Raw genomic sequence first — 267,723 nt, 5'->3', positions numbered from 1 at the left:
CGTTTTGAGAAGTAAAAAAAAAAGAATATTAAAAACAACGTAGTTTTGTGTTTATTTAAAAAAAAAAAAAAGAAAAGAAAGTAAAACAAAAACATGCTAAACCCCACATCTCCACCCTTTCCCCGAGCCTTCCCTTTCCCTTTCCCAACCCTTCCCCTTCCCCTTCCCCAATTTGCCCTTTCCCTTCCCCTTCTCTCCCTCACAAGCAAGCTTTCCTCAACCCTCTCTGTCACCGGCCTCCATTTCGGTGCCGCGCCGATCGTCCCTCCCCAACCTAGTCTTTCACATTCCCAATATGCTTCTTCGCACCACCACAAGATCGAGGTGCTCTCCAACCTCGCCGTCCAGATTTCACACTTTCCCACTATTTTCAAGCACTTTGTCAACCGCCTCCAACCCTCCGTCGCCAACGTCTTCGTTTTCGAGCCCGCCGCACTCGTCGGTCCTCCCTATTTGTCGTCGTCTGCTCTCTGTTTTCCTCTCTGTCTCCCTCTGCATCCTCCTTCTCTTTCTCTGCAGCAAAGGTTAGTTTTTTTTTATTTTTTTAGTTATTGAATCATTATTGTTTAATATTTTGGATGATTATTGCTGCTCATGATTGTGTTTAATGTAGTTGTCATGGTTGATTTTTTGTTGTTTTTGATTCTGTAATTGTTGCTGTTTTTTTGTGATTGTTGTTTTTGATCGGTTGATTGATGCTGGTTATTTAGGTTAATTGATCTTTTATAATTGTTGTTGGTTCTTTTTTGTGATTTTTTGTAATTGTTAGTTTTTCCAATTCTGTGATTTTTGTTGGTTTCTGAAGATGTTGTTGTTGTTACTTGTATGAAATTGAAGAAGAAGAAGAACATCAATGAAGAAGAGAATTGGTGAAGATAAGGATTAGTTTTTTTTTTTTTTGATAAATATAAAACGACGTCGTATTGGGTATTAGGTTTTTTTTTTAATAAATACAAAACGACGTCGTTTCAGTTCAGCTCAGTTTTCTGGTAGCAAGGATGGACGGAAATTATTTTAAGGACTATTATGAGTTCTGGAGTGCAATTTTAGGGACGAATTTGAGGAATTATTAACTTCGGAGATTACTTTGAGACTCGAGTGCAACTTCAGGGACTACTTTGAGACTTATCTCGTCGTTTACTAATTCGAAAGTGATATCAATTTAACATTTCACGTGGATAGATTCCGTTAGGTGTTAACGGAGTAAAAAATGAAAGGACCAATTCTCACCATTCTCACGACTTTTAGAGACAATGACCAATTGACCCTTTTTTATGTTTAGAAATCGTATTGTTTTCCCTGATAATGAAAAAGAATTGGATTGTGTGTTTATTCTTTTAGTTATAATCAGTGGCAGTTTTTTAAATAAAAATCAAATTCGCAACAGATTAATTTTTTATTTGTTGGATTTGTGAGATGTTATGAAAAATTAAAGAGTTAAGTACGATTTTTTATCTCTAACATTTAGGCTGAAAATTCTATTCGTTTCTGATTTTTTCTTACATTTAAATTCGTGACTAAAATTCAACTTAGTTTTAAAATCATTTTTTTTTCTAATTTTTGGACAAAAATATCCTCCTTCTTCTTTTCACTCATCATCATCAGTTCTCAAATTCACCGCCCTCCTCTCTCCTGCCTCGTCTGACCTCACCGGTTGCACCTGCCTCTCCCTCGTAGCCATCTGAACCTCCTGTCTCTCCTCTGTCCCACATCTCTCTCCCTTCGCCCTCCAACCGCAACCTTGTTACCATCATTCACTCCCTCTACAATATCCACAGTTTCAATGAAGCTCACAACACCTTTTATCTTTTCTTTTCTTTTAACTTCCTTCCTGACACCACACCTCTAACATTCTCCTCTCCGACCTCTTCTCCTCTCGAACCCCGCACCAAACCTGGGTTGTGCCCTTTCTTTGCAGGTTCAGTCAACTCCAACAAATTCACATACTAGCTATTCTTCGACATGAAGGGTAGATGATATTGGCCCAATGTGAGTACTACTCTGATGATTAATGGGTTAGAGAGAGACGAGGTGAAGGAGAGAAGAGTTAGATGCGATGATGTGGAGAAAGTACGCGACGGTAGTAGTGTCGCCATTACACGGTAGTAGTAGTAGTAGTGTCGCCATTAAAACGTAATGAAATCTGGTAAATATGAAAAGTGATAGAGGAGATAAAAAGGGAAGAAGAAAGCTTTTAATGGTGATGAGAAACAAAAGATTGTAATAAAAAAAGAGAGAGACTAACAAGGATATTTTTGTTTGAAAGATGATTTTAAATTTAAATTCAATGTTAGAAACAAATTTGAATGCAAAAAAATTCAAAAATATTTGATACGTAAAGAAAATTTATCAAAAATAATCATAACTTGTCTTATTTAATATTTAAAAAGTTAAAAACAAATAAAATTTTTAAATTAAATTTTAGAGACCAAAATTATACTAAGTGATAGTTTCAATCTTTTAAACGCAAGCGTGACTCAGGACATGATAAGTGGGATCTATTTTCAAATGCTATTGTTTACTTATATCATTAATATCTTGCATTTTCTCATCAATTTATATAATATAAGTAACATATTGGTTTATCGTTCAAAATGATCAGTTTAATATTCAAATTCATGATAGAGCAAGTAAAATTTACTTGCCATAGTCAACTTTTACTCACATCAATCACTTTTGGAGACATATAATACGAGTTATATTAAGTAATTAATGACTTTCTTAAATAATATGAATAATAGATCTTAAAATTGACCTAATTTAAGTAAAACACACTTCACTCTAAATTACTCATCTAAATCTTAATATTAGAATAATTATTTTCGCACACCTAGTGAATTGAACATCCAATATTTACTCATTGTTCACATTATTTAATATTTTTATTGTCTACCTATATTTTTCTTATATATTATTCTAATCTTTATTTCGACTTAGCAGAATGATGAATTAATTAAAATGAATAAAATAAATTCGAAAAATAGATTAAGCCAATGCAAGTCTTTTGCAAAAACATGACTATTAGTGCAAGAAAATTACTTAAATGTCAAACTGATGATGACAATGCAAAGATTTAATTTCCAGTTTAGTGATGTCATTATAAATAAATTATATACCATAGCTATTTTCCAATGGCGCTACCATTATGGCATTAAACCATGAAGTTATTTATGTTATATAATTTGTATGTGGTTTATTTTATATTTTTATTTTTATTAGAATGGTCTTACTCGAACACCCATCCTAATCAATCACTAACGTTAATTAAGACATATGACTTAAGAAAGTTTCTTCTTATCTTAAATTATCTGAATTTATTTTTCAAAGTTGTCTTAAATTGCATGGCCTTTTTTGGTAACTCATATGTAGGAAAAATGTCAAACTACTACAAAATCTTATTCACATTGAACAATAGTAGTAAATTTTTGTAAAAGAGATAAGATCTTATATATATATATATATATATAATTAAATTTTTGTTATGTCTCAACTAGCAAATAAACACAATTTTATACGTGTGTTGCATTTTAACTGCATGATATTGCTCATTTGCACCTATCCCTTATCATCAACAGTCTTGGGTTGGTTTAAATCAATCATTTAATATATATATATATATATATATATATATATATATATATATTACTTTTTATATAACAATTATTACAACAGAAAAATATTAATAATAAGTGCCCTTATTAGTTAATGTTTATTGTAATAATCCTTAAAATACCAAGTTAAAGTTTTAAAAGGTAATTCAAGAAATAAAGTATGCTTATATATTAAAAAAAAAACATTTTTACTCTTATTTTTTATAATTTCACTCTACATATAATTATTTTGCATTGTATACTTAGGTGAATTTATAAAAAGAATAAAGTTTTACATCTAAGTGATAGACTAAAGTCAAACAAGTATTTTAAATTCATGTACGCATGTTTCACTGTTGTCGCCTCTTCTTTCTCTTTTGTTATCGTCATCACCAACAACACCAACATTTTGCTAACATCTTTATTGGTCTTGATTTTTTTGCCATTATTAAATAATTTCAGTCCATTTCTTAGTTTATTTGAGATTCATTTGGATCCAGAAATAATGAATTCGATGTGTTTTTGTTTATGATTGAGTTTTTTACTGTTTGTTCAAATCTGAACTAATTTCAGTTTATTTGTGAATTAACTGAGGTTCACTTGATGCTACTGTTAATTATTGACCAAATTTTTTATTTCTTAAAAATGTTGGTTCATTTCTTAGTTTAATTTAGATTCATTTGGTTTCGTTTCGCTTGAATTTGCTGATCTTGTTCATGTGTAGTTGTTTAGTTAGTTTTTGTTCAAATCTGAACTAATTTCAGTTCACTAATTTGTAAATTAACTGAGGTTTACTTGATGTTGTTGTTAAGTATTGACAAAATTTTTTATTTCTTAAAAAATTTCAGTTTATTTCTTGTTTAATTTAGGTTCATTTGGTTTCGTTTTGCTTGAATTTGCTGAACTTGTTTAGTTAGTTTTTGTTCAAATCTAAACTAATTTCCGTTTATTTGTGAATTAACTGAGATTCACTTGATGTTGCTGTTAAGTATTGATCATATTTTTTATTTCTTAAGAAATTTTGGTTTATTTCTTAGTCTAATTTAGGTACATTTGGTTTCGTTTTACTTGAATTTACTGATCTTGTTCATGTGTGGTTGTTTAATTAGTTTTTGTTCATATTTGAACTAATTTCGGTTCATTTGTGAATTAATTGAGGTTCACTTGATGCTGCTATTAAGTAATGACCAAATTTTCTATTTCTTAAGAAATTTGGGTTCATTATTTCTTAGTTTAATTTAGATTCATTTGGTTTCGTTTCACTTGAATTTTTTCTCCTCATCTTCTACTTCGTCTTCTTCTCTTTTCTTCATCTTCTCCATCTTATTTTATTTTCTCAAAATTCTTCTTGATTTACTCTTTTGAGAGGAATAAAATCAAGAAAAAAGAACGCAAATAAAAAAGAAAGAGAAACACGAAGAAAAAGTAAGAAAAATGCAAAGAAGGAGGAGAAGAAAAACACGAGAACGTTTACGTAGTTAGAATGTGTATTCACACTCGGCTAATAAAATTGATTTTTATTAGGTTTAGATCAACTTAATTAGATTTAATTGTCAAAAAAATTTGAATATATAACAGCTCTTTTATAAAAATAAAAAATAAAAATAGTGACATTATTAAAATAGAAGTGACCATATATATTCCTTACATATTAACTTTCTAAATATTTCCGAAAGCTGGACACTACATACAATCTTATAAACTTGTATGTCACTTTCACTAGAGATTCATCATTTTGCTTATCTGCTTGTTGAATTGGTAAACTAACCCAACATTTTAATTAATACATATATATATACAGAAAGATTAAATCAATGCAATAATACTTGTTTGTAGTAATATAATAATATGTGAAAACAAATAGAAAAGGTACAAATCTTAGACCCTTTGAATTGATCTCCTAGGTTCTCCTTGATCCGTGTTGTCAACAAATTTAATGAACTTATATTCATATTTACATTTCATTCATGTTGAAAAATGTGGAAGCAAAAAAAAATGAGGACAATATATATAGTTGGATGAATAATTGAATATAGGAGTAGTTTCCATATTACCAAATAAGTAAATAAAACGTACACACAGAAGGAAAAATATATATAGTTAGCGGAATAATGAAAATTAATTGATGTTTTTTTTTTTTTTTTTTTTGGTTTCAATGAAAATTAATTGATTAAGAGGGAATTGAAGGAACGTTATAAAGGGTTCATAGGAAAAATGGAAAGTCAAGAAAGTGTAGCTGCATTCAACAAAATTCAGAACCTTCTAAAATGTTCCACAACCACGCCCACAAAACCTTCTGTTTAATTCATATACAATGCATGCTAGCTAACTATACATATAATAAGTCCATAATTAAATCATGGCTTCCACAACATTTAAAAAACTATAGCCTACTGATGGTCTAAGATATCTTTTAATAATTTGAGAAAAAAAAAATTCCTCATGAACTTACCCTATTCGCCATTATCAACTTAAAATGACAAATAAACCAAATAAATTCTGAAGATTTATATTTTAGATAGATTAATTTTTTTAAAAATTTTTTTAATAATAATAAATATAGGTAAATTAATTTAAATTAAAATTTTTATTTTTAATAATATATCAATTTTTGCTATTATAAAAAATTTTATTAATACTTTTTTGTTCAAAAATTAATTTGTCCAAAACGTTATTTTTCAGGAATTTATTTATTACTTTAATTCTAATTAAGAACAGAAATGAATTGAATTGAAAATTTCATTCTTTTCGGATAGCTAGTTATACTGTGTGTTTTATTTAACTATTATTAGTGCATAATATACGAATGAAGCAAGTTGAATTGATCAATACATCATTACTACATGGTTTTTATTTAGAGATAAAGTCAAGGATATATATGAATAATATAGCCACATAGCGGATAATTAAGGGAAAAAAAAAGCATAGTCATCTCTTTTGACTATATATATATATAGTCTTAGAACAAAGGCCCATCAAGGACTAACTAAATGAATGAAGACATTCGGACGATCCTTACAAAATAATTATCATCTCATGAGATTCAAGAAAAAAGACTTGGCAATCAAGGGTGCAACTAACATAACTCTTATTATATATTAATTAATTAGTAATATTATTAGTTCCATTATATTCTCCTTCACATATGCAATTACATGCATACGAGCATGTATTATTCAAAGGCACCTATTTAAATAAAGATATTAAAAATATCGTTTTATAAAGATTTTGTATTAAAAGTGTATTTTATTTATTTAGTTTTACTTTAAAAAAAATAATATTTTTATAACATATTAAATTCAAACTATACAATTTATGATCTAATGATAAAAAAGAAGCATCTTTATATAAAGATAATAATAAAATCTTTATGATAGTATTCACCTTATTCAAATAGTTTTTTTTTTTACACGAATAATAATATATAACAAAAAATAAATGTACTTGTAATCATATATTATTTAATATATTATAAAGTATTATAACTTTAAATGATATAATCTTCTCATCTTTATCTAGAGGTCATATGTTCGAATCTCATTTCTAATTTTGAAAAAAAATTTGTCGAATAAAACTCAAACTTGCGACCTCTAAATGAATATGAGAAGGTTATATCAATTGAGTTTTAGCTCATTGACATAATAAAAAGTTTTATATGTTACTTAATCAAATTTATGAGTTTAAAAGTAATTATTTTTAGGTTAAATTATTTTGTCAGTTTTTATAATTTTATCAAATTTATATATAATTAAAGTCTTTATAGTTTAAAAGTTTTCAATTAAATCTTCATACACTATTTTAAATTTTGTAATTAGATTTTGATTATGTTAAAAAATATTAGAATTAAAATCTTTTAAATTATAAAAATTTAATTACAAATTTTATAAAATTATAAAAACTGACAGTATAATATAATCTTATTTTTACTAATATCATAATACACAATTGATAATGTATAAAAAATTTTACATCAACCATTATATGAAAATTAAATTCAATTTCTATATATTATATAAACATGCATCTCTAATAGAATAATTAAATAAATACATAAATAAATGAATAAGTGATAGAAGGCCAATTATTTAATGTATATTTTCAATATTAAAGGAGATATCATATATGACTTATAATTTAATTAAGATGGTAAATTGAAGTAGCATTCTTCTATCCCATATCCGTATGCATGGTGTGGAGAATAATTTAGGGTGGAAAAGACAAAAAGCATGATACTAATACTATTATAATATTGGTATAATTAATCATGATTAATAAAGAAGAAAAAAATCCCTAAATGAAGATTGGGGCCACATATGTGTAATCGTGTGATTAAGTTAAACAAGTTTCTTTTTCATAATCAATATCATATATTTTTCTGCACGCGCTAACTTGGCTTTATGGTTGGAGAATCAGTCTTGTTTGAATGGAAGAAAGTTTATTTGTAGATATGGAAAATGGAAAATGGAAATAGCACACAAAGTCAAACAAAGTCGCTTCCTTTGAAAACCTCCAAAAACATTAGATCATGTTAGAAGGAAACAAATCCTTCCATAGATGAAATTTTGCACGAAAGATATTATTCAATTAAAAAAACAGATTAATTAAAAATACATGTTAGATTTTGCACGAAAGATATTGAAATAAAAAAAAGAAATTAATTAAAAACATATGCTAGAGATATAATAATATATGTACTTCTTTTTTTATTAATTTAAACTTTTTTAAAAAAAATTATAATGTAATATATATCAGTATTTTTATGACTTAAAAATTTAGAAGTTAATTTTTATTTATATAAATTTAAAAGAAAAATTTACGTATAAAAGAACGTGTTAGATATATAATTATTTATTTATTTATTTATTTATTATTTTAAATTTTTTATAAAAGTAATTTTATTACGTATTAGATTAGTATTTGATGTATACTTTAATTTCTTATTATTAAATATATTTACATACAGAAGTATGTAAAATTTTCCAACAATAGACACGATAAAGCTTAAGAAAATAAATTTAAAATATTTATAAAACAGATATTGATTTTTGTGTAAAATTTTTATATAATAAGTAATTTGATTAACACAAATACATTAAGTAATATGGCAATTTATAATTAGATAGAAGTCATATAATTATTTTTTCACATATATTGACAACATATAAAAAATTAACTCCTATTAAAAGAATATATATATATATATACGTATATATTAATTTTATTTAATATAATAATAATAAAAATAATTTTACATAATCATTTAATCAGATAAATATATTTAAATAATTTTTAAAATTATATTTTTAAAAAATAGTTATTTTTATTAATATAATAGCATACAATTAACTGATTATTTGTGTAAAATTCTTTTATATATATATATATATATATATATACACCTAAGGCTAAAGGGCTTAAACTACCATTATTTTGTAGACTCTGAGATAATCCCACCAAACACTCCCACGTGCTAACGCTATCTATCTTTCACAAACCTTATTCACAAAACTTTAATTTAAAAATGAATTTTATTTTAATGGGTAGCGTTTCCCTTACATTTTATTGTGATGTTGTATTCATTATTCAAGTTAATATAATCAAGTTGCTTGACATTCGTACTCTTTGATAAAGATATCTATATTGGCTATCAACAATTCAAGATTTGATGGTGAAGTGTTTTTAATTAACTATGTTAAGTGTATTTGTTGTGGAATAATTACTTAATTTAATTGCCAATAAAGGTTAAAATTCTTCCGGTTTGGATCAATATCAAATAATGAATTCTAGATTCAATATTTCATCAAGAATATCAGTGAAAATTTCATAAATTAAACGACAAGGTACTCTAATTTTTCAACATTGTCATTATCATTTAATTAGTAGTGCCACTTAGCTTGTGGAAAGAAACTAAAGATAGTTTAATTTGGTAAATCATCTGAAGAACATGAATTTAAATTTCATATATTATGTGAGGTGCTTATGGCAAATAAAAAAAAAGTATGAAGTGGTCCTTTTCTAAAATTATAGTTTGGGATAAAAATGACTATGTTTAGTGGCAAAATATCACCCACGTATTTCTCAATAAATCAATTTTAATTTTAAATCAAAATGAGCTGTATCCTTATAATTTTTTTTTTTATCTCAAGTTATAAATTATTTAAAAACGTTACATTTTTTTAATTATTGAATACCTCTAGCTAGCATATTATATTTTCATTCAAGTCATCAATAAGTAAACTATATTATTATCTTTCGTCTAAAATTAAATAGATAAATAAACATTTATCAATAGTATAAACACTTCCGTTTTTTTAAAAAGGAACTATTATCTTTCTAATTATTATTTTATAAAAACCCAATAATAAAAACATATTAGTATCATTGAGTAAGTAAAAAAATTTAATTTTAATACACTGTCAGCATAAATTAAGTAGTTTTATATGTGTATTTAATTACGCAATGTTATATTAGGATAAATAATTATTTTTTACATTAATCGCGTGAATGATCATCTAAAAAAATAGATATGATTGCGTAAATAAAAAATATAGGGTACCAATATATTATCTGCCAACTTATTGCTAACAATAATTAATTATTATATTTTAAAGATATTTTTATTAGACAAATCTAAAAAATATATCTATAAAGATATTTCTATTAGACACAGCTATAAAAAAAACATTTTTATTAGACACATCCACAAAGACACTTCCATTAAATACAATTATAAATAAGAGTTGGCAGAAGTTGGCAGAAATAATGTTAGTAACGTAGCGAAATTGTTGCGTAAAATATTTTATACTATTAGTACATTAAAATTAAACTCTTAAATTGATATAGTAATACTTAAATAAATAATTAAAAAAGAAGAGATATGATGATGAGATCAAACTTCAAAGTGCATGACTATGTGCATGGCACAAGAAAAAACCAACCTTGACACACTATATATAAAAAAGAGGGTAGGCATAGTGAATACGTTTCAAGCATTTATTCTCTCAAAGAAACTAAAAGAGAGAGAGAGAGGGAGAGAGAGAGAAGAGAGAGAGAGAAGGAAAAACCGAAGCACTTGCAAATCTCATGAACTGTGGTGTCGTGTTGGGGTTCTATTGTTGGGATTGGGAGTTCTTAACTGCCCTTCTTCTCTTCTCCTCTTCTTTCATCAATCAATCTTATTAGATACTTAATTTCATCATATTATATATATTCGTCTACTTCTTCACAAATCAACTTTCCTTTTAATTAGAAAAAGAAATGGAGGCAACAATATTATGTGACAATAATAATAATAATAAAGGGTTATTATTGGAATGTGGTGGTGGTGGTGGAAGGAAGTGCAATAATCCACCACCGTTCTTGTTGAAGACATACATGCTTGTGGAGGATCCGGCCACCGACGAAGTCGTATCGTGGAATGCCGACGGCACGGCGTTCGTGGTGTGGCAGCCGGCGGAGTTTGCCCGTGATCTCCTCCCTACACTCTTCAAGCATAGCAACTTCTCTAGCTTCGTTCGCCAGCTCAATACCTATGTACGTATATTTAAAAATAGAATAATTATGTAATATCACGCTGATAAAAATAATTATTTTTCATATTAATTGCATGAATGGTCATAAAAAAACAAATGTGATTATACGATTGTATAAAACGCTTTATATTATTAGTGCATCACAATATATAACTAGTACTTTGATGATTTAATACTTAAATTTATGGACTACTATAATTATATAAGTTCCTATAATATGATATATTATGATTTTTTTTATTTTTTTTTTGTTAGTAAGGAACATAAAATTAAGGATCCTAATTTTGTTATTTCTAAACTTTATCTTAAATTGATCAAGAAAAATTTTATTTGAATATCAAATTAAAGAGTGCCCATCTCATGATGACCATCATGGAAAGTGATACAAAATTATAAGTGAAGGTGGTAGGTTTTGAAAGCGAGAAATTTGGATAGATGGACATTAATTTGTGACTCTCTTTAATATTTTATTATTTCATAATATCTATCCCAATTAACATTTCTATAAATTGGAAAACCTAAACGGCTGATGAATATCCCTCTTTGGTCAATAAGTTGACTACTAGAAAGTTATTGTCATAAAAAGTAAAAGAAAACAAAAAACTTTCATTCTCTTTAGTTCACCATGATGGAACATTTTTACCAATATTTCTAGGAACTATTAGGCTTTGTCATATATATGTTTAATATTCAATGAAGCTTTTTCATTAATTGAGGAATGTATGATACATATATTAAAGTTCTATTTGAGTATTTGTTATCACTCAAAACTAGAATAGAATATATAACCGTGTATCTTATTAATGAAGTGTTGTTGCTTCGGTGTGAAAATGTTCTAGGGAAGACTCAATCAAAGTTAGAAACTATAGTATATAGTAGATTAGAATAAATTATTACTGGTCAAAAATATTTTTTTTTTCTTGTATTGTTTTCAGTTCATGTTATGCTATGCACGTACATGTGCTTGTGACGGTTCAGGTGGGAACCGCCATAATAAATAAAACGGACAAAAATCAATTTTTGTGGGCGCTATATGGTTTAATAATAAAACGGAATACTCACAGACTTATTTATTTTAATGCAAATTGTAAAGTATCTAAGGCAGCCATTTATTTAATGCTGAGCTTTCATGATATATATAGGTGGAAGATATTAAATAATAATAATAATAATAATAATAATAATAATAATAATTATTATTATTATTATTATTATTATTATTATTATTATTATTATTATTATTATTATTATTATTATTATTATTGAGAAGGTGAAAGTTAATAAAATTTTATTTATTTATTTATTTTGGTTCATCATCAAAGAAAGTAATATGTATACGGAATTTGTTGGTTGTGTTAGTAGAATTATAAGAGAATGATCCCATTTGATTAATACTATTCAATTCAGGTTTATGATTAATAAACCAAATTAACAAATATTTTTAGTAAAAAAAAAAAGCAACCAATTAACAAATTTTAACTCAAATACAAGGCAAATATTTTTTAATCACATGGCTACAACTACAATTCAGATTTATTTATTTTAAAATAAAATATCTATTCCTTTTGACTACGTGAACCATGGTAGGTGACTTCTAATTTTAAAGTCTTAGATTGTATATAGAAGTTTTCGGGTTTTGACTATTTCAATTCATATTTCCTTTATGAACTTCTATTTCTCTAATTCTTTGTGGGCGTTGATTATTTAACCCTCTTTTTCTTTTTGATCGGTCCACACAAGAAAGAAGAGAACTTCTAGCTTATTGCCTTGCCGCAATTAACGCATGATCTATCTAGCCTCTAATAATAACATGTTTAATACTGAATATTTAGTGGGTGAGTTTAAAGCTGTGTGTTAATATCTAAGCTAGCCATGATAGATATTTTCTATAAGAATATATGCATGTTTTTTAAGATGAAAACTCAGGTGCAGTTAATGTCATATGAAGTTGATAGCTGAGAATCATTAAATGATTTGATAGATTTGACTAAATTATCATCTAACGATTTTTAGCTATCAACTTCACATGGAGATAACTGCACCTGCGTTTTCACCATTTTTAAAATTTTAGTTTTAAAAATAATATAATCTCCCATTAATTAAAAATAAATGCCTGAAAAGGAATTTCCTTAGAAGTTACATTAAGTTATATCCCATTAACTTTGTTCCATACCATCTCCTTTTATTATTATTATTATTATTGACATGGACATTGAGAAAGCATTTGCTATGGAGTAAGAAAATTATGTTCCATGGAATATGGTAAAATGTTTCTTGACCTAATATTATCCGAATGTTGGATTGGATGTACAAACAGGGTTTTCGTAAAGTTGCAACAAGCAGATGGGAATTCTCCAATGAGAAGTTCAAGAAAGGTGAAAGAGAAATGCTATGTGAAATTCGAAGAAGAAGAGCATGGACAAGCAAGCAACGGAATGCAGCACAAAATCAAGGTGCACCCCAAGACTCCGATGAAGATCAAAGGTCTTCATCGACTTCTTCGTCTTCGGGTTACACCACTCTAGTTGATGAGAACAAGCGCCTCAAGAAGGAGAATGGGGTGTTGAGTTTAGAGCTCACAACCATGAAGAGGAAGTGTAGGGAACTGCTTGATTTGGTGGCGAAATACTCGCATGCTCAGGAGGAGGAAGAGGACGAGGACGAGAACGAGGCCGAGGCCGGAAGGCCAATGCTGTTTGGAGTAAGATTGGATGTTCAAGGGCAGAGGCAGGTGAAGAGGAAGAGAGACGAGATACGTGAAAGCGCAAGCATTTTGCTCTCTCAATCATGCAAATAGATACATATATATATATACACCTATAGTAGCTTCAAAACATAAATATAGTTACTCAAAAAGTGTAATAATCAAATGTTAGCTAGGTTTGCAGAATTTTTTTTTCCCAATGTTTTTTCCTCCCTCTTGTGCTATTAATGTGATGATCACATATTTGGTAATTGGTATATATCAAGAACTTTGGAGACTGCTAAATCATCATAATATTGCAACAACCGTAATATAAGAACATGATCGATATGTCTATGTAAAATTCATTTGCAATTATATATTATATATGGAAAATGAGAGTTTATAACGTACTTATAATTTTAATATTCAAAGGTGTAATATCACTCATTAATAAGTAGTAATAATGTGTTCCACAGGCCAATGAGTAATAGCTCAAATGGCATAGTCTCCATACTCAATTAAGAGGTTGCGAATTCGAGTCTCCTATCTTTAGTAAAAAAAAAAAAAAATAGTGTTCTACAGCGAAAGGCGCGCTCAATCGCTCACAAAACACATATATCCAAGGGTAAACAACATCCCCAAATAAGATATTTATTTATTTTCAGAGTTTCATATATAATAGAACGAAACGGGCTACATTATTGGCATTTTATAGTGAAATAATTCATTGCACCCAATAATTAATTTCGCTTCAAAATAAGCCGCCATTTCCATATTAGTAATCACAAATCATAATGATGAGGAATTGAGGATAATAAACACACTATATTTCCAAAATCCAATGCCTCAAAATATCAATATTTACTGTTCCTAAATCCTGATACATTAACTAATGATCATTTATCATTGCAACTTGCAAGACTAATCATCCTCATCCTATTCTCCAACGTCAAATGCCCTTGATCATCCTGATCCCTCTCTCCAATATCTTCATTTCCAACTAACATTCTAACAGTTCTAACAGTCATAGATGCCAACATTAGCCCTGTTCTCTTCTACAAATTTTTCACGGCCGAAACATCAGTCTTATATACATCATCTATGGTCTTATATGTCATAAATTTTTCCTTCAAATTGTGAGACTAATTTCAATTCAAGAAAGAGAATCCCGAGCAAAAGTTCATTTTATCAACCCAAGTTAAATGCTACTATTTACATCACACTAATTTTACATGACAAACCAAAGGGAAAAACTGGCAGTTAAGCCAAAGTCCTTCCTCAATGAGTAACACTAATGTTACAATTCTCAACGGCCAAAACCATTGCCCTACGGAATCTATATACAATTCCATGCCACTAAATCACTGATCCACACTATACATGGTCTTCCGTTTAGAAAGAATGCACCATTTTGATAGCTCATAAGACATTGCAAATTTGCAATACTATGCCGTAGTTTATGAAAGAAAATGACAAAAATGTTGACATCTCATGAAGTAGCTGCAAAATGATTAAATATTGTCTCCAGAGTTGACTGGCTGATGCTGTACTCAGCAATCCCTAATCTATCTCTGCAAAAAGTTAGGTGGCATTTTGTCAGTTCGTTTGACAAGTAAGATATCCTACTAATTATATCACGTGATACTTGTACTTTACCTGTTTCCTTCAAGGTGACCAAAGACATCAGCCAGAGACAAACCTTCTTCATAGGGTATCTGCGATAATAATTTAAAGAAAAAAGGTTGTGAATTAGTATATGTCCTGCAAAATGTGTATGCATATGCAGATGTTCCGATGATCGTGGCAAAAAGTGAAAGTACCTGGTATCTGATGTTCAAACCATTGCACCCTTGCCATCTTGCTCCCCGAAATGATGAAAGTATAAATGAATCAATTTCTGAGAATTTTTGTTTCGACAACCACCACTCGGAAAATACGGGTAATGGAATACCACCTACATTACAAAATAGAAAAGAAATATCAGTACCGGAAGAGAATTTATGCAATTTTTATTGGGAAAAAGTTTATATATATAATGCATCTCCTCTAATGAGGATTCTCTAGCCACTTTACCATGTGCTGGAAACACTTGATGACATTATCTTAAAAGGCTCTACTACCTTACCATATCAAGAGCCATTTCTTCTAAAAGGCTAAGTTATTAGGCAAAAGGTCATGGATGATTTATTTCTAATACATATATCTAACATACATGAAATGTGTTCTACTTCATCTTTCTGCATTTTTTTTATTTTATATAATAACAAGTCTTGTTCCACTGGATGAGATTGGCTACATGGATCAAATGATAACATTGTGCCCTATCATAGATCACATGCTTCACAAATCTAGCTATAGAACTATTCTCCATCTGATCCAATCTCCTCAGCTTCACAAAATTTCAAGACCTTCCTTGTCTAAGTTATTACAGTGACCTAGCTTAAATTGCAGAATAAATTTGAAGGTAAAAATTTAAAATCACGAAGCCCAAGTATTATGTGAAATTTTAAGATAAGGGCCATATTTTTTCCCATTCCAAGAAAGGATTTTGTACTTTGTTAAACCTGAGGGAAGACATTATGGTTTACCCTCAAATTATTTGCCAGAATATTATAAAGGAATACTGTATCAACATTTAATGTAGAAAAGAGGAAACAGGTAAAGAAAAAACAAATACACTATACCAAATGAAAATCCATTCAAATACTGTATAATTCACGATTGATGTCCACTTCAGTTACACGCATTTTCCAACAAGAAAAGCGTCATTGAGTCATAGAAGAAATCAAAATGAGACAAAGAATCAAAGCCTTCAATGGAAGTTCAACATACCATCTCGAAACAATTGTTCAGATAATTGTTCCCTAGAAGCTCCATCAGAGACAGGTGTACAGGAGATTAGTGTCTTGACTCTTTCTTCATTGCCAAGCCAGCGCCCAATTAAGCTTATCATTTCTCGTGTCAAGCTAATCTCTGCAATGGAACTATTTTCTGCAGTAATGGAGTCAGTGGCACCAATGCAAACTTCAAGGTCGCCAAGCAAGCTTCTAGGATGAGAAGGGACATCGAGAACTCTTTCCTGAATAGCTTGGCATAGCGTTTGCAAGTCTGCAGAACTCACTTCAGTAGGTTTTACCTGGAAACAGGTGAATTAATATATGAAGGTACTTTTTCATCAGCGGTAAAAGAATAAGTACAAAGAGGATGTGCTTCTTGATATTTTAACCATTCCTACCTCTAGTTCCAGATGATTCCCAAATCTTGTTTTTAAATGCTGAGGACTTCCGATGCATCTTAATCGTCCACCAACCTTGCAAACAAATATAATTAATATCAGGCAATAAGCATGTCAGTAGCTGCCTGCCAGGGTTCCAAGAATGAAAAGAGAAAATAAGGTTGTACCATTATTCCCATCCTGGTACATAAGGCTTGAGCTTCATTCATGCTGTGGGTAGTTAGAATTACTGCAGTTTTCCCCCTTCTTGTTGAGATCCTAGATATTACATCCCACATAAATCTTTTGGCGATGGGATCCATACCTGAAAATACCAATATGAGAGGCCTAGATGCTTTGTCGGGAATCACTAAGCTTAATCCATTCAGTAAGAACCTACAAATAGCTAACATTCCCCTTTACCTCAGCTTGCTGGGCATGAATGATACATAACAAACGAGATTATGCAGATGCTAAAAAAATATTCTGAACCATGGTTTTGATCATAGAATTGAATGCAACAAGAATTCAAGGTCAATTGATGAAGTGGGTTCCTTTTTCAGGATAAAAATGAAGTGGGTTTCTTAACAAGTGTGGGTTCCTTTTTCAGGAAAAAAATGAAGTGGGTTTCTTAACATGTCAAGCATCTATTGAACTAAAAGTTTAGACAATTAAAAAAGCTAAATGAAAATCTCAATGCAAGTAACTCCGTTATCGTACCTGTAGATGGTTCATCAAGAATGACAATAGGAGGATCTCCAATCATTGCGATTGCAACAGATAGTTTCCTTTTATTCCCCCCACTAAGAGTAAATGACGGTTTATTAGCATGCTTCAATAAGCCAAATTCCACCATCTTTTCCTTAACAACCTGTTGAAGTGATCATAGACAAGAAGCGACAATTATGCTGTATCTATTATGATCATATTTTATTGATGAATGCTAATTAATATAAAAATTCATAGTGATATTTCAAGCTTTCAAGAGGCCTGCACTTTTCCAATCCTGAGTCTATTACCCAACAATTCTGAATGCACTCCCTTGGTGTTTCCCATGGCCCTATATAGTGATAACCACCTCACCCCCAATACCACCCCAACAGAGAGTTGGTTGCAAATATGCATTCCCTCCACTAAGTCTATTTCCCCAATTACCCTTTTTATGTTGCACTCTAATACATTGGTTCCTAACAGTTTGAGGCATGAACAGTGCACAAGCCAACCTACCTGGCACTGAGATTCAACTTATTTTGTTTATATTGTCTGTAAGTGTTGTATTTGCTTGGTTTCTCCATAAAAAAGGAAAAGTACAGGTGTTCTTATTTCAAACTTGTCGAATTACAAATCGATTAGCTACCTACGTGCATGTTATTGCCATGAATTGTCCAGACACATCAAGTATGAAAGGGATAGAAACATGCACGAATTGTCCAGACACATCAAGTATGAAAGGGATAAGAGTTACACGTACATTATCTATAGTGTATTCTGGAACACCTTTTATTCTAGCATAAAGCTCAAGATGCTCTTGAACGGTCAAAAACTCCAATAAAGCATCAAATTGCGGACAATATCCAATCTGGAAGTGAAATATTGAGATAAACAATAAATAGTCAAATGGATTTACATAAATCTTCATTCTCTACTGTAAGTCATTGTGTACACATAAGAGAGAATATGCATACATATTGGCGAGCAGCCTTGGGATGGGAGCATATATCTTTGCCAAAAATAAAAGCAGTCCCATCAGAAGGAGATTCTTCCCCTATACATAAAAGACACAACATTAAGCAATAAGCCCATAAGAATCACAGAGAAATGCCTAGTTCACAACAATCCATATTACAAAACCTCTATTGGTGCAATTGAATGAGATCTATCAAAATTTTTCCAGAACATCACAAATCATCATCTCAAGTTTGTTTAGATTAGAAGATTGTACCTATGGAACAGATAATAACAACTATACTCACAAGAGAAAATGAATGGAAAATCAAAACAATGTTATCAATGCACATTTAAGTTTGCTAGCTAAAGAAGTTCCTATTATAACAGGAGTAAAATATGCAGTATTAGATGTGTAGACATATGATATACCGCATAACATAGAAAGAGTTGTGGTCTTTCCAGCTCCATTTGTTCCTAAAAAGCCGAAACATTCTCCTTCCTGAACCGAAAAGGTTAACGAATCTACTGCAACCTTTTCCCCTAGATACTTCCCTTCAGAATACACCTTAAATTTCAAAGGGAAAAAAACTATAATTAAATAAAAAGCATTTTTTGCCATGTTAAAAAGCAAGTGAATAATCAAAGAAAATACCTTTCGAAGATTACGCAGGTAGATAATAGAATTATCGAGGGAACCAGAAAGTACTCTATTTCTTTCGGTTTTCACATCCACATCTTCATCAAAGTCCATTGAAACAGTTTCCAAAGGAGGTTCTAAGAGAGGTTCCAGATAAGTGGTATTACGCTGGAAGATGTTTAAACTCTGCCACCACTTCTTGATCATAAACGGAGTTAATTTGAGGGAGGGACAAACTTCAAGTGCAAGTGTCAAACAAAAGTAACCAATGCTCTGTCATACAGGAAAATAGATTAGAATGAGAAAGCATTCTGTTTTTGACACAACCTATGTTCTCTTGTTCTTTGTTATCATATAAACTAGCAACTTAATAGGCACTCGCATGCATATGCAGCAATTTTTTTTTTCTGTAATATATGTACTTTTTTTATAACTTTTTTAATGTATAAATTTATTGAAGAATTAATATAAATGAGAACACAAATATGAATGTATTTTTATTTAGAATTATTTAATACAAGTAACATATTTATAGCAAAAAATAAAATAGTAATGCTGTTTGTCTGCATTATTAGTAAAATTGGTGTGTTTTTTTGTTAAAGATTTGAAACGTAAGAACTGTAAATAAGGGCATTTTTGGGAATATATAAACTGTGACCAAGTAGTATTTTTTTTCTGCCTTAGTCACTTTAGTAGTATTAAAGAAGTATAGATAATATATATCATCATTGGTGTATGTTGATAAAAAGAATATTATAATAAAGAGCACATGAAAATTAATACATGAAAACCTCCTAACGACTATCACTTGTTCACTTTTATATTACTACTATATTCCCACCTAGAACTTGTACTTTGAATCATAATTCATATTTCATAAGGAACAAAACAGCAGAAAATTTTGATATAATAGAGTTATACCTCAATAGCAAGATAACAAATAGAGGCACCTGAAACATTCCAGTCAAATATCCCATCACTTGTTTTATCTTTCATTCCTTGCCGTAGAAGTGCCAATGAAGCAAGACCATCAGCAAAACAAAATCCAGGAGAAATTCTGAAAAAATTCTGAAACAGAACAAATATTTATCTAGAGAGTATGTAGTGGTATTTACATTAAATCATATAATATTACAGAATGAATAGCATGATATCTTAAAATATTAAAAAGTATCTCAATGTTCCTGTTAGGATTTAGAATTGCTTTGTTTTATCTTATTATTTATTCTGTAAGTTACATCTACATGTTTTTGCTATCCAATTTAGTTTTGTAAGTTGTAACCAGTATCGCTATATAATGAAGTCCCTAGATGATTCATGAGCACAGCCAGCAACATATTTTCATATTATTCAGAATATTTCTTCTCTCTTCCTTAGCTATCTAAAACCGACAATCTCAAGCAACAAGCTTGGGCACAGACAGACAGAGAGAAACAGAAAGTAAAATTCAGTCCTTTACTTTAAATATATGAAATATTTGGAAACTTTATGAAACTTCTTTACGACCAAGCAGATTTTTTACATTTGTGATTGAAACTAATGTGTCTACTCTTGATTAACAAATTGCAAGCACAAAGTAAAGAGACAAATTTGGGGTGGGAGCTTAGAAGTATAATAATCTGATAGTTTCATCCCCTCCTCCCCCCTCTTCTTTCTCTTTCTTTTTTTTTTTCTCTTCCCAAAAAAAAAGGAGCCTCAAATGGGAAAAGTCCTGCATATTTGGCTATTACCTTCAGGAAGGTGAATCAGTCAAAGCAAGCGCATGGGATTCATGCCGCTAAAAGCTTAAGAGCAGTAAGCGGTTACCTTAAGAAAAGTATTGGCAGTTGTTGTGTTTGGTATAAGTCCCATAATGAATGAGATAACCATTAGAATCAATCCAGTGAAAAAGTGAATTAAAAGAACCACATTCTGAAAAGAAGAATGAATGTCTTAGCATTAATATGCGCGGCAAGGAACGAAATAAAAATAATTGTGTCCCCCTACCTGAGCCATGGTATGGTCAAAAAAGAAAAATGTAAGGCAGTAAGTTGATGATGCAACTGCAAGTCCATATTCCAAAAGCATCAGTGTAGTCGGTAACAAAGATACCCCTCCAACAAATTGATCCAAACCTACAATATTAATTAATAGGCAAGAATTAGCATCTAACACTATGATTCTGTAAGCAAAACCTCAAGGATTGGTTCAATTGAGATGTCATAGGAACCATATTTATGGAAGTAGTTGATCTGAGAGTATACACTGAAACGAGGGAAAATAGATACCGTTTTAAATAACTCTATTACAAGCCTTCCATAGCACAAGCAAACCATCAAAATATTAACCAAAGATGTGTATAGAAAATGGTTTAGAATACCGAAAAAAATTATCTGAGCAGCTGCTATTACATTAAATATGGAAGTACATAAAAATAATTAATTTATCATTAATAATTAAAAAACTAATATTTTTAACAGAAAACATACCAAAAATGTAAAAGAGAATTATGGCAAATGAGGCCGGAAACAAGAAGCTCACGAAGTCCCAAATATATGTAGAAGCCCAATATGAAAGGACAGAAACCTGATCAGCAAGATCAGTATCAGAGTGAAGACAAGGATAACTCAATAATATGTTAAACAGTGTTCTTTCAAGAAAACTAAGATACCCCACTAATTAGCTGCTGGTGCTTAGCTTTCACTTCACGTTCCTGCACCAACCAAGTTTGGAAACTTTTAGCCCTTGAACATAAAAGAAAGTAAAATGCATTCACACTCTAAATAGTAAATATAGAGAGTAAAATGCTACTTAAGCATCCACACTTCTATGTGCCTCTATTATCCAATAGCTCGTACATTTGGAAGAAATGTTTATAACGTGATATCAAAACTTTATAACTAAAGTGGTCTTGATCCTTTTATTTGCTCACATTCTTCTAAATGGCATAAAATTTTCAGCACAAGGTAAGGTGAGTGTGTTGTTCATAGTTAATGCTTCAAACAAAAGGAGCTCTTTCATTAGGCAGGGTATTAATGTATAAAAACTGTGCATGTGCATGTGCCTTTACCCAATAACTTTGAGCTTTTGAGATGTATGATCCATGACAGTTCTTCTTTACATTTCTTTCAGAAGGAAAAGAAAATGATTAAAAAATGATATACTGATGAAACTAGTGTAACACAACTTACCTTAACAATGGGAACAGCAAATGAGGCAGGTATGAAAGAGAACGCAATATTGACAATAATTGCAGCAGAGAAGGCATCCAGGTCCTACAGAATTTCATCAGCAGCTCATCAAATCTTTGATTTTAATCAAAGAGTATGGAGGGAAGGAAATTATAGATGAGCATTGAGTATACAAGTTGGACATCTTTAGCATCACCAACCATTATGTACTTTGGATGTGAAAACGTAAAAAATAAAATATAAAAAATGAAAAGATAAAACAAAAAGAACATGGTAGCTTACAGTTCTAATTGGAACATGCATCATAATTCTTGAAAAATACCCAGTTTGATAACATAAAAAGAACATGGTAGCTTACATGACGTTGTACGAGCTGGCTTTGTGTCATTGGTAGTGGGTGGTTGCGTGTCTGAATTGTCATATTTGTGTCACCAGTAGCAAGTCTAAGAATGGCACTGTTCATAACATTGATAAAGGTGGGAGCAGCGTGCTGGCAAGAACAGTTGTGCAATACAGTGTAGCCTAAGCTCCCATCACTATTTTGTTCATCCATCACAATTGCCCCATACCTTCATATGAAATTACATTGCAATCATTTGTATACTACATCAGGCATTCATCATCATATAAATGGTATTTAGTTGTATTTCTTAAGTTGCCTAGTAAGGGTGTGTTTATTTCTTCTTCCCAAAAGAGTGATTTTACAACTTGGATTTCTTTATATAATTGAAAAAGGCTGAAACTGATTCGATCAAATGCTACTCTCTTTAGCTTTTCCGAAAATGCTGAATTTTTTTCATTTTAGTTATTTTAGAAAATTTATACATGTATTTGGTTGGAATGCAATTTATGCACCTTCAATGGTAGATTTTCGGTTAAACAAGTTTTATGGGACAGAACTAGATATTTGGCCTCTATATGGTGCAAAGACTGTCATCCTTTTAGAGGACTTCCCAGCTTAGATATATTGTGAGATTGAAAGGCTATGATTCAGTGATTGCTTTTTCTTTTCTCTTTGTTTTTTTCTTTTGTAAGACAGGCCTGTTATCCTCCCATCTTGTGCCATTCTCTCCCATATTAATGATACATTTCTTTCCAAGTCTGATATAATTTCTTATCACAAATGCTTACAGTTCTGAAATATGACAAACCAAGAGTGGACCAGGAAGTTGAAGTTTACGAACCTAGATTGGTAGGATTCATTGAAGCTAGACATCAAATATTCACTCATTGAAAGTAGAGCAGGTCCTAGAGTTGGCCCTGCTGCTTCCACTGCATCAGCTAATGCCTTCCCTGAATTAGGAAACTTGTATGAGCTTGGCTTGTATCTTTGAATCCACCCTCCTTTGACATTTTGTGCTACCTTCAACATCATAGAAATTCCAGTGAAACCCCGTCAGAATGCACTAGTGTCAACTTTTGACCACCAGCCTCTAAGACTAAAAAGAGACATGATACAACATAATTTCATGAGGCAAAAATCGAAACAACAGTGAGTGACTAACCTTTTCAGCAATAGGCAAAGATAGATTAAAAGGAATTGGACCTCCCCCACCCCCACCAGTCAACAGAGGATTAAAATAAGAAGTTGAAAGGATCAGGCCCTGCTGATCAGGATGTGGCTTGAGCTTGAGAAAAAGAAGGCCAATAAACAAGAAAACAGCAGGAATAATTAGCTGGAATATAATTGTTTTGTGATCTCTCCGAGCAGATATTGCCCTTTTAATGAATAAAGCTCTCGAGTGTTGCCAGAATGTTGACCTAGAAATGAGACAACAGCTACAACACAGCATACCCACGAAGTTTATGAAACTTATAACCATAGCAAAAATCAAACCACAAGCTCCTGCCACTATGCTAGATATCAAACCAAGGAACTTCTTATAATTTCCTAAAAAACATTTTTTGGTGGAGGGATGGTCATAAGATCCAAGCAAAGCCACAGAGTCAGACACAAGGGAATGATCATTTCCCTCGAAGCATTCGACTCCATCATAGTCACATCCTGCAACTCTCAAAAATACCTCCTCTAGGGTTGTGACTGATATACCATAGCTTTCAATACCAAGACTGTCTTCGTTACCACTACCACTTATTTCCATGTTCAAAAGTGGTTTTTTCATGCAACCTTCAATTTCCCTAAACATCCCCTCAAAAGCTGATGAAGATGCCAGCGGAAGCCTAAAGGAAATCTCAGTTCCCACCTGCAAATGCATATCCAGCGAGGCAGAATTAAATAAATGGAATCAATCATCATAACGTCATGCAAAACAAATTTAAAAACAATGTATGAAGAGGAAGTATTTTTTAATTGAGTTTGAACTTGATTATCCATAACCGAAGCACTGTTTATATGAAATCGAACATAAAACCAACTACCTTACCATTTTTTTCCTTTTTCTTTTTTTGCATTTCAAATGATATAGACAATTAACTCCTTAATAAAATTAACTATTAAAAACAATGAAAGAAAGAGGAAACCAGGTTTTTAATCTTAAAGCATGTAAGGTTTGCATCCAAATCCGTAATGCTGTCAGAGCTGGGAAAGAGCTATTCAACCTATTCTATGTAAGTTTTTTACGTTTACCTTTTTTACACCTCACCTCTCCACTTTCGGCGGCTTTGGCTGAAAAAGAATGACAGATATTTCAAGCGAACTTTTCCATCTTTGGACAACATATGATATTGAGTGGTTTTTCCGTACTTAGATATTCTAGTAGTGCATTCTTTTGGGGCATTTTCGTGCCTAGATATGCAAAAATATGAGATATCCTGTTACATGGCTAATCTCTATGGTTAGGACCTACGTGTTATTCTTTTCCTAAAACAGATCCGGGTTCCCTGTAACATGAACCACGGCTCAATCTCTAAGGTTAGACCTATGTCTTAAATTTTGCTCTCTCCTTTCTGAGATTTCTTATCCTCTTCCTTTCATACTCTCTTCTTTCACTGCATCAGGTTTCTTTCCTTTTTACTGTAAAGCTAAATATTAAGTGACCAAACTTAGAGTAACAATTAATAATCACCATGGTAAAGTTAGTTTATTCATGTCCAAAGTAATGAATTATCTGAATAAGTTTAATATATGATAAAAGTAGGCTACTTTTTCTCCCTTTAAAGTGATATAAAGAAGACTGTTGACTGCCTACTGTTCATTTATGATTACTAAGTTCATCAGACTGATATTAAAGTGAGTTGCAAATAGCTATACTGTGAGAGATTACCTCGCTTACACAGGTTGCTGAGGGAACATGACGATATACTATATCACTAGCTATAGAAGCAGTAGGAGCTGACTGAAAGGACAAGAGTTAAAGAAAAATGAAAAACTAAAATACATAAATAAATAGAGCATTTCAGCCATGAAACATCAGCACCTGAATGAATTGAAGAGGAAGTTATCAGGATAGAACAAACCTTTACAAGAGTTAGAGTATAACCAACTCCATAATGATGCTTCAAGAAAAGTGAGCTGTCAAAAAATACTACAAATAAGAGGAGGAAAAAAATGCATAATACAATCATGATACCTAGATGTGCATTTAAAAGTTAAACTAAATTCCCACCAATTTTGCCACTAGAAATCAAGTCAACAGAGGTAAAACTGGAAATTCAGAAAGTAACTGCACATAAAATTTAATGAATTGCCTAATATGAAATACGAAATAGGCAAACAGTGCACACACATGTGTGGGTGCACATGCATGCGTGTGTGCACCATGAGGGATAGTAGAAAAAGAAACTAAACTAGTTGAGAAAGGAAAGTAGAAAGTGGATAAAGGCATACAACAAAATATATACATATATACACAACTTAACCTTCATATATAAATTTCGTCATTGATCCTCATATTTCATTTCAATCATTAGCTTTCAAATGAACGGTATTAATTGGAGAAAGTGAGAAGGAAATTAAACCTTCCACAGCATTTCAGAGAACCATTGGCCATGATAGCTATCCGATCACCTAGTTCATCTGCTTCATCCATTGAATGAGTTGTTAGTAAGATTATCCTGCCCTTCTTAAATTTTTTTATTAACTGCCAAGTCAAACGCATTGAGTATGGATCCATTCCGCTGGTAGGTTCATCAAGAATTATAACCTGCCAGGTAAGACCAAGGGGTTCCAGTTTTGTTCAATATATGAATACAAAAAAAAAAAAGCAAGTGTTTTTGATATGCATACTACCTTACTGTTCCCTATCAATGCAATTCCAAGAGACAATTTTCTCTTCATGCCACCAGAAAGAGCTCTCACAACACTGTTAATTTTATCAGCCAGGCCCACCTGGTCATGCAATAGCAGTTATTTAGAATCCCATATTGATTCATAATTGAACAGAGTAAAGGGCTGAAAAACAAAAATTTAGGGACAGGAGACGCAGGACAATGTCTACATTGCAAAAGGTTCATCAAAACATGATCACAAACTCCTAAACAATTTAAGATTGTATCAATTTCAAATACAGCTACAAACAAGTCCCACGGCAACCCTATAACTTTCAATACTGGGCATACAACAGCCAAATTCCTAGAATGTTATTGCAGAATGTAAAACATTGGGAAGAAACATTCCTTTGTCTCCTAACCACCCCCTTTGACCCTATATTTATCATAGTTGGGGACTTTTTATGACCACAAAAAAAAAGGAATTATTAATAGCACCAAACTCACCTCGTCAGCCATATTGGTAACAGCAGCCTCCAGTGAGTCTTCATCAACACCCTTTAATATGGCGAATATTTCTAAATGCTCCCTTACCTACATAACGTCAATGGCCCACGAATTCAGTATAATATGAGAGTAAAAATATAAATAAATTTTAAAAAAAAGTAAGCAATGCAACAAAAATAAAAAATCAACTCTGGGTATATAGCTATGTTTAGATGATGATACAGATTAACAAGAAAAAAAATTAGAAAAGAGAACAAGTACAAGAAAGAATTTAAAAAAAAATAAAAAGGTGCTATGAGGAGTGATGAGAGGATGTCAAAGGGAGCCCTTAATTCTCTGACTGCATAAATGTATAGCATTGTGGCGGCTGTATGTTCAAAATAGGGAAAAAAAGCTATTAAAAGCTGCGATGGAGTGCTGAATTTTCAGTAGGGCAGGCAAGACTAACGATAATATGTACACCCACAATGTAAACATGGCTTTTAATACACTTGTACACATAAAACTATAATAATTTAAAATTAGACAAAAATGAATTAATATTATTTCTTACGCAAATGGATAACACTGTCGCAACTCATTAGAATATGTTGGGAGGCCACCAGAATGAAACAAAAGAAATGTCTACAGAGTTTCAGGTTGTGAACTTATACGGGAAGTATAGAAGCATACATCTATCTATAAAAGAAACAGCAGTTACTAATATCCTGAACTAAGCATTCAACAAATTGATAATAACATTTAGTCGTGGTATGGATAACAGAATATAAAAGCAAGCTTCTCCTTACGGTCAATTCGGGAAAGAGTATATCATGTTGTGGGCACACACCCAAAACCTTCCGTATCTCATCCTACAAAACAAGATAATCACATTCGAATGAACACATGACCAAGAATATTCACAAAGAAACAAAAACAAAGAGAGCATATACATGTCCCAGATTACCAAGAAACACATGCTATCAGCCATGACCCCCCCCCCCCCCCCCCTCTTTTTCTTTTTTCCTCTAGCTTCTTTTGTCCAGCACAAAGGGAAATAAATACTATGGATCGATAAATTGGATTAGTTTGTAGCAGCACAAGAACATAGTGAAGAGCAATTGAAATTATTGATTGACAAGTTTTGTTCAATTTACTCGAGTCTATGGCTCCACGTTCTTTTTTGCAGATGGCATTGTCAACTGTAGCAGAAAATGCCATAAGGGCGATGGTATTAGTCTTTGTATTACGTATGTCCAGATTAGCAAATTTTGTGATTAGAAGAGTTTACAATGAATGAAGTGCTGCAGAAAGCTGATTCTATGGAAATTAATGAAACCAGATATGCAGTTAGCATGCACTTATGATTAAAGCTTCAAGATATTTAAATCACAAGAAAGTATATGATTTAGAGGTTTGACATCAATTTGGTTTAAGGCTCGTGATTTTTTAATTCCCCTCTGACATGTTGATAGTTTGGAAAGCAATGCTTTACAGATAACTCTTCTTTTGGCTGTTTTTCGCTATTGTATAGAGGATCCCGTAGCCTCCTTCTCCTTGTATTATTCTTCTATTCTTCTTTTATCAAAGAATAATAAGTAGATAGATTGTGAACAATAAGCTAGAACTATGAAGTATCTGTGATTCTATAGCAAACAACTTACAATATCTGATACAATGTTCTTTCCAAACACCAAAGCATCCCCTGATGTAGGAGGAAGAAGACCAACAAGCATCGAGATTGTTGTACTTTTACCAGCTCCATTATGTCCTTCAAAAAGTATAATCAATGAGCGACCACTGTTACGGAATAGGTATATATATAAAGAAAAATTGGGAGAGTAGATGATAAGAAATCATCCTAAAACAAGAAAATCAAACAATAAAGAATTATTGTAACGGGAATACAATCTCTCAAAATACTCATTACACACAAGAATAATACACAGGAAGTTTTTAGATCAAGCCTTTTAAGAGAAAGATAGCTTGTATATAAAACATATGTATGACTGTAATGTAAGAAACAGAAATTAAGAAAGAAGAATAATTGCACTCACCTAGAAGAGCAAGAATCTGATGTTCATACAATGTAAGTTGTAAGGAGTTAACAGCACAGCAATCTCCTTTTCTAGTAGCATACACTTTATGCAAATTCCTTATCTGAATGCATCTAAAGTTTCCAAACAAGAAGTCAGAAAGAGACTACATAGAACACGATTCCAACGTACCAAGTTGATTCACTTGAATTGTATTTCATATATACCTGCCATCAAGCTCCTGTTGTTTCATATCTAGGCTTATTGCTTCTATAGAAGGTCTTGACTCGGAATTCCTACCATCAACTTTAACTTCAAAATTGGAGGGGCAGTGTTTTCCAGTTTTATTCTTTCTCCAGAAGTCTCTTCGGAAAACAAAAGACCACGGATATCGCCGTCCATACTCCCGTGGAAGAACCTTCAACGTAAGCAGAGTTTGAATGGTTTTATCATTTATAAGGGGAAGTGGAATGAGAATGCTTTAGAGGAAGACACACATAGATTCATTATAAAAACAATTGAGCATCTTGGTTGAACATTTGTTTGCTAACAGTTAGGACACAACAGCAATTGCTTGTTTGTAGCTGTGTATGCTTTGAAATTCGTCACTTTTGCAAAATGTAGGTTAGTCTAACTAAATTGTACTTTCTTAAATGAGCATTCTTCTATGATATTATAGTTGGAAAAAGAAAAAGTTGAGAAAAATAAAATTCGGGAAGCAAGACCGGAGAAAAGGGACCAAATCTGAAGGCCTGCAAAGGGAAAAATATATCTAAATTTATGCACACACAAATTATTGTAGACAAATACACACACAAAAACACAAGCAAGAGGTAGTAGTAAAAGTTTGTTCACATGTAAAAACAACAGCAGCCTTGCAACACTAGATAACTTAAAAAGAACCACTTTTTGTTAGTTCATCCATTTGGCACTTCTCTAATAATATCCCTAAAATTTCTCATTTGAATACCTACTTTTAAATCATATTTTTTATAACATGCTTAATACCAGTTTTGAAGAGGAAATACTTTCAAGCAATCAATTAATTAAAACCCCAGTATACAGATAAAAGACACAAATAAGCACAATTTAAAAATTATACATGACAGAAAATGAGAAAGTTGAAATTAACTCAGAGTGCATGAAAATACAGCCAAATCATTAGGTGAGTAAAATTAAGTTTAAATGTTTCCCAGAAAGAAAACTGTTTAGAGGCATCACAATGTTCAGCCAAGTATGAAACAGCACCTTTCTTGAAACTTTTCATGCATATCTATATGTATATACATCAACACAAACTAAATCTGTTATCTCCCAACTAAGCAACAAATGGTTGATTTCAGCTAGACAATCTAGCTAGGACACAAAGGACAGACACAAAACAGTCATTTGTTACCATTTTAGTTAGCTTACTCGAGATAAAAAAGATATATTAAAATATTGAGGTCATACCTTGTCAAAATATAGACCCATTGCACAATATAGCAGTGTATCAAGTATCATCATCAAAAGACATAGGGAAAAATTCACTCCAGATGATTCCTGCACAATAAATAATCTTAAAAGAATTGGGAAAGAGATATCGGTCAAAATAACAATAGTAGCTGCAAAGTTGGTACTGCATGAACTCACCCGCCATATGTTGGTCCAACGCAGTCCCACATGAGCACGCTCATAATCAGCAAAGTTAACTGACCCGAGAGCAAAGGCTGTAGGTGAAAGTATAGAAGCAAGAACCTTCAATACCCTGAGCAGACAATCTCAAATCAATTAACTCTACACTCAAGTACAAAAAACTTGGACAAGAAAGATATTATATATTGATAAAAAAAGGTACTCACATTGAAACACCCTCATCATTGACAGTGTAATAAGGGAAAAAAGCACCAAGAAAAGACAGCGTTCCAACTGCAACAGCTGTTTTGGCCCGTTTGAAAAATGTTGATATAAAAAATGACAGCATGATTGCACTAAGCCCAAAAATGAAAAAGTAGGCAAACACCAATGTCTTATCACTATACTTGAATAAATTATCCATGGTGCAAGCAGTAATGATCCCGGAAGACACTGCAAACTGTAATGTTCAAATTGCACAAAGATGAGATGATAAAACCAAGATAATGCCTTGATCTAGACAAAGAAAGAATCAAATCGTCACATTATTGGTTCTCAGTTATGTAATAAATTTTCAACACAGATAAAATAAGGAACTAAATTCCATTAATGAATCATCCAAGCAGTCTCTTTTACTTTATACCACACCAGCAATGATGGCAAGGCGGCAACAATCTACATGTTCTAGATTTTCTCAAGACATATCTACCTTATTTGTATTAGTATTAGAATAGTTACAGAGTAAGAGATTTGAGACTATTTGGTGTAAAGCTCATGAACTTTTTAGTGGAATTTCCTTTTGAAACAAGCCTAGAGATTGGAAGCTATGCTCCAGTAATTTTTATTTTCCACCTCTTTTGGCACTTGGCTCTGGTAGGAAGGAATAAGGATTCCATGTGCCGCCATCTTTTTTTTTTCCTCATTCTTCTCTACTTATTAATGTTCTTCTATAATCAATATTAGTAATAAGAGAATGGACTCCCAAAATCATAAGATATCATTGTACAGTTTTTCACGGATAGAAAAAGTGTATTGTTACAATGCTAAAATTTCAGACCAAAAGAATTAATATCCCACGCGGCCACGCTTACCTGCATCCAAATTTCCCAATAAAATAAGCCACCCTAACTCGATTAACAAGAAAATAATCAGCTAGCCCCCTCAAATGTGACCTAACTCCAAGAGCTCCTCCAACATCCAACAATATGCTTATTCTTCTCCCCTCTCTTCAACGATCCAACACCTCTTTCATCTCTCTACCTCTAACAAATCATGTGTCAATTGGGTTCCTCTTCCAAAGCCTGTCAACTCAAGCTTGCTGACTCCTGTCACATAAGACTTCTCAAAGTCCAACTTAAAGCAAACACCACTTGACCTTTTCCTCGGGTCATGAACTACTTCAGTAGCTACTAAAGCAACATCTAAGATTTTCTGAGCACACTATTTCACCAAAGTAGTATCTTCTAAAATGTCATTTGAACAAAAGAGATATTGCCATTTAATGATTTATACAAAGCTGTGATTGGTCTATAATTGATTAATATTAACTAACCTATTGAATTCTCATAAAGCCATTGATATCCAACCAGACCTTTGAAGTTATTCATCCTAACACAGAGCAGGAGTGCCTAAGGGTAAACTAAAGGGAAAAGAATGTTTTTTTTTTTTGGGGGGGGGGGGGGAGAGGGTATAAGACAAAATAAAAATAGTAATAATAACCCACCACATATTGTGGATAAAAAGAAAAACATACATGCAAACAAAGGGAAAAACTATAGCATATCGAATGGAAAAAGGCATACCTGCAAAGCATATGTGATCAACCAAGAGAGATGAAATATCCCATCTTTCAGGCCCATCATATAGAGTCCTTCTTTAATCTTCTGTTCCTGAAATATTACATTAGAAAATCAGGAGGCAAGAACTAAATACAAGAGGGTGGCTTTCTATCCCATAAATATTTGGAAAGAAAGGTATGTTAAATATAAAAATTTTTTTTTTTGGGGGGGGGGGGCTGCTAATAGCATAATTCAAAATTATCAAATTACCAAACCTTCTCAAAAACAGAATAACTGATGAGGCGCGAAACTGGATAGAGAAAACCCAATAGGTATCTGCACATGTCCCATAAGTATTAGTATACAAGTGCCTGCACAGTTCTGTGTTTACAGTTTGATTCATGATGACCTTATATTGACCAAAATCGAGTTTAATTACAAGTGATTAAAGAGAAAAGTGATTTATGTTGGTAAATTTTATCTAAACATTGATTTTGGCAAAATGAATGTAACACACAACATTGATAAAAATAATATTTTAAAAAAATTAAAAAAAAAAACTTTTAAATGTATAATGTATAAACATAATACTAACACAAACTTACAATATTCCCATGACTTTCTTTATGATTGACTGGAACTGATCATCAGTGTACTCTCGAGTGGGAAATGGAGATACTCGTATATGAGTGGGATTAAACTGATTCCATGTAGCATTCAGAGAGAAATCAGTGTAATAGAAGCCTGATAGAGGAAGGGTTATGCGTTCAGTGCTGGAATTTATGCCAGACTGTTGAGCAATGAATATTATAAATGAATCGACCATTTGCTGGAGCTGCAGAACACAAAAGGCTAGATTAATGGAGTATTATTTAACAGTACAGATATCAAATTGAAAGACAGAAAGCAAGAAGATTATAGAGAGTATAAGTTAATATGTGCAATTAAAAAAGACACTCTCAAGTTGTTACAAAAATAAAAAAAAAAGAATTGCAATGGATAATAATAATAATAATAATAATAATAATAATAATAATAATAATAATAATAAAATATAAAATAAAGTTTCATGGATCTATACTAAAATATTTTTTACCAAAAAAAAAAGAAAAGGAAAAAATTCGCGCACATATACTTGCAAGAGAAAACAAAATCAGGGGGAAATAACAAGAATGAATAAGAAAATATCATACAGTAAAAAACCCACTGAAGCTGTACTGCATTGTTGGTACAGCACTAACACCCAATTCCAAGTCGTTAAGAAATGGGCCATTTGTGTCCATTATTGTTTTTACATCTGGGAAACCGGAGAATGCCCATGTATGATTGAGGCGTATGCTATAATCAAACGACTGAGGACCTTGTTCATAAAATACAACAGCTCCTTTAATTTTCGGATTTGAACAATTCCTAAACAGGTAGAATAGAAAAAAATAGAACTTATAAGTAAAGCAGTCAAAAGTTCAGCTCCTCAAAGAATTTCAATCAACTTAAAACAGACATCATTTTCATATTTTATGTCGCGTCTAATAAAAAATAGGGGAAAGAATTGTACAAACTATAGAAGCAATAATCTAAGACACCTAGTCACAAGAATAATTTCCATTTTCATTAAAAAAATATAATCTCATTGAAGAGGAGAGGAATAAAGAAAATACAATATCAGATACGAGAAAGAACATGATTATTTTCTGCATAATGAGAATATATATTGATATTGAAAATGGACCAGCATCATGACAGCTTCATAAGAGCCAATATATCATAGTAGAATTAATGAATAGACAAATAGTACACTGCAAGAACCAAAAAAGTATATAAGTATCCATTAACAGCGGGAGAGACATTGTATTACAGGTATAAAGCACATAAGAATCCGTAATGAAGGAAACCCAAGATACAAACATGATAAATAGTCTCCAATGCAACCAAAACCTCAATATGATATGAAAAATCAGGAGAAATCTTAAATATTCTACATTTTTCATTCAGTACCTCTTATATCACCTAGCATGTAACTCAAAAACCATTGCATGTGTCAGAGCCTACCTATTATAGCAGCTATAGCGGAACTTCAAATCCAGCAGAGAGCCTTAATAAACACAAATTATTTACCTTGCTTGACTGCAGGTACCATAAGCATCTGAGCGAATGTAGCTTTCCAACTCTACCTCATCTTTGTACACTCGACTAACAAGCTGCATATTAAAAGTCGAGTTATAACTACTCTTCAAAAGCCAAATTTTGTGTGTATGCACGTGAAAACACATGAATTCCAAGTGGAGACTGGATTGAAGATGCCTTTAGGCTTTAGCTGTGTACAAAGACAGAAAGACGTGGAAACCAGAGACATATTTTTCCGTAAAAGGGATGAGACGGCAAGGAAACAACATCTACATAGTGCATGGAATGGGAACCTGCCTAGTTGCCATTCACTCCCTTTAACAATTGAAGAGATGACTTCAGATAAAAGACAGAAATGACTTTCATAAACCCTAAACCCTTACAGGTGACAAAAAGTCGAAAATTAGAATAATGGAACAAAGTTACGACTCACAGATAGAATTGATAAAGCAGCCAAAGAAATACTGGATAGATTTTGGAGCAAGCAAATTAAACTGTTCCACTGGTAAGACCATGGTTAAAAAGAGTATTAGTAGTTTACCTTCAGGAGTGGGAATTTTATGGACACTACATCTATCATCAGCTTCGTCTCATCGGTATCTGGTGCAAAAGCTAAATACTCCCCTTCCTCCAACAAGGATGCCAAAACTTGTTGGAAGTTAGGGGATATACCTTTACCCACCTCCACAAACATCTCTTTCTGAATGTGCCTGCTCCATTTCCACATAAAAGTTTACTCCTCATATAAAATCAAAGATAAAATAAAAAAATAATTCCGGAAATGAAACAGCAATCGCTTTCGGTTCCCTCCATAAACTTTTACTACAGAAAACGAATACAATCTACTTTTACTTCATCAAATAAAACAGTACTTGAATATCAAAAATGGAATGTATTGAAAACCTGCATTTTGTTCAATTTGTTTAGTTTAGTGCCTCCTTAAAACAGACGACAAAGAGAAAAGTGCAAAAACACAAAAAATAAAAAATAAAAAAATTAAAGGAAAAAAAAGGACGTAGAAGAAGACATGAAGAGATGAATAGAAATACTGACGGTTCAGCTGGATGAATTTGTGTGTCAACTTGAGTCCTCACAGCCACTAACAGCAACAACACAACCGTAGGGAGCAATATCTGCCATGAATTGAGCCACATACATCAAAATTCCCACTAAACTTGACTCATACTTCACCAAATTCAAATGCGATTGGAACAAATGACATACAGAACCCTAAACATCTCTTCCAAAAAAATGACATAATTACATGAACGTTACAAAAACGTAGGAATTATAGATACACAATTGTACCAGAGCCATAAAAAGAAAACCGCTATAACAGAAACTCAGAATAGTTACAAAAACGACAGAAAATAAATAAATAAGCCAAGTGAAGTGAAGATCACCGAACAAAAAAACAAGATCACGGAATCGATGACGTTACAAAAAGGATCAAAAGCAAATAAAGAGAAACAGAGTGAATGGAACAAAACAAGAGACAGAAGCGAAAAATGAAAATGAAGAAGAAGGAACCTCAGCTGCAGTAACGAAAGGGTGACGAATTTTGAGGAGCCAGTTCTTGCGGAGCATAACCTTCAACTGCCTGGAGGCAGTTCCCATGGCTGCTGCAACGCAAGAGCGCGAAACCCTAGAACCAGACGCGACGAAACGGTGTCGTTCCCTGCTTCTAAAGAAGAAGAAGAAGAAGAAGAAGAAGAGAAAAAAACAAAGGGTTGTTCAGTTATGACTCGGTGGAGGTTGTTGCGTTGTGTACACTTCAATTTGGTGGGTTACGAGTGTGACGACTGAGCTAGTCATCCATAACTGAAAAACAAAAACCACCAATTTATATTTTATTTTTCATTTAATTCATTTTTTCTTGTTATTAATTAAGAATATTTATATTTATGAGGAAGTGAGTGAAAACGTTGAAGACAAGAGAACGATAAAGCAGGGGTCTGCGACTCTGTGCTGTGTCGTGACACCAGGTTTCCGTTGAGGGTTCGCGCGCCGCTGCAGTCTTTATCGTCTCGTGACTCGTGAGACGAAACAGAAACCCAGATTACAGAATATATCGCTTGTGTAAATAAATTATTAATTACTATTTATATGACAATATTTTTGTGTAAATGATAACTAAAAATTATTTGGTTAATATCATTTAATATTTTAGCTATTTGAATGTATATTTAATATTTATTCTAAAAAATGTGTATAATCTGAATGTATAAAAACTCTTGGAATCATTATTTTTTATTATTTTTAACTATCATTTCATCAGCATAAATATTAAATTATTATTAATAAATAAATTTTATTAATTTATAAATATAAATTTTTAAAAATATAAATATAAATTATATATTTTTTTGTACAAAATTTTTATAAATATAAATGTAAGTTTTTTTTTTAAACAAAGAGGGGGAGATTCAAATTTGCGACATTTTAAGTGAGTATGGAAAAATATGCTATTTGAGTTATAATTTATTGGCAAATATAAGTGTAAGTTATTATTAGTTAAATACCAACAAAAAAAATGATAATATTTTTTTACTATGTAGCAATACTCTTTTATTAAAACTTACATTTTTTTTATATATATATAAAATCTGGTTATAGCTTACAGGAAAAGAAAACAATACATTTCTAGAAAATCATCTCTATATGAATTTAATTTACTCTTAAACTTTACCTCCTACTTCTTTTTTTTCTTTTTTTCTTTTATCTTATCTTTTGTGGAAAATTAAATATGATTGAACAGTTGAACTATAAACAGAAGCTTCGTAGGGTAAGGCGTATATAGGATAAGGAATGTAATTGGAAAGTCATAAGAGTGAGGGCATGTTTCTTCTATAAAGATTCAAATTAAATAATTGGTCCCCACTACAATTTGTTTTATTAGTCAATTTGGTGGGGTCAAATGTCAATATTCAATCATATTTATAGTTTAATCAATAAAAGTCTATTATAGGCGGCTAATAGCAGCGGTCTAAGATTATTAAGGACATATGTTGTGATTTTATTTTAGCATATAGTATATGTATCTTTGTTCATTAATAATAGCAAAAAACTAATTAAGAAGGATAATGATAAAATATATGTCAATTACAATAGTAAATTTGATCATTATGCTCCAAAAATTAAGCAAATCTTTTCTCTGGTAATAGGAATGAAAATATTGAGAAACCAAGTAAATTATTTTTATTGTGTATCAAAAAAATTATGTGTTTAATATTTTTGTTAAATATATATAAAAATGAAAAAATGAAAAAAAATAGATAATAATAATGATATGAAAAAAAGACGAAGAAAAAAAAAGACGATAGTAAAAGAAGAAAAAGGTAGTAGTAACAGCAATAACAATAATCCAATGATAACATTGAAAAAAGAAGCATAAAAAAATAAACTAACGAAAAAGATAAAAGAAGATAAAAAATAAGCAAAAGAACACAACCACAATAATGTGTTATAATTTAAAAAAAAAAAAGTGCATGACGACTTAATTTAAAATTTAGTTTTAAAAAAGCTTGGACACTTAATTTTTATTATTGTATAATTTAATATATATTTTCATAATGAGTCCCGTTAGGGAGACAACTGATTTTCGGGTTCAACAAGGATCGAACTTTTTACCTTTCGGATTTAGAGTTCTAATATCATATCATGATATTATTCATCCCAAAAATTTCAGCTAATAAAAAAAGATAACACTAATGATTATATCTCTAATACTTTCTAAATCTCTATTATACATATTGTATAAATATTTTATTAGCTCCTTGTACTTTCTCTTTCATAATTTATTATGAGCTTTGTGCAAAAAAAATATACAAGATAAGATAAATGTTTCTATTGTTCTCGTTAAAGGTTGGGAATTTGGGATTGGTCGGTAATTGACTTATATTAAATTATTAATATAACTAAAATGGATAAGAGATGACTCTAATTATTGTTCACTTTATAGCCGTCCCTTCGTATATTAGTTTTAGTTTTACACCTCAATTTTCTTTTTAAAAAGAATGATGATCTTTTATTATTTTTTATTTTTTGTTTGGTTTGCTCCATATTTGATTATATGTCACTACAGTGCACCAAAAAAAAATATGTTAATTTAACTATAGACTTGAATCAATGTATTACTGATTAGGTGAAAACTCAGGTGAAGTTCACTTCACGTGAAGTTGATATTTGAGAGTTGTTAGATAAAAATTTAGTCAAATCAATAAAATTATCTAATGACTATCTGATTTCACGTGAAGTCGACGGTACCTGAATTTCTACATTATTCTATATTCTCAATGCATGCAACATGGTTTGGGTGGTTAAGAGGGTTGATCGGTCAATTTTGGCAATCACAAATAGAGATAGAGACTCTACACAACTGTGCGTGAAATATTTGCCGTTTAGCGATAAATACATCAATCAATTAGAATAAAGGTTGCCATTGAGTTATAAGAAAAATATTTCTTAATAAAAAATATTCTTTTTAGGCTTTTTACTATGTATGACAAATTTTTTTAAGTATACGTAAGAACAATAGAAATATTTTTTTTTAAAAGTTATCATTTTCATTTTTAAAAAATATTTTTTAATTTTAGAAAAATGTTTGAATATGTAAATAGAGAAAAAACATTTTTTATTATTGTACTCAAGTATAATTCATAAATAAAAATATTTTTATACGAGATATTTCAAACATCAAAGTATTTTATTTTTAAAATAATATTTTGAAAATAATTCTAAATGCTCATCAAAACAAATCCAAAAATAATTTTGTATTTAGATAGAAAATATAAGAAATATTTTGTGTATTAGACAAATTATTAAAATCTTCTTAAATTTTATATCTTTAAAAAGTAACATATTTCTTGTTTAGAATAAAATATTTTTTATTTTTTCTAATATGAGTATTTAAAAAAAGAATTATATTCACACATTTATATAATTAAAAAATTACTTTTTTCTTTAAAAAATCCAAAAGATTATTTAGAATTAAAAGATAATATATTCCATTATCTCATTCCGCACACAGACAAATAGATTGCATAATTAATATTTAATAATTTAGTTGCTGATTAGTTAATTGTGGAATACAAATTAATTATTGGACCTCATATAAATATCATCAAATATGTTTGGTGCACCAATAAAATTGTTGTCTCTGAGTAAATGGCTCATCATTGAGTTTGAAGCTTCAAATCTTCCTTCTCCCCTGCTTGTGATTCTTTTCTTATACTAAGAGACGTTCTTAATTATTGTTTATTGGACTTCAAGCAAAAAATAAAATCTTATAAATTTTCTAATCCTTATCAATGGGGAATCCGGTAAGAATTAAGAAAGATTGGCAAGCAAACAAATGTATATTATATGTATTTAAAAAAATAAAAATAAAGTGCTACCATTCACTTTTTATACCCTGTTATGATTATTTAATTAGATATATCAAGTTTGATGTAAAAGTAAAACCAAAGTATAAAATCCTATTTATTTATTCAATAGTTATCCTGTCATAAAATAAGATAAAAGAAATGTGCATTTTTTTTTTTCAAAAATAAATGTTATTTTATTAATATAAAATAAAAGAAATGTGCCTTTTCGAAGCAAATAAACAAACAGAATTAATTGAACACGATTTTATTTTGTGTGTGTGTTTTTCTTTTCCAATTTTGTGGTTTGTCTCTTACATTTTAATCAAATATGTGATGGACTAAATTAAATGGTTACCAACTTGGAGAATAGTTCTCTATCCCAACGAAGCTTTAGAGAGCATATTCCCTTTGAAAGAAACTAATGTATTACCCCAAAATAATAAAGGGAAAAAATTGAAGATAAGTTGTTTTTGTTTTTATTTTTACTTCCTCTTGCCTTTTTGTGCTTCTTATTCTTTAAATTTGTCGTAAATAATAAAAATAATAAATATTTTATTTATTACTTGTAGTTAGCTAGCTAAATTTTTTAGATATTGATAAAACTTTAATGTAATACTTAATTATTAAATTTTATAATATTTTATAAAATTATAAGGACGGAACATGATTTAAAATATACAATATGTGGGAAATAGACCGTCAATATACGCAGGGTGTATTGTGCAACTTCCTAAATTTTAAAAAATACCATAAAATTCAATAACTGAATTGTACACCAAAATTTTACCAATATCTAAAAAAATATGGGAGCTACTTAGATAAAGACGCTTAAAACATCTTTTTTTAAAGATGTTTTTAAATAATTAAAATTTAATATATATAATTGATTAAACTATGTTATTTTTATCAAAATTAGATCAGATAAATTGATTTGGCCAAAAAATCGATAAATTATATCTTAAATCGGTCTAAATTAATATTTTTTTTATAAAAAATAATTACAATATTTCTACCCTAAAAAATGACTAAAATATTCTTTTATATATATATATATAAAAGAATCTTAAATTCTAACCCCATTTCTTTTCTTTGTTTGGTTATAGGGTTAGAATTTAGGATTTATAAAATTAAAAAAATATATAATAAAAATATTTTAGTCATTTTCTATAATAAGGTTATTGTAGTCATTTTTTATAAAAAAGAATATTAATTTAAATCGATTTAAGGTTTTGTTTACCGATTTTTTGACTAAATCAATTTGTCTGATCTAATTTTGACAAAAATAATATAATTTAATCAATTATATGTATTAAATTTTAGTTAATAACAAACATTTTAAAAAAAAGACATTTTAAGCATCTTTATCGGAATGTCTCCCAAAAAATATATGTAACTATCTCCTTTCTTTTTTTTCTTTTATAATTTTTTGTTTGAAAATTCAAAAAATTAGAAGGAAAGAAAAACAAAAAGCTATCCCTTAGCTGTCAAGATATCCAACAATTTTGTGATTGATACTTACTATTTAGATAGATATTTGAGGCTGAGGTAGGGACTAAGATTGATTTAAGAGTTTAAGACTTAGGAGAATGGCATAACTTGTACTCAAAAATTGAATGTCATTTCTTCATTCAATCATATTTCATCTCATAACTCATAAGTCATTTTCAAGATTGTGTTCCCAACCAAGTAAATAAGTAGTTATTGGAAGAATTACGTTGTTGCATCCCTTTTTCATCACTCCATTCTTTTCCACATAAAATTTCCCATGGAAGAAAAAGATGCCTTAATTGCTTAAAATTATTTCGTTATGCCTTAAATAATAAGTAAATTTCAGATGGTAAGAAATTGAATGTTGGGTATGATATAAGGGATTTAAATATTCTTAATATTGATGTACTAAAAAAAGACTTTAATGTCTAAAACGAAAAAGACGATATCTATTTCAGCATTTGAGCAAGATTGGTCTAAAACCTAAAATCTTGAAAGACAAGGGGGAGGACAAATATTTCTTTGTGGAAAAGGTATCAACCTTATTTATTTTTTGACACTTAGCCGTAGAAATTTGAAGTTATTGAAACTTAAAAGTTCCAAGTTAAGAAATAACAACAAATGACAGCTGGTCAATAAAATAACTTGGCTTATGGATGATGACTAATCAGTTATTATATAATTTAATTACTTCTATAGTAACTCGATCAACACGTTGCTCGAATTTTGGCTTAATTCTTATTCTTATTTTCTTGGTACACATTGCAGATCCTAACTACTAATTTGTCGATATTTTAAGAGTTGGCTTTTTTTTCCACTAATAATTTTCTCCATATTTCAAGACAATAAAAAGCACCAAAATCAGAGTTTACATCAGTCCCCCCTCCGGAATGTATACTTAATAGAAAAGTATGAGAAGTCAATAGAATATTTATATAATGTGTACAATAGAGGTTTATGGAGTATTAGATATATAATTTTAAGCTTTTGAGAAGATGTTTATTATCGCTAGTACTCGGATGGTTATTCTAGTTAGTATGAGGATGTTTATTTTGTAACTCAATAGCCCATTGTACACATTATATACAAATAGTCCATTGTGTTCCTAACGGGATCCATACTTAATACACCACTCAAAAAATTAGAAATGTAGTGTGCATGCATGGCTGGGCTCTGGGAAAGATTTTGGTAGAAGCTTTATTATTTATGGAGAAAATTCTACTTTCCTCTCTTGAGAGATGCAAAAATGACACTCCCTTCTTTTCTATTTGTAAAATATACATTTTTCTTCCTTGTAACTTTTACAAAACTTCCTCTTTAATCGATTTTAAATTTTTTGTGCTAGAGAATTAGAGACTAAGATATGTTTGATCAAAGAAAAAGTCTAGGTAACCAACACATTTTTTAGTCAATATTTTAATAAATTAGTCAATTTTATAACAAAATACTAAATAAAAAAAATCTAAAATTATTGAAAAAACTCTAAAACTTAATAGAAAAAAAATATAAAATCATAGAAAATAACATTCAAAACTTAATAAAACAAAACATCTAAAATTATAGAAAAAAAATTATCAAAAACTTTTAAAATTTAAACATTTGAAATTTAGAAGTATTGTTTGTTTTTATTTATTTTTGATCGTATAGTATATTACTAGAAGAACATTTAAAATCTCTAAAATTTAAATATTTAAAATTCAGGTATAAGAAATATTTGAAATGATAAGTTATTTTTTAATAGTTTTTTTATTTATTTTTTATTGCACATTTCTAGAAAAAAAAAGTTTAAAATTTCTAAAATTTAAACATTCAAAATCTAAGTATAAGAAACCTCCAAAAGTGATATATTTTTTTTTATCATAATTAAAAGAGCTTTTATTGTGTTTAAAATTTATATTTTTTTTATTAGATTTTGGATATTCTTTTACAATAATTTTACATGTTTTTTTGGTTACGTTTCAGATATTTTTTTTTTGTTAGATTTTGATTTTTTTTTACAATAAATTTAGATATTTTTTTTATTAGATTTCGAATATTTTTTTTGTTAGATTTTGATTTTTTTTTAACAATAAATTTAGATGTTTTTTTTATTAGATTTCGAATGTTTCTTTTCTTTTGGTTCTAAATATTTTTTTTTTATGTTTCTTTTCACTTGGTCTTAAAATGTTTTTTTGGCTTGTTTGCAATCTACCTAATAATTAGTTGTCCTTGGTTGATACTTGATAGTTGATACTTGATACCCTGGTTGGTTAGTTACACTGTTGATTAAATTAATGGCATGTTCTATTATCTTAATTAATTAGCGGTCTCATACTCGTCTCGTGTTTGAAAACCATAGTACAACAGAATTTAAAATGCCCTAATAATAATGCTATGAACTATGCATGGATTGATAATTTGATATGAAATGCGAAAGACCTAATTTTTTTTTTTTTTTTGCATGTTTCATAAGTAGTCTCCGTCTGATGCAAGCCTTTGCTGCGGATAAATTTCATCATATTCCATCAAAACGTTCAGTTTTTCAATGTTGGCATGTTGATTTGAGCCTGTATTTCCCTTTTTCCTTAATGCAAGATTAGTGCATATTTAAAAAAACATATTTCTAAAGATTCATCCTTAAACACTCTTTACTAAATAAGGAATGTTGCACTCCTTACTAAAACATAATACAAATATTAAACATCTCTCTTGACTAAAACTTAAACTGTAAACTATGTAATTCATCTCATTCCCGGAGGGAGATCAATGCCAAAATAACAAATTTCCTGAGCAATACAGAAAATCCTCTGCATATTAATTCATAACCTTATTGCATGACTCTACCACTTATTCTGTACAGAACATTTCAAATTAAATCAAAATTTGTCGATAATGTTGGTGTAATATACATGATAGAGATATCAACTGATACACGTCTGATCTTGAATTTTGAAATAAACATCAGGTAAAATTTATTTTTCTCGGACGAACTAAACCCATGTAAAACTTATGCTAAACCCCTCTCTCTATGTATGTATATATCATTTGTATTACCATGAGAATGCTTGTGCTTATCCATTTGCAGAAGAATCAGTGAGAGCATTCTCTAGGACCAGTTTGAGCTTCTTCAACATTTTTACTGCCCAACTTTGATAGAAACTCGGTTCTTGAGGCACTTGCCCTTCTTCTCAGTCAGAGATTTCTGAGTGTCCGATTCATTCCTCTGGCTGAAACATAGTGTATGTTGAACTAGTCTCAGTCTTGGTAACCTGCAATTCCAAGTGATATTGGTAAGGTGAACCTACAAGAAAATCTTGAAGAAATTCTCATCTTACCACATCCTCTAAATGTATTTTTCGAATTTCATTTGGATTTAATAAGACATTATTAATATAACAAATTGGTTCATATTTAAGACTTTTATAACTCCCCATTGGACAATGTAGAAAGATCTATAAGTTTAGTTTATACCAACCTCAGCTGTACGAGAAATCATGCCAGCTGGAAGTATGGGAACAATAGATGTCCAGAGAACGGGATCTCCCAATGGATCCACAGAGTTGTAGGCCGTCAAGAGTGGGGCAGACAAGAATGGAGTCAACGGGTAAACGTTTCTTTGAAGTGACAAAGCTCCGCTCATTCCCATTGCAATGTCAAGTCGGTCATTTCCATCCTCATGATTTGATGATTTCTCAACTGCTTTGCCATGATCCAACTTATTGACTATATTCTTGTTTTCATTCTCATCATTTTCTGTACTATTCTCCTGTCTCTTTGCTGCTTTCTCTTGCAAACTCTTGTAAGCAGCGGATTGTGACAAAATACTTAAGGCAGATCCTGAAGAACTTTTATGTTTTTTCTCATTGTGAGGCTGACCTAACTTTGGCATTTGGTATGGCTCAGTAGGTTGCACTTTCTGCTCCAGTGTCTTAAGTTCACTACAAACATCTCCAGCAAATCCGTGTTTCTTTTCTTCTGATAATCTTGTCCCACTATCAGGTTGTCGATTTTTGTTAGATGCCCACCATTTGATGTGACTTGTTAAATCAATCTTTCTTTCTATGCAAAAACCACTCATGTAGTCACTTTCTGCTGCTGAATCATCACCTGTATTTTTAATGTTAATGTTAAACATCAGTGAAAAAGATTATAAAACAGGAAGAGTTAACAAATTATTTCATCAAATTTCTTTTCAATAGGCATTGAAGGTCCCTACAAAATAACTCCATTTTTATTAGAAGATTAAACTGAACTTAAAACTTATTAGAACATACCATACTGCATGCTATTGAAGTAATCTGATCCTGCTATACGACCATACGGCTCCCATCGACTATTTTTTAGTATCACCACATGCAAAATAAAATGTTGGAAGTTAAAAATCATACACAAGTGGATGATAACTAGATCAAATAACCACACAGACTTGGAAACGAGAATACAGATCTAATATTAAAGTCAGACAATTTAAAGTATAAATAAACATAAACAATTATTCAATCTAATTGGGGCATAAAATAATGCTAAGAACCTCTAGTTACTTTGAAGGGATTTTTTGCCTCTCCAAAACTTGGGGAAAAATAGCTATCCACAACCTAGACACGCTTTATTATTATTTAAAAAAAAATAAAATAAAATAAAATTATGTGCCAGAAAAGCTCAGGAACAAACTTATCCATGAGTGCATAACACAGCTTTCTGGCAGAGAACAAGCACAAATTAAAAAAGACAACAGGTAAAAATTTATTTGTGTGTTCATCTTTGTGTGATTGTGTATATATTTATTACTGGACGCCTCTGGCAGAACTTTGATGTTTCGCACCTGGAGAGGGCACGGTATTTTGATATTCCTCTTGAAAAACCACTGCTCTTCCTGCAGAAAGCATCAGGGGTAAGCAGCAGTATGATACATGTTAAAGAAATATTTTGGCTAAGTAGTAACGCACCGACGCAAAGACGCAAGGTATTCCTCCCTGGAAACATTTTGCATTTCATCAAGATCTCTTGTATAATCAGTCACCTATAGCACAGAAATCAAGCTTAAAAATAAATAAATAAACTATAAATATCTCCAAATAATATTTTGCCAGAAAAATCTGAAGCAGTAAAAAAAATGCAGGGCATCAATTTCATCTAGGAACATCAGAACAGATTTTACTTAAAATTAATACTACTAGTATCATCTTACTGGGAAGTTAATAAGCGTTCCTGGACCCCAGTATTTCAAAGCAGCAAGATCATATGCTCTAGCTGCTGCCTCCTCATCATCATAAGCTCCTGTTGAAAACAAACACATTCGTTTACCAACAAAAGAAAGAAAGAAAGAAAAACCAAAGGAAAAGGGATAACTTACCCAAGTAAACTGGCATCCCAAAGAATTTTTTACCAATAAATTCATGCACAACATATAAACAACGTTAGTATTAAGAAATACCTTCATATATTTACAAACAAAATTAGTAAGAGACAGAAAACAGAAAACAGAAAACAGAGGAAGGTATATCCAGAGCAGAACCTTGCTTCCCTTTCTTATTCTGATTCTGGTTCCACGTACTCTTATCCCAAAGATGTGCTTCATAACGACCAGTCCATCTATGCCTAATGATATATCATTCATGACACTCCAACATGAGTCCAAAATCATAAAGAAAACTCGTAACAAAAATTCATAAATAAATCAGCAGAACCTTAAATCATAATTAAAAGTAAAAGCATCATAATTTCGGATTAATAATCATCTATAGAAAATTTCTTTTATTCACAAGCTATTTTAAACTTAAGCTAACCCGAAAAAACGAAAACACAAATATGCTATAACATAGTAAGCTATTGTTATTAGTCTATCAGAGTCAGTTGCAACTTGCAAGTTGCAACAGTTACTAAGTCACAAAAAGCACAAAGCAAATCTCAATTTTTCATTTCAACCTTCTGTTTAGCACACACTAAGATCAGAACTAACGCGCAATCTGAATTCGGTTAGTAATATTTGTAGCAAACCTGGTAACGCCGCGGTATATGGAACTGCGTTTGCCGGCGGCGCACGGTGGCATCTTACTGATACGCTCTTTGGCGGTGCAGCCTCTCTCCTTCTTCGCCTTCTTGAGTCCCCTGTACAGCAGAAGCTGATCGTTGGCAGCTGCCACCACCGCCTCCGACGTGTCCGCAGCGCCGCCTCCGGCATCTGACTTGCCGGGATCAGAGGAAGACGAAGCCATGACGTTAACAACAGAACCAAAACCCTAAGAGAGAGAAAGAGAGAGTGAAGAGTTTCAGTGTGCGAGCGTTTTGTTTCTGTTTTTGGTTTTCAGTGTGAGTGAGTGAAGTGAGATAGAGAATGGATCAACTGTTAAGAGGGGAAGGGGGTGATGCTGTGGAGTTACTGAAATGCCCTTTGTAGGGCGCTGTTGTGGAGGGTTTTTAGATGATGTGTAACGGCTAGGACTGAGTGAGGGTAAGAATGTAAATTGATAGGTTTTGAAAGTATTATGAGTTGGGAGGAAGGTGCAATGTTGGGTGCCACGTGGGTTTCTGGTTCCCCTGCTGGGGCAACTTACCTGCTAACCTGCCACCATGCCACCTGCTCTCTCATCTCAATCATTTAGCTGGAAAATCAGTCAAAATCATTAATCTTACGGTGGAAATTTACTGTAGTTATTTGATGTGAATTTGATAGTTTAAAATAGTTAAATAATAAAAATATATTAAATTATTTAAAAATTTTCAATTATCAAATTAATTAAGTTTTCATCTAATCTCACACTATATAAAGTAGCATCTCTCCAACAAAGTTAATCTAATGATTAATTTATTAATAAAAAAATATAGATAAATAATAAAAATATTAAATAATGTGAATAATGAATATATCGAATATTTAATTTATTAGTTGTGCAGATAATTATCTAAATATTAAGATTTAAGTAAATAATTTAAAAATATAATATATTTTTTAAATACTATAAATAAAAAATTTAACAGACATCTCATATATATGTAATCCAATTCTAATCTCTATATCTTTTGACGAATGCTAACTAGAGCATGAATTTCTGGTAAGTATTCTTACCTTCGACTCGGTGAACAATTCACTAGATAATTTTGTGAAATTTTGGTAGTTTTTTTTTTCAAAAAGAAATACTAAATAAGTCCTTACAAAATTGTATAAATAGATTTACCGATCTTGAACATCACAAAATAAACTCTATCTAATATAATTTTCAAAAACTTATAAATTCATTACATTTAGAAAAAAATTACTTAATATTTTATTTTTTATTAATAATTTTAAATTCCTTTTAAAATTCTTCAAGAATCCGTTAGCTCCCCTATTGCTGTAAACAGAGTAATTAGTTAAAAGTTTCATAGTAGACAATGAATCCAATGCTGTCTAGGCGAAAGTAAATTTTAAATGTATGTAAAGAACATATTATTAAAGAATGTAAGGAGTAAATCTTTTTTTAATATGGCTACCCTCATTCATGTTGGGGATGTTGGAACTAGAGTACCATTCTTATGCATTAATATGTATGTCCCACGAATTTGGGATGAGAAAAATGAGTTGGGACTTGGGACCCAAAATAAGATTGCTAGGTACTATATCCGTGCTTATCCGTTTGATATAACCAAGGACTTGATGTTTTTTACGTGGATTAAAGTTGAACAAAGATCATTATCAAATCTAAGAACTTATAACTATTATGGCAATGGTTATTTTCTAGAACTGTTTTTCTTTTTCTTAAATATGGTTTCGGAGATAATATACCAGCACATGATAATAAAATGTTTCATCATACTTTAATAAATAATAATGTATCAAGTTAATATTAGGCGATAATTTTTGTTAAAAAAAATACTATAGACGTTTTTTTTAAAAAAAAAAAAAGTAGAAACAAACTGATTAATTGGTAGACCAATACCCCACAGTCCTATCAATTTCTTAAGGAAAAGTATAGGGTACCAACATATTATCTGTCAACTTCTGTCAACTCTTATTTATAATTGTGTTTCATAGAAGTGTGTTTATGGATGTGTCTAATAATTAATATATTTTAAATACATATATAAAAAGACACATCCAGAAAATATATCTATAAAGACACTTCTATTAAATACAGCTATAAAAAAAATATTTTTATTAGACACATCTACGAACACACTTCCATGAAACATAATTATAAATAAGAGTTGGCAGAAGTTGGCAGATATGCTGTTGGTAACGTAGCGGAACCGATTTCCTAATAACAATGAATTAGGTTTAATTTAGAAAAAAACAAAGAAAAATAACACAAATAAAGGAGGAGGTCGGTGAAATTTAATCATTCCTACCCAGATAGACTTTCCAATGTGATGGAGAATATTTTGATAAGGATGCAATACGATGGAAATGAACGAGTAGTTTTGTCGGAAAAGGTGCATAGATTGGCTAATTTTTTTTGTTATAGAAGTAAAAGTAGTGATATGCTTTAATATGGTAATTTTTGGTATTTTTTAAAATTGTGGAAGTATACAAATTCTTGGGACCGATTTCTGTACTTAAAATTTTTTAATTTTTTTAACACAAATTTCTAGAACCGATTTGTGTACCTCTCAGAAATCTCTGGGACCGATTTGTGTACCTCTCACAAATCAGTCGGTCCGATTTCTGTACCTCTAGTTAAACGATCTCACATTTAAGTATAACACTCCAACAATTCACATTTAAGAAAAACACCACTACCACTCCAATATTAAAAATAAAAAATTCGCATAGGTTCTAAGGGAAATGGATTCTCTTAATTGTTAAAAAAAATTAAGAGTATAAAGTGTAATTTTTAATTTTTTGTTGTTCTCTTTTTTATAGTTTTATATTTATTTTTTGTCACATTTATAAAATTAATGATGAAAGATCATACTTTACTCCAGAGACAAATGTATGTATATGAGTGTGGGGGCAATCGCCCTCGCTACGATTTGAAATTTTTTTTAGTAATATATGGTAATAATTTGAGAAAAGGACAAATCGGTCCCTAACCTTTTTTTCGGAAGACATTTTCGTCTCCGATGATTGGAAAATACAATGATGTCCTTAACCCTTAAAAATTGTGGACAGATCTATCCCCCGTTAAACTCAGCCCGTTAGTCCCGTCGGAAAATGCTGAGGTGGCTGCCGTGGCTCTGACGTGGACGTAACGGGATGACACCTTGGCAAGACTTTTTGAAAATAGGACATATTAGTCCCCAGCGTCCAAAACGACGCCGTTTCTCCCCCACCCCTCCAAATACAGTTTAATTCCCATATGCAATACCCATAACACCCATGTTTTCTCCTCTGAATTACTGAAAACCTAAGAAGACCAACGATCAAAGTTCCTCCCCCTATTTCTCCCTCCAAAAATTACACTACGTGGAAGATCACTCGGTTCGTCGTGAAGTTGCTATGGAAGGCCAAGAAGGAGGGTTTCATGGAGGTCGTACTTGCTGTCTTCCTTAGAAGATAAGATCGTGATGCTTTTCGTTTAAGTTTTGGTTATCGTGGTGCGAAGAATGGGTGAATGCAGTGTGTGTGCATGTTGAGAGTGTGGGAAACAGGGGGTATAATGCGGTGGAAAAACTCTTTTGAAAACGTTATGGGTAGGATTAGTATGAGGGATTGTGTTTGGGCAAAGGAGTTTCCTTCATACTTTTGGTAACTGTTTCTGGACTGATACGTTGTTGATCATTGGTTAATTTCAGATGGTTGATGTTTTTGTGGTGCCGATTTTTCACCATAGAGGGAAGTTTGTCAGAGGGATTGATGGAGCCCTGGTTTATGAAAATAGGAAGGAAAAGAGGTTCTTGAGATGGACCTGGACTTTGTGAACTTCGGATACCTTGTTATGTTATTCAAGGGTTTGGGATACCAGTCATACAGGGAAGTATACTGGTATGATCCCACAAGTAGCGACATTGAGTCGGGTTTGAACAAGTTAACTGGGGATGCTGGGATAAATGCAATGCGAGATAACATATCGAAGAACCAAAACACTGCTGAGTTCCATATATACTTTAATCACGGAGTAGATGTCCCTGAGGTTGTTGAAGATGCTGGAAGGGATGGTAATGGGGCAGTGGATGTGGATGTGGATGAGATATTAGAGGAACTGAAGACATCCTCTTCATCAGATGACGGGTACGAAAGCACGAAGGATGTGCTGTACAAACTTCCACCAGCTGGAGTGGAGACCTCTAGTAGTGAGAGTGACAGTAATGGCGAGGGGACTGGTTGTAAGAGAAAAAGAAGCACGAAGGGTAGAAAAAAGATAGTCACCCCAAAGAAGCTAGTTGCAAAGAGGCAAGGGTCAAATGGAAAGTCTAAGGTTGAACAGAAGAGAGTTCAGAAAGGACCAGGGTAAATATTAGAGGAGAAAATAGTGCAGGGGATAATACTGGTGGTCAGGAGGCTGATGGGCCGAATGATCAAGGAGGAGGTGGTGATAATCCTAGTGTGCAACCGGACAATGCAGGGGTAGGAAATTTTTATGTCTTAGTACCTGAATCTTCAAGGATTGATTTGTATTAGTATATTATTCCTGAGGGACTAATATGTCTTCATATTAAATTGTCAACTAATTTGACCATTATATCCAGGATGCTTCAAACAGCCAGTCAAGCAGCTCAACACCCCAACAGCAACAACCTACTGTAACTGTTCAATTATTTGTCATTATAAGCTGTTTAGTATATGTACTGAGTAATTATTGCCTGATTATATTGGCATCTATTATGGCAGGTTCCGAGCGGAGCTGGTCCAAGTGCGACGAATGTTGCACCTGTTCCAACAAGAGTTACAAGATCAACAATTGTATTAGGACCACCTACCCCAACGGTTTCTAGTGGCAGGCCAGCCGCCCCAAGTTTAAACCAGCCCTTTAGGCCCCAGGAAATGTTCCATCCATGGTCACCGGCACAGCTCAACCTAAACCGTCAAAGTTCAGACCAAAACAGGAGATTTTCAGGTCACCTACTCCACTTGGTCAAGCAGTTCACCAAGCACCATCTAGCACACAGCACCAAGAAGCAGTTCACCAAGTCCCATCTAGCACGCAAGCAGCTGCACAGCCTCAACAGGCTCCACAACCATCTAAACCAAATGTCTCAGCGTCCAAGGACTCCAAGGAATGAAGCAAGTCAAGTCTTATCTTATTTTGTAACAAATGTGTCCTGCTGTAAACCTTTATGGCAACTTCCAGACCAAAACTATCTTTTTTTTTTTGTATCAGTCAGTTTTTTGGTTACCTGTTTATGGTTCAGCAAAAACTTGTTAATGGTAGCATGCCATACATGTGCAAACATTACTAACCAACTAGTCGTCCTTTTTTTGGGTTGTCACTTACAATGAACAATGTTTAGGTTCAAAGGTTTGATGCCAGTTACTCAATGTTTGATTATCTGTTATTTTTCCAGCTTTCATTTTCTGCTGTACCTTGCAATATACATGCTAAAAATTCATACATTTCTAGAAAGAACATGTTCAAATTTTTCCAGGCAACACGTAACAAAATTTATCATATTCAACCATCAATCAGTTCTTACAACTTAAAATACCAGCAATCAGGACAATTAAAATCACATATATACACCATCTTATTGGATTTTTTTTGGACTCTAAAGCAACTATCCTCTTCTCAAAACAACTGATCTTCTTTTCCATGCCATGCTTCCATTGATGCTCTTCAACGTCACCAAATTCCTTCTCTGCCTGGAACCTTGAATCACTCAACCCAAGCCTTCCAATATGCTCATCCAACCACAAAAAATTTTTTGCAATGGGGTTGTCTCACCTGCACAAAATCAGTCCACATATATCACCATGAAAACCTGGGTTACCCTAACCCTTAACACTAACAGATTCCTACATAGTTATACATACCTTATAAAACGGACAGTTGAGAAATAATCTGTTAGGGTTGCTGCTCGTCTTCGACATGAACATGATGGCGTGTTCTCCACAGAAGCACTTCCGTGACACCCCATCTTTGCCATCCTTCCCATTAGGACCAGAACCTTCAGCGAATTGCTCTTCTCTTCCTACACCTCCACTTCTTCGCGAGCAAGATGATACCCCATCGATGCCATGCTCCCTTTCTTCATTCACCAGCTTCACCCTTTCTATGCAATCGAGGGAATATGGTTCAAGAATTTGAAAGATTGGGGGTGGGGGGGAAACGGCGTCGTTTTGGATGCTGAGGACTAATATGTCCTATTTTCAGAAAGTCCTGCCAAGGTGTCATCCCGTTACGTCCACGTCAGAGCCACGACAACCACCTCAGCATTTTCCGACGGGGCTAACGGGCTGAGTTTAACGGGGGATAGATTTGTCCACAATTTTTAAGGGTCAGGGACATCATTGTATTTTCCAATCATCAGGGACGAAAATGTCTTCCGAAAAAAAGGTCAGGGACCGATTTGTCCTTTTCTCTAATATTTATTTGCCCCCACTAAATTATTAAATTTGACTCCACAATAATTTTTTACTCAACTTTTGGTACTTCATAGTCAATTTAAAAATTTTATATTAGATGTCATTAGAATGATCAATTCTCAATTTAAATGAAATTTGTGTTTTCTCTTAGAAATCAGCTCGAAAGAGTGTTATTTATCTTTTTTTTTATATTAGTTTTAATTTTTTTCTATAACTACATTAATTGAAAGAACTTTTTCAACTATGAATCTCAATAAGAATTGACTTCTAATTGTATAAGAAGTAAATTTTTAAATAAGTATTTAGAGGTAATGACCAAATCAGTACCCGAAAGATTCAAACGCTGACATTTTGGTACCTGACTATTGTTATTGACAAAATGGTACCTGAATATTTTAAAAATTTGCCAAGCGTGTTCTCGTGCTCGCCGGAGCAAATCTCCGGCAAACACAATGCTGAAATGACCACCGTATTTTGGTGACATGGCAAACCACCCCCCAAACCCAAAGCCCTCCCTCCCAACGCAAACTTCCCCTCCATCTCCCTCCCCATCGCAGCCCTCCCCTACCCAACGCAGCCCCCTCCCCCTCCATCCCATTGCAGCCCTCCAACACACTCCCCCTTCCCTTTCTCTCTCTATCGCAGCCCCATTCCCTTTCCCTTTCCATTGCTGTCCTGTTTTCTCTCCCTCCCATCGCAGATCATATAAAGGCACAGATAGAAGCATGCACAATAGAATACAATATCACAATTTAAATTACAATCTACCAATACTATTTGTGTTTCTTTCCAAATGTATTACACTATTCCATCAATTACATTAAAAAAAGAAGAAAAAGAAAAAATTCACCTACAAACGCCCAAATTTCTTACCAAGATGATCATGTAAAGCACTCTCATCAATCTCTTGGTGATGGTAACTCTTGTAAACAGTAAAAAATGTTCTACACCAACAATCCCACCAAATTCACAATGACCAACACACCCACAATAACCGTGAAAAACTGCAGAAACGAGTTCTGTGTATCAATTGCTATAATAAGCAAAACTAAGAAAATCACGAAGACAAAGTTACAGATGAACATCAAAAGCGTGGCCCAGAGGTAAGTGATGAACAAACGCTTGAAGATTTTGGGGATTGCAGAGATGGTGGAGGAAAAGGAGACATCTTTGTTGGTGTAGAGGGAAGCGACGGTAAAGACGGAGGCGGCGGTGGAGAGGAGAGAGAAAGCGAAGAGGAAGAAAAGGTAACAGATTTCTGGGATGTTCAGGAATTGTAGCTCCTCTAGTGCTAGATCCACTATTGTTTTGGTTTGTAGTTGCTTTGAAAGGATGGAATTTTGAGATATTAGATTGTTATTCTTTTTTATTGCAGAAATGAGATGAGATGAGATGAGATGATATGAGAGGGAAGGAGAGGGAAGGGGGCTGCGATGGAGAGGGAAAGGGAAAGGGAAAGGGAAAGGGGGCTACGATGAAGGAGGGGGAGGGATTAGGGTTTGGAATAATATTTTTAATTACAAATTCTAACTCAAAATAAACTTCTCTTGTCAGCAAAAACCGATGAACACGTAAGCATCTTACTCGCCGGAGCCATGGTCCGGCAAGCACGAGGACACGCTTGGCAAATTTTTAAAACATTCAGGTACCATTTTGTCAATAACAATAGTCAGGTACCAAAATGTCAGCGTTTGAATCTTTCGGGTACTGATTTGGTCGTTACCTCTAAGTATTTACTTATATATATGTAAAAGAAATACTACACATCCAAGTCTTTTTATGAACTAATTAAGTCTAATCAAGTTAAATAATAAAACTTAAAATAATATTAGTCATAACTGATTTTTGTTGTCATAGACAAATTTGATTGGACTTGGTTAACAAAAAAAATATGAATATGTAGCATTATCTTATATAAAAAGACAGATATTTACCTATTTATACATGATTATTTTAGTGTTTTAATTTATAAAATTAGATATTATAAAAACTAATTATGTTATATTTACATAAAAAATAACTACCTATATATATATATATATATTGAAATAAAAAATACATATTAAAAATAAATTAAACAATACATATATTTATATACGAATACATAATGATTAATAAATATTTTGATAACTAATTTTTATGTACACATAATATTTTTATTATAAAAATTATTATTATTATTATTATTATATATGTATTTTTTTTGCCCCCACTATCAAAATTTTCTGGATCCGTCACTACTTTACTCCCTCAATTGTTAAAAAAAATTGAGAGGATCCGTTTCAGTTCTAAGGAATCTCTTATGGCGGATACTCTCGTAAAGACGCATAAAACGTTTTCTTTTTAAGAGAAAAACCTTAAACGGTCCCTGACAATGATCTCAAAAGACAACGAGACTCTTAATAAAAAAAAATACCCAACCCGATTCCTGAACTTTACTTTTATGGGACTGATTAGTACTTTTTTTTTGTTTTTTTAGCATAGAGGCTAATCAGTCCCATAAAAATAAAATTCAGGGGCCAAATTGGGTATTTATTTTTGTTAAGGGTCTCATAGTCTTTTTGAGGTAATTGTCAGGAGTCGGATTGAGTATTCACTCTTTTTTTAAAGATGCTTACGTGTCATGTTATTATTGAACGTATTAATGAACCAGTTATTTTTGAATTTTTTAATAAATCAGAATAAAATCGGTTTTTTATGACAATAACAATAAACACAATTATTATTAGATCCGGTCGAACCGATCAATTTACATGACTCGGACTGGATCATAATTTTTTTTTTGTTTTTTTTTTTCACTTCCACAAACGACATCATTTGGCATCCCAAAACTCGCACACTTCTCCCTAAACGTCACTATACTGAACCTCAAGCTTTCTCATCCCTGTCACTGCTATCGCACCTGTAACACCCAACCACATAGAGTCTTATGCTTAAGTCATAAAATAGAGGTGGTGAGGTATTACCACCTCTAAAAGTAAAATCTTATATATAATATAGTTAAAAAGAAGTTTTATCTAGGAGCCTTTGAAGGAAAATTAAGATAAAAGCGTTAAATAGAAAAGGCGCAGCACTCTCGTAAACGTTAACGTGACCGAAGCAAGATAAGAATAAACTAAGCATGGATATATATAGGGTTAAGTATAATTTTGGTCCCTAAGGTAGGGGTTAAAAAATTTTTTCGTTCCCGGCCTTTTTTTTGCTACAAAATAATCCCAAAGTTTCAGTTTGTTTTAAAATCGTACTTTTTTACCAAATTTTTTATTTTTATTACCAAATTACCCCTAATTAAAAAAATTATAAAATAAAACGAAAGAAAGGGAACGATGAAAGGGGAAGAAAGAGAATTGGGGGGAGGGGGAAAGAAAGAGAATGGGAGGGGGAGGGAAGAAGGGGAAGGGGAAACAGCCACACACACACGGATGAAGAGGGGGGAGACAGAGAGCAAGGGAGAAAAAAGAGATCGGAAGGGAGAGGGAGACCGCGTTTAGTGCCACCGCCGCCACTCGCGCGCCGCTCATCGTTTCTACTCCTCCTCCTCGCTCGGTCGTTGATGCTCCTCGCCATTGCTGCTTCTGTTTCTGTTTTTGCTTTTGCTTCTAGTTTTGCTTTTGTTGTTGCTCTGATTTCATTATCCATTGTTGTTGGTGTTATTCTTCTAGTGGTTGTTGTTTCACTGCTTTTGCTTTTTGCTTCTGCATTCTGCTTCTGCCTGCTTCTGTTTCTGCATTTTGGAGACGAAAGAGCAAGGGCATTTTCGTCCAAAGGATGATTTAAAAAAAATTGAAATCTTTGGGACCATTTTATAGCGAAAAAAGACCGGGGACAACAAAATTTTAACCCCTATCTTAGGGATCAAAATCGTACTTAATCCATATATATACAAGAGAGTTCCAAGATACAGATAACAAAATTTCTGACTCGGCTCGCGAAGTTAAAACCGGACGGAGCATATAAACATATCTACATATATACATAAGAATCCCAAAAAGACCCAAAATATTGTTTACAGAACCTGTTTCTCCAAATCAACCTCTAAGAGGGATAAAACATAATATATACAATGGAGATATAAATTATCTACACATATATCAAGAACCAAAATAGAATCCCAAAAGGCAAGAGTTCTTCGCTTCAGAAACTTCCAGAATGCCTCAACGAGGTGCCTCACGCCCTGCATCTAAAAACTACAAAATATGTATGGGGTGAGAACTAGAGGTTCTCAATATGGTAACAGTGCCCACATAACTAACATATAATGTCGCGGAAAAGCCAAAGGCGATCTTAAAACTTCTGACAAAAGATTCAAACTTAAAACTAAAATTTAAGACCATAAAATAAGGCGAGGTATCTAAGTTTAAGGATTCCTGGTTTTATCACAATTCTAACCTAAGTCCCTAAGTTCACCGCCTTTCGTCCAACCTTCCAGGATACCGGTAGAACTGTCCTCGTCACTCCTTCTCTAGATGATGGGTGTCTCAGTTGCACAGACAAACAATAAACAAGGAAAACATAGGTAGTTTATAAATACAAAGAACAAAGCATATAGTAGTTAAGCATGGATATCAAATTGGCAAACTCAAGAATGCAAACCAAAACAAATAGACAAATGCATATGATGTATGCCTGCCTTATGGTTGATGAGTCTCATCTGTCGGTTATCAAACCAACCTGATATGTCCGGCTGCTAAACCTTAGACAGTCCCTCGTGCGTGCATCCGGAAGAGTCTATGCATAGCTTTTTCTCAAATATAAATAAATTCCTCTCATTGGGGGAATTTCCAGGGAGTTAAAGTGCTCGACCACATTTTGCGACGTAGGGTCAACAGAATATCGAGTCTCAACTTGGAGCACGTGGTGGTAAGCCACTGCATCTACCCAGAAAAACTCGTATCTCAAATAAAGAAGTGCATAAACCTCATAATAATTCATGTTCATTTATAGTTACTCATACTCATTCATAATAATTCACAATGGCCATATTCATCACATACATAACACATATTTGCACTTCTCATATATAATTCATTTCATCTCAAGCTTTCTTTATCTCCAAGTTACCACCCCTTCCTAACTTCACCTCATCCTTCAACTTACAACTAAGGTTTAGGGGCTAAAAGAGTAAAAATATAGGTTTAGAGGTTCCAAATTATGTTTTAAACCATAAAATTCACTTTTCTGAAAACAGGCTTCACGTATGCATGGATGGTCTCGCATACACGGGGGTGTATTTTGGCTTGCGCGAGTACGCGAGGCACCAAACCCGAAAGGAATGGCCGCATCGCATGCAGGTGGTCGTGTACGCAACCCCTCAAAAACCCAGTTCTCGCGTATGCATACCCTGCTCACATACGCGATGCACCAAACCCGAAAGGAATGGCTGCGTTGCATGTAGGTGGTCGTGTACGCAAATTCTGCAGGATGGCAAAAATGGCTAAGTGCTGCAGAATTTTAATTTTACACACTAAACTTCCGACGCGTATAACTTCTCGGACCCAATTTTCATTCAAAACAGATTTGGCAAAAATCGGAGGTACGGAAGCCGAGTTATGACTCGCCGAAGTTTCGTTAAAAATCAATCTTTGACAAAATTTCACAAGAATTCTAAACCTCAATATTCACAACATAACAATTCCATCCCATTTTAAAACTTGCCAAACCACATCAAACCAAGTCCCAACATTTTCCAATATACCAATTCTACTCTATATTACACCAATTTTACTAATTTCACAAATATAATCACTTCCACACAATAATTCATTTCCAATAACAACATAATTCATATCAACAACTCATATATATATATATTCATCAACACCATCAACTTTCTCGTGCCTAATAATAACCAACTCAACCATTCCACATTTACATTCAATTCAACACAATATACAACGATACATGGTTCAACCTATCCTAGGTCATATAGCCTAAGTTTTCACAACACATTATATTTTAGTTACAAGAAACCGAAACCATATCTTGGCCGATTCCTCGTTAATCCCGGAACACCTCAAGCATTCACCATACCACAAGTTCCTCAACTTCGGCCCCTCACCAACGAAACCCAGCCTCCAAAAACTTGATCTCATGCTTCCAAATTCTCACTTTGACTCCAATCAACAACCAATTTCAATCTAAGATCACATTTATCACCACAATGAATATATAGTTCACTAATTTAACATATATACCAAAGATTTGAGGGTGCTTACCTTACCCACAGCTCAAGTGAGCTAAATCCGGCAATACTCGCAAGTTAATTCAAACCTAAACACCGAAATCAAGCAAAATTTAACATAATTACACATTGAATTTCGAAATTTGGGGAGGAAAAAGTGGATTCCATACCTAATCAAGGACTGGATTTTGTAGAGCTCGACGCTGCGGTCGCGTGGCCACAAACGGTGCGGTGATCGAAACTCCGGATTGAATTTGGGGCAAGGGTTTTCGAGCTCCCCTTCATTTCAACGTGTGTTATATTTAATTGGAAGAAGGGAAGGCTGTTGCCTTCATTAAAGAGTCATTGGGTTGGGCCTTGGGCCTAATACAGGTCCAATTTGGCCTGTTCGGCCCAAAATTAAAATTAGTGTCAAAATTCATATTTTAATTGATCCTGCCACATTAAACTCTAAAATTCAATTTTCTAGTCTCTTTTATTAAAAATTAATTTATTGACTAATTATTTGTTAATTTTACGGAATTTACATCCTACCCACCTAATTAAAAATTTTGCCTTCAAAAAATTCAGATTCAGTTATCTGAAAAAAGATGTAGGTAGTCCTTCCGCATATCAGATTCGAGTTTCCAAGTGTGTTCTTCGATACCAAGCCGACTTCAAACTACTTTAACTAATGAAACCTCTTTCCCACGCAATCGTTTGATGCTGGTGTCGTCAATCCTCATCGGGGTTACTGGAAGTGTCAAATTTTCTTTTACTTGAACCGACTCGGGTTCTAGAACATGACTTGCATCGAGAGTATACTTCCAAAGCTGCGACATGTGAAACACGTCGTGCAGGTTCGAAAAATGCAGCGGTAAAGCAATCCAATAAGCTACCGGTCCAATCCTCTTTAGAATTTGAAACGGACCAATATAACGGGGGTTTAGTTTCTTTGTTTTGATTGCTCTACCCACTCCGGTTGTTGGAGTAACCTTCAAAAACACATGCCCTCCTTCCTCGAACTCTAAATGTTTCCGCCTCTGATCGGCGTAGCTCTTCTGACGGCTTTGAACAACAAGCATCTGGCTTTGGATTTTCTTGATTTGTTCAGTAGTTTCAGCTATCATTTTAGGCCCTAACAAGCTTTTTGTCTCAGCTTCATACCAACATAGAGGAGATTGACACTTTCTCCCATACAGAGCCTCATACGGAGTCATTCCGATGCTCGCATGGTAGCTGATATTATACGCAAACTCTACTAGTGGCATATACCGATCCCAACTCGTCGGCTGGTCCAAAACACAAGCCCTCAACATATCCTCTAGGGTTTGGATTGTTCTCTCTGATTGACCATCGCTTTGAGGGTGATACGCAGTACTCAAGTTTAACTGAGTTCCAAATGCCCATTGGAAAGAGCCCCAGCACCTTGAGGTGAAATGAGGATCTCTGTCGGATATTATAGTGGTAGGCACGTCATGCAACCCCACGATCTCTTTAATGTACAAACATGCTAGCTCCTCCAACGTACAACTCATTCGAATAGATAAAAAGTGAACCAACTTTATTAGTCGATCCATAATCACCCAAACAACGTTACATCCAAATGGTAATCTTTCAAGACTGAACAGAAATGCCTTGTATTTGTAATGCAGGCATATTGGCACTTTGACTCCTTTATCATGAAAAGGATTAAAAAATAAATAGCATGTCTGTAAAAGTAAAACACATGCTCGGTAGTTGGAACTTAGCATTGTGTAGGAATAAAGCCACAAATCACAATGAGTTCTGAATTTTGTGAAAAATGACCGTTACTTCAAACTTTGACCAAACTATTATTGCATGTAATCATATGGCATCTTGATCTACGATACTCAAGACCTCCCCAGTAAAAGTACTCTAATTTATTTCTCCACACAATAATAGAAAGAACAGAATTACTCTCTGAGCAGATTTGTCTGGGTTTTTTTTCCCTGTTCCAATGGCTTCTTTTTTAATTTGTATGTTTTATAAAAATTCGCAAAACCAGACAATGAGGGGTGGATAATTTATTTTGGATGACAAAGAGTAACGTTGTTTTGCTACTTCCTTTGTTTTATATATATGGATTCAATTTTCATAAGCTACATACCGTGTCATATTGTCATTCATTTAGTGGTAACCCGGCATATGAAAATGAATATTTGGTATTGTCGATACTAACAATTAAATCAATCAAACTGTTCAGAGTAAATGATAACTGTTAACAATTGAATTAATAATCAAAATTGTTCTGAAATAGTCCTTGAAAGTTCAAACATAAGTCATTTTTATCCCTAAAATTTTAAAAATTAATCCAATTAGTCCTTATATATTTTTTTTATTTTTTCTTGATAATATTAAATTTAAAATATTTTTTGATACTACTAATTTTAATAGAAATGTAATTGACAAACAAAAAATTAGTAATTATATCTTTTCTTCTTAAAATTTTTTTTAATAAAATTATCTCTCCTTTAATTCTTCTCAAAATCTCTTATTCTTTTTTATTCTAAAACTTTTTTCTTATATTATTATTATTTTTTTTTTTGAAACATATACATTGTAATGCTCAGCTCTAGGGTACAACCATAACACTGCATGGCTAGTGGTCAACAATTGGACCATGGTTAGGCTGCCAGATTATTCATTGTTGTACTGCGAGACTTGCCAGAACAAGCACTTGACCCCTTTTTGGTTGATCGGTTGAACATTCACACCCCTATTGAACTGGACGTTTCATTGTCAGAAATTACCCAGATGGGAGGCCAATTCTTCCTGTGTTTCCATGTTCATGGAGATATTCCAGAGAGATGTATCCATGGTATGGAAAATGTTTTCGATAATGGTTTTGAAAATGGGTGGGCAAATGGTGGTGCTTGAGGCACCAAAACTACTTGATTAATGACACAGATAAAACATATATAGAATAAGATGTCATATACGTATAATTGAACAAATATACTTGATCAATGTAATGTTTGATACTTTGATTTGACTGATGATATTTGATGATGATATCAGAACATGTGATACTAGGGAGGGAGATTTGAAACCAGATCAGAATTGAGTTATTGCTCAATTTGTTACACTACAAAGCCTTTAAAATTTACAGTAAATTATGAGGTTAGTTAATATCACATTTATCCCTTGATTATACCACATTGGTCTCTCTCTCTTTTTTCCTTTTAAGCAAGCTCACAATAGAAGTGAACTATAACTTTTTTATCACTCATCCAATTATCTTATGGACTTGTGTCTATAGAGGAAATTAGATTTGGTACAGCATGTTAGCTAAGTAATAACTAATTCGAAAACAAGGGTGAGCTGAGTGCAGCGGACTCACGTGATTGACTTGGAGAAATTCGTTCCCTGGATTTTCCCTTCACGGATTCTGTACAAGTTCATGACCAATGTAAATGTTAGGCCTGACCTCTCTAAATACCATGACAATACCCAAATACCAAACACATGCATATTAGGAAATACAGTGTGAATCTCCATACCAAGTCTTTCTTTTACGACTGCAGCATTCTCAGCCCCAACACATCTATGTGAATAGGAGGATATATCATGGTACATTTCGTTTGATGGTTGAATTCCTGAATCCTCCATCCATTGTAGTACCTGCATCAGAATTTGCTTAATTTTCCAGATGTGAAGTATTACAACATAAAATGTTCAGAAAAATCAGACTTCACGATACTGAACAAATGGGAAGTCTCCAAAGGACTAGTATAAGTCTCATTGAAGGCACTTACTTACCACTTTGACAATGGGAGATCCTATTTATAGTGATTTCATGATTCTTATTTTGAGAAGTTTATTTTGTAGGCACTAAAACTCTATGCATGCAACAAAACTAACAATCTGTTATTGCCTAGTTGAAAAAATGTAGAAAATCACCCTCCTATTGGAAACCAACTAAAGAATGTGCACGTAGAACCTGTTTCTATCATTGTTATTAATGCACACCACACAAAGCCACAAACATTGACAGAGCTGACCTCTAAATATTTCCTCCAGTTTCCAGAGGATAAGAGGGTTTTCAATATAACAGAATAAGTGTTGAGGTTAATATCAGCACCCGATGCCAACATCTTGTAGAATAACTGCATGCAGGAAAAATAAGCCAATATGAGAGGAAGGTAGCGAGAAAGAGATACCAATCTAGTGGGAGATCATATTTAAGGTTGTTATAACAATTATCTGGGAGAATATTAGAGATACCTTCAACATAGTTTCAATCTTTCCACTTTTTCCTAAAAATTTGAGGAAAAGGTTCAAGCATCCAGACGAAATTACAGGAAGTGAGGGCTCTATGTACTTCATGATATCAACCGCTGTCCTCCAATCATGCAATCTTTATTGAAAATACACTTAGTTTGACAGTGGTATGATAATAGAATACCATAACTGTATAAAAATATTACCACACTATAATAATGGTTATCAATTAAAGAAGTGTAAGTAATATCCATCTATCCTCTTGTTTTCTATCCAGTCTTTCATAAAATATTATGTGCTTTAGTAGGAAAAAGTAATATCAAATGCACCAAAGTGTTGTACAATGTGGCTGTACGCGGATCGGATCGGATATGATATCCGCGCTTTTTAGTGTCGGATCCGATCCGCACTGCGGATCGGATCGGATATATCCGCATAATTGATCCTTCTCTTTTTAATCATATTTCAATGTAAAAAATTCAATAAAAATATTTCTTTCACACTTTTAAACTTATTTATTCCTAAAATATTTTTAATCAAACTCTTTTTAAATAACAAAAATAAAATAATACAATATATGAATAATAATTACTAACTAAAATATACAAACAAGTAAATATAATACTAAACATATATATATATTTAATTATTATTGTGCGGATCCACGGATCGGATACGCGGATGTAGAGCAGATATCCGCAATCCGATCCGCAAAGGGTGCGGATCGGATCGGATCCGATCAATTTGCGGATCGGATGCGGATATTTACCGCGGATCTGCGGATACAATCCGATCCATGAACACCCCTAAATGTGGAAACTTAGAATTTCATAATAAGAACGCACTTTTCTGGTTCAAGTTCCACCAGTGATATCAAAATTTTAACATAATGTTATGAGTCTGGAAATAATATATGCTAAATAAAAATGCCAAAATGTGAGTATGTTGGATGAGGTGTGCAATTAATTCAGAATATGAAGTTCATAAAAGTTTGTTAAAACTTAAAAGAGTGAAGACATTAGACAGGATTCACTACAGTAAGAGAGGAACCTTTTAGGAAGCTTCAAGAAAGTACACAGTAAAAGAAAACTAGAAAAGTAAAAGGAATTTGAGGAGACTGGAGATATAAAGACAAATTTAAATTTGAACTTACATGCTACAGGCAGATACCATTTCAAAATAAATGGTATCACTGAAAGGAATATCTTTTTCTCTCATACTTTCTGCAAGACTGAGGACCCTTCCTGGTTGACCACCTTTATTAAAAGCTCTCATCAGGGCAGCACATGCAATCGTATCTAGCTTGATGCCATTTACTTCCATTTCTTCAAAGAGTGCATATGCCTTTTCCCAATTCTCTGAAATTAAAATAGTGTTGAAAATTAAGACATACATTTCTTAATACAGTCCTAACATTCAGTGGTTAAAATTTATTTTACCTCCTGCATTGTATGCATCAAGCATTGCAGTGTATGCAACTACATCAGGATAGCAACCAGATGATTTCATCAAGTTGAATGTGGATTCTGCTTCTATGACTTGTCCCTAAAAAATTACCATATACAAGATATTAAAGAGAAGATACACAAGTCTCAAATTTTATTGATACTCGGAGGAGAGGCATTCTAAGTCCTAACAAAACCCCTACCAGTTTGCTGTAAGCACATATGGCAGAAGAGTAGACCTCTTTGGACAAAGTTAGTCTAAGATGCATCATTTCTTCCATGAAAACTAGGGCTTCACTATATTTTGACATATTACAACAACCACTTATCAACACAGTGTAAGTAACAGAATCAGGTTTTATATTTTTCTTCCTCATAGATTTATACAAGCCTACAGCTCTGTCATATTTCCCCACATTCATATAGGCTCCTATAGCTGAATTATAGGCAACCGTATTCAATTTAATGCCTCGCATCTCAGCTGCTGATAGGATTGTATCAATCTTCACCTTCTGACTGCACCGCCCACAGGCAGCCAAGAGAGTGCATATTGAGACAACATTTGGATAAATTCCATCTTGTTCCATCTCACGCAATATTTCAATTGCCTCCGCCAACAAACCATTAGATCCATAGGCATCAATTAGTGCATTGTAAGTAACAATGTTAGGCTTCAATCTGTTTTTCTTTATCATTGCAAATATTTCCCTTGCCTTTTGAGGCTTTTGTGATCTTCCATAAGCATTAAGCAAAGATGTATAGGACACAATATCTGGCCAGAAACCATTTTGTTTGATCTCATTGAAAACCGCAAGTGCCTCCTTGTCCATCCCGCGAGCAGCATATGCACCAATTAATGAATTATATGAGATTGTGTTGGGTTTCAGCCCTTCTGCAAGCATCATATTAAATGCAGCCACGCAATTTTCAACTTGCCCACATGTAGAATACAAGTGTATGATGCTGGTAAAAGTTACAACATCAGGACGACAATCAGACTTATTTCTCCTCATGGAATTGAAAATATCGATGGCTTTGTCATATTGTTGAAGCTTCACAAGACAATGGATAATAATGTTAAGGGTAGTTGTGTCAGGACGAATGTGAGTTCCCTTCATTAGTTCAAAATAAGACAGAGCTTTTGAATACTGAGCCCCACTTTTAAATGCAGATAACACAATATTGTGTGTAACAAGATCAGGCCCAACTCCATTGTCTGTCATTTTCTTGCAAACATTAAGTGCTTCTTTCCAATTTCCACTAGAGCCACAGGCGTTTATCAAGTTGTTATAAGTTGACCGGCTTGGTGGAATCTGCAATAATAGAAGTGTCAGTCTGTTACAAACTAAAATTTCAGTTAAGATACAAACCTTCAAAGTGCTTATTTTTAAATTTTAAGTCACAACAGCAGAGTATCTTTAAAAGAAATTAATGCATGGCTGGTAAAATCACAAATATCCCATCATCAGGATTGATTACTCATTTCTAACCTGCTCCAAGACCCCATCGCCAACTAGTATAGGGTAAAGTGGATGATACATAGAGCAAATAAACACTGACCAGAATGAAACCTATATGCTTTATTGGTTCACACTAACCAACTGGCACAGGGAGAGAGAAAGAGGTTTCCCATCATCAAATTAAATAAATACAACCTATATCTATATGTAATGGAATCTCGAATCAATGTCGCAACCAAGATCGCATGGAAAACTATATCTTATGGTTCTACTTCGGGAGTGCTCATCAAGAAATAAAAGATACAATATGATACCAAAAGATAAATACAAAAAGAAGGTTGTTCACATCAAGTCAGACTCACTAAAGATTGAGGGAAGAAAAATACAGAGTACACACAGCAGCTCGCAGCATGTCATCCATGATATTCATCGCCCAACGCCACTGTCCAGCTCGACCATGCGCATTGATAAGAGCATTATAAGTCTCAGCATCAGGTTTACACCTAAACAAGTAAATAAATTAACAATCAAGTACAAAACCAAACAAAACAAGGATTATCAACAACCTTCGCAAAATTAAAGTTACTAGCAAGTAAACACAAACACTTAGTCCAAGAACAATTTCTATTTGCATTCAAACCAAATCGAATAACATCTAATAAACATTGAATTCCGCCGATTTAACTCCATTGCATAGAGTACCATACCTCCATTCTTGCATCTCAAAGAACAATCCACGCGCCTGGTCAGTTCGGTTATGCCTAGCATGCAACCTAATCATCATGTTGTATATATCATTACGCGCACAGTAGTTCTTCTGGTTCTTCATCCACCGGAACACTGCGATACAGTGTTCAATCGACCCTCTCTGCGTCAACTCCTACAAAAAGAAAAAAGAACAACACAAAAAAAATCGATAAGAAGCAGTTAAGCACGGCACAATTGGAAACGATTCAATGAAGCGAGAAAATCATAATACTCTAATGAGGTAAGGGAAATTCTTGCGTGCGAAGCGCCCAACCCAGCGGTTCAGTAGTCCGTCGATGTCATCGCGAGGAGTGAGGGCGAGGACCTGGTCGACGACCTCCGAGACGGTCCAGTCTCTCTGGAATCGGTCTCCGGCGACTCGGACGCGGTAGCGGCCGGGGATGTCGTCCTTCCGGAGGCCGGAGAGCCTGTCGGAGACGTCGTGCTGGCCGCGGTCGTAGTCCACGAAGCCTTGCTTTGTCTCCTCGAATGCCGTCTTACTGGATTTTTTCTTGCAAAAGATGGCGGTTTGCATGCGAGTTGACTCAGGGGCGGCTGTGCCCCCAAGTTGGTAGAGACAGTGAGGTACGGTGGTGGTAGTGGCCATCGGCGGAAGATGACTGAGCTGAAAAGCGGATAAAATGAGATATTTGTAAATTTGTATTTGTAGCTATAAATAATAAATGAATAATATTTCTTCGTCTCTTTTTTTTTTTGGAGGGAACTGGGCTCAGGCCCAACTATGTTATGGTTCTGAACATTGAACCGTGTAATTGGGCTATATTGGGCCTGTATTATTGGCCTCATGCTTGTCCTACGAAAAGGAACACCTTCCATTTAGGAAGAGCTAATATGATTGATCATTTTGAAGCTTTTTATTTTTTAAATAAAATTGAGATCAATACTGTTTTATGTGTCAATATATACTGACAACAAAATATGATAATGCCATTTTTTTATCCACTTGTTATAATTATAGTCTAAATATCACCAAATTCAGATTCTTTAAAATGATGATCTTCACTTAGAGAGTAAAATGAGAAATTTTATTCTTAGATTAATAAAAAAAAATGAGCCTCGGTTTTTATTTTATTGATTCACTAGTGAAATTGCTTGATTAAACCTTTCCAAATGCAATCTTCACTTTAGAAATTTTATCCAAATATGCCAATAGCTTTAAAAAAAAGGAGCATCAAATGATGGATCTGAAGGCAAACAAACTTATTAACACATTATTAAAATAATATTTTTATTGAAATCGTTTTTGGCATTTATTAATTTAATATTTTTGTTCAACCAAAAAAGGCCTTTTTTTTCTCTTCTTAAATCCATTAATTAAATGAATCCCTCTGAATATCTAGCTCTCCGCAATTACACCTTTCATGCCACAATTTGATTTGGTGACTTCATAAATGGTACATTCACACAGATTATCAAATTGGGAATAGTTTTTATAAGAACAAGTGCTTTGCACATTACAAATTCAATGGAAAGTGTACTCCACGAAATTTATGTAAGAGGGTAGAGGGAGGTACACATTGTCAAGGCTTGTAGCTGTCAAACCTGTTAAAATAAAATAACCCAAATAAATAGAAACTATGGAAGAAACTTGTTGGTGAAGGTTATCAATAATTTTGAAGCAGCAACAAGGGCACATGGGCACAAAATTTTCAATCACTTCCCTCCCGGTATTCCTTTGTTTATGTTTCACTTTATTGCATCTCAATACTCTGTTTCATTCTATTCATGGATTTTGCATAAAATTATTGACTTTTTATTTGTCAATATGTCATATTAACATGGGCGGCATTAATTTAAGCAATATTATGGATTTTACCAATTATTTATTTTTTTTCTTTACCAATAATGGCATCACTTTAATAACTAATTCTTTTGTTGCGAGTCATTTGAAATTAAAATACTAGTCACGGTCATAAATGCTAATCCGCATCGAAAAAATAAAAATACATGACTTTTAAAAATTAATATTTATTAATAAAAATAAAAAAATTAAATCCTGAATTAAAAATATTGATTAAGAATATAGTACAAAAAAAAAATAAAATTTATATAATTAATAGAAATTACAATACTCTTACTTAATATTAAAGATAGCCCTAAATATAAGAATTTTTATGTGTTTTGTGGTGGAATTTGAATCCTTGATGGCCCTTTGATTGAAAGACTAGATGATGAGTTATGACACCACATTCATGCGATTGAAATTGAATTTACCAATTACTTGATCTCGCTGGTGAATCTATATTTTTGACAAATAAATTCCTGATTTATATTTTAAACAGATTAATTTAAAAAAAAGATATTAACAAAGTTCTTCAATAATAAATATGGATAAATTAGTTTAAATTAAATTTTTTTATCTTAAATTTTTAATCGTAAGAGTTAATTTAAAAATAAAGTAAAATATTAAATTGGTTCTTTATGTTTGAGCGTAATCCTATTTTGATTCTTAAGGTTTAAAGTGCCATATTTGAATTCAAAAATGTTTCATTTAGCTTTAATGTAATCCCATTGTGAGGTCAAAATTAAATAATTAACGGAATGTCCTACATAAATACAAGAACAAGATCGATAATTTGGAGAACAAGTACAAATTTCAGAGGCATCAATACATTTATTTATCATTCTCTTTAGTTCTATAGAAAATATTTCATTTCAATTGTAAAAAAATGATAAATAAATGTATTGATGCATCCACTGTTGATTTTGTGCCTCTGGAGCTTCTACTTATTCTCCATATTATCGACCTTATTCATGTAATGCTGTCATGTAGGACATTCCGTTATTTATTTAACTTTAATCTTACTGTGGGACTATATTAGAGCTAAATGAAACTTTTTTTAATTCAAATAAGACACTTTAAACCTTAAGAATTAAAATAAAATTATTTGCAAATATAGAAAACTAATTTAGTATTTTATCCTTTTAAGAGTAATATGTTTATATTGCTATCTTAAAAGTTTATATTAATACTTTTTTTATGAATTAATTTATTCGAAGTATAAATTTTAAAGAATTTATTTGAGACTTTACTATTATGTAGTTTTCTATGGGGAGTGAAACTGTGAAAGTCATCTTGCTTATAAAATAAACAACTTATACTAACTAAAGACATACTCTGACAGTCAATTACTTTGATGTATCCATAACCACATTATCATATGATAATGAATACATATAAATTAGTTCATGTGATTCGAAAGGGGGTAAGTAAAAAACAAGCTTAGCTTTCCAAAGGTGCCGACACAAGTAGCAGGACCCCCAGAGCCAGGGGCTGGTGTTTGAGCCACCACACATACACATATACATACATTAGATTTAGACATTGGTAGTACTTTTGTACATGAAAATTTGATAATTATTGTTCATGATTCTTCACCTTATGACCATGTGTTTGTGTGTGCTTTGTTACGTGGAAGCTTCTATTGGATCTAATCTTACTACAGTTTTTGTGACACCAAGTCCCATGTACTGCATCCATATTGGGACCCCCCTCTTCATTCAATGTCCTTGTCTAATTTCTATCCTACATTCATATATCAAATTATGAATATAATTTAATTAACTCCTTTCCTAAATCCATCCGAAATAGTTGTTTAAGTGGGAAAAATAAATCTTGTTTATGCATTCAATTACAGCATAAGAAATGAAGAAGTTGAAACCTGAGCATTAGGTTAGGAAAAGATTTTTGTACACTACACATAACATTATATTATGTTCTCATTATTAAATTGATTTTAACTATCAAATATTATACTATAGTATACTTTTAAAACTAAAATTAAACTTAAAAATTAGAGGTGTTTATAAATCAGGCAAATCAGGTTTAATTAGATTTAAATTCAATCTTAAAAAGTCACTGAGTCTATTTTGATTTGAATAAAAAATAATTTAAAATAGACCAAATTAAATCGAAAGAGTTGATCCGATATAAAATTAGTATATATAAATTTGTAAAATTTATATACTAAAATAACAAAATCTTATTTTTTAAAATTACATTTAATAAATGTTATATTATATTTATACTAAAATAAATTATTTTAAAATAAAAACAATACTGTTAATATAAAAAATATTAATTAAATTATAAAATTATAACATGACATTACTAATTTTATTTTAAAATATATTTTTTAATTATAGAAAATAACTTCATTTCAGATTAGGTGATTAAAACATAACTCAAACTCAACCCAAAAAAAAAAAAAAAAAAAAAACTCAACCCAAAAATTAAAAAAAAAAAAAATCAAATCCGATAAAATATGTTTTAAATTCAAACAGAATTTTAAACCTCACCAAAACTTGAATACCCCAACTAAAATCTCTAATGGCTTGATCATAGGGCTAGTAACTACTTCCAATGTTAAGTCTATGCCATTTCTACGTTCAACCAATAATTTCGGTGTCAATATCTTAATGATATACAATCATGCAATGAACATTTTTAATTCACTCTTTGGGTAGTAGCTTTTTTGGTAGATACCATATTTAGAGTGGATTTGATCTTCTTGTTGAAATGTTTCTTTTTGAAGTTCTTGTGTGACATATTAATTAGCATCCTTGGCATGGGTAATTAGATTCTAGCTAGAACAATGTTTTAGGAATATTATTATTATTCATATAGTGATCAAGTTAATATTTAGAGCTTGAAGCACATAATTAAACTAAATATTCTATTCGTAACTTTACTTCATGTACGTGTTTCTTTAATTTGTGGGTACAAAAGTGTATAAAAACTAATAGAGCTTTCATAATACTCTATAGTTAAGAAAGTAAATTCGGTATTGAATAGCATTAGAATTAAGTTGGAGTTAGCTTACATAAATTTAATTTGGTTGAAATTATCACTGTACGATATACTTAAATATATGCCTAACTATGTGCAATTCTGTCGGCAGAAACATTTTTATTTTTATTTTTATTTTCATTTTTTTCTCTTTTAGCTGCTATTTTGAATCTTTGGCTGTCCAATACGACGCCGTTTTCCATGATATCCAGGTGTGAATGTATGGTGCAGACGGCACACTCACCGGACACGTGTATATGTGTCATTTTTTACTGGTTCATCAATTATTAAATATAATAAAATAATATCATGTACATTATTGTTTTTAGGAGTGAGCATGGATCGATTTGGTTCGGATTTATGGTAAAATTAGAACCGAATCGATCGAAATGTAATTGATTTGGTTTGGTTTGAATTTGTATTTTTTTATACATGTATCCGAACCAAACAAAACCGATTAAGAATGGATTGGTTCGGTTCGGATAATTGGGTATTCGATGACTTTAAAATTCATAAAAAAAAAATTTTCTTAAAAATTCAACAAGTACAATAAACATGTAACATCAATAGAAATAATTCAAACATGTAAACACCAAATACATTAAAAACTAAATTCATTAAAATCCAAACATATTAATAATGAATAATCATTGTCTAATAGAAAAGCCATATATATTTTTTTAGTTTTTTTATTTAATTAATATATGATCAGGTTCGCGGGTTGGTTCAGATTCCGTATCCCGAAAATCGATACCCAAATCAATCACTAACAAAAGTCATCGATTTAGTTCGGGTTGAACCCGATTACCCGTTAATTTCAGAACCAATTTAATTGGTTCAATTCAGATTTGAACCGATAATCGGGTACCTGCTATCCGTGCTCACCCCTAATTGTTTTTGACAGTTTAAGATTTAAGGTTTTTTTTTTTTTGTGACTCAGATTAAGATTAAGTTGATATTTGATCTTCTCACTTATTTTTATTTTAACGTATAATATTAGTTTAAAGTAAACATAAAAATTGAATTTTAAAATTCACAATCATTATCGCCCAGATTTTCTGAATATCGATGAGTAATTATTGCGGAGAGTATATAACGAACAAAAATTAAGAAATCATTCACGCATGTAACAGTTTAATTTTATGTGATTCCTTCGATATCGTATTATCATAAGTCATAACAATTATATCCCAGTGGTATTTATTATTTAACAATATATTAATCAGTAGTTACTTAATAATTATTGTATGTGATATTCCTCGTCGAAATAATTATGTGATATTGATTTGCAATGAATCTAATCATAGAATTCAAGAGAAGAAAGAAGGGGGAGAGAGATGAAGAAATAAATTATAAATCAGAGAAGACTTGAGAATCTTAAGATCCTGTCCCAGTCTGACTGCTCTTTTCTTTTTCCTTTAAAATTCCAAATCAATAATAGGAAAAAGAACAACATTTTCCGATTATTTTAATAGATACATAACAATATTTTAGAAAGGGGAGTGTTATTTGTAAGCCTAAAATTTACATCTATTATAACAATTTGGAAAACAACAATAGAGAAAAAGGACAATGAATGTGTTTTATATAAAAAAGGTAAAAAATTGATAAAGAAAAAAATAATACTACATTACTAATAAATTTACTATTTTTTACAATTATTTGACTTTTTAAAAAAAATAATAATTAATGAATATAAATTTGTTCTATATTTAAATCGATACTAATAATTTTACATTTTTTTTCTATCAAAAAGTATTGGTACTATAATAAATTTTGTCTTGAAATAAATTTATTTCTAATAGTTAATTTATTAGTCTATTTAAATAAGTGTTGGAGAAGTCACCAAAAAAAGATAAGTGTTGGAGATTCAAATTTAATTTGTGGATATAACAAACTCTTAAATAAAATTTCGAAATTCAGGAATCCAAAAAAAAAATTCCTCCCCTTAAATATAATATCTTGGTGGTATAAAAAATTAAAACCATCAAAATGTTTATTATTATATTAATTAATATTTATTAACTTTTGAATTCAATTACAGAAAAATATTAGAAATCATCATAATTTATTATTTTTTGTAATTATTTAGTCTTTAACTCAATTTTTTAGTCTAATTCTTTTAATATAGTAATTCAAAAACGTATTTTGTTCTTTACTCTAAACATTAATAACTATCTTATAACTAAAAACAATAAATTCTGATAACATTCCTCTTCAATTACATGTTCATGCTAAGTTTGTAGGATAATAAATTATGAGAAAATCTCTTAAAAAATAACCATTTCAAATTTCACAGATTTGGATTTTTTTAATTCTCCTATTATTTTTCTATTAAAAAAAGAAATCCAAAATAATATGGGGAAATGCTATAAAAATGAAAAAGGAAAAAAAAAAAAAACAGTAACTGCATATACTAATCTATTGAGCATCCACCAGACCACCACTTTCTGAAGCTCACATACACAGCACTCACTATCACCATCACCATCGCCACTCACCACTAACCAGCAAAAAAAAAAAAAAAAAAAAAAAACTTCCCACACTCTCTCCACACACAAACAAAACACAGTCACACACCCGTTTTCACATATGGGGCTCCTTTCAATGGCAATGGCAAAGGCAAAAGCCAAAGCCACAGCCACCACCACCCACACCACCGACATGGGTCTTCTCTTAGTCTTCTTCCCTCAGAACCACAATGCCCCCAACACAAACACCTCCTTCAAGAGAACCAACTCTAACAACCTTATTCTCTCCAAGACCCAATCAACTATCTCCATATGCGCACTCCTCTTCTTCCTTACTCTCCTTCTCTTCACGCTCTCCACATTTGAACCCACTAACACACTTCATCGTAACAACAACAATAGCAACCACCATCCAACTAAACTCGTCCAATCTAAAACCCAAAACCACAATAATTGGTTTTTACCAAAGCGCTTCTGGCCAAACACGCCCTTCAAATCACAACATTCACATTCTCCCTCCAAGGCACTTCAGAGAATGGGCACCTTATACCGTAGAGGAACAAGAGCAATGACCGATCTAGTTATCTGCCACGTGGCCGACGAAACCACCGTCCACGAATTCCGTTATTTTCTCAGATTAATCCACCGCTCAGGACTCACTGCAAGAAGCGACGTCGTTTTTCTCTTCAGTTCTCGTTCTCTGTCCTCCTCCTTCGCGCCGGTTATTCGCGAAGAGAACGAAGCTTTCTCCTCGCTTGTTGAGCTGCACTCTGAGTTGAACTCGACTCGATGGAGCCAGTTACCTGAGTCAACGTTCGATGTGACTCGCTTCTTTGTTAGGGTTGGGAAGAAGGGAGAGGAGATCGCTGAACCGCTATGGGGGAAGAAAACAAGGATCAACTCGAGTGACGGTGAGTCGAGTCGCCGCGGCGGCGGTGGCGAAGTGATGCTGAGTTACGGATCGGTGCTGAGTTTCGACGCGGCGGAGCTTGACCCGGAGAACTCGCTCGCAGGGTTTCTGGACCGAGTTCCGCTGAGTCTACGGCGGTGGGCGTGTTACCCTATGCTGCTTGGCCGAGTCAGACACAATTTCAAGCACGTGATGCTCGTGGACGTGAAGAACGCGGCGGTGGTGAATGACCCGCTCGGCCGAGTCAGGAATCGGAGGTCGGAGTCGGTTTTTCTGTTTGCGAAGCACGGGAAGAAGAACAACGACGCGAGTCGGACGAGCCAGCGCCAGGTCAACCCTGCCGTCGTGATGGGCGGCGCTCGCGGCGTCCGGCGGTTAGCAAATGCGGTTGTGGTGGAGATCGTGCGGGCAGCGATGCAGCAAAGGAAGAGGAAGAATTCAGTATCCGAGTCAGCGATACTGAGTCAACTCACCGGCGGGAACGAGATCATGTTGAAGGGAAAAGGCGTTGAGTTAATGGAGCCGAGCGAGTCGATCCCTGATGCGAGTCAACTCAGTGGGCGAAACTCGGGCGCGTCGCTTTCAGATTATGCAATAATTCAACGCGGGACAACGAGTAATCATGATTTAATTAATTCTGTTATTAAAAAGCAAATTTGTTCTTCTGTGGTTGATTCTTCTGTCTATAGAGATTGTTAGCAATTACTTAGCTTAAAAAAATAAAAAAAATAAAACACTTAGTGCACACACAAATTTTCACATTGTTGTTGTCATTAGAATTATTAATTGTTTTTTTTTTTTGGTTGGTCATAAAAGGTTCTCAGTCTAGCACACTGTGATTATCAGTTTTGTTCTCAGTTAGTTGTACATATTCTTCAAGTTAATTATATTTTTGTATTCTTTTATGTAAAAGCTAAATGAACTTTGGTTTTTTCATGGTGAATAAAATGAGATTTTGACCCTGCATGCAATGTTCTAATGTTATATAGTCCATATTATTATGATGAATAATATATTTTGTCATGCATGGTCTAATATAAGCAGAGCATGCTATAAATTTTCTGTCAATACCCATTTAAAATATACTTTGATTTTGGACCTTTGTTTTCACATTTCCATCAAAATATATTTTATATCAAATTGACAGTACTAAGCCTAGCAGCCATTTAAATATTCTGGTTTTAGACCTTGGTTTAAGCACTAAGCACCTTCCATTGTAAGGAAACTGCTTCTTTCGACCAATTGTTTATAAAATATTTGAAGTTTATATAAGTGAATCTTATTAGCAGAGAGCTCATATTTTTAACACGTGAATATTTTTTATGTTTTATTAAAAAATATTATGCATGACATTACTTAATCTCGTATTAATCTAATTAATTTAGTCAAATTAGAAAGAAAGAAAAAGGGAATATATAGGAAAAAGAAAAGAAAATGAAGTTTTCAATGGAGGGTGAGTATGTAAAGGAAGGAGCTGTAGAAGGCATTGATTATGGCATGTGCTTGTGATCTTTTTGGCTCCAACAATGTACGCGTTTGCAATAAATAAATAAATAAATATTTATAAAAGAAAGCTTATTATAAGCAAAATCGATTTATTTAATGAGAAATTCCAGCAGCACCTTCCAAAAGGAGATAGGGGCACCAAAACGTGCTTATTACGATGCTTTTGCCTTTTGTTTTGTGTTTCATCCTGCTTTTACTTCGTGCGGCGTTAAAGCAGTTATTTTCGGGTATGGTTTAATTCTTGATCTAATCTTAATTAATTAACTTCTAATTGGAAATTAGTAATAATTAATTGAGGAATCAATGAAAGAGGAAAGGTGACAAGTGTGCGTTCTAAAAACTAAAATGTAGGTTATCGACTGTTGTTGTTACTCCCAAAATCTGAAACTTTTCTCTCGTGCTGTAAGGCTGCCAAAGTGAAATGCCCAAAGTGAAATGCCCCCATTTACTCATTCATTGACTTTTCTAATATTTATGTTACAATAATTTCATTTTTATCTTTTTTCGTATTCTTCTTGCTAGCTAATTCATTATTTTGAACAATATTATTAATTTTGGTGGGTAGACATTAATATGTAACTATCATAAAATAAGTTCTGTTTTTTTTTCCTAACCTTACCGTTTAAATATTTGTAGATCTTTATTTATGTAATTAAAAGTTGGTCGTATAAACCTAGACTCTCTTCAAGTTGCTAAGGTTGTTTTCAATAATTAAATATTTTAGGGCAAAAAATATAATAATAATAATAATAATAATAATAATAATAATAGAAAATTTCACTTCCCTCCCTTGCGAGATGTTAAAATGACACTCCCATCTCCTCTATTTTATAAATGTATATTCTCCTCCCTTCTAATTTTTAAAAAACCTCTTCTTTAATCCATTTTAAACTTTTTGTGTTAACTTTATCCATTTTTTAAGAAAAAACACACACTAGCAAAAATTTTATTTTTTATCATTAAATTTGTTTATCAAAATATCCTTTAATAAATTATTTTTTTATTGATTAAATTGTATTTTTTAAAACATTTAATAATTATATTATTTTTTTCTAAAATATCCTTCAATAATTTTTAATTATTAAATTATAATTTTACCAAAATTTTCGTTAATAATTGTTTTATATTTTACTATTAATTTTTTGATATATATATATTATTTTAACACTAAATAAAAAATTTTAGTAAGATTGTTTTTCAATATCAATATATATTAATTGTTATACATATTAACAGTGGTAAAATTTTTTATTTAATGTTAAAATAATATATATTGATATCGAAAAATTAATTGTAAAATATAAAAATAATTGTTAACAAAAATTTTAGTAAAATCTTAATTTAATAATTAAAAAATTATTGAAAGGTAGGTATCTTAGGAAAATAATTTAATTATTAATTTTTTAAAAATATTTTGATAAAAATATAATTTAATCAATAAAAAAAATTATTAAAGGATATTTTGGTAAGTAAAATTTAATGATAAAAAATAAAATTTTTGAAATGAGTATTTTTTTAAAAAATAATTTTTTTTTCTTAAAAAATAGATAAAGTTAATATTAGTTAATACAAAAAATTTAAAATGGATTAAAAAGGATGTTTTTTAAAAGTTAGAAAGAAAGAGAATGTACATTTATAGAATAGAGAAGAGGGGAATGTCATTTTAGCATCTCGCAAGAAAGGGGAGTAGAATTTTCTCTAATAATAATAATAATAATAATAATAATAATAATAATAATAATAATAATAAGGGTAAAACACTATAATAAGTCAAGAAGAATGAAATTTTACGCAAATAAGCCAAATAGAAAACTGGTTCATAAATTCATCAATGCACATTACTATATAGTTCGAATCAGGTTCATTCGAACTCTATTCACACATAATTCGAATCATATTGATTCAAATTATACACAAATGCACACACACTAATTCAAATAATGTTGATTTGAATTACACTAACACACGCTGCACATAGTAATTCGAATTGACCATATTCGAATTACTCATGATTTAATTCTGCCCATTTTTCATTAAAAAATTAATAATTGATTAAAAAATTAATAATTGATTAAAAAATTAATAATTTAAAAATTAAAAAATATATTTTTTATTTCATGCATTAAAAAAAGCTAACAAAATATTTTATTACGAGACTTCTTTAAAATATTAATGAGCTATCAATTCGAATTTCATACAATACTCTTTTGCGCATTTTTAATAGCTCATAAATATTTTTTATAAATTTTTAAATAAATTTATTTAAATTATACCACAAAAAATATTTTATTCTATACAAAATAATTTTAAAAAATGGCTTAAAAGATGTTAGGAATACTATAAAAAGTTGTAATATCCTAATGACTTAGGACATAAAAGAAATACTCTACATAGTCAATAATAATTTAGAAATTAAAAAAAATATAGTTATAACCAGTATTTATCTAAATTACTAGAATATTACAAGCTTTTATAGTACTCCTAATATTTTTAAGCTATTTTTTTAAAATTATTTGCATAGAAAATGGCTTAAAATGGCTTAAAATGTCCTTTATTCTAGGCAAAACAATTTTAAAAAAATGGCTTAAAAAAATGTTAGGATTACTATAAAAATTTGTAATGTCCTAATGACTTGGGACATTAAAAAAATACTCTACATAGTCAATAATAATTTAGAAATTAAAAAAATATAGTTACAACCAGTATTTACCTAAATTACTAGAACATTATAAATTTTTATAGTACTCCTAACATTTTTTTAAGCCATTTTTTTAAATTATTTTGCCTAGAACAAAGGGCATTTTAAGCCATTTTAAGCCATTTTCTATACAAAATAATTTTAAAAAAATACCTTAAAAAATGTTAAGAATACTATAAAAGTTTGTAATATTCTAGTAATTTAGGTAAATACTGGTTATAACTATATTTTTTTAATTTCTAAATTATTATTGACTATGTAGAGTATTTCTTTAATGTCCTAGGTTATTAGAACATTACAAATTTTTATAGTACTTCTAATATCTTTTAAGCCATTTTTTAAAATTATTTTGTATAGAATAAAATATTTTGTTAGATTTTTTTTAATTCATGAAATAAAATATATATTTTTTAAATTTTTAAATTATTAATTTTTTAATCAATTATTAATTTTTTAATAAAAAAATAGGCAGAATTAAATCATGAGTAATTCGAATCTGTCCAATTCGAATTACTATGTGCAGCGTGTGTGAGTGTAATTCGAATCAATATGATTCGAATTAGTGTGTGTGCGCGTTTGTGTATAATTCGAATCAACATGATTCGAATTATGTGTGAATAGAGTTCGAATGAACCTGATTCGAATTATATAGTAATGTGCATTGGTGGATTCATGAACCAGTTTTTCATTCGACTTATTTGTGTAAAATTTCATTCTCCTTGGCTTATTATAGTGTTTTACCCTAATAATAATAATAATAATAATAATAATATTATTATTATTATTATTATTATTATTATTATTATTATGTTAAATACTTTTCCTTTCATTTTATTTATGTCAGAATAAAGATATTTTTAACTAATTTTGTAACAATTTATCTGAATAAATGTCCCTTTTTTTTTTTAAATCACATTTAATATTTTTACTGTTATATCTTACATCAAGATAGATATTACAACAATAATAAAGTTTTATCCGACTAAGTGGGATCGGCTACATAGATCAAATGATGTTATTAAATTCTATTATATATCATGTTTACAGAGAGACGATTTACATATAAATCTCGTTTAACCACTTTATGAATGGTCTTCCTAGTTCTTCCTCTGCCTTTCACGCCTTATCCATCTTTCATCTCATCCACCCTCCTGACTGAATGCTCTATCAGTCTTCTTCTCACATATTCAAACTACCTGAGATGCAATTCTATCATCTTTTTCACAATAGGTACTACTCCAACTCTCTCTTTCTCTTTTATCTCCGTTCTTTATTCTATCCAATTGCGTATAACCACTCATTCATCTTAACATCTTTATCTCTATCACACTTAATTTATATTTGTGTTTCCCTTTAGCTGCCCAACACTCTCTAGCATAAAGCATAGCCAATCTGATAGCAGTGCGAGAGAATTTACATTTAAGCTTTAAAGACATTTTTTTGTCACATATAAAACCAGACACATTCTGCTATTTTGACCAACGTGCTTGGATCCTATAATATACATCATGTTTAATCTCTCCATTATCCTGTATGATGCGTCTAAGATACTTAAAACTTTTAACTTTTTGTAGGATGTTTTCTCCAATTTTCACCTATGTACTAGAATTTCTCCTTCGACGGCCGAATTTATATTTCATATATTTCGTCTTTCTATGACTTATGCGCAAATTATACACTTCTAGAGTTTCTCTCCATAAATTCAACTTCTTATTTAAGTCTTCTCTTAACTTTTCTATAAGGACGATATTATCGACAAAAAAATGCACTATGACACAACTTCTTGGATATACTCTGTGAGTACTTTCAAGATTAATATGAAAATATATAAATTTAAGAATGATCTCTAATATAATTCTATACCAATAAAAAATTCCCACCATCTTTAATTTTCACACTAATTATAAGTTCATCGTACATGTCTTTATTAATTACACAAATATATAAGAGCCTTACTCTCTTCCTTTCCGAAAAATACTTTCTTCCCTCTTTCTTAATTTCACCAGCAGACCGGATGTCCATTATATTAGGTTTTGTTACTAGTCTTACTAGTCTATTCCCTGTATCTTTGTTCTTGTTTTTTACGTGCCAAATTATTTATTTGATCATTGACACATACACACACTCATATACATTTTTTCATTTCTTGTTTTTCTTTCTACTTTAATTACTTTGATGAAGACCTTAGCTTGTTCTCAATAATTCAGGAAAATGACTTTTAGTTTCTCCCACCTCGAATAATAAGTAAACCACATATTAATAAACCTTCACGTTTGATAGATTATTTTAAGGTGGAAACTCAGGTGCAGTCAACTTTACGTGAAGTTGATAACTGAAATTTGTTAGATAATTTAACTGATTTGATTAAATTTTCATCTAATAGCTCTTAACTATCAACTTCACGTGAAGTCGACTGCACTTGAGTTTTCACTTTATTTTAATTATTTGATATCTTTAAATTGTTTCATTTATAGGATTAACTACATTTTTGTTCTTCACAATATATATTTTAAACAATGTAGTAAAAGATGAACTCTCTCTCTCTCTCCATATATAACTATATATAATTTGTTGCAATGCCCATTTTATACATTTTAGTGCATCAACATATCTATTAATAAATTTTTATAATAATAATAATAATAATAATAATAATAATAATAATAATAATAATAAAATATGCTATACTTCTAAATTTCCAAATTAGCCAGATGGCTTGATGTGAAATATATAGAAAGGAAAACGATTGCCATGTGTATATTGGTCAAATTATTTGTTACTTTGGATACTTACCAAAATGAACATTTATTTTTTTTATTGTTTTTATCCACGGTGGAGGCCGGTTAGTCACCGACGCAAATAATGGGTCCCTTGTGTTGAACCACAATTCCCTCAAATGAAGACAATTTTTTTGTGTCCACTCACTTCATAAAATTAAGTTTAATGATTGTTTTAAAATATGATAATACAAATAAATGGTTAATTATAAAATAAGTTTAATGTTTTAACTTTTTAATTTTATCGATAATAAAGTGCTAATATTTTGATCATATCTTTTTTGCTTTCTAACTTGGATGCTAATTCATATCATCACTTGAAGGCTGATGAGGCTCATTGTTAGTGGAAAAGGGATCGATTCCCACCACTGCCCTACTTTCTCTTTGAAATAATAAAAAAAGTGTATGGTCATAAAGTGTTTGAGCTTGCAAATTAGATTATATCTCGAGGGTTTGGATACTAGATTGCAGAAATGAATAGGATAATGAGTCTTTGTCAAAATATTAACAGTTTGATCTAGAGTTTTAACAGCGATGAGGCGAACAACATTAATAAGGAGATGTTGTCAGATAAAGTGATAATCAATGCTAATTGATCTTAATATATTAGTATGGTAGGATATGTATACAAGATCATATCAAAGATATTGGTGAGGAGAATGAAGTGGATTATAACTAGTTTAGTTAGGAAGACTCAGAATGCTTTTGTGAAGAGAAGAAAGATATATGACGGGACTTTGATTGCGTGTGAAATGGTACAGTGGCTAAAGATGAGAAAGATAAGATTGGCGATTATTCAGATTTCAGTTATATTTCCAAAAAGCTTATGATAGAGTTAAGTGGAAGTTTGTGGATATTGTAATTCAGAAGATGGGTTTTAGCCAAAGATGGAGAGGGTGGATCAAGGCTTGTGTTTGCATGGCGTCTATGTCGATTCTGATAAATGGTTCACCATCTAAATCTTTTAAGATAGAACGGGGCTTAAGACAAGGTGATCATCTTTCTCTGTTCCTATTTGTTCTTTTTGTTGATGTTCTTCATAGGATGATGGGGGAGGCAGTTAGATATGGAAGGATATCTCCTCTGTTGTTGGAAAGGACAATATTGAGTTATCTCATTTGCAATTCGCGGATGACACCATATTGTTCTGTCTTTAGGAAGAAGAGACTATTAGAAACTACAAGAGACTTTTACGGTGTTTTGAGCTGATGTCTGGTTTGAGTATTAACTTCGATAAATCTAGTTTGATCCCGGTCAATTGCAAACTAGAGTGGTCAAAAGGATGTGTAGATTGTTGGGATATAAAGAAGCTTTGCTATCAGTTAAATATTTGGGCATTTCTTTGGGTGTGAATCCGAGATTGGTCAAGACATGAAAATCAATTATAAACAAAGTAGAGGAGAAACTCAATTTGTGAAAAGGCAAAACACTTAATAAAGCCGGTAAGCTAATCCTTATCAAATCTGTACTCAATAGTCTGTCAGTATACTACTTAAGCTTCTATAGGATGCCTAGAGCAATAACAAAAAGGTTGATATCTTTGCAGAGAAAATTTCTGTGGAGTAATGAGGATGGCAAGCATGAAATACCGTTGGTGATGTAGAAAATAATGCAAGTTCCAAAATAGTTAGGAAGTTTGGGAGTGAGTGATGCAGTGATTCGAAATACAACGTTATTATTCAAGTGGTGGTGGCGATTTTTAAAGGAAGAATGCCCATTATGAAAGAAAATTGTGTACTCTTGTAATGACTTAAACTCTAATGTCCTACTGTCTTGTCAGCCTATAACTAAAATAGGAGGCCCATGGAGGAATATCTATCAGCTGTAGATAAAAGAGCAGCAGGTAAGAGATAAGATGGTTAGTGGGTTGCTGTTGAAGGCAAGAGATGGAAGAAGAATTTAGTTATGGGAAGATAATTGGTTACCATGTGGTGTGCTGAATGACATCTTTTCAAGGTTTTTCTCGATTTCAAATCAAGTTGGATCTGTCATAAGGGATTTTGGGTTCTGAGATGGGTTTGAGTGGATTTAGAATTTTTATTAGAGAACGCTATTTCAATGGGAGTTGGAATTAGTTAACCAACTTCATGGGTTATACAATTTGTCAGATTAATAAATGATAGAGAGGAGAGGATAGTATGAAAATTTGATAGGTCAGGCGTTTATTCTACTAACTCATTTGTGCAGGTATTGCAGGCGGAAACACTCCCAGAAAATATTACAAGTTGTAGTTTCACTAGTTCTATTTGGAGGGGCTAGTACCACCAAGAGTTAAGTTATTCACCTAGTTTGTGCTAGTTAGAAGAGTCAATACTAAGGATAGATTGAAGAGATTTGGTATTATTGATCAAAGTGATAATCTTTGTGTTTTATATAAAAAAACATAATGAGAATGGTTTTTACATTTTTTTTTTGGTGTGAGTTTACTTGACAGGTATGGTGTGCTTGATTGGATGTCTATAATAAACTAGAGTGGACTCCGCTAGGGAGACAATGAAGAATCTTGACAATCTGTATAATGGGTTTTAAATTTGGCCAAATACAGAGAAAAAAAAGAAACCAAATAATTATTTCAAAAAATTAACCATCCTAACCCTAATTTACCAATAGAATATATCCAAATACCCTCTCTCCCAATGTCTACTACCCCATCGTCATCAATCATCCCACCACTTTGGCGTTAGAAGCTCCCTTACTGGCCATCAAACAACTATCCACGTAGTTATTAAAATAATTATCCAACTACCTAGTGAAATGACCATCCATCATTTGTTAATTGTATATACTTAAACTGAATCAAACAAAATAACCATCTAATTAAAAATTAAATAACCATCTACAAACCTAGTGAATTGAACATCCAGCATCTAAATTCGTTTGTTGATGTATATACCTTAAAGACATAAGAGAAGCGAAAGTTGGCCACACAAGACAGGGCATTTTTGAAGTGGGCTACGTTTGCATGTACAAAAACAGGAGCATCATTGACTAAACTAATTGCTTGCACAATTATTGTTGTGTTATCCTACACTGATATTGGACCTATACCTATGTAGGGGGAGGCGACGTCGTTGAAGGCGGCGGCAGCCATGGCGGTCTTCGGCTGCGCGACGGACGCAACGTGTGTGAAGGGAGTGTCTCCATTTACAATTTTGTGATGCGTGATGGACGTATGAAAACAACACACTTGTGTGTCCTCTATACGCCGCGAATGACAACGTTGAGTGGGAGAAACCGTCGGCACGGGGGAGGGGCTGCATGACTGCCGCGATGCGGGACTGCGGGAACAACACAAACTACGCGACAATGCTACTGGGCGTTCGTGGTGCGCCGGCGTGAGCTATGAGCGACGGCAGCTGGTGTCTGTGGCAACGCAGCACTGGTAAGAGAGGAAGAGACTGGACGAGAAGGAGGCTGTTTTTGGGGGAGAAGGCAGTCCCATCAGATGGGAGGAAGCTGTTTTTGGGGTTTACGTAACTGTTGCAAATCCTTATTTATTTTGAATTTTAAATTAATAATTATTAAAAATTATTTATTTATTTATCATTTGATGTTAATTTCAATTTTACTCCTATTGTACACATTGTACACTAAATTTATTGTCTTCCCATACTTTCTCTTTTGAATAAACTATGGTCAGTTCTAAGAACAATCAAATAACACTTTGAAACTGGAACATCTGTAAGAAAGGAAGAATGTAATAAGCGGTTGATTGATTTTTTTTTGCTACCATCTCGAAAGTTATCAACAAGTCGATTATAAATTACAAAAGGTGGACCAATCTTAATCCTTATTTGTTGATGACAATGTCAAAAATAACTTTGAATTAATTTGTATTTGTTTAACTAGTAACTTTATGTACTCTAATTGCTTTATCTTATTGTGTTGAGTTTTTTTTGTTTAAAAAAAAAATTTTAAACCCCAAGAAATATTAATTTGATATTTTATAAAAAAGATTGTTATAACTATAATAGATTAGTCGATTAGTTAGTTAAAAAAAATGATGTGAATTAATATATATAAATAATTAAATATACATAAATATATAATAATTAATTTTGTAATTATCTTTTAATGTACATAAATATTTTTAAATTAAATTTGTTTTCCTCATCCGTTAATGCAAATAATATTAAAACAAGAAATTATTTTCTATATATTCTCCCAAAGCCCAATAAAGGTAAGGATAATAAAAATAATAGTGTCTTTATAAATGTTTTATATTTCCATGCATATTTATCTGTTCTTAGAAAATTTTTTTATTAAATTTCAGATAGATATAAATGTTAAGATTATTAATTAATTTTAAAAAAATAAAATTTAAGCTTTTAATATAATTATTATACATTTATCAAAATAAAAAATTAAAATATTTTACTAATAATAATCTTAATATAAATATACTTTAAAGACACATATTAACTAAATTTATTATATATTACAATAAGTGTGTTCAAAACATCGTCCAACTTCATGCTTTATGATCAAACAAGAATTTTTCAAAATATAAAGGAAAAAAAAAAAAAGAGGATCAAACACCACATGATCCAAATCCAATGTGAAGAGATCCTAAATGATGTATATTCCAATACAATTCCATTCAATAACGCCTATCTAATTTAGTCTCACATTGTGACAAATTTGTTTTTTAGTGATTTAGGTGCTAGATTCACGTGCTATTAAAGCATTTTTTTTTATTTATCCAATTTAAATCCATCGAGTAGTTAATCTGTTCATTAATTTAAATAAGTAATTAAGTTGGGTTGGTTTAATGGTTAATTTACTAGTCTGTTTAAGCAAATGTCGGAGGTTCGAATTTCGCCTTGTGCATGCAACAACCCATTGGCCAGTAATAAACCTTTAAATGGAGCTCAGTACCGCAGCGGATTAAGTTCTTGAGCTGTTGGGCTGAAAGATAAAGTAAAAAACCAAAAAAAAAAAAATTAAATAAGTGAGAAAATTTTGAATTCTATCCCCTTATATATAGGGCAGTTAATAATTAATTAATAATAAATTTTTAAATAAAAACAAATTATTATTCAATAATGTATAAAAAAATATTGTAGAAAAAAAAAGTTATCTTCCCATTTAGCTCCTGATCTATGCCACAAAGCTAAGTGGATGTTGATTGAATAGCCACCACTAAAGGAAGCATCCATTTTTATATAAAATTACAAAGTGTATATGGTAATAAGCATTGGTAACTCTAGGTCCACATTTTCCTCTTTTGACATTGACTATGAGAATATTATGCATGTGCAGTGCTTTCCATATTGTTTTCTTTCATGCCTTGCCATGGAACTGTTTTGTCCAACTTCATCAATTTTTGTGGCATTATTCTTCTTCTTATTTTGACATATATATCCTAAAGGGTTCATTAATGGTAATTTTATTTTCCAATGTTTCTTAGTATGTATTCTTGTGCCAAGCTTTGTTCTCTATAATGAAATTAAATTTTCCATCGTATATATGCATGTTAAAAATGTGCCAACCCTAATAGCAAGACGTGATAAAGTAGTAAACCATTTTGAAATACAAGCAAATTATATAAATATAAGAGAAAATCTAGTTGGGTTGGTCTAGTAGTTAGCTTGGTCTAGTAGTTAGTTCAGTAGTTCGCTTAAACAAATATTAAGGGTTTGAATGGGTTTGAATTTCGCCTTATACATATAGCAAAACTAGCGACAAACTCTTAAATAGAAATCAATATCGCGGCGAATTAATCCTTAACCTGTCGGGTTGAGGAATACTGTAAAAAATAAAAAAAATTATATAAATATATAATAAAAAGAAAACAAAATGCCAAAATTATACTTATATACCTCATCCAAATATCAAAATTCACTGTATTACAGAGTTAATATAATTTATTATTTTTTATTATTTAATTAATAATATTTAAAATTATTAATTAAAAATATAATATTAGACTACTAAATTAAAAATATCTCTAAAAATATTGAATAAATATAAATTAAAATTATTGATTTTTAAATTTTTCTTCATCAAAATTTTCAATAGCGTGTGCAATTACATTAATCAAGCGTGTTTAACCTTCTTAGTTATTGTAGAAAGATACATTTAATTTAATTTGTATTCACATTTTTAAATATAAAAAATGTTTACAAGTATCTAATTACAAATTGTCTAATCAACAAAAATGTATGCTTCAGTAATTTATTATTTGATAGTCATAGACTCCTCATGGTATACATACAAATGCAAACATTTAATAATTAAGCTCTATAAATATAAATATTATTTAATTTACACTTATTTTATAACTTGAGACTCTATTACTATTATATTAAAATTTATCACAAAACCTAAAACAAAAACTTATCGTTTCATATTATTATTCATAAATAAATCAACACAATATTTTAAATAAAATAGAGTGGAAAAGAGGGTCTTCTAATAATAAAAAAAAAAATAGCAAACCAATACTTTTTACCAATATTAGACCATACTTTATTTTTACAAAAATATAAATAACCAAATTTTTCTTTACTTTGTTTAGAAAGATAATCATTTTTCCATAAAATAAATATAAATTAGTACACATCTTTTTGGTAGATGAAACTATGAAAGTAAGAAATAACACATATTATTACTGTTACAAAATGTCCCTCTTAAACTTTCACCATCACAAATAAATTAACTTTAATATTTATTAATTATTATATAAAAAATATTTAATAATAAAAAAATCAACTAAAAATAGACTAAATTTATCTTATTTAATATTTATTATATAATCAAAGAAAACATGTGCCAACGAGCTATAACTCAAATAGCATAGTCTCTCTAAATTCACTTAAAAAATTACGAGTTTGAGTCTCTCTATCTTCGATTTAAAAAAAAAAAAAAAAAAAGAAAGCATGCATACAACATTGGCTTTAAAACTTTCGGTGTCTACATATTAATGGATGCGGTGGCAAAGTCCAATAATTCTTCTCTCTATGTATATATGCAATAACAACTTAGCTTATTCAATTGAACTACGTAGTTTAGGAGTAATTAGGGGTAGCTATCATCTAATTACCATTTATGATTTTAATAAATATATACATTGCATGAGATAATACACTAATTATTTTAAAAATGAAAGAAAAACATTTCTTGATCAACCTTCGCTGTCTCCCCATCAATGTCACATTGTCACGACGAGCCTATGAATGAGATTAATACTCAAATAGAATTTAATGATACGGTTGATATAATATATAATAATCCACAAGCTGGCACAATTAAAATTTAAAAGATATATAAGCTATGGTTTATATGCACATATATTCTGAGCCCCCCCACGGGTGATTCATGAAGCTTAACAAATTATTAATAACACTTTTTAATTTGTTCATGTGATGATAATTTAAGTTTTAGATATTCATATATCTCGTGATCACCCCCCCTGGCCCTGTGGCTCTAAGCCACGTAAATTAAATCTTCATATATTGATTTTTGTCAACTTTGATTTTAAAATAGAATTCAACATATTTGACGAAACGTGGTAAGCTGGCATATATTATGTTAATTAAAGCAAGCTCATCACAATTGAATGATTTGGGACCAGCTTTTTTTTTTTTTTTTTTTTTTTATGTAACAATATTCAAAGGTAGTGATGGGACCAATTGAAATAGGTGGCTAAATACAAGTTTGGATTATTATTAGAATGAAGATGAAGATTCACAAAATTAAATAAAAATATTATTAAGAAATAGAAACGATTAAGATCTAGATGAAGATTGGATATACAACGATCATTAGTTTGATAAAGACATACTTGGATGCTTATTTGGATGAATTCAATAATATATATATCAAGATTGAGAACAGAGCATATCATATGAAACGAATACTCCAATTTTATTATATACATATTTGAAAAAAAAAATATGAATCTCATCATTGTTTATATATCTATTGAAAAATTGGGAATATATAGTTAGTTACTTAAACTAAAGGAATGTTGTCACATAATAATTATCTTAACGAATTTAATTTTCATGGTAATATAAAAAATTTATACATATATTTAATTATATATAATATTATCACATAAACAAAAATAATTAAAATTTGAATTTATTTTAGAAAATTATTTAAATATTAAATATAATTATATAATTTTGACGGTCAAAATTATGTGAGTTATGGAAGAAGTAGTAGAGAAAGGAATAGTGAATCAAATAACGCAATTCTTCAAGAAGGCGTGTGTTAATTCGCCCCACCAATGTACAATTGTGTGCAACATAAATTACTGGCGAATTTCCTACAAGATACAATAAAGAACATTTGTTTATGCACTCACACAGTCAAGCCTTACACTAAATAATAATTTACAAAATAATATTCTCTATTCTTCCGTTTGCGCATACAGAAAGTGTTGAGATGGATCTCGGCAATAATGGAATGAGAGAAATTTATAGGTACGAAATACATATAACATGCAGCTACATATTCTCAACATACATAACTTTTAAATAAGTCACAATTCTATGAATATATGTAATTATTCAAAATAGCTTTTCATATATTTTAAAAATATATCTCACAAATTATACACTTATCTTAACACAAAATTATAAACTTGATTTGAGGTGGAAGCTTTCAATTCTCTAAGTTTTAAACATATATATACACACATAAATTAAAGGTCGTATCAACTTTTTAGTCTTAACTCTTAACCCTATTATTACTCCCTTTCATTCGTAATGATCTCATTTTAACCAAATGCATGTATGTTGATTAACGGTTCAGAAATACACATAGAATTTATGATTGATTATAAAATTGTCTAGTAAAATTATTTGGAAAAGTCTAGGGGCCAGCAACTTTTTCAAATTCTGGCCAGCATGTAACTAGCAAAAAATAAAAATGAGCCATTGGATGAAATCTCACATTAATCTCACACCATTAAAGGGTAAAGTATACTTTTTGTCCCTTAAGTTTGACAAAAATTTCAAAAATACCCCTAAGTTTTATTTTGTCTCAATTTTGTCCTAAAAGTTTTCGATTTGCATCAAATATACCCTTGGCGGCTAATTTTCAAAAAATTTAAGACCAATTCAACAACAATTTCATAAGAACAACCCTCAATACAAGCAAATTAAGCATCATTTTCATGCATTATTGTTAGATTGGTCTTAAATTTTTTGAAAATTTAATCGTCAGGGGTATATTTGATGCAAATCAAAAACTTTTGGAACAAAATTGAAACAAAATAAAACTTAAGGGTATTTTTAAAACTTTTGCCAAACTTCAGGGACAAAAAATATACTTTACCCTTAAAATTATCATTGATGGCTATTTGATGGCTACAAATCACAAAAGTTACTGGCCCGTAGCACTCTTTAAAATTGTTTTAGTTATTGATTGGAATTGCATGAGGATAAATTTTTTTCTTAAAAAAACTTTAAAATGTGGCAAAATTTGATAGACTAAATTATAAGACTAGTGAAAAATATATTAAACAAACGGAAATATTTAATAATAAAAAAATTAACTAAAAACAACTAAAATTTATGTTAAAAATTAATAAATATAAATAAAATACATTTTAGCTTTTTTCTATCTCTCTAATATTACTCTAAATAAAATTTTCCCCAATATGAATGATATTATGCATTCTTTAATAGTGCCATTTAAAGTAAGTCGTGAGTAGGAAGAAATCTTATTAATCTCCATAATCTAGTACTAGAACAAAATAAATAAATAAATAAGGTTAAGCGTCTAAGTTTCTCATGTATTAGCGACGCTTCCTTAATGTTATAGTTCTCAAAAAGTTTCTTACTTTATCAAAAGACAGAAATGATAAAAGAGAAAGGAGAACTCATCACAATTTATTATTATTCCACTTTTACAATATAGCCAAAGGATTGTTGATAGGTCCATAAAAAGAGAAAAATAACTTAATCATAAAAAGCAATTAAGTTGGTATATATATAAACAATTATCATCATCACCTTAAATATAATTGGATGTTATTCTGGATAAGGTGTTTATTATTAATAAAATTATTATTAATTTTTCTTGGTTTTGCAATGGCCACTAAAGTCAAGTGGGGAACCCTTCATACACTTTGTGAAAAGTTCCAAAAACCAATTATTCTCCCATGGCAGAATAATGGCACTTTCTCAATAAGTGTATCACTTTAAAAAGAAATGATGGTTTGTACACACACTACAGAACATATATACACAATAATCAAATCCTTCATTTTCATTGTTAGGCGAAGAAGCACATTGCAATCAACATAATTATATAGTTGGTCACACCACACAGCCACTAATGTTGGAAACTCAGGTTGAATCGACTTCACGTAAAGTTGATAGTTCAGAGTCATTAGATAGTTTGACTGATTTGACTAAATTTTTATCTAACGGCTCTCAACTATCAACTTCACGTGAAGTCGACTGCACCTGAGTTTCCACCGCCACTAATACTCTTTTATGATCCAAATTTATAAAAAAATTAACTGTGGAATCAATTTTTTTTATTAGTATCATTTTTTTTAATTTAAATTTTAAATCATTATAAATTCTAAATTCTTCAAAAAAAAAGTATAATAAAAAATTAATTAATATTGACTAATTAAAAGTTAATTCTCTATATTTATTCATTTATTAATTCTCTATAAAAAATTCATTTATTAAAAGTTAATTTTCTATATTTATTATTATATATGTGTTTCAGAATTTTGTAACAGGATAAGGCTAGCTAATTAATAATTGAGATAATATTATATGTCAATCGTGCATGATTTGATTCATTAATTAGGAGATGACTACTAAATTAAATATTATAAAAATTCACAAGTGATTTAATTATTTCATGATTTAATACAAAGGTAGCATTCGCCTATTCACCCAACAGTTTATTATGCACCACAATAATCTCTGTGGTGCTATTGCTACTAGTTGCATGCCAACTTGTTACTCATTTCCAAATATATCTTTATGTAAAAAAAAATAATAATTGAGAATTATTAGATAATTTAATAAATTTATCTAATTATTTAATATAATATATATCAATATCTTAAATGGTTTAATAACAATTTTCTTAACCAAAATTTCACATAGTTGTAACAATGTAACTTGGAAACTAATTTGATAATTGATAATAAGTACGGTATCATATTATGGCTAAGTGTCACATTAGACACTAAATTATTGAAGCTAGGTCTCTTGACTTTACCTGTTTTTTCCTGATATTTTATGAGATATTATTACTTGAAATGGAAGAAGTTATGGTTATATTGATGATAAAGCAGGAAATTTAATTTATTGCTATTTTTCTTTGTGGATACTCATATAAAATTTTAATTTAAAACCGTTGTAACTTGTAAATTATAATAACATCCAAACCATAGGTAAAGCCGTAAATTTGGACAAAGTAGATTTAACTTCAAATTTCAAAAGAAAAAAAATGTTACATCTGGTATGTATGTATTTTTTGTTTGGGATATAGTAATAAATTATAGTATGAACGTGAACTAGCAGAAGCGAAAAATGGATCATTATAAAGTAGTGTAAACTATGAAGACACTTTGTGGAAATTAAAGGTAACTTAAGTAACAAATAAATTAGTTGGTTAAGTAAGAAGTGTCATAACGATGAGCTGGGAATGAATGTGCCTAGGGATTCAATCTTGGAATTAAGTAGTCCTTCCTACGTTTAATATGTTTACATTACTAGTTGGATCTGAGCACCTAACCGCTGGCCAATGAATTACTTTATGCACAAAGTGTGAATCAAACTCCTAACACTTGATTAAACAGACGAGTAGATTGACTACTTGACCAATCCAAGTTAGTTTAATTTTGAGGATTTTATTTGGTATATATATGCCTTCAAAACTAGCTCTAGTTGTTACTATTATTAACTTTTTTTTGTGTGCGTTGACTTTTGAGACCCATGAATTCCTAGACCCAGCAATGCAAATTAAATACTTGGTGGTGCTACTTGACAATATGAGAACTTGAGAAGCAAGTGCTTAATCAATAATCATCTTATAAATGCATACGAGAGTGCTTCTTCAGATGGGGAACTAACCAATTAAATAAGCTGAAAAAGAATCTATCAACGTAATGCTATTGCTACGCTTTACCCACAATGGATAAAATCTGTGGCAGAAAAGTCTCCCTTTGTGAAAGAAATGATGCAAAAAACTTGCTACATGTTCATTGCCATTGCCCATAACGCGGTTAAACTGTATTGATCATGTTAGTTCAGAAGTCAACTTACCATGAGTATTAGCAAGTACAACTTAGCAAATAAATAACGCAGGTTGTTTTCAAAAAGAGGTAACACTAACGAGAAGAGGGGAAAGAGAATAAAAGGACGATGCATTCTTGATATTTGGATTCCCTTTACAAATGAGTGATGACTATTCTGTGTATAACTGCTAGTCATGTGCACAATACTTCTATTTTGATGTACACTATGAATTCTGTTTCGATTAATATCAGTCAAAGCCATTATATTATGCAGTTTATTGTCAACAACTTGTTCTGTAACTTGATAATAGACTTAGAAGAACGAAAAGTGGAGCAATAATTCATACTCGTAAATAACAAACAAACAAATTTTCATTCTTTATATTGAGATTCAGTATTAACATGCAATACATATACACCAGCCTCCCTAACCAATAGCAACAAGGGGACAGAAAAAAACAAATTCTTAAAATACAAACTTTGACAAACTGAAAGAATTGGACCTGTCCACTGTCTTAATTTGCTACAATAATATGTGAACATTACAAGAGGAAGAGGCAGCCCTCAAATTTAAAGGGAGAAACCAAAAATCACTCTCTAGGCAGCATCACGTTCAAACTTTGACACTAACCAACAGCTACTTCCATTATAGGCCAAAACCAAAGTGCTATGCATAGGAATCCAAGTATGGTATTGTACCAATAAAACCACACTATCCAACATGAATTTCATTGAGGAATATGGTGTATTGTGATGCAATAGCAGCACCAATGTCACCCCTCATTTGAGTCTAAAACAACTCATGTTTCTTTTTCAGCATGTCTTGCTTCCATCTTGGCAATTTATAGAATGCTTCTTTTGTCATTCCAAATACAGTTCCAAATTCATTATCCGCCAGATAGGCCTAAGCAGCATCAAGTGGAGAAGAAACAATATTAACACTAATCCAAATATACTGAAGGTAGACACCGAAGAAATATGACGAAAATTTAGCACGTTTATAACTTGCAAATCTTCAAAATTTCAGGTGAGGCATATATTTTTCAAACATGAATGAACAAATAAATGAATAGATATCGTGAAAATTAAAGACTAACCTCTCTGCGTTTAAGATCAATTCCAGACAGATGACTACCAGATTTAGCCTTTAACTGCTCATAACTGAACACAGTCTGGCTATTTTGAGTATCATTGCTATCTTCCACACTTTCTTGCTTTGGTTCTGAATTCCCATTGCTACCTGTTCCAGGAGCAGGTTCTTCTGTCTCCTTGACTTCAGCAACTTCTTCAGGACCTTCTGTTTCGGAAGGGGCGCTTTCACTTTTAGCATCTGCAGCAAAGAACGGAATCTTGTAAATGATCAGAAGCACACATTTAACTTAGACAATAAGAGCTATATTTCTCACCAGAAGTGCTAGTTTCCACGACAGGACTTCTGGTTGCCACAGGAGAAGAATCAGGTGATTGTTTCTTCTTCTCAGCAGTAAGAACTTGAGAGAGAGCAGCTACTGCTGCTGCTCTTTGTGATCCTTGACTTCTTCCAGTTGTCTTAGGGCTAGAACTTTTGGTTCCGGATGATGATTTAAATGCAGAGTTTAAAGCAGCCAAAGCTTCTGCTCTTTGTCTTGGTCCTCCTTGATTCAGCCCATTCAATCTATCCTGTGACTGTGAGAGTAGAAAGTATTAGAAAGAAAGGCAAGTTCCAATGGAGTATGAAATCATCATGATCTGTGACTTGATTTGGAGATGTTCAATTTAATTTAAAAACTATGATATCTTTCCTTCATTTTTCTTTTTGGCAAATTTAATTTAAATACTATGATATTCTTTCCTTCAATTTTTCTTTTTGGCAAAGATGGAAAAACCTGAACCTGTACCTACCTAAATATAATTATTAAATTTACCACTAATAACAAAAGAAAAGATACCATATACAATATGCTTAAATGCTTCATCATTATCCTACACCCTCTTGTTAGGAGAACCTACTTTTGGTTGAATTTCATTGACTATAAAACAACAAAGAAAAACATAGTTTATACAATCTTAAACATGTTGCCATACCATACTGGATGTCATATCAGAAGATGAATTAAAGGCATTAGACAAGGCAGCCAAAGCTTCAGCTCTTTGTCTTGGTCCCCCTTGACTTGGCCCATTAGACTTTTCCTGTCAACATATTCAGCAAGCGTAGTTAAACAGATATTCATTGCACAACATATTTACTGTACAGCATTAGAGTAAGAAAAACAGCAAAACTTTTGTCATCAGAATTAATAACTCAGGTCTATACCTCTACAGCATGGCGAATCCCGAAGAGTAATGTCACCTTTTTCTGGAAAGAGTTCCCCTGAACCTGCATTGCATCAGGAAATAATCCATAAGGTGGCTCATTTTGAAACATGGACATGCACATGGATTACCTAATCAATTTCAGAAATCACACATATATCTGATATACTTCTGCTAAGTATATGTATTGATAGCATTATGTAGCACTATAATAAATATAATAGTAACTTTTACACGCAGAAAACTGTAATCAACAACTGCAGATGATAATAATTGCCAGAACAAAGTCATTTCTAAGAAAATAAGACAAATAAAAAATTGGAATTCTGTTATGTTGTAGCACATACCATAGCTTTAGCATGGTCCCATGGAAAGTATGTTGTGAAAAAGCATGGTTCATTCCCTTCTGTTACTTTATATAGCGGTACCCGAGGAGATAGTCCCTCCAGTGATACAGCCTTATCTATATAGCTCTGAGAAAATTTTCCAGAAGAAATCAAGTAAAGGACAATATGAGAAGTAAATGCTCTAATCTGTTGAGCATGTTTACCTGGCCAATTTCAAAAGCATTTTGTTTTTCTTTTGGGTCCACAGACTGGCCAATCCAAACAAACACTTCTGCATGCGTGTCTAGTATGAGGATGTCCTCTGTTAACAAATCATCTTGGGAAAAGTTGTACACCTCCTCTACCTGGAGAGTAACGTAAAAGGTAGATTTAGAAGAAAAACAAAACCTATAGTTACAGAGTTACTGCTGACTGGTTTCCTAGCAAGAGTGTGAAAGTTTACATTATGTGGTAATCACAAACTCACCTGAAACTTTCCTGGTGCATCGACATTGCATAAGAATATACAAAATAGAAATGGTCAGCTTATTTGAATATCATTAAACAAATATGGAGTTTCATAATTATATGGAGAAGTACTTATATGATGATACCTCTATTAAAAGAGAAACTAAACAAATGTGGTTCTCTGATAATGTCATTGTTGACTTTTTTGCTGGTGTAACTCTGTTTTCCTCCAAGAGCAAACCAGAAAGCTGAGCTTTCTGTTCCTTCTTTAGCATGCTTTAAAGCAACTCCAGGCTGGATATGGATGCGTCAGTGTAACACATTAAGAAATAAGGTATGTTGTAACAATGACTATTACTAAATAATCTTCATATTAAAAATCATTTAGCCAACTGGTGAATGACTTCATCTTGAAGTAACCATTTAGGCAAACAGAAGTATAATGGATAACGAAAATTTTATAGAAATCCATTCTAATAAAAAACTTGCGAACTTGTTATGTGTGGAAGTGTTAAACTTATTCCCAAAGGTGAATCATACAAGTCAATAGACACTAGAAACTCGAAAAACTGTGTGATTTATATAAGATTGAGACTGAAACAGGTTGGTTAATCTTTAAAATAATGAGGGGACCCAAAATATATCTTAAAAATTCAGCGATTTGCTTTGTAAATAAGTAGAAAAATAGATAAATATCAACTAGAGAGGATAAGAAATCAGTGAAAACAGAAGACAAAGAGAGCATAAGAAAAAATGTAGCATGGCAGCTACCTTTAGAAACTCCGCAACTTTCGCTGCTAGCTGCTGCTGCTCAAAGGAGGATTGATTGCCATGCCAAGTGAACATTGTTGAGCCAGATTGAAGGACAAAACACTCAGCAGAATTCAATGACGCTGCCACCTGAATACGGATAGCACAATTAGGGTGGACTAGTAAAGAAAGATAAACCATAGGCTTGTAACAACATAATTACGGTGGACAGAAATAAAAAAAAAATTGATGGAAACGTACTGCATCAACTTGCACTGCATTGTTATTATGTATGGCAGTTCTAGAAATTCGAATAAGTGCGACACTCTCTGCTGTGTATGTCTCATCTTGCAAGCCTTTATCTGCTACTAATTTTTTGTAACCTGAGCTCAAACCTCCCTGAAACAGACATAATTCAGTTGGACTGGTTAGCTTCACAAAATCTATATGTTAATAAAAATGACATATCATTTTGATTGATTCTGCATATGATACCTTGAGAACCACCATAGGTTGGAAAAGAGCAACAAACTGGGGTGGCTCTTTACCTTCAAATATGCGACCCTGCAAGAAAAAACTAGTACAATCATACACAGTTCCGATCAATATCCCAAACTTGAAATTCACATTATGATACCTGAACAGGTCTACCCTTTAATGAGCTGAACATTGTATTGGCCAAACGAGATGCCATTCTTTGGTCCTCCTGAAGAAAATTTATATAACCATAAATTCATAAAGTACTAGAAGCAGAAGTTTTGAAACTGCCAGCAAATTTCGTATTTTTTAGATTACACGATACCCAAAATCACGGAGGTCAAAAAAAGTCAACCAATTCATTCATTTTACAGTTAATTATTGTTGGAGAACATACAAATTTCTTCATTATAAAGTAATCTTATTTACCAAAGAATCTAGCACTCTCCTTTAAAGATTACTAGCCAAATAACATGCATTTTGTCCCAGAAAACATAACTATGGAAGAACGTATATACAAACAAATGCAGTCTCAGAAATATTACTACATAGCTTTATAATATATAGTGATTGCTTGACATGGAAAGCAGCACTGTTAATTGGCTCTAATTGGAATTACAGAAAATACCTCAATGCTGTCTTTGCCAAACCAACAGCACAAGTAATAATCTTCCTTCCTTTCGCCAGAGTGATAAGTGTACAGTACTATGTAACAATCGCCACTATAAAATTTACCAATATCCTCCTTAGGTAATGGAGTTTTAGCACTCCTATTGATTTGCCAAACCTGAAATTAAACAATAGTAGGTGTTTTCTGGTATTGATTAAATTATGACAAGATATATTGTTTTCCGGTATTAATTAAACTAAGCCAAGATACCAATTAAAACCATTTATTAACTCACCTCCAACTTTCCACCTCCTTCAAGCAAAGGCGGAATTTCCTCATTTACTGGGGCACTTTTTGTCATTCCTTTGACACCGATTCCTTGTTGCTTCAGCAAAGCTGACAGTGCAAAAATATCTTACTCAGCATGACTAATTAGATACATAGCTAAGCCAGAAATTAAAATGAGAAGAAACAATGTCCACCTGCAACTTTTCCTCTTCCATCCTCAGCACCAGTATTAGAGGATCCTGATGGCCAAGAGTCAAAGTTAGACTTAAATGAATGTGGTTCATAACCTTGAATGACCCTGGTTATCCTTGTAGATTTTGGTCGTTTCTGGCTTGTAAGAAAATCCTGGAAATATTAGTAGTTCAGTATATTAATCCACTTTAAACCAACATAAAAAGAAGAAACAAAGATTCTATAGTGGCATTACCTCAGCTGCAAGACAAGCTGCTTTTCGCTCTTCAACTTGTGTGACCCGGCCAACCCAGATGAATACCTCAGCACCACAGTCCAATAAATAGCATTTGCTGTTGTCCAGCAGTGATTTAGAAAGTTCACCTTCTACAGGCTTGACCTCACCATCAGCGATACTACAAGCACATGGTCATTACCTCTAGGTCAAGAAACTTAAAAGATAGTGTACGCATCATAGAAAATAAACACAATTTTAAAGAAACTATAACACTTGAGAGTATGAAGGAGAAACAAATTCAGAAAAGAGATTTGAGCTAGGCTATGATATATTTGACAGAAAAGGGGGGGGGGGGGGGGGATAAAAAGAGATAAAAATAAAAAAGAGAAAAGACTGAAACTACTATGGCCAGCATGCAACAAGGTAACTTGGTAAGACGCCTACAGATTTCCGACAATGAGGATACTCCAAATACTTAGTTCTAATCAAGATTCCCTTATGTCTCCAAAAGTTCATTTAAAAGTAGCACAAAATAAATGCACATGCCCAGCACAAGCATCTGCTGGTAAAATCTGAAAGTAAATAATATTTTTATAATCAACAAAAGAATCATTTTTTTGTCTCGAGTTGCTAGCAGAGAAGTAGATCTACTCATTAGGAAAAATTTTTAAAAGGTAGTAGCCAATGAATCTCTTTGTTGTGGATTTATCTCAGCTAAAAATCATCGACAATATCACTATTATATCTTTTTGAAGCATGCATCAAGAAGAAACAGGGTCAGGGGAGATGACAACAAAATCAACTTACCTAAAGAGTTGGGCAGGAGTTGTCTCAGGAATGATATCATCATCACTAACTACTTTCTTTCCAATTGGAGCAAAACCACCAAAGAGAACCCAAAATTCACCTGAGTCTGACTCAGTGTCCAACTTTCCATCATCTGCAACATGAAACACGTTTTTATTTTCATAAAGAAATAAAAATACAAAATTATAATAGGGTTTTTGGAAAGTGACATGGAAACATGTACTATGTGCCCTTACCAACAATGGCAACATTACACTTCCCTTCATGATACTTTTCCTTCAGATACTGGATAACTTCCAAAGCCTTGGCTCTTTCCTGAATATTTGAATTAGCTCCATTGAATTGATAAATCTTATTCTGTGAGTCTAGGATGAATACATCATCATGGTTCAGTGAAGACCGTGCAAAAGGGACCTGCACAAGGAAAATGATCAATTACATTTTCAGCCAACGAATGTGCACTCAGTTTACAAAGCTCTATGAATAGAGAACACTTTACCTGTTTCATTCTGACAACACGTTTTCCTTTACATACATATAAACGTGTTTCGAACTCCTCCTCTTCAGGTTTTTTAAATCCAGATGCAACACCCCCTTCTAATGGTATTATACATGGCTTAAAATATGACAAAAATTTGTCAGATTCATGCCCTTGGATTTCCCTGTGCTGCACAGCACGTCCTCCAAGAGATGCATCAAGTTCAATAGTTTTAATGGCAGCTGTTCCAGCCTCATCCTACAAGGAAAATCATCTATTTAACTTTTTTCTGAAATAGATATATTCAAGACTATCCAACCCATTCAAGGGAACCATGGAGGATTTCATCATATCTAAAAAACTACTTTAAAAAGTGAAAGGGAAAAAAATATTAAAGAAACATAAACACATAACTCGAAGAAATCAATTTTCTAAGAAAACATAATTTTGAAAGGATCAAAATATATTGACTTCTTCATTCTACTAGGAATGAAATAGAAAAGGCTGAATGAGACAAAACAGCAAGAGGCGGATAGATAGATCAAGGTGGATTCAAAACTTACTTGACTTGTATCCTTTCCAATCCAAAAGTGAATATCATAAAAATAAGTGCCTCCTTTGCCTTGTGTTGTCTGCAAATACACACGTATGTAGGAATTTTATTGAAGACTTCATCTGTTATTTTCCAAAAGAAGGGATTCTTTGAAGGCCTTTTAGACTAATGTAAACAGGAGCTTCTTTTTCTATTTTTCTGTTTATCCGGTTTGATTTATGTTGCATCAGAATAAAATAACTGGCATGATATTGTCTGTTTCAATCTCAGAAAAACTAGAAATCAACTCAAGAACATTTAGCACAGGTTAAAGAGAAAAAGATGAAATATATTCAAAACATTCAGCCAGAAGTGTTGTCACACAGTGACATAAAATACAGGCATATAAAAAACATATAACTAATACTGTATATAGCCTGCACCTGCAAGATGATGTAAGAATCTCCCATATAGAATTTTCCATACTCTGATTTGGGCAATGGAACTGGCTGAAAATTCTCAATCCTCCATATTTCAGTTCCACTACAATTCATTAAGTCTAAACCACCTCAAAGTAGATAATATATCAGGCATAAAATATTATAACCAAGAAATATCACTCTTATATCCGAAGATTAATTGTTTAATGTATGGCTATGCTATTGACATTACTTCTGTTGGTTTTACTTTGTACCATTTATACTTGTTCCTTTTATAAAACATGAAAGGGAGGGGCAATAATTTTGACAAGTTCTCCTAATAATCACTTTTGTAGGATACGCTTTTTGACCCGCTCCCTGGAATGCTGGATCCAAAACTTTTGTGGCACTGGACATGACTGAAGCTTCCTTTTAAAATAGTCTTCTTTTCAGAGCACAGACTGGGTCTGCAATTCCATAGTAATTCACAGCATGAGAAAAAACAGAGCTAATTAAGAATGTATTAGAGAAAAGCATGTACCACATTGTGATAAAGCAATTGCATATTTTCTGAATCTCAAACCACCATATGATGCACGTTATCTCAATGATTGAGGTTCACAGTGGGGTCATTTACACTATATTCATAACAATATGTTCTCCTTCAATGAAATAAACAAACAACTAATATGTTCTCCTTCCTTCATCGTGACTATGATATGTATCAAAAGCAAATAAAACTACTTTAATTATTGTTACAATCAGAAATACCATCTCTAAAAATAAACAGTTAAACTTCCTGTGGGAAAATATCATTTAGCAAGCACATAATTTCTAGCCCTATTGAATGAAAATTGCAACACTCTTGTACTTGCTCTGCATATACAATATGGCTAATTAGCTGTTAAATTCCATGCTCACTTGTATCACATTGTGTCAAGGTTTAGTCTACCATTCTGTTCGATATCATGGGATGCCTAGGTATCTTGTACACTCCAAAATCTTTTTCTTCAAGAGTGGAGAGGATTACTGTCTTGAAGAAAAAGGTTTAGGAGAATGTTAGCAAACACTCAATCGTTCTACGATTTCACATTTTATAATGAAACTACATTTGTTAGATGTGATAACAACCGCCCTCACAGGCTCATCCACACATGATATTCAATTTTCTCAAAACACGTTTATACTATGCTGATCCTAGCTAATTAAAATAGCAATCAACTCTTAAACTGCTGCGAAATATGTTCCTCTAACGAACCTTTTTATCTGATTAATCCAACTTGTAATGCCATATATAACGAACTACACATTTGCCACCACTGGCCATTGGGATGGCTTTAGATAACTAGAATACGCTGGACTTTGAACAAACAGAAGAAGTTCATAATTGAATGAATGTCCCTAATCTACATTACTTCTGTCAGCACTAAGATACATATTAGAACGTTACAATTATCGCAGCAACATCCACCAATCGAAGTCACATTCTAAAGTGACCGGTTCTCAAATTACAAAGGGGGATCAGCATTTCCAGATTGAAGTTAGATACAATCAAATTGCTGCAAAGAATTCAGCAAATAATTGCAAACCAAACCATGCTCCAGGTAATTAATAGCAAAAAAGGTTTAAGCAAGCCAGGGCTTTTGAATTTTTTTCAGTAATCCAAAATCCGAGAAGCAATATAAAAGCAGAAAAGAATATCTCACAATCATGATCGCAATGCGCTACACAAGAACTATTGGCTCAATACCAAAGAAAAACCCCATGGAACCTTTGAGAGCACACACTTGATCTGAATTCCGAGCTAACAATGAAAAGTACTAAGCACTAAGCAGATACACATGAAAAAATTTAAACTAAAACAAAACGGATTCACTTGAATGTTGAGATTTAAGATCAACCAGTTAATGCTCATTCATCCATTCATTTCTGAAATCACAAGCTAGCAACGAAAAACACACACAATCGATCGAAGCTTGATGTAAAAAAGAAGACGATATGCGAATCATGCGAGATGCAGAGATCACAAAAAGAGGAAGTAGAAAAGGAATTCAGAGGTGATGAATGAGCTCCAAAAGAAGAAGATCAGACGATCACGTAACAAATGAAGAAAAAAAAAAGAATGAGAAGAAGAAGAAGCAATCAGCGTTACCGGAATAGGAGGCGGACCTAGATCAAGAATAAGAAAGAAAGAGAGAATATACGAAAGCAAGAGATCAAAAGAAAAAGAGAAGAATAAGAGGAATTAGTGAGTGAGTGAGTAGAAACTAGAAAGTGATGAAGGTACCTACTGAGATCTCTGGCTCCGAGGAGAGTATGCGAAGAATGATGATGGCTGTGTTGTGTGTGTGTCAGAGAGAGAGAGAGAGAATTGACGAGGACGACAAAGCTGCAGAGCTGGCAGAAAAGGGAGAGAGAGTGTGGGTGTTGGAAACAACGAAAAAAAAAAGTGAATTATTATTGATTGCTGCCTCTGGTGTTTCCTGTATCTTCTCTCTCTAACTTTTTCTTTTCTTGCCTGTGAGATTTGCAAGAGAGAGTTGCAGAAGAAGAAGGAGGAGAACGGGGGTTATGGAGTGACTGATTGTTATGAAGATGAAACCAATTATGATCCTCAGAGGTAAAAAGGGTGGTGAAACCAAATTAGACGAAAGAAATAAAATTTATTACTAATTTTTATTTATATTTCTATTATTTTAATTTCACAAATTGAAAAAAGGAGCGAAACTTCGAAAGACTTAGACAAGTGTTGCCGTTGCCGTACTAAGGGACGAAACCGTCCAAACATTTTTTAAAAGAATGATCGTCAGTCCTCTGCCAATCTTCGCCTCCAGCCAATTTTTTTTTTTTAAGATATTCTAGTTTTTGTTCAGTTAATTATCAACATCGTACTCAAAAATTTACTAACAAAAATAATTTTAAAAGATACTAACGATAAATAAAATTTTAAAAAATTAAAAAATATAATAAAAATATTAAATATATTTAAAAAAATTTATAGATTAAATTTGATATAAAATTTTATGTCAAGCGAACTTTTTAAAAAAGTTTTTTTATTATGAATTATCACATTTTTTAAAAAAATATATATATAAAAATAAAATTTTGTTCTAATTTTTTTATATTTTTTAATATTTATTCAAATATTAACACAAAAATTTAAATCAAATAAATAAATTATTTATTAAATATACAAATTTTTTGTCACTTATAAAAAATATAATAATTATTAGTTATTTTTATCGTATTTTTAAATTATTTAAAAGTGTTTTATCCATAACATTTTTTAAAAACTTTTTTTTATCAACGACTAAATTTTTAGAATACCACATGACTACATCAATAATAATGATCCCTTTTTTTTAAACCAAGTCCTAACTTTTATTCCCTATATTCTGCAAATTTTTGCTTTTCTATTTTTTCTTTCATCTCCTCCCTCTTCTTCCTTCTCTTCCTTTACCAATAGATAGAAAGAGTGGGAAATGAAATTTAGATTGTAATAATGTGTAACATCAAATGAGAAAGGCATAGAAGATGGAACAGCAGAGTTTTTTTGTTGTGACATGGAATTGCCTATCCATTTTGCATATAAACGACATTCAACCTCCGAAAGAAATGAAATCATGGTCCAGCATTCACTCAATCTCAATCCCAATCCCATTCTTACGGTCGCCCCACCACCTTAGGAAAAAGAAAGCTAGACTACTTCTCTAAAATAAAATCTGGATTTCATTTATTTATTTTAACCTAAATTTTTGGTAACTTTGATATTTATCATTCTATCAAGATAAAGACATGTCTTTAGATTTATTTATTTTTTTATGTGTATTTTTGGCAAATAAAACGTAAAGTTTAATTTAGAATAAAGTGAAAATTAGAGTCTCAAAGATCTCCACTTCAAACTAATTAAATTCTAAAAAAAAGTATCAATTTAGTCTTCTAAAATAGTAAATAATTAATACATAATGTCATTCTATTAAGTATCAATTCATCAACTACAATTTAATGGTAATATTTATATATACTGTTAATTATTTAATTATTCTGATGTGTTTATTTATGAAATATAAGTCATGTATATAACAATTTTTTAGAGTGAAACTTCACTTATTTTGATACAATATGTGATAAATAAAAAATAGTTGATAAATAATATATAAAAATTCAAAAAATAATAAATGATTCCTGTTGTAAATTATATCATTTTTCTATTCATGCGGTAGTAACAGACATACAGTACTATAAATAACAAAATATATGGATAATTTTATTTTTTTTTGTATTATTTATTAACAAAAGAATATACATATTTACTGTTTACTATTTTTAAAGACTTAATTAGTATTTTTTTTCAAAAATTAATTAATCTAAAATTAATTAAAAAATTCTAATTATCACTTTACTTTTTTTTATTTATATGCATTCATTATGCAAAGAAACCTTACGTTAGCATTCAACTAGTGAACTAAATATTTATTTTAAAAAGGTTTGCTAACCTATATCTTAAGAACATCTTTTTAATATATTAAATACATTAAAAAATAAAAAATTATCTATTATTATATTCTTATTATGTTAGCTACTAAATTCTATTTAAAAAAAATTAATAACAAATACATATTAAAAATACATATTAAGACAATAGTTATGAGGGTTTAGCTTATTTCAGAACCATGGAATCTTTGAATTTAGTGGAAATTATTGCTCATTAACATTAACGATGACGATTAATCAAAAGTAGAAAGTGAATAGGAAGAAAACAAATAAAGCACAAAATAGTTGGACTATAATATAAGTGTGGTTGGTTAGTGTAAACCTACTGAATTTAATTTCCGTTATTACCAGTAATAATATAATTTATACTTTATGAGAGCTGGTGGGAAATGTACTACTGATGGCTACTATATCTTTAATTTGATGAAGCAAAGCAACCCTAAAGTAGGTGGACCAATACAAAGACTACTTCACTATTTTTTATAATAATGTTCTTTTTTCATAAATGAAATGAAAACTAGTCCGATCCTAACAAATTAAATATTATAGTTTTTCATGTTAATTAATTAATAGTATATAATAGTGTTATAAAAAAAAATAGTATATACATACACATATTAGACAATTATATTCAATTTTTATATAAATATTCTTAGATAGAGTTTCTTTTCAGATATTATTATACTAATAAAATTTTAGTTTTTTCAATAACTCTAAAAAATAAAAATACAGGAGATTAAAAATTTTAAAGATAAAATAAAATTAAAATTTTAATAACATTTATTTTAAAAAATACTTTTATTTAATTTTTCAATTTTAAAATGTACTTTTTAATTTCTATATTTATCTTAAAAATCAAACATAATACAAAATTTTAATTTAATTTGTATTTCTCAATTTTTATCTCTCAGTCACTCTCAGATTCTTTCCCAAACACAGCTTTAATAAATTGAATGTGGTTAGATGAGGCATCAAGAACCATGATTTATAGGAATCTGCTAATGAAAGAACCTTTGTAGTTATTACTCAGAAAAGATTGGTAGTATATCAATATCAGTGTTATGACTATGCTAACCGATCTGCTATCTATATAAGTATATATACAGCTAAATAATTCACACACACACACAAAGAAATTGGCACTATTTCAATTACCTTTTGAATGTTTGACAATTACACATAAATCACTAATCCAAGACTTATAGACTAGGGTTTGGTTTCTACATATATGTATATTATATGTATATATAATTGTTTTTATTATTTGACATTTAATTATCTACACTCAACAGAAAAAAAAAACTTAAATTATAAATTAAAAAAATAAGTATATTTTTATTTAAATATCACAGTTTTATTCGAGTCTACAAATATATACTTTATTTTTATTTGATTGGACTGGATTTTCTGTAGGACAATTTTTTTTTTGAGGAATAGGAATGAATTCGAATTTATGGTGAATTAAAAAAACCATTGTTTAGGATATATTAAAAGGATATTAGTTTTTTTTAATATAGTGTTTGAATCTTAATTTTTTAATCATTGTCTTTATTAATTTAGAATTTAATTTTGTATGTTAAATTTTAGAAATTACGGAATAAATAAAGACAAGACAGATACCGTACAAACTGGTTAAGATACAAAAATTTACTATTCACGAATACGCTATTAGAACAAATATTTTAAAATTAAAATATAATAAAATAGATCGAATAGGGTGAAAACTCGTCCCATTATTATTCCTATTCTTATCTAAATAACAGTATTTAATTAGCGAAAATATTTGATAATCAATAAAATTTAGCCAAAATTAGTTAGAACTTACTTTATTTAACATTTATTAATTTTATTTTTTTTTACCAAAGATATGAGACTTGAACCCGCAACCTCTTAATTGAGTATGGAAAGACTATGCCATTTGAGTTATTACTCATTGGCATTTAACATTTATTAATTACTGTAACAATTAATAAATGTTAAATAACACAAATTTTGGTTGTTTTGTTATCTTCCTAATATTACCGTTAATTAGACATCGATATATAGACGTTTATATTGCTTAAGATATAGTGAATAAAAAAATTAAAGTGTTTACGTTAGTTATCCAATATTAACTATATGAATTTATTCAGGTGAAAAGAACTCTATAAAATGGGTTCATGTGTGTATATATTATATAGGGTATGCTAGATGGAGATTCTAGCTAGTCCTCCTACAAAAGGGGAAAAAAAGAAGAACAAGAAGAAAAAGGTGAAGGGTCTACCACGAAGTTGGGGAAAGATATGTTCCATTAGACCACAAAAATCAAAAGGGATCTCTTTTTTTTATATATATATTGAAGAATGTAGCTTTTTATTATAAGATAAAATGACTACATCACATAAAGTTATAATAAAGTTATTTAATTTAATGTGTTTATTGACTAATGACTGTTCATTACACGATTAATTTGTTTTGTTATTAGGTTTAATGTCAAATTGAAACAGTGACAAATTAAAATTGGTTAATAAGGAGACATAAATTTGTGAAAATTATTAAAGTTTAATATTAATATAATAATAAGCGACTTTACTGCTCAAAATTGAATGACAGACTATAATATACGGACACTGACACGGACACAGCACATGATACGACACGACACGGGACACACCGACACACAAATTTTAAAATCTTACATAACACGGGGACATGCATATATATAAAATATAAAGTATTTTTTAGATAAATTATAATAATATTTTGATATTTTATTGATATTAAAATATAAATTAAAATATTTAATTATTTTTAATGTCTTATTTTAATTATATCAAGTATTTAAAATATTTTTTGTTTTAATAAATAATAATATATACTATATCTAAATTTATTTTAAGAATATATGTTAAGAATAAAACTGGACACGCAGACACGTGATGGTATTTAGGTGTGTCCAGACGTGTCCGGAGAAGAATTTTTTATTTTTTATTAAGACACGGTTGGATACAGCAGACACACGTGTCGGACGAGTGTCGATGAGTGTCGTATCCAAAATGTGTCCGACACGCGAATACGATAATTCAGCGAAGTGTCCGTGCTTTATTGCAGAATATGAAAATAACACTATCATGATTATTTTACTATAAAATTTGCATTGGATATTTTCTTTTAATTAAAAAAGTGAGTATATATATAAATAGCATTGTTTATCAAATCATATTTCAAAGCGTATGTATATATATATATATATATATACAACAAATTCAGCTACCATCCATTAGGTAACTAAGAGAAGACTTTGAAACAAATCACTTTGGCTTAAAGAGAAGAGTTCCTTTCTTCCATTGACACCAAGTATTATATTTGAGACACAAAAAAAAAAAAAAAAGAAAAAAGAAAAAAGAAAGAACCATTTTAAACTTGCAGTTAAAAGGTTTAGCTAGTGATGGTGCATGTTTTGCATTTGGTGAGAAGTTCTTGTTGATTCAGTTAGAATAAATTTATTGAGTTAAAAAATTCATACATGTTCAAAGAATCCAAACGCTTTGATCGCAAACTTTGAAGTTGTATCTGCATGCAATTTTTGTAGGGTTGAGAGAAGTGCAATATATATTGATGATCATTATTCAAAATTGGACAAATTCAATTTAATTAGTAGACATAACATAACATGTAGATTTTTAATGAGATTTTTTCTTTCTTTCTTTCTTATTTCATTCTTAAAGTTAAAGTTCAATATATTTAAACATAATGGACCTTTTTTTGTCCCTAATATTTGTAATTTTTTTTAAAAAAAATTTTAATGTTTAATTTTATTTAATTTTGTTATTTTTAATATTTTTTATTTATATCAAAATTATTCCTAAACATTAATTTTATATAAAATTTTAGGAATAAAATAAAATAATTTTTAGAGATAATTTTGATTCAAATAAAAAATATTAGAAATAAAATTAAATAATTTAAAAATATTAAAAATAAAATTAAATAAAATTAAACATTAAGAATATTTAAAAAAATCGCAAACATTATAAATAAAAATTATATTTTATCCTATATTTAATTAAAAAGAGCCAAAATAGTATTTTGACCGAATTGATAATATTGTGAAAAGAATATACACACAATACAATAGTATATTCCATAGGTTATTTTAGAGTATCAAGTTTAAGATATAAAAGTTAAGCTTATTGGTTGCTGTAAAGCTAAAATTATGCCGTTATTGCTCGTTGGCCGTAAAGTTATAATAATAAATATAAAATTAGAGAAAGAAAATATATTAAATTCTGTGATCTTAATATAACACGTTCTTATTAAGAAGGTGATTAGTTATTATTATCCTAGTTTTCTTTTGTGTTTGTGGTGGTAATATTTCTTACAATGATGTGTCATATATGTACAAATTAATAATTTTTTTTTTTCTCGATGGTAGCGATTTAGGTTAAAGAGAAGCAAGAGTCTTCTTAAATCTTAAGGATAAGCATAAATTTGGATAAAACATTAAAAATACTTTTTGAAATAAAAATTGACATTGACTTGATTAATCGATCAACTTAATACAAACTAACTTGTGCATTCAGATGAGGGGGCTGTGGTTTTTTTTTTTTTTTTTAAATTAAAAATGAGACTTAAACTCATAATTTTTAAATAAATATAAAAAAAATTATATTATTTAAATTATAACTTGTTAATAAAAAATTGATTTATATATTAAAAATAAAATAATTATATATATTTATATATAAATACATAATAATTAATTTTATGATTAATTTTTTTGTGTGCATGAAATATCTTTTATATTTAAACGTCGATAACATAAAAAATTAATAACCTGCAAATTGCAAACCGACCATATGCCTATGAAAAGTTGATAAAATCATTAAAATCAGATTTTTCCTGTATTTGGGGGGCCGTGGGTCTTTCATTTTTCTTTTTTTTTTGAACACTCTTATAACTCAGACCTATTATTTAGATTGGATAGTTAGATCTAAAAAAAATCTTCAGGTCTCAAATTTCTCTTCTAATAATATTTTTTTTTTATTTTCAAAACTCGAATATATAAATTAATTACTTAGAAAAATTATTGAGGTTAGCCCGCCTGCTACCATTGAAATTATGATATGAAGTCAGAGAGAAACTAATTAAGAGTTTATTTCATTTTTAATATTCTCATTTCAAAAGTTTTGTAAACAAAATAAAGGAGAAAAAAAAAAGGGTGAAAACAGTAAACATAATATTTATATTTTTTTAAGCACAAACAAAAAAGTCTTAAACAATAAATATGATAAAGACACATGAGAAGAGATTTCATAGGAGATTTAATCGTTAATTAGCAATGAAGAAAAGAGTGTCACCCACGCCAGCTCACAAATATATGGTCATCATCTACAAAGTGACAACCCATTACAAAATTATTTGATCCTTCTTGTAATTATTTTTTTTTTTAAATAAGAGTTAAGAAAATGCTATTACATATTAAACATTCACTATTATTTATTTATTTATTTATTTTGGCGTGCACCGAGTTTATTTTTCATAGAGACAAATTGAACAACATAAACATTGCTTTTCTCTTCAAAGTTTTTGATTGTCCATTATTTTCTGCTTGCAACTTCAATAGCTTCTTGTTCAAAGCTAAAAGCTTTATATTTGTATTTTTTTTCCCCTTCAAATAATAAGAAGGACACAAAGAAATTCAATTCAATCAAATTGAATTTTAACTGAAAATTTCATCCCAAATTAAACATGAATGAAATAGCTTCCTAAACATTGTGTTTTTTTTTTCCCCATGGTATCCCTCAATCCGACAGGACAAGGATTAATCCGTCGCAATACTGAATTCTATTTAAGGGTTTGTCACTGACCAATGAGTTGCTGCATGCACAAGGCGGAATTCAAACCCCCGACACTTGCTTAAGCGGATTAGTGAGCTAACTACTACACCAATCCAACTTGGTTCCTAAACATTGTGTTTATTGGTACGAAACGAACTACAGAGAGCGTCTTGTTTGGACCGTCACAAATTTGTTGCTCCAAAAAAGTTGTTTAAATTGTAAGCATATTGTTTAACAAAAATTATAAAAAGAAATTATGTGCAAACGATTAAATTTGGTGACGAAAATTGCCGTCTTCGCCGTGCCAAGTTCACTAAATCACTACTTTTTCCACCGCCAATTTAGCCAATGTGACTAACTACTTTTTGATCTCCACCGTCCACATAACTGCCACTAATAATATAGCATTATTTAATTGAAATGATTAATAATTTTGTTGTTGTTGTTGTTGTCAATTGAAAAAGAACATATTAATTATAGCACACCACTTATCACTTGCACTTCAATAATCCGTATCATCTTTCTTATTAATGTGCCGTTGTAATCAAATACATAAACTTTAACAATTGCAAGTTAATATTGTGAAAATTGAGTGTAAACCTAACTGAACAGTGTCTAGAAATTATATTATATTTCATTAGAGATGTACATAAATATCTAAAACATAAAATTTGTAAATGTTTTACTCTAACAACAACGCCTTGTCCCACTAGATAGGGTCGGCTACATGAATTAAACAACGCTATTATGCTCTGTCATGTATCATGTTTATAAAGAGACCGTTTACATGTAAATCTCGTTTGACCACCTCATGGATGGTCTTCTTAGATCTTCCTCTGCCTTTCATCCCTTTTTCATCTTCCATCTCATCCACCCTCCTGACTGGATGTTCTATCGGTCTTCTTCTCACATGTCCAAACCACCTAAGACGCGATTCAACCATCTTTTCCACAATAGGTGCTACTCCAACTCTCTCTCTTATATCTTCGTTCCTTATTTTATCCAATCGCGTATGACCACTCATCCATCTCAACATTTTCATCTCTACCATACTCAACTTATGTTCGTGCTCTCCTTTAATCGCTTAACACTCCATACCCTCATAAAATATATAAAAATTATTTTTTTGAGAGACCTGGAATTTATAATAAAACCAATTTTATGTACCTATTATATAAAACTTTTGCCAACTTTACTTTCTATAACAAATTTTAAATATTTTTATTTTTAAATTAAATATTAACTATTTAATTTGTTTACAATTAAATGCTAAACTCTTAGACATCACAGAAAACACCATATAATAAGGGTTATATGCAGCAATGAAGAGAAAAGGGTTATATGGGAGGTTCAATTTATTTTATTGGTTGGTTGCATGGGCAAAGGGGAAAGGCGAAAAGTGATTGTGCAAGTAAGGGAAATCATGATGTTATTGGATTGGAAAGAGCAACTAGAAATCCATATGGGGTTTAAAAAGTATGATAAGTTTTAGTGATGATTTATACTGTCTACTAATATATTATTAATTAATTCAAAAGTTAGTAGCCAAAATCATCAAATCAAGTATGATAATTTAGTTTCACAAACAAAAGCTATAAAATAAACTGGTTGAACCAATAAATCAGTGATAATGTAATCTGATTAATTCCATTACTTGTTTAGTTCTAACAATTATGTTTTTTAGCTAATGAGTTATAGCTTAAATGACATAGTATCTCCATATTCAATTAAGAGGTTGCGGGTTCGAATCTCCTATCTTTGGTAAAAAAAAAAAAAATATGTTTTTTAACTTTATTTTATATTTTTGTTGCATTACACTCAAATCAATCCTATTTTAAAATTAATTTATTGCATTTAACAAATATCTAGATTATGATTATTTTTGCTAGTGGCAAGTATGGCAGCTTTGAATCCACAATAATAAAGCAGGAAATCATGTGAATTGTGGCATTTCTGTTTTCTTAATATGTTGCAACAAGCATGCCCTACATACCACAACTTCTCTCTGGCCTCGTGCGGAATGTTGCTATTAAATTATTTGTTTACCTTTTTCTATTTTCAGCCTATGAAAACATGTTATGTTATGCCCAACTTGGTCCTTTTATGTCACCGGTTGGTGAATTCAAGACCATTTTTCAAGTATTAGCTTCAATTCTCCAAAGATAATTTTAGGACATATTTTACAAAAACCGGATCACTACGTTTTTTTTTTTTGTCTAAAATGGACACCAAATTAATTTTTTCAGTTTGATATTTGCTTCTTCTGTTGTTGTTGTTTGGGCTTTCGGCCCTTGTTACCTTAGCAAGCAATAACAAAAAAAAAAGGAAATTCTTGTATTATTTTTGTCATTTTGTTACATTTTGATCAAATGGTCTTGTTAGCCCAGCTGTCCGTTTAAGTAAGTATCGGGGATTTTTTACCGAAAAAAAAAGTATTGAGGATTTGAATCCTGTCTTGTGCATGTAGTAATCTATTAGTTAGTGACAAACATTTAAATGGAGTTCAATCCGCAACAGATTAGTCCTTATTTTAGGAGAAAAAAATTACCGTAAATGACTAAAAACTACTATCGCACATTGATAATTACCTAAAATTTTCTAGTGACATGATTACAAATAAAGTAAGTATTTACCTAAAAATATCTCATACGAAAATAACAGTTAAAAACTATCAAATATTTTAATATGTTTGACTAAATTATTTAACATAATACATGTTTATATCTTAGTTATAATTTTAACTTAAAGACATTTTCATATTAAAATATTTTCCAATTAAATTTGGCAGTACCACTCGTTATGATGGGAACAGTAAAAATTCCTTCTAGTAGATTCCTATGAAAAATCATTTCTCAAGAAAGAGAGATTACTTTCTTTGAATCATGCATGCAATAATTCTTTATCAATAAATTCAAGTTAACTTTAGGGAATGTTTTACTTATTTAATCTACTCTAACTTGTTATGCTTTTCTTGGGACACATTATTGAAACTTCTCAATTATTATTATAAGAACCTTAATTAGCAAAAGGCCTAGATAAAATTTCAATACAATACAATTCAGCTAGTAATCTGAAAGTATTATTATAACACCAACAATCTCTTGCCTCATCACTTTTTCTCATATCATATATATTATTCCAAATGTCAAGTTCATCCTCAAAATCTGAAGCAACTCCTCCATCAAACCCTGAATTTTTGCAGCATGAATCTACATTAAACATTCCTCCTGACCCTGGAAACATTACCCAAAATCCACTTACCAATTCAACTATGCCATCAGGTATTGATCTAATTCTCAATTCACAAAGTGGAAACCAAACACAAATAGACATAGTTTCCTTTAGACAAGTGCTACACTATTTGTGGGAGAATAATATAAATAACAATAATGCTTCTACTTCAACACCAACACCACCCCAGATATGGATAACACAAAATGTGTATCCTCTGGTGACACCAATGCGTATAATATGTTACTTTATAAGCCAATTATGCTTCTTCTTAGCATATGGTTTCTACATGAAAACTGAGCATTACAAAACACATATCCATGCTCCTTTAATCTTCTTTGTGGCTGCAAATATTGGGAACTTTGTGTTCCTAATTTTGCTTATGTTCTTTAGCTTCTTGACCAAAGTGTATGAGAGGTACCTTAACCACTTTCTCTTTAAGTCTATTGGGGAGGTTATGGTGATGTTGGTAATGTCCTTTGTGATTATGGGAATTGGACACAAACACCAAGAGGGGAATTATGAAGTTGCAGGGTTGGTAACATGTGGTTTTCTCACCATATATTCACTATGCATAATCATATTGTTGAAGCCTGGCCACCATTACTCTCTACTTGATGCTACTGCAACATTAACATTGCATTTGGGGTTGGTTGGAATCTATTGCATCCCTACTGCGGTGTTCATCTTTGTGATTTTGGTCATCAAGAATTATATTTGGAGTCTCAATATTGGACATAATGCACAATCATGTACTTATGAAGATGGTTATAATAATTTGTCTAGAGTATGAGAACTGAAGGAACAAGCACTGTACTTCCATGTAATATGGTTTATCATTATATCAAGGCCATTAATCCCATTATGGCCTTATAAATGTACATAAATAATTAAATGTACACAAATAAAATAAGATGTATGTCCTTTAGAATTTTATATAACCTTATTTGTAAAGTATTATTCATTTCTGATGGATGGTAGTTTCAAATATTCAGATTTGTTACTTAAAAACAAAATGACCGAATAAAAATTAGGCAGAGTATTAGAAAGTATTGTGGAGATGCAAGACATTAGAGCTAATCAACTTCACCTATTGGATATATATAGTTATGAAAAGTATAAGCCAATCAATTATATCCTAATTAAGGTCCGAATTGCAAGGATCATTCTACTAATTAAGTTGGGATCAAATGTGGGGGATACTAAATTCTGCAGATGTGTTATTAACAATTTCATGATGTAAATTTGAGAATATATTTACTCAAATTATCTTGGGAATATTATAAATTTATACAATAATTCATAGTTATGCATGTCTGGCAAAAATAGTTGACACATGTGACAAAGACTCAGAAATATTCCAAAAGAATGCGAGTTTGAATCCTCTTTGTTGCCATGAGGGCTACTTTGGCCGGTGATTCTTATCTCCCTAAATGTTCGTTGAGCCTACACCCTAGGGACGGATGCCGATTTCACCCTAATATTTTGTTATGAAAAAAAAAAAGGTCCTTTCTGTTTAGCATCTCTGGTTTATTTTCAAATTATTTTAAAATGTTCAAGGCCTAAAAGATATTGAATTCCTAGTGTTTTATACTTAGGTATCTCGACATACTAAAAATATTTCAGTTGCAAGTTCAAGCACCTAGCAAATAACACTTATATTTATCAATTTTGGTTCAGGCCTATTTGATATATATTTATACTGTTCTGTGAACTGTCTTCCTGACTATAATAGTTGAAAGATTGTCACTATTTAAACTTTAAGTATTTATAACATACTATGCTAAATCTTAGGGCAATGAATATTCACCATACTATGACACAAGCAAACAAAAAGAATACCTATTATACTTGAAAAAACTGAGACTCAAACACCACTTTTCAGGAAGGATTCCTTGGCTCCTTTCCTTCGATGGTTTGTTCAAATTATACTTTGCTTTGTAATTGGGGTTGTGAAATAGAATGTTGGATGCTTTGACACCATTATAAAGCACAGAACAATACACACACATACAGACACCAGTAGCAGATACAAATGAGTCAAACTGAATCCATGTTAATATTATTAGTGATGTACCTAGCTACCACTTGTTCATTATGAGGTAGGTCATCAAGAGTTTAGGAATGGGTGGATTTGGGAATTTGGGTACTTTCAACATATTTCAGCTGCTAATGCCAAGTGTGGTATTTTGGTTGGATGTGAAGGTCACCCTCTGGTGACCCCAATGCGTATATTTTAGTTCTTTTGCATTTTGTTATGTCATTTTGAAGCTCTGACATGGCTTCTATAACAATAAAGAAATGGCAGACACATCTCCGGCTTCGACCAACTATGGCGATGAAACTGTCGCTTTCTCTAATAAAGTATCAGAGTGATCCTTAAACCTTCTCCTTTTATCTGCTCCATCATGAAGCTTGTATTTGTTCGTCTTGTTTTGGAAAATCATGAAGCTGGAAGTTCATGTTGTAAGTTAGTGATCCTGCAAATCTGGGATTCCAAAGACCAAGTTTATTTGACTTATACAGAGATGCAACCGTTTGTTCTCTCTAATGGGTTCTTGAAGAGTGCCAAAAAGCAGAGCACATTAGAGATAACAAATGGTTGTAAAATTGTATAAGTCATCAAGTTAGTACTGGAAAGTGGAAACCCAGATTCCCAGGATGACTGATATATGAACTGCCAGATTCATGATTCATCACCTCCCTTTATCAAAATAAAAGATAAGTAAACTCAACCAAGGGTGGCTACTGAATTTCACTACCAAGATCAGCAATATATTTGTTCACATGGTAAAATCCAAATTACTCAGCTTTCTAAGAAGTTTACATCTTCAAATTGGAATTTAACTCATTCAGTTGTGACCATCAGGAAGATGCTTTGACTTCTTTTGCAATAATGTAATATCTACTTTATTAGCATAATAATAATAATAATAATAATAATAATAATAATAATAATAATAATAATAATAATACTCAAACTGCTTGACATGCACATTAATCACTAGAGCATAAGCTTTTTTGCTGTCATGTATTCTGTATTTCTGTTCCATTTTAAATATAGCTTCTGTAATTAAGATTTTCAAATCTTCAATATGCTGTTTTTATGTACCTCTGTCAAAAGATTGATAACTTGGATCCCAATGAGTAATCTAGAAACATCAAAACCATATTACTGTATACAGTTATCGAGCTTAAATCAGCACATCAAAAACAGATAAGTAAAAGTAAATTGCTAATCAATAAACATGCACTAACGAAGTCAATGTATGAACTATGAAAACTGAATCAACAAAATTCAGTGTTTTTGTCCTTATTCGAACTCCAAGGGACATAAGAAACCGGCAAATTGTAGAATGTCGTGGTATTGAAAAACCAATTTCAGCTCATTCGAATGATATATGGGAAGAATATGATAGTAAAAATGAATTGATCCCAAACTTCGATTTTCCCACACATCTTTGTTGTTTCCAGCACAATTTTCCATCTATTTTCACATCAACTATCAAGGATTGTACACCAAAGCATTGGCATAACCAAGAAATGATACTTAAACTGACCAAATGGCATCTATAATCAGCTTAGTGACAAAGCAGAAACACTGCAACAGAAAAGTTTACTCACTGAGCCATAGCCATTGATTACAAGCAAATAACTTCAGCAATCATGGCAGTTCTGCAACACAGGAGCACTAAATCATGGCAGTTTCTCCCGATTGCACTAATGGCATTGCTATCGTAGCCGCAATTTAAAACCATGGTCGCAAACCAATTTCGATATACCAGTTGAATTCCACGAAAGAGATCGCTAAACCTTTCAAATCTCATCTTTTTCCATCATTTTCTTCTCTTTTTCCTTAGCCTTCTTCAGCAATTTCGGCCTCGGATTCATCGGCTTCAAGAACCCAGCCTGCAACCTCACCATCTCCCTCAAAATCCCAATCAGCATGCTCTCAACTTCAACTCCATTCGGATCAAGAACCCTCAAAACCCTAGCCACGGCCTCCATGGTACTCACGCAACCAGAAAACGGTTCCTTTCTCAGAATTAACTCCGAATCGTAGATGCTTCCGCCACTCACGGTCTCATCTACTCCTAAACAAACCCTAACAGCGAACCTAGATTGGAGGAACTCCTCGCTCGCCTTCACCATCTCACGCGCGTGCTTCCACGTACCATCGAACGCGATCAACACAAGCTCTCTCTCGCCGTTTCGCGTGAGGTCCTGCACGTTCAGGTCGGAGATGTCGACGGCCGGAGTGGAGGATGTCGCCGGAAAGAGGTAGATAACGGAAGGAGGAGGAGATCGGTCGAGCAAGGGGGAGAGGCCGGGGCGGAGACGGCGGCCGGTGACGGCGGTGGCGCGGAGAAGGGATCGAATGAGGAGAGGAGTTGTGGAGAGCTTGTGGTGCGCCTCGTGAGGGTGGTGGAGGATGAGGACTTGTGTGGAGGTTTCGATGGGGTGAGGGGGAAGCACGTGGCAGAGGCATACCGGATTAGGGCGGCGGCAGGAGGAGCAGATGGAGCGGCCGCTAGGTGACGGCTGTGGTTCCGGCGACGTGGCGGTGCCGTCGTCTTCTTTCTCTGGTGCCATGCAGTGCATTCCACGTCAGAATTCTCAAAACTCATCTAATCATTTACATAACCCTTCTAAAATTTAACTCTACTTAGACCAACTCCAACGGTCAAAAAGTTGGGCCTTATTTAAATCATAATTAATAGAAATAATTATATTAAATTAATATTGAATATTGTTTATATCCTTATATTAAATTATAATTAATTAAATTTGTTTACATAAAAAAAATAAATTTAATTTTTACACCTTATAAAATAAATTTTGGTTGGATTATTTATTTTTATTTATAAAATTTAAAATATTAATTATATTATAAAACTAGCCGTTGCAATACTAGCCGTTAAATAGCCGTTGCAAAACTAGCTGTTATTTTTATTATTCTATATATACTACTTACCTATACTTTTATTTTCACAATTTCTTCTACTCTTCCTTCATCTTCTTTCAAAGTTTATGAAATTAAAGTTCTATTGAAATTATTTTTTGCTCAAAAATATGGATCCAAACCAATTCAACTCTTTTTTCAATTATTTACAAAATTTTTCTCAAATTTCAAATATCCGACAATCTCAAACTTCAAACTCTCAAATTCCAAATCAAAACTTCATCCTACCAAATACATTTCAAAATCCAAATCCACAAAATATTCCTAATTTTAATTTTCTAGCTCCTTATAATAATCAATTCCCTATATTCCAACCACATAATCAAAATTCACAAACACCACATTTTTCATTTTCATCCATATTTAATCCTTTTATTGGAAATGTTACTCCAACATCTTTGCCATTTCAAACTCAATCTCAAACTTCAAACTCTCATATTCCAAATCAAAACTTCATCCTATCAAATACATTTCAAAATCCAAATCCACAAAATCTTCCTAATTTTAATTTTCAAACTCCTTATAATAATCAATTCCCTATATTCCAACCACATAATCCAAATTCACAAACACCACATTTTCCATTTTCATCCATATTTAACCCCTTTATCGGAAATGTTACTCCAACATCCTTGCCATTTCAAACTCAATTCAGTACATCGAGACATGACTCATTTGGTGTTGGTGGCTCTTCTAATCCGTCCCTTCATATTCCGATACAATCTAGTCCAAATTCGCAATACTCATCATCATCAAATACAGAAACACCGATGGTTATGAAAACCAGTGTGGACTCTCCCGTTCGCCAACAAGGATCAAAGAAGAAGAAGAGAAAGGGTAAGAGAAAAGTACAAATGTGTGAAGATCTTAGCGAAAAGGAATTATTGGTTGTTAAAAAACTATCTCTCATGAAAGATATTAACAACCTTAGAGAAAAGGAACTAATGAATAGAAAAAAAGAAAGAGAAGAGGAGAGGCAACATAGGAAAAAGATTATGGCAATCGAAGAAAAGGAGTTACAAATTCAAGCGGCAATGAAAGAACAAGAATTACAAACTCAGAAATATATTAAAGAAATGGAGATAAATGCAAAGAAAAGGGAAATGGAAATGGAAAGGATGGCTAAAGAAAGGGAAAGAGAAATGGATATGCAAAGGATAGCTAAAGAAAGGGAAAGAGAAATGGATCTGCAAATACTTAATGCCGACACATCTACAATGAGTGAAAGACGACAAACTCTTCATGAGATTGCATGTAAAAAAATAATCAATAAGTGGTTTACTTAATGGTTCCTTGTATTCATAGAGTTAAGTGGTATGTTTTATTTTTATTATGTATTACCGTACGTAATGTAGTCTATTTTATTCATGTGTGATGTAACTTTTAAAATTAGTCAATATTATTACGTCTTATTATTTATGAAAGCAACGGTCGTAAAACTAACAGATTCGAACTTAGATAAAAAAAAAAAAAAAAAAACTAGCCGTTATTGTTTCCCTCTTCACTAAACCACTCAAAATGGCATAAATTTTGGTAGCAATTGCCAAATTGGAAGTGATCCTCTGTAATTAATGATTCATAGTTGTTTATATATTTAGTGGCAGTTGAATTAGTTATATATAACCGATTATAGATGTTTTTCGTGCATATGTTCATACAAAAATCTCGAACTTAGTTCAGACAAAAGTTTTCATCAAAGATAGCACTAACTAAACGTCAAATATGTTAATGGGGAGAAAAAGAAATCTCTAGCTACAAAAAAATTGCAGAATAATTTTTCCACTTTCCTTTATTTGGGTCGTGATCCAACCTATCTTTTAACTTAAGTTACAGTACACTACCACAATGTCACTTAATGAAATAATATACACACATAATAATAAGGGGAAAATTAAAATGATCCAACCCTGTTTATTAACACTTGAAGTAGCTTTAAAGCGATTCTTAATGAGGAAAATTGAACACCCCGCGTGACGCATGAGGCACAAGTATCTGTGGTCAGCTTTGTCACTCTTCGAATTGTTCACTTCATGAATCCAAGACTTTAACTTTCTGTTGAAGGAGGCCAGTAGATTTTGATGTTTAATGCCATAGATAAACTCTCTTGCCATAAGCCAAAAATTGTAGTACGTTACTCAAAATCGTAAATTCAATTACCAAAACTTGAATTCATGCCCTCAAACTAAGAGCCTCAATGTGGGGAAACCGGGAAAGTATACCTAAGTTTCTTCTTCATCATCTGAAAGCAAGCAATCTTGTATTTGTTCCCTGAAAAGAAAGAGATGAGTAGAATTTTCAGGTCACATGTAATCCAGCGAAGACCATCATGACAGTAAAAAGAATTGCAATATGAAGAAAGTAAATATTTGCCTAATAAGCAAGAGCTCAAATTTGATTTAACATGCACCCAGTAGACCAGTACCACAGTAAGGGTTTTCAAGAAGGCTGAGTGATTATAGCTAAGCATGAGTTATAACTGAATTTGAAATGCAATCCATTGATCTTGACATCAAAACAGTCACTCACCTTAGCAGACTCAAGTTACAATTGTTTGCTTCCTCTGATCTGGAAATTATAGATTGGGGTAAATCCGTATAAAATTGCTCCATTGTCGTGGAATCTCTTGGAAGTATCTGATACTGACAACTAGAACAGCAAGCAGCATAAAAAAATTCACCAGTGCTACCATTATCATGGTTGCTTCGATTAACAATCTCAGACTTATCAAGTGGGCTATTGCAGAGAGGACAGAAAGATTCCGAGGAAACAGATTCATTCGATTTGAGATTATATCTCTTTTGGCGTCTTCGAGTTGCCAAGGGAACATGACCATCAGTGATCTCGGGAATCTTGTTAAATTGGAAAGGAATGAGTTTCCCAGCTGTTCTCACAATTGTGCTCTCTCTAGATGGGTTTTCTTCCTGCAAAAATGGTGTTCATTTCCAAACTTAGAGCCACAGCTACTGTAAACAAGACTTTAACATATAATTCAATTACAATAATACACATACACATACACATACCCATACCCATGTATGCACATTTGTATATGGGTATACCAATTAAGATAACTTTATATGTTAAAACAAGAGGTGTCTAAAGGGAATCACTGGCTCCAACTGAGGTATTAATTAAACGGATCATATGACCTACTATTTTTAAAACCCAGCTTCAAAAGTGTCTCTGTTGTATAGAAGGGTAAGGACAAGGTGCAACAAATCATACCTGCAATAATTGTACAAATGATGAGACCAAGCCATTGATGGTAGAGCTTGGACTTGTAGACAACTTTAAAGTCTTTAGACTGCCCTGCCAAACAGATCAAAGACATGTACTCAATCGATTATACAACTCAGTGAGTCTGGCACATTAAAGAATACACGGAAAGTAAAGTAATATATGATACAACACTTAACATGACACAAAAGAAACAATTTTCTACCCATCAAGGCGGCAAAGCATGTTGATCTCTTGAGCGAAACAATCACGTAGAGGAAGCACAACTGGAATTTCCCATCGAGCATCAACATACTGTATATCTGCAGGTAATGAATATCCCTGACCCTGTAAAAACATGAACAGAAGGATGCACTCTATTAGGTCATCTTCTATGTAGAATGGTTGAAACAAGAAACATATATAAGAACTACAACAGAGTATAAGCTGAAAGATTAATTTTATTCATAACAATGTGGACAAGAATCTTAAACTAGGCATGGACCAGTCAATTTGGCATTCTCATGAATGAAGCATGACACAGATATTCACATTTAATGGTTATATATGGGCTACAGGACTAACGACCTTCGCTCACTCAAAATCCACAACAAACCTTCACAGTGGCTGAAATGACATGAGAAGCAATTCTTGAAATGCATGATCCTAGAACAAGTCTGTTATAACCAAATTCAGAAGCAACCTGCATAATGTAAAACATTTTAAATTAGCTGCTTTCATATATATATATATACACATACACACACACACACACATACATCCACAAGGCACAAGCAGACAAGCTTCTATCTAAGATGAGATAAGTGTATGGCATTATGGCGTTCAGAATCAAACCTTTTGAAGTGCCAACATGCGAATATTAACCAACAAATCCTCCCTTCCAGTGGGATCACTCACAGCATTCAGAATCTTTAACAGCCTCTCCTTTCCGTCACTAGAATCGGACGAGTAAATTGTCTCAATAGGAACAACATGCAACTCCTTCTTTGGCGGGGCTAAACACGAAACAACCGAAGAAACAAATCCAACCGCCTCATCCATCTCACCAGAAGGAATCGGCACAACAGCACTCTCATCTATAAACACCACTCCAACACCAAACACAGGCAACGACCTATCTCTACAGGCATCAAAATTCTTCTGTGCCCTCTCTTGCAAATCATGCACATACTGCAAAGCTATCCTAAACAGAAAATGCATACATTTTCATCATCTATAAACATGACCAATCATAGTATGAACTTGGATAAGCTTCTAAAAAGAACTTTTACAAAGTAAAGCGAATATATCTTCTATCATGCTTCTAAGAGTTCACAGTAAAAACACAGATTTTCTGATTCATACAAACAAACTAAGAAATTTCATTGAACTGACCTTGAAGAAGGGCCACCTGAGAATGCAACAAGGACCTTATCGGTGGGAGAGATCATGGCGTTCGAGGTGACGGCGTATCTGAACTTCCCAAACAGGTTGCTCCTGAAGCAATCAGCGCAGAAGCGACCATCGTCGATGCCGCCGTAACCCGAAACGGAGTCGTTCAGCTTGCACTTGACGCAGATGTTCCCATTGCTCGCTGAATCGGTTTTTGTTGGAACTGCTAGATTCTCACGCTTCGGTTCTTCTTCGTCTTTGTAGCAACCGGATTGGCAACCAGAGCCGTTACACGCCATTGACGTTGAATCGAGCTTCTTCAGTCGCCGGGGTTTAGGGTTTTTCGGAACTGCCCCAATTCTCGCTAGGAATAATATTACTTCAGAAGTTTAGTCTAGTTTTTTTTTCTTTCGAAATTATTTTGATTGGGCTGTAAAATGAGAATGGGCTTAGGAAGTCCCAAATATGAAAGAACAATTATTGGCACTTTCAGCCCAAATAAAAAATAAATTGGCTTGAGACTCACCTGGGCTGGGCCTTTTTTCACGCAACATTGGAAAAAATAATAAAAAAAAAAAGAGAAAGAACTTTAGAGCTTTCATTTACGGAGACCTAAGCTCCTCACTCGCCAAACACCAGCCGCACCCTACACCACTCTTCTCCGACCGTCGGCGCCACCGCCTCTGGCAACACCGCCACCACCCCGGCGGATCCCCCGGCACGACCATCGGCTTGGACATTCTTGTCGTCCACCTCCTCTCTGGCAAGCTGCTGCTTCTTATACAGTCAGTACCATTTCCCAGCTATTCGCGCCTTTTTTTTAATATATGATTTTTAATTATTTATTGTTGTGCATTTCTACGTTGCAATTTGAGTTCCTATTCTTGTTTCAATGTTCTTCGTCATTGATTTTTTGTTATGTGAAATTTTGTACCTGTGGAACATTTCATTGAGTTTCATTTGATCTTTGTTTCTTGTTATCTTCTTAGGTGGAAATAAAAACGTAAGTTTTTTACGCTGTAAATAATGGGTCCTATGCATTTCCAGAATAATTTACGGTAGAATCTCTAGAAGTAGAAAATAGTTGCAATTTTAATTTTAGTTTTTAGTATTGTCACTGTTACCACCATTTCATGGATGGCAACTCTTTGTGCAGTTGCATTGTTTCCTTCTCGTTGCTCTGATGAGTATATGTGTTTCTAGCAGCTATTAATACTTTTTGTTTCTTACATTACTTTTTGTTTATTTATTTAAATATGCAAAAGAGTATGGGATTTCCAGATGCTTCCAAGGATCTTTCATCAGAAATGGAGGTTGATGCCTTTAGGCGCCTTTTCCCACTTAAATATTTTGAGCGTCATCTTGCCGAAGCTATACGTCCTGATGGTAGACCACTTGGGAAAGCTAGAGATACAACTGTAGTTCTTGGTTAGTTGCCATTTTACTTACAATTTACCAAATCTTTGTCTTCTATGTGGCTTGTTAGTCATAAGAGGATTGGAATTGAGATTGTTAACTCTTCTGTTTAGGCGCTGTTGCATCTGCTAACGGTTCAGCACTTGTAAAGATTGGATCAACTGTCAGTTACTCCTCTCCTATCTATTTGTGTGTGTGGTATCGTTCTTAAGCAGGTTCTTGAGTCTTTTTAATTGTTTCCTTGCTTAGACTATGCTGACCGCTATTAAGATGGAAGTTATGACTCCATCCTTGGAATCACCAGATGAGGGATGTATAGGTTGGCTATCATTAGCTGTGACACTTTTATTGTAATTATCTAGTCTTATCCATATATCATATATTTCGATATTTAAACATGTTATCTCTTCTGTTTCAGCTATTGATTTCCACATGCCTCCAATTTGTTCTCCAATTGTTAGACCTGGAAGGCCTGCTGAAGCAGCACCAGTTATTTCAAAGCAATTGTCTGACACTATTTCCAGGCAAGTTGTTTTCTTTCCTATCACTTTTCTATGTTCCATATTTGTGATCCTGCAATGAGCAAGCTGAACTAAAAACTACCAACGTCACTTCAACCCCCCCCCCCCTTCTCTTTTCTTTTCTCTTTCTCCGTTATTTTGCAAATTGAACTTTTTATATGTTTAAGTCAAGTAATTATTTGTTCAACTAACAAACCAAATTATACATTTTAATATAAGTCAAGATTTGAAGTCATAATTATATTGTTTTTTATACTGAATACCATGTTCAAATCTAGATTACATAACTGATCATGTCGTCCCTCCTTGTTAATTGTCTAATATATCTAATGTATTTCAATTATCAACAAAATTGACCCTATTGTTTTTATTCTCTTCCAGTTCTGGAAGTATTGATTTAAAAGAGTTGTCTTTGGTTACTGGAAAAGCTGCATGGATGGCTTACTTGGTAAGCTTCTATATGGACTGCATTTATCAAATTTCACAGAGCAAACATAGAAAAGGATGGATAAAACTCCAACTTTAATGTGAGATACCCTGTCTTTGTTTGCTCTGATTGCATGGTTGTCAATTTATTGAATGACATAATACTGCCTTTGTTATCATGCAGGATGTCTATTGTTTGGATGCTGATGGTGCTCTTTTTGATGCAGCTTTACTTTCGGCAGTAGCTGCCTTATCGCATTGTAAGTGTCATTTATTTACATTATGAATATCATTCAGAGCATATATGACTTCATCCTATAAAAACAGCAAAATGATACTTCCTGCATTTTAGGTTTTTCGTAAAGAATGTTAATACTTACAAATGCATGCTAGTTTGGAGATCTTGATAAGAATATGAGGAGTGGTCTGTGACTACCTCTTAGTACACCATACATGAATTGAGTCAAGTGTTTTTGAAGAGTTACACTTGACATAGAATATGAACATGTTTTATACTTTTATTTATTGTGTGCTACAATGACGTCTTTTGACCTTATATATCTATATGTGTGTATGTATTTCTGTCTTCTAAAAAGATTTGGAATATCAAAATGCAAGTGTTCAGTTTTGAACGCAATAATTTTAATCTTATCAGGCCCACCAAATTATTGAAATGTGTATATATTGTGGTTATCTGATTTTTTAAGAACTGAATGATTGATTTTGAGAACACTATTACTAATTGTTTCTTCCCAAAATCTTGCTTTCTTCATTATTATATGCAGCATCTAGTTGCATTTTTCTTTTTATGCATTAGACCAATTAAAATAATACATCCCACCTGCCATTACTTATACATTTCTTAAATGCATGGAAATCAAATTTCAAGTTTACCAGTGACTATTCTGATTTTATGCTAATAAAATCTATGTATTATTGTTGGTGTTGTTGATTTGAGCCACTGTTTTAATTATATGTACTATTAGTTTTGCTTTCCTTATATAAATTTCCATGTCAACAGTGCAAATACCTGCCGTTGCAATGAATGATGATGGCAAAATAGTGCTCTTGTCCGAGGATGATGGACAAAAGAAGGCACAAGAGCCAGTTAATAAAGAGAAAAGGAATCTTACACTAAGAAGCATTCCATTCTCGTTGACGTGCATACTCCACAAGAACTACATCTTGGTAGATCCCACTGCTGAAGAAGAATCCATTATGGAAACCGTGGTTACGATAGCTTTAGATACATCTGGCCAACTTGTATCCCTTTACAAGCCTGGTGGCCCAGTTCTTGCCTTCACATCTGCTATCCAGGTTGGTTTGCTAATTGTGACAGCACTGACAAAGTGAACCTTCTCAAACTATAGCATAAACATTGCTCGTCTCATTTTGATTCTGCATACCAAAATGTTCCATTTATTAAAATTTCCATCTAATTTCTAATTTGTGCTTGATTAGGAGAGTTTATTATGTATCCTGTATAAATCATTTACACCTACATGTATGATTGATGAAATGATGTTCATAAAAGTTGATAATTGTAATTGATATGCTTTCAGGACTGTGTTGCATTGACTAGGCAAAGAGTAAAGGAACTAAAGGGAATCTTAGAGGAAGCAAATTCTACTATGCAAGTTGAGTAGAATTAGGAGTCAATTTTCAGGGCTTTGAATGGTTTGTATATTCTGAATCACAGTTACTAAGACTTTATTTAAAATTTTTCCTTTTCAACCATTTCAATCTATGACACGTTTCAATACTATTCTAAATGAGTTACTTGGTTGATATTTTTACGGAATTTTCAAAGGTGTGTAGAAAAAAAATTATTGGAGTTTCTTGTATTGGTAGATGCAAGTTCAAACATAAGTAATTGGAAAGATACAATGACATTCACCAAAACTAAGTAATCCCTCACAAGTTGGATTTGCTTGTATTCTAGATCTTGATCACATCAAATCAACCATTGTTTGATGTTCCCAATTTACAAAGAAAGACACATGGCTGCCTTTGCATCGGTGATATAACTAATATTATTGCGAAGTGTAGGACTACTGACCATAAATGAAAAGGCATTCCTTTTTCAATGAAGTTCATTAGAATAAAATCATTTGCAGAAATTCACATGAATTCCACGAGTAAGCTAATTTGTAAACTTTAAAGGAAAAAGAATCAATTCTTTAAAGAGAATAGTAGAGTTCAATGATACAACTGAAACCCAAGTTATTTCACTTTTAATTTAATTTAGCGATATTTTTACTAATGGGATCGCTTAATAGTCTCTTTGTTCAGAAAATGATCATTTTACCCCTGCACAACTTGCATATCAAAGCCTAGCTTCCTTCATACCCAAATTTCAGGCATCATCTCCTATTATCCAATTATTGTTATACAACTCGATGAAGTAACCAAAAAAAAAAGGGGTAACTCATCATTATATGACAATTGATTACATAAGTCAATAAATGGTAATCATATCTTTATGGTGATGTGAAGTCTACAAAAACCTTTATGGTGATGTGAAGCTTGATAAATCGCACTTGTGCAAAGTGCAAACTAACCTTTCGGTGAAACGAGGGAATCATTTTACGAAAATGAATGAGATAACTTAAGTCACTATGAGTGTTCTTTCTTTATAGGTAGTAAAGATATGGGGTGAGAAAAAGCATCCCTACAATTTCATCTGCCCAGAAAGCCCTTTGAAAGAGCCATAAAGAGACTGAGATTTCCTAAAACTGAAAACATTTTCTATTTTAGCTGAGTCTGGTTGAGAAGTCTCTGCTTCGTAATCATCGGAATGGAGGTTCCCATAAACTCTTATACTCAAAGTCTTCTTTTGAGGTGCACCAACTTTGACATATTCATTGAAGAAGTCTATCAACTCTTGAAGAGTAAGCTGTCTTAATGCTTCAACCTATGCCAAAGCCACACAATAGAATATAGCTAATTCAGTACAAGCATGATGCTCTATAATCCAGTTTTGAGCATATTCTTCTGACACATGTACTGTATTTTGAACTGGTATTCATACCTCAAAGTCTTTCCTATCAAACCTCAGAGTTCCATCAGTAATCTCTCGCCAGAAGAATGCTGATTCTTCCCTCAAGTTTTTGTGTTTTTCTAGTTTCATATCTATCAATGCATTTACGTTGCTCTGCATACAGTTGAGAAGTCAGATACACAACAGGTATTTTCAATGCAACTACCAACAACAGATAATAACAATTCAATAGAAAGTACAGTTAAAAAACATCCAGAAGACCTTAAAGTCATCAGCTGTCATCTCAAGTAGTTTGGCCTCGAACATATTCAGAAATGCCTCAACTCTTTGATCGATATTTCCAGGACCCTGAGAAATAAGCAGAATATTATTAGCATGAAGCAACCAGGACATTGTTTACAAAATGATTTAAATATATCTCCAACTACCTTTACTGTGGATTGAATAATAAACTGCAGCCCACGTATACCGCAATCATTCCTACATGCGTTCAAAACATAAGTTGAAACACATGGAGATACTTTATACTGAATATGGGTATCAGATGCTAAAATCATACATACCTTTGCATGAGCACAGTAATGTACCCTAGCTGCTCAACTGATCGAAGCTGATGGAAGGCTGCTTGCTTTGCAACAAGGGCAAAAAGCTGAAGTTTAACATTCAGCTTGAAGTCATCTCGACCAACCTGCAAAATTCTCTCAAGTGGGTGAACAATGGCTACAAATTACAAGAACAAGGATTCATCTAATCAATGATACGGCCAAGGTAAGGGAAAAATACAAGTCTACATATACTTGAGAAACTGAGCCTTGTACACTAAGTAGGGTTGTTGATTACATGGATTTAATGGTGCCATTCTCTAACATGAATCATATTCATGTTTAAATCATTAAAATTTAAATCTATTTTAATAAATTTTCACTATGGTTTTCTAGGTCCCCCTCTTGCTATAATCCATCTGATGTATTCTCCTTATTGGGGACTCTACAGGCAAAACAAAATTATTATAAATGAGAAAATCTACCTGTATATAATGCACAAGAGCAGAATTCTCATCATTAGGATTAAGACATTCTGATGGGTAGAAGTAACTCGTGCCACTTTCAAGCTTAACAACCCGATTTGTTACATGCTGAGATGGAAATAAAGGCTGGCACAAAGGTTTTGAACACTTAAAGAGAACATCTTCTATGTGTCTAACCATTAACTCCGCTTCATTACCTTCAATATTTCCTGTAAAATATGCTAAATATTTTAAGCCCAATTGAACTGGAAAGCAACAAAACAGTACGGAGCCAAAAGAAGAGAGACAAATAACAACCTGCTACATAGAACTCCAAAAAGGATCTTGAGAGCATAGCTGGTACAAATTTTGAAAGATCTTCAGGCTGAAGAAGTGGAAGCACTTCTAGCTGTTCCATCCAAGGCCAGGTCTGATCTTGAAGTATCAACGAGCAATAGTACATAGCTTGTTGATATGGTTGTTGATACTTGGAATTCTGGTACTCTTTGGTTACCATTTCCTGATAAATGGGTTTGTAAAAACAAATATTTTTGTTTAGAAAAATGACATGGATAAACTACAGAATAAATATTGCAGACTCAACTTTTTAAATATATTTTCTTATTACGGAATAAACTTGAAGAAAATAACTGCCAATTTTAAATGGAAAGAGACACATAGGCAAAGGCACTACCAAAGAATCAACCAACCCATGGTCTACAAGAATCAATTCAATCCTCATACAATACCTTAATAACTGAGAACCTGTCAGTTTGCACTCTGAATGTTGCAATCTTTTCAATTATAGTTTCAAGTAAAATCCTTAACTTGTGATTATAACCAAGGACAGTCACCTGAAAGATATAATGGCAGTTTTATGTTTTATGAAGATGTGGAAATAACATACTAAAAAGACAGGAAGGAAAATAACGAGCATAAAAATTATGAATGTGTAAATCAAGTTCCTCACTACCTCTCTTTTCTGTTTTTCTTTCAACTCCCCCCACAAATTTTATCATACAAAGCATCCGAAGCAGCAGCAATAAACTCCAAAACCATATAGTTTTGCTCTTAAATTATTAATAATCAATATCCCACTTATGAATATTTAAAATAAATTATCACCACTCTCTATGTCAATATGTCATAAAAATGTAGATATGAAAACACAATATCTTAGCATATTTATATCATTTTCAAAACAGAAGTTGTAACCTTAAAAGTAAAATTATATAAAAAGGATACCTGGAAACCACTATCTGTGTGATTCACACCGTAATTTAAACCGGCGACCTGGGCATAATAAGCTAAAAACAGATTCACAGTAAGAACCTCTTAAACTTGTATTTTACTAACAAAATGGATGCATTATTGCAGAAATATCTCTTTACAAAGAAGTCAATGAATAAAACTAGCAACCCACCATATTCATTCAGATAATCCATCAATAATTGTGTAAAAATATGAGTCAAAACTTCAGCCTCAGGAGAGCTTCCAGCATACGGGCAATTGAAGTCAATCTTTACGTAAGCCTTGGGAGTGGAAAACAATGTATCTGGCTTGTACCATAAGGCAGAATATGATGACCTGCTTAACAAAACTGGAAATTTTACCTGTTTCAAAATATTAATAACTTGGTCAAGATACTCATGTAGGAATCCTAGATAAATAGAAATAATTATATATGTCATACTTTCTCTTGCACAGGCTTGAGCGACAAGTCCGTGGGAATGAATACATTGGGAGCCGGAAGATGCAGATTTTGATCAGGAGAAGAATGCACCCATTCCTGCAGATAGAAGCTTAGGACCGTCAGGTTCCATTCTTTCATGAAAGTTTCACTATATAACTTGAAATAATGAACATTGTGTTCAATTCAGTCCAAAAATCAAGCATAGCTAATGATATAAACACAGACCTGAATCACAGAGCTGGAAATCTTTTCAATGGAATAATTAGTTCCATACCATGGCTCCACCCTATCAGTATGCCCCTCAAAATTTTTGGACTCCCAAAAGATTCTATATGATAGTTAAGAGTTAGATTAGTATATGTAACAAGGCCACAGCCAATGGATATAAATGAATAATCACAATAGAAATAAGAAAAAACAAAATAGATAACTTTCATAAAAAAAATTGAAATATTAATTGCAAAAAGCTTCAAATTTACAATGCTAGCCTATATTTACAATGAAAACAAATCAACTTTATAATTTATTTTATCAACCTCCTCAATTGGTCTACACATAGTTTACAATCTGAACAACCAAGTTCAGTCATAACCCCTAGAACATAATGCATGCTCGTTGGATCAACCTTAGATGTCCTTCCATAATCTTCTCAAAAGGAGAAAGCCATAGCAAATTACCCTCAACCAATCAGTAAGTAAATCTTTTTTTAAAACACATTTTTATCAAATCAATGTGGAGTATATGTTAATTTGAAAAACCATTGATTCTTACAAAGAGGAGAGTTGTGTTAGGTAGGCCATCGACAAGCCAAAGTAAACTTTTTGAAATCTCTATAGCCAACTACACCTAGTGACATAAGGCTCTATAGTTATAGATGCTGTTGTAATGTCAAGTAATAATCATGGTCTTGCAAAATCACCTACAACAATCTTATACGGATTTTTTTTTTAAGATAAAAAACCATTCATGAATCTCAACCTTATAACTTAAGCTCTTTTGGTAATTTTGCAGATGTAACAACTTAGGCTTTTAGAAATATAAGATTAATTTACATATTTTATTTTAGTGCATTTACCTGACATTGTTTGGAGAAAGCTGATCTAGAACCATTTTGATAACACTTGGGCTGAACTTAGTAGGCAAAGATGATCCTATCAACCAATCTTTTGGAGGATATAACTGAAAAAATAACACAGATGCATTAGAATTACAATTTCTAAGAAAAAGGATTTATTGCCAACAACATATTATCACATTGGAACTTAATCATCAAAAGAAAAGAAATGGAGTACCTGCATATTTGATGAAATGTGAACAACATAATCAATTGGAGGAATTTTGTCTTGATAATGAAATTTGGTCTCACAAACAGCTGAAAGCTTCATGAACATCCAAAATTGCATTATAATCAATTGAAACCGGGTGCAAAAACAGAGTATATCATTTAGAAAGCATGAATAAAAACCAATTCTAGAGGACATATTAAGCAATCAAACACAATCTATATCCATACCTCTTCAAATATCCATTCGCAAACACCAGAATGTTGTAGAAGTTCAACATATTTGAACAACAACCCTATGATATCTTGTATGTGCTCTACAGATTGAAGCCAAAAGAGTGAATGAGGTTAAAGAATCAATGAACGATGCTTCACATATTTTGAATTTAGCATGACTAATAACAACGACAATAATACTAACAACGTCAATGATGTTGATTACAACAATTACAATCATGAAAATACTTGTTGAACGTGGGAAGAAATGTATAAACGAATAAGTGAATGACAAAGAGGAATTAGGGAGGCAAGAGAAATCTAACCATGTCCGGCATCCGTAAGCTCAATTGAAACCTTAAAGAAAGCAAAGTCCAAACTCCAATCTGATTCACCTGCTGACAAGCCCGTAGCCCATCCTGCAAAGTGGATTTTAATGAGACATTTCAAAATACATAGAAGCTTGAATATGTCTGGATGAACTTATTATTAAGGAAACCCCTAATCCAGAACCCTGAAGATCATATGTACATCCGTGATGAGCATAAGGACAACTGCATTGTGTAAGTCAAGCTGGTCTAAATGTTGAGTTTTCAGTTGGCCCTCGCTCCAAGTAGTGACAGACTGTTGGAGAAAGGAAGAGACATAGAAAATATATTTCTGGACACTATCCTAAATTATTAACTTCCAGTGTGTATTTATATACACTGCAAAAGGAGTGGCACTTATATATAATATAAGCTTGCAAGTCCAAAACCCAAAATTTCAAAGGATCCATTAGTCTTAAAATGACAATAGAAATGATATGCAGAGAGATTGGCCTGCTTTGATACAATGGTCAATCTTGTACAAACTACATGTAATCTTTTTCTTTCTTGCAAAGATGCCTTATCATCTCTCTATGTACTCTTCTCTCTCATATCCATAAATTTCTTTTTCTGTCAAATAAAAAGGAAGGAACAAGAGGATGTTTGCTTATAGTTTATAGAATTAGACAAGGAAAAGGCTAGGTGAAAACTATTTCAAGAACAATTTCAGCCCATAAAATGCCGATACATAACCATAGGAATTTTTAAGTATATAAAAGAATTAAATTTAAGTATTCCATAAGATTAATAACAAAAAATCCAACAGATGTGCAAAACCCACCCAATGTTTTCAAGATGTAATATAAAGACCCTTCTCCTTCGTGGCCAATAAGATGACCAAGATACCTGCATGGACCCTCATTGTAGTGACGAATCTCAGGGGTCACCGGCCATAAAATTTTCAATTTATGACCTTGCTTTATTGGGACAGTCTTGACAAGAATCTAAAACAGGAAGGCAAAACAGGAATTGCATTAGAATCAGCACACAAGGAGCCAGCTAGAATTACCATCGAGTCATAAACAGAACATGTATACCTGCAAATGCTCTGATTTACATGGCTGACCAGGAGGGTGGAAAGAACTTCTGTTGGTGTTTCTAATATTCTGGAACTTTACTTCCACAATGTTTTGAATTTTATCAAGGCTTTCTGAAAATATCAATGTATAACTATTGTATCGGCCATTTCAGGAAAATAATTAGTAGAAACTGTAACTGACAGAAAAATATCCTTTACCATTAGTATATACAACTAGACACATTATATTGGCAGAATAGTGGTGGTCATAGAATTTGAGAAGCTCATTCCTTGTGTCTAATCCTTTTTCTTTCGGTTTAACTTCCAAAGTGTCCCAGTTACCTGTACACAGAAAAAAAGTTTTTTTTAATTATTTTAGAACTACAAGAAATTTATGATGCTAAGAAGATTATCACCCTCATAATGTTGATTACACCTGGAGAGGGGGGAAATTTCAAAAATAAGTTATACCACAGTTAAGCATACTCATAAATTACATTGTGAAAAACAAACCAATAACTGACCTGTACTAAATTTGTGATAAGGATGATCTTCAGAACTGAGATGTTTCTGAAGCTGTACAGATTGTGATGTTTCACATGGAAAGACAGAGCAAGATTAAAACAGATGAACGACAAGAACTGAAAATTTAGCAAATAAAACTAGGCTATTTGCCTAGTAGGAATGAATAATCACTTTGACCCAATAAATACGAGTTGAAGTTTATTAAGATTCATAAATCTGAGGTTGAAGACAAGAAATCCAATCTCCTTGTCCATTCCTCAACTTTGCGGCTGAGGATAGTATCAATGGTTCTTCCATATTCTTATATCCTCCAACTACCAATCATCCAAATATTTCAATAATGATAAAAGAAATAGTTTCAGAGAGTTTGATTTCATTAATAAAAGCTATGGAACACATCCAGAAATGAAAACTACTTCCAAAAAGTACATACTCAAAGTAAAAAATCTTGAAAAACATTGCTGCACATAAACTTCTGAATTCTGTTATCAAACAATCAAGTTTACCAAGCATATACCTGGTTCATTCTCCATGGATCAGATAGTAAATTCTTCTGGTTTTCTGCAAGAAATGGACCAAAGAAAAGGATATAGATATGTCAAGGGAGATAAAACTAAAGCTACCAAATGAAGTTAAAATGATCGTCTTACCAGAGTCAACAGCTTTAATTTCCCTTGTGGTAGCATCAGGAGACATCAATGGTTTAGTAAAGAACTGGGAAAATCTGGAAAACACACCATAACCAAGATCAGAATTTGTACAGCAGCATATTTTTCCAAGAATCTTCCTTCTTTTTCCTTTTCTTTTTTTTTTTTTTTTTTTTTGTGTTGGGGGGGGTAAGGAAGCCAGAAAAGCAGAATATACCTGTCCAGGGCCTCTTCAAACCCATCTGTGTTAACATCAAAATAATAGTTGGTATGCTCAGCAGATGTAAATGCATTTGTGTTTCCTCCATGCTGTGTCAGGTAGACACACCGCATAGAAAAACAAGCAAAAGTGATTAGCAAACAGATGTCAGGAAGTCTTTTTGAAAATGGAAAATTTTAAGAGTTTTAGCTTCTAATATTAAAATGAAAGACATCAGTATACAATATGTGTTACATTTTGCTCAGTTTAAGAGAAGGGGTTTCCTTTTAATGCTTCAAAATCAATTGTGGTACTCTTACCCCTCTCCAAAATCAATTTTAGGCTTCAAAATCAATGAACTGAAAAATTGGTATCTTAAAATTTATTTTTGAAATCAAACTAACAAATATAAATCATTTTACCTTAAAATAAATTCTAACCAAATCAATTAATACAAAATTAATTCCATCCAAATAAATTGCCCAAATGCAAAAACAAATCACACATGTAAAAGTCCGAGGGTCAAAATCAGGACTTCATGATTATTAAGTATTGCATTAGTATCTTAGCAAGATGAAAATATCGCTCTAGCAAGTATGCTTTTGTTGGTAATATATGCAATTTTCCTTCGCAGATCTACTTTTCCCCTGCCAATAGTACTTGTATTGATAGCTACTAACATAAATTAAAAAGAACACCAGAAGACAAATCCCAGCCAAAGCCACAAAATAAAAGGCTCCTTAAAATAAATAAATAAATTAGCATGCCAAAGGCCCAAAATCACAAGAGTTCAGCAGAATATTAATTTTAGTTTCCGATATACTCAATGGACAGAAATGAAAGGTTACATCTCAGTTTCCTTAAATGCTCAGAGATACCCTAATGGCAATGCACACTCAATTTCAACAGTTTTCATATGACCATCATATCCTAACCACAAGCATTAATAACAATGAGCTATATGCTAAGGATGGCTACTTTCAGCTTTCATGTTCTCACAGCTAGAGAGGAACAAAACTGGAGAGTTCAACCAGAATACATATGGCAGCAGGACTAAACAATCAATCAATCACTTCATAAAGAGAAGTAACAATATCAAAGTTCATAAACACTTCCAGGAATGACATTTTTTTTAGTGTTAATTCTACCTCAGTGATATACTTGGAGTAGCTATCTTCCACCGGATACTTTTCACTGGCATAAAACAGCATGTGCTCTGTCAACCATGAAAAAAAGCACATCAAAAATTAAATTTTCTAAAAATGTATAAATATTCCACACCCCACCACAAGAAACAATTATCTTAAATTCTCATAACACAACTCTTTAGCATAAATATAACAATAATCCAAACACCAAACATTAATATCTTCTGTTCCTAATCGAGCTACATATTGGTGGAACAAGGTGGAATGGAATGGGAGAGGATGGAATTTTAACGAGTCCTGTTGTTTGGATTGAATAAAATGGATAGAATGATATGGAAAATGGTAATAGATTCTATCCAATACCACAACTTCTCATTTTTCTTCCCCTAATTTGGGAGAAATATGATTGTGAATTGCTAACTTTTTTCCCCACAACATTTACTACACTCCGTTGGAATATCTAAACAACAGAATGGAATATTACTCCTTTCCATTACTAAAATATCCAAGCAAATGAACAATATAGTGGAACAATCATATTGCTCCGCTCCACTTCATTCCATCTACTCCATCTTATTTCATTATATGCCACTCCATTCCGCTACTTGCCACCAATCGACTATGAACAGGGAATATCGATATTCAATAGTGCTAAAAGTGACCGATAAATAGCTTCTATCATTAACTCCCCATTATAATTTTCAACTAAAGCATAGCTAAATATGATAATTGCCTATCTTGGATGAACGTGATTCAAAGAGCACATTTAACCGCAAACAAAGAATCCAATGCAAATCAACATGCAACGAGTAAAAAGAACCAATTATTTAATTGAAAAAGAAAAAGAAACCTAGGAAATGGGCAAGGCCTTCGAGGCCAGCAGGGTCGCTGAAGGAACCTACTCCAACGTCCATGGAAGCAGCACACTGCAAACAGCCAAAACAAGAATCAACCAAATAAAATTGAAATAAAAAAATGAAAATAAAAAATCAGAGAGAGAATACCTTGTCGGTGTCGGGATCGGAGATGAGAAGGACCTGAAGGGAGTTGGGAAGGATGATCCTTCTGTAATCCCTCTTGTCCGTACGCGCCTTCACGATCTCTGCAGCTCCTTCCATTCCTACTACCATTTCCTCCTCCTCTTCTTGTTGAGTTCTCTCTCTTTATCTCAGCTCACAGGAAGTGAAGAAAGAACCCTAACAGTGCGAGTGTTTATTCTTAATTATTGAATTTCAAATTGGAAGAATCGGGAAATTAGAGAACAGAATAGAATTTGGTTGAGATAATGTTAAGTGAAGTGTGTAGTTGGTGGTGGTGCAGAGTGGACTGTGAGTGAAGTAGTCGTCGTCTTCTTCTCAGCACTCTCTCTCTCTATCTCTCTCTCTATAATATATAAAACAATATTACTAAAATTAAAATAACGTCTTTTTAATTTTTTTTTTCCATTATTTAGCAACGTTTTTAAAAAATATTATTAAAATATAAAAAATATTATTTTAATTTTAACAATATTTCATAACCATAATAAATATAAGCATATTAAAATTTACCTATCTATTTGTGTAGAAAGTAATATCTGACCAAGTAAAAAACATAATTTTGAAAGTTAATATTTAAATTTGCATGTTATTTTATGGAGATTATTGAATTAGCTTTTGAAATTTTAATTACCTTAATGTAGACTCTAAATTTTATTATGTAAAACTCAATTTAGCTCTTTAAACAATTTCTCTTAAAGTTATTCTCACATAACATGATCATATAAATAATCACCTGAGTTAAATTCCAAAATAATCTCTGGAATTGGCATCGTGTACTAAAATTGTTCTTAAGATTTTAATTGTATTAGTTACGTCTCTGCGATTGACAAAAATACACAACGTTAGTCTCTGACCTATTTTTCATTAACGACGTGATGACGTGAACTGTTAGTGACACATATCATTACATGATTTAGCCATGTGTAATGATATGACGATGCCTTGACCAGTGACACGTGACATGCTGATGTGGATGGTTGTGTCACGTGTCATAATACTATTTGACCACATGTCTGTTTGTGCCACGTGTCGCAACAATATTCGTCCACGTATCAATCATTATGTCATCATTTTAGTCTCTAAAATTGAATGTCGTGCATTAAATTAGTCAATTCTCTAGTCTTTTCTCCTTTTTGTCTTTAAATTCAAAATTCTCATAATCCATTAATTTCAATTTTAGTTTTTCACGTGTTATTTAAATACAAGTACTTTTATAAAATATTTTTTCTCTTACGAGTATCTCTAACCGTGATTTTGGAGTTGACGTGAAGTTATTTCAAGTACCCCACTTCTATCTTCAACCTCTTTCATCTAGACTGAAGAGGTCGGAGATGATAGTGAAGGTGCTTGAAGTGCTTTCAGTCTAGCCCATTTACACACAACGAAAATGTGTCTTTCATAACCGAACAAAATTATTATAGAAAAATAATTCTATAATTAAAACTAAAATTTTAAAAAATTTTATAAAAGCACTTGTATTTAAACGATATGTGAAAAAATAGAATTGAAATTAATGTATCTAAAATATTAAAAATTTTAAATTTTTAAAAAAATGAAAAAAAACTGGTGAATGGACTAGTTTGGTGCACGACATTCAATTTCAGGAACTAAAATGAGTCATTTAATACAAAATGAGAGACTAATTTAGAGCATCTACAATGATGACATAATGGATGACACGTGGAGCGACATGTAACACCCCGGATTTTTTGAAAATTAAATAATGAGTTATTTATTATTTATTATTTTATTTAAAGAGATTTATTTTTTTAAAGTAATTAAATCAACTTTTATGATATTTTGAATTTAAAATATATTAAAATTTTTAAATAATTTTTATTATAATAAAATTTTTTAAAATAAAAACAAAAGAATTATATTATTTTATTTTTCGGAAAAAAAAAAAGAAAGAAAGGCCACAACGTGGCTTAGATATGCATTACATATATATATATGAAATTAAAACATGCAAAATGGCTAATCAAAATTGGAGACGGATTGGCTGGTGATTCAACTGACGGTGAATCTGAGGTCATTATTTCTGAAGAAATACTTATTGATGATAATATCAGTGATTTTGAAAAACTGGTAAGCTTTGATTATCCGAACTTATTACTTAATATTAACAATTCTATATATTTCAAGGAGCGCACAATTTTCGCTCCAACACTTGAGGTTGTGCATGATGTAAACAATACAATGATGGGTTATCTTGCTGGAGAAGAAAAGGTTTATATTAGTTCCGACTCATTATGCATTGAAGAAGGAAACATGGAATCTGAATTGGATACCATCACCACTGATCTTTTGAACTCAATTAATTGTTCTGGATTGCCTACCCACCAGTTAAAACTCAAATAGTAGGTGTACCTGTTATGCTATTATGAAACATTGATCAATCTATGGGTCTTTGCAATGGAATTAGATTGCAAGTAAGACGATTAGGTAATCATGTTATTGAATGCGTTATATTGACAGGTGACAAAGCTGGCCAAGTTGTTCTCATTCCTAGGATGAACATGATTTCAAATAATGAGACACTTCCATTTAAGTTTTAACGGAGGCAATTTCCTTTGATTGTGTCCTTTGGTATGACAATTAACAAATCGCAGGGTTAAACACTTAATATGGTTGGACTTTTTCTGTCAAAATCGGTGTTTACACATGGACAATTATATGTTGCATTATCAAGAGTGAGATCAATAGATGGACTGAGAGTATTAATATAAAACAATGATTCAATCTCCAATAGATGTACTTTAAATATTGTATATAGAGATATTTAATAATGTATGAAGTTATTTTAACAAAACTCTATCCAAAAATTATCCTTTGATTTGAGATCTATAAAATATCATATATTTTTTAGATTTTCTAAATTAATACACCAAGTCTTTAGTTTATTAAAATACTAGAATGGTGTAATATATATGAAAAATAAAATATATTAGAAAATATTTATTTGTCAGTAATTTTATTGTCTATTAGGCAAATATAACATACTTAATATTTATTTTGTCCTGTCTCTATATAACATTCTAAATTATTATGTAAATAATATAAAATTAATAAAAAAACTTTTTATGGTACGATGTTATCATTTTCATACGTACTATGTAATTTCAAATTATTAATAAAATTTATTATTTATAACTTTCTAAAAATTTAATTATATTGTTTTAAATTTATTATTTTATTATATTCGTTTCCATGAAAACTTTTTAAATCTATCTTTTAATATAAGATTCTACTTCCAAATTTTTAATAGTTCTGATAGGAAAAAATGAGTTTAAATTTAGTTTGGATGGAAGAATTTTGTTTTTCTTACTAATTACAAGTTCGAAATATTTGCATATATTCAACCATGTATTTTTGTGATTGCTGATGAACATGTGTTTTAATTTTATGTACAGTGAAATGAGTAATTATTTTTTGTGATATAATATGATATTTAGAAGTCTCTTAATATTAATAATTAACATGCAACAAATGATTTCATTTTTTTAAATTTCACTAAAAAATTGTTTATTTTTAATTAATTCGATTAATGACAAATATTATATTAGGTATGTATAATTTATTTGGATTATAATGCACATGATGTTAGAAAGACATAATGTAATTTTTAATTCCCGTGCTTAGCACGGGTTCATTCACTAGTGTATATATAATCAAAGGTAAAGAAATGAAAGACGTGGTTGTTATGCATACATGCATATGTATAATGGTTACACGTTTCATTAATTAAGGCACATTGCCACCATTCATTAATCATATCATTATCTAATCTTCATTCTTCTTTCTTGGAACCGAACCAAGATTTAAAGAAAGGAAAGAAAGAGAGATCCAGGGTGAGGGAGAAACCGTGACTCTCTTCGATTTTTTCGGCTTCGATTTCTTGAGATTTGTAATTCCAATAAAAAATTTAATCCGATAAAAATGTTTGTATTTTCTTTCTTTTCATGTTGACGTTACTTTTATTCAGTGGAAGTTGACGGTGACGTAGCTCTTCTTTTCTTTGAGTTCGGCCAATTAGAATTCTAGGAGACATAGACGATTTCTGACATTTTCTTTTTCAGCAGCTCAGTCAGAAAATTTTTCCAAAACTTCCATTGTTTTGATTTCGTATGAAGGTAGGGGATTTTATTTTAAAATTAATTGTTTTAATTTATGAATGCCATTAAAGTTTAATGAATAAATGCAAATAATTTATAAATGTCTCGTGACTGATTTTGTTGTTGTGAGTGATTAATTGATGAGATTGAATTGCAACTGGTTGAATTGAGGCTGTGACTGATGTCGATTTTCTAATTTTGATGGAATTGTTTAAAATTCTGATTTATGAGATTATGCTGAATTGGTTGGTTGCGGCTGAAAATTCTGATTATTGAATTGGAAAGTCGGTTTGATTGAATATTATGTAAAATTATTTTCTTTTCTTGATTTGGGGTTACTTTGATATAGAAAATAAATCCGCATTTGAAACAATTTGAGATAGTGGGAATGAGTTTCATTGATTTATAAAAAATGATTCTTTTAGTCTTTTGAAAAAGGTTTAAATTTGAAATGGTTTTGAAGTTGGTTTGAGAAAATCATGGTTAAGTAAGAACTGGTTTTTGTATGAAAGAAGAACTTCTTGTAAATAAAGTAGTTTCGGAGGTTTGAAAAATGTTATAAAGAGTGATGGTTTTAAATAACAAATGATTTGATGAGTTCGGTTTATTAAGAAAATGAATATCTGCCACAGGAGAGTAGAGAACAAAGATAAAAAAATGTATTAATTAAAGAGATTGTCTGCCACAGGAGAGCAGATGTGACATTGTTTGGGCCTTAGTGCCAAATGTAAAGTGGAAACGCCTACTTACTGAGAACTGTTTTCTAGATGTACGCTTATTGATTTGGAAAGTCACACTATATGTGGCCTAGCCGTACGACTTATAAGCACACTGTATGCATCTGGAAAGTCGTACCTGGGACTTGTACCCGGGTAATGTCGGGAGCGGATAGGCAACTGACACATGAGCTCATGGCCTGCACTAGGGATAGACATGCATCATGTTGTTTGCACATTTGTATTTGGTTGTGTTTGCTTGTATTACTTCTCTGTGATTGTGCTGTTTGACTTGTTTGTATGTTGGTTTGGACCTCTTACTTGTGCTATTAGTTTGCGAATGTATTGAGGTGTTTAAGAATTGATGTTGTGATTGTTGAGGATTAATTATGTGACTGAGAGATGGGTAATGTGACTAGTTTTATATTTAAAATTTGATTTGAGTTTAGGGATTTCAAAAGAGGTAATTAGTTAGCTAAAGTAAAACCAAAAGTATTTTCAACAAGTTTTGATAGAAATATATATATATATAGTAAAGTTAATTATTTGTATTTTATTTCACTACTTTTACGGCATTTCCATTATCTACTGAGAACGTGTGATTTGTTCTCACCCCAAAGTCTCCTCCCTTTCAGTGACACGGGTTCGAAGACTCAATTTGAAGCTGCGGGCGATTATTAGTCTTATTTGAATTAAATTTATGTGTTGAGTTGCTTTCATAGAATTCTCTTGCCTTTGTTATTAAGTTTTTATTTTATATAGAGGGATATGAATTGTATCTGAGTTTCGTCTGAATCTTTTTGTATAATATTTATTAATATTAATAATTATGTGATTATTATTATTTGAAGATCTTTAAAATGTGATTTTAGTTAATAGAAACAAGATTTTTCGGCTATTCTTAAAAATTGAAACGCGAAATCGAACTAAAGGCTCAATATTAAATAGTGAATAAGGAAAACAGGTTAGTAACGCCTCATTTTTTGTACGATGACGTGCTAAAAGTTAGGGTGTTACACTTGCAATATCAATATATTAATAGTAAAGTGGAGAAAAAAATGTAATATTATATCAGAAAATTTTTTAAATTATAAGTGTAATTTATGATTGAAATCATAATTTTAATATTTTAAACGGGATGATTTTATTTAGAGAATTCATAATTCAAACATAATTTTTATACACTTAATAGCTACATTCGAGTTAATATATTTAATATTATATTTAAAAAACACAAACAATGCACATCATATTATTTATTTATTAATTAAATTATTACAATTTAAATTAATTTTAATAGAATAATTTAAAATTATAATTTCAATTTTATCATGTACATGACACGAGTTATTACACTTGTACATATAATAAATGAGATTATTCACATACTTATAGATAGGGGTGTCCATGGATCGGATCCGATCCGCATATCCGCGGTGTTTATCCGAATCCGATTTGAAAATTGCGGATATGGATCCGATCCGCAAGGCTTTCGGATCGGATCTACACACTAATCGGATCGGATTGCGGATTTTGTGTTGATATCCGCATATCCGCGTATCCGCAAAAATAAAGAAATAAATAAGTAAAATATTCTTTTTATGTTTTATTTTAACTAATAATTATCATATATGTTAAATTATTTTAATTTATTATACAAGAAAAGTATGTTTAATATTATTTTAAGAGTAAACATATTTAAAAGAATAGAAAAATAAATTTTATTGATATTTTTTTAATAAAAATAAGCTTTTAAAAATATTTTTGTGTTTTGCGGATATATCCGATATCCGATCCGTTCCGATCCGCAAATGTGCGGATCGGATCCAACCTTAAAAAGCTACGGATATTGGATTCGATCCGATGATTGTAGTGCGGATCGGATCGAAATTTTGGCCATATCCGATCCGATCCGATCCGCAGACACCCCTACTTATAGAAATTTCTAAAATATTAAGACTGATTTGTATTATTTAAAGATCGTGGGGGATGGGACAGAGATTTCCATTCGGGTCCCGCAATTGTCTTAGAAAAATTTCTTCTTTCATTTTCATTTTTGTGAAAAAATTTTCCCGTCTTTGGGATATCTATTTGGGATAATACTTGTAAAAATTTTTGTATCTTAAAGAATTTTGCTACCCCTAATTCGTATAAAAAAAAGGTAAGCTAAAAAGATAAAGAAGTTTTCATCGATATTATTTTATCATTCAATTTTTTAAAATAAAAAGTAAATTAAATATGTAAGGGATATAATTTAAATAGTTAAATACTCTACATATAAAGAATTATAATAAATTGACTTGTATGAGATAAAATAATAAAATTTATAATAAAAAATTATAAAAACTTAAATAAATAGAAACAAAATAAAAAAAATAAAGGAGATAAAGCATCATGACAAATAATAATATTTTATAGTTTATAAAAAAAATCAAAGAGTATAAATAATGTTTCATAGAAGAAAAAAAGTATTACCAAATGAAAGAACAATTAATAAAAAATAAAATTTTCCTATAATATATATGACTTTTTACTTTGAATAAGTTATAAAATACAAAAATATATAAAATAAAAAGAAAACAATGAAATTATTCTTTTTAATAAATTAAAAAAATATTCACGATCATATAATTAATAGTGGCCATATAAACAATAAATTACAAAAAAAAATTTAATAGAAATATTAGATTTAATATTAAAATAAAAAATATAAACAATGAATAAAAATCTGAAATTTAAAATTAAAATATTTAAGATTAAGAAAGAAAATGTCAAAAAACTTTCAGTAAACAACAACTTAATCACTCAAATATTAATGTGATAATAGATTGAATCAAATAACATATACTTAAATTAATTAAATTAAATAATTGATATAATTAAATAATTAACATAATTGGTTAGTTATAATTAATGTGATCAAACAAAATATTAAATAATTTAATATGTATCTCAATCAAATCAAATAAATAATTAACTATAAAATTTTAAAAGTTAACGAGCTATAATTTAAGGGGATATTTCTGTAAAGACGCCTAAAACGTCTTTTTGTAAAGACACTTAACGTGCCGTATTATTATTGGACGTATTAATGAACCGGTTATTTTTTAATTTCTTAACAAATTAGAATAATGCCGATTTTTTTTATAACAATAACAATAAACTCAATTTTTTTTAGGGATCTAATTGTATTTTTAAATTTGTAGGGATTCAAATTTATGTAAAACAAAAAGTTAGACATATATTTGTCTTTTTATCAAAAAATTTAAAGATATTCGATTTAGATTGCGTAACCGGGTCTAATAATTATAATGCAGACAATTGGATTTATTATTGTTGCTATAATAAATCGATTTTGTTCTGATTTATTAAAAAATAAATTATTAACCGATTTAATAAAAATGTTCAATAATAATATGACATATATAAACATCTTTAAAAAACAATATTTTTAATTTCTTTATTAAAAAACAATATTTTTCTCGTACTCACATGAGAGGTTATCAAGTAAATTGTAGATACCCAAATCTTGATGTCCATTGTTACCTCGAATCTTAACTATATGATCTGAATTTCTGTCGAATTACTCACCTCAAAAGGAAAATAAAATCCTAAAATGATTGAATAAAATATTGAAAGTATGAGCCACATGTTGGAGAGTATTGGCACCAAATATCCCACATCAAGCATACTGACATTTGGAAGATATGGAAGAGTCGCTAATGGAAGATGAGGAATTCTATGACAACCAAAACTAATGTTACCATCTCTAGTAGAGAACTCATCTCAATTTTTATTTATGGCCCATCTGTCATAAAAAATAACTTCACATCATCTTTTGCGTCATAAACGATAAATAGGAACTCAAAGTATTTCTCTCTTCTCCATTAGAAGGAACTAACTTTAGTCCATGTTGTAGTCCCACTTAATTAATTAATTAAAATACTTAAAATTAATGTAATTGATTTTTTAATAATATTATTTAAATTTATAAATTTAAAAATAATTCACTATTAAAAAATATTAATATTAAATAAATTCATATATAATAATAATACACAATATATAATTCGGGATTACACTAATTTATAGTTTTGTGTTTACAATTGCTAATTTTAATAATATCGTTAGCATTTTAAATTTTAAAATAAAAATAACTAACTCAACTAAGAATTATTTTGTAAGGTGTGAAAATTAAATTTATTTTTTAATGTAAGTAAATTTAATTAATTATAATTTAATATAATAATATAAATAATATTCAATTATGATATAAATAATTAATATAAATCATTAATTAAATAAAAATTTAATTATTTAATCTAATTAATTATTTTTTAAATAATTAATATAAATTATTAATTAAATAAAAATATAATTATTTAATATAATTTTTATTATAATTATTACTAATTTAATTATTATTTCATTATTTAATATAATTATTTAATTATTTCAGATTTTATATTATTATTTTTTAAAATAACTTGCTAAATGGCAAGTTATTATTGGTTAATTTGAGTCCCTATTTAGAGGAATTCCCTCACATTGAGACCTGTACAGGAACTCATTCATTCTCTCCTCCAATAATTAGAGTTCCTATGTGTCAGAAAAAAGTGAAAGAGAAACTCACCATTGTAGGTGCTCTGAAAAATCTTTTATTTTTCTGCTTTCATGATGTGTAATTAATGTTGTTTCATTTTGAAGCATGTATTTGGTAATTGTTTCGGTTTTTGTTTGTTGCTTTTTTAATAATTGAGGAACATTTTTTGATCTATCATATATTGTAAGTTAATAAATCTAATTTAGATGTTTTTAGTTAAAATTCTCTACAAAATAACATTAAGTTTGGATCCGGACATACATATATGAAAAAAATTAGTAGTATTCTTATTTTAGAGTAAATAGTTAGCAATGATAATTAAATATAATATAAATCAATAATAATTCATATGAAAAATATAAAAAAGTGTTTCTAGAAATCTTAGCATATTTTACATTGATAACTAATTTTTATAATTGATTTTAGTATATACTTAACGTAATTGCACCTGAAAAATGGCAAAAGGACATGCCATCAATTGGCAAGAACAATAAAAAAACTACATCACAAGAGTTACTATATTTTTACTTATATTATTTTGGTTCATAAATTAAACTCATCACTCAAATATAAGATTATTTACTTGGTTGTCAAGTTGGACTGAAGGTTCATTTCTTAAAAGAGGTAGAGGTAGTTGACATTGGTAAAAGCCTCAAGACTCATGAATGGAGTAGAAGAATTTTTTGGGTGCTACAAAATGTCATCTTGTTTGAACTTTGAAGGGGAATCATTTACATAATCGGATGAAGAACACTAACTTCAAGAACATAAAAAGAGATGACATGGGCTTGAATCTTTACCCATTAAATATTGTTAAATATTTAAATGAAGTGTCATAGTAATTTATTTCTGGGTGTACAGATAAGTATTTGCCTAAAATAATTAGAAAATTTTAAATTTTTGTATTTTATACTTTATTTTTTTTCTTGTGCAAAAAATTAAGTAGATTATAAAAATAAAATTAATTAATATTTTTTAGATAAATTAATAGGAATAATATTTTATTCATTTAAAATTTTTTAAATTAAAAAATAATTTTTATTATTTCTTAATCTATATATTACTGTCTAAATTGGGCACTACTTATTTTTATTTTTTTGGACACGACACTAATTTTTACAATTCAAAGGAGGTGTTTTTGGGCGTTTTGAATGAGACTGTTGGGTCTAAGAACCACAAAAAATGGGTATGGGACCCGACCCGGAACACAGTAAGATGGAGCTGTGGTTCAGTGTGACTGAGGTAGAAAGAAAAACGAAGGAAAAACTCTGAAAACCCTAATCTTTGATTATGTATCGTTATCTCTCTTCGATTGGCCATGTCCGTGGATCTTCTCTCTTTTCTCTCGTCGCACCCAAACCTTCACGGTCTCTTATCTCTGCCTTCTCCTCAGGATCTTTGCAAAACCACATCGGTAATGTCCTGGTTCTCTTTTTTGCTTTCAATTTTTAACCCATCCATGGATTATGGCATTTCGATCTTATTCGTTAGAAATTTTGCTTATTGATTAGTGGTTTAGGGTGAGTGTTCTGGTTGGTTGGTGAATTGTGTGTTTGGAAGTTTATAACCTGAGTTGTTTGATATGGATTTGTGCAAAACGTTATGGTTATTGTGTTTTTAGTTGAAGTTTCAATTGTTATTCACCGTTTCAAAATTTGCAAGTGAGGGTTTAGTTTTTAGGGTAGTCACTAGTCATGAGTGTAATAGGGTCTTATTCGAAATTTTCATGCTGCAGAGCATGTTAGAGGATTTTCAACTGGTGAATCGGATCCTAATCGTCCCTTTTCGATGCTGGATAGATTAAATGAAAACTCGAGGAGTGGGAATGAAACTTTACCGGATGCCATCCGGGATAGGGTGATGCGGAACATGAATGGAAGTGGTGCTGAGAATGAGAGGAGTTTCAACCGTCAACCGGATAATCTTCCTTTTTTCATGCAGAATGGAGAGAACTCAAACTCAAGAGGTGCCAATTATGCTCAGAATAGGAGGGGTTTTGGCCGTGATTCGGGTACTCGTCCTTTTTTTATGCGGGATAGGGAGAATCTAAATGTAAGCAATGAGAATGATGGTGAGACCGAGACTGAGAAGAGTTCCAGGCCTATGGATTTTGTGAGAGGGGTTATAGATGAAGATGGCCAGGATCATCTTCAGGTTTACAGTAATCAATATGAGAGAGACGCCGATTTTGTTCATATAAAGATGCTGCGGAACAACACGTTTGTTACCGTAACAGATTCTAAAGGGAACATAAAGCTTAGCGGCTCTGTTGGTTCCGTGAAAGAGATGAAATCAGGGCAGAAGCTTGCTAGGTATGCTGCTGAGGCAACTTCAGAGGTTGTCGGGCGAAGGGCAAGGGGTTTGGGGTTGAAAGCTGTTGTTATGAAAGTGAATGGATTTACTCATTTCAGGAGAAAAAGGCAAGCAATAATGAGCTGGTTGGAGGGTTTTTTGGATTCTCGAGCGGACAAAAGTAGAAATCCGGTTGTTCACATTGAAGATACCACTAGAAAGCCTCATAATGGTTGCCGACTCCCAAGGAAACGAAGAATTTAGATTTGGTTAGTTTGATGGCTCAATAAAGAGTTTTTGTAGCAGTATGGGAAATGCTTTGTTGTTGTTCTCTTTATGTTGTTGATGGGCTATATCATTCTCAATTGAAGGTTATGGATCTGTTACTTGTTGATCTGTTTTTTTACCATTCCTTAGTTTTTACATGTGACACCATGTTTTGCATAATTCAGATTGATGATAAAGTTAACATGACTCTTTTTGGTAACAAGACTTTCTTTGATGATACTGTTGAAGCCATATGTTATTTCTAACATTGAAATGCCAAGTTTGATTCATGAAAGTTCCACCAAAATTTTACTTTTGAACCTTGGTGCAATCAATAATTATGAAGGTTAGGTACTACAAGTTGGTATTTTTCAAAGAAAATTTGAAGCTTAACAATAATTATCTATTTACCAAGCCTTGCAGTTTAGAAGGAAAAGGACTTTAATGTTGATGGGTTAAGCAAAAAAACATGATCATATCAAGTTATATATATTTATCATTGTCTGTGAAGTATGTATTCAATGCAGAATGTAGTTAACAAAAACGATGTGACAATCTTATACGGGGTGGAAGTGTTTAATATAATTGTTTAGTTATAGTCAAAGTATTCAAATAAAATATTAAATAATTTGATATTTATTTCAATTAAATTAAATATATAATTAATAATAATATTTTTAAATATTATTAATCAAAATACATAATACAAAAAAATCAATGTAAATTAAAGTAAAATCAATTTATTTATTCTAGTCAAATAAAAAATTAATGTAATTTATTAGATATAATTAATCTGATCAAATAAAATATTAAAAGAATATGCATGCTATTAATTAAAGAAATTTAATTCTAATAATATATAATAGATAATAGATACTTGCGAGTTAAGCTATCTAATAACATACATGCTATTATTTACTTTGATATCTAAGGTTGATTGTGTAGCCTTAGTCACATTTCGAGTTCTGGACTAGCATTTGGTCCTCTTGTATCAGAAACTATGCCGGAACCTGTCCCCTTCGGCATCATGGAGAGACTGATAGCAGATCTTGCTTCACCTGCACTTGATGAAATCCGTTTGAAGGGCGGTTTTTCTGACGAGATGAATCAGTTGAAAGACACTCTTTTATTGGTCAAATCTGTGCTGCTGGATGCGGAGAGAAAGCAAGAAAATAACCGACCTCTGACGGTGTGGCTAAGGGAGTTGAAAAATGTCCTCTGTGATGCTGACGACTTCCTTGATGATATTCAAACCCAAGTGTTACGGAATCATGTGGATAGAGCCTCCAAGGTACAGCAATTCTTCACAACTTCTAATTCTATTGTTTTTCGCGTTAAGATGGCTCGAAAAATGAAGTCACTGAAGAAGAGACTAGACATGGTTGCAGCTGATATGAGTAAGTTTGCTCTAGAAGCAATTGATGTTGATAACCACGTTTCACATAGGAGCAGGGAAACGACCTCTCTCGTTGCTGCAGATGTGAATGTGATAGGACGGGAGATCGATAAAGAATTTATCATAGACCTCCTAATGCAGCAGAATCCTGAAGATGATGACGAACGTATCCCAGTTATTCCCATTGTGGGGACGGGAGGAGTAGGAAAGACCACACTTGCTCAGCTTGTCTTCCGTGATGAGAGGGTAACTCAGTGTTTCCCATTGAAATTGTGGGTGTCTGTCTCTCTGGACTTTGATATCCAGCAATTGATTGTTAAGATCATCAACTCTGCGAGTTCTCATTTGCGCCAACTGAATTTAAAAGAACTGGACATGGAGACTTTGATACGTCTCTTAAAGGATACGCTTGCTGGTCAAAAGTTCCTGCTTGTCTTGGACAATGTATGGAATGAAGATCGTGTTAAATGGATGGAGCTGAGATTTTTAATTGAAATGAGCAATAAAGGTGGTAAAATCCTGTTGACAACACGGAGTTCTAAAGTTGCTTCTATGATGGGTACTGTACCCGCTTACAAGCTACAACCTCTTTCCGAAGAGAACTCAATGTTTCTGTTTCTTGAATGTGCATTCAGAAACAGGGAAGAGAAAAAGCACTCGGATTTGGTTATGATTGGAAAAGAAATTGTGGGAAAATGTAAAGGGCTTCCTTTGGTCATCAGAACACTGGGGAGTCTACTACTTTCTAATCGTACCAAGCATGAGTGGGAGTCACTGAGAACTAATGATATTTGGAATTTGGAAAGTATTCTTCCTGCACTTAAACTCAGCTACGATCAAATGCCAACTTATTTGAAGCAATGTTTTGCTTTGTTCTCCCTTTATCCAAAGGGTTATATTTTTCTTAGTTCTGATGTTGCTTGTCTATGGGGGGCTCTAGGTTTGCTTCTACTGCCAAGCCAAGGTAAAACTTTGTTAGATGTTTCAAATCAATATTTGAGTGAATTGAGTTCCAGATCTTTCATTCAGGTTGTTGAAGACTCTGGCACTTTCTTTTATTTTCAAATTCATGATTTAGTTCATGATCTCGCATTACTTGTTGCAAGAAATGAATGCGTGCTAGTCAGTTCAGACATGCAAAATATATCAGGAAATATTCTGCATCAATCTTATATTGAAGATGATTTGCGTGGCATTTTATTCTCACGAGGAATATTTCGTGTGAGAACCATACTATCTCCAGTTCATGGAGTGGGAGCCAAGGATGAAGTTTTGTTGAATGCATGGATATCAAGATACAAATCCTTGCGATTTTTGGATTTGAGTGATTCTACTTATGAGACTTTGCCCCAGTCCATTGTGACGTTGAAACATTTAAGATTTCTCTCTCTCAGGAACAATACCAAAATTCAGAGGCTGCCTGCTTCAATTTGCAAACTACTAAATTTGCAATCTTTGCTTCTTGATGGGTGCACAAAGCTTGAAGTATTGCCACAAGAATTGAGAAATTTGATCAATCTCCGACAACTGGGGATAACCACAAAGCAATCTGTTTTGCCTGAGAGTGACATTGCAAAGCTGAGCTCTCTTGAATATTTATGTATTAAAAAATGTGACAAGCTGGAGTCCTTGTTTGTAGGGAGAAAGTTGCCTAATCTTCGAACTTTGGAGGTTGATAGTTGTGAGAGGTTGAAGTCTTTACCACTTAATGTTAACCATTTTCCTCAATTGGAGACTTTGGTAATCAACAAGTGTGGTGATTTGGACTTCTCTGAGGAAGTGCGGAACTCTACCCTGAGACTAAAAGTCCTTTATCTTCATTCTTTGCCACAGCTGGTGGAGACCTTGCCTAGTTGTTTTCAAGGATCGGCAAGCACATTAGAAGCTTTGGCTATTAAAGAGTGCAACAGGCTGGAGTCACTTCCTGAATGGCTGTCAACTCCAAGTTCATTGAAATCTCTTCAAATAACAAATTGTCCTAATTTGAAGTCTCTCCCCAGTGACCTTCATCGCCCAGCACTTAAATCATTCGAAATCAGTGATTGTCCTAGATTACAGACGACTCACCAGCTCAAGATGTAGACTATTGGCAGGGGATATCTCACATCAAGAAGACATCATAAAAGGAAGATGAAGAAAAATTGGAGGAAGATCCAAGTCTTTATTGCTGAGATTAAACTATAAGTGCCTTTGTTTGTTCAAGTTTTCCATTTTAAATAGTTGTTCTTGTTTTGTTTTCCATAATGTACACTTGATCAGAACTGCACTTGGATTGTCTGTTTGATGTACGACATTATGACAACCTCTCTTTTAGCTTCGTGTCTTCTATTCCTGTATTGTTCTTTCCCTCTCAAACTGCAATTCAGACACTTCTGCTTAGTGTTGCCTTCTTTGAAATTTGCTACTAACTAAATGTAATGTTACAACCTCAGGGAGGGACATCTATGAGAAATCAAGCTTTTTTTTCTTAATTTATTTTAACCAGTTTGTTTAACATGTTTGAGCAAATAGACAATGAACATTGAGAAATTATGGAAGAATTTAGATAGCACTATTTGATTTAATGTGACAATCAAGACTGATGTTCAAGTGTCTTGTGTTTTTCTTGTTCCATGATGTGCAATTAATGTTCTCGTTTCATTTTGGATGATGTCTTTGATGATTGTTTCAGTTTTTGTTTGTTGTTTTTTGTAATAATTGAGGAACTTTCTCTATCATATACTGTAATTTACTAAATCTGATTTAAATGTTTGTCTTGGTTGAAATTGTCTGCAAAATAAAGTTACCATAAATAGGGGCATACATATATGAAAATTTTATTTAGTTTGCTAAAGCTATATTGGAGTACATAGCAATTATAATTAAATGAAATAGAATTTCTGTGGCACTCCATCACTTGTGATCTGTAAAATTTCTAAATATATAATTTGACAAGTTGCAGATTCAATCAACAATTACACACAAAGAGGCATATATGTATACATTCACAACTTGCAAAATGAAAATCATGATTGGGATTGTATAACAAATGTAGCACCGTTTACTAACAACCAAATAATATCGGTTAATTTTGAAAATCTGAAAGAACAGAATAAGAAAGAAATGGTGGCTGCCAGAATTCTATGTGGAATAGAAAGGCAAAAGAACAATATATAGGAAGAACAGAATTAGTCAAAAATGAATAATACAAATACAATAGTTAAAGTGATTAACTACTTTTCTTACTAGCAGCAGCGGTTTAATACTTGTTATTCATCAAGGCAAGCTAACAATTATCTAGATGGTTATTAATGTTCACAACAAAGTATTTAGTTGCAAATAATCACAATGGATGGTAATTTTGTGTGTAAATAAAATAAGAAGATGCTACATTCAACTCAAAACCTTAAAATGTCAAATTAATGGGTCTCTCATCTTATAAACTTCTCACTTTTTCTTACTTTCTTTGATGTGAGACTAACTTCATGCACTCTTCACACTTGCAACATTAACAGCATCCAATGCACTACAAATCATATACCACTACTTTTGCACCGGAGGAGTATCATTATCAATGTTATATACAATTAATAGAAAATAATACCTAAGAGAAAACTTTGCCTAACCTAGGAGAATAATCAATTACATTCAGAAACAATAACTGTCCACTTCCATCAAGTAATCTCCAGATCTTGAAGATCAACAATGAAAATGCACATGTGAAATGCGAGATATCTTGTGCCAATCCTCTCCATCTTGTGGATTATATTTTTCATATAAGCTAGGACAACCTATCATATCCAGAGATTCAAGGACTGTGAGGCGATCATCATTATTAGGAAGAGACATCAATTTTGGAGCATTTATGATGCAAAGAGATTTCAGGACATTCATACGTGGTAACCACTCAGGAAGTTCTTCCAGCATCTTGCAATCTTTAACCCTCAAGTACTGTAACGTGCTTGCAGCTCCATGAATCCAACCAGGTAAGGTCAGCACCAGTGGCAAACACTAAAGAGAAAGAAATTTTAACTTGGAGATGGAGTTTTTATCCGGATGTATATCTGACAGTTCCAGAATTCCTTTCTGGCTTGATGTTCCCTTTACTCAAATTTTTGAAAGAGTAAGGTGCCCATCGTCCTTGCCGCCAAAGGAGCTCCTCCACGTTTCTTGACAATCTCCATTCCTATCGCCAACAAATCTGGATGTTGCGTTTCTCTGTCCGTAAAAGCCCATTTACAAAACACAGAAAATAAATCCTCCAGAGGAAGACCCTTCAAATTGTGAGAGTAAATGGAATCCATCATGGAAGCAATTGCATAACTACGTGTTGTCACTAGGATCTTACTTCCTTCAGCACCCACTTGAATCAACCCATTTACCACGATCCTCGTTCCATACATCATCTAAGACCAGTAGGAACTTCTGATCGCTAAGTTTAATTCTTAGCAGATTTGTCAATTGTTCCATTTCTAGAGCATTTAGATTCAGTTGGCTGGCAGAAGCAGCCCCCTGGGGAGAAGCACCCCCCTTGGAAGAAGCGATGATTCTGATAATTAATTGCTTAATATCAGACAGCACAGCTTGGATGTATGACAGGGTTTCATTCAAGTGTTGCAGGTGTGGAAGAGCTATCGTTGAAGGTAAAGCACTCTCATCATCTCTATCGTGTGAGTTCAGGTGTGAAGAGAAGAGAAGAGGGATGAAGAAAGGAAACAGAGGTGAGAGAAAATTTGCACTCTGAAAATTGATCATGTCAAAAATGAGCATTCTAACTGATTACAAGAATGAACAGTATTCTACTTATAGTATCTACTTTGCTAAGCTACTTAATTTACCAGTCTTCTAAGTTACCAGTTACATACAAGAGTCAAGACCTTCTAGTTACTTCTAACATCTAACTGACTATACAACTACTCTAGCTAACTGAGTAATACATCTCAAGTAACAGTAGGCCTTTATATACACCTACCACATTACAAATTTCTTTATATGCAGGAGAAGAAATCTTCCCTATTAGTGATCCCGCTCACAATGGTAGTTTCAATCATGATTGCTGGGAAATAGGCCAGAAGAGATAAAAAGACAGAACAATTGAAATGCTTAGGAGACTATCAACTATCAAGTCAGCTTTAGATATCCATTGTTGCTTCCAGTCTTCAACTACTTGACCTGGACAACAACTGTCGGATTACTCACCCAGAAACAAAAATAGAAATACGTGAAAAAGAAAGCCATTCCCACTTTCTTTGAGAGGAAAGTTTTCACATGTACGGACCAAATAATCCCTGGAATGATTGTGTAAAGGACGGAAAGTGACATAAAGTAACCATTTAGTGGAAAAGAAATATTAATTATCAGTGTAACTAACTATCTTTTAAAAATTATCCATAAAAAATAAATAACTTTTTATAAAAATAAATATTTAAATTAAAAAGTTGACTAAAAATTAAATAACTTTTGTTTTCCATGCTGTACACTTGATCAGAATTGCACTTGGATTGTCTGTTTAATGTACAACATTATGACAACATCTCTTTTATCTTAGTGTCTTCTGTTCCTGTATTGTTCTTTTTCCCTCAAACTGCAATTCAAACACTCCTGCTTAGTGTTGCCGCCTTTAAAATTTGCTACTAATTAAATGTAAAGTTACAACCTCGGGGTCAGGGAGGGACATCTATGAGAAATCAATCTTTTTTCTTAATTTATTTTAACCAGTTTCTTCAACATGTTTGCTTAGATAGACAATGAACATTGAGAAATTTTGGAAGAATTTGGATAGCACTATTTGATTTAATGAGAATTGATGCAGGGTACTAAGTAGTTGTAAAATCAGGACGGCAATGAATGAAAATTCCTTCAAGTTGAATAGAACTGAAAATTTTGGTTGTAGAAATCTTTGGAGAATTTTATCAAACACAATATTTGATTCAGTGGTTATTGATGTAACGATTTCATGCAGTTGTAGTAGCATAAACACTCTTGTTGAAGTTGGACATTAAGAGGAATGAGACACATTAAAAGAATGATATTTATGGAATGTGTGATGAAGATGAATTTTTCTCTCATGTATCCCAACACCCATTCCGTGACATCTTTCTGCTCACCATTATCTGCCAACTTCATGAACTTGAAATCCATGAGGGACTGGCAAATGGCACTCATATTCTCTACTACCCCAGAAACTTTCACTCCAACTTTCTTGCAGAAACTCACCTCTTTTCTCACATCAATAAGAGACTTGCTGAGGAGTGGTAACTATGATTGCAACATCTACTCCAGTTGCATCAAGGCATTGAACAATTGAAAAAAAAAAAAAACAAAGAAAATCTAAGTTTCCACTTTCAGTCAATAATCCAATATGACCTATAGTGCAAACAAGTATAAAGGATGTTGTATTGTTGTATAATTGTGTCATTATTAAGCATAAAATAGAGGAGCAAGAAAGAATGTTTTTAAGAGAACAAACAATTGTTGTGGCAGCAAGACACGCTTCAAAGTTCTAACACCACTCTCACCACATGAACTCCACTCTTTCCTCTGTTATGCTAAGATGTGTCAACTGCTCACTATAATGCATTACATTGATGGTCTCTGTGATTTGCGTGTTTAGACTTGAGTCTAGAATAGATTATGACTCTTGATATTAATATAACCTTTATTATTGAGTCTGATGTCATAGGAAGGGAACATGATAAGGAAAGGATCGTGAAGCTCTTAATAGAGCAGACTTCTGATTATGATGATGATGATAAACATGTTTCTGTTGTTCCCATTATACTTTAGAAGGTCTTTCTCTAGATGATTCATTATTTTTTGTTTCTTAGATGGGCTTTTAAAGAAGGAGAAGAGAAATGGCATTCTAATTTAGTAGTGATTGGAAAAGAAATTGTGAAAAAGTGCAAAGGAGTTCCCTTAGCAATAAGAACATTAGGAAGTTTACTATATTCAAAATATGAGATAAATGATTGGGAATCACTAAGAGATGCTGAGATTTGGAATTTGCCACAGAAAAAGGATGACATCTTACCTGCATTAAAATTAAGCTATGATCAAATGCCATCCTATTTGAGGCAATGTTTTGCTATGTTCTCCCTTTTCCCAAAGGATTGTAGACTTACCAGTGTTGATGTTGTTTCACTTTGGAGTGCACTAGGTTTGCTTCCAACACCAAGCAAAAATGAAACTTCACTAGATGTTGGAAACCGATATTTGAGTGAATTAATGTCAAGATATTTTCTTGAAAATATTTCTGGCTGTGGCACATCTTATCATTTTTGTATACATGATTTAGTGCATGATCTGGCACTGTATGTGGCAAAAGATGAGCGCCAACTTATCAGTTCCGACTGTCAAAATATACCAGAAAATGTTCTTCATCTATCTTTGTCCGAATTTGATTTGTTTGGCAAATCTTTCAAGCTAAACTTATTAGGTGTGAGAACTCTTCTATTTCCTTTTGGAAGAGTGGGAGCCAACAATGAAGATTTGTTCAGAGCATGGGTGTCAAGTTGCAAATATTTACGATATTTGAATCTAGATTATTCCACATTTGAGACTCTACCTCGATCAATCAGCCAGCTGAAACATTTAAGATATCTTTCACTCAGGTATAATATAAAAATAAGGAGACTTCCTTCTTCTATTTGCATGCTCCAAAATTTGCAGTGTTTGCTTCTTACTGGATGTATAGAGATTGAAACATTGCCAAAAGGGTTAAGAAACTTGATCAGTCTGCAAAGTATGTCAATAACCACAAAGCAATCTGTCTTACCAGAGTGTGACATTGCAAAGTCTTGCGTAATAATATATTCATATGACCATCTAAGTATCAAATAATAACATGAACAAATAAAAAGAAGGTCTACATCTATAATTGACCAAATTTTTTTGTTAGTGCTTAGGATAAGTCAAGTAGCAAAGTTTGGTGCACATATATTCCATTTTATATTCTAATATTTGTTTTATATAATCCAATATATATGTACATAATCTAATTTTTAAATTTTTAATTTTAATAAATATACAATAAATAAATTAAAAACTTAAAGCAGATGCTTGAACCTAACTCATCAATTAATCTAGTTGTATAGGTTAGTATTTCTCTATTTTCATTCTAGTGATCGATTTTCATTCTACCGATTTATTCAACAAAAAAATAAGAATGATTCTAAATGAAACATATTATTTGTTTGTTTAAAATTATTAGGCTTTGATGGAGATTGCAAACACAATAAGTTCAGTTTACCAATATGCAACAATAACTAGCAATAGCTACAAGATAAGACCAGAGGCATACAAATCACTATAAATTGGTGATGAATAAGAAGGAATATATTCATACATCAAGAAACAAAATTGCGAGGATAATATTTCACAAAAAGAGTTCTAGCATCAACAAACAAAGTTTCAACATCCAATTAAAAAAGAAAACAAGGTAATTCCTAAAGCTTGTTTAGTTTTTCTCTATGGTAATGTTACTGTGGTGTCTCCTGCAAGCTCATGTTCTCCAATGCCAAATTTAGTCCCTCTAAGGTTGCATTGGCCACAAGATTTCCATCCTTAATCTTGACAGGGCTAACCTCAGAGAGAAGGTCCAAACATCGTAGTTGACATACCTCTTGAAGCAGGGAGTGAGACTTACAATACCCTAAAATAAATTGTTCGGTGACATCATTCGGATCCGTTTCATCATGGCAGGATTTCATCTTCGACTCAAGATTCTCACCTAAAAGCCCAAATATTGACCAAGCATAAGCTGAAGCCTGCATCATCTCAATCAAACAATTTAACAAATAAAGATTGGCATCAATCAAATTGTACTAAGAAAAGATCAACTAAAAAGGTAGATGATTATACATACAGGATATCCAGGTAATGATGATCCATCAGATTGGGAATGAGGAAACTTCAATTTCAACTTGGAAATCTTATTTCCTATCATAGTGGTGTATGGTTCTGACAAGTCAATCGTGCCAGATGCCTTCTTAGACTCAAACCTCAGTAGAGATAACCAATTTGAAGCATCATTTAAGGCATCCATGGCAAGGCGTTGGCCTTGGATGGTGGTGAGATTGCAGGAGAGAGCAATGCGGGTGCAGAGGGCTACCAGGTTGAAGAGAACAGAGGCCTTCTCCAAATGGATGTTATGCTGAGAAGAGTCCTGTTGCGGGCTGATGGCATTGTACCAAACAAAGATAGGTGGGTTGGGTAAGATATTCAAAGGGAAGAAAGGCTCAATCATGCAAAGGCATTTGAAATAACGGATGAGGCAGTCACGGCGAAAGGGTAGAGAAAGGTCATCACGCAGCATCTCATTGCGCAATTTCTGTAGCATTTCGAGAAGGCCTTCTACTTTCTTTGCCACGCTCTCAGAGTATTTGAGGACAAAGTAATTGCGCAGGGACTCGTAGAGATTCAAGGGCTCACTCTTCTTCAAAGGAAGATATTGAAGAATATTTGAATACCACGGAGACGGCGAAGATGAGAGGATTGCGGAATTTGTTGGATAAGGAGGAGGCATGTCCCATGGGTTAGCCACCAGCTTTCCATCCTTGACGATCTTGAAAGGATTGAACTCGGAGAGGAGGAGGTCAAGGTATATTTGTTGTAGGTTGGGTTTCCTGCAAATCCCTCTCACTAATATCTCAGTCACACATTCTGCATCATGATCAAGAGCACAAGAATTGACCGATGAGTATACTTCAGGTAGCAGGGATCTGGGTAGGATGAATGATTTCGTCACATGAGCAGCCTCCCTCGCCTTCGCCTTAAAGAAGTTCAACTTCTGGGAAAGATGAGTTACCCAGGTTTCGCCTTGGTCAAAACGGTAGTCATGTTTCCGTCCAGCCACACCCAAAACCACAAGTATCAGATAATTTGCCTTAAGATAAAAGTCACAAACCTACATCATCATCATCAATTTATCATCAATAGAATGAAAAAATAAATGTAAAATCAATCAAGAGTGAAGACTGACCGGGCTAAACAATGGGTCACATCGGTGTTGTTGGAGAGCGTAACTGGCGTGGTTGTTGTTGAGTTGTTGCTGTAATTCAAGCTCGGAAGCCTGAGCAGAGAAGAGGTGGTGCAGAAACTCCGCGAACTGGACAGTCAAATCGAGGGTGGCGGAGACCACATGCTTGGCAAAAACCTTCCAGAGTTTGAAGAAGAAATTGGCGGCAACTTTGAAGGATTCCATTGCAAGATGACGGCCAAGGGCGGTGGTACGGTCGCAAGAGGCAGCAATCTGGCTGTAGATGGCTCCAAGGTTGAAGAGAACAGCGGCCTTCTCCAATTGGATGGCGTTGCGCTCGGAGGAGACCCCTTCCTCATGCTCAGGGTTGATGGCGTCGTACCAGACAAAGATGATGGGATCGGCGTCGGCGTCGGCGTCGGAGGAGAGAGAGGTGAAGAGTGGGTCAACCATGCAAAGACATTGGAAGTAGTGGATGAGGCAGTCACGTTGCATGGGAAGGGAGAGGTCCCCTCCACGCTCCACCATGTCCCTGCGGCATTTATTTAGGGTTTGCAAAACGCTTTCAACTTTTTGTGCATCGCTCTCCGAGTATTTTGAGGCTACCAACTTACGTAACGGCAGGTACAGCTCCACCGGATCAGTTTTCTTCAGTGGAATTGACAGCACCGTTTCCGGATCATCGTTGCTCATGGCCACGTGGAATGAGTGAGTATATAGGATGTGATACGACTAGGGATTGTTTCTATTTGATATCATGTCAGACTCAAATTATGCCTTATGACACTCTGATTGTAACTCGCGTAACTCGCGAACCATCCATTCCAAATAGTCAAAAACTTGAATTTTTAGCAAAAAATACACGAATGATTTTATATCCAATACTCAATCTCCTTTTGGGCTTGAATTATGAACAAGGCACATGCTTATCATTCTTGTACTAAAATTCAATTTTTATTTAGAAGAGTGAAGCAAACAAGGATCAAATTCTAAAACTCTACCTAACAGTTTAAGCTTTTATGTTGAGGCAGGTAAATGGTTTTATGTCAAGTAAGAAGTTAAGGAGTTCTAACCTACCTCAAATCTAATGACAAATGATAGGCTTTTCACTACCTCAATGATCCAACTGGTCGATAATCAATTCCTCTGCTATAATACCACAGCATTTCCCCTGTTTTCATTCCATAGTCCTTCTGCAGTGAGGTCTGTAAAAACCAAAGAAACCAGCGATACAATCTTGAATTTACAGATGCCAATGCCTTTAAATTATATGCACCAAAAGGAATATTGAACATAGCTATGGAGTATAGAGGTACATGAACTAAGCTGCAACAATACACAAGTTTGTGCAATGACTATATTCTTGAATAAAGAAGGGCTGCAACTTCTTTCTTTTTTTTTTCCTTTGCTCGAAAGAACTTATCGTATCATATTATTGTAAGAAGAATCAACTGAATCTGTAGAACCTTGGAAATCGTTCACAACTGTCCACAAGTATGAACATTCTGCTTCTTTAATTTCTCCTGTAAAACATACCCTACACCAGGAAGTTCATCAACAGGAAGTTGATTTAAATGATCATCAACCTCAAAATGTAAATTTCTGACTGTCAAAATATACCAGAAAATGTTCTTCATCTATCTTTGTCTGAATTTGATTTGTTTGGCAAATCTTTCGATCTAAACTTAATAGGTGTGAGAACTCTTCTATTTCCTTTTAGGAAGTAATGAAGATGGAGTAGCTAATGGAAGATGAAGAAGAATTGTCTTGACAACCCGGATTGGAGTCAAAGTGCCTTTTGTTTCTTCAGTTTCCATAATGTACACTATTGTTCTTGTTTTGTTTTAAACTATATGTCTTTGATGGTTTTTCAAGTTTATGTATGTTCTTTTGTAATGATTGTACTTTCTCTTATCAGATGGTATTTCAAGAAGTCTGATTTAGTGTTGCCACAATTAGAAATTCTCTACAAATTAGATATTAAGTTACAATCTGAAGGAAGGACATGCATGAATGATCTTATCTAACTAGCTGAAACATATTTAAGTAAATAGTTAGCGCAGGTAATTGAAATTGTGGAATTTCTCAAGAACTTGGATAGCATTTTATTTGGTGTGATGATTACTATGGACTAGGTGCACCGCACGAGCACTAACATATTTGACATGTGCTGCTATGCTTTAATCTTTTCCCATTATATTGCACCGGTTCTAATTGTTAAAAGTTTTATTTAGTATAAGGTATTAGACTTCATAAGTTCACAACTTGAAAATTAAAATCTTGACTTGGATTTGGATAGATGAAAACGCTTGATAAGATATGCATTGGAACCTGAAGTTGTGTACTAATTGACAATCCATTTACTGTTCTCTGGATTTGATGAAAGGGATGCAAAAGATCACAAGTAAAGTTCAAGCTAAACCAGATTAGTAGAGGAAAAAAAATGACAAATAATTACCATTAACAATTTTTTTACAGGAGAAATCTTCAAAGTTCATCAAACAAGGCACTCTTGTAGCAGAACTAGATTGGAGATCATGAAATTTCAATGCAACATATATAACAAAGTAATGCAATTTGGACTAAGAAGCATAATTTTCACAGGGCGGTTTTGGATCGATTTTGAGCAAAAACCGCATCCGGTCACTAATTTAATATTTATCATGCTTAGTCTTCATTTTTATGTATGTTACCCTGATATTTATCATGCTTAACCCAATATCTTTTGGACCTGTTTGAATCTAAACACCTCTACCTACCTGATATTAATTAGAGCAGCAATGAGAACTATTTAAAATACAGAATCAGTCATGCTATGATTATTTATCTTTTTGTATTAAAACAAAGGATTTAATTTTAGTTAAAATGTGCCCATAGTATTCATACGAATAATTAAATCATATTGAAAAAGAATATCTATTTGTAAATTAGTCTTTTGAAAATACATCTAATGATATGAATTGTGATATTAATTTAACATTTTTTAAATAATTTGTTTAACGAATATTTTAAAGACACTTGAGTTTGCTTCATGTGATGATGGCGTGTTTCCGGCAATTACATTAATCTCTTAATATGTGAATGGTTAACTCTTTAAACTTTAGTGAAATAAAAAACTGCATTAGCATCCAATGATCCAAGAAGACTTTGGATTTTAAAATTTGTAGTTTATAGACTTCGCTGCTGAAGATTGAAGACTCTAACTGCGTTCATCTTCTGCATACTCTCTCATATTTTCTTAGATTAAGTATTCATGGCTGAATCATTCATCTTCAGCATCGCTGAATCACTCATAACTAAGCTTGCTTCTCGTGCATACCAAGAAGCATCTCAGGTGGTTGGTGTCTACGATGACCTCCAAGACCTGAAAACCAGTCTCTCTTATGTGAAAGCTGTTCTGTTGGATGCAGAGCAGAAGCAGGAGCAGAACCATGAGCTGCGGGAGTGGCTAAAGCAGATCAAACTCATCTTCTATGATGCTGAGAACTTGCTTGATGAAGTTGACTGCGAATCACTGCGCAAGCAACTGCGAATCACTCACAAGGACAAGGTAGGTGGCTTCTTCTCGAGTTCTAATCAACTTTTGTTTCGCTATAAGATTGCTCAACAAATCAAAGAGATTAGGAAGAGATTAGACAGAGTCGCGGCCGATAGGGATAAGTTTGGGCTTCAAACAATTGCAGTTGATAGGCGAGTTGTGCACAGGAGGGAATTGACTTACTCCCATGTTGTTGAGTCTGATGTCATAGGACGTGCTCATGATAAAGAAATGATTGTAAAGCTCTTGATGGAACCCAGTCTTGACAAAAATTTTGGCTCTAAAGATATCTCTGTGATTCCCATTGTGGGAATTGGAGGTTTGGGAAAGACCACTCTTGCTAAGCTTGTCTTCAATGATAAAAGGATAAATGAGTCCTTTCCATTGAAAATGTGGGTCTGTGTGTCTGATGAATTTGATATCAAGCAATTGATTATTAAAATCATCAATGCTGCTACTCTTAATGGTACCACTTCTGGAGATGCTCATGTGGTCCAACAAACCTTGAAAGACTTGGACATTGAACAATTGCAATATCTTCTAAGAAATAAGCTTGCTGGTCAGAAGTTCTTACTGGTCTTGGATGATGTATGGAGTGAAGATCGTGCCAAATGGATTGAACTGAGAGATCTCATCAAAGCCGGTGGTGCTGAAGGAAGTAAAATTGTAGTGACAACACGAAGTTACTCTGTTGCTTCTATAATGGGTACTGTGCCTTTTCATGATTTACAAGGTCTTTCGTTTGAAGAATCTTTGTCTTTGTTTGTTAAATGGGCTTTTAAAGGAGGAGAAGAGGAAAAGTACCCTAATTTGGTAATGATTGGAAAAGAAATTGTGAGAAAGTGTAAAGGAGTTCCTTTAGCAATAAGAACGTTGGCAAGTTTACTATTTTCAAAATATGAGATAAATGTCTGGGAATCAATGAGAGATAATGAGATTTGGAATTTACCACAAAAGAAGGATGATATCTTACCTGCACTAAAATTAAGCTATGATCAAATGCCATCCTATTTGAGGAAATGTTTTGCTATGTTCTCACTTTTTCCAAAAGATTTTGAATTTCAGAGTCATGACGTTCATTCACTTTGGCGTGCAGCAGGTTTGCTTCCATCACCAAGCAAAAATGAAACTTCACTAGATATTGCAAATCGATATCTGAGTGAATTAATGTCAAGGTCTTTTCTTGAAAATGTTTCTGACGTAAGCACATACTATTACTTTTTTATACATGATTTGGTGCATGATCTTGCACAATATGTTGCTAACGATGACTACCAACTAATCAGTTCTGAAAATCCAAATATACCAGAAAATGTTCTCCATCTGTCTTTTACTGAACTTGGTTTGTTTAGCAAATCTTTCAAGCTAAACTTGTCAAGTGTGAGAACTATACTATTTCCTTTTGGAATAGAGAAAGCTGGCAATGAAGATCTGTTAACGACATGGGTGTCAACTTGCATATACTTGCGATACTTGGATCTGCGTGATTCCACATTTGAGACTCTACCTAGATCAATTAGCAAATTGAAACATTTGAGATTTCTTTCGCTCAGGAATAACAGAAGAATAAGGAAACTCCCTGCTTCTATTTGCACGCTCCAAAATTTGGAAGAGTTGCATCTTCGTGGGTGTGTGGAGCTTGAAACTTTGCCAAAAAAGTTAAGAAACTTGATCAATCTGCAAAGAATATCCATAACCTCAAAGCAATCTGTCTTGCCAGAGGGTGATATTGCAAAGTTGGGTTCGCTTAAATATTTAGATATTTATGCTTGTGACAACCTGGAATCTGCATTTGTAGGGGTAAAGTTGTCTGCCCTTCGATTTTTGCGGATTATGAGGTGTAAGAATTTGAAGTCTTTGCCACTTGACACAAACCATTTTCCTCAACTAGAGCAATTCACTGTCGATGAATGTGGTAATTTTGAACTGTCAGATGGACATGAGGACATGAACTCTGTCTTGAGGTTAACGACAATTTACTTTAGCATGGTGGTGAACTTCCCTCATTCTCTCCAGGGATATGCAAACACATTACAAACTTTGGTCTTCGCAAAGTGCTACGAGCTGGAGGCGCTTCCTGAATGGCTGCTAAATATGACTTCTTTGAAATATCTTCATATTTGGAGTTGCCCAAAGTTGGTATCTCTCCCCAGTGGCATCCACCGTCTTACAGCCCTTGATGTTTTGCGAATCGAAGATTGCCCTGAATTGTACACAAACTATCAGCCACATGCTGGAGAGTATTGGCACCAAATATCCCACATCAAGCATGTTGACATTAGGAAGACATGGAGAAGTCGCTAATGGAAGAGGAACATGATTTCTATGACAACCAAGGCTGATGTTCAAGTGTCTTTTATTTTCATTTTGGTGATTGTTTCAGTTTTTGTTTGCTGCTTTTTGTAATAAACTTTCTCTATCATATATTGTAATTTAAGAAATCTGATTTAAATGATGTTTGTCTTGGTTGAAATTCTCTACAAAATCAAGTTATGATATCAAAGAGGGCCAGAGGGGCATACATATATGATAATTTATTAGTTTGCTGAAGCCTGTATATTAGAGTACATAGTTAGCAATGATAATTAACTAAAATAGAAGTTCTAAATAAATTTGTATGGCACTTCATCACTTGTGATTTGTAAAATTATGCCAAGTACAGGCACCAAAGCCAATGGTGGTTAGCTCATCAGCTTATGCATAATTCTGATATGTCCATCATACACATTTAAATATGCTGCTATATATGTTGTCTCATCAGCTTATGCATAATTCTGATATGTCCATCATACACATTTAAATATGCTGCTATATATGTTGTCTTTCTTGGCCCTGACAAATTAGAATTGTTAACTTCAAATCTTGATTGGAATAGATGGTATAACAAAAGCTGCATTGTGGACTAGAGTTGTGAGCTCAATTGACACAATACATTACTAATCACTAATGATGCTATTATAAGTGTTATGGATTATTTGATGCAAGCAATGTAAAATACCTTTGGCGAATGATGGTAATCAGTGGCTAAGAGAATGGGGGATTGAATCTTAGCCCCTTTTTTTGTTGAGCATTACTTTCTGCCTTTTGAAATAGCTTCAAGAGTTTTTTTTTCTTTTTGTCTCGTAACTAGTCAAGAGATATTTTTCAATTTTGTCTCCTATGTAACAGAAACAGAAATGGAGTAGAAGAGAGAGAGAAAATCACACTAAGAAGTATCCTGGTTCAGCTGCTAAGTACAATGCAGCCTATATCCAGTTTTCATCACAACAATGATGGAATTACACTATAATCATACAGATTACATACACCAATTCTCCCTAGGAACTACCCTTCCTATCTGGGACAAGTCTAGAATCTATCCCCAATCCTGAACTTGACTTGGTCACTTACCAAACTTTCAACTGCAAAGTGCTAACCCAACATGTAAGGAGGTTTCCACAGAATCATAATACACAACACATAGATGTACAAAGGACCTCTAAGACACCTATGGCTTTTTCTTTAATTTTGTACCCTCTGCCTTTTACCTCTCACTGGCTTTTGCTTACAAACCTCACACTGTTTGCCTTTTTCACCATGAGACTTAGACAGACAAAACTAAAGAAAGAAATACAAAATGAAACACATTGAAGGAGAAGAACTTCTGTTAGCTTGGGTAGCTATGAGAACTCTGTGCTTACTCTCCTTGTCTCAAGCCTTGGCCGTTCACCCTTATTATAGAAGGAGAAGCTTCCAAGGTTGAAACGGTTCAACCAAGCCAACTTCTTCTTCTTCAACACTCAAAATCGGTTCGGACAGAGAGAAGAGAGAGGGAACCGAAAGCAAAGACCAACATGCAATTACCTCTCTCTCATCCCTTCTCATCAAGTTTCATCAATCTGAGCCTTCCATCTTGACTTGGTCCCCAAGAAGGATTTCTGGCCCTTGATGAACACTTGATCCTTGACAGCTCTATCTGCTCCACTTTTGCTTCCTCCTCCACGTAGCTACAGTAGCTACCTTCTGTGATGGGTGAACAAAAAGTAGAAATGAACAATACCACAGGGATCTTCTTCTCTGACCGAAATGGATCTTCTTCTTGCTCTTACTAAGAAAAGCAGTGACATCCTCCAAGCTTCTTGCTCTGTTCTAGTCAGATGGAAACCGCCAGATGAAGGATGGTACAAGGTCAATGTCGACGGCTCGGTTCTTCAAGCAAGGGATTCAGGTGCGTGTGGCGGGCTAATTAGAGATTCTAACGGCATGGTTGTGGCAGGATTCATGATGAATATTGGGGAAGTCACTATTACAGCTGTAGAATTATGGGCCATATACTTAGGTTTTAAGATTGTCATTGAAATGGGGTTAAAAAAAGTAAGGATGGAGACGGATTCTACCTGTGCAGTGAAGCTGCAGAATAGCTCAAGTCCCCTCCATAGTTGCACCTCCCTTATTTGGGCCATTAAAGATCTCCAAGCCAACTCTGGAGATTTCAGTGTCAACCACATTTTCAGAAAGACCAACTTTAGCGTAGATGCTCTGGCGAAGCACGCCCACAATCTCCCGGTGGGTGTTCATCGTTTCATCACTCCACCCTCTTTTATTGCCCCTTTTCTGGATGGCGATAAAAAGAAAGTCATATTTGCTAGAATTTTAAAAGCTTAGTTTGTTTTGTTTTGGCCCTGGAGCCCCATTTTTTATCAAAAAAAAAAAAATTTTAAATCAATTTTAATCTGTTACTAATTAAAATTTTAAACTTCTTAATCAATTAATTTAACATGTATCATCATTCCATTGAATTGAGAAATTAGGATTGAATATGATTATTATTTTTTTTTTAAAACAAAAGCTCAACACAACAAGGTGGAGCAAACAAGGCCATCCAACAATCCAATATAACTAAAAATAACAACACGAAACCGATCCCCAAGTCATCTCTGGCATAGCCATCAACAACAAAAGGGATCCACACCACTCCACTCGTTAGCACTAATGAAGGTCATGTTGATAATTTCTTCAACGCCTTTGCTTGTATTTTGGAAGATCTTCCTATTTCTTTCCATCCAGATGTTTCAGAGAATCGCACAGAAGCACCTCAACTGCTGCCCTTGATTCTCCTTACTCCTCGGTTCCTCTGTCCAGCTTAAAAAGTGCTCTTTCAGCGAACCTGTAACCATCTTATCCCTAATATGTTGATTCGTGATATGTATTTGGCAAATATCCTTCCATGGGCCTCCTCTAGTAGGTAGTACTTGAGTTGATAGTAACTCATTTGTGTTCAGATTATGGCAGGAACACACTACCTTCTTCCACAACGGGCACTCTTCCTTTGCAAACTGTCACCACCACTTAAATAACAGAGCAGTGTTTCGAATTAAAGCATCCCCAACTCCCAAACCGCCTAGCTTCTTAGGAGCCTGCACCACTTCCCATCTTACCAAAGCCATACCATTTCGACCATCTTCCTTACACCACAGGAATCTTCTCTGCAATGAAATCAACTTCTCAGCAACAGCTTTCGACATCTTGAACAGACTCAAATAATACACCGACAAGCTATTTAAGACTGATTTGATAAGCACCAATTTTCCAACTTTATTTAACACCTTAGCTTTCCACAGACTGAGCTTCTCCTCCACTTTGTCTATTATAGGCTTCTAGGTCTTCACCAACCTCGGATTTGCACCTAAAGAGATTCCAAGGTATTTAACTGGAAGAGTGTCTTGCTTACAACCCAACAAGTTGCACATACACTGGGCCCACTGCTCATCACAATTGATTGAAATCAAGCTGGACTTATCAAAATTGATACTAAGCCCTAACATCAACTCAAAGCACCTCAGCATCCTCTTGTAATTCTTAATAATCTCATCTTCTGGTGGGCAGAATAGAATAGTATCATTTGTAAATTGAAGGTGTGACAATTTTATACTGCCTTTTCCAACCAACAAAGGTGATATCCGTCCATTCCTGACTGCCTCTCCAATCATTCGATGCAGTACATCCACAACTAGAACAAACAAGAAGGGTGAAAGGGGGTCACCTTGTCTCAAGCCTCTTTCCATTTTGAACAGCTTAGATGGCGAACCATTTATCAGAACCGACATAGAAGCAGTGGTCACACACTCCATAACCCATGCTCTCCATTTCTGTCCGAACCCAATCTTTTGCAGCACAATGTCCACAAAACTCCACTTGACCCTATCATAGGCTTTTTGGAAATCTAGATTGATTATTGCTGCTTCCTTTTTCCTTAGTTTGAGCCAGTTTACCGTTTCACATGCGATAAGTGCCCCATCATGTATTTTCCTTCCCTTTACAAATGCACTCTGAGTCTCCCCTACTAACGCTGACATCACTGATCTCATCCTCCTAACTAAGACCTTGGATATAACCTTGTAAATGCATCCCACCATACTAATAGGTTGCAAGTCTTTGATTTTCTCCGCACCAATGAACTTGGGTGCCAGCGCCACCCAAGTGATATTGGAGTCCGCCGGTAGCTTGGACGTCTGAAAGAACCCCAACACTGCTGCCGTGAATTCTGCCCCAATCTCACCCTAACATCTCTTAATGAAATTCATGTTGTACCCATCACATCATGGTGCCTTATATGACTCACAGTCCCACACAGCCTCTCGAATCTCCTCGGCCAATGGTAGTACTTTTATAGTCACAGCATCTTGCTCATCTATCTTCTCCACCAAACCATCTCTGAAACCCACCATAGGAGAATGTTCTTGATGATATAAATCTTTGTAGAAATCTCTGATAGCAATCTTTATTCTAGCTTGATTCCGGACACGTCTGCCATTAATTACCAGTGCATCAATCTTATTATTCTGCCTTCTTGCTGATGCTATATTGTGGAAGTACCTTGTATTTTTGTCCATATCCTTCGTGTGCTGAGACCGAGACATCTGTTTCCAATGTACTTCTTTTCTCACATACCATCTCTCACAGCAAGTAACCAACGCCTTTCTTCTAGCCTCCATCATTCCATCATACACTCCATTACTTACCAGATCATCAATTCTCTTGAATTCTTCCTCAAACTTTTCAATCTTCTTATCCATTTCACCAAAATTGTCCTTATGCCATCTTCCCAACGAAAATGTCAAAGCCTTCAATTTATCTGGAAATTGTTTGTCCCCCAGACCTCTCCATTCCTCCTTTACCATTCTGAGAAATCTCTCATGTGTGAACCACGAGTCCAGGCTTCTGAACGGCCTTGGACCAACCGTCATCTTCCTGTCCTCAACTATTACAGGGCAATGATCTGACAAGCCCCTTGGCCCACCTCGAAGTTGAGACTCGGAGAACTCTTCTAACCACTCCAAGCTAAGTAGAGCTCTATCTATACAACTGCAAGAACGTCCCTGGAACCATATAAACTTGCGATCAGTAAGCGGCATATCCACTAAGTTCATATCTTGTATCCAACTCTTGAATTCTTCCGCAGACCGAGTTAAACCAGTAGCACCTTTTCTTTCATCATCATGTACTATTTCATTAAAGTCTCCCAGAAAGCAACAAGGAACTTGACATAACCCAACTATATAACTCAGCTCCTCCCAAACATGATTCTTCTCATCTCTATTATGTGCACCATAGACCAGGATAAATGAACAATTGAACAGACTCTTTAATATTACTCTTTCAACACACAACCACCTCTTCCCCTTATAGCAATTATTCATTTTAAACACCAAATCATTCCAAATTAACAACAATTCACCGGAGGCACCATCAGACCCTACATATTCCCAACCTACACCATTATGCCCCCATATTCTTGTAACGTCAAACCTCGTCAGTCGTCACTACCTGCTTTTTAGTCTCAATCAATCCAACTATATCTAACTTATGTTTATTCTTAAGGTCCTTAACCATTCGCAACTTTCCATCACCTCGTAACCCCTTAATATTCCATGAACTAAAATCATTTAAAATATTTTTATACACCTATTTTTTATTTTTTAGTCTGTACCGCCTCATTTTCGCCTTCTACTTTGTCACTTCTTTTACGAGCTATTTCTGCGTTCTGTGCTTGGAAAATTTCCATAATGTCCACATCCTCATTTTGCAGCACAACACGTCAACACCTACACCTAGGGGTGGTAATATGTACCCTATCGCGGGTACCCAACCCGACCCCACCCGATTCGCAGCGGGTAAGGTTCTCGTACGGGTTGGGTAAGGTGCGGGTTGAGTCTCAATCCTACCCAACTAAAGATGTTTATGTTATATACTTATATAAAAATATGTTTTAAGTGGATGTTGAATCAAAGATCTCTCAATAAATGCAAAACATACTTAACCACTAAAAGAAAATCATTAATTGATAATTTAATATTTTTTCTTACAAAAAAATCAGTTCTATTTTAAATTATAATCAAGTTATATAATAATATTATATATTTTTTGTAATCCGCAGGTAGGGTCGGGTACTCACGAGTTAAGAGCGGATAGAGTTAGGTCTCAACTCGCAGATAGAGTAGAGTTGAGTTTATATAAAAATCTCAACCCGCAAATAAGGTTAAGGTTGGATCCAAACCCTACCCATTGTTACCCCTAACACACCTGACTCTTTTCCCAGCTCCGAGGTCTGTTTCCAGTAATTGGTCTTCTAACTTTGAACACTGACTGTCGCTGTCCTCTGTATTATTTTCCAGGTCCTCATGTCGAAAAGCACCCCCTTCAATGCCATAGTCAACCTGTTTGCATACCCTCCTTCTACTTCTCAGGATAAGACACTGGCCACCATCATCAGATCCCAGGTCAAGCAGGGCACCGGTGTCGTCACTTATCTTTAGGTGCCCGCGGCCCTCCGGAATGCATCCCTCAAGCACCGTGACCCCTCCTTCCTCGACCCCCTCATCAACTTCATCACTCCCGCCGCCACCGACAACCTGGCCTTTCGCCACCCCAGCCGTCTCAAGCTCAGCCCTGGCTGCTAGTAACTCTGCTTCGCCACCTACTGCACTTCCATCATCGTCGACAGCATCGTTCTCCTCGGTTTGGATCCGGTCATCCCCACCGCGAGGAACCCATCCCCCTTGGTCCACGACGAGTTCGTTTCCGGTTTGAATATGATTATTATTTATATTAAAATTGTATATATTTTTTTATTTTTTTAAATAACTATATTGAATCGTGTACAAATTACCAGTTGAATATTTTTTAATTTTTTTTTACAAATTATTTTTTAAATTTATAATATATAGAATAATTAATTTAACTAGTTAATCTAGGGACCTTTGCTGTGATGCAAATGGAGTCATAGTGGTCAGGGGACTTAAACCTATGAATGACGAGACTGAAGGTGGTTCATGGAGGAATCATTCCTCTTCTGCGTGGCGGAGTCACTCATAACTAAGCTACCAAGAGTTGAAGAAGACGACTCTGCCTCTGTTGTTCATCAAAGCTATCACCGGTTGGAGAGCATTGGCCCAAGATATCCGACATCAAGCATGTTTCCGTTGAATACAAATTACAAGCCAAGGTAAAGGTTGACGTGCCTTTCTTATTTTCCATCTCTTAGGCCTTCATGTTAGACTTTGCTAGATTGTTGTGTAGCCTATTTAGTATTGACAATGGTTTCTGAATTTGGACCTCTTGATTGACTTCAAATCTTTTTTGTTTTTTGTTTTTTGTTTTTATGTTTTTTTTTTCTATTTTGGAAGAATACGTTGATTGATATAATAATATTTAAAGTAAGCAACTAGAGGTGATAGGGCATTCATAAGCGCACCACAGACCAAATATTTATTGTAGCACCGTTCACTAACAACCCACCAATATTGATCAATTTTGAAAATATGAAAGAACAGGGCATAATAGAAAGAAAGAGTGGCTCAGTGGTTGTGTGTGTAATATCCTTCATGGATCATATCCTTTATTTTTCTTCCATCCGTCCCATCTACTTTCCATCTCCATTATTGGTATTACTTTTTCTTTTTGTTTCTCAAATTTTCTCAATACAATCTACTGTTGATGCCAAGAAAAAGCAGAACACAACCTTACTTTTACTAGATTAGATACCAAACTTATCCAATCTGGAATCTGGATGACCCGAGCATCCAATGCACTAAAATAAAAAACAGCATCTTTTGCACGCATTGGCGGGGTATCATTATCAATGTTATTCTATCCGCCTCATCCACTTGCATTTGTCGGAATATCATTTAGGAAAGTAACCCAACTTTTGAATATCTAGAGTTGAGTCTTCAACACATTGATTACGAGTGTTCTTTTGATTTCTGAATTATTGCATTGCTATCTCTCTTCTCTTCTTCATGATTTTGTGCTAAGTGACAACCATGGCAGAATCATTCATCTTCAGCATCGCTGAATCACTGACAACGAAGATTGCTTCTCGTGCATACGAAGAAGCGTCTCAGGTGGTTGGTGTCTACGATGTCCTCCAAGACTTGAAAAGCAGTCTCTCATATGTGAAAGCTGTGCTGTTGGACGCGGAGCAGAAGCAGGAGCAGAACCACGAACTGCGGGAGTGGCTGAAGCAGATCAAACTCATCTTCTATGATGCTGAGAACTTGCTTGATCAAGTTGACTGTGAAACACTGCGCAAGCGAGTCGTCAGAGACTATGGCACTCCCAAGGACAAGGTAGGCCGCTTCTTCTCGAGTTCTAATCCACTTGTGTTTCGTTATAAGCTTGCTCTTCAGATCAAAGATATTAGGAAGAGATTAGACAGAGTCGCGGCTGATAGGGATAAGTTTGGGCTTCAAGTAATTGATGTTGATAGGCGAGTTGTGCATAGCAGGGAAATGACTTACTCCCATGTTGTTGAGTCTGATGTCATAGGACGTGCTCATGATAAAGAAATGATTGTAAAGCTCTTGATGGAACCGAGTCTTGACAACAATGGTGACTCCAAACATATCTCCGTCATTCCCATTGTGGGAATTGGAGGTTTGGGAAAAACCACTCTTGCTAAGCTTGTCTTCAACGACGAAAGGATAAGAGAGTCTTTTCCGTTGAAAATGTGGGTGTGTGTGTCTGATGACTTTGATATCAAGCAATTGATTATTAAAATCATCAATGCTATTACTGTTAGCGGTACTACTTCTGCTGATGCTCTCGTGCCCCAACAAACCTTGAGAGACATGGACATTGAACAATTGCAATATCTTCTTAGAAACAGGCTAACTGGTCAAAAATTCTTGCTTGTCTTGGATGATGTATGGAGTGAAGATCGTGCCAAATGGATTGAACTTAGAAGTCTCATCAGAGCCGGTGGTGATGGAAGTAAAATTGTAGTGACAACACGTAGTCATTCTATTGCTTCTATGATGGGTACCGTTCCTTCTCACGATTTAGAATGCCTTTCTTTGGAAGATTCCTTATCTTTGTTCATTAAATGGGCTTTTAAAGAAGGAGAAGAGGAAAAGCACCCTAATTTAGTCACAATTGGAAAAGAAATTGTGAGGAAGTGTAGAGGAGTTCCTTTGGCAATAAGAACATTGGCAAGTTTACTATTTTCAAAATATGACATAAATGTTTGGGAATCACTTAGAGATGATGAGATTTGGAATTTACCACAGAAAAAGGATGACATCTTACCTGCACTAAAATTAAGTTATGATCAAATGCCATCCTATTTGAGGAAATGTTTTGCTATGTTCTCACTTTTTCCAAAGGATTTTGATTTTCAGACTCGTCATGTTCTTTCACTTTGGAGTGCACTAGATTTGCTTCCATCACCAAGCAAAAATGAAACTTCATTAGATGTTGCAAATCGATATTTAAGTGAATTAATTTCGAGATCTTTTCTTGAAAATGTTTGTGACTTAGGCACATACTATTACTTTAATATACATGATTTAGTGCATGATCTTGCACTATATGTTGCAAAAGATGAATGCCTAGTAATTAGTTCTGAGAGTCAAAATATACCAAAAAATGTTCTCCATATATCGTTTTTTGAATTTGATATGTTTCTCAAATCCTTCAAACCAAGTTTGTTAGGTGTGAGAACCATTGCAGTTCCAACTGAAGAACATATAGGTATAGGAGACAATAATGAAGATTTGTTCCCTACATGGGTGTTAAATTGCAAATACTTGCGATATTTGGATCTAGCTGATTCTACATTTGAGATTCTACCTCGATCAATCAGCAAGTTGAAACATTTAAGATATCTTTCACTCAGGGATAACGGAAGAGTAAAGAAACTCCCTGCGTCTATTTGCAACCTCCAAAATTTGGAAGAGTTGAATCTTAGTGGTTGTGTGGAGCTCCAAACTTTGCCAGAAAAGTTACGAAACTTGATCAATCTGCGAAGAATATCGATAACCACAAAGCAATTTGTCTTGCCAGAGGATGACCTTGCAAATTTGTGTTTGCTTGAACATTTACATATTTATGAATGTGACAACCTGGAATCCACGTTTGTAGGGGTAAAGTTGCCTACCCTTCGATTTTTGTGGATTATGAGGTGTAAGAATTTGAAGTCTTTGCCACTTGACAAACACCATTTTCCTCAATTAGAGCAATTCGTTGTCGATGAATGTGTAAAGTTTGAATTGTCAGATGGACACGAGGACATGAACTCTGTCTTGAGGTTGAAGACACTTTTCTTTTGCATGATGGTGAACTTCCCTCCTTCTCTCCACGGATATGCAAACACATTACAAACTTTGGTATTTTTAAGGTGCTATGAATTGGAGGCGCTTCCTGAATGGCTGTTGAACATGACTTCTTTGAAATTTCTTCATATCTGGAGTTGTCCAAGGTTGTTGTCTCTCCCTAGTGGCATCCACTGTCTTAAAGCCCTTGAAGTTTTGGGAATCCAACGTTGCCCTAGATTGTACAGAAAGTACCAGCCACATGTTGGAGAGTATTGGCACCAAATATCCCACATCAAGCATATTCAAATCTTGCAATAGCCGGAGATGGTGGATTGATCTCTAGTGGAAGAGGATTGCTATACAACCATGAGTCCATGACGGATGTTTATGAAGTATCTTTCATTTTTTCCAGTTCCCATAATGTATGATGTTCTTGTTTCATTTTGGACTATGTCTTTGATGATTATCACAGTTTCTGTGTGTTGCTTTCATAATAATTGTGGTACTTTATCAGATTGTAATTCAATAAATTTTATTTAACTTCTTGTCTCGGTTGAATTTCTCTACAATCTCAATGAGGCACATACATAGGTGAGAAATCAATTAGCTTGTTGAAGCATATATTTGAGTAAATAGTTAGGATTAGTAGTTAAATATTATGAAATTAATGAATAAATTTGGTGTTCACTCCATTTTATTTGATAATCACTTGTAATTTATAAAGCTAATGGTGATAAGCTTACTGCTTACACATAATTTGATAAGTCGATTGTACACATTTAAGTGTGCTGCTATATATATGTTTTGCCTTTTTTGGCCTATTGACAGTGCTGAAATTAGAAAAATCAAAAAACAAGAGAAGAAAAGTTGGAAGAACAGAGGAGATAGCTTCTTTTGTTTGTATGTTATAGAATGAATCACCAATGATGCTATTATCAGTGTGGGTTACTGCTTTGGATTTGTACATTTATTACTTTCCTCTCCTCATAGTAAAATATATTTTTGGGAAAACTTTTCCTCATTGTCATTATTTATCGATGTTCTATCTTAAAATTTTTCAATTCATAAAATCTCGAGCATAAAAATAAGAATAAGATGACTTAGAACTTTATTAATAACAAAACTAAATAATTTAGATAAAAAAATATATATACATTCTAATAGTTCCAAAAAAAAGTGAATTATTTTTATTTATATTTTAAGTTAGTAAACTGTAAACACTAATTTATAAAATATTAGTCAAAAACAAAATTTTGGATAAAAAATAGTATGGTTAAATTATTTACTTTACATAGAGTTAAAAAAAACCTACACCTCAATAATAATAGAGAAAGTCTAAGGGGTCAGCAACTTTTGTGTTTTGTAGTCAGCACTTAACCATAAAAAAAAAGTGAGTGATCTCCCACCATTAGATGTAATCTCACACCATTAAAAACACTATTGATGGCCAATTGATGGTTACAAAATACAAAAGTTGCTGTCCCCTAGCACTCCTCATAATAATATAAGGTAGAAAGCATACCCTAATATGAATCGTCACTACTTATAAAACTACTTTCCATAATATATAATGTTCTTGTTTGGTTTTGGACTGTCTTTCACGATGGATGATTTTTTCAATTTTTATTTGTTGCTTTCTGACTGTAATAATTGAGGTGCTTTCTCTATATCATATTTGTAATATAATACATTCGATTTAACTGTTTATCTTTGTTGAAATTTTCTAATTAAATAGGACATGAAGTTATGATCTCAAGGAAGGACATACATATATGAGAAGTTTATTATTAGATTGCGTTGTTGAATCACATATTTGCATAAATAGTTATCATTGATAATGAAATATTTTGGATTATCTGAATAAACTTAGATGGTAGGCACTCCATTTTATTTGATGATCGAAGTACAGCTACAGGCACCAAAAAAAGAAAAGAAAAGTGGCAGCCAGAATTCCAAGAGGAACAGAAAGATCGAAGTTATTTGGTAGGTTGCAGAATTCATCAAAACTGAATATACATTGAGATGATGAATAAAGACATCTCGTAATTCTATTCTATGTTAGTTGAAGTTATTAAACAACTTAACCACCATTGGAGATAGCATATAGGTAACTAGTAGCAACTGCAGGTTTACACTTTTACTGTTGAAGCTAAGCTAACTATGATTTTAATTCTTAATGGTTATTAATATTACTGTGTATTTAGTTGCAATTAATATTACACGATGTGACAAGACACCAATCTTATCTAATTAAATGGAAAAGTCTGATATGTTAACTAGAAGGACAGCCACAAAGACTCCCTAGCATCAACACATACATTACCAGCCTTATTCTGATCTCCATTATTGCTATCTCTATTCTTTCTGATTCTGTGATAAGTGATAACCATGGCTGAATCATTCATCTTCAGCATCGCTGAATCACTCGCTGCCAAGCTTGCTTCTCGTGCATACCAAGAAGCGTCTCGGCTGGTTGGTGTCTACGATGACCTCCAAGAATTGAAAAGCAGTCTTTCATATGTGAAAGCTGTGCTGTTGGATGCTGAGCAGAAGCAGGAGCAGAACCACGAACTGCGGGAGTGGCTGAAGCAGATCAAGCTCATCTTCTATGATGCTGAGAACTTTCTTGATGAAGTTGACTGTGAAACACTGAGCAAGCAAGTCGTCAGAGACTACGGCACTCCCAAGGACAAGGTAGGTCGCTTCTTCTCGAGTTCTAATCCACTTGTCTTTCGCTATAAGCTTGGTCATCAGATCAAAGAGATTAAGAAGAGATTAGACAGAGTTGCGGCCGATAGGAATAAGTTTGGGCTTCAAGTAATTGATGTTGATAGGCGAGCTGTTCATAGAAGGGAGATGACTTACTCCCATGTTGTTGAGTCTAAGGTCGTAGGGAGGGAACATGATAAAGAAATTATCATGAAGCTCCTGATGGAACCAAGTCTTGACGACAACGGTGGCCCTAAACATATCTCTGTTATTCCCATTGTGGGAATCGGAGGTTTGGGAAAGACCACTCTTGCTAGGCTCGTCTACAGTGATAAGAGGGTAACTGAGTCTTTCCCATTGAAAATGTGGGTGAATGTTCCTGATGATTTTAATGTTAGATCATTGATTATCAAAATCATCAATTCTCCTAGTGACTTTGCTTCTTCTACTGATGCTCCTGCGGGCCAACAAAACTTAAGAGACATAGAGATTGAGCAATTGCAACATCGTCTAAGAAACATGCTTGAGGGTCAAAAGTTTCTGCTGGTCTTGGATGACGTATGGAATGAAGATCGTGTTAAATGGGTTGCGCTGCAAGATCTCATTTCAGTGGGTGCTCAAGGAAGCAAAGTAATAGTCACAACACGTAGCCAGTCCATCGCTTCCATGATGGGTACTGTTGCCTACTCGCACCATTTAGAAAGTCTTTCTCCCGAGGATTCATTGCGATTATTTGTTAGATGGGCTTTTAAAGAAGGAGAAGAGGGAAAGTATCCAGATTTGATCATGATTGCAAGAGAAATCGTGGAGAAGTGCAAAGGAGTTCCTTTAGCGGTAAGAACATTGGCAAGTTCACTATTTTTCAAACACGAGAGACAAGAGTGGGAATCACTGAGAGACAAGGAGATTTGGAATTTGCCGCAAAAAGAGGATGATATCTTACCTGCATTAAAATTAAGCTATGATGAAATGCCATCCCATTTGAGGCAATGTTTTGCTTTGCTCTCCCTTTATCCAAAGAATCGTGTATTACTAATTTCTTCTTTTCAAGTTGCTTCACTTTGGGGGGCAGCGGGTTTGCTTCCATTGCGAAGCAAAGATAAAACAATGGTAGACGTTGCCCACCAATATTTGAGTGACTTAATGGCAAGATCTTTTCTCCATGACGTTATTGATTGTAGCACCTTTTATATGTTTGACATACATGATTTAGTGCATGATCTTGCGGTATATGTTGCGAAAGATGTGTGCCGGTTGGTCAGTTCAAACACTCAAGATATATCAGAAAATGTGCTGCATTTGTCTTTTGTTGAGAATGGTTTGTCTTACAATTCCATCAAGACAAGCTTACGAGGTGCGAGAAGCATTCTGTTTCCAGTTCACAAAGAGGGAGCCAGTGAAGCTTTCTTGAATGCATGGGTGTTAAACTGCACTTACCTGCGATATTTGATTTAAGTGATTCTACATGTGAGACTTTGCCTCAGTTAATTGGTAAGTTGAAACATTTAAGATATATTTCTCTTTGTAATAATAAAAGAATAAAGAGGCTCCCTAATTCTATTTGCAAGCTCCAAAATTTGCAAGTTTTGCGTCTTGGTGGGTGTTCAAATCTTGAAACTATACCAAAAAAGTTAAGAAAGTTGATCAGCCTGCAAAGATTGGAGATAACCACAAAGCAATCTATTTTGCCAGAGAGTGACATTGCAAAGTTGAATTGTCTTGAATTATTACGTGTCCAAAATTGTGATAATTTGGAGTCCTTGTTTGTTGAGACAAGATTGCCCACACTTAAAACTTTGCAAGTTACTAACTGTCCTAAACTAAAGTCTTTGCGACTTGATACTCACCATTTTCCTCAGTTAGAAACTTTGGTAATCAGCGGTGTTGACAATGAAGATTGGTTTAGATCTGAGGATACTAATGCTGTCTTGAGGTTAAAAACCATTTTTCTTGGTGAAATGGTAACATTGCCTCATTCTCTCCAACAATATGCAAGCACGTTACAAACTTTGGTGATTGCATGCTTCTACGAGCTGGAGGTACTACCCGAATGGCTGTCGAATCTGAGTTCTTTGAAATTTCTTTATATCTCTGAGTGTCCGAAATTGAAGTCTCTTTCCAGTGATATCCACCGTCTAACAAGTCTCCAAGTTTTGCAAATCATAAAGTGCCCTGAGTTATATAGAAAATACGAGCCACAAGTTGGAGAGTGCTGGCCCATGATATCTCACATCAAGCATACTGACATTAGGAATATATGAGAGTAGCTAATGGAAGATGAAGAAGAATTGTCTTAACAACCCGGATTGGAGTCAAAGTGCCTTTTGTTTCTTCATAAATTTCCGTAATGTACACTATTGTTCTTGTTTTGTTTTGAACTATATGTCTTTAGTGATTTTTTAAGTTTCTGTATGTTCTTTTGTAATTCAAGATGGTAAGAAAGAGTAAGAAGCATAAAATTATGTAAGAGGAGATAAATAAGATGTGAGAAGTGAATATTGATTTATACATTAAATATGAAAAGTCTGATTTACTGTTGTCTCTAATAAAATTCTCTACAAATCAGACATTAAGTTACAATCTCAAGGAAGGACATGCATGCATGACATTATCTAACTAGCTGAAACATATTTGAGTAAATAGTTAGCACAGGTATTTAAAATTGTGGAATTTCTCAAGAACTTGGATAGCATTTTATTTGGTGTGGTGATTAATAGGTGACTAGGTGCATCGCAAAAGCATAGCAGCACAAGCACAAACATATTTGACAAGTGTTTCTATGCTTTATGTAATGACCGAAAAAGAAAAAAGAAAAAAAGGAAAAGCACCCCCACTTAAATTTTCTTTCCCTCTTTCTCCCCTCCTTTGAAGACCCTTCTTCTCTTCCTTCTTTCATTTTCTTTTTATTTCTTTCTAAAAACAAAATCTAAAACTCTCTCTTTCACTTTTTTTTTATTCATCTCTTCTATCTTTTCATCTCTTCTTCTTACAATCACACATTATCATTAAACTCACTTCTTTTATTTTATTTTCTTCTCCTTCTCTACTCTATTTTATTCATTTAAATTTCACTTATAACAACCTTAAATCATGGAGTTTCAACTTAGTAAGTAAAAAAAGTGTTCAATTTTTGAGTTCCAGTTATTATTAAGGTTTTAAGGTAACTCTTTCACTCAATAATTAGTTATATCTCAAATTTTTATTATCCTTATACTTGTGGGTATAGCAAAATCCGAATTTAGGGTTATTAGGTTAGAAAATTTGAGACTTTTGTCAAAGTAAGTAAGATTATGTTAATTGACAATATTAGTAGCTCATAAATATCATTATTGTCCTATTTTTAGAGTTGTAGAGTTATTGAATATCATTTGGTAACTCGTTGACGTGGTTAGAGTTACTTCTGGTTCTTTGGAATCAAGTTGTGAGTGGATATTATGTCTATAATTATTTTTAAGTGTATTATTATCAATATTTGAATTGAATCATTATTTTTAGAGTTTGAAAATATTTAATTATTGTGATTTTTGAATTTTTGAAATAAATATTGATTTTTGAAACTTATAATTTTATAAAAATACACACGAGAGGATATTTATATATTTTGTAAAACATACATGTTTTTTTATTTGACTTTATTAAATTTTAATTAAATTTTAACATGCATTCTTATATATATTTGATTTACTATGGAATTTGGTAATATGTTATAAGCATTAGAGATTTTTATAAGTGATTTGGTTTGGATTGGTATGGAAGACTCTAACGGCAGTTATGACGTTAACATAGATGCATCTAGCTCAGACCTTAGATAGTAGAGGCGTTGCTAGCCTAACGTGTAGGCCACACGTTGAATCTGTTATATCGTACGGGCACACTAAAGGAAAGGGCTACCTTTAGAGGTGGAGTCGCCCTAAGTGTTTAATATTCGATTTGATTTGACTTCTGGAATGAGAACTCTTATTTCAGTTCATTCCGCTTAATTATTTATCTATTTATTTGCATAGTTAATTAATATGAATTTCTTATTTTTAGAAAAAAATATAATTTTTATGGTAAAATTTGTATTGTCTCGTGTGGATTATAGATGTAATGTTTGCTCATTGAGTTGCAAAATTTACCCTATTATATTTTCATATTTTTCAGATACAGGAGTCATTCCAGGTTCCATTCCACCTGTCCTTCAGTAGATCTTAGTCATTTCGGTGAGTCCTTTTTCTTTCTAAGGGTTAAGTAATTATGTAATGGAACATTTATTCAAAGTCTAGATTATGTCAATGCTCCATATACCACAGGTAGGATCTTGGTGTGAGTTATGTTATTTTGAATCTCGAACTGTTTATATAGTAATTATAATTTGGTTATATAAGACTTATGAATTTAACTATATACTCTCGTTATCAACTTAATATATATAATGCGGATTTTAGATATGTTTAGTTATAAATATAAGGTTTAATTACTCTGTTGGTCCCTATAGTTTCACCAAATTTTTAATTAGGTCCCTATACTTTTTTTTCTTTCAATTGGGTCCCTACACTACTTTTAATTTTGTAATTACATCCTTTTCATGTTAAAAATGTTAAAATTAACATAATATTTTTACCAAAATACATGCGGTCAAAGATTTAATTAAGTTTTTAATTATAAATACCTTCAATTTGCGAAGAAATGTTCAGTTAACTCTAATATTTTTTACACTAGGAAGGACTTAATTACAAAATTAAAGCAGTGTAGGGACCCAATTGAAAAGAAAAAAAGTATAGGGACTTAATTAAAAATTTGGTGAAAGTATAGGGATCAACAGAGTAATTAAACCTAAATATAATTGGAATATATTGTTATTATTGTCTCTGAAAATAGATGTTTATTATTAATACAGGAAGATAATTTTTATATAAGTAAGGTCCTAAAAATAAAGAAAATTTTGTCCATTTTTCTAAAAATCATCTTGTCCTTTGAGCGTCAGTCATACTTTGGTTCGGGTCATGACACTTTATCTTCCATTATATTGCTTCCGTGAGCAAGCCTTTGTTGTTCTGAAAATTTTCTGTTTGTTTTTTGAAACTTCTACACTTTTCTTTCAAAGTTTAAACATCTATATTTTTGCATTTTGCTAGATTGTTATATTGTCTATTGAGTATTGACAATGGTTTCTGAATTTGGATCTCTTTGATTGACTTCAAATCTTTATCTTTTATTTTGGAAGAGTATGTTAATTAATATAATAATACTTAAAAAGTAAACAATTAAGGGTGATAGAAATTTTATAAGTGCATTACTGAGCAAAAAATTGATTAGACATAAAATAAAGACAAGACAGAAAAAAAAAATGAATGTTGGCAAATATTGTAAAGATAAGATCAATAAAATGAGAAAAATGAAGAACAGAATTAGTCAAAACATGAATAATATAAATACAAATACAAATACTAGCAATTATTTGAGTAAATAGTTAGCATTGATAGTTATATATTATGAAATTTATGAATAAATTTAGTGGTCGTTCCATTTTATTTGATGATGATAACTTGTAATTTATAAAGCTAATGGTGATAAATTTATACATAATTTTGATATGCCAATTCTCTCTCTATATATATATATTTAACCAAAAATCGAGAAACTCGAACCTATAATTTTTTAGATAAATATAAGAAGATTATGTCATTTGAGTTATAATTTAATTGACCAATTCTATACATTTAAATGTGTTGCTATATATATTTTGTATTTTTTGACCTATTGACAATACTGAAATTAGAAACATAAAAAAACAATAAGACGAGAAAAAGTTGAAGAGAAACAGAGAAGATAGATTCTTTTGTTTATATGTTATAGAATCAATCAACGTCAATAATAATAAACTAATAATTGATGCAAATATGCAATATATAGATTAATCACCAATGATATTATTATTGTGTGTTACACAATGATATTTTATATGAAAATAATATTTAAATTATTAATATATATTATATTAATTAATTAATTTAACTAAATATATTGAACTATTTAACCATTTTTAATTATTATTTTTATACAAATAAATTTAATAAATAATTATTGAATCATAGTTATCTCTTTCCTCTCTTCGTGATTCATAGTAAAATAACTTTTGATAAAATATTTCCTCGTTAGAGCCCTTAACCCACAGCGAGTTAAGTAAAAAAGTAAGTCCAAAAGCCCCCATGACTTACACCAGTATTATTATGGATCCAATGCAAAACACCTAAAAGCAGGCCACACAACCTTTCTTCTACTGGATTAGATAGCAAACTTATCTAATATGAACCGTAGAGTAAGAAAGAATAGTGTAATTAATCCTGAAAGGTAAGAGACTTTTTAAATCTATCTTAAAAAAGTTTTTTTAATTAAATTGGTCATTTAAATACTACTAATTAATTATATATTTTTCAGTTATTTCACTCATAATTTTTGTTAATAATTGATGATGTTAAAATGTTAACTGATAGCATATATGATACATAATATATTCAATTGGACCGTTGACTAAATATGTTTACGAAAATCTATCAATTTAATTACTACGTCATATTGGGAATATAATTTTTGTGATGGGAGAAAATAACTAAATTAATAAATTTTTATAAATATATTTAGTCAATATCTAATTAGACACATCAGGTATTATATATATTATCAATTAACGTTTTATAATATCAATTTTTGAAAAAAATTATTAATAGAGTAATAGGAGGATAAATATAATAATTCATAATCTTTAAAATACCAACTTAATGACAAAAAATTTTCAAGAATAAATTTAAAGATATCTTATTTTTCAAAAATTAATTTTACTATTAACCCATAAAATAATAAGAATCCTGTAAAGTGTAACATGTGGATGACCCGAGCATCCAAAGCATTAGAAAAAGCAGCAACTTTTGCACGCATTGATGAAGTATCATTATGAGTGTTATGCTATCCACCTCATTTACTTCCATTTGATTTAGCTGTTTGTCTTTGTTGAAATTTTCTAAATAGGACACGAAGTTATGATCTCAAGGAAGGACATGCATATATGAGAAGTTTATTAGCTTGCATTGTTGAATCACATATTTGCATATATAGTTAGCATTGATAATTAAATATTATGGAATATCTGAATAAATTTAGATGACACTATTTTCTTTGATGATCACTTGTGATTGGTAAAAGCATACCAAGTACATAGTCACAGACACCAAAGAAAAGAAAAGTGGCGGCCGAAATTCCAAGAGGAACAGAAAGGTTGAAGAACAAGCGGAAGAGAAAAGTTGGAGAACAGAGGAGATAGTTTATTTTATACAACTGAACAATACACTAAGATAATAGATAACGAATAAAGAGATCTCCTAATTCTGTTCTAGATTAGTTAGTTATGAACATCTTCACTACCTTTGGAGATAGGTAACTACTAGCAACTGCCATTTTATTTCATTTTATTTTATTTTTTGATGGTTAACATAAACTCAATCTGAGCATAGTAGTAGTCCAAAACTACCATTTTATTCTTAATGGTTAATTAACTATATATGATCTTAATGGTTATTAATGTTAACAACTGTGTATTTAGTTGAAAGTAATGGTAATGGGTTTTAGTTGGGTAAATTTGTGCTTGAGGCTTGAAGTTCTGTGTATTGTTATCCTTCACTTTTCATTTCCTTTTACTTTTTTTTTTCTCATCGTACTCTTTTTTTTTTTGGTATAGAAGTAAAAGTAGTGATATATTCTAACATTTTAATTTTTTATGTTTTTTAAAATTGTGGAATGTACACAAATTGGAGTGTTCGATTTTTGTATCTCAAATTTTTTTATTTTTTAACACAAATCGGATAGTTCGATTTCTCTATTTCTCTGCTTAAAACGGTTCCACATTTTCAAATAACACCCCAATATTAGTCCACATTCTAAAAAAACACCATTGATACTCTAATATCAACAATAAAAAGTTCTCCCATCTACGATCCATCTCCATTGTTGCTATTAGTTTTTTTTCCCTCTTTCGTTTATCAAAATTATTCGAAGCTATTAAGAATTTCTCAGAAAAATATAATGACATGCTCTACTGTTAGATGCGAAACAAAAGCAGAGCGCAACCTTACTTTCCTCTTATACTATATTTGGCTTAAAGCACAATTAAGAAGCAAAGAAGAAAAGAAAAGAAAAAGCACTAGAATCAATCCACAACTTCTGCATGGGCATGTTTCACGTTGTGAAATATAATGGTATCAACGCTATTTAGTATTTCAGTTCATGCACTTTTGACATTGAATCCATTGTTGAGTAACACTACTTTCGATAACTAAGGCTACTTTAGCATCTTCAATTTATTCTACATTACTATCTGATTTCTTCTTTCAAATCCATGGCAGAAGAAAAATTATTCTAAAAAATTGTTAGAAAAATTTAATTATTAAAAAAAATTAATGTTTATAATATTTAGAAAAACAATTTTTTTATAAAAAATACAAATATATCTTTAATTATTTATTTATTTATTTTTATAATCTTTATATCAATGATTTATATTCCTTTTAAAATTTTGGTCATTTTTATAATTATTTTTTTTTCTTATTTATATGATCTTTCTTCCTCTCATTCGCTACAAGCCTACAACAATAGAAACCTATGAGTATGAGAGAAAGCACGGAGAAATGTGTGTTGGCTTGGCCCTTATGTTATGACATGTCGACGCACGGAATTCTGACTACTTGAACAATAGTTGGCACGTTGTGAGAATCGATTTTAAAGTTAGTATTATTTTCATCTTTTAAATTAATAAGCGTATGTCATTATAGTTAGGGTATTTTTATAGATTTAATATTTTAACATATGAGTAGAATAGATTATCTTTAGATAACATAAAGTAAGTTAGTTGGTAAGTTATTAACATTTGTTAGTTGGTAAGTTATTAACATTTGTTAGGTATCGAATTTATTTATAGTAAAAATTAATTTACTAATTAATTTAATTTAATTTAATTAATTATTTATTTGTTTATTATTTTTTTAAATAAATAAAAAGAAATGTATTAATTACTGTTTATTCCTGCTTATTATGTTATGTTATTTTTGTATTTTTATTTCTGAGTCTAATTTTATATTTTTATTTTTAAATTTGAATATGCTAGAGAATTTAAGTTGAAATTCAAATTTTTAAAAAGTTTTATTTTTAAATAGAAGTCTCGCCTACTAGTAAGGTTCTGAAAATCGGACCGGAGCGGCCGGTTCGACCGCTTTAATCGCGAATCGGCACTGTAAACGATCCGGTCCTCATATGAAAACCATTCAAACAAAAACCGCTTACGAACCGGCGAACCGGCCAAAAACCGGTCGGTTAGATCGAATTGGTGACCGGCCGGTTATGCTAAACGACGCCGTTTTATAATTTTTTTAAAAAAAATAAAAAACCGAACCCGACCCGACCCGCTCGTGGAGCACCCCACCCCCCCCCCCTTTCTTTCCCCGACCCCATTCATTCATTCCCCCTTTCTGAATCATCTCCAACGGAGAACCCTAGCCGCCCTGAACCATAGCCCCCCTGTCGCCATCCTTCGTCCCCTGGTGTCGCCATCCTCAGCCCCAGTAACCCTCCAATCTCCATCATCGCCTTCGCCTGGTTCCTGCCCAGTAGCCCTCCATCTCCATCCTCTGCTCATCTTCTCAACACCAGCAACGCAGCACGCAGTCAACACCGGTAGCCCTCCATCTCCATCGCGCGGTCCTCAACAGTCAACACTCAGCACCGGTAGCCCTCCATTGACCCAGGTGAGTGACTCGTCCTCTGCTTATCTTCTTTGTTCTCGCCTCTGCTCATGTTCTTCCATCGACCCCGGTAGAAATCTTGCATGAAATTGATACTCTGTGAAGTGTGAACTTCCTCTGTGAAGTGTGAACTGTGGCTGTGGCTGGTCAATTTAATCTCTGTGGACTGTGAACTGTGGCTGTGAACTTATGTTGTTGAAATTATGTTATTGAAATGGATTTGTTATGTTGCTGGACTGTTGCTGCCATTTTTTAATTTTTTTTAGTATGATGTTTCTGAATTTTTGTTGAAATAGTTATTGATTTGAAGGTTAGGGTGATTATTTGTTCTGGAACTGAGTCTGCTGTTTCACTGCCTGATGGGAAAGTAAGTTCTTCCCATCCTCCATTGGATTCGTCCTGCTCGTCGCCCTCTGCTCAAATTTGTTACTCTGTTTTGTAAATAAGCTGAAATTTGTTGCTCAATTTCTGTTCGTTCCTTTGCTAAATAAGCTGAAATTTGTTACTCTGTTTTGTACTTTGTTAATGCTGGAAACTTACTCGGTTTTGCATAATTATTGACTGGCTGAATTGCTGTAGGCAGAATTGCTGTAGCCAGAATTGTTAATGTTCATTGTGTAGGCAAAATTGTTAATGTTCATTGCTATGGCTGTTTTTAATTTCATATATGTTTTATTAAGCAGTGCAAGCCTTCCAAGTAACACACTCTTTGATCTTTTTGTTGGGATCTTGAAATCTGACCAAGAAATCATGGATTCTGTGAAGGATAATCTCAAAGCAGTTAAGGAAAGAGACCCTGCTTGCATAAACCATGTGCATTGCTTCTTGAACTTCAAAGGCTTCTTAGCATGCCAATCTCATAGAGTTGCTCATAAGCTATGGCTTCAAGGAAGAAAAGTCTTGGCAGTTATGATCCAGAACCGAGTTTCCGAGATTTTTGCGGTTGGTATTCATCCCGGTGCTAAGATTGGAAGCGGGATTCTGCTTGATCATGTAACTGGATTAGTGGTTGGTGAAACTGCAGTGATTGGTAACATTGTGTCAATTTTGCATAGTGTGACTTTGGGTGGAACTGGTAAAGCTTCTGGTGATAGGCATCCAAAGATTGGTGATGGGGTTTTGATTGGTGCAGGGACTTGTATTTTGGGGAACATTAAGGTTGGTGAATGTGCTAAGATTGGTGCTGGTTCTGTGGTGATTAAGTATGTTCCTCCTAGGACTACTGTTGTTAGTGATTTTGTTATATTTTATGATGTTTGTATATAATTTATTTATTATTTTATTCAGAAACGGTTTTTCCGGTTGAACCGGTTGGACCAATGAACCAGTAAACCAGTAGCTAGAGCGGTTTGATGACCGGTCCGGTTTTCCGAAGTGCTACTGTCTAGGCGGGTGAGTCATATTCTAGCACCGTCGAACGTCATTGTTCCTTGCATGAGAGAAGTTGAGTTTGGCGACACGGTACAGCTCAGGAACTTCGTGTTTGACAATTCTCTAATCACTGCATTCATTAAGCACTGGCGTCCGGAGATCCACACTTTCTATCTATCACGGGGTGAGTGCACCAACACCTTGCAGGATATTCCGTACGTAGAGGAGCTCCTAGGTGTCAGGCCCCTTCATGGTCAGTACTAAACACATAATCATGGTCGGAGATTTCACATCTAATAATCCAATAAAAAAGGAAAAGTTCAATGGGTCATGCTATAATTATTTATCTCTTTGTATTAAAACAAAGGATTTCATTTTAGTTAAAATGTGCCCATAGTATTCATACGAATAATTAAATAATAATGAAAAAGAATATCAATTTGTAATTTAGTCTTTTGAAAATACATATAAATATATAATGTTATGAATTGTGATATTAATATAACATTTTTTAAATAATTTGTTTAACGAATATTTTAAAGACACTTGATTTTGCTTCATGTGATGATGGCGTGTTTCCGCCAATTACATTAATCTCTTAATATGTGATTGGTTAACTCTTTAAACTTTAGTGAAATAAAAAACTGCATTAAAATCCAATGATCCAAGAAGACTTTGGATTTTAAAATTTGTAATTTATAGACTTCGCTGCTGAAGATTGAAGACTCTGACTGCGTTCATCTTCTGCATACTCTCTCATATTTTCTTAGATTAACCATCATGGCTGAATCATTCATCTTCAGCATCGCTGAATCACTCATAACTAAGCTTGCTTCTCGTGCATACCAAGAAGCATCTCAGGTGGTTGGTGTCTACGATGACCTCCAAGACTTGAAAACCAGTCTCTCATATGTGAAAGCTGTGCTGTTGGATGCTGAGCAGAAGCAGGAGCAGAACCACGAACTGCGAGAGTGGCTGAAGCAGATCAAACTCATCTTCTATGATGCTGAGAACGTGCTTGATCAAGTTAACTGTGAAACACTGCGCAAGCAAGTCATCAGAGACTACGGCACTCCCAAGGACAAGGTAGGCCGCTTCTTCTCGAGTTCTAATCCACTTGTGTTTCGTTATAAGCTTGCTCTTCAGATCAAAGATATTAGGAAGAGATTAGACAGAGTCGCGGCTGATAGGGATAAGTTTGGGCTTCAAGTAATTGATGTTGATAGGCGAGTTGTGCATAGCAGGGAAATGACTTACTCCCATGTTGTTGAGTCTGATGTCATAGGACGTGCTCATGATAAAGAAATGATTGTAAAGCTCTTGATGGAACCGAGTCTTGACAACAATGGTGACTCCAAACATATCTCCGTCATTCCCATTGTGGGAATTGGAGGTTTGGGAAAAACCACTCTTGCTAAGCTTGTCTTCAACGACGAAAGGATAAGAGAGTCTTTTCCGTTGAAAATGTGGGTGTGTGTGTCTGATGACTTTAATATCAAGCAATTGATTATTAAGATCATCAATGCTGCTAGCAATTTTGTTTCTACTGGTGCTCTTCCGGGCCACCAAAATTTAAAAGAATTAGAGGTTGAACAATTGCAATATTGTCTAAGAAACATGCTTGAGGGTCAAAAGTTTTTCCTAGTGTTGGATGATGTATGGAATGAAGATCGTGTTAAATGGGTTGCGCTGCAAGATCTCATTTCAGTGGGTGCTCAAGGAAGCAAAGTAATAGTCACAACACGTAGCCCATCCATCGCTTCGATGATGGGTACCGTTGCCTACTCGCACCATTTAAAAAGTCTTTCTCCCGAGGATTCATTGCGTTTGTTCGTTAGATGGGCTTTTAAAGAAGGAGAAGAGGGAAAATATCCAGATTTGATAATGATTGCAAGAGAAATCGTAGACAGGTGCAAAGGAGTTCCTTTAGCGGTCAGAACGTTGGGAAGTTCACTATTTTCCAAACACGAGAGACAAGAGTGGGAATCATTGAGAGACAAGGAGATTTGGAATTTGCCACAAAAAAAGGATGATATCTTACCTGCATTAAAATTAAGCTATGATGAAATGCCATCCCATTTGAGGCAATGTTTTGCCTTGCTCTCCCTTTATCCAAAGAATCATTATTATATTTCTTTTGGCGTTGCTTCACTTTGGGGGGCAGCAGGTTTGCTTTCATTGGAAAGCAAAGATAAAACAATAGTAGACGTTGCACATCAATATTTGAGAGACTTAATGGCAAGATCTTTTCTTCATGACGTTTTTTATTGTGGAACCTTTTATATATTTGACATACATGATTTAGTGCATGATCTTGCAGTATATGTTGCAAAAGATGTGTGCCAATTGGTCAATTCAAACACGCAGGATATATCAGAAAATGTGCTGCATTTGTCTTTTGTTGAGAATGGTTTGCCTTTCAATTCCATCAAGACAAGCTTACAAGGTGTGAGAAGCATTCTGTTTCCAGTTGACAATCAGGGAGCCAGTGAAGCTTTCTTGGATGCATGGGTGTTAAACTGCAAATACCTGCGATATTTGGATTTAAGTGATTCTACATGTGAGACTCTGCCTGAGTCAATTGGTAAGTTGAAACATTTAAGATATATTTCTCTTCAGGGTAATACAAGAATAAAGAGGCTCCCTAATTCTATTTGCAAGCTGCAACATTTGCAAGTTTTGCTTCTTGATAGGTGTTCAAATCTGGAAACTTTACCGAAAAAGATAAGAAAGTTGATCAGTCTGCAAAGATTGGATATAACCACAAAGCAATCTATTTTGCCAGAGAGTGACATTGCAAAGTTGAATTGTCTTGAACATTTGTCTGTCGAAAATTGTGATAATTTGAAGTCCTTGTTTGTTGAGACAAGATTGCCTACACTTCGAACTTTGCAAGTTCGTGGCTGTGCGAATCTAAAGTCTTTGCCACTTGATACTCAGCATTTTCCTCAGTTAGAAACTTTGGGAATCAGCAGTGTTGGCAATGAAGATTGGCTTCATAGATCAGAGGATACTAATGCTGTCTTGAGGTTAAAAACCATTGTTCTTTTTGAAATGGCAACATTGCCTCATTCTCTCCAACAATATGCAAGCACGTTACAAGGTTTGATGATTTCACGTTGCTACGAGCTGGAGGTACTGCCCGAATGGCTGTGGAATCTGAGTTCTTTGAAATTTCTTTATATCTCCCGGTGTCCGAAATTGAAGTCTCTTTCCAGTGATATCCACCGTCTAACAAGTCTGCAAGTTTTGCGAATCATAAATTGCCATGAGTTATATAGAAAATACGAGCCACAAGTTGGAGAGTGCTGGCCCATGATATCTCACATCAAGCATACTGACATTAGGAACACATGGGAATAGCTAATGGAAGATGAAAAAGAATTGTCTTAACAACCCGGATTGGAGTCAAAGTGCCTTTTGTTTCTTCATCAGTTTCCATAATGCACACAATTGTTCTTGTTTTGTTTTGAACTATATGTCTTCAGTGATTTTTCAAGTTTCTGTATGTTCTTTGTAATTCAAGATGGTAATTCAACGATTCTGATTTAATGTTGCCTCTATTGAAATTCTTTACAAATTAGACATTAAGTTACAATCTCAAGGAAGGACATGCATGCATGACATTATCCAACTAGCTGAAACATACTTGAGTAAATAGTTAGCACATGTAATTGAAATTGTGGAATTTCTCAAGAACTTAGATAGCATTTTATTTGGTGTGATGATTACCAGGTGAGTAGGTGGATCGCAATAGCATAGCAGCACAAGCGCAAACATATTTGACAAGTGTTTCTATGCTTTATCTTTTTCCCATTATATTGCACCGCTTCTATGAGCAAGCCATTGTTGTGAAAATTTTCTGTTTGTTTCTTGAAACTTCAATACTTTTCTTTCAAAGTTCAAACATCTATATTTACGCATTTTTCTTGATTGTTGTATTGCCTACAGAGTATTGACAATGTTTCTGAATTTGGATTTCTTGACGGACTTCAAATCTTTATCTTTCATTTTGGAAGGGTATGTTAATTGATATATATAATAATACTTAAAGTAAGCAATTAAGGGTGATAGGGATTTTATAAGCGCACTACCCAGCAAAAAATTTATTAGATATAAAATAAGGACAAGACAGAAAAAGAAAAATGGATGCTGACAAATATTGTACGAATAAGATCAAGAGGATGAGAAAATTAGATAACAGAATTAGTCAAAACATGAAAAATACAAATATAAATTCTAGCAACTATATTTGAGTAAATAGTTAGCCTTGATAGTAAAATATTGTGAAATTTATGAATAAATTTGGTGGTCGCTCCATTTTATTTGATGATGATCACTTGTAACTTTTTTTTTTTTTTACCAAAGATAGGAGACTCGAACCCGCAACCTCTTAATTGATTATGGGGAGACTATGCCATTTGAGCTATTACTCATTGGCATGATCACTTGTAACTTAAAAGCTAATAGTCATAAGTTTATACATAATTTTGATATGTGGATTGTACACATTTAAATGTGTTGCTATATATGTTTTGTATTTCTTGACCTGTTGGCAGAAATTTGAAACATCAAAAAACAATAAGAGGAGAAAAAATTGGAGAGAAACAGAGGAGATAGATTCTTTTGTTTATATGCTATAGAATCAATCAACCTCAATGGTAATTAACTAATCGTCAATGGTAATTACTCCCTCTCTATAATTTCAAACACATTAATTAAACAGATTCTCACTCTAATTTTTGTAGCCATTTATTTAGATCTAATGACTATAATTAAACCTTTTCATTTCGCATATAAGGACACCTTTCTCACTAGATACCACTTCAATACCTCGTATATATGTATTAATGTATATAATGTCATGAATTGGAACACCCCCCCCCCCCCCAAAAAAAAAAATTGTGCCGTTAATGTAATCTATGGAGTGTCAATTTACTTTACATGAATTGAGAATATTGGTCTAAAAAATAAAAATATAACATAGGAGTAGCACAAAAATTTAATGGTCGAAATTATAATGAAAAGAGATCATTTACATAGTATTTTACTAGTCAATTTTCTTAAACTACATTTTAAGTCAAGTAGTGATTTTGCTTCTATTGATGCTCTGCCAGGCTAACAGAATTTAAAAGAATTGGAACGAATGGGAGATATTTGGAATTTACCACAGGAGGAAGGAGGTATCATAACTGCTTTGAAATTAAGCTATGATCAAAGAATTGAAAATAGAAATTTCTAATTATATAGAACAAAGGACAAAGGTGATGGTATAATTATAGATCTTGATAACAAAAATACAATTTTAAAGTTTTAATCCCTTGTCTTGAGTTTTGACTTTAGGAACACAATGTTCCCATTTAAAAGGCTTAATAGACAGTGGAAGAAAAAAGGAAGAGTGTGTAGCTGTTTTAGAGAGTAATAGAAAGGTCAAAGAATAAAAGGAGGAGAAAAATTGGAGAACAGCAGAGTTAGCTGCTTTGATTTGATATGTTGCAGATTCAATCAAATTAGAATTCATAAATTTACAAGTTGAAGGGATTTTATAACAAAAAGTAGCACGGTGCACTAACTAACAACCAAATGATATTGATCAAATTTGTAAAGCTGAATAAAACAGAATAAGAAAAGAAAGGGTGGCTGCCAGAATTCTAAGAGGAATAGAAAGATGAAAGAATAAGTGGAGAACAGAAGAGAGAGCTTATTTCCACGTCTATTTATGATATGAATGGTATTATTTGTTAGTATTGAAACTAGTTGCAACTAATGACAATGAACGGTGGTAGGATTGGTAAACTTTTTTGCATGAGGCCTGAAGCTGTGTGTATCCTTCAATGATCGTATCTATTTTTTTCTCCATCTCCATGAACTTCTTAAACTAAAATTGATTACATATATTGATATATATCCTCGTTCATCAGAGCTGTGCTTTTGGATGCAGAGTAAAGGCAGGACCACAACCCTAATCAAAAGCTTGGGGAATGGCTTAAGCACATCAAACTCATCTTTTCCCATGCTGAGAATGCGCTTGACCTACTTGACTCTGAATCACCGCACAACCAAGTGCATTGTATGTCTTACAGCCCTTGAAGATTTGTTCATCAATGGTTGTCCTGTACTATATTAGAAAATAGAAGCCACAAGTTGGAGAACATTGGCACAATATACATGTTTTCGTTGATGAATAGAAATCACTGAAGCCAAGTTAAATTGGCATACTTTTCTTTTCTTTCTTTTTTTTTTTTTTTTTTTTTTGTATCTCTGAGGCCTTCACATTAGAGCTTGCTAGAGGTCAGTTGAATTTAGGGCTCAATTATTAATGATTGTACTGTCAAAATTTTTCGTGACTCGTAATAAGATGCAATAGTATATTTGATATGTGTAGCCAACCCCACTTAATGGCCAAGACTTTGTTGTTGTGAAAATTTTTCTGTTTTTTTTTTCTTCATTTTGGAATGGTATGTTTATTGATATAGTGATATTTAAAGGGTGATAGGGATTTCATAAGTGCACTATCAACCAAACCAAATATTAATTAGATATGAAATAAAGACAAGACAAAATAAAAAAGAAAAAAAATGAAAAATACATGGCGGCAAAAATTCTATGGATGAGAAAAATGAAGAGAAGAGTAGCACACTAAAGAAAACTACTTTAATTTGACACGTTGCACATTAAATCGATAATTACACACCCAATATGCCAATATATAATTATATACAACTTTTAAATGAAAGGGTTATACTAGGTAGCTAATGACTTTTTTGAACAACCACCAATCAAATAAAAATACACTGCACTTTCAAATTATCCACATAAATCTTAATATTAAAACCATCCGCACACCTAGTAAAATGAACATCTAATACATTCATTGTTCATATTGTTTAATATTTTCATTGTCTACCATTCTGCCTACACTTTTCCTAAATGAAAATCATGACAGGGATTGTATAACAAAACTTAGCACCATTCACTAACAGCCCAATAATATTGATCAATTTTACAAATATGAAAGAACAAATAAGAAAGAAAGGGTGGCTGCCAGAATTCTAAGTGGAATAGAAAGGCCAAGTAACAACGGGAAGAGAAAAAAATGGAGAACATAATTAGTCAAAACATGAATAATACAAATACAATAGCTAAAGTGATTAACAACTTCTCTTACTAGCAACAGCGGTTTAATGCCATTTTTTTCATGCAAGTTGCAACTAATGACAACGGATGTTACTTTTGGTAAATATGTGCCTGGGGCCTGAAGTTGTGTGTAGTATCCTTCATGGATCTTATGCTTTCTTTTTTTCTTCCATCTGTCACATCTACTATCCATCTCCATTATTATGTTATGCTATCCACCTCATCCACTTATTAGATTCTCGGACGATTATTGAGGAACGTATCACTAGTTTTGATATCTACACTTTGGTCTTCAACAAATACATTACTAGCCTTATCATTGCTATCTCTCTTCTCTTCTTTCTGATTCTGTGATAAGTGATAACCATGGCTGAATCATTCATCTTCAGCATCGCTGAATCACTCACTGCCAAGCTCGCTTCTCGTGCATATGAAGAAGCGTCTCGGGTGGTTGGTGTCTATGATGACCTTCAAGACTTGAAAAGCAGTCTCTCATATGTGAAAGCTGTGCTGTTGGATGCTGAGCAGAAGCAGGAGCGGAGCCACGAGCTGCGGGAGTGGCTGAAGCAGATCAAACTCATCTTCTATGATGCTGAGAACGTGCTTGATCAAGTTGACTGCCAAACATTGCGCAAGCAAGTCGTCAGAGCCTATGGTACTCCTAAAGACAAGGTAGGTCGCTTCTTCTCGAGTTCTAATCCACTTGTGTTTCGCTGGAAGATTGCTCAGCAGATCAAAGATATTACGCAGAGATTAGACAGAGTTGCGGCCAATAGAGATAAGTTTGGGCTTCAAACAATTGCAGTTGATAGGCGAGTTGTGCATAGGAGAGAAATGACTTACTCCCATGTTATTGAGTCTGATGTCATAGGAAGGGATCACGATAAAGAGAAGATCATAAAGCTCTTGATGGAACCGAGTCTTGACAACAACGATGGCTCTAAACATATCTCTGTGATTCCCATTGTGGGAATTGGAGGTTTGGGAAAGACCACACTTGCTAAGCTCGTCTTCAATGATAAGAGAGTAGGTGAGTCTTTCCCATTGAAAAGGTGGGTGAGTGTTTCTGATGATTTTAATATTAAATCATTGATTCTCAAAATCATCAATCCTCTCAGTGATTTTGCTTCTTCCACTAATGCTCCTGGGGGGCAACAAAACTTAATAGACTTACAGATAGAGCAATTGCAACATCGTCTAAGAAACATGCTTGAGGGTCGAAAGTTCCTGCTGGTGTTGGATGACGTATGGAATGAAGATCGTGTTAAATGGGTTGAGCTGCAACATCTCATTTCAGTGAGTGCTCAAGGAAGCAAAGTTATAGTCACAACACGTAGCCAGTCCATCGCTTCCATGATGGGTACCGTTGCCAACTCTTACCATTTGAAAAATCTTTCTCCCAAGGATTCATTGCGTTTGTTTGTTAGATGGGCTTTTAAAGAAGGAGAAGATGGAAAGCATCCGGATTTGATAATGATTGGAAGAGAAATCGTCAAAAAGTGCAAAGGAGTTCCTTTAGCTGTGAGAACATTGGGAAGTTCACTATTTTTCAAACACGAGATACAAGAGTGGGAAGCAATGAGAGACAAGGAGATTTGGAATTTGCCGCAAAAAGAGGATGATATCTTACCTGCATTAAAATTAAGCTATGATGAAATGCCATCCCATTTGAGGCAATGTTTTGCTTTGCTCTCCCTTTATCCAAAGAATCATGCATTTAATTCTTTTGACGTTGCTCCACTTTGGGGGGCAGCAGGTTTGCTTCCATTGCAAAGCAAAGATAAAACAATGCTAGAGGATGCCCACCAATATTTGAGTGACTTAATGACAAGATCTTTTCTCCATAACGTTGTTGACTGTGGCACCTTTTATGGATTTAAACTACATGATTTAGTGCATGATCTTGCAGTATACGTTTCAAAAGATGTGTGTCAATTGGTTAGTTCAAACACTCAGGACATACCAGAAAATGTGCTGCATTTGTCTTTTGTTGAGAATGGTTTGCCTTACAATTCCATCAAGACAAGCTTACAAGGTGTGAGAAGCATTCTATTTCCAGTCGACAATCAGGGAGCCAGTGAAGCTTTCTTGAATGCATGGGTGTCAAACTGCAGATACCTGCGATATTTGGATTTAAGTAATTCTACATGTGAGACTTTGCCTGAGTCAATTGGTATGTTGAAACATTTAAGATATATTTCTCTTTGTAATAATAAAAGAATAAAGAGGCTCCCTAATTCTATTTGCAAGCTCCAAAATTTGCAAGTTTTGCGTCTTGATGGGTGTTCAAATCTTGAAACTGTACCAGAAAAGTTAAGAAAGTTGATCAGCCTGCAAAGATTGGAGATAACCACAAAGCAATCTATTTTGCCAGAGAGTGACATTGCAAAGTTGAATTGTCTTGAATATTTGTGTGTCCAAAATTGTGTTCATTTGGAGTCCTTGTTTGTTGGGACAAGATTGCCTACACTTCGAACTTTGGAAGTTACTGCTAGTGCGAGTCTAAAGTCTTTGCCACTTGATACTCACCATTTCCCTCAGTTAGAAACTTTGGGAATCAGCGGTGTTGTCAATGAAGATTGGCTTTATAGATCGGAGGATACTAATGCTGTCTTGAGGTTAAAAACCATTGTTCTTTATAAAATGGTAACGTTGCCTCATTCTCTCCAACGGTATGCAAGCACGTTACAAACTTTGGTGATTTCACGTTGCTACGAGCTGGAGGTACTTCCTGAATGGCTGTCGAATCTGAGTGCTTTGAAATTTCTTTATATCTGGGGTTGTCCAAAATTGATGTCTCTTCCCAGAGATATCCACCGTTTAACAAGTCTCCATCTTTTACAAATCATAAATTGCACTAAGTTGTATAGAAAATACGAGCCACAAGTTGGAGAGTGCTGGCCCATGATATCTCACATCAAGCATACTGACATTAGGAAGACATGGAATAGCTAATGGAAGATGAAAAAGAATTGTCTTAACAACCCGGATTGGAGTCAAAGTGCCTTTTGTTTCTTCATCAGTTTCCATAATGTACGCAATTGTTCTTGTTTTGTTTTGAACTATATGTCTTCAGTGATTTTTCAAGTTTCTGTATGTTCTTTTGTAATTCAACAAGTATGATTTAGTGTTGCCTCTAATGAGATTCTGTACAAAGTAGACATTAAGTTACAATCTCAAGGAAGGACATGCATGCATGACATCATCTAACTTGCTAAAAACATATACATATTTGAGAAAATAGTTAGCACATGTAATTGAAATGGTGGAATTTCTCAAGAACTTGGATAGCATTTTATTTGGTGTGATGATTACCAGGTGAGTAGGTGGATCGCAAAAGCATAGCAACACAAGCACAAACATATTTGACAAGTGTTTCTATGCTTTATCTTTTTCCCGTTACGGTTCCGCTACGTTACCAACAGCATATCTGCCAACTTCTGCCAACTCTTATTTATAATTGTGTTTCATGGAAGTGTGTTTGTGAATGTGTCTAATAAAAATGTCTTTTTTATAGCGGTGTTTAATAGAAGTGTCTTTATAGATATATTTTCTGGATGTGTCTCTTTATATATGTATTTAAAATACATTAATTATTAGACACATCCACGAACATACTTCCATGAAACACAATTATAAATAAGAGTTGGTAGAAGTTGGCAGATAATATGTTGGTACCCTATACTTTTTCTTCCCATTATATTGCACCCTTTTATGAGCAAGCCTTTGTTGTGAAAATTTTATGTTTGTTTTTTAAAGTTTTGTACTTCTCTTTCAAAGTTCAAACATCTATATTTGCGCATTTTGCTAGATTGTTGTATTGCCTGTTGAGTATTGACAATGATTTCTGAATCTGGACCTCTTGAGTGACTTCAAATCTTTATCGTTCATTTTGGAAGAGTATGATAAATTGTTAATTGATATAATGATATATTTAAAGTAAGCAATTAAGGGTGATAGGAATTTTATAAACGCACTACCGAGCAAAGAATTGATTAGACATAAAAATAAAATAAAGACAAGACAGAAAAAGAAAAAAGGATGTTGGCAAATATTGTAAGAATAAGATCAATGGGATGAAAAAAATGGAGAATAGATTAGTCAAAACATAAATAATACAAATACAAATACTAGCAACTATATTTGAGTAAATAGTTAACATTAATGGTTAAATATTATAAAATTTATGAATAAATTTAGTGGTCGCTCCATTTTATTTGATGATGATCACTTGTAATTTATAAAGCTAATGGTAATAAGCTTATACATAATTTTGATATGCCAATTTTATACATTTAAATGTATTGCTATATATGTTTTTTATTTTTTAACCTATTGACAGTGCTGAAATTAGAAACATAAAAAAACAAGAAGAGGAGAAAAAGTTGGAGAGAAACGGAGGAGTAGATTATTTTGTTTATATATTATAGAATCAATCAACGTTAATGGTAATAATTAATAAAATAATAATCGATGCAAATATGCAATATATAGATTAATCACCAATGATGCTATTATTGTGTGTTACATAATGATATTTTATGTAAAAATAATATTTAAATTATTTAATTATTTTTAATTATTATTTTTATGCAAAAAAATTAATAAATAATTACTGAATCATAATTATTTCTTTCCTTTCTTCGTATTTCATAATAAAATAAATTTTTCGTAAAAAAGTAAGTCCAAAACCCCATGACTTAAACTAATATTATTATGGATCCAATGCAAAAAATCGAAAAGCAGACCACACAACCTTTCTTCCACTGGATTAGATACCAAACTTATCTAATATGAACGGTAAAATAAGGAATAATAATTAAATTAGTCTATGAAAGATAAGTTATTTTTTAAATTTATTTTTAAATTTTTTTTAATAATTATTTAAAAATTGTAAATTAATTATATCTCTATTTCTTTCTCAATTTTTGTTAACAATTAATAATATAAAATATTAAATGATAGCATACATGATATATAACATGTTCAATTAGATCGTTGACTAAATATATTTAAAAAATATATCAATTTAATCACTAAGTCATATTAAAAATATAGTTTTCATAATTAGAGAAATGACTAAATTAATAAATTTTTATAAATATATTTAGTTAATATCTAATTAGACATATCAAATATTATATATATTATCAACTAATATTTTATAACATTAATCTTTAAAAAAAATTATTAATAGAATGACAAAAAGATAAATATAATTAATTTATAATTTTTAAAAGATTAAATTAATTAAAAAAATTTAAAAATAAAATTAAAAAATATCTTATTTTTCAGAAACTGATTTTATATTTAATCCTTAAAATAATAAGAACATTGTAAAGTGTAATATTTAAATGAGCCGAGCATCGAAAGCACTAGAATAAAAAACAGCAACTTTTGCACGCATTGGAGAGGTATCATTATGAGTGTTATGCTATCCACCTTATCTACTTCCATTTGTCATAATATTATTGAGGAAAGTAACACAAGGTTTGAATATCTAGAGTTGAGTCTTCATTTGTAATATAATGCATATGCTATTTTGTATGGAAGCCACAATTTAGTCTCTAAAGTTTCAATTGTCTTTATTTAGTCTTTAAATTTTGTGAACATAACTCATATTAGTCCTTGAAACAATTTTTAACGTATAAATGTTAACGGAACACTGTCGTGAACAGCCGAATGCCACACTAAATCTTATAAAATGATGTCGTTTTTGTTTTGACACTCAAATAAACCAAAAACAATATCGTAAATGGTGTTTATTAAAATTTTACCTAACAAAATAAGTGATATGATACCATTTTTGAGCTATTTAAATGCCAAAACCAAAACTATATCATTTTACAAGTTTTAACGTGACATCTGATAGTCTATAACAGCCTTCCATTAACGTTTTTATACTAAAAACCGTCTCAGAGACTAATATGAGACACGTTTATAAATTTTGAGGACTAAATAGAGACAATTGAAATCTCATGAACTAAATTGAGACTCACGTGTAAGTTCAGGACCAAATTGAGTATTAACTCTTTTCTAAATAGGACATGAAGTTATGATCTCAAGAAAGGACATACATAAATATATATATATATATATATATATATATATATGAGAAGTTTATTAGCTTGCATTGTGGAATCACATATTTGCATAAATAGTTAGCATTGATAATTAAATATTATGGAATATCTAAATAAATTTAGATGACACTCCATTTTATTTGACCATCACTTGTGATTAGTAAAAGCATACCAAGTACATAGCCACAGACACCAAAGAAAAGAAAAAAAAAAGTGGCAGTCAGAATTCCAAGAGAAACAGAAAGGTTGAAGAACAAGCGGAAGAGAAAAGTTGGAGAACAGAGGAGATAGCTTATTTTCTACAACTGAACAATACACTAAGATGACCAATAAAGAGATCTCCTAATTCTGTTCTATATTAGTTAGTTATGAACAACTTCACTACCTTTGGAGATAGGTAACTACTAGCAACTGCCATGTTATTTTATTTTATTTTTTGACGGTTAACATAAGCTCAAACTGAGCATAGTAGTCCAAAACTGCCATTTTATTCTTCCATCCATCACATCTACGATCCATCTCCATTGTTGCTATTAGTTTTTTTTTCTTTTTTCTCTTTCATTTATCAAAATTATTCGAAGCTATTAAGTAAGAATTTCTCAGAAAAATATAATGACATGCTCTACTGTTAGATGCGAAGCGAAAGCAGAGCACAACCTTACTTTCCTCTTATACTATATATGGCTTAAAGCACAATTAAGAAGCAAGGAAAAGAAAAAGCACTAGAATCAATTCGCAACTTCTGCAAGGGCATGTTTCACGTTGTGGAATATAATGATATCAACGCTGTTTGGTATTTCAGTTCATGCACTTTTGACATTGAATCCATTATTGAGTAACACTACTTTCGATAACTAAAGCTACGTTAGCATCTTCAACCTTGAAGGTATCAGCAACTTAGGCTGTAAGGAACAGAAGAAACTGATTTAAAGAATAGAGAGGAAGACATGAAGAAAGGTAAGGAATGAGAGTAGAGAAAGAAGTGTGTAGAAGAGGGAAGTTCTGTTATTGAGCAGAGTGATCAGAAAATCAAAAAACAAATACAAGTGTAGTGCAGCAATTATTTGTAGTTGGTAGAAGAAGTATCGAATCGCTGAAGCAGTGGAGCTAACTGACTTTCTCTAGAAGCTTCAGTCACAGCTAAGAGTAACTAACTAACTAACTGAAACACTAACTGATTGTAGCTAACCATAACTACACAATATACACGTGCTCCTATCATCATCTCTAGTTTTCTTTTCTCTTGTTTTCTGCAACACATACTTCTTGCTCCTTGGACATTGATGTGACTTCAGTATCCCTCAACCTGTCTCTGAAGTGCAGAAATGCCTCCGAAGGGATCGGCTTCGTGAGGATGTCAGCTACTTGGACTGTTCTAGGAATATGGTGCACTGTTATAGCCTTGCTGTTGACATGGTCTCTCACGAAGTGGAGATCAATTTCGAAGTGTTTTGACTTGGAATGTAGGATGGGGTTTGTAGCTAATAACACTGCACTCTGGTTGTCGCAGTACAGCAAGGGAGCCTCCTTTGGTAGAAATTGAAGCTCACACATCAAGTTCTTCACCCAAATCAGTTCGGCTGTCAAGTCTGCCATGCTTCTGTATTCTGCATCAGTGCTGGATCTTGCTACTGCTGTTTTCTTCCTTGAGGCCCAGGACACTAGGTTTGATCCTAGGAAGACACAGTATCCACTGGTGGATTTCCTATCGTCAGGATCCCCAGCCCAATCTGAATCACAATAAGCAGTGATTCTCATTGAGCTTTAACTTCCATGTTCCTTGTTTAGCTGCAGCCCAAAGTTTGCCGTTCCATTCAAGTATCGAAGCACCCTCTTCACCATTTTCCAGTGACATTCCAAAGGAGATTGCACGAACTGTGCTAGTTTGTGCACACTGTAGGATATCTCAGGCCTTGTTACAGTTAGGTATTGTAGGCTGCCTATTATAGATCTGTAGAGTGCAGGATCATCGAACTTGGCACCATCGCAAGCTGATAGTTTGATGGTAGATGGCAGAGGAGTGTGACAGGGGCTGCAACCTACCATGTTGGCCTTTCCCATTAGCTCCTTTATGTACTTCTGTTGGGTGAGGATTAGACCACCATTGCTTGTTTTTTACACTTGAATTCCAAGAAAATACTGCAGGATTCCCATGTCTTTTAGAGAAAACTTGGCATTCAGCTGCTTTATAACTTGTTTGATTGTATCTTTAGATTCCCCTGTGACTATTATGTCATCTACATAAACCAGCAAAAATGTTTTTGCTCCATTGAGATTGCTCACAAATACTGACACATTAGACTTGATAGACTTGAAACCAATGTCTCTCAGCCCAGTGGCTAGTTTGCAATACCACTCCCTTGGTGCTTGTTTTAAGCCATAAAGAGCTTTTGTCAGTTTGCACACTAGAGAGTCACCCTTTTCATATCCTTGAGGCTGTTTCATGTACACTTCTTCCATCAGATCACCATGTAGGAAGGCATTATTAACATCAAGTTGTCTTATTGGCCAAGAGTTTGCCAAGGCAATAGACATAATTATTCTTATTGAGGTAGCTTTTACTACAGGGCTATAAGTTTCTGTGAAATCAAAGCTTGGCCTTTGAGAATAGCCCTGAGCAACTAACCTTGCTTTGTATTTTTGGAGGGATCCATTCGAGTTATATTTTGCTCTGAAAACCCACTTACTACCTATGGCTCTTCTGTTTGGTGGCAGCTGAACAAGCTCCCATGTGTTGGTCTTCATAAGGGCCTCATATTCCAAGTCCATTGTTGCTTTCCATTCTGGCCTGTTGAGAGCTTGTTTTACACTCCTTGGTTCTACACTTGCTTGAAAGACTCTTGGCTTTACTATGCTTGCCTTGCTTCGGGTTGTCATGGGATGAGTATTTGTTGTTGCTGATGCTTGAGGAAGAGATTCAGAATTTAGGAGTACAATTTCTATGTCATTGATTGGGATTGGAGTTGGGCTTGAGGACACTGCTACTGGCATTTGAGGACTGCTTACTAGTTGTGAGTGAGGAATTATTGGCTACTGTGTAGGGGCTAGTATTGTTGCTTGCTGAACACTCAAGGGCAGTGATCTTGAGGAGTTAGTTGGTGTGGAGACTGGTGTTGACTGAATTGGAGCTGGAGCTGGCTGGATTACTGAGGCTGGGAGTTTTGGAATGATTGGGAGCTGTGGTGCTGCTTGACTAGCTGACTCTACTAATGACTGTCTTTGTTGGTTGAGCTCTTGGAAGGGGAATCTGTTTTCAACAAATACCACATCCCTAGTGATTATTGTCTTTCCAGCCTGAGTTAGGCATTTGTAGCCCTTGTGAGCAATGCTGTAGCCAATGAAGGTGCAAGGTGAGGATCTGAACTCCAACTTATGTTTGTTCTAAGGCCTTTGATGAGGAAAGTAAAGGCATCCAAAGACTTTGAGGTCTGTATAGGGTGGCTTTTTGCTAAACAGCTTTTCTGTTGGTGACACTCCATCAAGCACTGGTGTTGGCAATACATTGACCAACTTTGCAGCTGTGCTGAATGCTTCTTCCCAGAATTTGGTTGACATGGAGGCACTAGCCAAGAGGGTGAGGCCCATTTCAACTATGTGTCTGTTCTTTCTTTTTGTAGACCCATTCTGTTGATGAACATGGGGGTAGGAGAACCTGTGTTGCACTCCTCTTTCTCTTAGAACCTTTGATAAACTAACATATTCAGCAGCATTATCAGATTGTAACATCTTTAGCTTTGTGTTTAATTGTAATTCAATCATTTGTTAGAAGTTATTAAAAACTTATTTTAGTTGAGCTCTAGATTTAATGAGATATATCCAGGTAAACCTTGAAAATGCATCAATGAAGATTACAAAATACCAATTTCCAGAATTATCTGCATGGGGTGCAGGTCCCCAAATATCAGAATAGACAAGTTCTAAGGGTGAGTTGTATACTGTATATGAAGGGGAGAAGGGCAATTGATGTGACTTTCCAATACAACAGGCTTCACATGTTTCTTTATTAGGTGAAATAGAAATATTACAGGACTTTAATACTTTTGACACTACATTTTGATTTGCATGTCCTAATCTTGCATGCCAAATCAAAAAATTATTCGGCTGTATTAAGGTAGAAGTATAAGCAGAAGGAGGTGTGTGTGCAGCTGTGATGTTTCCAAATTTATAGAGGCCTCTATCAACATTCCCTTGAAGCAACAATTCTCTAGTTCCCTGTGATTTGATGCAGCATTTGTCAGCATAGAATTCAAAAAAGACTCTATTGTCACAACAGAATTGATTAACGCTCATCAAATTCTTTGTGATTTCAGGTACATGAGGCAGTTTAGTTAGTGTAAGTAACTTGGAGCTCAAATAAGTTCTAAAACACATTTTACCAACATTATGAATATGCAAACCTGATCCATCTCCTATGACAACTTGCTCATCCCCAGTGTATGCTTGTTTCTCTATGAGATTTTGTGCATCATGAGTAATGTGGTGTGTGGCTCCAGAGTCAGGATACCAATTTGGATCTTATACAGTGGAGGGTGTTGCCAAAATATTGCTGTAATTTGCATTTGGTTGAGTAATCTGATTGCTGTTTCCCTGCATATCTTCCTTGTCATACCTATACCAGCAAAATCTTGCTGTGTGTCCAACTTTGTCACATACTTGGCATTGTGGTTTTCCACTTCCTTGCATCATTCTTCCTCGACTGTACTGTCCTCTATTGTAGTCACCATGATTATTGTATTCTTGTATAAATCTTCCTGCATCTTGAGTCATTCTTTCTGAGTTATATGTGCCTCTGCCTTTTTCTCTAAACGTTCTTCCTGATCTGCCTCAAAAATTGCCTCTAAAGTTTCCTCCTGCTGTTGAATTTTGGGGATAGAGTTGATTCTGGGTGAATTGTGAGTGCTGAGCTATATTGGCTTGTACAAAGGGTTCTGACTTTCTAAATCTTGCTAACGTGCTTTCATGAGCTAGCAATAGAGGTTCTAATTCTCCTACTGTTATGCTGGTTGATCTTGCTAGAATTGAAGTCATCACATTGCCATACTCTTCAGTTAGACCGTGTAGAATTGTATTGACATGATCGCTCTCTTTCATTGACTCTCCTACAGAGAGGCTAACACATCCATAGTACTCTTTATTGCTAGAACATACTCAGTGACCAAGCTACCTATCTGAATCGTGCTTAATTGGTTCTTCAATTGCATTACTTTGGCTTTGATTTGGGATGAGAAATGATCTTCTAACCTTTTCCAAATCTGATGTTTGAGTGTACAACCAACCGTTCTTGTAGTGAATGGTGTTGACATCGAAGCCAACGGCCACGATTTCAGGAGAGCATCTTGCCGCTTCCACTTCTGAAATTCTGGATTCACAGCACCACTGGGAAGAAGAATTTGAGGAATTTCTTCTCCAGTGAGATGATTCAGCATATCATTTCCTTCAATTGTTGACTCTGCTTGATCCTTCCACTGCAGGTAGTTGTTTTCATCCAGCTTCATGGATATGGGAGTTGCGACAAAATTCTGAGCCATGATTCTTGATCGTTCTTGATTCTGATTTGGTTGTTCACGGAAGCTATGGAGCCAAGAGCTCTGATACCATGAAGGTATCAGCAACTTAGGCTATAAGGAATAGAAGAAACTGATATAAAGATTAGAGAGGAAGGCATGAAGACAGGTAAGGAATGAGAGTAGAGAAAGAAGTGTGTAGAAGAGGGAAGTTCTGTTATTAAGCAGAGTGATCAGAGAATCAAAAAACAAATACAAGTGTAGTGCAGCAGCTATTTGTAGCTGGTAGAAGAAGCATCTAATCCCTGAAGCAGTGGAGCTAACTGACTTTCTCTAGAAGCTTCAGTCACAGCTAAGAGTAACTAACTAACTGAAACAATAATTGATTGTAACTAACCATAACTGCACAATATACATGTGCTCCTATCAAACCTATTCTGCATTGCTATCTGATCTCTTCTTTCAAATCCATGGCGAAATCACTCATCTTCAGCATCGATGAATCACTGACAGTGAAGCTTGCCTTTTAAATTATTCAAAAAAAAATTAAGAAAAATTATTCTAAAAAATTGTTACAAAGATTTAATTATTAAAAAAAATTAATACCTAAATTATTAAAAAGAATTAATGTTTATAATATTTAAAAAAATTAAATTTTTTATAAAAATATAAATATATCTTTAATTATTTTTTTTTTATAATCTTTATATCAATGATTTATATTTCTTTTAAAATTTTGGTAATTTTTATAAGAGGAAGTATAGAGAGCCAATGGAGTATATGTACAATGTGTATAATGGGGTTTAGGGATGTTTGATTCAGTAGAATATCATATGTTTATTATTCTTGGTACTCGGATGGTTATTCTGGATAATATGGATGTATTGTGTTTGAGAAATTACTCAGATGGTTATTCTGGATAGTATGGATGTATTGTGTTTGAGAAATTAGTAATATTTTACTCTAGATGTTCATTTTTTAACTTATATTGGACTAAATAAATAGTCTATTGTACATATTGTACAAATACTCCATTGACTCTTGGATTTTTTTATAATTATTTATTTTTCTTATTTATACGATCTTTCGTCCTTTCTTCCTCTCATAGGATACAACAATAGAAACCTATAAGTACCAAAGAAAGCGCGGAAAAATGTGTGTTGACCCTTATTTCCCACCAACTTAACCTGCCAAGCTCACCATGCTCCTGAAGTCTTTAGAGCCAGCAACATCGTCACGTTCTTGTAGGTCCTTACTTATATTTTACATTACAACAATAATTATACTAATAATTTACTCTTTGCTCATAATTTTAAGAGTAATACCAAAATAGGTCCCTAAGAAATTTACCATCCCACAGTTTTGTCCCCCATAAAATTTAACTAAGATTTCGATCCTGAGGTTCTCAAATATCCCCCAGATACGTCCCCAAAACTGTTTGATCCGGTTAAAGTGGTGACGTGTCAGGTTAACTGTGACATATCACCTTTAGGACATTTTGGTCCCCATCCACGCTGGACAAAACGACGTCGTATTGGAACCAGGGGCAAAACGACGTCATTTCGGGGAGGACAAATTCGTCCCCACTTAGACAGAGAATGCAAACGGCGCCGTTTTCATGTGGGAGGCCTATTTGTCTTATAATAGTATCATAGGGGACTTATTTGACCAATAATTCGTGATGTTAAAAGAAGCTATATTTACTTCAATGCAAACCTTAAAAACACATTGACATTGGTCTGTTCATTTATCAAAATGGTAACATAAACCTGAGAACCCAAACATGTTAACCACACAAATATTTGGCTTCAATAGCAACACAAACCAAATCAAGTAAAAAAAAGTTTATTTTCTTCAACATAAACTAAACGAAACCATTCTAAACAACATAACGTCTTCTTCCTCCAACATAACAAAAGGTGGTAACATAACTAAGACAACAACTTTCACACTAATTCTTAGAATCATCATTTCTTGAAAGACTGGTTCAACCCTTGTGTTGGAATGAATTTGAACAACTTAGATACTGTGCCACTGGTTGCAGCTGATATTGTCTCAACACTAATACTCTCCAAATTCTTTGCCCTAATTACTGTCTCCTTTGGACGTCTAAAAGAAAGCTGAGTTTGGAATAAACAGTATTGTTATCATCATGTTTCACACAAAATTTCAGTATTGCTGAAACATGGTGATAACAATACTGTTTATTCCTAGCTCAGCTTTCTTTTAGACGTCCAAAGGAGACAATAATTAGGGCAAAGAATTCGGGGAGTGTTAGTGTTGAGACAATATCAGCTGCAACCAGTGGCAGTATCTAAGTTGTTCAAAATCATTCCAACACGAGGGTTGAACCAATCTTTCAAGAAATGATGCTTCTAAGAATTAGTGTGAAAGTTGTTGTCTTAGTTATGTTACCACCTTTTGTTATGTTGGAGGAAGAAGACGTTATGTTGTTTAGAATGGTTTCGTTTAGTTTATGTTGAAAAAAAATAAACCTTTTTTTGACTTGATTTGGTTTGTGTTGCTCTTGAAGCCAAATATTTATGTGGTTAACATGTTTGGGTTCTCAGGTTTATGTTACCATTTTGATAAATGAACATACCAATGTCAATGTGTTTTTAAGGTTTGCGTTAAAGTAAATATAGCTTCTTTTTAACATCACGAATTATAGGTCAAATAGGTCCCCTAAGATACTATTATAAGGCAAATAGGTTCCCAACATGAAAACAACGTCGTTTGCATTCTCTGTCTAAGTGGGGACGAATTTGTCCTCCCCGAAACGACGTCGTTTTACCCCTAGTTCCAATATGACGTCGTTTTGTTCAGCGTGGATGGGAACCAAAATGTCCTAAAGGTGACATGTCACAGTTAACCTGACACATCACCACTTTAACCGGATCAAACGGTTTTGGGGACATATCTGAAAAATATCTGAAAACTTCAGGGTTAAAATCTTAGTTAAATTTTGTGGAGGACAAAACTATCGGATAGTAAATTTCTTGGAGACCTATTTAGGGTATTACTCTAATTTTAACATTTTTTTATTGTTGTTTCCGTGTCCAAGAGGACAAGTAGAAGATAAGATTATTATGTCTCCAATTGCCTAATTGTTAATGTTCCTTCAAACTATGAGAGTGACATAACATATACATACATAATTTACTCCACACTATGCCTTAATACTAAATTAAATAACAGCGGTGTATATGTTTTTGAATAATATAAAAAGTATGTCTACAATAAATATTAAATAGACAAATAGTAGTCTTCTATGGATGGTAGTTATGTGCCTAAGAAATAAATCATTTGGACAATTTTTCTTATCTTATTAAGAGTGTGTTTGACAACCACGTTGGAGAAGAGAGAAGCACGTTTGAACTTTTAAAAATTTTACTTTTATGTTTAGCAATTTTTATCTTTCTGAACGCAGAATTGATTCTGCCTCGCACGTTCAGGAGAAGCTAAATTTTGTAGCTTTTGCGTTTGACGTTCATGGTTGCTGATTTTTCTTGAAAAATTAGGTGAAAATTTTATTTCTTTTTTACCAACTCTACCCTTCATTTTCTTCTATAAAAAAGATACCAGTAACTATTATCTTCACAGTAGTTCTTCTTTTTCATAGTTCTTTGTTCTAATTTTTTTTTCATCAAAATCGTTCAGATTTGTTTCAATCACTAGCAAATTGAATATTTTAATTTTTTTATTATTTTTAGTATTCATTTTCACATTTCAATTTTTATATTTTTTATTATATTTTTTATTTATATGATAAATATTTTTATATTATTTGTGTAGTTTTTTTATTTCTCATGTTATGTCTTTATATGAGTTCTTTTTATCATTTACTATGCTATTTTTTATATGTATATTTTTTTATAAAATCTTTTTTATTTTTGTTTGGCTTTGTTCATATGATTTTTTATTTATTTTATTGTATTTATTTTATTCATATGACAAATGTTGTTGATTTTTTTATTTTTTACAATGCTCTGATTTTTCAAGTATTTTATTAATTTTTATGATATTTTTATTATTTTTTGTTCATATGAATTTTTTTCTATCTTTTACTGCATTGTATTTATATTGTGTATGAAATTTTTTTATTTATTTTTATTTGATTTTATTCATATAAATTTTATTTACTTTTTATTTTATTTTTTTGTTCATATGATATATGTTGTTGGTTTTATAGAATTTTTATTATTTCTTATATGATTTTTTTCTCTATTCTTTGATGTATTCTATTTTTATTTTGTATTAATTTTTTTAATTTTTTATTTTGACTTTGTAAAATTTTTTATTGTAATTATTATATACTACATTTATTATCAAAATTTTGTATAATATAAATTATCAATTATGATCCCATAAAGAAAAGGACAATTATGATCCTATAAAAAAAGGATAAAATAAATAAAAAATTAATTATAAGTAACAATAGAGTCATAAATAATGAAAATTTATAATCTAAAATAATATTAAATTAAAGAGCACTGATAGTACTAAGAAAATTATAGAATATTTTCTTTTTGTTTGACATTATAAAATTTATAGTACTCTCTTTCATATTTTTATTTTTTATTGTATTTATTTTATTTATATGATAAATATTTTTTATATTATTTTTGTTAGTGTTCTGATTTTGCATGTATATAAAAGAAATTATTTAAATTAATATCTCTTTTATTAATTTTTCATCTAAAAGTGATTTTGAGTAGTATAATTTAAACATTTATTTTACTATAATCAATTTTGATATAAAGATTACCAAACATAAATCACGTTAACCTAAACTTACTTTTCATCAAAATCAATTGTGCAAAATTAATTTTATACAAATTTCCATCTGCAAACTGTAATCCAAACACACACTAAGTCTCAACTAAGGCGTTACGTTACAATGCCCCCAAATTAGTTATTTCATATCATTTTCAACAACATAATAATTTAGCTTGTGGTGGTGGCGGTGGTGGACCTTAATTATCCAAAAGAGAGACAATGAGTTTAGTGTACGATGTATACAACAGAAATAAAATTGAAATTATAATTAGTTAATAATTAATTTAATTAATTCCTAATAATTTTTAATTTCAAATTTAAAAAATAAGGATTTAGTTATAGAGAAGTTATGTATTTTTCCATTTTATACGGCGAAAAACGTGCTGCAATTTTTTTATTCGGCAGTCTCTTCCACTCTCTCCGCACTAACGTCGCAAAGATCACCACTGTCCACTTTCCAGAACACAACCTGACGCCCCCAGCTGTCCAACGAAGACACCCCTTTCGCGCATGTTGCGTCCGTTGCGCAGCCCACTAACGTGGAGGTCGTGCAGCCCCTGGCAACCGGCGGCTTTTACCGTTCCAGCGTCTTTATCCGCAACATACAGCGGGTGGGGATGGTGCCACGTGTACGTTGATTTGAAGTTCGGTGGGTTGTCTTTGGTGGATGTGGTGTATCGGATTGAAGATATCAAGAAGGCGAGTGTTTTGTTTTATGGTGTTGTGGAGGTTTCCGGCTAACTTGGCTTTCTTGGATTTCGCTCACCTTACGTTTTTAAGGTATATACATTAACAGACGAATTTAAAAGCTGGATGTTTAATTCACTTGGTATGTAGATGATTATTTTAATTCTTAATTGGATGGTTATTTTGTTTGATTCAGTTTAAGAATATACAATTAACAAATGCTGGATAGTCATTTTACTAGGTAATTAGATGATTATTTTAATAATTACATGGATGGTTGTTTGATGGCCGGTAAGGGAGCTTCTAATGCTGGAGAGGTAAGATAATCGATGAGGGTGGCGTAGCAGACGGTTAGGAGGGGAGAAGATGTTTAAGTAAATTCTTTTTGATAAATTAGGATTGAGATGGTTAATCTTTTGAAATAATTGTTTGAATTTTTTTTTGTATTGGGTCAAATTCAAAACTCATTATACATGTTGTCAAGATTTTTTATTATTCCCTTAGCGAAGTTCATACTTAAAATAAGCAATTAAGGATGATAGGAATTTTATAAGCACACTATCCAAAACAAATTGATTAGATATAAAAAAAGACTATACAAAAAAAGAATAATGGATGCTGACAAATATTTTAAGAATAAGACTAAAATGATGAGAAAATTAGAGAACATAATTAGTCAAAAACATGAAAAATACAAATACAAATTCTAGCAACTATATTTGAGTAAATAGGGAGCGTTGTGTCACGGCCTTGGACACACTCCAACGCTACCGTGCCGGCACTCGGACTTACTCAACCTCTTGAGCTAAGACCAAGTCAGCCTAACCCTCAATACTTAGCAAGAAAGCTAAGAATACAAGAGAACACAAGAGAAAGGAAGCTTTGGTGGAAGAACACTTTATTGCTCAAGTGTGGTTACAAATTATTCACACACACAAACTCAACTCTCACCCCTATTTATAGCCATCCACCTCTTCAATGGATGGTTAGGATTAAATCTAATCAACGGTCCAGATTAATCATCCAGAACCTTCTTTACAAATATCTATCCTACCACAATTCTCTAAATATTTCTAGATTATTCCATACCACTCTTTATACTTCTATATACATCTACACTCTTCTAGAATACTCTATGACCTTCCAGAGTCTTCTAGAACCTTCTAGGGTATTCCGGGACCTTCTAGGACATTCTAGAACGTTCCGGAACCATCTAGAGTATTCTCAAACACTCCAGAAAACTATACAAACACTGTTAAATCTAACCTTCTAAAATTTACCATGACATTCTCCCCCACCTAATGCGCAGACATCCTCGTCGCATTCTGTTCATGATACCGCTCTAGGTGTTTTTGGAATTGCCACAGATCTTCGCGAGTTTCCCAGCTAGCTTCGGTTATCGGGAGCCCTTTCCACTTGATCAAGTATTGGATACTTGGTGGCACCCCTCTTCGTCGCACGATGCGATTAGCTAAGTTCTCTTCGATTTCTTTATCAAAGGATCTAATTATTACGGGCGGAGCGCGACTTGAGTCACCTCTACTCGGTTCGTCTTGGTCTCCATGATATGGTTTAAGCATACTCACATGGAAGACCGGGTGGATCTTCATAGAGGGAGGGAGTTGTACTTTGTAAGCAACCTCCCCAACACGTCCAATGATCTCAAATGGCCCTTCGTATTTGCGGATTAAGCCCTTATGAACCTTGCGAAAGGCTTTGAATTGTTATGGAAGAAGTTTGATCATTACCTTGTCTCCCACTTGATAGCTTGCATGCCTCCTCTTCTTATCTGCCCATTTCTTCATCCTCTTGGCAGCTTTGTCGAGGTAAGAACGAGTGACATCTGCTTGTTCTTCCCATGACTTAATCATACAATAATCTCCAGGGCTCTTCCCTGAGTAAGAGGAAGAAAGAGAGTGAGGTGTAAGCGGCTGTTGTCCAGTCACAATCTCGAATGGGCTCTTCCCTGTAGACTCACTCCTTTGCAGATTGTATGAGAATTGAGCAATGTCTAGGAGTTTTGTCCAATCCTTCTGATTAGCGCTAACAAAATGCCTCAAGTAACACTCAAATAAGGCATTCACTCTCTCAGTCTGCCCATCGGTTTGAGGATGGAAGCTTGTTGAGAAATGAAGCTCCGACCCAAGGAGTTTGAACAGCTCTGTCCATAGTCGTCCTGTGAAGCGTGGATCTCAATCACTAATGATGCTCTTAGGCAATCCCCAGTACTTCACCACATTCTTGAAGAATAGTCGTGCTGCTTCCTCTGCAGTGCAGTCAGTAGGGAAGGTATAAAGGTAGCATACTTCGAAAATCGATCCACTACCACGAGAATAGATCTAAACCCCTCGAACTTCGGTAAGGCAGAGATGAAATCTAGAGAGACAATTTCCCACGGTCGCTCTGATAGAGGCAGAGGTTCCAACAACCCGCTTGGTGTCTTGTTTTCAATCTTATCTTGTTGGCACACAAGACAAGTCTTCACATAGATCTCCACTTCATCTCTCATTTGAGGCCAATAATAAGAAGATTCAATGAGTGCCAAGGTCCTTCGCTGACCTTGGTGACCAGCCCACTTGGTGTCGTGACATTCCCTCACTAATTTTCTTCTTAGATTTTCCCATTTAGGGACGTATAGTCTTCTCTCTTTAGTGTAGAGAAGGTCATTTTCTAACCAAAATCTTTTGGTCTTACCTTCTCTAGCCAACTCCACCAACTTCTTGGCTAATGGATCGTGATGCAACCCTTCCTTGATGATATGCATAATATCTCCTTCAACCATAGAAATGGCCGCTAACTCAGCCTTGCGACTCAGTGCATCTGCTACCACATTAGTCTTGCCCGACTTGTATTCGAATTCGAAATCAAACTCAGCCAAGAAGTCTTGCCACCTAGCTTGTTTGGGGCTTAACTTCTTTTGAGTTTGGAAGTAGCTTGTAGCCACATTGTCTGTCTTGACGATGAAGTGTGAACCAAGCAAGTAGTGACGCCAAGTTCTCAGACAATGCACCACTGCGGTCATCTCCTTCTCTTGGACAGTGTATCGCCTCTCTGTATCATTCAACTTGCGACTCTCAAAGGCAATAGGATGTCCTTCTTGCATCAGAACTCCTCCAATAGCGTAGTCAGAAGCATCAGTGTGGACTTCAAACACCTTTGAGTAGTCGGGTAGTGCTAGTACTGGTCCTTCTGTGATAGCAGCCTTCAACTCATCAAAAGCCTTTTGACACTCCTTTGTCCATTCCCAAGAGTGGTTCTTCTTGAGAAGATCAGTTAATGGTGCAGCCTTGGCGGAGAATCCCTTGATAAACCTCCGATAGTAATTAGCCAACCCAAGGAATGACCTCAATTCAGATACCTTGTTTGGAGGTTCTCACTCTTTGATAGCCTTCACTTTTCCTTGATCCATGCAGAGAGTTCCATCTTTAATGATGTGTCCCAAGAAGTGGACTTCGTCCCTTGCAAAGGAACACTTTTCCTTCTTCACATATAGGTTATTCTCTCGCAAGATCTTGAACACGGTTCGTAAGTGTTCTACATGTTCCTCCAAAGTATTGCTATAGACAACAATGTCATCCAAGTAGACCACTACAAACCGATCAAGGTAAGGTCGAAAAATCTCGTTCATCAAGGTACAGAAGGTCGCAGGAGCATTGGTCAAGCCAAAAGGCATCACCAACCACTCATACGATCCATACCTCATGACACACGTGGTCTTAGGTTCATCACCATCGGCAATTCTCACTTGGTGATATCCTGACCTCAAATCTAGCTTTGAGAACCACTTAGCTCTACCAAGTTGATCAAACAAATCGGCTATCAAAGGAATGGGGTATTTGTTCTTGATGGTTACCTTGTTAAGTGCTCGATAGTCGATGCATAGTCTCAATGAACCATTATGCTTCTTTTGGAACAAGACTGGTGCGCCATAAGGTGCCTTTGATGGACGGATGAACCCAGCATCTAGCAAATCCTTGAGTTGCTTCTTCAACTCATCGAGTTCTGGCGGTGCCATCCTATAAGGTGTTGAGGCGGGCGGCTTTGCTCCTAACTCCAATTCAATCTTGTGGTCCACCTTCCTCCTAGGTGGTAGTTGTTTTGGCAACTCGGGAGGCATCACATCCTTATTTTCTTCAAGGACTTCCTTGATTTTGGGAGGAACGTCTTCTCTTTCGGATGTTGACTCCTCTTGTAATAGAGCCAAATATGTAGTCTCTCCCTTCTTGAACCCTTTCTTGAGTTGCATGGCAGACAGTATCGGTGGTCCGCCAACTTTAGAGATTGTAGGGACCATGCATGGAGACCCTTTCTCCATGATGCATACTACGTCGTAGTATGGCATAGGTATTATATTTGCTTTCCTTTGCAAATCGAGTCCGATGACTATTTTAAAATCTTTCATGGGTGCTACTGAGAAATCCACAAGGCCCTTCCAAGAACCAAGAGTCATCTCAACCCCTTTTGCTACTCCCTTAAGGGGTTCACCCTTGGTATTCACGGGTTTGAAACCAGCCATTCTTTTCGGTGATCTTCAACCCAAGCCTCTTTGCTTCATCAGGCGTGATGAAGTTGTGTGTAGCACCAGTGTCGATCATAGCCATGACGGGTTTTTCATTGATAAAGGCTTTGACATACATCAAGCCTTTCTTTTCTGTAGTGCTTGCCTCTTTGCCCTTCACAGCATTCATGTGTTGGATAGATCAAACACACTCAGTTACTTGAGTTTGAGCTTTTCGTTCCTTGGCGATAGATGCCAAAGTCCCTAGCTTGGGACAATCCTTCATTTGGTGTGATCCCTTGCACACGAAGCATCCTCCTTTGGGCACGAAAGCCTTTTTCTTTTCTTCGTACTCTTTCTTTGAAGAGTATTTTCCTTCCTTCTTGGTTGAGAAACTCTTTCCCTTGTCTCCCTCACCTTTAGTAGAACTAGGCTTGGAGGATGACTTGGATTTAGAGTCTCCCTTATGATACTCAATGAGTGATTCGGCCACTACGATGGCCTCATCAACATCCTTAACATTCCTTCTTTGTAGTTCTTGCTTTGCCCAAGGTTGGAGTCCATCAATGAAGAAGAACAATGCATCCTCTGATGCTAAGTTGGGGATTTGAAGCGTGAGAGTAGTGAACTCCTTTACGTAGTCGCTAATCGTACTCTTGTGCTTCAACTCCCTCAACTTCTTCCTTGCTTCATAAACCAGATTCTCAGGGAAGAATTGTCTTTTCAACTCCCTTTTGAAATCTTCCCATGTGGCTATGTTGCAAGTATCCTTTTCCATCTCTACGCATTTTCTCCTCCACCACAAAGTAGCATTATCAAAAAGGTAGAGAGCTGCAGTGCGTACCTTTATTGCTTCTTCGACCACCCCTTGACCTTCGAAGTACCTCTCCATTTGCCATAGGAAGTTCTCCACCTCGCGAGCGTCCCTTATGCCCTTGAACTCCTTTGGCTTGGGGAGATCAATCTTTGTCGTCTCTCTTATAATGGTTGGTCGAGATTTTGCCTCCTCGAACCAAACTCGAACTTCCTCAAATAACTTTAAGGAATTCTCAAGCTTCTCTTCAATTTGGAGCATGCTTTCTTTGAAAGCATCTAGTTCTCCTAACACGTGAGCCTCGAGGGTCTCCTTATCATGTTCTATCCTTTGGAAACGCTCATCCATAGAGGATAGAGCATTCTCCAACACAGAAACTCTCTCTTCTAGAAAGTTAGAGTCCTTACCTCTAGGCTCACTTGAAGAACGGACCTTCTTGCCTCCCCATTGAGAAGGAATAGCATTCCTTCCCCTTTGAGACTCAATATGCTCCATGGCGATACTAGAAGCCATACCCACAAATCACTTGTGCTCCCTCTCGAACCTTGCTCGGATACCAAATTATCACGGCCTTGGACACACTCCAACGCTACCGTGCCGGCACTCGGACTTACTCAACCTCTTGAGCTAAGACCAAATCAACCTAACCCTCAATACTTAGCAAGAAAGCTAAGAATACAAGAGAACACAAGAGAAAGGAAGCTTTGGTGGAAGAACACTTTATTGCTCAAGTGTGGTTACAAATTATTCACACACACAAACTCTAACTCTCACCCCTATTTATAGCTATCCACCTCCTCAATGGATGGTTAGGATTAAATCTAATCAACGGTCCAGATTAATCATCCAGAACCTTCTTTACAAATATCTATCCTATCACAATTCTCTAAATGTTTCTAGATTATTCCATACCACTCTTTATACTTCTATATACATCTACACTCTTCTAGAATACTCTATGACCTTCCAGAGTCTTCTAGAACCTTCTAGGGTATTCCAGGACCTTCTAGGACATTCTAGAATGTTTCGGAATCATCTAGAGTATTCTCAAACACTCTAGAAAACTATACAAACACTGTTAAATCTAACCTTCTAAAATTTACCATGACAGTTGATAGTTAAATATTGTGAAATTTATGAATAAATTTGATGGTCGCTCCATTTTATTTGCTGATGATCACTTGTCTATAACAATATATAATGTAGATACAGAGTTTTCGTATCCAAATTTACTTTCTAATATTGCCCTTAATAATAGAGATTCTTCCGTACATGCATCCGTTACTATAAATAAAAGAACTTTCACTGTTAACAACAACAATACATGTTCTTCTATCTCATTTTTATTCTGTATTTCACTAATAGTTGTAGGAACCGTAACCTCTTCTTCAATTTTTTATTCCAATAATTTATCCATTTAATTAATTTTATCCGTTTTCAATTTTCTTACTTCTCTTTCCAATACTAAATGTACTTCTCTGTATGTAACAATTATTTGGATGAGTTTTTGTGATTTTCTGAACTAGATAATAACTATGCCAAATGTTGATTTTCAACTCCATGTATGAAAGGAGGCAAAAAATAATTAGGGTGATAAATAATTTTTTATGGATCTTATCGTTTTATTTTGGGTATATTCTTTATGTGAGTACTTTATACCAAGTTTGATTCATTATTCGGTTATAAAATTTTTTATCTCATTATTCAATTTTTAGTGCTTCTCCTCTCACCATTAGGTTCACTCTTCTGTATTATTACTGTTGCCATCATTCTCCTTCCTTAAATATCGTGATTGTATCGCCTCCATCTTTTTCTCGCTTTCGTTTACTACAATTGCAAATTTTATACCATTTTACCGCGGATATTAATTTCACGCATAACTTTCACACTCATTTTCCTTTCTCCTCAGTTTACTTACCAAACTGTATTCATTCTTTTATATTTTTAATCTATCTTTCACATACAAAATTTTCTCTCATCAATTTAATTTAAAAAAAAATTATTATTTTTTTATCTGATATTTATTTTTTAATTTTTTTACATATATATACCTATCAATAATGAACTGAAGAACTCTCATAAATTATTTTGTTAACTCATTCTTATATATTTTTAATCTGTCTTTCACATACAAAGTGATGAACAAAAATAAGAGCTGCCATAATGGTATTATTGTAATTGATTGCGGTTGTGGTTAATAGAAGAAGAAAATAAGAAAAAAATAAAACAAGACAACATAATAGTGACGGTGAGACTATAATAGTTATCCATGTAAAAAGAATAATAAAAAAAAATGATAGTGTATAATATGATGAGATGATATAATCAAAATAAAAATTAATAATTTTAAATTAATAATAATATTAAAAATAATTAAAGATGTCTAATATAAGATTAAAAAAATTTTTTTTATCTATTCGAATTATACATAAAGATAAATAGTGTTTTGAATATAAATTTTTAAATTTACTTCAAATTAAATAAGATTGAGAAAATAAATAAATTTAATATATAAATAACTAATTTGTAAACTCATGTTAGTAAATCTTTATCTTAATTTTAGTATACATAATAATAATATAACTTTTTACCTTTTTCAATTTAAATTTAATTATTTTATATTTTTTACATATTTTAAATAATTTAAAATATTTTATTTTTTTATAATTAATTTTTATTTATTAATATTAAATTTATAATTTTAAAAATAAAAATATAAAAATATTTTTTTTAACTCAATAAAAAAGCAGTTGAACAGACCTGCTGAGCCGCTAATAACTTATAAAGGCAATAGTGATAAGTTTATACATAATTTTGATATGTCCATTGTACATATTTAAATGTGTTGCTATATATATTTTGTATTTCTTGAACTATTGACAGTTGTAAAATTAGAAACATCAAAAAACAATAAAAGGAGAAAAAGTCGGAGAGAAACAGAGGAGATAGACTTTTTTTGTTTTTTATATATGCTGTAGAATCAATCAACGTCACAATGGTAATAAACTTAATAGTCAATGACTCAGAGTTCCTTGGAAAACATTAGGCGCGTTTTTTATGGTGCCTAAAAAGTATTGTTTAATTATTAAAATAGGTAAAATAATTAATTTTAATTTTAAAAGTATAAAAGTTAAAAAACTTTAAATATTTTAAAGTTATTAAAAAGTAATTTAGACAAAAATTAGGCATCAAACAAAAGACACTATAAAATTGGCCAACACTAGATGCTACTTTTTCTTTTACTTCTGAATTATGAAAAGTTATATACGAGTGTTCGATATCATTTAAAAAAAATTTGTAATTTTTTAAAAAGTTAATTCACAGTTTTTTGGAAAAATAAAAATACGTCTTCTTTTTGATAAGTCATTTTATCATTTTCTTAAAAAAATTGACTTTAAAACAAAAAAAATTTACTTTTATCTTTGGCCCTGTAAAAATATTTTCTACTAAAAATATTGGCCCTCCACCACCATTTTTATGCAAAGTTTACCTTTTACCATCATTTTCACTCAATGTTCTATCTGCTCGAAATATTGACCATTCACCACCATTTTCACATAGTAATTCATCTGTTGAAAATATTGACCTTGCTTCCAACACCATTTTAAAACAATATTTCATCTGAATCACCTACTTCATATATTTTTTCAGTTATTTTTTTTATTATTTTACCATTTTATTTTTATTATTAAATTTGTATTTAATATTGTATGTGATATGAAATCTCAGTTTTAATTTTATTTTATTTTTTCATATATGATTTTATTTTTATATAGCTTATTATTTTTATAGTTAGTTATAACAAGTTCTTGAATTATTTATCCAAACCTTACAATCTTAAAATAAGTACTTTTATAACTAAAAATTTAAATACAAAATAATTTATTTATAAACTACTATTAATAAAAGTTTTTATATGTTAAGTTCTTTTTTCATAAGAATTTATTTAAATTGTTTAGCCAAACTGGACTTCAATATAATTACTCTCTCCTTCTAATTTCAAACACATTAATTATATAGATTTTCACTTTAATTTTTGTAATCTAATCCTAGCCACTTTAATTTTGAGAGAGGGGGAGAGAGAGAGCTGTTAATGTCATGAACACCCCCCCCCCAACCCAAAAAAAACCTATGCCGTTAATGTAATCTATTGGAGTGTCAATTTACTTTGCATAGATTGAAAATTTATTTATTATCTATTATATATCTCTAATTTTATAATTAAAATGTATTATATATTATTTTTTTATTGTAATTAAAATTAATTTTTTTTAAATTAAAGAATTTTCCTCTCCTCCTTACTAATTTTACAATCAAAATGTGCCACATGTCACTCTCTCATTGTAATTAAAATTAAATCTTTCAATCTAAAATTAAAGAATTCTTTCCTACTCCTTACAAATTTTACAACCAAAATGTGCTACATGTCACTCTCTCATCGCAATTGAAATCAAATATTTTCCTCCAAAATTCTCCCCTATTCCCTCTTTCTTTCTCTATTTTTCTCCTTCCTTCAACCACTCTATCTATTTTATATATCATTATCAATATCAATGATTAATTACTAATTTGACAATCAAAATGTACAACATGATATTCTTTAATTGTATTAAAATTAAAATTGAAATATTAAAATTGAAATTGAAATATACCTATATTATGTATCATATATTACTATCTAATTTAATAATCAAATGTGTCACATGATACTCTCTTATTGAAATTGAGAGAAAATATATATTTTTAAATTAATAAACTCCCTTCCTAAATTCTCTAATCTACCACTCTCCATTTTTCTATTTCTCTCTACTATTTTTACTCTATATATAATTTATATTTTATATTAGTAATTTGATAAATCAAAATATGTCATCCGATATTTTTTTTACAATTAAAATAAAACTTTTTCTTTCAAAATTAACAAATTCTCACTCTTACTCTCATTCTTCATCTTTATCTTTCTCTCTCTTTTCTCTCATTTTCTATTTTTTCTATCTTTCTGTTCTACAGAAAATAAATTAACAAAATAATATAATTCAAATAAAAAATATTATTAATATTATATACATAGTTTTTTAGTTTTTTATTTAGTTTTAAATTTTCACCGCTTATCTTTCTAATCTATATTTTCATTTCTCTTCTTTCAAATATTTATTACATTTAATTTTGAGAGAATACTAATATCATAATTAAAAGTTAGAATCAAGATTCAATTGTTTAAAAAAAAAAACTAATTTTGAGTTAATTTTAGAGTAAAACCCCTCCCCGGTCCCTAACTATTTACGAAATTGACCTGGCGCCCCTTCACCATTAGAAATTAACAACGCTGTCCTTAACCATTCTCTCCATGTGACCAAAAGGACCCTCTTACCGGTACTTCCGGTTAAGAGGGTCCTTTCGATCACACGGGGAGAATGGATAAGGACCGTGTTGTTATTTTCTAATGGTGAGGGGACCGGGGAGGGATTTTACTTAAAATTAGAAAGAAAAAAAAAGCATTGTTCTAAATTTTGCATCTAATGTATTCTGCCATATTTTACATGTGGACAGAGAGCAAATAATGTTAAACTTAATAGATAGCACGAAATCATTAACAACGAGACTTAACATAAAAGTGATAATTATTTGGGTTGATTAAGCATTATTATGTCTTGGATTCAGGGTTTTAAGAATGACATGTATGTTCTATATTGTTGAACCTAAATAAAAAAAAAGTTAGTCCAAGATTATTATTCCATACACCTTTTTCTAGAAAAATTAAACTATTTTTCTTATTAGTGAAATTAAATTCATCAACCATAATTTTAATAGTAGGGTTACACGTAGAGACTAAATATTCTTTTTAGATTTTTAGAAGTGATATTTGTTTCATTCAAAATGTTCGTGATATGACGAATTAATTTTAATTTAATTTTACGTATTTTAATTTTGTTTATTTAGTTACTAATTTGAATTTTATGTAAGAGGATCTAGAGTTTTCTTTATTTAACCTAAAGCTGAGTGAGTTTCTTCGATTTAATTTTCAAACCAGTGAACAAATTAGATTGAGGTATTTCTTTCTTGTTGTATCAAGAAATTGAATATAAAGAGAATCAGTTGATTTTTTATTCAATTTCTTGATGCAACGAGAAAGAAATACCTCAATCTAATTTGTTCACTGGTTTAGAAATTAAATCGAAGAAACTCACCCAATTTTAGGTTAAATAAAGAAAACTCTAAATCTTCTGACATAAAATTCAAATTAGTAACTAAATAGACAAAATTAAAATACGTAAAATTAAATTAAAATTAATTCGTCATATCACGAACATTTGAATGAAACAAATATCACTTCTAAAAATCTAAAAAAAATATTTAGTCTCTACGTGTAACCCTACTATTAAAATATTTAGTCCCTAATCATCTAGAAAAGGACATGGCGCCCCCTGACTATTAGAAAATAATAATACGGTCCTTATCCATTCTCTCGTGTGACTGAAAGGACCCTCTTGTCGGTTTTCAGGTAAAAAGTAACCGGAAGTACCGGTAAGAGGGTCTTTTTGGTCACACGGAGAGAATGGTTAAGGACCGCGTTGTTAATTTCTAATGGTGAGGGGGCGCCAGGTCAATTTCGTAAATGGTTAGGGACCGGGGAGGGGTTTTACTCTTAATTTTATAACTATCAGTATAATTATTTTATACTAATATCTAATTATATTGTTATATGCATAGAGAAAAAAATATTATTATTAAATAGCAAGTATAAAAATTTATTATTTTTATTTGTGCAACATACTTAATACCTAAATTAAATGTAAAATTATATACGTTAAATTATTTTAAATTTTAGATAACGAATGTTAAAATTAATCATTAATAAAAAATTAGACTTTTTTATATAAAAATAATAACTAAAAATCTTATTATTTGATTTTTTATCTACCGATACCTTGGTCTTTTTAGCCAGAGACGTTTGTCAACCTATGACTTTTGTTGTAAAAGTAGTTTCATTTTATAACAACTTCTGGAGACTTTTTTATTTTTGTCTCGTACCTAGACACAAGACTTTTCTTTTTATCTCGTGACCCGGCACGAGATATTTTTCAGTTTTATCTCCTATGCAACAGAAACAGAAATGGAGTAGGAGAGAGAGAAAAATACACCCAGATATATCCTGGTTCAGCTGCTAAGTGCAGTGCAGCCTACATCCAGTCTCCATCATTATGATGATGGAATTTTACTATAATCATTCTTGATTACAAACACCAATTCTCCCTAGGAACTACCCTTCCTATTTGGGATAAGTTCAGAATCTAAACCCCAATCCTGAACTTGACTTGGTTACTGCCAAGCTTTCACCTGCTAAGTGCTAACCCAACTTGCAAGGAAATTCCCACAGAATCATGAAACACAACACAGATGTACAAAGGACCTCTAAGGACATCTATGGCTTTTTCTTTTAATTTTGCATTCTCTGCCTTTTTTCGCTCTATGGCTTTTTCTTACAAACCTCACTGTTTGTTTTTTTTCATGAGACTCAAGACAGACAAAATTAAACAGAAAAATACAAAACATAAAATATTGAAGGAGAAGAACTTCTATTAGCTTAGGTAGCTATGAGAACCCTGTGCTTTGCACTCTCACTCCTTACATCAAGTCCTGACTGTTCACCCTTACTTATAGGGAGAAGCCTCCACGGTTGAAACCAAACAAACCAAGCTAATCTTCTTCTTCTTCATACAAACCGGTTCGGCCAGAGAGAGAGGAGAGGTAACCAAATGCAATAACCAACATGAAATTACCTCTGGTTCTTCCTTGGTCACCAATAATCATCAATCCGAGCCCTCCATCTTGCCTTGCACTCTAAGATGAACTCCTAGCCCTTGATGCATGCTTGATGATGATAGCTTCATCTGCTTCAATCTCTACCTCTTCCATCACGTAGCCACTGTAGCTACCTCCAGTGGTGGTTGAGCAGAATCAGAGTCAAGCCATCCCTCCAATGATCTTCTTCCTCTGACTGATATCTTCTTCAACCATTTTTGGTATGGAGAAGCCAAGATCTCTTCACCAAATCTTACCATAAGTGATGAGAATCTCAGCCATAGCATACTTTTTGTTTTCTTTTTCTTGCCATCATTGTGATGGTCTTGTTGCTTGCACTTTCTTCTTTTCGGTGGCTCAATATTTCTTCCATAGCTACCGTGTAATGACCGAAAACAAGAAGCAAGATGAGAAAGAGAGGAGAGAGAAATTTGAACACTAACTAATGGGTTTTGATAAAGTAAATTAAATTTTCACTTCCCTTGCATTAGGTAGCGTGTAGTATTGATGATGTCTATCAAATCAATAGCTAATTCTCTCTCATGTTTCCAATGTAAGTTTAATTCAAATTAAATGAATTTAAAATCCATCACATGATGAAAGGTGGGATCCGTTGGAAGCATGAGGCAAGAAAAGACTTCCTTCCTCTCTCAATTGGTTTCGGACCAAGCAAGCAAAATAATTTGGGCTTGTATCAATAATAATTAAAACTGGCCCAACAAGAAATTGTTTCAGCCATAAGGATCAAAAATAATTTTGTATTAATGCTGATCATTTTTAATCAAATTGGGCTTGTAGCATTAATGATCCAATCTATCCCAATTGCAAAATCTGCATAACAAAATTATTAACCATCATATGTTAAATGAGAAGCAAATTAATAATTTTGTAATTAATTGTTTTAATAATGTTTGTTCATCATCAAAATAATTTAGAGTTTTTCAAACTCATTAATCTCCCCCCTTGATGACAAACATTATTGAAAATTGAAATGGAAAGAAATTAAAGATTAGAGTATAGAGTACTCCCTTTGAAGATTAGTATTTCTCTCCTTTTTCAATTGTCACAAGGCTCCCCCTAAATGTAAGCTATTTTACCAAGGGAAGCTTTATACCTGTAACAATTTGTATCAAGCCTAAGGCAACAATGTTATTCAACATATTTTATGCAGGATGTTGAATGGCTTGATTTATGAGCAGAATTGATTTGATAAGCAAAACTCATTTGTCATCATAAATTGATTTTCTGCTCAAACACATACAAAACAATTGAGTACAAAAAAATTGATGTTTCCTGAAGCTGCTGTTCAAGCTATTTTGAAAATATTTTTCAATTAACATATCAGAGCAAATTAATCATAGCAAGAAAAATATTTCTAATCAAGTATGATCATCTCAAACCATAGCAACTATCAAACTTTATTTTTATATCACAGCTTAAAGGAACTGCCAAAAATAAAGTGTTCAGCCAGCATATTCATCGAGGTAAATTACATGTATATTCCTAAGGCAATAAACAGATTCACCAAGGTATTGCTTCCTCAAGATAAATCAAATGCATAAGTCAAATGCATATTTCTGATCAAAACCCAGCAGGCATATCTATGAAACAAATGCATCACAAGCATATATCAAACCAACAGAGCAGCAAACAATAATTAAAACAAGGGTGATCATAAATCCACAAGGATTTCATCCCCTGTTTTCTCAATTTCAATTTTCAGCCATTTCTTCCCCTTTTGGCATCAAGGGCACCTGCAAAAGATGACATAGAAAACAAAATATCCAAAATATACCCAAAGTGTCAAGAGTGTTTCACAGTGTCATATGTCTACAGTACCAAAATAAACTACTACAGTATCAAATTGAGCCGAAACAAGCCAAATATCAACGAAAAAAAAGAAACAGGGATTAATCATCAGATAAGTGGAACTCAGATTCATCAGCCTCTTCTTCACTAGCAGCACCCAACTCCTCCTCAAAACTCTACAATATCAGACTCACCCTATCCTTGCACTTCATCCAAGCCCTCTCATGTTCAAAGGCTTGCTTGCGGACTGCCTTATAGGATTGTACCATTAGCTCCGACATGTTGGTGAATTCGGTGAGGATTTCTTTGATTGATTCGGTTGTCCTGGAGAACTCAGGCCGACTCTCAAACTCACTATCCGAGGCTACTGATTTCTTCCCCTTGGTTCCCTTCATAGCTCCTCCTCCTTTGATCATAGATACCTTATTTTCTACTGTTTCATTTATGAGATCAATTTTAAAATATTCAAAGATACTTGTTAAAATATGCCATAAGGCAGATTCACCTTCTTGGTACTCTTAACTGATTCCCACATGTGTCTTATCATAAGGTAACCAAATGAGATAGGAGTAGAAGTAACAAGAGCAAAAAGTATGAGAGAGTCAGAAACAGTTACTCTGTTATGGGAACCACTTTGAGGGGTTAGGATATGAGTGATGATCCTGTGGAGCAGGGAGTTTGTAGGGCCGAGTGCTTTGTGAGTCAGAATTGTGCTGTCCAAGCCAGATAAATTTTCACAATTATGTTGCACGGCTATTTTGTACATGACTCCAACCTGGGAGTCCCACTTCTCAGTCATATACACCCTTGGCCCCTCATCTGTATAGCCTAGGGCAGTCCCGATAGTCTCAGAGTTCAGAGTTATGTAAATTCTCTTGACATAGGAGTGGATAGTGCCATCTATCAGCTGCATGTTTGCATAAAATTCACGGACCAATCCGGGGTAGACAGGCTTCTGAAGATGGAGCAGTGGTGTCCATTGTAGAAGTTCAAATAGAGGAGAAACATTGATCCCTTTGTTTGTGAGTGAGTTGAGATTGACGAGATAGGTGGCACAAAGGTGGCGTTTTTCCAATACCTCCTTGTGGAATTCATAGGAGGCACAAGAATTGAACCTAGCCGGATCAAAATGTGAATGTGATTTGTTGAACTTGTTTTTGAAATCCAATGACTCCAAGTTTGTTGGCTCCCTGGTGTTATACAACACGAACCCTTTTGTCTTCTGGGTACTGCGTCCGGGTGTGGTCTTCTTTGGTGGTGATTGCGGCAGTGATGGAAGAGGTGAAGTGTGGGATTCTTCTTCTTCAGCCATGGGAACCTTTTCCTTCTTTTTCCTTGAAGATGTCTTTGTTGCGATGACTTTCCTCCTCATGGTGTCTGTGTGTTTGGATGGTGGTGAGGGAGAAGATGAAGAGGTAGAATGAATATGTATGTGGGTGTGAGTTTGAGGTGTGGAAGGTTTTTGGGAGAAAAGGAGTCTTTCACTTTTTCTTGGGGCGGTTTTCTTTTTCATGATAAAGAAAATGGAGAAGTGGAAGAGGGAGAGTTGTAGAGAGCCGAATTGAGTGGAGTGAAGAGGGAGGTTAGGGACGCATTAAATGTGGAGTCGAGAGAGAATTGGAGGGAGTTTAATGACCATTAATGAGCGGTTATTAATCAAGGAAGTTTCCTTTTATTTGAAATTAAACTAAAAAGTGGTTTCCTAGAATCAAAGAATTAGAGGAGGGAAAAGATTTGATTTGACAACATCCTTTTCCAACAAGATTTGATGAGACAACAAAAAGAGATTGTGATATACACAAAAAAAATGAACAAAACGGTCAGAGTGGGGTCAAAGAAGTTTGGTGGGGCCCATAAGACTTAATTTCTGCGCAGTCTCCCCTTTGATCATAGCCCTTCCAACACACCCTGATTTTTATCTCCTGCTTTCCTACGAGACAAAACTGAGCAGAATAAAAAATTTCACAAGTTATCAATAGAACTTAAATCAATCAATCCCAAACTTTTTCTCAAAGTGCAGAATCTGTCTTCACAGAGGGGTTTTGTAAAAATGTCAGCAAGCTGATCTTCAGATTTAACAAATTGAATATCAATAGTACCCTTTTGCACATGTTCCCTAATAAAGTGATATTTAATTTCAATGTGCTTGGTTCTTGAGTGCAAAACAGGATTTTTAGAAATGTTTATAGCACTCATATTATCACAAAATAAGGGTATACTATTGATCTTTAATTTGTAATCTTCCAACTGCATTTTTAACCAAATTAGTTGTGAACAACATGCAAATGCAGAAATATATTCAGCTTCAGCTGTGGATAGAGCCACTGTGGCTTGCTTTTTGCTTGACCACATGTTGAGTGAGCTTCCGAGGAAGCAACACATGCCGGATGTGCTCCTTCTATCCATCCTATCTCCCGCATAATCTGCATCACAAAATCCTACTGCACAAAAATCATCAGATTTTGGATACCACAAGCCATAATCACTAGTTCCCTTAATGTATCTAATGATGCGCTTAACGGCTGAAAGATGGGATTCTTTTGGGTGAGATTGAAACCTTGAGCATACACCCACACTTTGAACAATATCCGGTCTAGAGGAGGTAAGGTACATAAGTGAACCTATCATTCCTCTATACCTTGTTTCATCCACATCCTTGCCATCATTATCCTTTTCAAGTTTTGTGTTTGGATGCATTGGTGTTCCCATTGGTTTGGAACTTTCTAGGCCAAATTTTTTGATAAGTTCTTTTGCATAATTTCCTTGGTGAATAAAGTTACCACTAGGAGTTTGTTTAATTTGGAGGCCAAGAAAGAAAGTTAGCTCTCCCATTAAGCTCATCTCAAACTCACTAGTCATGAGTTTTTCAAACTCTTCACACAAGGACTCATTGGCCGATCCAAACACAATGTCATCCACATAAACTTGAACTAGGAGGATATCATCATTAGATGCTTTAATAAATAAAGTAGTGTCGGTGGTACCCCTTTGAAATTTATTTTCCAATAAGAAGGCACCAAGCCTTTCATACCAAGCTCTTGGAGCTTGTCTAAGGCCATAAAGAGCCTTTGAGAGTTTGAAAATATGGTTTGGAAATTCTTTATCTTCACAACCGGAGAGTTGTGCCACAAACACTTCTCTATCAATAAAGCCATTAAGAAAAGCATATTTCACATCCATTTGAAACATTTTAAAACCCTTATGGGTAGCATAGGCAAGAAGCAACCTAATTCTTATATTCTAGCTACCGGAGCAAAAGACTCATCAAAATCTATACCCTCTTCTTGATCGTAACTTTGGGCCACTAATCTAGCCTTGTTACGAACAACTTTTCCATCCTCACCTAATTTATTTTTGAACACCCACTTAGTACCCGTAACTTTCTTACCATCCGGATGAGGTACTAGTGTCCAAACCTCATTCTTGTCGAATTGAGCAAGCTCTTCTTGCATTGCTTTGAACCATGATGGGTCTTCAAGAGCTTATTTTACATTGTTGGGCTCCATTTGTGACAAGAGGGCAAAATTGCTTAGTTCGGATTGTCTTTTGGTTGAGGATCTTGTTGTTACACCTTGAGAGGGATCACCAATAATGAAGTCATGAGGATAACCCCTCATGGACTTCCATTCTCTAGGCTTCCGGAGTGGTGTTAAGCTTTGATGAGCTTCTGTGGGTCTCACTGTTTCAGTTTCGTTTGCTGGCTCAGGAGACAAAATGGAAATGTCTCCTCCAATCTGACGAGACAAAACTAGACTGGCAGATTCTTCATTTTGAGCAGTCTTAGGATTTTCTTCACTGGTTTTTTTATTGACAACATCTTCACAATCTGTATCATCTTCTATCACAGCACTGGGAATTGAATTAGAATCACAAAAAGAGACATGTATGGATTCCTCTATAGTCCTATGTTCTTTGAGATAAATCCTATAGGCCTTGCTAGTGGTGGAGTATCCAACAAACATCCCTTCATAGGATTTTGGATCAAATTTGCCAAAGTTTTCTTTATTATTAAGTACAAAGCATTTACATCCAAAAACATGAAAATACTTAAGATTTGGAGGGGTTCCTTTCCATAGCTCATAGGGAGTTTTCTCCAACCCTTTTCCAATAATGGTCCTATTCAAAATGTAACAAGCTGTATTTACAGCTTCAGCCCATAGAAATTTTGGAATCTCATTCTCACAAAGCATGGCCCTAGTCATCTCTTGAAGGCTTCTATTCCTTCTCTCAACCACCCCATTTTATTGAGGGGTTCTAGGCATGAAAAGTTATGAGCAATTCCAAAATCATCATAGAATTTTTCAAAGTCTTGGTTTTCAAATTCTCTTCCGTGATCAATTCTCAAATGGGCAATTTTTAAATCTTTTTCATTTTGAATTTTCTTGCAAAGGGTTGAGAAAGCATGAAAAGCATCATTTTTATGAGCAAGAAAAAGTACCCAACCAAATCTAGAGTAATCATCTACCACCACAAGACCATAGTGTTTACCTCCTAAACTTTGAGTTCTTGTTGAACCAAAAAGATCAATGTGTAACATCTCTAATGGCCTTTTGGTTGAGATTCCATCTCTTAATTTAAAAGAGGATTTTACTTGTTTGCCCAATTGGCAAGCATCACAAGTAAGATCCTTATCAAATTTGATATTTGGAATTCCTCTAACCAAATTTTTCTTGACTAGCTTAGAAATTTGGTACATGCTAGCATGACCCAACTTTTCATGCCATAGCCATTTTTCAGATTCAAGAGAAGTAAAACATGTTACATTTTGTTCTTTCAAGTTCTCAAGAGTCAATCCATACACATTATTACACCTTTTAGCCTCAAATAAAATGTCCCCAGTTTTTTCACAAACAACCAAACACACAAATTTTCTAAAAATAACTTCAAATCCTAGATCACACAATTGGCTTACACTAAGTAAATTATGCTTCAAACCATTTACAAGAAGAACATCATTTATACAAGATGAAAAACTTTTACCAACTCTTCCAACAGCCACTATCTTTCCTTTAGCATCATCACCGAAAGTGACAAATCCTCCATCATATTCATCAAGCTTTATGAAGAAGGTTGTCTTTCCGGTCATATGCCTAGAACATCCGTTGTCCATATACCACATATTCTCCTTCCATTTGGATGCTAGGCACACTTACAAAACAAGCTCAAGTGACCTTAGGTATCCAAATTTTCTTGGATCCTTTCACGTTAAACCATCTCTTATGTCCTAAACCATTATAATAAAAAATAACTTTGTAAACTTTATCACCAATCATCCTCTCACTAAAAAAAACATTGAATGGGAAAGTGTCCATTTCGGTTACATAGTCTACAAAACCTTGGAGTTGCTGTTTTGTTAAAGCTTGTTAGGTTTTGAAACCTTGTATCATTAGAAGATGAGGCAATATTTTTAAAATAAGGTTTCTCAACAGATTTATAGAACTCCAAGCCAGCTTTATCATAAAGAGGTTTTTGACTAGCCAAGATTTGATTCAGATTTTTAGAACTTTGAGTGAACTTGCCTAAGTCTTCTTTAAGCCTTTTGACCTCTTTGAGCAACTCTTCATTTTTCTTAAAACAGTTTACATATGCAACAACAGAATGATCACTTTCACAGCTCCTAATTTGGGCTTTTAACTGCTTGTTTTCTTCAACAAGATTGACAGCAGTTTTGGCATCCCTTAGTTTTTCTTTAAGAAAACCATTTTCTGCTTTAAGAATGGTGATTTGTTGTTCAAGTTCTTGATTATCTAGCAAAAAATATCTTATTTTTTCAGAAAGATGATCTATCATAAGATGAAGAGATTCAGTGTCAGGGTTAGGAATGATTACCTGTTCAACGTGGTCAGCCATAAGACATGGTTGAGACTTGGTTTCGGATTCTTCATCATCTTCAGAATCATTTTCTAAGTCTTTCCAAGAGGCCATTATCCCTTTCTTCTTTCCCTTCTTTGGCTTTTTTTCTTTCTTCAACTTAGGGCAATCTGACTTAAAATGCCCAGTTTCTTTGCAGTTGTAATATGTCATCTTGCTGAGATCTTTCCTTTATTGTTTCCTAGAGCTGCTTCCCTTGCTTCTCTCCTTGAACTTCACCATTTTCCTGAATTTTTTGGCAAACAACACAAACTCATTTTCAGAGGAATTATCACTGGATTCATCATCCAGGGGGTTAGTAACATATGTAAAAGCAATTCCTTTCTTTTTTGAGTCCTTTTTTAAATAAGTGTTTTCAAAATCAAGTAAGTTTCCTCTCAAGTCATCATATGTCATGGTATCTAAACCACTACTCTCAGATATGATTAAAGCTTTTGTTTTCCACTCTTTTGAAAGACATCTTAGAACTCTCCTCACAAGCACAGAATCAGGATACGTAATTCCTGTAAGACCCAGAACTTTTGAAAAGTCTTATTATGATCAAGTCTCAAAATCATATAGTTATTTACAGTCTTAATTTCAGAAATTATTTTATTAAAGATAATTAAGGCAAGTTTTGATTTATTGAATTTGAGATAAGTTATGATTTTTATCCAATTTTATAATTATTGGGTTATTTTCTGTATTCAGATTATGAATTTGGCAGTTATGAAATAAGAGGGGTTTTACATGATTTGGATTAGATAAGTAATATTTTAAATATTATCACTGCTATTTTGGAAACTGAAGAAATTCAGTATATTACTCTTAATTATTTGATTTGGGCATTTTATTGAAAATAAATTGTAAAATTGATGAGCAAATAGTATTTTTCTATATATAATTAGTGTTGGATTTAAATTGGGTTTCAATTACTATATTTTCCCCAATTTCATTTGAAATTACTAAAATGCCCCTAACCCTAACTTTTGGAAATGAAACCCTAACCCTGAAAACCCTAACTCGACCCGGTCTCCCCATAATTGCTGCAGCCCTCCTTTCTAATAGCAGCCTACACGGGTTCCTTCCTCTTCTTCCATGGAAAAGGAAAATAGAAGCAGAATTAGGGTTAGAGGGGAGGGGTTCCACGGAAGCAGAGTGCCAGGGGAGGAGGAGCGTGCCGCCGCCACTGCGACTTGATGCTTACGCTGCCGCTGTCGTCCAGGGAGCCACCACCTCAGTTCATCGTCGCCAGTCGTCCTCAACCTCATTGCGTTCTTGTTCGGCCACCACTGCTTCCATGCCCTCCAACGGCGCTGCTGTTGTCGCCGATAGAGCCACCGCCGTTCTCCTCGTCGCCGACCAGCCCGTCTCGTCGTCGCCGTCAAACCCGTCCCTTGCCGCCGCCGTTGAAGCTGCAAACTGACAAGAGGGAAAGGGATGAGTAGCAAGGAAGGAACACTGCCCTTCCATTGCTGCTGCTGCCACGGTTGTGGAAGAGGGTATCCCCGTCGCCGTGGGTGGAATCCACCGTCCGAGCTGCTACTAGAGGGAGCCGCCGCTACCATGTGTACAGCAAAGAGTAGCGCCACGTGAATCAGGGAAAGGAGATGCCTTTCTGCCTCTGCTCCTGGGTTTTGGAATCCGACAAAACACCGCTGCAGCTGTTGGAGTTGATGTTTCTCTGGCCTTGCCCTGGCTCCATGTTGAACCGTGAGAACCGCCACTGTTGGGTAAGCCTTACCCTGTTTCCGATTCCCTCTTGTTCCATCAATTCATTCCTACATAGAGGCATTGTTGCTTACACTAGTTGTATTAAATAAAATGGTTATTGTAAGTGACATTGTCGCTGCCTTTACTGGAGATGGTTGCTGGCTCTGTTTGGAGATTTATGTTACAACTAGTATTCGTTTTGGGGACTGCTTCATCTGTTGCTGGAACTACTAACGGAACCATCGCTGAGGCTTGTGTTCTTTGGTTCAGTCAGTATTCTTTAGTTACCGTAAGTACCTCTACCTCGAAACCTTGCCAGTTCATATCCCGTGTTGTGTTTTAAGGTTTTCGCAATGATAATGTTTTCTAGGATTAAGCTATCGGAGCCACATGTTGCGCGTAAGGGTTGTAATTGCTGCTGCAAAAGTGAACAAAGCTGTGATGCAAGCTGCCAGTAACTTCAGGTTGATAGAGACTTCCGGTGAGGCGTTTGGGTTATGGTTTGCGTTTTGAGGTAGGGGCGCTTTCCGAAAACTATATTTTATATATTGGAATTATTACATATGGATACTGATGTGAGACAATGTATCTGGTGATTGTATAAGCCTTATGTGATGTTGATTGTCCTGGATGAATGTAATTATATGTTTGAATGGATTATTATTTGGTTTTGATGAATGGATTGTTGTGTGGTTTGGTGAAACGAGATGCTTTTGAAGTTGATTCCTTTAAAGCTTTGAAATCGAGTTTAATCCGTTGTGAATTGATTTGAGTTGAGTTGATTTTCTAGATGATGTGGGAAGTCGAACGCACTTTTGAATTCAGCCTGGTTTACTTTAATTGACTTGGTTTTGGACAAATGATTTGTTATTGAGCCGTTTCTTTAAAGCTTTAGAAATGAGTTAAATCGGTTGATATTGAGTCGATTTCTGAAATGGTTTCCTTGAGATATGCCACTGAGGCGACTGTTGGATTTAGCTTGCTTTTGAATTGATTTTTGGTTTTGAACTATTGAAAAGGAATGAGAAACGGTTTAGTTGGGACCCGAACCGGGTGGCAAAAGTCCAAGTTTTAGGGGAGGTACTGCCGAAATTTCTATAAAATCCGAGTCTTTATTGAAATGTTGTTTGGAGAATGATTAGTTAAAGACTTATACTATTTTATTTGAATTATCAAGAAAAGGATGATTCATGCTTTTGAAATGAGTTAGTAAAAGGGGAAATTGTAATTTAGTCTTGCTTCTTAAGAAAGGCATTGTATCTCTTTCAAGAGAAAGTTATTTAGATGAAACTTGTGTTTTAAAGCTGTTTGAACGTGAAAAGGGTTTATGCCTTTGAATTTGACTTGGGGGTTTCAATTAAAGAAGTTTCAATGACTTTGAAAGAACCTGAATGTCTATTGACAAGTTTCATTTTGAAATGTTTTGAGAAAGGTTTTAAGTACTCTTTGAATTCTGAATTTTTGCAAGACTAAAACAATTTTGAACAGTTGAAATGCTTTAGAATTTATCATGGGGGTTGAAGTTGGTTTTGCTTAAGTAAAGGAAACGGCTTTGAAAGAAGTAAATAATTACGTGACTCGGTTTGACTTAGATCCTATTTTATTACTCAAATCGGAAAGCCAAGGTTTTAATGATTTTAAATGAATTTGGCGAAATGAGTTATGTTATTCTCCCCTAAAGACTTGGGACTCTGCCGAGAAACTTTGTTATAAAATCCCATTGTGGAATGGGCGATTTTGATTGTTCCCAAATTGAATCTTTAACTTTCCATGGTTTTGGAAGTCTTGGAAAGAGGATGCCGAGAGCGGCTTTGTTTTAAAAAGGGAACTTACTTTGAGTAAAAGTGGCTTATGAGCCTGAGATGATTTGAGAAATGAGATCTTTAAAGCCAAGGCTGAAAAGAGTTGAAACTTGATTTCAAAGTGAATGAATTGAGAAAAGTGATTTATGGCTTAAAGGCCGATTGATGAATTTGATAATGTTGAATGGTGGAAGTGCTATTTTGTTATGAGTCGGAAAGGCTGTATATGCTATTGAACTATGGCTGATTGCCGAATGAGTTGTGGGACGTATGGCTGATTATGAATTATGAGTTTAAGCCGAAGGGCTGTATTTATTGATAAATTGGCTGGTTCTGGATTGAACCGTGAGCCGGATGGCTGAGATGAATGTTGTATGTGAATATGTTTGTGTTTTCTCTCTGGTTGTAAGGGTGACAGGGCACCGATACCCTCTAATGGCGACAGGGCGCAGATACCCTCTAATGGCGACAGGGCGCAGATACCCTCTAATGGTGACAGGGCACATATTCCCTCTAATGATATTAATGCGCAACAGAGAGACTGTACCCGGGTTAGCTACCGGACACGTCGGGTTGGCTTGGTAACCGACGGATGATATCATCAGCCACTAGGGACAGGCATGCATCCTATGCATTTGTGTGACATTGGTTGGGTGTGCATATTATACTTGGTTTGCCTATGTGATTAATTGCTAACTGTTCTACTTGTAATAACTATTTGCTTGTGCTTGAACTTCCTATCTGTGTTTGCATCTGGGACTCTGTTGGACTGTGGTGATTGGTTGTTGGTTGGATTGTTTGGGCCTAGGACCGTGGTTGGAAAGAGATGAACTGATGGTTGATTTCGGTTTTGTGTTTCTGGTTTGGAATAAAATTATGAAAGGCTATCTTGGTTATGCATAGATAAACCGTTTTGAAAGGCTTTTGGTTTTTTTGAGAATTGAACGGTTCCTCTTTTAGAAAAGATTTCCGACTTTACTTTTATTGTAAACCGTTGTTTTTGAAAAGAGCATGAGACGGTTATTAATCATTGGTACGGTTTATCTCTACGTATCCTATTACAGTAATTCCTAAAAACCCTCTACTGAGAACCCTTTCGAGGATGATGTTCTCACCCCCCTACATTTTTCCCCTTTCAGGATATGGGCGCAGAAGTTACGAAGAGCTTATTTAATTGTTGTTGTGATGCTCTATATTGTTTTAGTTATGGTTTACTGCACCCTCGCCTTTATCTTGATATAATCTGTAAGAGGGATAGGAATTGTATTGGATTATGTTTGTAATATATATATATATATATATATATATATATATATATATATATATTGTATATATATGGATGTACTCTTTATGAGTTGTTGTAAGTTGTATGGTATTTATGGATGTACGTCATCGAACGAAAGTATTTTTGGAAGCGGTATTGCGGTTTAAAGTTTTAAACAGGCTCATATTTTAGTATTAAATAGTATAAGTGTCGTCGTAATGTCCGAGCTATCAGAGTCGCGCAGCCGGAAGTGTGAGCTTTGGTAGTTAGGGTGTTACAATTCCCATAGCATCCAAGCCAACAATGATGATGTTGAATCTTTTAAACATTTCATCTATTGATTCTCCTTCCTTCATTGAGAACATTTCATATTCTCTGTTCAACATGTCTATCCTTGTCTTCTTTACTATGGTGGTTCCTTCATGAGTGATTTGAAGTTTGTCCCAAATTTCCTTTGCCGTTGTGCATCGTGATACCCATCAGTACTCCTCAAAGCTGATAGCACAGTTGAGCAAGTTGATAGCCTTGGCATTGAGCTCCACCTTCTTTCTGTCCTCTTCGGTCCAGCTGGCTTCTGGTTTGAGTGATATTACTCCTTCAGCACTTGTAGTCGTTGGAAATTGAAGACCCTCAAGGATGATCTTCAATAGTCTGTAATCTACTACTTGCACAAAAATCTTCATTCTCTCCTTCCAATAGGTGTAGTTTTTCCATTGAAAAGAGGGGGTCTGTGGCTTGACTGTCCTTCTGTCAGATTGTAGGACACCAGAGTTGAGCCACTGTTTTCTGCCATCAGGATCTTTTCTCCAAGCTGCAAAGCTTGATCTCTTTGAGACCAAGCTCTGATACCAATTGATGGTTTTAGTGGCTAAGAGAAGGGGGGTTGAATCTTAGCCCCTTTTTAACTTGATAACACTTGTTGGTCTTTAAAACAACTTCTGGAGACTTTTTGATTTTTGTCTCGTACCTAGCCACGAGACTTTTCTTTTTATCTCGTGACCCGGCACGAGATATTTTTCAGTTTTATCTCCTGTGCAGCAGAAACAGAAATGGAGTAGGAGAGAGAGAAAAATACACCCAGATATATCCTGGTTCAGCTGCTAAGTACAGTGCAGCCTACATCCAGTCTCCATCATTATGATGATGGAATTTCACTATAATCATTCTTGATTACAAACACCAATTCTCCCTAGGAACTACCCTTCCTATTTGGGACAAGTTCAGAATCTAAACCCCAATCCTGAACTTGACTTGGTTACTGCCAAGCTTTCACCTGCTAAGTGCTAACCCAACTTGCAAGGGAATTTCCACAGAATCATGAAACGCAACACAGATGTACAAAGGACCTCTAAGGACATCTATGGCTTTTTCTTTTAATTTTGCATTCTCTGCCTTTTTTCGCTCTATGTCTTTTTCTTACAAACCTCACTGTTTGCCTTTTTCCATGAGACTCAAGACAGACAAAATTAAACAGAAAAATACAAAATAGAAAATATTGAAGGAGAAGAACTTCTGTTAGCTTAGGTAGCTATGAGAACCCTGTGCTTTGCACTCTCACTCCTTGCTTCAAGCCCTGGCTGTTCACCCTTACTTATAGGAAGAAGCCTCCACGATTGAAACCAAATAAACCAAGCTAATATTCTTCTTCTTCATGCAAACCGGTTCAGCCAGAGAGAGGAGAGGTAACCGAATGCAATAACCAACATGCAATTACCTCTAGTTCTTCCTTGGTCACCAATAATCATCAATCCGAACCCTCCATCTTACCTTGCACTCCAAGATGAACTCCTAGCCCTTGATACATGCTTGATGATGATAGCTACATCTGCTCCAATCTCTGCCTCTTCCATCACGTAGCCACTGTAGCTACCTCCTGTGGTGGTTGAGCAGAATCAGAGTCAAGCCATCCCTCCAAGGATCTTCTTCCTCTGACCGATATCTTCTTCAACCATTTTTGGTATAGAGAAGCCAAGATCTCTTCACCAAATCTTACCATAAGTGATGAGAATCTCAGCCATAGCATACTTTTTGTTTTCTTTTTATTACCATCATTGTGATGGTCTTGTTGCTTGCACTTTCTTCTTTTCGGTGGCTCAATGTTTCTTCCATAGCTGCTGTGTAATGACCAAAAACAAGAAGCAAGATGAGAAAGAGAGGAGAGAGAAATTTGAACACTAACTAATGGGTTTTGATAAAGTAAATTAAATTTTCACTTCCCTTGCATTAGGTAGCGTGTAGCCTTGATGATGTCTATCAAATCAATAGCTAATTCTCTCTCATGTTTCTAATGTAAGTTTAATTCAAATTAAATGAATTTGATATCCATCACATGATGAAAGGTGGGATCCGTTGGAAGCATGAGGCAAGAAAATATTTCCTTCCTCTCTCAATTGGTTTCAGACCAAGCAAGCAAAATAATTTGGGCTTGTATCAATAATAATTAAAACTGGCCCAACAAGAAATTGTTTCAGCCATAAGAATAAAAAATAATTTTGTATCAATGCTGATCATTTTTAATCAAATTGGGCTTGTAGCATTAATGATCCAATCTGGCCCAATTGCAAAATCTGCATCACAAAATTATTAACCATCATATGTTAAATGAGAAGCAAATTAATAATTTTGTAATTAATTATTTCAATAATATTTGTTCATCATCAAAATAATTTAGAGTTTTCCAAACTCATCAAAAAGAATTTGAACGAATAGGAGATATTTGGAATTTACCACAGGAGGAAGGAGGTATCATAGCTGCTTTGAAATTAAGCTATGGTCAAAGAATTGAAAATAGACATTTCTAATCATATAGAAGGAAGGACAAAGATGATCATATAATTATAGATCTTGATAACAAAAATACAATTTTAAAGTTCTAATTCCTTGTCTTGGGGTTTGACTTTAGGAACACAATGTTCCGATTTAAAAAGCTTAATAGACAGTAGAAGAAAAAAAGAAAAGAGTGTGAACCTGTTTTAGAGAGTAACAGAAAGGTCAAAGAATAAAAGGAGGAGAAAAATTGGAGAACAGCAAAGTTAGCTGCTTTGATTTGATATGTTATATTGCAGATTCAATGAAATTAGAATTCATAAATTCACAAGTTGAAGGGATTTTATAGCAAAAAGTAGCGCCGTGCACCAACTAACAATAAATGATATTGATCAAATTTGTAAAGCTGAAAAAACAGATTAAGAATAGTTTAGGGAAGTAGACATATTAAAAATACGAATTTTGATACTAATTTTAAAGATTTTGGTATAAAATCAGATCAACGAATCAAATCAATTGAACTGAACTTAAACCGAACTCAAGACCCGCTTATATAAACTTAACATCAGCCCTCTCTTATTCACTACGTTTGAATCACGCTGAAGGGGAAAAAACGGGAAGGAGAACCCTAACTCCATCCAAGACTTTAATCTTCTGTAACTTTCAATCCGGAGTTCCGATTGACAAACCGTCAGCGGCCACGTATTCGTCTCGAAATTCTCTTTAATTCTATCTAAACAAAGTGGTACAGTTCTTTCTCTCTTCAATTTCGTGGATTTTAAGTTTGGGTATTGAGGAATTGAATGATTTTGATGGTTTAAGTGAACTCTAGCAACGAATAATCATTGGGTTTTATCCAATTGATCCGTGAATAAAGTAAAAAACTGTTGAACCCTTGTGAATCATTGAATTAGTGAACCCTATGATGATTATAGTGATATTATGTGAATTAGATTGTGTTCTTGTTGATTTGGAGTTCAATTGGGCGGTTTGGAAGGAAATCCGGGTGATTAAGCTTGAGGAATTTACATTTGGAAGCTTGGAGTTTGTGAAATGAGAAATTTTTAAGTTGTTCTGAGCTTAGGAAGGAATAAGCCAAGGTATGGTTTTAGTTTCTCATACTTAATTAATATTTAATGTCACGTGAAAACTTAGGCTAGAAGACCTTTAAGATAGGAATGATTTGAATGACTGAGAGATATTTGGTTTGGTAGTTGGGACCCTTAAAGGGTGACCGAAGTTTGAATTTTAGAAGAGATGCTACCAAAATTTCTATAAAAATTGAATATTTGATTTGAAATGTTATTTTAAAAAAGAAAAAAGATCATTATGTGGCTTGTATATTTTGAGATTAATTGTTACCCCTTTGTCGCAAGATATGACAGGGTACTTTAACTCCCCAAGTTTTTCCATGGGCATGTATATATATACGAATTTGAGCTTGAAATTTTTTCATGGAATATTATTGAACTTAGAGCTTGACTTGATGGAACATTATATTATTGAGCTTGGGGTTTGACTCTATTTAATATTATATTTGAGCTTGAAATTTGACTCCATGGATATTATTTTTTAGTTTTGGGATACGCACATAGAGGGACTGTCCAATGGTCAACTACCAGGACATGTCGGGTTGAATATATAATCGACAAATGAGACTCATCAACCATAGGACAAACATACATCATATGCATTTGTTTGTTTTGGTTGAGTATGCATTGTTTTGGTTTGCTTAACTGCTTAACTCTGCTTATCTGCTACTTGTTCTACTTGCTGTAATTGCACCTCTATCTGTGTTTTCCTTACTTGAATTGTATGTGTATGTTTTTTGAGAGACCCCTCTTAGCGGAGGTGTGAGGGGGTGTTGTTTCACCGGTGATTTTCGGAGGATTGGAGGAGACAAAAAGTGAAGTGCTAGGCTAAAGTTAGATTTAGAACTTGAATACCTTAGATAACTTACTTAATTTCTGGTTTAGTTGGATCTTTAAGCTAACTTCTGAGTGTCGGAGTTTTAGGAACGCCTCTGGCTTTCCTGAGACCTTTTATATTAACTATGCGGACACCTTTACCATACTGAGAATCTCTGGTTCTCATTCCATACATATTTCTGTTGTTTTTCAGATGTATGTTAAGAGGCACCTCGTTGAGCGTCTGGAGTTCCTGTGCAACCGAAATTTTTTTTTGGGTTGCTGTATTTTGTATTTATGCTATGTATATAAGTATATAGATTCTCCTCTGTATATATTTTATGTTTGTCCCTCTTATAGGTTGATTTAGAGAAAAAAGTATATATTCTATAGTTTGAGTTATATTTTGGATTGTATAAATATATATAATTACATACTCTGGCTGGCCTTAACTTTGCAGGTCGAGTCTGGAGCTTGATATCTGTATTTTGGAACTCCGATCTGTATGTTATGTTTTTAGCCTTCTTTTGATCTCACCTATCCATTTTATGATTAACCTTGCGAATGTGACACGATTTTCTATTTTTGCTTTTGCTTAGATTTTTCTTCAAGACTCCTAATTATAAATTCTTTTAACTATATTTATGTATGTATTTTATTTTTAGATGTCGTAATATATCACTACCTCTGCTTTACTACTTAAGTGTAAGACTCTGTGTGGTAGGGTGTTATATGAAGATTTTTTTATAGCTGGTTGATTTTTGTCGTACTATATTTTGTTTTCACAGTAAACAAAATTAGTTTGTTCGTATCTTGTGTAAATGAGATACACGGAGTTCGTTCTTTCCCACATAATATGTGTGCATACGTAATATGTTAATCTAAATGTGTCTTATCTCGTTTATAATGTAAATAAAATACACTTATACTTATCTTATTTACTCTGTAAACGAAATAAATAATGTTACAAAAATCAATAAAAACTCTTCGAATTACCTATTTTTATAATTAAAATATTTATTTTATTTATCTGAAATCAGTGAATAATATCCTTCTGGGTTCACAAAATTTTGTAAATGTCCATTGGAGTGTATAACACATAATTTGATTCATGGTTGGAGATTTCACATCTAATAATCCAATATAAAAAAGGAAAAGTTCAATGGGTCATGCTATAATTATTTATCTCTTTGTATTAAAACAAAGGATTTAATTTTAGTTAAAATGTGCCCATAGTATTCATACGAATAATTAAATAATAATGAAAAAAGAATATCTATTTGTAACTCAGTCTTTTGAAAATAGCCACCACTCAAATAAAGATTCCAAAAACAACATTTTTTAAAGACGCCTACGTGGCAAGATCTAAATCATACATTCTAAAGCCACACTTTTCACTACAAAACACTTAAAACCATGGCTTTTTATAAGAAAAGTGTTACCTAATGGAAAAAAGTAAATTAGAAGATTTAAGAGAAGAAATAATTAAATTATCAAAATTAATAGATCAAAAACTAGTGATTTTAACTAATGTTAATTGTAATGACACCGAATTCTTAAAATCAATACAAAATGATTTTTCTCAAAATCTTTATTTTACTATAAGTTTTATTGAAGGACTTCAAAAACCTGAAAAAACTTATATTTCACACGAAATTTCTAAAAAATGTTACCATGGAAATGATTTCCCACATCTTTATCATATTTTTAACCCACAATTAAATTCTATAGTAGATATGCTTGAAGAAATATTAGTATCCATAAAATTTCAAAGAAATAAGGAAAAAGAGGAACCTAATATAAACGAAATTAAACAGATATTAAATAAATATTTTCAGAAAGAGAATCCCAAAAGAAGAAAAATTTCAAAATATAATCAACATAACAGAATTAAAAGTAAAACCACCATTGAAATTATGAATATTGAAGAAAAATTAGAAGAAGTTACAATGCTTTTTAAACAATTAAAAATGGCTCAAAAAAATAATATTATGGAATAAGAATTTCAAATAGAAGAAGAATTAGTAAATTCTGAAAATATAAAAAATGAAGAACACATCCTAGATTATTCAAGTGATGAAAAACCAGCAATTCCAATACAAATAAAAAATGAAGCTGGAACATCTAAGGATAATCAATCTCAATTTAAATGGGAAACAGGTTTTGAAAATTATGCTTTTAAAAAGGGATTTATGAATAAAGATTCAAAGTACACAAAAATACCATCAAAATACGTTCCTAAAATCCAGGAAATGGAAGGAGAAAGAATGCTCGATTTAGACTGTAAAAAGAATGAAAAAGAAATTTTCGAGAACTGGTTGAATTCCTTCTTATTAGAAACCTTTACTAATCCAAAACTTAGTGAATTGTCTGGAGGAGATATCTGGAATTATATAGGGTTTCATACTAAAGAAACTGTAAGAGATTATATGACATCAATAGAAAATCAAATAATAGAAGAATTAGCAACAAAAACAACAGTTTATGATAAGATATTACATATAATGTTGATTCTATATAAAGAATTTTTTGGAAAAAATATTATAGATCATAGACAAGAAGTTTATAATAAAGAATATCAAGAAGCAAAAAACTATTTAGCTAATATTCAGATATATGATTTATGTAATATGGAATCTTATACATGTGAATATAGAATACATTATTATAAATTAAAAGAAAAAGATAAAGACCATTATCTTAGTATGTATATAACAAAACTTCCATATCCTGCTAATGAATTTATAATGGGAAGATTTATAAGAGAAATAAATAGAGGGACAATTGAAAATAATTTTGGCAGAGCAACCTCTGCAATAAGAGAGGAAATAAAAGAACGTTGTATGCAAGAAGCGACTCAAAAAAGATTTGCAAATATAATTAGAATTTGCTGTCAGGATAGTGAAGAAATACCTTAAAAATATGGTCTTAATAAAAATTTTCAAAGAAAAAGAAAATATCAATTTATAAAAAGAAAATACTATCCAAACTGGAGAAAAAAGAGGTATTTTAGAAAAAAAAATAACAATAAAAATAAAAGACAAAAAATGACTATTGTCCAAATAAAAAAGAAAATTGTAAGTGTTGGTATTATCAGAAAGAAGGACACTATGCAAATGAATGTCCAAAAAAGAAGGATAAAAAGGACCTTACCAAACAAATAGAAATTGCTAAGTCTTATTTTATAGAACCATTAGAAGAATCAGATGATAACTTAGACTATATTTTTGAATATGTCTCAGAAACAGACTCAGAGACTGACCAATAATGCCACATTTATTACTATAAAAATAACAGAAAGTTTATAAATGCTTTCATAGATACTGGAGCAACACAATGCTTTGCTAGTACAAATATAAAACTTGATTGGAAAAAATTAAAGAAACCATTAAGAGTTAGAATAGCTGACAAATCAATACATAAAATTGACCAAAAAGCAGAGATGGCTGAAATATTTATTCAAAATTATAGGTTCATTGTTCTATCTATATATATGTTAGATTCTGGAATGGATTTTATCATAGGAAATAACTTTTTAAAGCTATATCATCCATTCATTCAAGAATTAACATATATAGTTTTAAAAGCTCCACACGATTCTTCAATAAATCAAAAATCAAAACGTATAAAAATACCAACTACTACTATAGATAAGATTTTAAAATTTAAAATATTTTCTATATTAGAAACATGTTATTTAAATTTTCAGATAAATATTCCAAAAAATAATCTTGAAATAAAAATAGAAGAACTTTTGGATGAAATTTGCGCTGAAAATCCTTTAGATATTAAAAATACAAATAAAGAATTAGTAAGCATTAAATTAAAAGATCCTACAAAAGAAATAAATGTTCCAAATAAAATTTCTTATTCCGCAAGAGATAGAGAAGAGTTCTCATTAGAATGTAAAGATCTTTTGGAAAAAGGAATTATAAGATTAAGTAAAAGTCCTCATGCGGCTCCACCCTTTTATGTCGAAAATAATAATGAAATTAAAAGGGGAAAACGAAAAATGATAATTAATTATAAGAAGATGAATGAAGCAACTATTGGTGATGCTCATAAACTTCCAAGAAAAGATTCTATTTTAGAAAAAATCAAAGGAGCAACTTGGTTTTCATCTCTTGATGCAAAATCAGGATATTGGCAACTTCGTTTAGACGAAGAAACAAAGAAATTAACTGCTTTTACTTGTCCAACAAAAGAATCAATAAGTGTGTTGCTCTATGAATGGAATGTATTACCATTCGGATTAAAACAAGCCCCAGGTATTTATCAAAGATTTATGGAAGAAAATCTAAAAGAGTTAAATGAATTTGTTTTAGTTTACATTGATGATATATTAATTTTTACAAAACAGGATAAAGAAGATCATCTTCAAAAATTATTAATAGTTTTAGAAAGATGTAAAGAAAAAGGATTAGTTCTTAGCAAAAAGAAAGCAAGAATAGCAAAACAAGAAATAGAGTTTCGTGGATTAATTCTATCCACTCAAGGAAAGCTAAAACTTCAACCAAATGTTTTAGAAAAGGTAAATTTATTTCCTAATAAAATAGAAGATAGAAAACAATTACAAAGATTTTTAGGGTGTATAAATTATATTTCTGATCAAGGATTTTTAAAGAATATAACAAAATACACTAAAAGCTTATTTCTAAAAATAAGTACTAAAAAAGAATGGAAATGAGAAGAAAAAGATAGTATGCAGATTCAAAGAGTCAAAGAATTATGTGAAAATCTTTCAGAACTTTATATTCCAGAAGAAAACAACTACTTAATAGTAGAAACAGATGCTTCAGACATAACCTGGTAAGGATGTCTAAAAGCTAAGAAAGCTATAAAAAGTTTGGAATAAGAAAAAGAATCACTAGATTCTAAATATTCCCCAAAGGAATTACTTTGCAGGTATTTTCAGGGATTTTTACTCCAACAGAACAGAGATATACTACTCATGAAAAGGAAACTCTAGCAGCAATTAAATCTCTTAAAAAATGAAAAATTGATTTACTACCCAGAGAATTTACATTAAGGACAGATTCAAGTTACCTAACAGGTTTCATATGATATAATTTAAAAGTTGATTATAATCATAGACGATTGGTAAGATGGCAATTATTTTTGTTACAATATCCAATAAAGATTGAATATATTAAGAGTGACAAAAATGTTATTGCAGATACATTAACAAGAGAATGGAGTTCGTCTACAACGCATTAGATCAAGAAATTCAAAAATATGAGCAAGAACTCGAAAAATGCAAGCATTGTCAGTAAATAAGAACACAGATCCAATCTCTCAAGAAGGCTATTGAAGCAATGAAATCAACACAACAAGCGAAACCATCAGAGTTCAGCCAGCTAAGCATGGTGGACAAATCAGGTGAAGAAAAAATTTCAGAAAATATAACAATTGTTGAAATTATTAAAAAATCCACCCAAGATAAAAAATATTATGTAATTTATAATGGCCCCATGAAAGGAGTATATGATGCCTGGGAAAAAGTAGCACCATTTACACATCAATCAAGGATAATTCATAAAGGAGGATTTTTAACACTGGAAGAGGCAAAAGAATCTTTCAGGGAATATGAAGCTCTTCATCCAGAGCAAACCCTAAAAAGAGCAGATAAAGCTCCAATTCAAGCCCAGAGAACAGGAATAATGAGAAACATTCCTACAAGGGCTGAAATCAAGGAAAAGAAAAGGGTCTGTAAATCAAATCTCAGAAAAACCCTTAATATAGTTCTGAATTGGACTGAAGAAAAAAGGGCAATTTTGGGATATTATCCTATTGCCAAAGAACAGCTAACAAAGTTGGTTATCTTTCCAGATGCTTCCCCATCTGACACTTATCAGTTTTTTCAGTATGAATTAATTGATACAATTTTAATTTTTAATGATCTAAAAATTATTAGTGAGTTTTCTGTAGGATTCGTTGATGCAGTAAAGAGATTTAAAAATATGATTGACAATGTAAATCCAAGGGATGTATCCCTAAAATTTACAAACAGTCAACCTATTTTTAATGAAGAAGAAGAATGCTTGGTTCCAGCACACCAAGTAATATTCATGTCCGTCTTCCCAGAAAATTTTCAACCAATTGATCGAATTCAAGATTTAACAATTTACAGTCATGAAGGAAGACTAGCCAGCACATTAGCAAGGGTCTTTGAAAAAACTCAAAAAATAACGAAGGAATCTCACACAATGATTAATTATAAAAGTAGAAATACTCTGCTTGTGTCCAATAAAAGAAATGAAATTGAAGAAAGAGAGATGAGACTCTTGGTGGAATTTGAATCAACATTCTACAATTTATCTGGACTTTTAGAAAAGCTCCCTGAAGGGATAAAGAGGAATCTCTGCTATTTGATAAAAGACAGAGAAGACCACAAATGCCAGCTATGTGCCTCAGAAATATCTGAAGAAAGCAATAATGAAACGGAATCAACACACATGATAAAAGAAGAGGACAGTGCATCTGAAGCCCACATGATAAAAGAAGAGGACAGTGCATCTGAAGCATCCCTCAACATTATTGCATAATGACGTAAGCGCTTAGGTCATAAAAGCACCAATAATGTAGCTGGTGCAAGATAATGACGTAAGCAATGATGTCATAAGAAGGGTAAGGATGAGAATTGTCCATCAGACCCAACCATTATAAATAGATTGCTTAGGTAATTGTAGAGGTATCAGAAAACAGAAAGCAGAAGGCTAAGAGTACTCATATGCTAGGAGAGCAAGGAAGAAGCTGCCGAGGCGATTCTGTAGTCTGACAAAGAATTCCCTTAGGGAAAAATAGTTCTAAACTCCCCTCTAGAGTTAATATCTACAATCTCTCCTATGGAGATAAAAACACCTTATGTAAAATATACTAAATAAAGGAAGTTTTTTTCCAGAAATGTACATCTTTATCCTAGTCTTTTAGTTATGAATTATTTAGAAAGCTTAGAATTAACGGAAGAATCTGATTATTATAGATTAACTGCTTTATTAGATAATGAAAAACAGGTTGTTCTAAAAACAGAACTAAATCTCAAATCAAATAAAAATTTTAATAAACAAAATCTTTTAAAAGAAATTTTTAATAGAAAAAATATAATATACTATGGAAAAATTCAACTTGAAGCTCCTATCAAAATAAAATCTGCTAATGGAGAACTTGAAATAGCTTTGATAAATGATGAAAAATTGAGAAAATAGATTGAGAAAATTAAGGATCAACAAAAAAGATCTAAAATTGGATGGATTCATATTAGTACCATACAAGTCTTAATTAAATCTACATATATGAAAGGAATTAATTCACCAATAAGTTTAGCAATCTGTGACAAAAGAATTACTGATGACTCAATAAATCAAATAATTGAAATTGTTCATGGAAATTCGGCAAATGTAAATGTTAAATTTAATGCCCATCTTGGATATGCTATACCTTTATCAACTGAAAATCTTAGAAGATCTATAAGTTTAGCTTATAAATTTCATAGAAAAAGTTTAATGGAATAAGATGATGAACCATTTTCAATTACATATACAATAAATTATGCTTTAACAAATAGCCATCATAGTATAATATTTAAAAACAGAGAAAGAATTTATGTCGATGAATTATTTCAGAAAATTGTAAAAACAGAAATACCAAAATATAAAGCTATTGAAAACCCAGTTCTATTATTAAAAGAACCATCAAGGAGATCATCAAATTTTCAAATAAGAGAATCTAAAATTAATAGTCCTTTAAGTTTATCTAAATTAAAGATTAAAGAGGAAAACTCTGAAATAAAAGAATTAACAAAAAAGGTCGAAAAACTAAATGAAACCCTAAATACTAAATTATGACAATAAATAAGGAAGAAATATATGTAACTTATCAAGATAAGAAACAAGAGCTCTTTGAAAGAGAAAATCGTTTGAATTATTTGCAGTTTTCTGAGATAAATCAAAGAGTATTTAAAGCTCTAAAAATAATCTATAACAAGTTAAAAAGAGAAGTTGAAGAGCTAGAAAAATTAATAGAATCTCTAGAAAATAGTGATGAATCGATGATAGAATTTGCAGAAATTCTAAAATAAATAATGTTAAACAAAACTATTTTTAGGAATTATAATAAGATTACCTAATTCATGAGGCATAAAAAGATTGAAAAACCAGAAAATAAAATAAAAAAGAAAAGAGCGAAAAAATTAAAAAATAAAATAGAGGAGTATAAAAGAGAATTAAATATAATCTTCAGATCGAAATTGATGACCTTATAATAAAAAAAATAGAAATAAGAATAAATATAAACAAGTTAGAATTAAATTTAAGAAATTTATAAATGCCTAGAAAACCATATTACGATTATGATAGAAATTAAAACAGAATTAAAAAACTATAAATATGAAATCAGAATTATAAATATACATCAAGGACTAGTAATAAATAATCATATAACAAATACAAGAGAAATTGCAAAAATGGTTAATACTTTAGATTATGAAGTTGCAAATTATTTTTATCAAAATCCTTTGAATAAAGCACCACCAATTGAATCTATACAAATTATAAACTTATTCGAAGCAAAATATGAAGAGATAGTAGAAATTTTGAAAGAAAAATTAAAAGAAAAGTCGAAATTGAAAAATTGGTATTAGAGTCAAGTTAACGATTAAGGGTAACACTTTCTCTTTAACCAACACTTTTAGTGATACGCTTTTAAATCAATAACAACTACAAAATGGAAAACGTCTTTACAAAAAGATGAAAATGACAACTTTATCGTAGTGTACACCTTTGAAAATACATATATAATGTTATGAATTGTGATATTAATTTAACATTTTTTAAATAATTTGTTTAACGAATATTTTAAAGACACTTGAGTTTGCTTCATGTGATGATGGCGTGTTTCCGCCAACTACATCAATCTCTTAATATGTGATTGGTCAACTCTTTAAACTTTAGTGAAATAAAAAACTACATTAGCATCCAATGATCCAAGAAGACTTTGGATTTTAAAATTTGTAATTCATAGACTTCGCTGCTATAAAGATTGAAGAGTCTGACTGTGTTTTTGCATTCACAACTTCTGCATACTCTCTCATATTTTCTTAGATTAACCATCATGGCTGAATCATTCATCTTCAGCATTGCTGAATCACTCATAACTAAGCTTGCTTCTCTTGCATACCAAGAAGCGTCTCGGGTGGTTGGTGTCTACGATGACCTCCAAGAGTTGAAAAGCAGTCTCTCATATGTGAAAGCTGTGCTGTTGGATGCAGAGCAGAAGCAGGAGCAGAACAACGAACTGCGGGAGTGGCTGAAGCAGATCAAACTCATCTTCTATGATGCTGAGAACGTGCTTGATCAAGTTGACTGTGAAACACTGCGCAAGCAAGTCATCAGAGACTACGGCACTCCCAAGGACAAGGTAGGCCGCTTCTTCTCGAGTTCTAATCCACTTGTGTTTCGTTATAAGCTTGCTCTTCAGATCAAAGATATTAGGATGAGATTAGACAGAGTCGCGGCTGATAGGGATAAGTTTGGGCTTCAAGTAATTGATTTTGATAGGCGAGTTGTGCATAGGAGGGAAATGACTTACTCCCATGTTGTTCAGTCTGATGTCATAGGAAGAGATTATGATAAAGAAAAGATCATAAAGCTCTTGATGGAACCGAGTCTTGACAACAATGTTGGCTCTAAACATATCTCTGTCATTCCCATTGTGGGAATTGGAGGTTTGGGAAAGACCACTCTTGCTAAGCTTGTCTTCAATGATGAAAGGATAATTGACTCCTTTCCGTTGAAAATGTGGGTGTGTGTGTCTGAAGACTTTAATATCAAGCAATTGATTATTAAGATCATCAATGCTGCTAGCAATTTTGTTTCTACTGGTGCTCTTCCGGGCCACCAAAATTTAAAAGAATTAGAGGTTGAACAATTGCAATATCGTCTAAGAAACATGCTTGTGGGTCAAAAGTTCATCCTGGTCTTAGATGACGTATGGAATGAAGATCGTGTTAAATGGGTTGAGATGAGGGATCTCATTTCAGTGGGTGCTAAAGGAAGCAAAGTTATAGTCACAACACGTAGCCAATCGATTGCTTCGATGATGGGTACCGTCACCTACTCGCACCATTTAGAAAGTCTTTCTCCCGGGGATTCATTGCATTTGTTTGTTAGATGGGCTTTTAAAGAAGGAGAAGAGGAAAAATATCCAGAATTGATAAGGATTGCAAGAGAAATCGTGGAAAAGTGCAAAGGAGTTCCTCTAGCGGTAAGAACATTGGGAAGTTCACTATTTTCCAAACACGAGAGACAAGAGTGGGAATCACTGAGAGACAAGGAGATTTGGAATTTGCCGCAAAAAGAGGATGATATCATACCTGCACTAAAATTAAGCTATGATGAAATGCCATCCCATTTGAGGCAATGTTTTGCTTTGCTCTCCCTTTATCCAAAGAACCTTGAATATAATTCTTTTGAGGTTGCTTCACTTTGGGGGGCAGCGGGTTTGCTTCCATTGCAAAGCCAAGATAAAACAATGGTAGACGTTGCACACCAATATTTGAGAGACTTAATGGCAAGATCTTTTCTTCATGACGTTTTTGATTGTGGCACCTTTTATGCGTTTTTCATACATGATTTAGTGCATGATCTTGCAGTATATGTTGCCAAAGATGTGTGCCAATTGGTCAGTTCAAACACTCAGGATATATCAGAAAATGTCCTGCATTTGTCTTTTGTTGAGAATGGTTTGCCTTACAACTCCATCAAGCCAAGCTTACAAGGTGCGAGAAGCATTCTGTTTCCAGTTGACCATGTGGGAGCCAGTGAAGCTTTCTTGAATGCATGGGTGACAAACTGCAGATACCTGCGATATTTGGATTTAAGAGATTCTACATGCGAGACTTTGCCTGAGTCAATTGGTAAGTTGAAACATTTAAGATATATTTCTCTTTGCAATAATAAAAGAATAAAGAGGCTCCCTAATTCTATTTGCAAGCTCCAAAATTTGCAAGTCTTGGGTCTCGATGGGTGTTCAAATCTTGAAACTGTACCGAAAAAGTTAAGAAAGTTGATCAGCCTGCAAAGATTGGAGATAACCACAAAGCAATCTATTTTGCCAGAGAGTGACATTGCAAAGTTGAATTGTCTTGAATTTTTATGTGTCCAAAATTGTGATAATTTAGAGTCCTTGTTTGTTGAGACAAGATTGCCTACACTTCGAACTTTGCAAGTTAGTGACTGTGTGAATCTAAAGTCTTTGCCACTTGATACTCACCATTTCCCTCAGTTAGAAACTTTGTTAATCAGCGGTGTTGCCAATGAAGATTGGCTTCATAGATCAGAGGATACTAATGCTGTCTTGAGGTTAAAAACCATTGTTCTTTCAGAAATGCTAACATTGCCTCATTCTCTCCAACAATATGCAAGCACGTTACAAACTTTGATGATTCTAGGTTGCTACGAGCTGGAGGTACTGCCGGAATGGCTGTCGAATCTGAGTTCTTTGAAATTTCTTATTATGGCCAGTTGTCCGAAATTGATGTCTCTTCCCAGTGATATCCACCGTCTAACAAGTCTCCAAGTTTTGCGAATCATAAATTGCAGAGAGTTATATGGAAAATACGAGCCGCAAGTTGGAAAGTGCTGGCCCATGATATCTCACATCAAGCATACTGACATTAGGAAGCCATGGGAGTAGCTAATGGAAGATGAAGAATTGTCTTGACAACCCGGATTGGACTCAAAGTGCCTTTTGTTTCTTCATCAGTTTTCGTAGTGTGTACTATTGTCCTTGTTTTGTTTTGAACAATATGCCTTTAGTGATTTTTTAATGTTCTGTATGTTCTTTTGTAATTCAAGATGGTAATTCAACGAGTCTGATTTAGTGTTGCCTCTAATGAGATTCTGTACAAAGTAGAAATTAAGTTACAATCTGACATGCATGCATGACATCATCTACTTGCTGAAACATATACATATTTGAGAAAATAGGGTAGCACATGTAACTGAAATGGTGGAATTTCTCAAGAACTTGGATAGCATTTTATTTGGTGTGATGATTACCAGGTGAGTAGGTGCATCGCAAAAGCATAGCAGCACAAGCACAAACACATATGACAAGTATTTCAATGCTTTATCTTTTTCCCATTATATTGCACCGCTTCTACGAGCAAGCCTTTGTTCTGAAATTTTCTGTTTGTTTTTTAAAGTTCTGTACTACTCTTTCAAAGTTCAAACTTCAAACTTCAAACATCTATATTTACGCATTTTGCTAGATTGTTGTATTACCTATTGAGTATTGGCAATGGTTTCTGAATCTAAACCTCTTGATTGACTTCAAATCTTTATCGATCATTTTGGAAGAGTATGTTAATTGATATAATGATACTTAAAGTAAGCAATTAAGGGTGATAGGGATTTTATAAGTCTTCTACCGAGCAAAATATTGATTAAATATAAAATAAAAATAAGATAGAAAAAGAAAAATTGATGCTGACAAATATTGTAAGGATAAGATCAATAGGATGAGAAAAATGGAGAACAGAATTGGTCAAAACATGAATAATTCAAATACAAATGCTAACAACTAAATTTGAGTAAACAGTTAGCATTGATAGTTAAATATTGTGAAATACTGAAATTTATGGATAAACTAGAATGAGACCCGCGCGATACACGGGCGGTAAATTAATGATAGTATATAATAAATATTAAAAATGGCTATGTTTTGTAGAATTAAATTAAATATGTGTAAACTAAAATTAAATTTAAAATGTGTTTTGTTTAAAATAATTTGTAGTACAAAAGATTTGAATGTTGGAATTGTACAAAGTGACATTTTTATTTGGTGGTTTGATTTTTGCATTTGTTTTGGTCGATGAATTTAGTCTCCTTATGTGGCACTAGTCGTCCTTTTTCTGTTGTAGATTCTTGTGAAGGCATATTCTTTATAAATTGTTGAGTTGTATGCACTTTCTATTGTGTTGTTTGTCCCATCTTTGCATGTATGTTCTTCTTCTGAAGATGTGTATTGAATTTGTAAAATTTTCTTTCTCCTTAATCTCTTGATGTGCATGCAGTTTTTCAATGGCATCTACAATAAAAGGAACAAAAATGTGTATAATTTTTTATTAAATAAGTTATTTTTAATAAAAATAATTGAAATAGTATAAAGTGAAATTACCTGTTGATATTTTTTTTTGACCCACTCTGTCAGACAATGTCTCAAGTATTGCAAATTTAAAATAGTGTCAGGAAAATATTCAATTTAAACATACAATAAATATGTTTGTTTTGTACTTTTTCATCTAATATAATCATTTCTAAGTAAAGAAACTCTTTTTTATTTGTGGGTGATATTGTCCAAAGAATGATGCTCCATTGAGTAAGTTTGAGATGTTGTGTAGTGCGAAAATAAATTTTTTGTGCTAAATTTGATGTTATTTGAAGAAATAGTGATAAGAGACTTATTTAAGTAATTCAAATAGTATGGAATTTGAATATTTGTAACGTTAAATTTATTATGATTAATAGATTATTATGACATTTGTAACATGGATGTTTATTATTGATGGTTATCAGTGGCTAAGAGAAGGGGGTTGAATCTTAACCCCCATTTTTCGCTTATTAACGCTTGCTGGCCTTTGAAATAACTTCTGGAGACATTTTGCTTTTTGTCTCGTACCTAGCCACGAGACTTTTTCTTTTTATCTCGTAGCCAGGCAAGAGATATTTTTCAGTTTTATCTCCTATGCAGTAGAAAGAGAAATAGAGTAGAAGAGAGAGAGAATCACACCACGAAGTATCCTGGTTCAGCTGCCAAGTGCAATGCAGCTTACATCCAGTCTCCATCACAACAATGATGAAATTTCACTATAATCATCATGATTACATACACCAATTCTCCCTAGAAACTATCCTTCCTATCCGGGACAAGTCCAGAATCTAACCCCAATCCTGAACTTGACTTGGTCACCTACCAAGCTTTCAACTGCTAAGTGCTAACCCAATTTACAAGGGGATTCCCACAGAATCATGAAACACAACATAGATGTACAAAGGACCTCTAGGACATCTATGAATTTTTCTTTTAATTTTGTATACTCTGTCTTTTTCTGCTCTATGGCTTTTTCATACAAACCTCACTGTTTGCCTTTTTTCTATGAGACTCAAGACTGACAAAACTAAACAGAAAAATCATTATTGTCAAACTCTCGAGTTAACTCGTAAACTCGTACGAGTTTACGAATTTAGATATGGAATCGAGTTGACTCGGCCATAGACTCTATCCTGAGTAAACTCGGCTAGACTCGGTCAAACTCGGATAAACTCGTGAGTCTAGGACCAAGTTATCGAGTTTGTGTTTTTCTTTATTTTTACTCAAAAAAATGTCATTTTGAAACAAAAAAAAACACTTTTTTTATTAGGGTTACGATAACACTCCCAAAGAATGAAAGAAAACTCACTCACAACTCACTTTCTCCATGTTCTTTCGCAGTCGCCGTTCCCTGTCGAGCTGCTGTTGTACTCCTGCGTCTGCTACCTCTGCTCTGATTTGCGCCATTGTCTTTGTGAATTTTACCTATGTTGCCATCTGCTTTGTATTTCTTCACATCTCCACTATCCGCAACTCCATCGTGGTATCACCGTTCACGAGTTTGACTACTTCTTCTACAATCCTATCTCTGCTCTGGTTTGTGCCGTCGTGAAAACTATGACTCTTTGTCGCCATCGTTTCGTGCTGCTGCTACCCCCTTTTCTTCGATCTGTTGTTGCTGGGACTTTGCCCCTTCTTTTCTTCTGTATCCTCTATTTTGTGTATGCCTTTTGCCCTTTCTTTAAGCATTTTCTTCTTGATTTAGTTTTTTTTTTCTTTTTAAATTTTATTGCTTCTAATTTTAGTTTATTGCTTATCGTTTATGTTAAATGGCCAGATGGTTCATCCATTCATGGCTGATTAGTAATTAATTATTTTGATTAGAGTAAATTTAATTATTTGATATTGTTCAATATTCAATTAAAGATTTAGTATTACAGATTTAAAATTTTTAATTTTGTGTGTTCTATATTGTATTTGTATAAGAATAATTATAGAGGATTTGAATGTATATTTTAAAGTATTTGTTATAATGTATGCTCCTATTTTAATTTATTATGTGCTTTAAGATTGATATTATTAATTTTAAGGGTTAGAATTGAGTAAATATATATATATATATATATATATATATATATAACAGGTGAACTCGTACGAGTCTACGAGTTAACTCGCGAGTCGAGTCTAAGTCAGCTCCACGAGTTTACTTAGACTCGCGAGTTTGACAACCTTGAGAAAAATACAACATGAAACACATTGAAGGATAAGTACTTCTGTTAGCTTGGGTAGCTATGAGAACTCTGTGCTTTTCAGTTTTCACTCTTTTCTCCTTGCTTCAAGCCCTGGCTGTTCTCCCTTATTTATAGAAGGGGAAGCCTCCAAGGTTGAAACTGTTGAACCGAGCCAACTTCTTCTTCTTCATGCAAAAACCGGTTCGGCCAAAGAGAGGAGAGAGAAAACCGAAGGCTATAACCAACATATAATTACCTCTGTGTCATCCCTTCTCACCAAGCTTCATCAATCCAGGCCTTCCATCTTGACTTGCTCCTCAAGAAGGATTCCTAGCCCTTGATGAGTCCCTGATTGCTTGACAGCTCCTCCTGCTCTTATCTTCTGCCTCATCCTCCATGTAGCTACAGTAGCTACCTCCTGTGGTGGTTGAGCAAAAGTAGAGACGAGCCATGCTTCCAAGGGATCTTCTTCCTCTGACCGAGATGGATTTCTTCCATTTTTGGGTATGGAAGGTTTGAAACTTCTTCACCACACCTTACCTTTAGTGGCAAAGATCTCAGCCACACCATACTGTAGATTTTCTTTTTCTTACCGCCATCATCACAATGGCTTCATGCTTGAGCATAGCTTCACTGCTACAGTGCCTAAACTCTGATAGCTTGCAACTTCTTCTTCTCTGTGACATGACCGAAAGTGATGAGAGAAAGGAGAGAGAAGAGAGAAAACTTTCAATGTGATTTGAACAAAGGAATTAAATTGAATTAATTTCCACTTCCCTTTTGCTTAGTAACGTGTAGCACATTAAAGGCTATCAAATCAATTTCCTCTTTCTCTTTCCTATTTCCAATGTCTGCATTAATATGCATTTAATCAAAATTTGAAATCCATCAAATGATGAGAGTGGGATCCGTTGAAAGCATGCAACCTTGGGTTTCTTCTCTTTTTGATTTCGGACCAAGCTAGTTGGTCTCTCATCAAAATTGATTTGGGCTAATAATTATTAAGTCTGGCCCAACTAGTACAATAACAATTCAGCCACAATTTTTTTAAAACATTTTTTGTAACCAAGGTTGAATATTAACTTTCCATTGGGCTTGCTATTTTTTGGCCCAAGCTAAAATCTGCACCACACAAAATTATTAATTAACAGATGTTAATTAAAGATCAAATTAATAATTTTGTAATTAATTATTTTAATAATATTTGATCATCATCAATTTAATTTGGAGTTTTTCAAAGTCATCAATCTCCCCCTTGATGACAAACATTATTAAAAATTGAAATGGAAAGAGTAAGGATTAAAAGTACTCCCTTTGAAGATTAGGATTCCTCCCCCTTTCCAACTGTTACATAGCTCTCCCTAAATATATGCCATTTCACCAAGGGAAGCAATACCTGTAACATTTAAAATCAAGCTGATAGCTACAATGTATTCAACATATGGAATATAAGTTATGTTGAACAGGTTGATTTATGAGCAGAAGTGAAGTGATAAGCAAAACTGATTTGTTATCATATGAATAATTTTCTGCTCAATAACAAACAAAATGCTTGAGTACATAGTACATAGCTATCAAAAACACATTAGATAATTTCCAAAAATTTTCTGCCAAATCATTTGATCAAATTGACAAAATTTTCAGCACTCATATCAGAGCAATAATCATTCAAAATAGCAAAAAATTGTTAATCAAACAAAATTATCCAGCATTCATTCAACATATCAGAGCACAAGGAAATTATCCAACATTTATCCAATAATGATAATGCAGCAATCAGATCTTAAATCATAAAGCATGACCATTAGAACATGGAACTTATGTACACAGGGGTGATCATGAATCAAAATGATTTCAGCCCCTGTTCTTTCAATTTTTCCAACTTTTTCTCCCCCTTTTGTCATCAATGGGAGAACCTGCAAATCAGACAAGAATATACCAAAATGCATAATATTTGTTTAATCTAAACATAAGGTCCAAAGTATCCAAGAGCATATAAAATACCAAAATATCAGAACAGAAATAGAGTTAAAAAAATGACAACTAGATCAATCATCAGAAAGGTTAAACTCAGATCCGTATTCATCATCTTCCTCTGCACCCCTTTCCTTTTCAAAACTCTGCAGCAGCAGGTTGACTCTTTCCTGGCACTTAATCCAAGCTTTCTCATTCTCATATGCTTGCTTGCGAGCTATTTTATAGAATTGCACCATCAGATTTGACATATTTGAGAACTCATTGAGTACATCCTTGATTGAATTCGCAACCTTTGTTGGCTCATGTGGACGACTCTCAAGATCACTTTCAGACGGTTCAGAGGGCATGGAGCGTTTCCCTTTGGTGCCTTTCATAGAACCCGAGACTCCTCCTCCCTTGATTGTGGAAACTTTATTTTCTACATCCTCATTAGTTAAATCAACATTAAAATATTTAAAGATGCATGTAAGAAAGATTCCATAAGAAAGATTAGCCTTTTTATCACTTCTAACACACTCCCACATGTGTCTCACCATTAGATATGCGAAAGAGATAGGAGAGGAAGTAATAATTGCAAAAAGTACTAAAGTATCAAAAATAGTTACTCTGTGATATGAACCACTCTAAGGCATTAGAATGTGAGTTATGATTCTGTGCAGAAATGCTCTTTTAGGGCCAAGAGCCTTGTGGGTCAGAACTGTGTCATCCAAAGCAGAGAAATTTACGCAAGTCTGATTCAAAGCAATCTGGTATGAGATCCCAACCTGCGAATCCCATTTTCCCATCATATACGCAGCGGCTCCTTCATCAACATATCCCAAAGCAGCACTGATTGTTTCTCTATTCAGGGACATATGAACCCGCTTGACATATGAATGGATTGCACCATCAATAAACCTCATGTTCTCATAGAATTCGCGAACCAAGGCTGGATACACAGGTTTCTGAATATTGAACAAAGGAGTCCATTTCAGATTTTCAAAGAGAGAAATAAAGTTGATGCCTTTAGCAGTGAGAGATTCCAAGTGCACTATGTGGGATGCACATAAGTGACGCTTCTTCAGAACTTCATTATGAAACTCATATGAAGCACATGAGTTAAATCTGGCTGGATCAAAGTGTGAGTGACATTTGTTGTACTTATTTTTGAAATCAAGTGATTCCAAATTCGGTGGTTTCCTGGTGTTACGAAGCACGTAACTTTTTGCACGCTGTGAACTATGACCAGCAGAGGGGCGAGGGGTTGATTTCCTTGGGGTGAGTGGGGTAGAGAAGACTGAGACTCCTCTTCTTCTTCTTCTACAACGCGTTCTTTATCCTTTCTAATCTTCTTTCTGGATGAAGTTTTCTGAGCAATAACCTTTCTTCTCATGGTTTCGGTTTTTTTGGAGGAAGGTGAAGGAGATGAAGAAGATGTGGAGTGTATGTGAATGTGAGTATGTATTTGAGAAGTTAAAGAAAATGGAGGATTTTTGGGTAGAGGGGTTCGGCTACTTCTCTTGGGTGCTACCTTCTTTTTCATGTTATAAAAATGAAGAGAGGAGAGAGAAGATGAGAGAGTGACCGAAGAGGTTGGAGAGAGGTGGGAGGTTATGGGAGCATTAAATACTGAGTGGAGAGAGAGGGTTATGTGGTTAATGACTGCTAATTGGCGCGGTTATCAATAAAGAAGGAAGTTTAAAATTAAAAAGAGATGTTAGCTCCTAGAATCAAGGGAATACGTGAAGGAAAAGATTATGATTTGACAAGAACACCTTCCTATAAGATATGATGTGACAACATCCCAAAAAAATATTAAAAAAT

At 33.0% G+C, this 267,723-nt stretch overlaps 19 protein-coding genes and 2 pseudogenes across 30 annotated transcripts; 12 read left to right on the top strand and 9 right to left on the bottom strand.

Moving 5' to 3' along the window:
• Nucleotides 1-10,570: 10,570 nt before the first annotated feature.
• On the top strand, nt 10,571-14,111 carry HSFB3 (heat shock transcription factor B3). Its single transcript, XM_016349529.3, has 2 exons — nt 10,571-11,123; nt 13,440-14,111. The coding sequence occupies exons 1-2, from the start codon at nt 10,848-10,850 to the stop codon at nt 13,917-13,919; spliced, it is 756 nt and encodes a 251-aa protein (XP_016205015.3). The 5' UTR covers nt 10,571-10,847; the 3' UTR covers nt 13,920-14,111.
• Nucleotides 14,112-14,929: 818 nt separating this feature from the next.
• Nucleotides 14,930-36,740, bottom strand: ABCA1 (ATP-binding cassette A1). 4 transcript variants are annotated; one of them, XM_088491476.1, is made up of 41 exons: nt 36,233-36,740; nt 35,756-35,835; nt 35,244-35,412; nt 34,694-34,776; nt 33,772-33,988; nt 33,184-33,413; nt 32,854-32,914; nt 32,603-32,689; nt 31,208-31,260; nt 31,028-31,103; nt 30,819-30,933; nt 30,639-30,728; nt 29,414-29,604; nt 29,208-29,320; nt 28,815-28,921; nt 27,960-28,022; nt 27,172-27,258; nt 26,687-26,785; nt 26,416-26,600; nt 25,915-25,969; nt 25,722-25,793; nt 24,003-24,701; nt 23,682-23,860; nt 22,856-23,066; nt 22,498-22,581; nt 21,978-22,019; nt 21,796-21,892; nt 21,314-21,441; nt 21,134-21,238; nt 20,249-20,395; nt 19,343-19,600; nt 19,120-19,255; nt 18,708-18,787; nt 18,494-18,601; nt 17,743-17,893; nt 17,211-17,347; nt 17,044-17,118; nt 16,641-16,944; nt 15,629-15,762; nt 15,465-15,523; nt 14,930-15,379 (listed from the first exon to the last, which is right to left on the bottom strand). In XM_088491476.1, exons 8-41 carry the CDS (start codon nt 32,611-32,613, stop codon nt 15,298-15,300), a joined length of 4,533 nt encoding a protein of 1,510 aa, XP_088347602.1. In that variant the 5' UTR covers nt 32,614-32,689; nt 32,854-32,914; nt 33,184-33,413; nt 33,772-33,988; nt 34,694-34,776; nt 35,244-35,412; nt 35,756-35,835; nt 36,233-36,740; the 3' UTR covers nt 14,930-15,297. The 4 variants fall into 4 exon arrangements, with proteins under 4 accessions (XP_088347602.1, XP_088347600.1, XP_088347599.1 ...); XM_088491474.1 differs by having other exon boundaries at nt 31,028-31,260; nt 36,233-36,523; nt 36,685-36,740; XM_088491473.1 differs by having other exon boundaries at nt 31,028-31,260.
• A 7,504-nt stretch (nt 36,741-44,244) lies between these two features.
• Nucleotides 44,245-47,872, bottom strand: LOC107645491 (Integrase-type DNA-binding superfamily protein). Its single transcript, XM_088491749.1, has 8 exons — nt 47,533-47,872; nt 47,051-47,133; nt 46,724-46,812; nt 46,482-46,555; nt 46,358-46,408; nt 45,810-45,868; nt 45,011-45,642; nt 44,245-44,804 (listed from the first exon to the last, which is right to left on the bottom strand). The coding sequence occupies exons 1-8, from the start codon at nt 47,748-47,750 to the stop codon at nt 44,751-44,753; spliced, it is 1,260 nt and encodes a 419-aa protein (XP_088347875.1). The 5' UTR covers nt 47,751-47,872; the 3' UTR covers nt 44,245-44,750.
• Nucleotides 47,873-63,198: 15,326 nt separating this feature from the next.
• Nucleotides 63,199-68,679, bottom strand: EMB2654 (Tetratricopeptide repeat (TPR)-like superfamily protein). Its single transcript, XM_088491841.1, has 10 exons — nt 68,264-68,679; nt 67,992-68,164; nt 67,682-67,787; nt 66,028-67,137; nt 65,819-65,924; nt 65,533-65,737; nt 64,383-64,515; nt 64,160-64,264; nt 63,659-63,779; nt 63,199-63,546 (listed from the first exon to the last, which is right to left on the bottom strand). Exons 1-10 carry the CDS (start codon nt 68,636-68,638, stop codon nt 63,458-63,460), a joined length of 2,523 nt encoding a protein of 840 aa, XP_088347967.1. The 5' UTR covers nt 68,639-68,679; the 3' UTR covers nt 63,199-63,457.
• A 6,605-nt stretch (nt 68,680-75,284) lies between these two features.
• LOC107645489 (uncharacterized) lies at nt 75,285-77,188 on the top strand. The gene has a single exon (XM_016349525.3). The coding sequence runs from the start codon at nt 75,434-75,436 to the stop codon at nt 76,919-76,921; it is 1,488 nt and encodes a 495-aa protein (XP_016205011.2). The 5' UTR covers nt 75,285-75,433; the 3' UTR covers nt 76,922-77,188.
• An 18,588-nt stretch (nt 77,189-95,776) lies between these two features.
• Nucleotides 95,777-105,916, bottom strand: VLN2 (villin 2). 2 transcript variants are annotated; one of them, XM_016349522.3, is made up of 24 exons: nt 105,570-105,916; nt 103,644-103,749; nt 103,307-103,406; nt 102,895-102,963; nt 102,353-102,589; nt 102,090-102,267; nt 101,854-101,986; nt 101,065-101,224; nt 100,832-100,982; nt 100,645-100,745; nt 100,368-100,526; nt 99,900-99,968; nt 99,758-99,826; nt 99,524-99,661; nt 99,284-99,412; nt 98,659-98,806; nt 98,532-98,542; nt 98,269-98,409; nt 98,066-98,191; nt 97,720-97,782; nt 97,491-97,595; nt 96,833-97,091; nt 96,524-96,756; nt 95,777-96,330 (listed from the first exon to the last, which is right to left on the bottom strand). In XM_016349522.3, the coding sequence occupies exons 2-24, from the start codon at nt 103,697-103,699 to the stop codon at nt 96,217-96,219; spliced, it is 2,949 nt and encodes a 982-aa protein (XP_016205008.1). In that variant the 5' UTR covers nt 103,700-103,749; nt 105,570-105,916; the 3' UTR covers nt 95,777-96,216. The 2 variants fall into 2 exon arrangements, with proteins under 2 accessions (XP_016205008.1, XP_016205009.1); XM_016349523.3 differs by having other exon boundaries at nt 105,574-105,898.
• Nucleotides 105,917-120,286: 14,370 nt separating this feature from the next.
• LOC107645487 (DTW domain-containing protein) lies at nt 120,287-121,502 on the bottom strand. Its single transcript, XM_016349521.3, has one exon. The coding sequence runs from the start codon at nt 121,426-121,428 to the stop codon at nt 120,643-120,645; it is 786 nt and encodes a 261-aa protein (XP_016205007.1). The 5' UTR covers nt 121,429-121,502; the 3' UTR covers nt 120,287-120,642.
• A 2,050-nt stretch (nt 121,503-123,552) lies between these two features.
• On the bottom strand, nt 123,553-126,793 carry LOC107645486 (Adenine nucleotide alpha hydrolases-like superfamily protein). Of its 3 annotated transcripts, none has more exons than XR_001621466.3 (8): nt 126,401-126,775; nt 125,861-126,209; nt 125,622-125,708; nt 125,232-125,353; nt 125,015-125,093; nt 124,316-124,710; nt 123,947-124,057; nt 123,553-123,841 (listed from the first exon to the last, which is right to left on the bottom strand). XR_001621466.3 is itself a non-coding variant. In XM_016349520.3 (8 exons), exons 1-7 carry the CDS (start codon nt 126,694-126,696, stop codon nt 124,009-124,011), a joined length of 1,377 nt encoding a protein of 458 aa, XP_016205006.1. In that variant the 5' UTR covers nt 126,697-126,775; the 3' UTR covers nt 123,703-123,841. The 3 variants fall into 3 exon arrangements, 2 of the variants coding, with proteins under 2 accessions (XP_016205004.1, XP_016205006.1); XM_016349520.3 differs by having other exon boundaries at nt 123,703-123,841; nt 124,009-124,057; XM_016349518.3 differs by having other exon boundaries at nt 123,553-124,057; nt 126,401-126,793.
• Nucleotides 126,794-127,003: 210 nt separating this feature from the next.
• LOC107647924 (3'-5'-exoribonuclease family protein) lies at nt 127,004-130,696 on the top strand. 2 transcript variants are annotated; one of them, XM_088489948.1, is made up of 9 exons: nt 127,004-127,182; nt 127,679-127,825; nt 127,927-127,976; nt 128,063-128,132; nt 128,232-128,337; nt 128,716-128,782; nt 128,945-129,020; nt 129,782-130,077; nt 130,323-130,696. In XM_088489948.1, exons 2-9 carry the CDS (start codon nt 127,705-127,707, stop codon nt 130,404-130,406), a joined length of 870 nt encoding a protein of 289 aa, XP_088346074.1. In that variant the 5' UTR covers nt 127,004-127,182; nt 127,679-127,704; the 3' UTR covers nt 130,407-130,696. The 2 variants fall into 2 exon arrangements, with proteins under 2 accessions (XP_088346074.1, XP_088346075.1); XM_088489949.1 differs by having other exon boundaries at nt 127,005-127,182; nt 127,663-127,825.
• Nucleotides 130,697-131,165: 469 nt separating this feature from the next.
• Nucleotides 131,166-141,266, bottom strand: LOC107645485 (Insulinase (Peptidase family M16) family protein). Its single transcript, XM_016349517.3, has 26 exons — nt 140,868-141,266; nt 140,714-140,789; nt 139,864-139,931; nt 138,734-138,825; nt 138,520-138,593; nt 138,387-138,430; nt 137,869-137,920; nt 137,564-137,686; nt 137,364-137,476; nt 137,108-137,270; nt 136,285-136,377; nt 135,974-136,059; nt 135,753-135,839; nt 135,536-135,639; nt 134,686-134,788; nt 134,461-134,556; nt 134,191-134,380; nt 134,013-134,074; nt 133,517-133,621; nt 133,086-133,287; nt 132,789-132,997; nt 132,325-132,449; nt 132,190-132,241; nt 132,023-132,109; nt 131,792-131,914; nt 131,166-131,674 (listed from the first exon to the last, which is right to left on the bottom strand). Exons 1-26 carry the CDS (start codon nt 140,991-140,993, stop codon nt 131,432-131,434), a joined length of 2,898 nt encoding a protein of 965 aa, XP_016205003.1. The 5' UTR covers nt 140,994-141,266; the 3' UTR covers nt 131,166-131,431.
• A 10,226-nt stretch (nt 141,267-151,492) lies between these two features.
• Nucleotides 151,493-153,119, top strand: LOC107645482 (uncharacterized). Its single transcript, XM_016349515.3, has 2 exons — nt 151,493-151,751; nt 152,073-153,119. The coding sequence occupies exons 1-2, from the start codon at nt 151,628-151,630 to the stop codon at nt 152,891-152,893; spliced, it is 945 nt and encodes a 314-aa protein (XP_016205001.1). The 5' UTR covers nt 151,493-151,627; the 3' UTR covers nt 152,894-153,119.
• Nucleotides 153,120-153,710: 591 nt separating this feature from the next.
• On the top strand, nt 153,711-156,620 carry LOC107646285 (putative disease resistance protein RGA1). Its single transcript, XM_016350479.3, has one exon. It carries the CDS (start codon nt 153,897-153,899, stop codon nt 156,372-156,374), a length of 2,478 nt encoding a protein of 825 aa, XP_016205965.1. The 5' UTR covers nt 153,711-153,896; the 3' UTR covers nt 156,375-156,620.
• Nucleotides 156,621-162,563: 5,943 nt separating this feature from the next.
• LOC107645481 (uncharacterized) lies at nt 162,564-165,155 on the bottom strand. Its single transcript, XM_016349514.3, has 3 exons — nt 164,251-165,155; nt 163,135-164,175; nt 162,564-163,036 (listed from the first exon to the last, which is right to left on the bottom strand). Exons 1-3 carry the CDS (start codon nt 164,938-164,940, stop codon nt 162,749-162,751), a joined length of 2,019 nt encoding a protein of 672 aa, XP_016205000.1. The 5' UTR covers nt 164,941-165,155; the 3' UTR covers nt 162,564-162,748.
• A 2,227-nt stretch (nt 165,156-167,382) lies between these two features.
• On the top strand, nt 167,383-170,258 carry LOC107645478 (putative disease resistance protein RGA1). The gene has a single exon (XM_016349511.3). The coding sequence runs from the start codon at nt 167,501-167,503 to the stop codon at nt 170,087-170,089; it is 2,589 nt and encodes an 862-aa protein (XP_016204997.1). The 5' UTR covers nt 167,383-167,500; the 3' UTR covers nt 170,090-170,258.
• A 6,039-nt stretch (nt 170,259-176,297) lies between these two features.
• On the top strand, nt 176,298-180,906 carry LOC107645476 (disease resistance protein RGA2-like). Of its 2 annotated transcripts, XM_088490201.1 has the most exons (3): nt 176,298-176,848; nt 177,019-177,269; nt 178,094-180,906. In XM_088490201.1, the coding sequence occupies exon 3, from the start codon at nt 178,555-178,557 to the stop codon at nt 180,673-180,675; it is 2,121 nt and encodes a 706-aa protein (XP_088346327.1). In that variant the 5' UTR covers nt 176,298-176,848; nt 177,019-177,269; nt 178,094-178,554; the 3' UTR covers nt 180,676-180,906. The 2 variants fall into 2 exon arrangements, with proteins under 2 accessions (XP_088346327.1, XP_016204993.1); XM_016349507.3 differs by having other exon boundaries at nt 176,299-176,848; nt 177,019-180,906.
• Nucleotides 180,907-182,607: 1,701 nt separating this feature from the next.
• Nucleotides 182,608-185,646, top strand: LOC107645480 (putative disease resistance protein RGA1; annotated as a pseudogene).
• Nucleotides 185,647-192,559: 6,913 nt separating this feature from the next.
• Nucleotides 192,560-194,143, top strand: LOC107645484 (serine acetyltransferase 3, mitochondrial). Of its 2 annotated transcripts, none has more exons than XM_088490203.1 (2): nt 192,560-192,839; nt 193,133-194,143. In XM_088490203.1, exon 2 carries the CDS (start codon nt 193,470-193,472, stop codon nt 194,100-194,102), a length of 633 nt encoding a protein of 210 aa, XP_088346329.1. In that variant the 5' UTR covers nt 192,560-192,839; nt 193,133-193,469; the 3' UTR covers nt 194,103-194,143. The 2 variants fall into 2 exon arrangements, with proteins under 2 accessions (XP_088346329.1, XP_088346330.1); XM_088490204.1 differs by having other exon boundaries at nt 192,703-192,839; nt 193,147-194,143.
• On the top strand, nt 192,571-197,760 carry LOC110263107 (putative disease resistance protein RGA1). Of its 2 annotated transcripts, XM_088490202.1 has the most exons (4): nt 192,571-192,839; nt 193,602-194,038; nt 194,124-194,460; nt 194,978-197,760. In XM_088490202.1, the coding sequence occupies exon 4, from the start codon at nt 194,988-194,990 to the stop codon at nt 197,568-197,570; it is 2,583 nt and encodes an 860-aa protein (XP_088346328.1). In that variant the 5' UTR covers nt 192,571-192,839; nt 193,602-194,038; nt 194,124-194,460; nt 194,978-194,987; the 3' UTR covers nt 197,571-197,760. The 2 variants fall into 2 exon arrangements, with proteins under 2 accessions (XP_088346328.1, XP_020959435.2); XM_021103776.2 differs by lacking the exon at nt 192,571-192,839 and having other exon boundaries at nt 193,520-194,038.
• Nucleotides 197,761-201,604: 3,844 nt separating this feature from the next.
• Nucleotides 201,605-204,541, top strand: LOC107645477 (putative disease resistance protein RGA1). Of its 2 annotated transcripts, XM_088489406.1 has the most exons (2): nt 201,605-202,016; nt 202,095-204,541. In XM_088489406.1, the coding sequence occupies exons 1-2, from the start codon at nt 201,711-201,713 to the stop codon at nt 204,297-204,299; spliced, it is 2,511 nt and encodes an 836-aa protein (XP_088345532.1). In that variant the 5' UTR covers nt 201,605-201,710; the 3' UTR covers nt 204,300-204,541. The 2 variants fall into 2 exon arrangements, with proteins under 2 accessions (XP_088345532.1, XP_020959438.1); XM_021103779.2 differs by having other exon boundaries at nt 201,605-204,541.
• A 17,205-nt stretch (nt 204,542-221,746) lies between these two features.
• LOC148554457 (uncharacterized) lies at nt 221,747-224,347 on the bottom strand (annotated as a pseudogene).
• A 33,343-nt stretch (nt 224,348-257,690) lies between these two features.
• On the top strand, nt 257,691-260,513 carry LOC107645479 (putative disease resistance protein RGA1). Its single transcript, XM_021103780.2, has one exon. It carries the CDS (start codon nt 257,732-257,734, stop codon nt 260,312-260,314), a length of 2,583 nt encoding a protein of 860 aa, XP_020959439.1. The 5' UTR covers nt 257,691-257,731; the 3' UTR covers nt 260,315-260,513.
• The last annotated feature ends 7,210 nt before the right edge of the window (nt 260,514-267,723 follow it).

Source organism: Arachis ipaensis, chromosome B6, assembly GCF_059453495.1.
Source record: "Arachis ipaensis isolate K30076 ecotype BB chromosome B6, ASM5945349v1, whole genome shotgun sequence".
Taxonomy (NCBI): Eukaryota; Viridiplantae; Streptophyta; class Magnoliopsida; order Fabales; family Fabaceae; genus Arachis; species Arachis ipaensis.
This window is presented reverse-complemented; position numbering and strand designations above follow the sequence as displayed.

Bases quoted from the DNA above. Each gene is read 5' to 3' on its own strand.
- HSFB3 (XM_016349529.3), top strand. From the start codon at position 10,848: ATGGAGGCAACAATATTATGTGACAATAATAATAATAATAAAGGGTTA. The intron at 11,124-13,439 runs GTACGTATATTT...ATGTACAAACAG, and splicing joins TTCGCCAGCTCAATACCTAT to GGTTTTCGTAAAGTTGCAAC.
- ABCA1 (XM_088491473.1), bottom strand. From the start codon at position 36,319: ATGGGAACTGCCTCCAGGCAGTTGAAGGTTATGCTCCGCAAGAACTGG. The intron at 20,396-21,133 runs GTAACCGCTTAC...GTTCTGTTTCAG, and splicing joins CTGCCAATACTTTTCTTAAG to AATTTTTTCAGAATTTCTCC. The intron at 19,256-19,342 runs GTATTTTCTTTG...TTGAAATTTAAG, and splicing joins ACCTGCGTAATCTTCGAAAG to GTGTATTCTGAAGGGAAGTA.
- LOC107645491 (XM_088491749.1), bottom strand. From the start codon at position 47,750: ATGGCTTCGTCTTCCTCTGATCCCGGCAAGTCAGATGCCGGAGGCGGC. The intron at 47,134-47,532 runs GTTTGCTACAAA...ATATATCATTAG, and splicing joins ATATACCGCGGCGTTACCAG to GCATAGATGGACTGGTCGTT. The intron at 46,813-47,050 runs GTTCTGCTCTGG...TGTTTTCAACAG, and splicing joins GAATAAGAAAGGGAAGCAAG to GAGCTTATGATGATGAGGAG.
- EMB2654 (XM_088491841.1), bottom strand. From the start codon at position 68,638: ATGGCCACTACCACCACCGTACCTCACTGTCTCTACCAACTTGGGGGC. The intron at 65,925-66,027 runs GTAGGGGTTTTG...GTAATTTTTTAG, and splicing joins TATGTGCTTACAGCAAACTG to GGACAAGTCATAGAAGCAGA. The intron at 63,780-64,159 runs GTCAGCTCTGTC...ATTCTGATGCAG, and splicing joins ACTGGAGGAAATATTTAGAG to GTACTACAATGGATGGAGGA.
- LOC107645489 (XM_016349525.3), top strand. From the start codon at position 75,434: ATGGGGCTCCTTTCAATGGCAATGGCAAAGGCAAAAGCCAAAGCCACA.
- VLN2 (XM_016349522.3), bottom strand. From the start codon at position 103,699: ATGTCCAGTGCCACAAAAGTTTTGGATCCAGCATTCCAGGGAGCGGGT. The intron at 101,987-102,089 runs GTAAGGGCACAT...TTCATGTTGCAG, and splicing joins GTGTAATGTTGCCATTGTTG to ATGATGGAAAGTTGGACACT. The intron at 99,662-99,757 runs GTATCATATGCA...TGTCTGTTTCAG, and splicing joins AACCTATGGTGGTTCTCAAG to GGAGGTTTGAGCTCAGGTTA.
- LOC107645487 (XM_016349521.3), bottom strand. From the start codon at position 121,428: ATGCACTGCATGGCACCAGAGAAAGAAGACGACGGCACCGCCACGTCG.
- LOC107645486 (XM_016349518.3), bottom strand. From the start codon at position 126,696: ATGGCGTGTAACGGCTCTGGTTGCCAATCCGGTTGCTACAAAGACGAA. The intron at 124,711-125,014 runs GTATGATTTGTT...CCATTTTTGCAG, and splicing joins CATTTGTACAATTATTGCAG to GAAGAAAACCCATCTAGAGA. The intron at 124,058-124,315 runs GTGAGTGACTGT...CTTTCTTTTCAG, and splicing joins TGTAACTTGAGTCTGCTAAG to GGAACAAATACAAGATTGCT.
- LOC107647924 (XM_088489949.1), top strand. From the start codon at position 127,666: ATGGGATTTCCAGATGCTTCCAAGGATCTTTCATCAGAAATGGAGGTT. The intron at 127,826-127,926 runs GTTAGTTGCCAT...TCTTCTGTTTAG, and splicing joins AGATACAACTGTAGTTCTTG to GCGCTGTTGCATCTGCTAAC. The intron at 130,078-130,322 runs GTTGGTTTGCTA...ATATGCTTTCAG, and splicing joins CCTTCACATCTGCTATCCAG to GACTGTGTTGCATTGACTAG.
- LOC107645485 (XM_016349517.3), bottom strand. From the start codon at position 140,993: ATGGTAGTAGGAATGGAAGGAGCTGCAGAGATCGTGAAGGCGCGTACG. The intron at 136,060-136,284 runs GTTAGATTTCTC...TTCAATCTGTAG, and splicing joins GCTTACGGATGCCGGACATG to AGCACATACAAGATATCATA. The intron at 134,075-134,190 runs GTGGGTTGCTAG...ATCTGTTTTTAG, and splicing joins GGATTATCTGAATGAATATG to CTTATTATGCCCAGGTCGCC.
- LOC107645482 (XM_016349515.3), top strand. From the start codon at position 151,628: ATGTATCGTTATCTCTCTTCGATTGGCCATGTCCGTGGATCTTCTCTC. The intron at 151,752-152,072 runs GTAATGTCCTGG...TTCATGCTGCAG, and splicing joins ATCTTTGCAAAACCACATCG to AGCATGTTAGAGGATTTTCA.
- LOC107646285 (XM_016350479.3), top strand. From the start codon at position 153,897: ATGCCGGAACCTGTCCCCTTCGGCATCATGGAGAGACTGATAGCAGAT.
- LOC107645481 (XM_016349514.3), bottom strand. From the start codon at position 164,940: ATGAGCAACGATGATCCGGAAACGGTGCTGTCAATTCCACTGAAGAAA. The intron at 164,176-164,250 runs GTCAGTCTTCAC...ATGATGATGTAG, and splicing joins GTGACCCATTGTTTAGCCCG to GTTTGTGACTTTTATCTTAA. The intron at 163,037-163,134 runs GTATGTATAATC...GAGATGATGCAG, and splicing joins CATCATTACCTGGATATCCT to GCTTCAGCTTATGCTTGGTC.
- LOC107645478 (XM_016349511.3), top strand. From the start codon at position 167,501: ATGGCTGAATCATTCATCTTCAGCATCGCTGAATCACTCATAACTAAG.
- LOC107645476 (XM_016349507.3), top strand. From the start codon at position 178,087: ATGGCAGAATCATTCATCTTCAGCATCGCTGAATCACTGACAACGAAG.
- LOC107645484 (XM_088490203.1), top strand. From the start codon at position 193,470: ATGTTCATTGCTATGGCTGTTTTTAATTTCATATATGTTTTATTAAGC.
- LOC110263107 (XM_088490202.1), top strand. From the start codon at position 194,988: ATGGCTGAATCATTCATCTTCAGCATCGCTGAATCACTCATAACTAAG.
- LOC107645477 (XM_021103779.2), top strand. From the start codon at position 201,711: ATGGCTGAATCATTCATCTTCAGCATCGCTGAATCACTCACTGCCAAG.
- LOC107645479 (XM_021103780.2), top strand. From the start codon at position 257,732: ATGGCTGAATCATTCATCTTCAGCATTGCTGAATCACTCATAACTAAG.